This window comes from Manis javanica, chromosome X, assembly GCF_040802235.1.
Source record: "Manis javanica isolate MJ-LG chromosome X, MJ_LKY, whole genome shotgun sequence".
In the NCBI taxonomy this organism is placed as follows: domain Eukaryota; kingdom Metazoa; phylum Chordata; class Mammalia; order Pholidota; family Manidae; genus Manis; species Manis javanica.
This window is the reverse complement of record NC_133174.1, coordinates 106,683,283-106,909,254: the sequence shown is the minus strand read 5'-3', so window position 1 is coordinate 106,909,254 and position 225,972 is coordinate 106,683,283. Positions and strand designations below refer to the sequence as shown.

At 43.5% G+C, this 225,972-nt stretch overlaps 6 protein-coding genes, 3 long non-coding RNA genes and 1 other non-coding gene across 27 annotated transcripts; 6 read left to right on the top strand and 4 right to left on the bottom strand.

Moving 5' to 3' along the window:
• Window positions 1-595: 595 nt before the first annotated feature.
• RNF113A (ring finger protein 113A) lies at window positions 596-1,957 on the bottom strand. Its single transcript, XM_017680129.3, has one exon. It carries the CDS (start codon window positions 1,859-1,861, stop codon window positions 650-652), a length of 1,212 nt encoding a protein of 403 aa, XP_017535618.2. The 5' UTR covers window positions 1,862-1,957; the 3' UTR covers window positions 596-649.
• LOC108386421 (NADH dehydrogenase [ubiquinone] 1 alpha subcomplex subunit 1) lies at window positions 1,819-45,391 on the top strand. 12 transcript variants are annotated; one of them, XM_073227899.1, is made up of 8 exons: window positions 27,019-27,155; window positions 27,767-30,145; window positions 31,573-31,642; window positions 32,767-32,929; window positions 33,021-33,112; window positions 41,928-42,104; window positions 44,428-44,480; window positions 45,020-45,391. In XM_073227899.1, the coding sequence occupies exons 2-8, from the start codon at window positions 30,018-30,020 to the stop codon at window positions 45,102-45,104; spliced, it is 768 nt and encodes a 255-aa protein (XP_073084000.1). In that variant the 5' UTR covers window positions 27,019-27,155; window positions 27,767-30,017; the 3' UTR covers window positions 45,105-45,391. The 12 variants fall into 12 exon arrangements, with proteins under 12 accessions (XP_073084010.1, XP_036856088.1, XP_073084001.1 ...); XM_073227900.1 differs by lacking the exons at window positions 27,019-27,155; window positions 27,767-30,145; window positions 31,573-31,642 and adding exons at window positions 11,481-11,570; window positions 23,349-23,491; XM_073227901.1 differs by lacking the exons at window positions 27,019-27,155; window positions 27,767-30,145; window positions 31,573-31,642 and adding exons at window positions 21,813-22,953; window positions 23,349-23,491.
• LOC140847467 (uncharacterized) lies at window positions 3,741-11,470 on the bottom strand. Of its 2 annotated transcripts, none has more exons than XR_012127497.1 (2): window positions 10,847-11,470; window positions 3,741-5,598 (listed from the first exon to the last, which is right to left on the bottom strand). XR_012127497.1 is itself a non-coding variant. In XM_073227898.1 (2 exons), the coding sequence occupies exons 1-2, from the start codon at window positions 10,441-10,443 to the stop codon at window positions 5,483-5,485; spliced, it is 1,086 nt and encodes a 361-aa protein (XP_073083999.1). In that variant the 5' UTR covers window positions 10,444-10,564; the 3' UTR covers window positions 3,741-5,482. The 2 variants fall into 2 exon arrangements, 1 of the variants encoding a protein (XP_073083999.1); XM_073227898.1 differs by lacking the exon at window positions 10,847-11,470 and adding an exon at window positions 9,474-10,564.
• On the bottom strand, window positions 20,939-109,960 carry LOC118968673 (uncharacterized). The gene is made up of 5 exons (XR_012127500.1): window positions 109,877-109,960; window positions 26,961-27,336; window positions 25,318-25,400; window positions 25,080-25,192; window positions 20,939-21,383 (listed from the first exon to the last, which is right to left on the bottom strand). It is a non-coding gene; the product is annotated as an uncharacterized lncRNA (long non-coding RNA).
• Window positions 60,676-80,211, top strand: UPF3B (UPF3B regulator of nonsense mediated mRNA decay). Of its 4 annotated transcripts, XM_073227365.1 has the most exons (12): window positions 60,676-60,983; window positions 61,858-61,964; window positions 62,133-62,239; window positions 70,288-70,386; window positions 71,729-71,839; window positions 72,860-72,903; window positions 73,372-73,554; window positions 73,943-73,981; window positions 75,779-75,939; window positions 76,269-76,563; window positions 79,221-79,329; window positions 80,090-80,211. In XM_073227365.1, the coding sequence occupies exons 1-12, from the start codon at window positions 60,828-60,830 to the stop codon at window positions 80,149-80,151; spliced, it is 1,473 nt and encodes a 490-aa protein (XP_073083466.1). In that variant the 5' UTR covers window positions 60,676-60,827; the 3' UTR covers window positions 80,152-80,211. The 4 variants fall into 4 exon arrangements, with proteins under 4 accessions (XP_073083466.1, XP_073083467.1, XP_073083468.1 ...); XM_073227366.1 differs by having other exon boundaries at window positions 60,677-60,983; window positions 79,221-80,211; XM_073227367.1 differs by lacking the exon at window positions 73,943-73,981 and having other exon boundaries at window positions 60,678-60,983.
• Window positions 109,957-114,033, top strand: RPL39 (ribosomal protein L39). 2 transcript variants are annotated; one of them, XM_073227911.1, is made up of 3 exons: window positions 109,957-110,107; window positions 111,582-111,685; window positions 113,806-114,033. In XM_073227911.1, the coding sequence occupies exons 1-3, from the start codon at window positions 110,105-110,107 to the stop codon at window positions 113,852-113,854; spliced, it is 156 nt and encodes a 51-aa protein (XP_073084012.1). In that variant the 5' UTR covers window positions 109,957-110,104; the 3' UTR covers window positions 113,855-114,033. The 2 variants fall into 2 exon arrangements, with proteins under 2 accessions (XP_073084012.1, XP_073084011.1); XM_073227910.1 differs by having other exon boundaries at window positions 110,074-110,194.
• Window positions 113,169-113,298, top strand: LOC118972163 (small nucleolar RNA SNORA69). The gene has a single exon (XR_005060993.1). It is a non-coding gene; the product is annotated as a small nucleolar RNA SNORA69 (small nucleolar RNA).
• Window positions 114,034-118,658: 4,625 nt separating the features above from the next.
• Window positions 118,659-191,377, top strand: LOC118972154 (uncharacterized). 2 transcript variants are annotated; one of them, XR_012127498.1, is made up of 4 exons: window positions 118,659-120,703; window positions 161,495-161,609; window positions 182,370-184,804; window positions 189,028-191,377. It is a non-coding gene; the product is annotated as an uncharacterized lncRNA (long non-coding RNA). The 2 variants fall into 2 exon arrangements; XR_012127499.1 differs by lacking the exon at window positions 161,495-161,609.
• Window positions 138,984-141,849, bottom strand: SOWAHD (sosondowah ankyrin repeat domain family member D). The gene has a single exon (XM_017674227.3). The coding sequence runs from the start codon at window positions 141,353-141,355 to the stop codon at window positions 140,393-140,395; it is 963 nt and encodes a 320-aa protein (XP_017529716.3). The 5' UTR covers window positions 141,356-141,849; the 3' UTR covers window positions 138,984-140,392.
• LOC140847322 (uncharacterized) lies at window positions 166,677-175,417 on the top strand. Its single transcript, XR_012127285.1, has 2 exons — window positions 166,677-167,199; window positions 172,784-175,417. It is a non-coding gene; the product is annotated as an uncharacterized lncRNA (long non-coding RNA).
• Window positions 191,378-225,972: the final 34,595 nt, after the last annotated feature.

Below are 225,972 nucleotides of genomic sequence, written 5' to 3'. Positions count from 1 at the left end.
TTTGGAACTGTCATGGCCAATACAGTGACTACGAGCCACATTTAAAGTGCTCAACAGCCACATGAAGCCTGGTGGCTATTATACTAGACAGCACAGTACACACTATTTCAATCGCCCATGGAAGGGGTGGTTACCTGTAGGTACTTGAAAGAGAGCAAGGACCATTGCCCATACACTGCTCCGGTACTAGCTACCAGTCCCTCAACTCGGTTCTCCCACTGCCCCCGCCCCCACCTTTAGCTGGGCTGTATTTTTAAGTAGTACAGGCTCCCAAAAGAGAGACTGCATTAAAGTACTTTTATAAATTATTAAGTGATACAGAAATGTGATCTGATAAATAAGTTTAGTTCTTGCTTTCATCACAGCTTTGATTACTTTCAAATAAATTCTAGCTCCTTTCCGGAACTTCTCCCATAACCAGCATTTACGCCAAAGGGTTCTGAAAAGTATCTGTTACACACAGGGAGCAATTATACCAGGTAAAAATCCAGATTATACCTACCTTGATGCTCTTAAATGCCATCCATCCAGGACCCCACTTCACCACCACCCGCCTTTTCCTCTCGGTCACTTTCCTTAGAAAGGAAGGACATGCGTTAAGATTTCTAAAACAACAAAACATTTATTTTGAGATTTGGGGATGGGAAAACTAAGGAATGGAAATTGGACCATTATCAGTATCTAATGGGAAACTGGAAGCAACACCATCTTCTGTAGCTCGATGCTTCTCCAGTTTAGCAATCAGTTCTTTTGCTGGATTGAAGACGCCATTGGTCTGCTGGTCACAGACATAGCAGCGCGGGGTGGTGCGGAAATGCTGCAGTGCACAGCTCTCACAGAAATAATGCCTGCACTTGGTGACAACCGGGTTTTGGAAGGTCTGGCGACAGATGAAACACTTGAATGGTATTTCCTCCTCATCGCTTCCCACTTCATAGTTTCCGTCCTCATAGACACCATAGCGACCTTCATCAAGCTCACGTTCAATCTGCCACCCATGCTTGTAATCTGAGCGATCATGGAGGAATTTGCAGCTGTCTCCAAAGCCACAAAAACCAGTCTCCTTGTAGTCTTTGCAAATGTCGGGCTGGTAATCCCAGCGCACGGTGGCACGCAGATGCTCGGGAGCTCGGATGGGGCCCTTCCTCACCATCCCAGAGGAAGCATTGCCCATTGACGTATCTTTGGGCTTCATGTATTTCTGATAATTATTGATTCCCCGGTAGATCTTGTCATCTTCCTTGCCTCTCAGCTCCTCCTGGATCTTCTGGCTGCGCTCAAAGATGGCTTGTGCATCGCGCTCCTTCTCTGTGTCTAGCTCGTAGACAGCAGTCGCCCCCATGTCCTCTGGCCCCACGGGTTTCGCCGAGCGGGTGGACTTGTAGACCACGCCGACACTCTCCGGGTGGTTCTCTTCCTCCTCCTCGCTATTCAAGTCATTGTAAGGCGCCTTCTGTTTACCACTGCCACAGGTTTTCTGTATCATCGGATTGTGGGCCGCGCGCTTCTTTTTTGGGCGGAACACAGTGCTGCCTTCGTCACTACTGCTGCTGCTGCAGTCGTCGGGCTCTTGGTTGCAGGGGCGCTTCCTGCGGCCTGCAGCCCCTTTTTGCCCACCAAACTTTCTGAAGAGAAAGGTGCACACCTGACTTGCTGCCTCTACTGGAGAACGTTCCTCTGCCATTTTACGGTCCAGAGCTCCGAAACGGCTATGGCGGACTTGGTCGCGCGAGACCTGTTCACGGGACTGCACGTCGTGCTTGACCCGAGTCGGCGCAAAATGGGCGGGCTCCTGGGTGGGCAGAACCAGCAGTGCGAGAGCGCGCGAGCGCGCGAGCGCATCTCTCCTGAGTCCTGCCATACCCCGTCGCTTCCTTTGAAGGCGTACGTGGTCCCGCCCCGCTCGCCAGCTGTCGCGGAGCTTACCGGAAAGGGGCCAGAGCGGGTCACCTTTAGGAATCCTGGGGCAAGTGCTTGGCCTGAGTAGCTGTGTAGCGATGTGGTTTGAGATTCTTCCCGGGATCGCTGTCATGGCCGCGTGCTTGGTCATCCCCGGAGTGGCCACTGCGCACATCCACAGGTTCAGTAACGGGGGCAAGGTAAGGCGGCTTCTGCGGCCCCACGGCCGGCTTCTCGGACTGGCGTTAACGAAATGGACCGTGGCTTGGGGAGGCCTTAAGGAACCGGTGTCTCTCTGAGATGGGGAGCCCCGAGGTCGGCCCTCCCCTTTCCTCCTGTTGACTAACAGCGGAGGCTTGCGGAATTTAACCCGGAGAAACCACATCCTACTCTAGCAAGAAACAGCTCGCTGCTCGGTGGAGAAGAGTGGGCAAGAGGGCAAAGTAGAGATTCCGGGGCTGGGAAGGTAGGCGATTAGAAGAGGTAGGTCCCAATTCCTAGGCAGAAGTGAGGCGTCAGTTAGTCTTGGCTTTTAATTTCCTTTTTTGCTGGGTTTTAATTTCTCACATCCACATCTTGGGAGCCTCTCGTCTTTTACTTCTTCCCTACCCTTAATTAGTTTTTTATCTTGACATTTTTTTTATCGTCTGTCTCTTGCAAACCTTTAGGAACTTATCACAAGATCCTGGTTTTCACATCAGGATTGTAATTTTCCTCTCTTCCTGGGCCTTCACATCATCTCTTACAGTACAGAGTATATAGATGTATTTGCTTTCTGGCTTTGTGATTGTCTTTCACGTGTGATGTCCTGATGTTATTTCTTCTTATTAGGGTCCCCAAAGGGAATTGTCATATGTCTTTTGAAAAAAAAAACAACCTGGTTAAAAAAAAAGTGTAAGAACTCATGCTTACCATCTTAATTCTAAAGCCTAGTGGTCCGTTTTTATTTAAGAGTCTGGTCTTACATTAACTTGACTTTATTTCAGTGATGATGACATTTTTCTAGAATATCACGTACTGTCCCTCTGTTGGGTCACACTGTTGGATTCCCCTGAGGAAGGCGCCGCCCCCAAATCACTCACCAAAGACGTTTCTTGATGCAACAAGCAAGAGGAATTTATTCAGAAGCCAACTAGTTGGGGTCCAAGTCTGCCCGTCGCAGCGGGTCTCAACGAGGACCCTGAGTACTTACAACTAAGTGGTTATATAGGATTTTCTGAGGCATTTAGCCCTAGAGATTTACCATGGTTACAGATTATGTTGTAGTAACAAGATAACAATACTACATAGCAAGATAACAATACTACAAAGGCAGTAATTTTTCAAACCTACGATTTCTGAGTTGGTGCCACGTCCTGGGGGTGTAGCAAGGTAGGGTCAGCTTTTATGTTTAACTAACCGAAAGGTTAGCGCTGCCAGCAGTCATGATTGATTAACTTGTTTTTCCAGAGGAGTTACCTGGTTTCAGTTGTTCCCTCTGAGTCATATATCAGAATGGCTTTTTGGGCTTCAAGATGGCTACTCTTAGGCTAACTTATTTCTCAGGGAGGTTGGGGTCCTACATTCCCCACTTCTTTTTCTGAACATTCTAATCATGGAATGTTGGTTTCTTCTTGATGTGTGAGGGTATGATACTGTTGTCTCAGCATTAGCACCTGCACAGCACTTACTCTTTCTCTAATAAAGGTTATTACTCGATTTAAAATGCAGGGACCTAAGGTGAGGAGCAATATAAAAATAAGCAGGGGTCCTGTCAAGGTGGATATTAGAGTTGTAAGCCATGGGGATCTAGAGAACCAGGATTCAAACAGGCTCTGGTTAGCTTCTCGTTCTCGCTTTCGCTGATCTAATCTTTCTTTTAATTTAGACATTGAGTGTCTTACTACTCCAGTATGGTCTGCATAGAAGCAGCACTCTTCCTTTAGAGCTGCACATAATCTACCTTCTTTTAGAAATAGTAAATCTAATCCTCGTCTGTTTTGCAGCACTACTTCAGAGAGGGAGGTTAGGGACTCTTCAAGTTTAGAAATAGACTGTTCTATAGTTCTCAAATCTTCATCGATAGCTATTCTTAGTCCTTCATAATGTTGGTTCTCTTGTATAATTGCAGCCGCCCCTGTTCCTACTCCGGCTGCGACTCCTACTCCTAGTAATACAGCTAGAGTGAGTGAGACTGGCTCTCTCTTATACCTTAGTCTAGGTTCCAATTCTGCCACAAATGAGAAGTCATCATGATACATTAGTCTGGGTACTAACTGGACCATGATACAGAATTCGTGGGAGAAATTGAAGACAGAGGTGGAAACACATGGAGTTAGTCCAGTATTACAGGCCCACCATCCTTCAGGTGGTGGGACTAAATACCTGTTTTCTCTTGTGGGGATCATGGGGATGGTCTCATTACATAAATTTTTATGCGTGGCGGGAACCGTACCTAGACACTTTCCTATTCCAGACACTTCGGTTAGTGTTAGCTTTTTATGACTGCCCCAACTACAAATTTCGTGGCTGGTTGTATTCTTAAAATCAGCTGACAATCCCAGCCCTTCATAATAAGGTGGTCTAGAAGAAAAACATAACCAACAGGACTCTGTAGTTTTAGGGTCGGTGGCATTTAGGACTCTGAAAGCTCCCTCAACAAGGTTGAAAAAGAGGTCAGTGGGCTAGGAGCAAAGACGGGGACAGCTGAAATAGTTAGGGTTCTTTTCGGGGCTGGGGTTGGGAGGCGAGGCTGATCTGGTAAGACAGCGTTTGGTCCTACTGGAATAGCTGGGAGGGTTTCTACTTTGAGTCTAAGAGTGAATACAACTCCATTATCATATCCTTCCTGATAGAGTCTTAATCCCCACATGAGCCCTTTTTCCCAATTTGCCTCCTTTCCGGTTTCAGTAAAGGAAATATCAATAAGATTACAGGTAGAGCTGGTCATACATTGGGCCTGAGTACTGTTTCTTTTAACTCTTATAAGACTTGGAGGGGAGCTCCCGGCATTTCTGCCTATCCAATGACATGTCCCTGTTTGTTCACAGCCCCAATTTTTGCAGAAAAAGTCTGTCTGCCCACCACACTGTGAGGCTTTAGCACGATCGGTTGAGGGGGCTGGGCACACATAGAAGCAGGTATCTTGGAGTTTTTTCATAGAAGCCCGAGATCCACATCCTGGCCTTCCTATTCTACCTCCGTGCCGAGGGTCTTGTTTGAAGAGAGTACATATGTCTACAGTGAGGGTAGGCCACCAAGTCCCCCTAGGATGCTGTTCTGTTAACTGGACTACTACTTGGTGGGAAGCTGGGGTAATGATTTGCCATGTCAGTAACCTGGGTTCATGGGGGTTAGGGTTCTGGTGGGTTGGAAGTAGCAGGAGCATCAGAATTACTAACAGCATAATTCTTTTTACACAAGCGAAGCTTAAGGGGGTTATCAGTCCGAGTTACTCGCCAGTCCGGGTCCGGGGGTGCCTTCTTTAGATGTGAAGCGTGTATCCAGGAAGAGACGCCGTCCACTTTTACAGCTGTGGGAGTAGTCAGGAGGACGATGAAAGGTCCCTTCCACCGTGGCTCGAGGTTTCCTGTCCGGTGCCTTCTCACGTAGACTGGGTCTCCCACCTGGAACTGGTGAGGCACCGAGAGGTCTTCTGGCTGATAGGCTTCCTTGATGGAGGCCCACACCTCTTTCTGCACAGCCTCCAAGGCTCGTAACCTTTCAAGCAAAAACTTATTAGTTGCACACTCAGGGAATGTATGAAGATGTGCTGACTGAAGCGGGGCCGGGGCCCCAAACATTATTTCAAAAGGCGTTAGTCCAAAGCGGCTGGGAGTGTTCCTAACTCTAAACAGGGCAAAGGGAAGGAGGACTAACCAATCACATAAGCCAGTCTCTATGGACAATTTAGTCAAGGTCTCTTTTAGAGTTCTGTTCATCCTTTCTACCTGTCCTGAGCTCTGGGGCCTGTATGCACAATGCAATTTCCAATCCGTCCCCAGGATCTTGGCCAATCCCTGACTTACCTGGGCAACAAAAGCAGGGCCATTGTCGGAGCCGATTACCTTTGGAATCCCAAACCTGGGAAATATTTCTTCAAGGATTTTTTTAGACACCGTCTGAGCTGTTTCAGTTTTGGTGGGGAATGCCTCTGTCCATCCTGAAAATGTGTCTAGAAAAACTAGAAGGTACTTGTATCTATACTTAGCAGGCTTAATTTCAGTGAAGTCAACTTCTCAATAAGTTCCTGGGCGATCTCCTCGAAGTCTTTTCCCGGATATTGCTTGATTTTTGCTCACGTTTACTAATTGACAGGGAACACAATTTTTTACAATCTCGTCAGCTAATTTTCCTAATCTAATAATATGATAAGGGGAGTCTCGAACTTAAGTCTTTAGGTTTTTTGCTCCCAAATGTGTCAGTTGATGTAATTGCCTTAAGTATTCTTCTGCCTCTTTCCGGGGCAGGACAACTTTCCCTTTTTCAGACTTGTATATCTCTTGGGGTGAGGAATTTTTGAACCCTAATTTGTTTATACAAACGAGATCTTCAGGTGTGTACTGGAAGCTCTCGATGTGAGTGGCTTCCGGACACACCTGAAGGGGCAAAATGTTCATTCCCTGAGCCGCTTGCTTTGCGGCTTGGTCTGCTCTCCGATTTCCTCGAGCTATTGGAGAGTCATCTTTCTGGTGTCCAGGGCAATGCATTATTGCTACTTCTTTAGGCCTATGGATGGCTTCCAGCAAATCTAAAATTTCTTGTTTGTTTTTAACATCTTTCCCGGCAGAAGTTAACAGCCCTCTCTGTCTATAAATAGCCCCGTGTATATGAGCAGTGGCAAAGGCGTATCTGCTGTCAGTGTAGACGTTAAGTCTCTTACTTTCTGCCATCTTTAGGGCCTGAGACAGGGCGATGAGTTCTGCTCGCTGTGCAGAGGTGCCCGTTGGGAGTCCACTGGCCCATACAACTCGGTCATCATCTACTACTGCAGCTCCGGCCATTCTCTTACCATCCATGATGTAACTGCTCCCGTCTGTATACCAAGTCAGGAGTCTCGTTCCCCCTAAGGGCTGATCTTGCAAGTCCTGGCGGGTTCCTGTCTCTTCAGCCAGAATTTCCTGGCAGGTGTGAAGCACTTCTTTCTCCAAATCGGGGAGCAGAGTGGCCGGGTTTAGGATGGCAGGGGGGGCAAACTCTACTCGATCACGATTCAGGAGTAAGGTTTGGTAGTGAGTCATTCTGGCATTCGACATCCATCTCTCGGGTGGTTGCCGAATTACACTCTCCAACGCATGTGGAGCAACTACAGTAAGTTTCTGTCCCAGTGTCAGTTTGTCAGAATCTTTAACTAGGAGGGCCACAGCCACTACTACTCTCAAACAGGCAGGCCATCCACTACTTACTGGGTCTAATTTTTTTTGACAAATAGGCGACAGGTCTCTTCCAAGGTCCCCATTGCTGGGTCAACACTCCCCGAGCCACTCCACTCCGCTCATCCACAAAAAGGACGAATGGCTTAGTTACGTCTGGCAGGGCCAGAGCGGGTGCCGACAGGAGGGCTTTCTTGATTTCATCAAAGGCCTGTTGCTGTTCAGGTCCCCAAACAAACGGGGCTGCCTTTTTGGTTAGGGGGTACAGGGGGGCGGCTAAGGTGGCATATCCGGGTATCCACAATCTGCAGAACCCTGCTGTTCCCAGAAATTCGCGGACTTGGCGCGGAGTAGTAGGGACCGGGATCTGCGTCACAGTCTGCTTCCGGGCTTCAGTAAGCCACCTCTTCCCTTCTCTCAGGGAATACCCTAAATAAGTCACTTGTGGTTGGCAGATCTGTGCCTTTTTGGCAGATGCCCTATACCCCAGCCTAGTAAGTTCAGTCAAAAGGGCTTCAGTAGCCGCTTGGCAGACTTCCTGTGTAGGAGCGGCTATCAGTAAGTCATCAACATATTGTAACAAGGTTACCTGCGGGTTGGAGGCTCGGTAAAAGGCCAAGTCCTGGTGTAAAGCCTCGTCGAAGAGGGTAGGTGAGTTCTTGAATCCTTGTGGCAAGCGAGTCCAGGTCAATTGTCCAGTAGTTCCTGTGGAGGGGTCTTTCCACTCAAAAGCAAACAGCGGTTGGCTACTCTGGTGCAGGCGCAAACAAAAGAAGGCATCTTTTAAATCTAAGACTGTATACCAAGTATTTTCTGGGGCCAGAGAGCTTAGCAGGTTGTAAGGATTCGGCACAGTGGGATGAATGTCCTGTGTTCTCTTATTAACTTCTCTCAAATCTTGCACTGGTCGATAATCTCCTGTTCCCGCTTTCTTTACAGGCAGCAAGGGAGTGTTCCATGGGGATTTACATTTTACTAATATTCCCTGTTCTATGAGCTTCTGGATATGGGGCCTAATCCCATCTCTGGCTTCTTTACTCATTGGATATTGTCTCACAGTTACTGGTGAGGCTGAGGCTTTTAATTCTATGACCACCGGGGGTTGGTTTACAGCGAGTCCCATACCTGCCGTCTCTGCCCAGGCCCCTGGAAACTGGTTGAGCCACCTCTGATTAACTCGGGAGGGTTCTGGTTCTTTAAAAAGGCGGTACTCGTCTTCTAACTTTATAGACAGAATGCTTAGGCCCAAGGGTCTCTTTTTGCTATCAGTCACTTGGGTATCTTCAGTCTGAAAGGATATTTGGGCCCCGACTTTGGTCAAGATGTCTCTTCCCAGCAAGGGTGTAGGGCATTCCGGTATAACAAGGAATGAGTGGTTTACTTGTCCCACTCCTAAGTCTACTGTTCTTTGGGTAGTCCATGCATATTGTTTCTGACCCGTGGCCCCAAACACCCAAGACTTTTTACTAGAAAGGGGGCCTCTAGCTTGGGTCAGTACTGAATGTTGAGCACCGGTATCTACCAGAAACTCAACGGGTTGCCCCTCCACCTTCAGAGTTACCCTAGGCTCGGGGAGGGGTTCCGAGCCCCGTCTTTCCTAGTCCTCATCTTCTAGCAGGGACAGCACTTTCTTCGGAGGTCCCCGTGGTGGTTTCTTAGGGCAATCTTTCACCCAATGCCCCTTTTCCTTGCAGTACGCACACTGATCTTTATCCAAAGGAGGTCGGTTGCCCAGGGACCCTGCCTTACTAGTTCTACCACTAGAGGGCGGCCGTCCCTTACTTTCTACTACTGCGGCCAAGATTTTTGTTAAATTTCTCTCATGCTTCCTATCTCTCTTTTCTTCTTTACTTTCTCTCTCCTTCTCTTTCCTTAACTCCTTCTCTTCTTCAGTCTCTCTCTTATGATAAACTTTCTCTGCCTCTTTTACTAAATCTCTCAGCGACAAATCCTGTAAGCCCTCCAATCTCTGAAGCTTTTTCTTAATGTCGGGTGCCGATTGCCCGATAAAAGCAAGGGCCACTGAAGCACTATGCCCCTCAGAAGTGGGATCAAAGGGGGTATACCGCCTGAAGGCTTCTATCAGGCGCTCTAAGAATACTGCAGGTGCTTCAGTGGCTCCCTGGCTGACCTCTCTTACCTTGGCCAAATTGGTGGGGCGTCTTGCGGCCCCACGGAGACCTGCCACCAGAGCCTGACGATAGATGGTTAGTCGCTCCCTACCTTCTGGAGAATTAAAGTCCCAGTTGGGTCTAGTCAACGGGAACCCCCTCTCTATGTCATGAGGGAGTTGCGAAGGCCGTCCGTCGGTTCCAGGCACATTCCTCCGTGCCTCCAGGAGAATCCTCTCTCTCTCTTCCGTGGTAAAGAGCACCTGCAAAAGCTGCTGACAGTCATCCCAGGTGGGCTGGTGGGAAAACATCAGAGACTCTACTAAACCAGTTAGTTTCTGTGGCTCCTCTGAAAAGGGCGGGTGGTTAGCTTTCCAATTATACAAATCAGCAGAGGAGAAGGGCCAATATTGCAGGGGTTGGAAAGGTGGTTCCCCTTCTTCTCCAAGGATGGGAACTCCATAAGACCGGAGAGGAAAGATACCCGGTGGGTCCAAGATGACCCCTCGGCGGCGCCGGGTGCCCTGGGCAGGTCCCGGAGCCTGCCCTACTGCCTCAGCATCAGGGACTGAGGGTGCCGGAGCTGGGGGTGCTGAGGGTGCTGAGGGTGCTGGGGGTGGGGGCACCGGAGGTGCCGTAGGGGCAGGAGGGTAAGGAGGGGGAGGGGGATCATCAATTATAAGCGAATCCTGAGTATCAGGGTAAACTTTGGTAGTTTCCTTTTCCTTTTTCTGAGGTTGAGTCTGGGCAGCTAAAACTCGAGGGCCCATTTTCTTTTGCACCCAGGGCTTTACCCAGGGTGGTGGGTTCTCCACCAACTCTTGCCAGACTACAATGTAGGGTTGCTGATCCGGGTGTCCTTGAGACGAATCCTGAAAGACAACAGCTTTTACTGCTAATAAGGTGGGGAGATCAAAAGTCCCCTCCGAGGGCCACCCAACATTGTAGGTGGGCCATTCGGAGGTACAGAAAGTCTGCCATGGTCCCTTTTTCACTTCTACTGACAAGTTATGTGCCCTCACTCTAACTTCCGTCCAATGATCTAGCGTCAGGCTAAGGGGAGTCGTCACTGTCTGTCCCATTGTCAGTATAACAATAATTAGACACGTAAAGGACACAAAGAACAAAGACACACACAGATTAGACACACAGCGGCCGCTTTTGGTTCTTTTCAGAGCCTCGAACAGAAACCGAAAGGAATCAGAGGGTTGATATTCTCGGCGCCCAAAAATCAACCCTATCTCATCAGGTTCAGTTTGCCGGAAAAACAGACGGGAGGCTACCAGGCGTCCCTGGCCTCCCAACCAACCTGGGGCGTCCCCCAGGGTTGCAGCCTGCGGTGCTCTAGTACGTCTACCGACCGCAGTCACAGCCCCTTTACGGGATTGAGACGGCTGCCAGACAGCGGGTACCCTTCAGAACTCCGACCGGTCTCACTGAAACAGAAAACAGAACACATACAACTCAAGGCGCCACTAATCTTACCTCTTCCTCCAAGAGCGACTTCGGGAGTGAAGCGGGGTGGACGCCCGATCCCGGACGAGCCCCCAAATGTTGGATTCCCCTGAGGAAGGCGCCGCCCCCAAATCACTCACCAAAGACGTTTCTTGATGCAACAAGCAAGAGGAATTTATTCAGAAGCCAACTAGTTGGGGTCCAAGTCTGCCCGTCGCAGCGGGTCTCAACGAGGACCCTGAGTACTTACAACTAAGTGGTTATATAGGATTTTCTGAGGCATTTAGCCCTAGAGATTTACCATGGTTACAGATTATGTTGTAGTAACAAGATAACAATACTACATAGCAAGATAACAATACTACAAAGGCAGTAATTTTTCAAACCTACGATTTCTGAGTTGGTGCCACGTCCTGGGGGTGTAGCAAGGTAGGGTCAGCTTTTATGTTTAACTAACCGAAAGGTTAGCGCTGCCAGCAGTCATGATTGATTAACTTGTTTTTCCAGAGGAGTTACCTGGTTTCAGTTGTTCCCTCTGAGTCATATATCAGAATGGCTTTTTGGGCTTCAAGATGGCTACTCTTAGGCTAACTTATTTCTCAGGGAGGTTGGGGTCCTACAACACATCTTCATAAACTGCAATAATAATTTCTTTTAATTGTAGGAAAAAAGGATTGCCTATTATCCATATCAGTGGACTTTGATGGAAAGAGATAAGCGCATCTCTGGAGTTAATCGTTACTATGTTTCAAAGGTAAGATGGCTCTGTTACTAGCCATCTGTCAGGGTTGAGGTGGGTTTCTGTTGTTGTTTTGCCAAAGGTCTTATTGTTAATGTAATTTGCGTATTCTTGTCTACTAGTGAGATTGGACAGCCTTTTACATGTTTAATGATTGTATTTCTTATTCTGGATCATTTGTCTAAATCCTTGCTTGTTTTTCTTTTAAATTTATAGGGGTTCTTTGTATGTTACGGCTGTTGATCATTTGTCTATTTTATATGTTACATATATTTTTCCCAGTCTGCTTGTTGTCTTTTTCAATTTATGATGTCTTTCATCAGATGATAGTTTTTAATTTTGATGTTCAGTTTATTGTATTTATATTTTATCATTCTGGGTTTGGGTTTTTTTAAAAATTATTAAGGTATCATTGATATACACTCTTATGAATGAATGTTTCACGTGAAAAACAATGTGGTTACTACATTCACCCGTACTGTCAAGTCCCCACCCATACGCCATTGCAGTCACTGTCCATCAGTGTAGTAAGATGCCACAGAGTCAGTATTTGTCTTCTCTGTGCTACACTGTCTTCCCCATGACCCACCCCCCCACCCCACCCCCCGCACCATGTGTACTAAACATAATACCCCTCAATCCCCTTCTCCCTCCCTCCCCAACCGCCCTCCCACACCCCTCCCCTTTGGTAACCGCTAGTCCCTTCCTGGAGTCTGTGAGACTGCGGCTATTTTGTTCCTTCAGTTTTGCTTCCTTGTTATACTCCACAAATGAGGGGAATCATTTGGCACTTGTCTTTCTCCGCCTGGCTTATTCACTGAGCATTATATCCTCCAGCTCCATCCATGTTGTTGCAAATGGGAGGATTTGTTTCTTTCTTAAGGCTGAATAGTATTTCAATGTGTATATGTACCACATCTTCTTTATCCATTCATCTACTGATGGACACTTAGGTTGCTTCCATATCTTGGCTATTGTAAATAGTGCTGCAATAAACATAGGGGTGCATATGTCTTTTTGAATCTGAGAACTTGTATTCTTTGGGTAAATTCCTAGGAGTGGAACTCCGGGGTCAAATGCTATTTCTATTTTTAGTTTTTTGAGGAACCTCCATATTGCTTTCCACAATGGTTGAACTAGCTTACATTCCCACCAGCAGTGTAGGAGGGTTCCCCTTTCTCTGCATCCTCGCCAACATTTTTTGTTCTTCGTCTTATCGATGCTGGCCATCCTAACTGGTGTGAGGTGATATCTCATTGTGGTTTTGTTTTTATTTATTTATTTGTTTGTTTGTTTGTTTTCTCATTGTGGTTTTAATTTGCATTTTCCTGATGATTAGTGATGTGGAGCATCTTTTCATGTGTCTGTTGGCCATCTGAATTTCTTCTTTGGAGAACTGCCTCTTCAGATCCTCTGCCCATTTGTTAATTTGGTTACTTGCTTTTTGGGTGTTGAGGCATGTGAGTTCTTTATATATTTTGGATGCTAACCCCTTATAGGGTATGTCATTTACAAATATATTCTCCCATACTGTAGGATGCCTTTTCGTGCTGCTGATGGTGTCCTTTGCCGTACAGAAGCTTTTAAGTTTGATGTAGTCCCATGTGTTCATTTTTGCTTTTGTTTCCTTTGCTTGCGGAGATACACTCAGGAAGAAGTTGCTCATGTTTACTCAGGAGATTTTTGCCTATGTTGTCTTCTAAGAGTTTTATGGTTTCATGACTTACATTCAGGTCTTTGATCCATTTTGAGTTTACTTTTGTATATGGGGTTAAACAATAATCCAGTTTAATTCTCTTGCATGTAGCTGTCCAGTTTTGCCACCACCAGTTGTTGAAGAAGCTGTCATTTCCTCATTGTATGTCCATAGCTCCTTTATCTTATATTAATTGACCATATATGGTTGGGTTTCTATCTGGGCTCTCTAGTCTGTTCCATTGGTCTATTGTTCTGTTCTTGTGCCAGTACCAAATTATCTTGATTACTGTGGCTTTGTAGTAGAGCTTGAGGTTGGGGAGCATAATCCCCCCGCCAGCTTTATTCTTCCTTCTCAGGATTGCTTTGGCTATTCGGGGCCTTTTGTGGTTCCATATGAACGATTTGCTCTAGTTCATTGAAGAATGCTGTTGGTATTTTGATAGGGATTGCATTGAATCTGTAGATTGCTTTAGGCAGGATGGCCATTTTCACAATATTAATTCTTCCTATCCATGAGCATGGGATGTGTTTCTGTTTATTGGTATCTTTAATTTCTGTCATGAGTGTCTTGTAGTTTTCAGAGCATAGGTCTTTCACTTCCTTGGTTAGGTTTATTCCTAGGTTTTTTATTGTTTTTGATGGAATTGTGAATGGAATTGTTCTTCTGATTTTTCTTTCCGGTAGTTCATCATTAGTGTATAGGAATGCAACAGAGTTCTTTGTATTAATTTTGTATCCTGCAACTTTGCTGAATTGAGATATTAGATCTAGTAGTTTTAGAGTGGAGTCTTTGTGGTTTTTTATGTACAATATCATGTCATCTGCAAACAGGGACAGTTTGACTTCTTCCTTACCAATCTGGATGCCCATTATTTCTTTGTGTTGTCTAATTGCTGTGGCGAGGACCTCCAGAACTATGTTGCATACAAGTGGAGAGAGTGGGCATCCTTGTTTTGTTCCCAATCTTAAAGCCTTTCAGCTTCTCGCTATTAAGTATGATGTAAGCTGTGGGTTTGTCATATATGGCCTTTATTATGTTGAGGTACTTGCCCTCTATACCCATTTTGTTGAGAGTTTTTATTGTGAATGGATGTTGAATTTTGTCGAATGCTTTTTCAGCATCTATGGAGATGATCATGTGGTTCTTGTCCTCCTTTTTGTTGATGTGGTGGATGATGTTGATGGATTTTCTAATATTGTACCACCCTTGCATCCCTGGAATAAATCCTACTTGATCATGGTGGATGGTCATTTTGATTTATTTTTGAATTCGGTTTGCTAATATTTTGCTGAGTATTTTTGCATATATGCTCATCAGGGATATTGGTCTGTAATTTTCTTTTTTTGTGGTGTCTCTGCCTGGTTTTGGTATTAGAGTGATGCTGGCCTCATAGAATGAGTTTGGAGGTATTCCCTCCTCTTCTACTTTTTGCAAAACTTTAAGGAGGATGGGTATTAGGTCTTCACTAAATGTTTGATAAAATTCAGCGGTGAAGCCATCTGGTCCAGGAGTTTTGTTTTTAGGTAGTTTTTTGATTACCAATTCAATTTCGTTGCTGTTAATTGGTCTGTTCAGATTTTCTGTTGCTTTCCGGGTCAGCCTTGGAAGGTTGTATTTTTCTCGAAAGTTGTCCATTTCTGATTTCTTCTAGGTTGTCCAGTTCATTAGCATGTAATTTTTCATAGTATTCTCTAATAATTTTTTTGTATTTCTGTGGTGTCCACAGTGATTTTTCCTTTCCCACTTGTGATTGTGTTTATGTGTGTAGACTCTCTTTTTTTCCTGATAAGTCTGGCTAGGGGTTTATCTATTTTGTTTATTTTCTCAAAGAACCAGCTCTTGCTTTCATTGATTCTTTCTACTGTTTTATTCTTCTCGATTTTATTTATTTCTGCTCTAATCTTTATTATGTCCCTTCTTCTACTGACTTTGGGCCTCATTTGTTCTTATTCTAGTTTCGTTAATTGTGAGTTTAGACTGTTCATATGGGACTGCTCTTCTTTCCTGAGGTAGGCCTGTATTGAAATATACTTCCCTCTTAGAATGACCTTCGCTGCATCCCAAAGATTTTGCGGTGTTCAGTTATTGTTGTCATTTGTCTCCATATACTGCTTGATCTCTGTTTTTATTTGGTCCATTGACCCATTGGTTATTTAGGAGCATGTTGTGAAGCCTTCATGTGTTTGTGGGATTTCTCGTTTTCTTTGCGTAATTCATTTCTAGTTTCATACCTCTGTGGTCTGAGAGGCTGGTTGGTACAATTTCAATCTTTTTAAATTTACCAAGGCTCTTTTTGTGGCCTAGTATATGATCTATTCTTGAAAATGTTCCATGCGCACTTGAGAAGAATGTGTATTCTCCTGCTTTTGGATTATAGAGTTCTGTAGATGTCTGTTAGGCCCATCTGTTCTAATGCATTGTTCAGTACCTCTGTCTCCTTACTTATTTTCCGTCTGGTTGATTTGTCCTTTGGAGTGAATGGAGTGTTGAAGTCTCCCAGAATGAAGGCATTGCATTCTATTTCCCCCTTTATTTCTGTTAGTATTTGTTTCACATATGTAGGTGCTCCTGTGTTGGCTGCATAGATATTTATAATGGTTATATCCTTTTGTTGGACTGACCCCTTTATCATTATGTAATGTCCTTCTTTGTCTCTTGTTACTTTCTTTGTTTTGAAGTCTATTTTGTTTGATACAAGTACTGCAACTCCTGCTTTTTTTCCCTATTAGTTGCATGAAATATCTTTTTCCATCCCTTCACTTTTAGTCTGTGTATGTCTTTGGGTTTAAAGTGAGTGTCTTTAGGCAGCATATACATGGGTCTTGTTTTTTTATACATTCAGTGACTGTATGTGTTTTGATTGGTGCATTCAGACAATTTACATTTAGGGTGATTTTCAATAGGTATGAAATTATTGCCATTGCAGGCTTTAGATTTGTGGTTACCAAAGGTTCAAGGTTTACCACCTTACTATCTAAGAGTGTAACGTAACTCACTTAGTATGCTATAATAAGCACAATCTAAAGGTTCTTTTTTTCCCCCTCCTTTTCTCCCTCCTCCATTCTTTATATGTTAGGTATCATATTCTGTACTCTTTGTCTGTCCCTTGACTGACTTTGGTGACAGTTGATTTAATTTTGCATTTGCTTAGTAATTAACTGTTCTAGTTTCTTTACTGTAGTTTTATTACCTCTGGTGACAGCTATTAAACCTTAGGAACACTTCCATCTATAGCAGTCCCTCCAAAATACACTGTAGAGATGGTTTGTGGGAGATAAATTCTCTCAGCTTTTGCTTATCTGGAAACTGTGTCATCCCGCCTTCCAATTTAAATAATAATCTTGCCGGATAAAGTATTCTTGTTTCGAGGCCCTTCTGCCTCATTGCATTAAATATATCAAGCCACTCCCTTCTGGCCTGTAAGGTTTCTGGTGAGAAATCTGATGATAGCCTGATGGGCTTTCCTATGTATGTGATCTTATTTCTCTCTCTGGCTGCTTTTGTTTTCAGAGGGCATCTCTCATATTTATTGATCAAATGTTGTTAACAACAATAAAATTCTGTATAGGGGACTCAATGCACAATCATTAATCAACCCCAAGCCTAATTCTCAACAGTCTCCAATCTTCTGAAGCATAATGAACAAGTTCTTAGATGGTGAACAAGTTCTTACATAGTGAATAAGTTCTTACATGGTGAACAGTGCAAGGGCAGTCATATCAGAGAAACTTTCGGTTTTGATCACGCATCATGAACTATAAACAATCAAGTCAGATATGATTATTCATTTGACCTTTATACTTATTTATATGTGAATCCCACATTGCTCCCTTATTTTTTTTTTTAATAAAATGCTGAAGTGGTAGGTAGATGCAAGATAAAGGTAGAAAACATAATTTAGTGCTGTAAGAGGGCAAATGTAGATGATCAGGTCTGTGCCTATAGACAGAGTATTAATCCAAGCTAGACAAGGGCAACAAAACATCCACAGATGCAGAAGATTTCTCTCAAAATGGGGGGTGGGGGGTGAGGTTCTAACCCTCACCTCTGTTGATCCCCAATTTCTCACCTGATGGCCCCCCTGTGACTGTGCCTGTCTTAGGTTGTTCCTCCCGTGAGGAATCTTACCCGTCTCTGGCTAACCGGCCGTCTTCCAGGGCCATACAGGGAAATGTAAAGTTGGTAAGTGAGAGAGAAGCAATATTGTTTGAAAAGGTTAGCTTTTTACTTCTTTGCAGATTTATGCCCTGTGGCTTCTATGCCCAGCATTTGTCTTGAGGTATCTTTACCTCTTGGAAGAATTATGATACTTGGTAATTTTTGATATGAGGCACGAATTCTACTAAAGGGTTGTAATTAGGAAGGAAGAAGAAAAGCTATAGAAGTCGCAGATGGAAGAAAACATGGGAAGATTGATTGTTTCTTTGACATAACTTCTTGTAGAGTAACATAAGCATGTATAGGTTTTAACAAACTACTAATTAAATTGCATACACACATTAACAGAATAGGAATACAGATTCATAACAAAAGCAGACCTACAATTACCAGCCATATCCAGTGAAACCAAGAAAACCAGTTAGGTGCCCTAGGCATTTGTGAAAACTTATCAATAATATGATGGATATTGTCTAACTGAATTTGAATAGTATGAGAAAAATCAGACAAATTAAAACAACACATTCCTGGGAACTGTTCACATCCCATATGTTCTTTTAACAGTAGATAGTCTATAGTCGCATGATTTTGGAGCACTGCAACTTGCACTTCTCCTAATTCTTGGTTGAGTTCCGACAATATACATCCAGTCAAATTTGTTGTTTTACTGTATGCACAGGCCCGCTTAGGTATCTCCTTCTTCATTCCAATGGCAAGTCCAGGAACCGGTGGGATGAATGCAGCTACAACTGCAACAGCGCCAGGATCTTTGTTGAAGTTTTTTGATGATCATCTTCTGGAATGACTCTTCCAGAGGATGTTGATGTTGGAAGTTCTTCTTCATATCGTATCTTAATTCGTTTTCTGGGTAGCCAAATTAGGCTTTGATCCTCTGTATAAACACAAACAAACCCTTTGCCCACACTTTGATATGACCTTTATACCATTGTGAAGAACCTATTGGAGATCACCACCCAGGAACTGCTTTTTTTTTTTTAAGAGAAAGAAATATTATCAGAAAAATGTACTTCCATAGCTGATCATCCGACACCCTTTAAAAGATAAAAAATTAAGGATATGTAAAGCATGCATTAATCGTTGATTTGCAGTTAATTTTATCCTATCAGGGAGTAATCCTCCCCCTTTCTTTTTTTTTATTTTTATTTTTCTTATCATTAATCTACAATTACATGAAGAATATTATCTCTCTGGCTGCTTTTATGAGTCTGTCCTTATCCTTGATCTTTGCCATTTTAATTATTATATGTCTTGGTGTTGTCTTCCTTGGGTCCCTTGTGTTGGGAGATCTGTGCTCCTCCATGGCCTGAGAGACTATCTCCTTCCCAAGATTGGAGAAGTTTTCAGCAATTACCTCCTCAAAGACAATTACCCCTATAATACAAATATTGTTCCATTTGGATTGGTCACACAGTTCTCTCAATATTCTTTCATTCTTAGAGATCCTTTTTTCTCTCTGTGCCTCAGCTTCTTTGTATATCTCTCCTCTAATTTCTGTTTCATTTATCATCCCCTCGACTGTTTTTAATCTGCTTTTAAAACCTTTCTCTCTGTGCCTCAGCCTCTATGTATTCCTCTTCTCTAATTTGTTTCATTTATCATCTCCTCCACCGTTTTAAATCTGCTTTTAAAACCTTCCATTGTATGTTTCATTTCTGATACTGTGTTCCGTCATGATTGGATCTCCGAACGGGATTCATTCCTGAGTTCTTGAATATTTTTCTGTACCTCCATGAGCATGTTTATGATTTTTATTTTGAAATCTCTTTTAGGAAGATTCATGAGATTGGTTTCATTTGAGTCTTTTTCTGGTGTATGTATGAATTTGCTTTGAAACAGGTTCCTTTGACGTTTCATATTTGTATGTGGCACCCTCTGGTGCCAAGAAGCTCTACTCCCTGGAGCTGCTCAGCCCCTGCAGCAATGTCGGGGGTTACAGGGGAGCGGTGTTGGTGCCTGGGGGGAGGAAAGAGCTGTTTCCTGCTTCCCGGCTGCTATGCCTGCCTCCACTGCCCGAACCAGTGGTCCGAGCACAGAGGTATAAGCCTCTGTGCTTTGCATTTGTAGATGCTATAGGGGGGGCTTCCCTCTGGGTGGCCTGATGCCAGGGCAGGGTTTGCCGGTTTGCGAGCCAGGTGCGGGGTGGCTGGGAGGAAGTCACAGCAGGCAGCGTATCACAGTGGGGGGGCCTCATAACTGCATAGCTAGCCAGGGGGCTGGAGTGCCTGAAGATCGTGAAAGTTCGCAACCTGCTGGCCAGAGTGCACCCAGAGACTTTTGTCTATGTGTCCTTTCTCCTGAGTAGTAAGCTCTGTGCAAGCCTTGCCCCTTTAGCAGCCCTCTTGCTGTTAGGAAGTCTCTCAGACTGCCCACCTTTCTGTTCTCCCAGAGCAGGCGGATGTGGATCCCTGTTTTCCACAAGCGGCTGGAATATCAGTCTCTCCAGGTATTCTGCCTGTCTTAGCTTTCCAACCCTGCTAATCACCAGAGCAGCATGCAGTGTAGGTTTGTGCTCCCAGAGTACATCTCCAGAGGTAGGTGTTGAGCAGTCCCAGGCCTCCACTCCCTCCCCGCTCCATTTTTCTTCCTCCCGCCAGTGAGCTGGGGTGGGGGAAGGGCTTGGGTCCCGCTGGGTCACAGCTTTGGTACGTTACCCTGTTCCGTGAGTTCTGTTCTTTTCTCCAGGTGTATGCAGTCTGGCGCATCCTTCTTCCTGTTGCTCTTTCAGGATTAGTTGTATTACTTATATTTTCGTATTATATGCAGTTTTAGGAGGAGGCCTCTGTTTCACCTCTCATGCCTCCATCTTTAATCCTCTGTCGGTTTTGGGTTTTATGTCCTGCTTATAAATGACTTTCCTACCCAAGATGATAAAAGTATATTCTTACAATTTCTCAGATATGTTGGAGTTTCTTTTCTTTTTCTATGTTTAGTGCTTTGACCCATCTACAGGTCATCTTGGGGTATAATTTGAAGCCAAGATTTAACTTTTTTTTTTCCCAAGAGATAGCCAGGTATCACAACTTATGTCCATGTGTAGAACAGTCTGTTTTTTATTTGAAACACCATTCTAGTAAACTAAATTTCCATATAAACATGGGCCTGTTTCATGAATGTGCCCATCTCTATGCCATTGGTTTGCCAATTTGTGCACCAATACCATATATAAAGAATTAATTATAATTTTATATTTGATAGAATCATATGAAATTGCTGTTTTTGTAGGTTAGAAATGGCCTAGTGGCATTTTCATATGGTTCAACCTTATAGTATGTTCTTATATCTTATAGTTGGGTCCTCATTATTATTTTTGAAAATTTTAGTTGCTTTTTAATATTTTCTTCTTGCTCTTTTATTCCTCACAGCAAACTTACATAAAGATTAATTCCATTTTATAGATGAGAAAACAGAGGGTAAGAGTGATTAATAACACTATAAGGACTCAACCTAGGTGATCTGCCTCTCAGTATAATGCTATTTGTGAATCTAATCTAATGGCCATGATGATAGATACCTACTCATCCAGAGCAGTCTTTTTCAAAGTATGGCCCAAGAACGACCATCAGAATCACCTGACATATGGCACAAAATGCAGATTCGTAGGCCCCTGGCCAGACCAAATGAATTAGGATTTCTATAAGGTGGCTCCTAGAACCATCCAATTTTAATTTTTTTCAAGAAGATTTTTGTCATAGTAAACAAAATAACTGGATCGTGTTATTTTTACATCTGGTAGTAGAAATGCCATCAATGATTAATGTTTTACTTTAGTTTCTTGAGTATTTCGTTGCAAACTGAGGTAGAGTGGCCCTTCTGAATATAAATGGTGTCATACTTCTTACAGGGCAATAGTTCTGGAGTTGGGGCCCTTGAACTTGAATTGTGGCTCTGCTTCTTCCTTACCGACTTAATTAATCAAGACTTTTAATCTCTCTGAGCCTTTGTTTCTTCATCTGTAAAAAAAAAAAAAAAATAGAATGAGGCTAATAGTAGCTTTCTTGTGTTTGCTGTTATTTTATAAGATGGTTTTACCTTACTGTCCGTGGACTTGTTAAAAGTACTTTCAGAAAGATCCAGATTGTAACTAGTTGCTTGACTTTTGTTGTGATGGAAGAGAGGGTATCTTTTCATATAAAGCAATAGGTTTGCTGCTGTCAGAAAATGAAAACTAGGAATCATAGTTTTTTTTTTACTTTAGCTATTATAAAATTCAGTCCAATTTATTGTTGCAGTTAGAGAAATGTGGGATGTGAAAGTACTTTAATAGCAGAGAATGCCATTTGGTGACACCAGAATTATAAAAGTACATGTACATTTTTTATGGGAACAGAATTCTCACATTTCACCTTTTAAACTGTTTTTCAGGGCTTGGAGAACATTGATTAAGGAAGGATTTTCCTGATTGATGAAAAACAACTCAGTTACGCTCATCTACCCCTGCTAGAAGGTTATGCTGTGTATTATGTTGCATGCAGTATATTATGTAGTTCATAATAAAAACAAAAAAGTAAAATCACAGGTTTTCTTTACTTTTTTAAATAGTACTATTGAAGATTAATCAATCTACCCAATGTAGCTTTATCACTTAAAAAAAAAACCAGAAGGCCACTGAGGCTTGTAAAATTATAGACATATGTACACCAGGCACGTAACCATTGTGCCCAGCACCTAATGTGTCATAAATGATAGTTGCTACTCTTATAATAGGTATTAATATATTTGAAAACATTGTTTCCAAAGAGATTCCTGGGAGAATACAGAAAAAGTAGTACTTTTTTTTCTAGTTCCTTTTCTGGATGAATCCTATAGTGTTTAGTATTCCAGTTAGGATGCTTTTAAAACAGATTACACTTTCCACTTCCATGCATTATGTACCTGACACACAGTGATTGCCTAAATGCTGCTCTTCATTTTAGTATGGAGCAGCAATAATCACGTTCATAAAGATGAGTGTACTGGCCACTTGTAATAGAGTTGCATGTTCAATGCTCAAGGTAACCAAACAATAAGATCTGAAGAGGTATAACTACTGTAAAGATAGTGATACTCCATGGATATAGATCAACATTGCAGGTGACTGCAGAACCTCTAGGTGAGAAGACTAAATTGTTCTGCATTCCATCTTGTATCCAGTTTAACATTTGATCTGCTGATGACCCAAAACACACTTGTACTGTGTGGTTTCTGTCGTCCTCATCTTACAGGGCAGGGCTTACAGAGGAAGGAGGTGGCATTCCCACTTAGGGTAATACTTTATATTGTGCCACCCTGTGATGATGAGACTGTTCAAGGAAAGCCATGGTCATGGTTACAACCTCTGGTCTACATTTAGTGCCATACAGGCCTCATTTAGTTGATTGTTAGGTAAACTATCTCTGAAAGGAAGCAAGAGGGCAGGTACTACAGATAGGGATACAGAAGACATTGACAACATTATGAAATCTTAATTTTGAGGTCTGATCTCTCTCTACTGTGCCTCTAGGTTGGGATCACCCATTAAGTATATCTCCTTAGAGAAGACAGGTAATGACTCTATAGCATCTTACTATGCTGATAGACAGTGACTGCAATGGGATGTGTGTGGGGGAGACTTGATAATATGGGTGAATGTTGAAACCACAATGTTGCTCATGTGAAACCTTTGTAAGATTGTGTATCGATGATACCTTAATTTAAAAAAAAGTATATCTCCCTAGATGAATGTCAGGGCTGTATAGGGAGGAGCTACAAAAAGACAAATCAGTTGGTCAGGTTTACCATTAGGGTCTGAATTCTCTGCCTCTCCTTTTTGTGGCACCTACTATGAAATTTAACCTTATTTTATACTTTACTGCCAGGGAGTGAACTACATTAAAACACCGTGAAGCTAGAAGATTATAGTGGTGTTTTGTAGCCTGCATTTCTCTTGATTTTTGCAGGTACGATTAGCCAGAAGGGAAAACAGCTGTGACGTGGTCCAGCCACTGACCTTGGGTGCATAGGTCACCTGCTCTTAAGGCCAGCTGAAATGATGCGTGGGAAGCAATGCCATTCGTTTGGTTCAGAAATCGAACAGCATAAGGTATTCATTGAGAAGACTTGCTCTAATCCCCTGCCAAGCAGCTGCCCCATTGTCACAACACCCTGAAGGTGTCTCTTTATGCACATATAAATACGTACACACATTCTTCTGTTTTCTGTAACTAACATCTGACAGTTTACCTTTATGTTCTTGTTTGGAAGAACAGTTCTTGTTTCACATCACATGTACCAGGCTGCCAGTTATTTCTAGAGACAAATAGTCAGAAGACTGAAAAAGGTAAGAGGGAACATTTACATTCAGAAGGGAGAGGAAGAGGACGGCCCTGCCCTTTGTTTGGGAAACATTTTTAAGTAGAATACTTACAGGAAAAGAATATTCTGGAATCAACAATTCCAACTTACAAGGACCCTTAGACGTTTAGTCCACATTGTGATTCTTCAGTTGAAGAAACAAAGGTTCAGGAATGGGAAGCAGTCATTTAGCTAGCTAGTGGCAGAAATGGGCCTAGAATCCTGGTGTTTTGACTCCCAACCTAGTGTACTTTTACTGTTCGTGGTTCAATAAACCCGGCAGAGTACATGGTACATGCCAGGTGCTGTTCCTCAGATTTGACTAAGACAGCTTTGCCCTTTAGGAGCTCAGTGTGAGTGGCAGAGTCAATTACAGAGTGGGTCATGAATGCTATGACAAAAGTTTGCAGAAGGTGCTGTTGGGAACACAGGTGGGGCTTGACCCAAACCTCTGGTGGGAAGGAAAGGGAAAGGGCTTAGGGAAAGTTTCCGGGTGGTGCCCACAATAGGCAGCGTCTTGAAGATTGGGTAGGATTTATGAGATAAACAATGGAGTGGAGGACATTCCACCAAGAGAAAACAGCGTGCGTCTGGGGACACAAACTAGAATGGCTGTGTGGGAAAGATCTACAAGCAGTTGTGCAGAAGTAGAGCAGAGCGAGACAGGATGGAGAGGGAAAGGGGGCTGGTGAAGTGGACAGGGACCAGAACAAGAAGGACCTGGAACGTCTCCAGGGTTTTGGACTTTCTCCTGAGGGTAATCAGGAGCCCCTGCAGAGCAGGAAGCAGGAGAGGGAGGTGGTGACTTCCATACCTCTGCCCAGCTGAAGGACTGAAAGCAGTGGGTCTCAACCAGGGTGAGTTTGCCCCCAACTCTGGGAGCACGTTTGGAAAGTCTGGAGACATTTTTTCATTGTCACCGCATGAAGGGTTGGGAAAGGCGCTACTGACTTCTAGTGGATAGATGCCAGCAATGCTTCTCAGTGTCATAAAGTGCGCAGCACAGGCCCTCCCAGGACAGTTTATTTTCTGAAGAGTTGATATGCGATGTGGAGACTTGGAGTGTGGGGAGGACCATCATGTCAGGAGGCTCCATCACCTGTCAGCTGTGTGACCTTAGGCAGGTCACTTCACTGCTCTGAGACTCGGGTCTCCCATCTTTCAAGTAAGGATAGTATGTGCTCCACATACGTCCCTGGGTGTCTGAGACTCATGAAGTCGTGTATGCGAAGTGGTTTGCAACTGTACACACAACCCTGTGCGTGTGGAAGGGATCATTGCTAAGCACCCCTTGAACAGCTGTCCAGTCCACCCCCAGGCCGCCCAAAGGCACTTACCCAAATGTGATGCCGGGAGGAGCATCAGGCCCAGTGCAAAACCAAATAGGTGACAGCAGCCATCTTAGGTTCCCTCTTAGAAAATGATCACGCCTAAGGTTATTAACAGAGCCCTGCAAACAAAAGACAACAGACAATACTAATCTCCATAGAGATACCAATTGCTCTGAAGGTATTTTCTGAGAGCAGAGAGGAAAATCCAGCTTAGAGCCACTGTGAGAACCTAGTGCTTGGTTACCTGTCTCAGCAGTTGCCACTTGTCCTCTTCTGAAGGAACGTAAGTGGATGGGACTGAAACCAGCTGCCCTCAACAGGAGGCTTCTAGATGAGGGTAGAGGGTAGAGGGGGTGAGAACTTACCAAGATTTCCCTGACACTTTTGTGATACTCAAATTATTCTACTGTGAGACGAGACACATGGGACAGTCCCAGAATTTTTTCTCTCCCAAGTACGCTGATGCAGATTTTAGGTTATCTAGCGAGACTGGCATTCAGCAAAGAACTGTACTTCCAAAGGCAGGAGAAAACAGGTAGGGAAGGCAATAAAAGCACTGAGCATTACTGCCTTAAGAAAACAAAAATCCTTCCCATGTGTTCAAATTTCTCTGGTATACCCTGCCTATCCCTGTGTGCCACGTACACGTGGCTGGCAGTGTCTGTTTCACTCAGCAGGTAGATTTTCCCTTCTAGGCCAAATACCCTTTGTTTCTAGAGGCCAGAAAACAGCACAGCCCCCAGAAGCCCACTCTCTTAAGGGCCTAGTCTTTGGGGTGGGTGGGTCAGGTCTCTAGGGCAATCCTGAGTTTTCATCCAGGGCCTGTAAGAGCAGCCCACTCACTGTAGTTATGACTGTGGACCCGAATCCTTAAGGCACCACCATCAAAAGAGTCCAGCCATTCCACAACAACTCTGCCACAGTGCTTTTGTTCTGAGCAAGAAAGACACTGTTCAGTGAGGTACTCACCCTGTGGCACATGCACAGTAAGCAGGGGCCCTGGCCTTTACTGTTGGAGGATGGGCCTCAGCTGGGGAAATGACCTGAGCTCCTACTGCCTCCTCCCCCTTCCTGGGATAGTCTGGTGCCCTTTTAGACTTAAAGCAAGGTTACTCAGCCCCACTTGCTTAGAACCTACCTAAATCCAACATGCCTTGCTGCCTCTGACTTGCTAGTGACCTTTTCACGCGAGCACGCCTCCTCATCTTCCCAACTTGATTGTAAGTGCATTGAGGGTGGGGCCTTGTCTTACATTCAGCTTCATTTCTGCACAGCGCCTGCCACCTGTACACTTGGCAGGTACTTGAGAGATATGTACTAGCTGACTTGGGTTCACTTGACGAGAAGGTCAGAATTTAGCCAGAGCTTCATTGCTGAGAGCTGACAGCCTTGCTAGGCACAGGCAGGGAGGAGGAAAGAGGAGGGAGAAGGAGAAAGAGAAAGAAGAAAAATAAGGAAAGGGGGTGACAGGGTGAGCATGAGGGTGTAAGGGGAGAAGGGGGTAGAAACTGAGAGGGAATGAAAATGACTTAAGGGACACCGGTAGGAAAGAATATCATTCAAGGTCCAGAGTGTGGAGTCCTCAAGAGAGGGCCCCTGACCTTAGCCCTGGCCCCTCTTCTTGACCTTAGCCCTGATGTCTAAGCCAGCTACCCTCAACTCAGGAAGAAGCTGACAGCCAGCTACCTTCCAGGTCACTAAAGCAACTCTCTAGTGAGCACCATATCCTCGGTACAAATTTACTCCCACTTGCCACATGCGGGGCAAATGAGGCACCGGTCACTCACTCTCCCCTGGCAGCCTCAGGAAGCCCAGGTGGGCAGGGCAGGGCCATCCAACCAGCCCTGCCTGTCGGTCTTTCTGGCAGCAGATGCCACGCATACTCACCATCAAGCGGCCATCAGGAAGGGGCTCCCTCAGCGTGGTCTGGAAGGAAACCTGGCAGCACGTCCTTGTGCACACGTTGCATGCTCCCTCAGGTGAACGCCCGAGCACTGCAGGACCATGCGCCAGCATCCGCGCCAGGAGCAAGGGCTTGGAGCTCCAAGGAGGCAGGGCGCCCAGTGTGAGGAGAGGCTCACGGTGAGGTGGGGGCGGGGCACAGTAGAGACTTGGGCTCAGGGCTTCCCAGCTTTCCATTTCCTTCCTGGGGAGGGAGGGGCTGGGCTTGGCAAGCCTGTGGCCAGCCCTCTCCCCTGTGGCACCTGCTCCTCTTACCTGTCACTTCCATCTTGGGACTTCCAAGCCCCTTCTCCACACTTACCTGTGTGGGAAGAGCACAAGCATCCTAGGGCATGCTTTGATGGATGGAACCTGTTCTCGGTGCTGCCTGAGAATCCAAAATTCTCTATCTGTACAGCCCAGAGGCCAGAATTTGTTGCCTTGATGAGGGGTTTGGTTGGGGATAGGTCAAGTTCCGGCTCGCGCGATTTAAGCTCCTCTCTAACCCAGTGGGCAATCTCTCCCAGCTCCCCCTGAGGAAGATATTTTGCCCGCAAGGAGTGTCTCCTGCTTGCCACATGTGTCTTCCATCTATCTACGTGATTAATATTGCCACTGCCCACCCTCCCAGGCCAGGTCCTCACCCCAGGCCTCTCACCAGTGGCCCCAGGGCTTCTTAGGAAAGTTTCTGCTGCCCTTGCCCACAAAACCTTGACACAAAGAAGGCTGAAGCTCTGCTCTTTTGGATGCAGCTACCGCGGGGCCCTGTGTTTCCACCTTCCCCGCTCCCCACAGAGAATCCAGGAGGAGGGCAGGGTGTGGATGGGAGCCTGCCCTGGTGCCAGAAGGTTCACAGCAGTTGGTCTGATGGGCTGTGTGGGAGTCAGACCAGTGACCAGGAGGCCAGTCACCATCAACAGCATTTGTAGATCTGGAACCTGCGGACTCACCAATGACAGTGACCATACAAGTCCTGGCTTTGCTGCTAGGCACTGGGCCTCAACAGTGAGAGCTCAAGACACACCTGCCCCTCTGGAATTTGTCCCAGGCAAATTCTCCCAGCTTTGGGGAAGCGGTGGCTCTTTCTGGCTCCTTCAGTGTTTGTTTGGCTTTTTTTTCATTAAAGTATCGTTGATACACAATCTCATCTCATGTTGGTCTCAAATATACAACAGAGTGGCTCAACAGTTACCCATATTATTAAATCCTCACCCCCTCTAGTCTAGCAGTCACTATCAACGGTAGAAGATTTACAGAATCATTAACCGTATTCTCCGTTCTGTATTACTGTCCCGGTGACCAACTTATATGTGATTGTGAATTATTGTGCCCCTTTATCTCCTTCACCCTCCCCCTGCAACTCACCCCAACCCCTCCTCTTTGGTGACCAACAGTCCCTTTTTAGTGTCTATGAGTCTACTGCTGTTTTCTTCCTTCTGTTTTGCTTTGCTTTTTATTCCACAAATAAGTGAAATCATCTGGTACTTGTCTTTCTCCACCTGGTTTATTCCACTTACCGTAATATCCCCTAGGCCCACCATGTTGTCACAGGTAGCAGGACTTCTTTCTTTTTTACGGCTGAATAATATTCCATTGTGTATATGTACCACATCTTCTTTATCCATTCGTCTATTGATGGACACTTAGGTTGCTTCCATGTCTTGGCTATTGCAAATACTGACTCCTCTACTTTTGATTCTGTCTGTTGTGGTTAGTCTCTTCATCGTGATTGTGGTAACTAATGTGTACTGAGCACTTACAAGTGTGCCTGTCCTTGTTTTGAGCGCTCTGTATGAATCACCTCATTTCACCTATTATCAACCTTAAGAAGTAACTCCTTTTAAGATCCCCATTCTACACATGGAGCTAGAGAGGTACAACCACCTGCCTACAGTCACAGAGCCAGTCCGTGGCAGAGCTGGGCCTGGAAACCCTCTGTCTGTGGTTGGAGTCTGAGTTCCTCTGACCACGCTGCACTACCTTCCACCCTTCTCCCTCCCCGACACCCCTCCTGGTCCAGCCTCACTGAGTCACCTCAGCAGCAGGCTCTCTAGGCATGAGGTGTCTTCCAGGCAGGGAGTTCAGCATTTCGTTCTGGATAAAGAGGACACTTAGCAAGAGGACACCTTCCTCTCTTGACTGGGATTGAGACCCAGTGTCTTTGGGTGAGGAGCCAACCACTCCATATGCAAAGCAAGGTGGGTACAGGCAGGGGCTCTGAGACTTAGGGATTTGTGGCCTAATAAAATTACAAATTAAAACTGGGTCCTAACATAGGGCCAACAACTTTTGATTTCACCACTTAAAAGAACATTTTATAATACTCCTATTAATAATAATACAAGAAAGAAGATCTAACCATTATAAAGAGAGCTTATGATGGACCAGGCACTGTTTGTTATGTCTTTCATGAATTATTTGATTTGATTCTCATAATAAAAATCCCTACTCTGTAGGCGCTATTATCCCCATTTTATACACAAGGAAACTTCTTATGTTAAGTAAATTGTTCCCGGGCCTGTGCTGATAACTAGTGTAATATAAGCTCATCTTCGAAAACAAGCACACAAGGCAGGTCCTAACCTCAAAATTTGGGCATAAATGAGTGAGAAGCCCCGTCAGTGAAGCTGGATGGCTCTGATGTTGAGTTTTAGGGCACTTATTTAACGTTCACTGTGCCTCAGTTTGTTCACCCGCAATGAAAATAAGAATACCCACCCCATGGGCTGTTGGGCAGAATGAATTTCACACGTGCTCCTCAGAAAGAGCCCCTCGCACAGCGACTGACAGTGGTAAGGACCCAGTGCGTGCCAGCCACGGGGCTCATCACTGCTATTCCTCTGGCAGGGCCCCGCAAGCTTACCTCTTGCTAGGAGGAAACTGGGCGTGGATACCACAGCGTGGCTCTGCTTTGGCCGTCAGATGGTTGCTGGGACTGACTGTCCCCTCCTTCACTAACAGAAGCAGGCAGAAACATTTGGGCTTTGCTTCCCATTGGTTGAAATGGGTGCTGCCATGGCAGCCCTTGTAAACATTCAGTCTGGGAATCCTGGGGGAAAGCTGCAGAGAGGCTCTTTCCGCGGCTTCCCAGGCTACTACGGTTCCAAACAAGGATCTGTCTGGTCACTCAGGTATCGGGTGTTGATAAGGGTGGGAGGGCTCCACAAAAAGGCCCTGCACTGGTTCTCCCCAGGCATCACCCAGACTCCAAACTTGACCACACCCTGACCCTTCTCACCCATTCTGCCCATCTGACCTCTCATTAGGAGCAGAAAGGGACAAAAGGAACGAGAGGCCAGTGGGAGGGACGCTGAAGAATGGCTGGTACCCACAGATGGGTGAGGGCAAGATCTGAGCTGCTTCCAGAGCCCTGTTCTGCACCTTCCCTCTCCTCTTGGAGCACAGGGCTCCCCAGGGAGGCCTCAAGGAGGTCCTTCCATGGGTGAAGCCCCCACTTCATTTCCTTGGTGTTGAAGGTCAAAGATTTGGCTTCCAGTCAATTTACCAAGAGGCAATTTGCTGAAAGCCAAGTCACTGAATGACCGAGTCACCAAACAGGCCAGTCAGTCTCTGAAGTATCAAGTTGCTGTATGGTTAACTCACCAAAGACTAGCGAATTTACCAATTTACCAAAAAGCTCTGCAATTGTCTTTAACAACAGGACTTACAGCAAACCATTTTGGTGAAATTGGCAAAGCCGTCGGGCTGGGCAGAGCCAGTGCTGCACGGCTGAGGGCCGCCAGACTCCCTCACCCCCCACCCTTCAGTGTCCTCACTCTGGGACGGGCAGCCCGGGAAGATAACGTTTTCCCCCAGGAAAATGACCCTGTCCACCCCTGCTGCAGCAACGGGAAAATGAGGCAGATGCAAACTGAGCTTCATGCTAATATGAAGACCCAAATGAACATGAATCAGCCAGCATTATTACTGAATGTTTAAAGGCTGTTCAAACCATTCCTGGGCTGATGGCCACAGGGACCCGGGTTGCCTTGTGTAGCACCTGCCACACCTGGCAACCCACAGTGACGCCAAGAAAGGGAACAAGGGCGACTCTTTCCTTGAAAGAGGCTCACAGAAACAGAGTGAGCACAGTCTGGACTCCAGATGGAAACCTGAGAACAGGGCCCCACAACTCTTTGTGAATCTTAGAGGGAGGAGGGCAGGGTAGTTAAGAGTACGGGCCGTGGAGGCAGACCGTTGGAGTGAGCTTGGCTTCCTCATTTCACATAGTAACAAGAGACCCTCTTTCTACGACTGAGAGTCCCAGCAGGAAACTGCTGGCATACTGAGGTAGGACAGGTAGGGAAGGGTTAAGTGGAGGGAACGTTTACAAAGGTGTGGGCAGACAGTGGGGAAATGGGGCAAGTGCAGCTCCCTGGGGCTGGTAATGGGCCACAGGGCTGAGGGGAGAGAGTGGCTGCCCTTATCAGCCTGAGAAGTTGTGAGAAGCTGCCCTGGGAGAAGTGGGGGCCTCCTCCATTCAGCGAGCCACAGGGACCCCAAGGAGAGAGCCCCTCGGGAATATATACCTTGCCCTCACTCTCCTCCCTTCAGCCAGATCTTCCCATCGTGTGGAACCTCCTGGGAGCCAGAAGGCACTGAAGAGACCACTGCTGTGGTCTGGTCAGGTCAGTCCTCCAGGGCAGAGCGCAGGGGGTGGTGTGGCAGAGCGGATCTGGAAGGGCAAGTGAGGTCTCATGGGGCGGTGCGGAGTTCACTGAAATGAGCCCACTGAATAGCCCACAGCTGCTACTTAGAGAAAAAGAAAAGGTTCCCTTTGGAGAGGGATCCACTTTCCTGCAACACTCCAGTGCAAGGAGTATCTGTGAGCAGTTTTTAACTCTGCCACAAGTGACGGAGTTGTCATAAGAGACTTAAGCAACGAAAAAAAGAGAATTCAAGACCCAAGCAAAAAGATGGAGGATATACAAAGACTCCTAGCCCTGGGATGTACCTTTGTTTGTAGCTCTGATAACTCTAGTTTTCACAATCTCAACAGATGTTAAAGGCATTTGGAAAATTTTAGCTATCACTTAGGATAAACATCTTACTAAACTAGGAGCGAATAATTATTTTCTTGATGAGATCAATCTCAAGCCATCAACCAGCCTCATACTTAATGGTGGTAACACCGGAAAACATGCCCACTGAAGTCAGGCACCAAAGGATGCTCACTATCTCTACTTTTACTTGACATTTTTCTGGAAGTGTTACCCAAAGCTAATACTTATAAGAGATATATATTTCAGGAAAGAAGATGGTAAAAAAAAAAAAAAAAACAGTCTCTGGCAGATGATACAATTGTATACTAGAAAATCCAAGAGAAAAAAAAAAAAGAAAACCCAACCCCTCCTATGCTGTATTGCCTCTAAAGATTTTAATTTCACTTCACTTTTCAAGAGCTGTGTGCCCTCACCTAAATCAGGGATTGAGGTTCTATTAAAGACTCAACTAGAAATCAATATTGTTAGAACTCCAAAGAAGTTAGGAATCATTATACTACATCTTTACTTAAGTCTTCATGGTTTGCGAATCTGAAAATCCTAAGATGTGTGGGAAAGTAGATCTCAGACGCCAGGCACAATGGATAAACAGTGAGGCCTCACTCCTACCCCAACACTTAAGCCCGTCCGTAGATGGAACGACCATTTCCTGTGTCTTGTGATTCCTCCAGAGATTGTCTGTACTTATACGAGTGCATACACACACAGGCACACGAAAGGTAACTTCCTGAACTTCTTTTCCCCGGCAGAGGAAAATGGATGTGACTAAAAGTGTCAAAACTCAGACGAAAATAGATGTGGATGAAAGTCCTACAGGCCGGACGACAGCCACAGAAGACTACAGCAACCTGACGGAAACAGCTCTGGCTTCAGTTAACAGGGCCGTCACTGATGCTGTTAAGGCTGTAGAAGGTAGGAATCCTGTTTGGGCACCTAGAGGATGGCCTCATATAACGAATGCCACACGACCCCGGCAACTAACAAATTCACACCTTGTTTGCAGAAGCTGAAAACCCCATCAGAAACATCACCTGGATCACACACAGTGAATTCACAGAAGAAAGAGGCCGTGAACAAATTGAAGAGTTCATTTTGGTAAGTCAGTTGACTAACTCCAGCTTGGCAAACAAGGGGGAAGAACAATGAAAAAGGCTCTTGTTTGACGAAAAGTTTGAAGTCCAGAAACCCTAGGAGACAATATCAAAGGGGATGAGAATAAGTAAACACTGCCTTCCCCTGGGTTCCAAAATCAAACTCTAATAGTCTTTGAAGGTGAAAAGCACAATCGTATTTTCCAGTGTTTGTCCATTTCCCTAGGAAAATCTGATATTCCCAGTTAAGCAGTTTTTCCCTGCTGGCACTCTATTGGAGGGACACCTAGCTGTCTAAGGAGGATGCTGCTCTCCCAAAACAGGAGCTGCCCATCACTGACATATAAACAGAGGGGATGTGGATGGATCAAAACTCTTTTTTCAGCTTTGGAAGGAAGTGCCCACACATGAAGATGTAAATGCCTATGAGTTCCTTTTCCTTTTCCTCCTGTGCCTGGCTTTGACCCATCTGTGTGGCTTATCCTGGCAACTTTGGTGAAAAGGCTCTGGGTGGCTTTGCATAACAGGCAAGGTGGGTGAAGGCGTGTAACTTGAAATCCCTACTCGTTGTATTTTCTCAGAAGAGAGACCAGTTGAAATTGGCAGAGGCAAACTCCTGACCCCTGGAGAAGTTTCCTGCTGTCTGTTTTCCGGCTAGCCCCTCAAAGCCCTAAGGACCCTACACTCTAGGAAGCCCAAGTCAGTGGGAATGAGGAAAAGTCACGGATTTCTGGTTCCACACCCTCTACTTATACTCCAGTGGGCACAACTCACCATTCCCATTACAGGGGGTCTCTAGTGAAGGTGAGTGGTGCAAAGTACTCATTACTTTCGGGCCGTCTTGCTCTGGAGCATGTCTACATTTGAGGTTGGGCAAAAGCCCCTGCCTGCTGCACGCAGGGTTTGTGAATCAGATGGGACTGGGACACAGAACAAACGGGAAAAGTTTCCCCTGAAAATCTCACTGGTTATTCTGAGTAAAAGGCAAAAGTTAAGTCCTGACAGTGGCCTACAGGGCCGGACATGATCTGAGTCCCCTTCTCTTTCCTAACTTACAGCTTAGACTCCATGACCTGCTGCTACCTTCTCCCCTTTCACCTTCCTCACTCCAGCCACACTTGCCTTCTTGCTGGTCAGCTGCCAGGTATGCTCCCAGGGCAAGGCCTTTGTTCTTGTGATTCTGTCTGCCTGGAACCCTCTCCCCCTGAGATCTTTTCTCATGGCTCAGGACTTATCTCTCTTCGGATCTTTGTTAAGATGCCACCTGCTCATTCACTCTGAGAACGACCTGAAGACTGACTAGCAGAACAGCTCTTCCATTACTAAAGACAAAGATAAAGTCACATCGAGAAGGGTAGGAGGGGTAAAGACATAGTTAGGAACCAAACCCCTGGCGTGGTGACCCACAAGGAGGCATATTATAGGCATGGACGTCCTCCTTGAGGAGGGAGGGCTTCAAGCCCCACATTGCGCATCCCCCTCCTGGGGATCTGTACCAGGAGATGAGCCCCCATAATGTCTGGCCTTGAAAATCAGCAGGGCTTAACCCCGGGAGCTTTGAAAATCATCAGGGAGGCTTAACTTTAGGAGAGCTGCAGGGCTATAGAAACCATCTCTGCTCTTAAAGAGCCAGCATACGGTATCACTCTCTGACACCTAGCTCAGAGGCAGCAATTTGAACAGCACCTGGGCTATATGTGAAGGAGATTTCTTGACTAATTTTAGGGTGTGTACCATTTTTCTTTCCCTCCTTCACCCTATCTGGCTTGAGGCTGGTGGAACGCCAGTTCTCACGCTCTCCATCTACCTTGCTAGTACTGCTCACCTTGGCCCAGGGTTCCCCTGTGCACCTACCCTGCCCCAGAAGGCACCCTTTTAGAGCAGCTCTGTGCTGCCAACGGGTTTCAGCCCCGGGCAGGTTCACTCTTGATTTGGTGAGACCAAAAAATGACAGTGGCACATTCTTGGGGTGAAAGCGTTTATACCCAACTTTATTCCCACGGTGGCAGGTCAGTCACTAGAATCCCATCCACCTCAGAGCAAGTCTGCATGCAGCAAGCCGGTCTCTGCCTCCAGGCCTCTCTGCACCCCCAGCCGTCTCGGTCTCTGTCCTTGGCACTGCCACCACTCCAGCCTCTGCTCTCCTGCAGCCGTGCAGCCCAGAGCACTGGGCGGAGCTCTTTAGAGTCAATAATAGCCTATTTCCCACATGTGTGCAGTGAGCAAGCCGACCAGGGTCAGGTGAGAATACTGGCTGGCCATAGGAACTTTCATTTTCTCTACACTCCACCACTCCAGGATTCTCGCCTCTCAATCTATGCACCCTCAATCTTCTGCAATAGTCCCTGTGCAAGAAAGCTGGAACATTGCAACCAAATTCCACAATAAAAACAGAGGCTATGGCAATATACAAATAAGAAAACTTATGATACAGATAAAAGAAATTATATTATAAAAACCCTCAAGCCTGAGGAGATCCATTGCCACGGAGCGGTCATCCCAGCTCTATTCAGACCAGTTCTACTCAGAGGAGGTAACCACAAGGACCACGGGTGAGCCTTACAATACCCACCTTCCCCAGCCCCTAGAGGGCTTCACCAACCTCTCCAGCAGACACAGAAGCCGGTCTTGTACACGCTCTGTCTCTGGCTTCCATTTCTTGGCCCTCGCTTTAGCCAACTGCTGAAAACTGTGCTCCCGCTTCAGTTGCTGTCACAGCTCCGGTAAGAGTTTATTTGACTTCCCTTCTAATTTCCCTCTGTCTGCACCTGCCCCTATTAAATCAACGCACATCTGGGTCCTTGTGACCTTCACGGGCCCTTTAAATTCTCCCTCCGAGTAGTGGACCGTATTTCTTTCTGTGCTCTCATTGCTTCAGCCTCTCCCAAGTCTGCTCTGCTACTGTAAGGGAAACCTCACTTAGGGGTCACGCTAAGTGAGGGGCAAGAATGGCTACTAGGGACCCAAAGAAGGATGTGGGAGCCATCTGAAGCTCCACATTTCTCATCCCCACAGTTAAAGTGTACTCATCGGGGCCATAATTCTCTGGACTGCACGATGGCATCTTTCACGCCTACCTCCCCAAACACCTGTTGGAGCTCAGCATACATCTGCCATCTAGTGGGAAAGGATGGCAAATCACCCTAATCGGGCCAGACACTGTGACGAGTGGCCATAATCCAATCAAGGAGGGAGTGATTTTCTAGGGTCTGAAGTACATTTTGCAGTTGCTGCCTCAAGGCAGGCTAAGTCATCAGGGAAGACAGTTTTCCCATTTCTAAACCGGGCAGACGAATTCCATCAACAACTACATCCTTAAGATGCAAGAGACAGCCAAGCTGATACCCGACTCAGAGGACTTCTCCCTAAAGCGGAAGCCAAAATCCACCAGCTCAGCCTGAGTGTAGTGGCAGAGCATACAGTACTTCCACGACCTGCTGCGGAGGGGGCTGCACCTCTCCTGGAGGAACCCGTGGCTGCTGCATCTTCATTTGATTTTCTACAACCAGTGGGGCGGGGCGGGGGGGGCGGGGACGGGCTCTCCACCAGCTTTCAACCGGGTTGGCGCTTTCAACAGAGGAGGGGCTGATGCCTCCAGCACTGGCACGGCCCCCACCCCCACCTGTTTGTAAAACCTCGGCTCCTCCTTCATTTCTGGGGCTGACAGGCTCCACTATACCCTTCACCTCCCCCACAGCCGTTCACACTCTCATGCTGCTGCTTCTTGTGCTGCCATGACATCCTTTATCATTTCCACAGCACCTTGTAGTGACGCCATTTCAGTTATCAACAATTTTTTTACCTCCTCTAGAGCACCTCGCAGTTCATGTTCTCGTGCTGCCGCCTCTTCTCATGCTTCTTGCAGGAGGACGTCTTTCTCCCTTATGGCCTTTCTTAACACTGTGAGAAAAAGCCAGCCCACAGTTTCTGCCGCCTCATGGGCACTGTTTAAGGAATTCCCTACTTTGCTGAGGGCCAAAGCTCCACTGCCTCGGGTGTCACCTCCACCTCTCCCCAGTCTTGGGGTGGGACCCAGTCCTCTAGGAGGCAAGCTATGTCAGACCGTCCGTCCTTTGGGGGACACTCAAATGTCTCCCCATCCATAGATGCAGCCCGCTGAAGCGCTCTTCCCACGAGGGCAGCCTGTTTCATTCTTTGGTCCTGCAGTGAATCCTGCCAACATCACCAATGGTCTTGCCCATGGGTTTCAGCTCTGAACAAGTTCACTGTGGATTCAGTGGGACCGAAAAAATGACAGTGGAACATCCTTGGGGTGAAAGGGTTTATACCCAACTTTATTCCCATGGTGGCAGGTCAATCACTAGAATCTCATCCACTCAGAGAGTGGGCCTCTCTACCACCCACAGCTGTCTCAGTCTCTGTCCTCGGTGCTGCAACCACTCCAGCCTCTGCTCTCCTGCAGCCATGCAGCTCACAGCACTGGGCGGAGTTCTTTATATAGTCAGTAATAATGTATTGCCCACACGTGTGCAGGGAGCAAGCCAACCAGGGTCAGGTGAGAATCCTGGTCATAGGAACCTTCATTTTCTCTACAAGCTCCCACCGTGCCACCCTGGTAGGCAGCCTTGGTTGGGACCAATGTCCCCCCATTGTGGCTCCTACCCTACTACACCTGGTGGGCAGCCTTGGTCAGGACCAGTGCCCCCAAAGTGACTCCTGCACCTGGGAGGTGGGGGCGAGCCATGCCTACCAGCATGCCGAAAACAATCATGGCCAGGCCTTGCAGCCAGCTACACAGAGGGCTAACCGCACTAACCAGCATGCCCCCGCCACCTGTAGCCAGGTCCCTCAGCCAGCTGCACCTGGGGCCAGCCCTGCCCACCTCTCAATCTATGCAGCAGTCGTGGCCCAGTCACAATAGGAGGGCACAGGCAGCCCACACAGGGCACACTTGTGGACTGCTTGATTCTGGTGACCAGGCATGATTGTGCTACTGGCTCCCACAGGATGCCTTCCACAGAAAGGCACTACTTTCAAGACCAGGAGATGCAGCTGGCCTACCTGATGAATAAAAACAAACGCAGAGAGCCAGGCAAAATTAAGGGACAGAGGAGTGTGTTCCAAAAGACAGAAGAAGACAAAACCTCAGAAAAAAAGAGAACTAAATGGAGATAAAGAATCTACCGGATAAAGAGTTCAAAGTAATGGTCATAAAGATGCTTACCAGAGCTGGAAGAACTCAGAACTTCCAACAAAAGAAAACACAAGGAAGAATCAGAGCTGAAGAATACAGTAACTAAAATGAAAAATGCATGAGAGGGAATCAGAAACAGATTAGAGGGTACAGAAGAACAGATAAGTGATCTAGAGGACAGGACAGAGGAAATCATTCAAGCTGCAAAGAAAACAATGAGGATTGGTTAAAGGACCTTAAAGGACATCGCAGGAGTTCTTGTGTACTGTTGGTGGGAACGTAAATTGGTGCAGTTACTATGAAAAGTTCCTCAAAAGATTAAAATCAGAAATATCATACAACCCAGCAATTCCGCTTCTGGGTATTTACCCGAGGAAAATAAAAACACTAATTTGAAAATGTATGCGAACCCCGTATGTTTAACTGCAACATTATTTACAACAGCAAAGATACGGAAGCAACCTAAGTGTCCACTGATAAATGGATAAAGAAGATATATATGTACGCACGCACGCACGCACACACACACGAGTATTATTCAGCCATAAAAAGAATGACATTCTGCCATTTGCAACAGCATGGATGTGCCTACAGGATATTATGCTAAGTGAAATAAGTCAGGGAAAGACAGTATCATGTGATTTCACTTGCATGTGGAACCTAAAAAACAAAAATAACAAACCCAGAAACAGACTCATAAATACAGAGAACTGGTAGTTGCCAGAGGGGAAAGGATCGGGGGAATAGGTGAAATAGGTGAAGGGGATTAAGAAGTACAAACTTCCTGTTATAAAATAAAGGTCATGGATATGAAAAGTACAACAGAGGGAATATAGCCAATAATACTGTAATGCCTTTGTATGGTGACAGATGGTAAGTACACTTATTGTAGTGAGCATTTAGCAATGTATATAAACATCAAATCACCAGTGTACACCTAAAACTAATATATATATTTCAACTACAGTCCAATTAAAAATAAATACACGTTTTTAAATGTGCCATCTGTTCATTAAGGCCTTTCCTGGTCACCTCACCTAAAACTGCAACCCTCTCTCCTTCTCTTGATTTTTTATCCCTTAGCATTTAGCTCTACCTAAGATACTAGATTTTACATATTGACCCTATTGCCTTTCTTCCATGACCAGATCATATGGTCCATGAGGCAAAGACTTTTCATTTCTCTGTTTCCAGTCCCTAGAAAGGTCAGGTATACGCAGAGATGCTCTATAAATGTGTTAAATACATGAACAGATTTATTCTCTCCATACCACTCTGTCTTCACAGATGAAGAGCTTATCTTTTTTTTGTAGGGCTGTTATTGAGGACAGAGGTGATTAGAAAGCAGGTGACTGACAAGCTAAAAGCTCGCTCTATAAGCATAACTCCTCACATAAAATCACCTCATTCCTAGCCCTACTAATGCAGCAAGCCCTTGAAGTGAAGTCTGCCGTCTAGGTGCTAGGCATTTCTGATAGAAAGTTTTCTCAAGCTCAGTGCAGATTTCCCAAAGTCCACCATACCCCCAGGGGATGGCAAATTAGCAGTTCCCGTTGACGAAGCATTGTGATGTGCCCAGCACTGCTACGCATTCCACGTGCATTATCTCATTTAATCCTCACAAGAAATGTGTGTGTAGGTACATCAGCATACCAGTTTTACAGATGAGGAACCTTGAGGCTCAGAGGGGTCTGACAATTTGTCCAAAGTCTTTCTGAATTAAGCAGCAGAATGAAGTTGTGAGCATAGGTTTGTCTGATACACTTTTTCCACCATAGTAGGAAGAAGACTTTTGTGTTTCTGGGGAGGAAATAGGCACATTTATACATCTGCCAGTGGGCACAATAATTGGTTTTTTCTCCTTAGGAATGAAACCTGGCAACAAGAATACACAAATAAGGTCTTTATGAGGGAAAAAAATCAGAAAATCCCCAATGCCTAGCAGAGTTAAAATTATTTTTATAATGAAAATAAGACATCATTATTAAAAAAAAAAAACCCAGTGAGCAAAAAGACACAAAGTACAAAATGAAAGTTCCCCTGCCGCCTCCACAGTACCCAGTTCTAGTCCCTCAGAGGCCACTTACCATTGGTAACAGTTTTGTGCCCATAATTCCAGGTGCCTGTTGATTTTGAGTTGTTCAATAATATGTAATTGGCTAAGCCATCCATGGTAGAGTAGCACAATGAGATACTGCTTCCTGGAAGTGAGTGTATGAAGCAATGTTACGTAAAAATTACAAAACACAAGGACTAAGACACGTTCACTGGAGCTACATAAAAGTCGGCAGCCTGCACAGTGGTAAAAATGGGAAGACTGGCCTGATGGAGACTGTTGAGTTTAATGTATCTAAGGCTGCCTTAGTTAAAAGGGGGGAAAAAAACCTCCACTAAGACACCAAGTTGAGAGGACGAAAATCTTGGAATTGAGAATTCTGTGGGGGTGGCGAGAGAGCACTTAACTGGCTGCTTGGGAGCCCTGTGTCCCGGTCCCAGCTGTTGTTTTGGACTGTCCCGTCCCAAGCTAGGCCCTAGTATCCTCATCTGCAAAGTAAGGGCCTTTGTTATACGATCTCTAGGGACCATTCCGATGCTACAAAGTCTGTGATTGAGTGACAGATTAAACATTGGGGCTGAAAAAATATGCTGAGTCATATAGAAAGGATGGAAAGAAAGACATGCTCCAGTGGGCCTCAAGGGTCTGACTGTCAGACTCCTTCATTAAAAGGAATAATGATCTACATAAGCCATAGTCCCTGATCTCAAAGAATCTTGAGTCTGGTGCTCCACTCTGGCTGACTGAGACAGCCAATTGGGTGTTGTTTGAAATAAAGTAAGCTGAGGCAGAAGACCAATCTTTTTTTTTCTTCTTTTTTTTAAGAGGGCCACAAATCTTTTTACCATCTCCTCCCACTCTCCTTCCTCATATCACTGGGATTGTTAAGACAATCCTACTTCCTTCTGTGAACCTTCATCTTCTGGATATTTTTTGATTTGGAAGCTTCCTGTGCTCCAATAGCCAGCCCAAGGGGGTTCAGTTGAACTGACCTTGTTTAATACCTACAGTATTCAAGGCCCTTGCGCTAAAAATCAGGGCTGCATTATGACTTCTGTGGGACCCAGATGCTAGCAAGACTGTGCCTTGCAGGGGGAGGCTTCTCCCAGGGTGGAGACACAGGGTGTGAGGGATCTAGGTGATCCTATTGCCCGACTCACTCCTTTTCTGACCTTATTTGATCAGCCACCTATGGCTGCAATGAAGTGAGTCTGATTTTCAAAAGCAGCTTGTGAAACCAGCCTTATTACTTTCTAGTCACACCTGCGGGTCTCCCTTGCCTCCCAAGTAAGGGTCTGGAAGGTCAGTGTGTGTGCGGTGTGTATGTACACATACACATCTGAGTGTGCACCTCTGCATTCAAAGCCCAATCTTTAGTCATGTCTGCATTACTCATTTCATTTCAGCTCCACCTTTTCTCTCCTTCATTTGTGGAAATAATTGGGATGTGCCTCCAGCTTGAATCTCAATAAAAAATGTTAGAAATGGACTCCAGAAGCAAGGCTGTAACTCCTACTGTTGTGACTGTTGTGCACTGCCTTTATCTAGAGGATGTGAACGCAAGTCTGCTTTGGTTTCTCTGTGTACTTTCTTTTTTCTATGAAACAGACTTGGGAGCATCAAGACAACTGGCTGCACTACACAGAACTCATAGAGAGGAAAGACTTGATTCACAGCTTCCACTACATCTACTGTGTACGCTGGAGCAGTCCAACTGCTTCAAGACCCATGACACAAGTTGGTGCTGCTGCCTTCTTCACCATCAAGGTCTTCAAAAGCAAACCAGTAGGTGCTCCTTTCCTGCCCTGTCCCCTTTGACGAGCCTCCAATGAGAATGCAGACCTCTGCTGAGGTCACTGATGACCCCTTCTTTGTAAAACTTGAGTCATATTTCTGTCCTCATCTCGCTTGGCTTATCTGCAGCACTTGCCATAGCTCATCACTCACTCCTCCACGACACATTCCATTTTGCTTCTAGAGCAACGTACCCTCCCGGTTTTCCTTCTGCCTCACCATTGCTCTTCAGTCTCTACTGGTTTCTCCTCCTCCCATTAACCTCTTCATGTTGGAATGTCCCAACACTCGGGCCTTGGACCACCTCCTCCTTACTCATACTTCCCTGATGATCTTATCTAGTCTCTTGACTTGAAATGCCACCTTGAGATTATGATCCCCAAATTTGCATCTCCAGCCCAGATCTCTGAGCTTGGATGTTTGACGGACATCTCACTTACTGTATCCAAAACCGAACCTCTTCTGATTTTCCCTTCCAAACCTGACCTACCTGCATCTTTCTCACCTCAGCTGATGGCTGACATCCTTGGCATCATCCCTGACGCTCTCACATCCCTCATTCAATCCATCAGGAAATCCTGTCGGCCTTACCTTCAAAAATAGGTCCCGAACCCAACAATTTCTTTCCACTCCACTTCTACCTCCCTGGTCCAAGACACCAACATGTCTCACCAAGATTATTCCAATAGCCCTCTAACCCATCTTTCTGCCTCCACCTTTGCCCTCATCACGTGTCTTTTCAACACAGTAGTAAGCCAGAGTAAGCCTTATAAAATGAATTTATGTCACTCCTCTGTTTAAAATGTTCCAACGTGTTTCCCAAACTTCAGCATGCATACACATTACTTGGTGATCTTGTCAAAAGGAAGATTCTGTTTCAGCAGGTCTGGGCTGGGGCTTGAGATTCTGCATTACTAAGAAGCTCCGAGGCAATGCTCATGCTGCAGGTCCACTGACTAAGCTTTGAGTAGTGAGACCCACAAGGCCTTCTATGATTTGGCCTTTGTTATTTCTGCTTTCCCACTCCTCCTCCCTCACTTACTGTGCTCCAGCCACTCTGATCTTGCCACTCGTTAATAATCCGGTTATAGTCCTGCCTCAGGGCCTTTGCACTTGCTGTTGCCGCTGACTGGAACACGCCCCTAGGTATCTGCGTGGCCTGCTCTCCCACCTCCTACACCACACTTTCTGTTCTCACCCCACGTTTTTCCACATAACATTTTATCACCTTCTGGTATTCTGTGTAATTTGTTATCTTGTTACTGTCCGTTCCCTCAACCAGAAACTAAGCACCACAAAGGCAGGGATTTTTGTCTTGCTGTAAAACAAGGCCTGGCAAACAGGCCCTCAAGAAATACTTGAAGCAATGACTGCATGTAGCCACTAGATAGACCAAAATTATGAAATATGTTGGTAGCTGGTATGAAAGGAAATAAAATAACATCTATGAATCCTGCGTCAGGGTCCTCAGAGGAGCAGGGCCGGTACCAAGCATAAAGCCTCGAACACAGCAGACATAAAAACGCTACTTCCCCCCCTGTTCTTTATATTCTCTCACAGAAGTTATTTGAGGCTTTGCCTGACTCTAAGGCTTTATTTATACGTGACCACACAGTGAGCCAACCACACCCTATATTCATCCCATCCTAGTACAAACTTACCTATTCAGAGTTTGTAACCTGGAATAGTCCAAAGAGGTAAAACATGTGGAGCTCTCACTTCTCCTGATCACAGATCCTGTCATCGGCTGTCTTGCTAACTGGCAGGGTTAGAAATCAGTAGTAAGGCTGGTGGAGGTAAGCAAGACCATGACCAGAGACCACACAGAGAGAGGGCTTAGGAGAAGGGCTCTTGCTCACAATGGCAAGTATAATTTTGAAGGGGGAATGGGTGGGGACCACTGAGATAATACTACAACTTACATTTTGATGCTGCTTTGTAAGTGTTTTTGAACCTTGTTCACCTATATTATTTCATTCTTATGCCATTCCTAAGAGGTAAAGTAGATACTGTCAGTTGAGCCAACTGAAACATGGAAAGAAGGTGAATGACTGACTTACACTCCTGTTAACAAGGAGCACAAGCCTCTCCTGACTTGTTTCTAAGTTTGTGGAGATTTTTAAGGTGTCTGTTGCCAAAAAGATCTTTTGGGAAACAAAAGTTTGAAGTGACAAAGAACTACCATCTAGAGACTCCCAATTCGTAAGGAAGACGAATTGCAGAAATGTAAGAGTAAACGTACGGACAAGTGTAGGCATGGAGGTAGTTAGGAGTTGGTAAGACCTACGTTGACAGTTGTCCTTTCCTCTCGTAGGATATACCCATTGAAGTCTCTTACATCTTTGAGGACCATTCATTAGTTCACAGGTAATGAACATTTGGAGACTTATTTTGAAAGGGTGGTTGGAAAAAGGTCATCACACTCCAGGAATCGAGCAGGCCTACAGCCAGAGATAACTCACATCACGGTCACCTCTCTTCTTTGGACCACCTTCCCCATTAGGATGGCTGAAAGGATTCTGCATTTTTGTGGGGTTTTTTTGTTTTTTTTGATGTCTCCTCTGTCGGTGGTTAGAAACTTGAGGATTGGCTGTTTGGAGCAGGGTGGGGCAAAAATGGGTCACATCTGCTGTTTCTATGGGAAACTTCACAATCGTACGGTATCAGCTTAGATAACAATCCCTTTTATTTGTAGAGCACCTCTCTTAAAAATCTTTACATATAAGCTCACTAATCCTTTTCTCGACTGAGCCTAAGAAATTGAGACAACCTTCACCTCCGAACCCCTAAAAAGCTTCCTGCTCACAGAGAATGTAACAGAGAAAATAGGGAATTAATGCCTGGCTCAATATTTTGTTTCATTTTTAAAACTTTTGGTGTGTTTGTTTTTCTTCCTTCCTCTGCAGACCAGGAATGACTTGCTTTCAAGGAAAATGGCCGAAGGACATTACTGAGTCCAAAAACACTCTAATGGAGTCAATTGACTTCTAACGCGATTGTGTCTGATTCTCAGAGAATGTTTTAGGATTGGATTTCTAGTCAGAATGTATTAAAAAATACAATACAGTACATCAAACCACAGAATATTTATTGAATAATAAAACTTGTGGCACATTAACCAGCTGTGTTTTTTTGTATTCATTCACTTTCCATTTGGCAACTTCTGTCACATTAGCACAGTAACCAGTAAGTTGTTTTCTGCTTTCTAAAAGGTTTTTACCATCACTGTCTGTATCACTCAGCCTTAGAGAACAGAAACTGAGCTTGGACAGTTACTAAGATTTGTCATATCATCGAAGTTATCAAATGTATTAGCATACATTTGTTTATGGTATTCATTTATAATCCTTTTTATTTATGTAAGGTCAGCAGTATATCTGTAAGATCAGCAGTAATGTCCCGTCTTTCATTTCTGATTCTAGTAATTTGAATCTTCTCTTCCATTTTTTTGGTCAGTCTAGCTAAAGGTTGGCCAATTATATTGATCTTTTCTGAGAACCAGCTTTTGGTAGCATTGGTTTTCTCTATTGTTCTTCTATTCTCTTCATTAAATTCCACTGTAATCTTGATTATTTCTGCTTGCTATAAGTTTAGTTGGAAAAGATTTTTCCAGTATCTTAAAATGAAAGGTTAGGTTATTGATATGATTTTTTTTGAGTGCATACCCATGCAGCAATATTTTGTCATTTTATTCAGTTAGTCTAATCATTACAAAACTATATTATACATATTACATAATTATATAAGACACTTTATGTATATATATATAATACTTCTTGTCTTAAAGTCTACTTTACTTAATATTAGATGTATACCACCTTTCTCTATGGTAATAATTACATTGTATATTATTTTCTTCTTATTTTTACTTTTCAGCAGCTTTTAATGAAGAATATAATTTATAAAAAGCATATATTTGAGGTTTCTTTGTTTGCCCATTCTGATAAGCTTTTTAATTTAATTATACTATTATGTGATTTACATTTATAATATAACTATTTAATTATTTATATTTAATATAATTTCTGCTCTAGCCAACATTAAATCTTCCATGTTGGATTTTGTGTTCTACTTATTCCCTATTTTCTTTGTTTTTTTATTCTTTCTTTCTGATTCCTTTTTTTTTGGTATCATTAATCTACAATTACATGAGCAACATTATGTTTACTAGACTCCCCCCATCACCGAGTGCCCACCACATACCCCATTACAGTCAGTGTCCATTAGCGCAGTAAGATGCTGTAGAATCACTACTTGTCTTCTCTGTGCTATATACCCCCCCATGCCCCACCCCACATTATGCATGCTAATCATAATGCCCCCTTTCTTTTTTCCCCCCCTTATCCCTCCCTTCCCAACCCTCCTCCCCAGTCCCATTCCCTTGGTAAATGTTAGTCCATTCTTGGTTTCTGTGAGTCTGCTGCTGTTTTGCTCCTTCAGTTTTTTCTTTGTTCTTATACTCCACATATGAGTGAAATCATTTGGTACTTGTCTTTCTCCACCTGGCTTATTTCACTAAGCATAATACCCTCTAGCTCCATCCATGTTGTTGCAAATGGTAGGATTTGTTTTCCTCTTATGGCTGAATAATATTCCATTATGTATATGTACCACATCTTTATCTATTCCCCTAATGATGGACACTTAGGTTGTTTCCATTTCTTGGCTATTGTAAACAGTGTTGTGATGAACATAGGGGTGCATATGTCTTTTTCAAACTGAGCTGCTGCATTCTTAGGGTAAATTCCTAGAAGTGGAATTTCTGGGTCAAATGCTATTTCTATTTTTAGTTTTTTGAGGAACCTCCATACTGCTATTCACAGTTCTTGAACTAATTTACATTCCTACCAGCAGTGTAGGAGGGGTTCCCCTTTCTCCACATCCTCGCCAAGATTTGTTGTTGTTTGTCTTTTGGATGGTGGCTATACTTACTGGTGTGAGGTGTTATCTTATTGTGGTTTTAATTTGCATTTCTCTGATGACTAGTGATGTGGGACATCTTTTCATGTGCCTGTTGGCCATCTGAATTTCTTCTTTGGAGAAGTGTCTGTTCAGCTCCTCTGACCATTTTTTACCTGGACTATTTGCTTTATGTTTGTTGAGTTGCATGAGCTCTTTATATACTTTGGATGTCAACCCTTTATCAGATCTGTTGTTTATGAATATATTCTCCCATACTGTAGAATGCCTTTTTGTTCTGTTGGTGGTGTCGTTTGCTGCAGAAGCTTTTCAGCTTGATATAGTCTCACTTGTTCATTTTTGCTTTTGTTTCCCTTGCCCGGGGAGATATGTTCATGAAAAAGTTGCTCATGTTTATGTCCAAGAGATTTTTGCCTATGTTTTTTCTATGAGTTCTATGGTTTCATGACTTACATTCAGTTCTTTAATCCATTTCAAATTTACTTTTGTGTATGGGGTTAGAAAATGATCCAGTTTCATTCTCTTACATGTAGCTGTCCAGTTTTGCCAACACCAGCTGTTGGAGAGACTGTCATTTCCCCATTGTATGTCCATTACTCCTTTATCATATATTAATTGACCATGTATGCTTGGGTTAATATCTGGAGTATCTATTCTGTTCCACTGGTCTATGGGTCTGTTCTTGTGCCAGTACCAAATTGTCTTAATTACTGTGGCTTTGTAGTAGAGCTTGAAGTAGGGAAGTAAGATCCGCGCTGCTTTGTTCTTCCTTCTCAGGATTGCTTTGGCTATTCAGGGTCTTTTGTGTTTCCATATGAATTTTAAAACTATTTGTTGCAGTTCATTGAACAATGCTGTTGGCATTTTGATAGGGAGTCCATTTAATCTGTAGATTGCTTTAGGAAGGATGGCCATTTTGACTATATTAATTCTTACTAGCCAAGAGCATGGGATGAGTTTCCATGGGGTTAATTTCTCTTTAGAGTCTCCCATAGTTTTCAGGGTATAGGTCTTTCACTTCCTTGGTTATGTTTATTCCTAGGTTTTCTATTCTTTTTGATGCAATTGTGAATGGAATTGTTTTCCTGATTTCTCTTTCTGCTAGTTCATTGTTAGTGTAAAGGGCTGCAACACATTTCTCTGTATTAATTTTGTATCGTGCAACTTTGCTGAATTCAGATATTAGTTCTAGTAGTTTTGAAGTGGAGTCTTTAGAGTTTTTTATGTCGAATATCATGTCACCTGCAAATAGTGACAGTTCGACTTCTTCTTTACCAATCTGGATGCCTTGTATTTCTTTGTTTTGTCTGATTGCCATGTCTAGGACCTCTAGTACTATGTTGAATAGCAGTGGGGAGAGTGGGCATCCCTGTCTTGTTCCCGATCTTAGAGGAAAAGGTTTCAGCCTCTCGCTGTTCAGTATGATGTTGCCTGTGGGTTTGTGATATATGGCTTTTATTATGTTGAGGTACTTGCCCTCTATATTCATATTGTTGAGAGATTTTATCATGAATGGATGTTGAATTTTGTCGAATGGCTTTTTGGCGTCTATGGAGATGGTCATGTGGTTTTTGTCCTTCTTTTTGTTGATGTGGTGGATGATGGTGATGGATTTTCAAATGTTGTACCATCCTTGCATCCCTGAGATGAATCCCACTTGGTCATGGTGTGTGATCCAATGTTTCTAGAAAGTTGTCCATTTCTTCTAGGTTTTCCAGCTTTTTCGCATATAGATTCTCATAGTGTTCTCTAATAAATCTTTGTATTTCTGTGGGGTCTGTCATGAGTTTTCCTTTTCCATTTCTGATTCTGTTGACGTGTGTAGATTCTCTTTTTCTCTTAAGTAGTCTGGCTAGGGGCTTATATATTTTGTTTATTTTCTCAAAGAACCAGCTCTTGTTTTCATTGATTTTTTTCTATTGTTTTATTCTTTTGAATTTTATTTATTTCTTCTCTGATCTTTATTATGTACCTCCTTCTGCTGACTTTGGGCCTCATTTGTTCTTCTTTTTCCAGTTTCAGTAAGTGTGAGTTTAGACTACGCATTTGGGATTGTTCTTTCTTTATTAAATAAGCCCAGGTTGCTATATACTTTCCAATTAGAACTGCCTTTGCTGCATTGCACAGAAGTTGGGCCTTTGTGCTGTTGTTGTCATTTGTTTCCATATATTGCTGGATCTCTTTTTCAATTTGGTCATTGATCTATTGATTATTTAGGAGCATGTTGTTAAGCCTCCATGTGTTTGTGAGCCTTTTTGTTTTCTTTGTACAATTTATTCTAGTTTTATACCTTTATGGTCTGAGAAGTTGGTTTGTAGAATTTCAATCTTTTTTGATTTACTGAGGCTCTTTTTGTGTCCTAGTATGTGGTCTATTCTGGAAAATGTTCCATGTGTGCTTGAGAGAAATGTGTATCCTGCTGCTTTTGGGTATAGAGTTCTGTAGATGTCTATTAGGTACATCTGTTCTAGTGTGTTGTTCAGTGCCTCTGTGTCCTTACTTATTTTCTGTCTGGTGGATCTGTCCTTTGGAGTGAGTGGTGTGTTGAAGTCTCCTAGAATGAATGCACAGCATTCTGTTTCCTCCTTTAATTCTGTTAGTATTTCTTTCACATATGTTGGTGCTCCTGTGTTGGGTGCATATATGTTTATAATGGTTATATCCTCTTGTTGTACTGACCCCTTTATCATTGTTTAATGCCCTTCTTTATCTCTTGTTACTTTCTTTGTTTCGAAGTCTATTTTGTCTGATACAAGTACTGTAACACCTGCTTTTATCTCCCTATTGTTTGCATGAAATATCTTTTTCCATCCCTTGACTTTTAGTCTGTGTGTGTCTTTGGGTTTGAGGTGACTCTCTTGTAGCAGCATATAGATGCGTCTTGCTTTTTTATCCATTCTATTACTCTGTGTATTTTGATTGGTGCATTCAGTCCATTTACATTTAGGGTGACTATTGAAAGATATGTGCTTATTACCATTGCATGCTTTAGATTCGTGGTTACCACAGTTTCAAGGGTAGCTTCTTTACTATCTAACCATCTTAGTTAACTTGCTTATTAAGCTATTATAAACACAGTCTGATGATTGTTTATTTCTCTCCCTTATTCTTCCTCCTCCTCCATTCTTTGTATGTTAGGTGTTTTATTCTGTACTCTTTAGTGTTTCCTTTGACTGCTTTTGTGAGTAGTTGATTTTATTTTTTGCCTTTAGTTAGTATTTGGTTGGTCTGCTTTCTTTGCTCTGATTTTATTTTCTCTGCTGACATCTATTTAGCCTTAGGAGTGCTTCCATCTAGAGCAGTCCCTTTAAAATATCCTGTAGAGGCGCTGTGGGAGGCAAATTCCCTCAACTTTTGCTTGTCTGGGAATTGTTTAATCCTCCTTCATATTTAAATGATAATTGTGCTGGATACAGTATTCTTGTTTCAAGGCCCTTCTGTTTCATTGCAGTAAATTTATCATGCCATTCTCTTTTCACCTGTAAGGTTTCTGTTGAGAAATCTTATGATAACTTGATGGGTTTTCCTTTGTAGGGGACCTTTTTTCTCTCTCTGGGTGCCTTTAATACTCTGTCCTTGTCTTTGATCTTTGCCATTTTAATTATTGTATGTCTTGGTGTTGTCCTCTTTGGGTCCCTTGTGTTGGGAGATCTGTGGGCTTCCATTGTCTGAGAGACTATTTCCTCTCCCAGTTTGGGGAAGTTTTCAGCAATTATTTCTTCAAAGACACTTTCTATCCCTTTTTCTTTCTTCTTCTTCTTCTGGTGCCCCTATAATGTGAATACTGTTCCGTTTTGCTTGGTCACACAGTTCTCTTAATATTCTTTCATTCCTGGAGATCCTTTTATTTCTCTCTGCCTCAGCTTCTCTGTATTCCTGCTCTCTGATTTCTATTCCATTAACAGTCTCTTGCACCTCATCCAGTCTGCTCTTAAGTCCTTCCAGAGATTGTTTTATTTCTGTATTCTCCCTCCTGAGTTTGTTCCCTTAGCTCTTGGATATTTCTCTGCAGATCCGTCAGCATGGTTATGACCTTTATTTTGAATTCTTTTTCAGGAAGATTGGTTATATCTATCTCCCCAGGCCCTCTCTTGGGTGTTTTCTGGGTAATTCTGGATTGGACAAAATTCTTCTGCCTTTTCATGGCATTAGGGGTAGTCACAGGCAGGTGGCGCATGTATCTGCTGGCAGAGAAAAGCCCTTCCTGCTTGCTGGTCGCTTTGCCCTTCTCCACTGCCTGTGTCATATACCCGCACACAAGGAGCAGTGTCCGCGTTAATACCCTGATCCATTGTGTGTGTGGTAGCCATCGGGGCAGCCCAGAGCCCTGCCCATAGTGGCAGGCGCGCCAGGTGTTCTCTCCTGCAAGAACGGCGCTCCCTGGCACCTTGCCCCGGCCTTGTCTGTCTGCTCCAGGCAGATGCGCACCGGCAGCGGCCTCTAGGTCTGGCCCGGGCAGCTGCATGCAGGGAGGGGACTATGGGCGGTTGCTGTGGGTACAGCCATTCTCCGGCTGCTCGGCTGCTGTGGTCGAACCTCACTAACAGGGAGTGAATGGCAGGCTGCTTATCACTGTGAGGGGCTTCGGGGCTGCGTTGCCACTCAGAGGGCTGGGACACCTGAAGTTCCTCAGGATTCCCAGCCTGCTGGGCTGAGTGTGCCGGGATGCTTCTGTCCAGCTGTGAGGCTCCTGTCCCTTTAAGACTTTCAAAAAGCAATTGCTTTTCTTTGGTCCCAGGGAGCCGGCCGCAGGGCCCTGCTTGCAGATTTTACTTTTCTGTTTCCCTAATATCCAGTACACCATGCAATGTGTGTCTGTGCTCCTGGTGCGGATTACTAGGGCTAGTTATTTAGCAGTCCTGCGCTTTCACTCCCTCCCCACTCTGACTCCTTTCCTCCTGCCAGTGAGCTGGGGTGGCCAGAGTGCTCGGGTCCCACTGGGCTGTGGCTTGTGTCTTACCCACTTTGTGAGATGCTGAGTTCTCACAGCTGTAGATGTAGCCTGGCTGTTGTACTGTGTTCTCTGGTCTCTCTTTTAGGAGTAGTTGTATTTGTTGTATTTTCAAAAATATATATGGTTTTGGGAAGAGATTTCTGCTGCCCTACTCACACCATCATCTTGGCTCCTCCCCTCTATGATTCTTTTTTTAATATAAGAATTTGCAGCTATACATTTCCCTCTAAGCTTGGCTTTTGCTGTGTCTCCTAAGTTTTGTTATGTTGTGTGTTCATTTTCATTCATCTCAGAGTATTTTCTAATTTTCCATTTGATTTCTTCTTTACCTTGTTGATTGTTCTAGAGTGTGTTAATTTCCATATATTTGTAAGTTTTCCAGTTTTTCTTCTGTTGTTGATTTCTAATTCCATTCATCTGTGGGCAGAGAACATACTTTGTATTCTCTCACTCCTTTTACATTTATTGAGGTTTATTCTGCGGGTTGCCACCCATAGATCATTCTGTTTCTATGGGAATTGTTTGCCTTCCTTGTTATCTGTGGTGCATGCCGCAGCTCACTAAATCTAAGCCGAGATCTGTTTCTTATCTCTACCCCCTCATTGCCTGGCACCAGGGACGACTTGCCCCAGTGACCTGGAGGCAATTACATTCCTGTAGTAAAGCATGTTAATCATTGTGTCTGGAAACTTGTTAACCCACTCAAGAATGTGATGCCTGATCAATAAATATGAGAGGTGCCTTTCCAGCACCACTCTTGAGCTGGTATGCCTTTAGTCCCCTAGCTGGCCTATTCAGGTCTTCGATATCTCATCGGGTCGCTTCCTTTATCAGCGGGTTAGAGACGGGGAGGAGGCTGACGTATTCTATGGCAGATCATTTGGTCTATGCTACAGAATGTTCCATGTGCACTTGAGAAGAATGTACATTCTGCTACTGTTGGGTGGAATGTTCTGTAGGTGGAGTGTGTCTCTTCGGTCTAGTTGCTTTATAGTGTTCAATTTTTGGACTTCCTTGTTGATATTCTGCCTAGTTGTTCTACCCATTATTGAAAATGGGGTATTGAAGTCTCCAAGAATTACTGAATTGTCTATTTCTCCCTTCATTTCTGTCCAATTTTCCTTCATGGATATTGGTGCTCTTTTCAGGAAGAGTCACGAGGTCCATTTCATTTAAATCTTTCTTGGGAGTTGTATTAATAATTTTACTCTGGACCAGGTTTCTTTGGTGTTTAATATTTGTACATGGCACCCTCTAGTCTCCAGAAGCTCTATTCTGGAGCTGCTCAGCCTCTGAAGTAATGTCGGGGGTGGCAGGGGAGCGGTATTGGTGCCTAGGGGAAGGAAAGAGTTGTTCCTTGCTTCCCGGCTGCTGTGCCTATCTCCAGTGCCTGAGCCAGTGGGCCGAGCACACAGATATACGCTTTTGTCCCAGAGCAGCCGGATATGGGTCCCTGCTTTCCACAAGCGGCCAGAATCCCAGTCTCCCCAGGAACTCCACCTGTCCCAGCTTTCCAACCCTGTAATCAGAAGAGTATGATGAAAGCACCATGAAATGTAGGTTTGTGCTCCCAGCACAGATCTCCGGAGCTAGGTATTCAGCAGTCCCAAGCCTTCCACTCCCTCCCTGCTCCGTTTCTCTTCTTCCCCGCTGGTGAGCTGGGGTGGGGGAGGGGCTTGGGTCCCATGGAGCCACAGCTCTGGTATGTTACCCCGTTCACTGAGGTCTGCTCTTTTCTCCAGGTGTGTGCAGTCTGGCGCCGTCTTCTTTCCTGTTGCTCTCTCAGGATTAGTTGTGACAACTATATTTTCTGATTGTATCGTTTTAGGAGGAAGCCTCTGTCTCTCCTCTCACTGCCGCCATCTTTCTGGTGCTCTTTTATTCAGTGTATATATGTTTATAATTGTTTTATCTTCCCATTGGATTGATTCTTTGATCATTATAGACTGTCCCTGTTTATTTCTAGTAACATTTTTTTGTTTGAAAGTCTATTATGCCTGATAATAGTATAGCTAGCCACTTTGGTTTTCTAGTCATTGTATTTGCATGATATATCTTTTTCTATTCTTTTACTTTCAATCTGTTTATATCTTTGAATTTAAAGTGTGTTTCCTATAGATGGCAGATAGTTGGATTGTGTGTGTGTTTTTTTTTTACCCTGTCTAAAAATTTCTGTCTTTTGATTGGGTTATTTAATCCATTCACATTTAATATTACTGTTGATAGAATTGGGTGTATGTCTGCCATTTTACTTTTTTTCTGTATGTCTCATTTCATTTATTCCTCTGTTCCACTTTTACTACTTTCTTTTGCATTAAGTGACTATTTTTCTAATGTAGCATTAACTTCTTTAATGATTTTTTTCACATTTTTTTGAATTATTTTTCTTAATGGCAGCTGTAGTGCTTACCATACATATCTTAATGGATCACAACAGCTTCAGATTTATATTAATTTAATTCCAGTGGGATATAAAACATTGTTCCTATATACCTCTATTCTGTTTTGCCTCTTTTAATGATATTAGTTACATATATTACATCTACAACTGCTACATACCTAATAATACATTATTTTATTCTATAATTTTATGACATTGAAAGGAGATAAGAGAAAAAAAGTATATATATTTATACCTTCTGTTATACTAACTCTCCTATTTATCATTTCTGATTCTCTTTGGGTAGATTTGAGTTGTCATCTGGAGTCATTTCCTTAGCACACTATTCTGTTGCTCCACCCACCTCCTTTGTGCTATTATAGGCAAATGTGTTACATTTCTATATGTTACAGGTCCAACAGTGCATTATATACATATTATTTTACACAGTTACCTCTTAAATCAGTTAAGAAGGGAAAGAAGAAATACACATTTCTATTATCTTTAATAATTACACAGTTACTATTGGTTTGTAACCTTGGGACATCCCCAGGGAAATGTGAAATTGACCCCTGTACACAGAGGCCAAGAAGAGACTGAAGAAAGAGGCAGACCACTCCAAATTGGTAGGCAGTAGTTTTAATAAGCAAGGGAATTTACATATGAGACTTTTCTTGGGTGGCAGCAAGATGAATAAATCTCTCTATCTTCCTGCTAGAATTTTACATGCTTATATAGAGGCCTTAATGGAGTTCAGTCATGTATCCAGTCCAGACAGTCCCAATAACACATTACTCTCTCATGACTGTGTCCTCAAAATAGCTCCTAGTGTCAGAATACTGGGCAGAATATACATTCCAAGGATAGGGGAGAAGCTGAGGAGCTTCCAATTGCCCGGGTCCAGCTCCTCGGTCAACTGGCCATCATGTCCTTTCAATAACTTCCCTCCTCCCACAATTAACTTTACCTGTGTTCTTGTGTGATTTTTTTTGTATAGATTTGAATTAATGTCTGGGGCCATTGGATTTCAGCTGTAAAAACTTCCTGTAAGGTAGGTCTACTGGCAATGAACTTCTCTCAGTTTCTATTTACCTGGGAATATCTTGATAACAACTCCATTTACAATTGCATCAAAAGAATAAAATACCTAGGAATAAACCTAACCAAGGAAGTGAAAGATGTCTACTCTGAAAGCTACAAGATGCTCATGATAGAAATTAAAGAAGATACCAATAAATGGAAACACATCCCATGCTCATGGATAGGAATAATTAATATTGTCAAAATGGCCATCCTGCCTAAAGCAATCTACAGATTCAGTGCAATCCCTATCAAAATACTGACAGCATTCTTCAATGAACTGTAACAAATAGGTTTAAAATTCATATGGAACCACAAAAGACCCAAAATAGCCAAAGCACTCCTGAGAAGGAAGAGTAAAGCTGGGGGGATTATGCTCCCCAGCTTCAATCTCTACTACAAAGACACAGTAATCAAAACAATTTGGTACTGGCACAAGAACAGACCCATAGACCAGTGGAACAGAATAGAGAGTCCAGATAGTAACCCAAGCATATATGGTCAATTAATATATGATAAGGAGTCATGGATATACAATGGGGAAATGACAGCCTCTTCAACAGCTGGTGTTGGTAAAACTGGACAGCTACATGTAAGAGAATGAAACTGGATTACTGTCTAACTCCTTACACAAAAGTAAACTTGAAATGGATCAAAGACCTGAATGTAAGTTATAAAACCATAGGACTCATAGAAAAAAACATAGGCAAAAATCTCTTGAATGTAAACATGAGCAACTTTTTCCTCGACACATTTCCTCAGGCAAGGGAAGCAAAAAGAAAAATCAACAAGTGGGACTCATCAAACTAAGAAGCTTCTTTACAGCAAAGGACACCATTAGCAGAGCAAAAAGGCATCCTACAGTATGGGAGAACATATTTGTAAATGACATATCCAACAAGAGGTTAACATCCAAAATATATAAAGAATTCATATGCCTCAACACCCAAAGAACAAATAACTTGAATAAAAAATGGGTGGAGACCTGAATAGACAGGTTTCCAAGGAATACAGATGGCCAACAGGCACATGAAAAGATGCTCCATATCACTAAGCATCAGGGAAATGCAAATTAAAAGCACAATGAGGTATCACCTCACACCATTTAGGATGGCCACTATTCAAAAGACAAGAAATAAGAAATGCTGGAGATGATGCGGAGAAATGGGATCCCTCCTACACTGTTGGTAGGAATGTATATTGGTGCAATCGTTGTGGAAAGCAATATGGAGGTTCCTCAAAAAACTAAAAATAAAAAGACCATTTGATCAAGTAATTCCACTTCTGGGAACTTACCCAAAGAGAATAAAATCCCTGATACGAAAAGATATATGCACCCCTATCTTTATCACCACACTGTTTGCAATAGCCAAGATATGGAAGCAACCTAAGTGTCCATCAATAGACGAATAGATAATGAAGATGTGGTACATAGACACAATGGAATATTATTCAGCCACAAAAAGAAAAGAAATACTGCCATTTGCAACAACATGCATGTATCTAGAGGGTAGTATGCTCAGTGAAATAAGCCAGGTGGAGAAAGACAAATATGAAATGATTTACCTCATTTATGGAGTATTAAAACAAATTAAAACACAAGGGGCAAAATAGCAGTGGACTCATAGACAGGAAGAGGGGACTAGTGGTTTATTAGGGGGAGAGATTGTTGGGGTGGGGGAAGGGAATAAGGGGCACAATAATTCATAATCACAACATAGGTTGGTCACAGGGACAGAAGTACAGCACAGAAAATACAACTGATAGTTCTGTAACATCTTACTATGTTGAGAGTGACTTCACTAGAGAGAGTGAGAATTTAATAATATGGGTAACTGTTGAACCACTGTGTTGTATATCGGAAGCTAACATAAGAATGTGTATCAATGATACTTTAAACTACAACAAAAAAACTAACTAACAGTGTTAGAAGTCAGGATGGTAGTATTCTTAGTCGGGTAAGTGACTGGGAAGGAAGAAAAAAAGACCAACTGAACATTGGGCAGTGTTGTTTCTTGATCTCAGTGCTGGTTACATGAAAGTGTTTACTCTGAAAATTCACCAAGTTGTACATTTATTATTTGTGCACTTATTTATACATGTGTTAAACTTTAATTAAAAGGAAACTTTACAGTAGATAAAATAATGTCCCCACAAGTTGTCTACACTGTAATCCCCAGAACCTGTGACTATGTTACGTGCCAAAAAAAGAAACAACAGAAGCCCAAAATGGAGTAATTTTTCCCTAAAACACCAAACCAAGACTTAATTACAGTTTCAACCTATTCCAGGAGCGTGACCTTTTAATAGTAAATCTGAAGCTTCTTAATCAGCACTAGTGAGGAAATACACATGATAAAATCCCTGCCATCCACCCCCATCACCTAATAGAAGAAATCCTGGCCTCAAACAATCCTTTATTTTCTTTTGCTGATCATTTCCTTGCCCCATTTTCCTGCCTATAAATACCTTCCATTTTGTACAGCTCCTTGGAACATCTGTGTGCTCAATGGCATGCTGCCCAATTCCTGAGTCACTTAATAAAGCCAATTAGATCTTCAAATTTACCCAGTTCAAATTTTGTTTTTTAACATAAATTATATAGCAAAAGGAATTAAGGTTGCTAATCACCTGACATAAACAAAGGGAGAGTATCTTGGATTACCCAGGTTAGTGAAGTATAATCACAGGGGTCCTTAGAAGTGAAAAGGTGAGGCAGAAGAGAGAATGAAAAAGAGACACACATGAAGCACGGAAAGAAATAGATGCTGCATTGCTCGCTTTGAAGATGGAGGAAGGGGCCACCAGCCAAGCAATACAAGCAGCCTCAAAAATCTGAAAAAAGACAAGGAACTAGATTCTTTCCTAGAGCCTCCAGGAAGGAATCCAGTCCTTTGATTTTAGACCAGTGAGACCTGTTGTTGGACTTTTAACCTTTAGAACTGTAAGATAATAAACTTGTGTTATTTTTAACCCACTAAATTTGGGTAATTTCTTAATGCAGCAATAGTAAACTAGTACAGTTGGTGTGGGAAGTGATCAAGTGTTCAGTTTTTTATGTGTTCAAGGAATCTGAATGTGTTAGACATCTAAGGGAGATGTCCAGTAGGCAGTTGGAAATATGAGCCTGAAATTTAGGGGAGAGATATGGGCTGGAGATATAAATTTTGGAGTTTTTAGCGAGGAGAGGAAAGTGAAAAGAATGGATTAAATTTAAAAAAGAAGTAAGTGTACATAGAAAAGAGCCTGTCTAAGGACTGAGCCTTGGACCTTACTCTGAGTAGTATTTCATTCTATGCATGTAGCACATTTGTTTATCCATTTGCCCACTGACAGACATTTGGATTGTTTCCAGTTTGGGACTATTTTAAATAATGTATAATTGCTCCTTTCTAAAGCAGGAAGAAGAGTGATCCCATCTAAAGCAAGTTGGGTTTTATTTTGTACTCCTAGTGGGGCATCAGTACCACGACAGAATCCTTTTTTACACCACCCAACTCTGATGACTGACATATCGTCAGTGGTTAAAAGCTAACAAGCACTCCAAAAACAAGGCATACACCAAGATGTAAACACAGAGCTAAGTGGCAGGTCAGAGGCAGATTCTTAAGCTAGGCTTGTAAGAACAGGCAGGTATTGGAGGCAAGAGTGAATGACAGATTCCAAACACAGGGAAACGGTCTTGGGAACAGGAATTAGGAACTCAAGCATATGTTTGGCAATAAAGGTGAGAAAAGTACAGAGTCTGGAAAATACATTCTAGCTGTCAACAAAATGAGACTGGGGCCCTGAGCCAGCTTTCTCCCTTGGGCTTCTATTGCATCCTTAACTTGGTACTAACCCCTGTGGGGTCTATCTGTAGCTCTCTACTTATCACTTGCCATTTCACTTCCTTTTTCCTTAATTGCATATGATACAATTGCACAGAAATATGTTCAATTAATTCTAAGACATGTTTTTTTCACATATTAACACCTCTGAAATCAGGATGCATCTTGAAATTGATGGGGTGTCATAGTTTAATTGGTAGCATTTGTTTCTCTCCTGGTATGTAAAATAATGGTGACCTTAGATTCAATTGTATCAGAGTTGATGAAATACAACTGCTCTATCATTTAAGGTAATATTTTTCAAATTTTGCATTTTATAAAATTGGGGGGCTGGCTTTTACTGAAGTATAAATTTACACAAAATACTATTCACCAATTTTAAGTGTACAACTCAATGAGTTTACATGAATGTGTGCAATCATGCAACCACCATCATAATCATAAGAACATTTTCTTAGCTCCAAGTTTCCTGGAGCTTCTCTGCAGTCAGTTGTTTCTCCTCATCTGGTTCCTTAGCAATCACTGATCTGCTTTCCATCAACATAGTTTTACCTTTTGTAGAATTTCATACCATGACATTGCACAGCATATATTCTCTTTGTGTCTGAATTCTTTCACTCAGCATAATCATCCTGAGATTAATTCTCATTGATGGACATATCAGTTCATTTTTATTGCTGAGTAGTATTTAATTCTATGAATGTATCACATTTTGTTTATCCATTTGCCCATTGACACATTTGGATTGTTTAGTTTGGGGCTATTTTAAATAATGTATAATTGGCCCTTTTAAAGCAGGAAGGAGAGTGATCCCATCTAAAGCCAAGTTAGGTTTTATTTTCCCCTTGTGGGGTATCACTACCATGATAGAGTCCTTTTTCTTAAAAAGGAGTGATGAAAACAAATCTCACGTATTTTGGTCATTATCACCCCTTTAAGTATCTGTGAAAGGTGTTTACTAAAAAATCTGTGAATTCTAATCCATAGAAGGGAAAGAAATTCTAAAGCTTCTGAAAGCACACTTTTACAAACGATAAAAAATACAAGTCCTTCCCCTGGTGAGGCAAAACTTTGGATAAACATCGGATTTATCTGAGGAAAACGAAGCCCGCAAAACCTATCTTTTCATCTGAAAAATACAAAACTTTCAAGATTCAGAATTCCGTTTACTTACAAATAGAGATATCTACAACTCCAGAATGCCCTGCCCGAAATGGGTTACTGTTTTGTATGCCGGGATTTGTAGTTCGCGAAAGCATCGCCCTAATCAAGATGGCTGAGTAGCTAATGACGTCCGAAGACCGGGCCCTGAGAGTCCGGGCCGCGAGCCGATTGGACAGTGCGATACGGGAGGCGGGAGATTAAGACCAGAAATTAGAACCTTTCCACAGAAGGAAGCCTGGGCGCCTTGAAGTCTCGCGAGATCCTGGCTGGGCCCAATGGAACACTGGCCCCAGCTTAGAACTAAGGGCGATTGTTGGGGGCGCGCGAGTGGGTGGCGAGCAACATTTAGGCCCGTTTGCGGCCGTTGAGAGCAAAGAGCCGTAGCAATGAAGGAGGAGAGAGAGCATAGGCCTAAGGAGAAGCGAGTAACCCTCTTGACTCCCCCGGGGGCCACAGGCAGCGGCGGAGGGGCTTCGGGGGACAGCACCAAAGGGGAAGACAAGCAGGATCGAAACAAGGAGAAGAAAGAGGCGCTGAGCAAGGTTCTTGACTGGCCGTTGGCCCAGGAAAGGGCGGGACGGGTCCGCCACCCGTGGAGGATGGTTGGGAGTGGGGCTGTCCGCTTTCTCACCCAGCTTCTCCCTCTTGTTCCTTCACCTGAGTGAAAACCGCATCACCCTGTCCCATCCACTTGCCCAAAATGGGGGAAGCCCCCGGGTGGGTGTGAGGAAAAGGGGGGAATCCCAGACGAGAAGGTTTAGGTCACAGCTGTGAGATGGCAATGGGACGGGGAAGCAGTGGGTAAAAAAGACGAGGAATTAAAACGTTACTTGGGGGGAATTACTAAACAGTGAAGGGGCCATCGGGTGGGAGTAGTTTGTGGGCGTATTAATGGAGGCGAGCTGAGGGAGTGTGGGGGGATTAATGGTCTGGGGCCAGATCGGGTGCATCCTGTTTGGGGAGCAATAAGGGAATTTTGGTATTCCTTAGAGTTTTGAATTCTTTATGCTGAATGAGAGGAAGGGTTTTGTTTTCGGATGTGTTGGACGTGGTGGGGAAATATCAAGAACTCGTGGCATCCTCAAAAGACCAGGGTTGGTCTACTAATCTCTTAACACTACTAGTATTTTTTGAAAGATGTGCGATAGAAAATGTGAAAACCTAGTGAACTGCGGGGCTTCGGGTTAACTGAACCTGAAATTTTCCTTTCTCCGTGCAGTTCTCGTTTCTAAGAGTTTTTAAAAACCGCGTTACTGTTATGTTTGACTAGTTTTGAGCATTAAAAGAATATTTTCTCCTAGGTTTTTATAAATGATCTCATCTTTTAAAGCCCAGCCTTCTTCAGGGGTGGTGATTCTTTCAGGTATGACAGAAAATTGCTTTGTACTAATTTTATTTTCTTTACTCATTTTTAAGGTGGTAATTCGGAGATTACCTCCCACTTTGACCAAGGAGCACCTTCAGGAACATCTGCAGCCTATGCCGGAGCATGATTACTTTGAGTTTTTTTCTAATGATACTAGGTAAAATAAATAAAAGAGGGAAGGGGGGATAAATGAAAAATGGTTTCTTCCATTCTTTTTTATCCTGTTTTCCATTTGATTTTTGAGCCTGTCTCTTTAATGTATGCATACTTGTAATTCAGCCAGATACCTGCGAGCATATTTACATAATTGCTTTCCTCTCTGCAGTCTTTATCCTCATATGTATGCCAGAGCATACATCAACTTTAAAAACCAGGAGGACATTATTTTGTTCAGGGATCGCTTTGACGGTTATGTATTCCTTGACAATAAAGGTGAGTCTTTGAAACTGAAGGGGAGTTTATCATTTGTATGTTTTAACACTGCATTACAGTGTTTGTTTTCTTAATGCCTTCGTATCTTTTCTAAAATTCTGGGTGATAAAATGTGCAACGTTTTTTAAAGAGTTGTTACACATTTGATAATCATTATAGTTTTATAAATAAATACATGACTTTTCACAGCCATCCGGTATTTTTATTAACGTGCTATTTCTGTAGTTTGATCAACTGAATGAAATTGCTGCTCTTTTCTCTCTGACAAATTTTTTGCCCTGGATTAGGTGATCTATTTACTAGTTTCAGCAATAATACTGAAAAATGACTCTCTAAACTTGTATGACAAGTTTTAAATATTTACTTCTCATCTTGGTTCAAGGACCAACATTTATTTATTTATTTCAAATCTTTTAAGCCAATAGTTCCCAGGTGGAATACTGTTTAACATTTTAAGTTGTACCTAATTAAAATATTGAACCTGATGATCTCCCACTTTGTATCCAGGAGTCTGTAGGGAATGCCCTAACTCATTTTATTTATTATCTGCTGCTTATAACATTTAGCCAGAGAATGTCTAAGCTGCCATTTTCCACTTTTCTTTTGGCTTTGCAATCATAGGTGAATGATGTGTCTTTTTGTTGTTTTTTTTTTTTCAGTATCACTTCAGAGTTTGTGAAAATGAAATCTTTGTCAGGAAACATGTCAGTAGAAGTTGAAGGGTTGCCACTGTGTTTATCCAGCTTTTATTAATCCTCCCCACCCCCCTCCTCAAACTAGCTACTTCTCCATTCAGACTTTATTCCAGTAGACAGTGATTTCCTGGTAATCTGAGCTGTGTTTAACTTTTTCCTCTTTCACATCTTAACATTAAACAAGTAATGAATCTTTTCAGTTTATTGTTTTTTAATATCTTGTTCACCTAGGCTTACCAAAACTTTCACTTTATATTGTCATGACCTAATGCTTAATAACCACTGTATCTAAACTTACTGGATTTTGAATTTTTTCCATTTCCATGTAATTCAGTCCATTAAATTGCCATGCAATTAGTCTTTTTGAAATACTGATTAAAGATATAGCAGTTGTGGGAAAAACATCCAAACTCCTTGCTAGCTTGCTAGGCAGAATCCTCCATAGTTTGGCCTCACTTTTGTTTTTTCAGCTTATCTTCCACAGTTTCCTTCTGCTTAGTCTGGTTTATCTATTCCTTCTCAAATATATCAGTTATTAAGCTAATCTGATTCTGCATTCACTAGAATTTCCAAAATCATGTTTCTTCCATGACTGCCTTCTGATACCTTCTGGTCAATTCTAGTTATTTTATTGTGACTTATTCTGTATGCCAATGATCTGACCATAGTGTTTTATATCTTGTATGACATTACCCTATAGCAGCGATCTGGTGAATATTTTTTCCATTAGTCACTTTTTTTTTTAATTGAGATACAAACTCACATATCATACAACTCAGTGGTTTTTAGTGCTTTCACAAAGTTGTGCCACCATCACCACTATAAAATTCCAGAACGTTTTCCTCACTCAAAAAAGAATCCTACATCCATTAGCAGTCATCTCCCCTTCTTTCCTCCCCCTACAGCTTCAGTAGATACTAATCTAGCTTGGATTCTGGACATTTCATACAAGCTGAATCATACAATGTGTGGCCTTTTGTGATTGCCTCTTTTACTTAGCATGTTTTTCAGGTTTCATCCATGTTATATAGCATGTGTCATTACCTCATTCCCTTTTTGCATTTTTGAAAATTGTGGTAAAATACATAAATTACCATCTTAACTATTTTTTTTTTTTTTTTTTTGAGAGGGCATCTCTCATATTTATTGATCAAATGGTTGTTAACAACAATAAAATTCAGTATAGGGGGGTCAATGCTCAATGTACAATCATTAATCCATCTCAAGCCTAATTCTCGTCAGTCTCCAATCTTCTGAAGCATAACGAACAAGTTCTTACATGGTGAACGAATTCTTACAGAGTGAATAAATTCTTACATGGTGAACAGTACAAGGGCATTCATCACAGAAACTTTCGGTTTTGATCATGCAATATGACCTATAAACCATCAGGTCAAATATGAATATTCATTTGATTTTTGTACTTGATTTATATGTTGATCCCCCATTTCTCCTATTATTATTATTATTTTTATTTTTAATAAAATGCTGAAGTGGTAGGTAGATGCAAGATAAAGGTAGAAAACATAGTTTAGTGCTGTAAGAAGGCAAATATAGATGATCAGATGATCAGGTGTGTGCCTATGGACTAAGTATTAATCCAGGCTAGACAAGGGCAGCAAGACATCCACGGATGCAGAAGATTTCTCTCAAAGCAGGGGGGGTGAGGTTCTGAGCCTCACCTCTGTTGATCCCCAAATTCTCACCTGATGGCCCCCCTGCGACTGTGCCTGTCTTAGGTTGTTCCTCCCTTGAGGAATCTTACCCGTCTCTGGCTAACCAGTCATCTTCCGGGGCCATACAGGGAAATGTAAAGTTGGTAAGTGAGAGAGAAGCCATATTGTTTGCAAAGGTTAGCTTTTTACTTCTTTGCAGATTTATGCCCTGTGGCTTCTATGCCTAGCACTTGTCTCGAGGTATCTTTACCACCTGGAGGAATTATGATACTCGGTAAATTCGATATGAGGCACGAATTCTATTTAAGGGTTGTAATTAGGAAGGAAGAAGAAAAGCTATAGATGTAGCATATGAAGGAAACTTGGGAGGATTGATTATTTCTTTGACATATCTTCTTGTATAGTACCTTAAGTATGTATAGGTTTTAAACTACTAACTAATTTGCACACACTTATTAACATAATAGGAATACGGTGACATAAACAAAGCAAATCTATAATTACCAGCCATCTCCAGTGAAGCCAAGAAAACCATTTAGGCACCCTAGGCATTTGTGAAAATTTATCTATGATATGATGGATATTGTCCAACTGTACTTGAACCATCAGACAAATTAAAGCAGCCCATTTCTGGGATCTGTTCACATCCCATATGTTCTTTTAACCATAGATAGTCTATAGTCATGAGATTTTGGGGTGCTACAACTTGCACCCCTCCCAACTCCTGGTTGAGTTCCAACAGTACAGATCCAGTCAAATTCGTTGTCTCACTGTATGCACATGCCAGCCTAGACATCTCCCTCCTCCTTCTTATGGCAAGTCCAGGAGACGGTGGGCTGGATGCAGCCACAACCGCAGCATCGTCCGGATCCCTGTGGAGGCTTTTTGATGATCATCCCCCGGCACGAGTCCTCCAGAGAGTGCTGATGCCGGAAGCTCCTCCTCATATCGTATCTTAGTTCATTTTCTGGGTATCCAAGCTAGGCCTTGATCTTCTGCGTAGAAACAAACAGACCCTTTGCCCACACTTTGACATGCCCTCTATACCACTGTGCAGAACTCATTGGAGGTCAGCACACAGTAACTGCTTTTTTTTTTTTTTTTTTTAATTAAGAGAAAGGAATATTATCAGAAAAGAGTACCTCCATAGCTGATCATCTGACACCCTTTAAGTGATCAACATTAAGGATATTTAAAGCATGCGTTGATCTTTGATTTACCAATAGTTTTATCCTGTTAAGGAGTAATCCCCCTTTTCTTTCTTTCTTTCTTTTTTTTTTTAAATTTTTAATCTACACTTACCTGAAGAATACTATGTTTACTATGCTCTCCCCTATATCAGGTCCCCCCTAACAACCACATTACGGTTACTGTCCATCAGCTTAGCAAAATGTGGTAGAGTCACTACTTGTCCTCTCTGTGTTGTGCAGCCCACCCTCCCCTTTTTCCCTACCCCCCATGCATGCTAATCTTAATACTCCCCTTCTTCTCCCCCCCCCCTTATCCCTCCCTGCCCACCCATCCTCCCCAGTTCCTTTCCCTTTGGTACCTGTTAGTCCATTTTTGGGTTCTGTAATTCTGCTGCTGTTTTGTTCCTTCAGTTTTTCCTTTGTTCCTATACTCCTCAGATGAGTGAAATCATTTGGTATTTCTCTTTCTCCGCTTGGCTTATTTCACTGAGCATAATACTCTCCAGCTCCATCCATGTTGCTGCAAATGGTTGGATTTTTCCACTTCTTATGGCTGAGTAGTATTCCATTGTGTATATGTACCACATCTTCTTTATCCATTCATCTACAGATGGACATTTAGGTTGCTTCCAATTCTTGGCTATTGTAAATAGTGCTGCGATAAACATAGGAGTGCATCTGTCTTTCTCAAACTTGATTGCTGCGTTCTTAGGGTAAATTCCTAGGAGTGGAATTCCTGGGTCAAATGGTAGGTCTGTTTTGAGCATTTTGATGCACCTCCATACTGCTTTCCACAATGGTTGAACTAATTTACATTCCCACCAGCAGTGTAGGAGGGTTCCCCTTTCTCCACAGCCTCGCCAACATTTGTTGTTGTTTGTCTTTTGGATGGCAGCTATCCTTACTGGTGTGAGGTGATACCTCATTGTAGTTTTAATTTGCATTTCTCTGATAATTAGCGATGTGGAGCATCTTTTCATGTGTCTCTTGGCCATCTGTATTTCTTTTTTGGAGAACTGTCTGTTCAGTTCCTCTGCCCATTTTTTAATTGGGTTATTTGTTTTTTGTTTGTTGAGGCGTGTGAGCTCTTTATATATTCTGGACGTCAAGCCTTTATCAGATCTGTCATTTTCAAATATATTCTCCCATACTGTAGGGTTCCTTTTTGTTCTATTGATGGTGTCTTTCGCTGTACAGAAGCTTTTCAGCTTAATGTAGTCCCACTTGCTCATTTTTGCTGTTGTTTTCCTTGCCCGGGGAGATATGTTCAAGAAGAGATCACTCATGTTTATATCTAAGAGGTTTTTGCCTATGTTTTTTTCCAAGAGTTTAATGGTTTCGTGACTTACATTCAGGTCTTTGATCCAGTTTGAGTGTACCTTTGTATATGGGGTTAGACAATGGTCCAGTTTCATTCTCCTACATGTAGCTGTCCAGTTTTGCCAGCACCATCTGTTGAAGAGACTGTCATTTTGCCATTGTATGTCCATGGCTCCTTTATCAAATATTAATTGACCATATATGTTTGGGTTAATTTCTGGGGTCTCTAATCTGTTCCACTGGTCTGTGGCTCTGTTCTTGTGCCAGTACCAAATTGTCTTGATTACTATGGCTTTGTAGTAGAGCTTGAAGTTGGGGAGTGAGATCCCCCCTACTTTATTCTTCTTTTTCAGGATTGCTTTGGCTATTCGGGGTCTTTGGTGTTTCCATATGAATTTTTGAATTATTTGTTCCAATTCATTGAAGAATGTTGCTGGTAATTTGAGAGGGATTGCATCAAATCTGTATATTGCTTTGGGCAGGATGGCCATTTTGACGATATTAATTCTTCCTAGCCATGAGCATGGGATGAGTTTCCATTTATTAGTGTCCCCTTTAATTTCTCTTAAGAGTGACTTGTAGTTTTCAGAGTATAAGTCTTTCACTTCCTTGGTTAGGTTTATTCCTAGGTATTTTATTCTTTTTGATGCAATGGTGAATGGAATTGTTTTCCTGATTTCTCTTTCTATTGATTCGTTGTTAGTGTATAGGAAAGCTACAGATTTCTGTGTGTTGATTTTGTATCCTGCAACTTTGCTGTATTCCTATATCAGTTCTAGTAGTTTTGGAGTGGAGTCTTTAGGGTTTTTTATGTACAGTATCATATCATCTGCAAATAGTGACAGTTTAACTTCTTCTTTACCAATCTGGATTCCTTGTATTTCTTTGTTTTGTCTGATTGCCGTGGCTAGGACCTCCAGTACTATGTTAAATAACAGTGGGGAGAGTGGGCATCCCTGTCTGGTTCCCGATCTCAGTGGAAATGCTTTCAGCTTCTCGCTGTTCAGTATAATGCTGGCTGTGGGTTTATCATATATGGCCTTTATTATGTTGAGGTACTTGCCCTCTATTCCCATTTTGCTGAGAGTTTTTATCATGAATGGATGTTGAATTTTGTCAAATGCTTTTTCAGCATCTATGGAGATGATCATGTGGTTTTTGTCTTTCTTTTTGTTGATGTGGTGGATGATGTTGATGGATTTTCGAATGTTGTACCATCCTTGCATCCCTGGGATGAACCCCACTTGGTCATGGTGTATGATCCTTTTGATATACTGTTGAATTCTGTTTGCTAATATTTTATTGAGTATTTTTGCATCTACATTCATCAGGGATATTGGTCTGTAATTTTCTTTTTTGGTGGGGTCTTTTCCTGGTTTTGGTATTAGGGTGATGTTGGCTTCATAGAATGAGTTTGGGAGTATTCCCTCTTCTTCTATTTTGTGGAACACTTTAAGGAGAATGGGTATTATGTCTTCTCTGTGTGTCTGATAAAATTCCGAGGTAAATCCGTCCGGCCCCGGGGTTTTGTTCTTGGGTAGTTTTTTGATTACTGTTTCAAATCATCTTAACTATTTTTAAGTGTACAGTTTAGTAGTGGTGAGTACATTTCACATTGTTGTATAACCAATCTCTAGAACCTTTTCATCTTGCAAGACTGAAACTATACCCATTCAACAACTCCCCATTTCCCCTTCCTCCCAGCCCCTGACAACTACCATTCTACCTCTGAACCACCATTCTGTCTCTATGAAGTTGACCATTCTAGGTACTTCATGTAAATGGAATCATACAGTATTTGGCTTTATGGCACTGGCTTATTTCACTTAGCATAATGTCTTCAAGGTTGATCCATCTTGTAGCATGTGTTAGAATTTACTTTTTAAGGCTAAGTAATATAATATTCCATTGTGTGTATATGCTACATTTTGTATATTCACCCATCAGTGGACACTTGGGTTGCTTCTACCTCTTGGCTGTTGTGAATAATGCTGCTATGAGTGTGGGTGTACAAATATCTGTTCATCTTTTGAACATTGCCCAAAAGTGGAATTGCTAGGTCATATGGTAAATTGTTTTTAATTTTGTAAGGAAGCACCATACTATTTTCTAGAGCAGCTACACCATTTTACATTCCCACACAATGTAATAATGCATGAGGGTTCTAATTTACCCCAATTTCTCCATGTCCTCACCAACACTTGTTACTTTTTTTCCTTTAATAGTAAACATTCTGATGAGTGTGAGGGGATAGCTCATTGTGGTTTTGATTTGCATTTCCCTAATGATTAGTGAAGTAATATTTTAATCTTTGCATATGCTTGAGCATATGAGCAACTTTTCATACACTTATTGGCTACTTGTATATTATATTTGGAGAAATATCTATTTAAGTCCTTTGAACATTTTTTTAACTAGGTTTTTTTTGTTGTTGTTCTGGGAGTTCTTTATATATTCTGTATATTGACCCTTATCAGATAGGTGATTTGCAAATATTTTCTCCTGTTCTGTAGGTTGCCTTTTCACTCAGTTGATTATGTCCTTAGATGCACAGAAGTTTTTAGTTTTGATACAGTTCAATTTATCTATTTTTGTTGTCCGTGCTTTTAGTGTCTCCTGGTGTATTAATAACAGCTTTATTGAGATAGAATTCACGTGCCACAAAATCCACCCTTTTAAAGTGTATATTCACAGTGTTATGCAACTATCACCACAATCTAATTTTAGAACTTAGGTATCACTCCAAAGAGAAACCCCATACCTATTAGCTGTCACTCCTCATTCTCCCCAGCACTACCCCCCAGCTCTAGGCAACCCACTAACCTACTTTCTATCTCCACAGATTTGCCTATTCTAGAGATTTCTGATCTATTTTTTAAATGAAAATTAATTTGTAGTTTTTCCCCTATGTATCAAAATATCATGCTTTAGAAGTTAAATTTAAATGAATATTTTACTTCCCTGCCATATCTTTTCATTGTTATCAGTATGAACTTGGGGTTCCTTTGGTAACATGTTGATTTTAATTATGTGAGTGTTATTTATGTCTGTGGGGAAGTCCTATTAAGATGACCACCATCAAAGAGGCCTACAAAACAGTGGGTTGACACTGTATCCACTTTTGACATTTTCTTTGTTATAGCAAGTGTGCTCTTTTTTCTAAACAGGTCAGGAATATCCTGCTATAGTAGAATTTGCACCTTTTCAAAAAGCTGCAAAAAAGAAGACTAAGAAAAGAGATACCAAAGTTGGGACTATCGATGATGGTACAGTATAGTTCTAGTTATGTAAAGCTATTGCTTTGGGTTTTGAAAATATATTACTTTTGTGGGAATTAACTGGACTCCAGTCTTTTAAATAGTGAAACATGGAATAAAGTTCAGGAGAAATGTAATTCACTGATGAAAGCTTTGCTTAATTGTTAGAATGGAGGTGGGGTTCCTCTAGAATGTCTACTCTCTTTGGCTGGTAGCATTTCATTCCTCCATGATTAAGCAATATATTGCTGACTACTGAGTAGTAAATCACCTTAGGTCTTTTGATTAGAACACAGTGGAAAAATTCAGATGTTTCAAAGTATAGCATCTCCTTAAGGCCTCTTACCATTTTATGATAATTTATTTGACTTCTGGTTTCCATTTTTATAAAGAGGAGGAATTATCATTGCGAGCTATGATAGAAAATTTTCTATACTCAAGTAACTTAATATAAAGTAGCTGAAGTGGCCAGTCTTATTTTCTAGGTTTTAAATATGCAGTTAACTGCATGCATAGGAATTACATTTAACTGAAATACAAGAACTGAAAAACTAATAATTGCCTTTTAAGGTAAACTGGATCCAGATTTTGAGCTCTCCGTAAGTTGTTATGTTGGATAAGGACTTTAGCTGCATTATTTTTTTTATCACATTGCTATTTTAGAATCATCTAGTTTGATTTTATTATTTATTACTGTAATGGGTATTTTGTAGAGAAAACAAGAGTCAACACACCATTGCTTATTGGTTATATCACAGATTCAGGCCTGGAAGACTAGATCAAGTAACATGCTCCACAGTGCATAGAAACTCCCAAGTATAAGCAATAGAGTGACTCAGATATGTTACCCTTTCTGATGTCAGACGTATCTAGGAAAGAACTCCAGGAATTAACATCACCTCCAGTGCCACACCTAGGACATCCCCCCAGTTTATCTTTTTGTGGAACAACTGAGTTTCATATGTTGAGTTCACTTAAACTGAGATATACTCATACAGGAATTGCTACATGCTTATACATAGTACCCTCTGAAGTTCCTGTAACTGACTTTCAGTTCTCCCATAAGTGTGACTCTGATTAGAAGGAACAGTGAATTTTAAAAGCCAACTAATGTCCCTGGAGGTTCTGTTTTAATGTGCGGTGTCTCATTTTCCCTGACCCCATGTTAGCCCCGGACTCCCTTAGTGGGTATCAGGAGTTCTGAGAGTAAGTGACCAGTAAAGCTCTAAAAACTTCATCTTGTGGGTATGGTTAGGTTGATTTTCAATCTTTGGTGAAGTAGAAAATGATCACATTTGACAAATATCCTAGGTAATATTTCCTATTTTGTTTACTTAAAACAATTATTTAGATCCAGAATATAGAAAATTTTTGGAAAGTTATGCTGCAGATAATGAGAAAATGACATCTACTCCAGAGACACTGCTAGAGGAAATAGAAGCAAAAAACAGAGAATTAATAGGTAAGTGGACAAGAGGAATTAAAGCATTCTTTTTCCTCAGAAGACCTGTGTGACTCCCACTTCCATCCTAGCTGTGTGGCCATGGGGAAGACACTTAACTTCTTTGAAACTCTGTTTCTTCTACTGTAAAATGAGAATGATAATACCTGCCTCACAGGATTTTTTTATGAGAATGCATTGATAAGATGGGGAAATTCTCTGTGACCTTTATTTAGTGCCACATGAATGAACATAAGTATAAAAAGTTAAAAGACTCATGGGACCTTTAGATTTTGGTAAGCCTTTGACCATCAATTGGTGTTTTCTAGTAATAAGAAACTCACATTCCTAAAAAATAATTTTTGACCTGAAAATATCAAAAAATGAAATTAGCTACTGCAAAATTGAAAACCTCTTAAGAAATTCTAGTTTGGATGTTGGTTTCTAATAAATTGCTGCTAATGTATCAGCTCTAAACATAAGCATAGCCTGTGACCCAGGATTTCCACTCCTAGGAATTCATCCAAAGGAAGTGTGTTTTCAAAACGCTAGCTATGAGGCTAAATAGCATTGTTCAGAATATTGAAAAATGAAATAAATATTATTCTAAAACTTGGTTTTTATTAATGGATGCATAGTATAAGCCTATCTCTAATATTAGAATAAATTTCCAGAAATGGAAATAGGTGTCAAAAGGATATTTTTAGTCCCTTCTCCCAGTTTCTTCTCAGTTGAACAAATTTATAGTGCCATCTATAAAACAATAGAATGTCATTTATGCTTAATTCTCACTGACACTGGGAATTTCTCTTTTGAAATATTGTTCTACTATTTTCATTTGAAGTTCTTCACTTTTTAGAACATATTTTAAACCTTCAGAATTGAAATATACTGTAAGACATCTGTTCGATAGTATAGTTGTGAACTTTCTGTTAAGGGGTCTAGTTTTCCCACCTTGGGTGGTTGGCAGGGAATGTCAGAAAATGGAATCCTTTCTAGGGGTTGATAAGTATTATTAATAATCTGTTTATATTTATGTAGCTAAAAAGACAACCCCACTTTTGAGCTTCCTGAAAAACAAGCAGGTAAACCTTTTGTTTTTATAGTTTTCTCAATACTTTTATTTCATTGGTTTGCATTCTGTAAATGTAAGAGCACTGGGATCCTATAGGAGAAATAGTTTCTTTTTCTACCATTATTCTGTAAAGATCTGGCTCATTGGCTTCACTCTCTGGTCTTTTCCTTCACTCTGGTTGTTGGACCAGGGATTCACTCTGCAAACCCAGAGAGTCCAGAGATACTCTCTTGATTTTCTGAAAACCTCTGGAAATAGAGCAAGGCAGCAGTAGGAGACTCTGTCACTAGCAGGCCTTGGTCTTTATTCTCTCTCATATTCTGAATGGGGTGGGGAGAGGGTTAAGGAGGTAGAATGCCACTTGTAGAACATAGGAAGGAAAGATGATCCATTTTAGTGAGTGCCCATCATACCTTTGGGATTGAGTTTTTGGTGATGATTATCTTGTTTGAAGTCTTGTGTTGATATTTCTTTCTAGAGAATGAGAGAAGAAAAAAGAGAAGAAAGGAGGAGGCGAGAAATAGAAAGAAAAAGACAAAGAGAAGAAGAGAGGAGAAAGTGGAAAGAAGAAGAGAAACGAAAAAGGAAAGATATAGAAAAGCTAAAGAAGATAGACAGAGTTCCAGAAAGGGACAAATTAAAGGATGAACCAAAGATTAAGGTATGAAAATAACTTAAACTGAATGCATGTTGCTGAAAATTGCATATATCTACTTCTTTAAATATGTGTGCATCTTGTGTTGGTGTAAATAGTGTTCTGTTTTTGTTTTTGTCTTTTTTGGGGGGGAGGTAAACCAATAGAAATCTTTCCTATAATATTATTATTTTTTTAGTTTAAGATAATTTTAAAGGATTAAGTAGTTCACATATTCAGTGCAGATCTGTGTTATTTTTATCATTGAAAATACTCAATTTTTGAATTATTGTTCTCTGTTCTTCATAAATAAGGGCTTAGGGCTGGCTGGCATGAATTATGGGTTTTTATTCAGCTTTTCCTTCATATTTGATACATGAAGTTGCCTCATCTGTTTGTTTTCCACTGTCTTCAGGTACACAGGTTTCTGTTACAAGCTGTGAATCAGAAAAATGTAAGGACCAAGTACATGATACAGAGCACCTAGTATCATGTCTCACACCCAGGTCTTAGTTAAACCCTTTTGGTGGTGGTGGTAGTCTTACCTGTAGAAAACCCCTTCAGACTGACTTGAGTCTTCTTAAAAGCTGAGCTGTTATGAATTCCTAATTTAGAGAAAGCCCAGATGACTTCCTGATGTGCTGTGTACCCAGAAGCCTCACCAATAGACAGCTAGAGGACAACCATGCGTACATAGCTCTTTGTCTTCTGTTTATGAGCCTCTCATAACTAGCTGCCTTGTGGGAGTACTAGGGGTAAATATCCTGCATTCCCTGCTTTCCCCTCTCACGATTCCCCACATTATCTTCTTGCATCTACCTGGGAATCTGTGAGCAGCAGACTCTGATTAATGCATTGCACGTAGGAAGGGAAAACCTTGTAGAAAGCTCCCAGCCTTGCTTCTTCCCTTCTGAGGGCATGGCTTGGGCAGCTCTTGCTCCAAAATATTTCCTGGGGAGGTACTAATACCTAGTATGTCAGAGAAAGAAAAAATGCCACAGAGATGGTGACAGGGTGTCCTACCTTCTCAAAATTCAGTTTATGTGGCTAGGGTTCCCCAAGGCTCTCCAGGACTCATTAATGGCAGGATGCGGAGATTCCCATTTAATTCTTTCTAGCAGTCGCTCTGTCCGCCGTGCCACAAGTGACTTGACTTGCTATTCCTAAGCATCAGCAAGACAAGGTAGAGCCAGCCATGCTACATATGTTCATTAATGTTCTTATTAGCATAATGAACATCTTGGCTTCTAACAAAGATGTTCATTAGAGAAATAAGAACACTTCCAGTGAAACCTGCACATGGTAGCCTCACTTTACACTGGTGCTTTCTTAGTGTTGGACTTGCCATTTGCAGTGGCTGTGCTGAAACACCTCGTGCTTAAGTCTTGTGTGCTTTGCCTTTTGCTTGGTGACTTGTGTGAAGCCTTCACCCTGAGATGAACCTATGTATGTATGATGCCTTCACTCCGAGACTTGAAATTCTTTGATTTTGCCTAAGAATCTCTCTGAATATCCAACACTTGGGGGTGTTCTAGAGAGATTTATAGCAGTGGCATGAGAAACTTTTTCTTAGCAATTTGGACTTTGTAAACCATATTTATTTTAGAATTGCATTCTGTCATATCTATATGACACTGAATAGAGTTCCTGCTCAGTACAGATGGGACGTCACTGTTCCATGAGGTATTTGAATTTTTAAACCAAATGCCAAGTAATTCTTGCTGTTCACCTCTAATAATACGATTGTGCCATCATAAGTATGTTACTCTCAGGCTCAAGGCAGAATTATTCTTGCAATGGATCACTCCTTTAGTGACCAAGGTATTTTGTCATTTCAAGTAGTACATAAAAACAGTCCAACAGTAATAACCTGCCTAGCCTTTTAAATTTGTGGCATATTTTTGCATCAAGTGATAGCAACATGTTGGTTTGGTACAGAAGGCATACTTGGAAGTGTGCACTGGTTCACTTAAAGGTTAGCTCATTTCAAGCCAAAGGAGTCTTGATCCTATTGCCACAAAGTAATTAAACCACTTCATTTGAGTGGGTAACACTTTAACATTAATAGCATCCTTTTAGTGAATTACTGCTCTTGTGCACTAGTTGTTCACCTGAAAGTTTAAGAGTACCGGCAGAGATAAAGGCCTTCAATAGCCTAAATTTAGAATATTTAGTATACTGTTCTCTTTGATGGAAGCAGATGGGAGTGTTCCACCCTTCAAAATAAAAATAAACTTGTTTTTCTTTAAAGCTGCTCAAGAAGCCAGAAAAAGGAGATGAAAAAGAATTGGACAAAAGAGAAAAAGCCAAGAAACTGGACAAAGAGAATCTGAATGATGAAAGAGCCAGTGGGCAAAGTTGTACAGTGCCCAAGCGTTCTGATGGCGAACTTAAAGATGAAAAGCTTAAAAGGTCAGTAGTAGAGGGCTCTTTGGTACATTTGTATTCAGCATGTTTCTAGATGCTAGTTTTAGTGCTATGTCCTGGACTTGTGCATGAATGAAGATACTCTGTTTTACACAGGGTAGGGGGATGAGAAGGAAAAATTTCAAATATTCTAGTATCCTAATATGGGTGAATGACTTTTGGGTTTTGTTACTGTTTTTCAAAACATACTGTTTTTTCACTGTGCTCCAAAAGTGCATGCTCATTATATAGTTGCCAGGTCAGAATGAGAGTGTTCCTGCATTTGGGATTAGAAGATCTGTGAGGGTACATTCTCAGATTTGTTTTTCATGCAGACCTGAAGATGAGAGTGGCAGAGACTACAGGGAGAGGGAACGGGATTACGAACGAGATCAAGAGCGCATACTTCGGGAAAGAGAGAGGCTGAAGCGGCAAGAGGAAGAGCGCCGGAGGCAGAAGGAGCGCTATGAGAAAGAGAAGGCTTTCAAAAGGAAGGAAGAAGAAATGAAAAAAGAGAAAGATGCACTTCGGGATAAAGGAAAGAAAACTGAAAGCACAGAATCAGTAGGCAGTGCAGAAAAAATTGAAAAGAAAGAGGAGGTGGTTAAGAGAGATCGCATAAGAAACAAGGTGCTGCTTTTTGTTATGCTTCTTTATTTTCATGAAGATTTTTCTTTCCTGCAAGTGTGAAGGACGGGCTAGCTCACTGTTTACTATAGAATTTTTAAAGGGGAACTTTTATCTGCAGCTTTTTTTCAGTCTTGGTTTGGTCATTTTATTAACTTATAGAAATTTCACACATACACAAAAGCAGGGAGAACAGAGAATAATATGATGTACACATCACCCAGTTTAAAGCAATTACCATCTTGTGGCCAACCTTCTTTCTACTCTGTCCAATACCTGCCCCTACTTGATTATTTTCAAGCAAATCCTAGACACAGAATTTCTATAAATATGTCAGTTTTAGAGATAAAGATTCTTAATAATATAACCCTAATAGCATTTTCACACCAAAAAAACCCTTTAATAATTCCTTGATGCCTACCTACTCAGTGTGCAAATGTTCCCAATTGTCTCATTATCTTTTTTATATACTTTAAACAAGATCCACAAATTGAATTTGCTTGAAATATCTTAAGTCTCTTAATCTGACAATTTCCCCTCCTTTTGTTTTCCTACCATTTATTTGTTACAGAAACCAATTTGTCCTGTAGAGCTTCAAATGGTCTGTATTGGCTTATTACATCCTGTGGTATCATTTAACGTGTTACTACTCTATTTTCTGTGTTTCCTTGAAAACTGGTAGTTATAGCTAGAGCAGGGGTCAGCAAATTTTTTCTGTATGGGCCAGATGGTAAACATTTTACACTCTGTGGGCCATATGGTCTTTGTTACAACCACTAAGCTCTGTAGGAAAGCTGGCATAGACAATATGTAAAATAATGAGTGTGGCTATATGCCAATCAAACTTTTTTCACAAAAACAGGTGGCCCTTTTTGGCAAAGATACTTACTAGTTCGTGGTGTACACTTCCTATTGCATCATCAGGAAGCATATAATGTCTGGGTGTCCTTTTTTTTTTAATTAAAATATTGATATACAATCTTATGTTGGTTTCAAATATACAACACAGTGGTTTGTTATCCATATTATTAAATCCTCACGCCCTGTACTGCGGTTACTATCTATCAACATAGTAAGATGTTAGTGTGATATTAGGATCAGTAGCAATTGCTATGCAATGGTTATGTAACAGGGCATCCTTGTTCTTAGGAAATACAAGCTGAAATATTCAGGGATGAAGTGTCATGATTTCTGCAACCTACTCTTAATTCTGCAAAAATAATGTGTATATATGTGTGTGCACACACTAGAGACAAAGTGTTCATGTGACAAAATGTTAACAATTGAGTCTAGGAGGGTATTAGGTATTCACTGTACAAGTTTTGCAACATTTCTTCTATAGATGTAAAATTTTTCAAGATAAAAAGTTGAAAAAAATGACTGATCAGTATGTTCAGGTATTGTCAGCTCAATTCATCAAATATAAAAATTTTCATCAGCCTTTCTGCTAATGATTTTGCTTAGATTCATCATTTCGTATGCTTGGGGGAGAGGTTAGAAAATGGTGAAATATGACTTCTGCCTTTCCTGTTGAATTTATTATCCGATGTTCATTTCTATAAAGAGGAATTCTCCCCAGAAGCTGTTTGGTTAGCGTGCAATTCAGTTTACATAGGAAAGGGAAGACAAACACTTGATCCTTTCCCATTATTTACCAATATTCAGAGTAATGAGTGATATCCCAGCAACTTCCAGGGGTTATCAATGAGTTTCATTTTGTTTAGTCATTAAGAATTCATGGATTTAGAGATACTTGGTATATTCCGATTATCATCAGTTATTGTCCTTGTTGATGTTTAAAGTTGTCCCATTTTGCAAAGTGGGCGTCCCATCATCCATTTCTTTAAATACTATGCAGGAGTCTCATCTGTTTTAACATTTCATCTTGTGAAAATAGTGAAACATTTTCCTGGAATTATTTGAGAATAATGCTTTAAAGCTAACTTTCATATATCAGTGTGAAAGGGCAAGGAGGGCTCATGTCATTTTTTGTTGGATTCTAAAAAAGGCCTATATATTTAAGTTTTCCAGGATCATACTGTCATAAACCAAACATATTACTTGAACTGAGAGGTACATGATGACTTTATTGAGGCCTGTTTAGGAATCTGAGATCTAAAGTGCCACCTAGAGTCTGAGCTGGGCTGGGGTGTTATGTTATCATACATGAAGTAAGAAACAATCATGTTTGTGACAAGTTACTCTGAGCTCCTATCTTCAGGGAAGTCTCCACTTAAGATTTTGCATTTTTTATTATTATTTTTTACTCCTAAAATGTTCTTAACGTGGTACTGCATTTTAAACTCAATTTATTGATGGGGAAGAGAGATAGTCAATGGCTGTTGGTTTCTAAGTAAAAAAAAAAAAAAGTTCAGGTTGATTCATCTTGATGGTCAGGAAAATTAGGCAGTAGATTTATTGAAAGTTTACCCTAGGCATATAATACTTATAAAATGGTTGATATTCTTTGGAGACTGGGGAAAGGAAGCGGGCAGTTAGAAGCAAATTAACCAACAACACTTATCTGTCATGTACTGTGCCCTCACATTTTTCATCTGGTTTGAGTTGTTTTTGGTATATATTGATACATAATTTATGACTCTGAAAAATCCCCTGTAAACGCTAGGTTGTTGTAACATTAACATTTCATTTTACTTTAGGATCGCCCAGCAATGCAGCTTTACCAACCAGGAGCTCGAAGCCGAAATCGACTCTGTCCTCCTGATGACAGCACCAAGTCTGGAGATTCAGCAATAGAAAAGAAGCAGGAAAGTGGTATTAGCCATAGAAAAGAAGAAGGAGAGGAGTGATTAAGTCCAAATGGCCTTTGGTGTCCTGACTGTCTAGGCAGCAGAAGAGCACGCATTAAGCAATCCAGAAGTGCCTTCAGGGCAAAGGAATAGAGAGGAAGAAAGGGGGCCACTGTGCTGGTGAGGTACACTGCAGAGGAGTATGATTTTTTGTGTCAAAGCAAGAATATGATTGCAGGTTCAGGCTGGAAGTACAATTTTAAATTTTTATGCAATTCCTACAGATGAAGTTTAAAGTGTCAGACAAAGATGAGGGAGAGGACATGCATTCCAATTTGCAGGCAGGAAGTGTCAAGTGAGGACTTAGGTATGACACAAGAAGAAAACAAGAGCTGGCTCTAAAATCAAAAGGTTTTGTTAGTCCTGGGTTGAATTTTCTTTGAGTGGAGCAAAGTCACTTTTAAGTCTTGTTCAGATCTAGTTATATTCATTGTTGGTGATAACTGTTGACTTTGTGTACTGTAGATGCAACAAGCATGTAATTGTACAAGTACAAGGAAGGAGAGACAAATTTTCATTTATGCAAAATTTAAATAGTCAAGTCTCATGTCTATATCTTGTGTCCTAAAGTTTTAGGATTAGTTTTAGTCTTTTGTTTACTTACTTGAGCTTAGCATAAAGAATATATTTAATGTCCTTTCGCCTTTAGCAATTTTTATAGTAAGTAAAATTTAACCCTTGTTTGGTTCTTGACAGTCCAGTTTTTGTTTTGTCTTAGGTCTATGATCTGAGTGCACAGCCTCTCCAGGAAGGAAACTACACCAGTATTTGTTCCTGTTAAATAGCACCTTTTACTCTTACTTATTTTGCATTGATATCAATAAATATTAACATCACTCAAGTATGAAGTTAAGTGTGCTTATTAACTTTACTAAATAGCTGTTCTGTGAAATTAAACTTTTCATACTGAATTAACCTTTGGGGAATTTTGAAAGGGAATGAGTAATAATTTGTTTCTGCCTTCACTAACATTATGCCTTTGTTTTGCCCAAGATCAAATCAGGGTTCACTACTCCTGTTCCATAAGAACCAAAATGTTTGATAACATCCTTGAGCTGCTACTTAATTTTCACCCTGCCAGCTTCTCCTAATGTGGCATCAGTTTGCTTTTACCAAGTCACTGCTTTATGTCTTACTTAGGTTTTAGAAACTAGTGTCCCAAGAGACAGGTAAAGAGGAAGAGCTATTGAAGATAATTGAAAGAGTATGGTCCTCACCTGGGTGAGAAAACAAAAATAAGGGAAGGGGAAATTTCAAGGAGAATTGTCAGCGCCCCATGTCGTAGAGAAGTTCAGGAAGATAAGAAGTATGAAGTGTTCATTGGATATGGCGGTATTGAAGTCATTAGTGAACCAGTGCAGCAGAAACCAAGTTACAGTGAGGAGTAAGTAGCAGGTGGGAAATGTATATGGGGGCAGTTGGATAAATGGGTCTTGGAGCCCAGAGAAGAGATACAGGCTGGAGATACAGATTTGGACTTGATCTGTTTTTAGGTGATCATTGAAGCTATAGGCCTGATGTAGTCACTCAGGAAGAGAGTGAAGAGAGAACAAGCAGACCTAGGACCCAGCCTCAGAGAACTCTAAGGCTACTGTACAGGTGAGGAAAGGTATCCACAGAGAGAAAAGGAATAGCAAGAAAGTAGGTGCAAAACCGGAAGACTGCTATTACCTAACCCAAGAGAAAAGAGTGAAGGAGAGGGGAGTGGCCAGCAGGGTTGGATGCTGCTAGAAGGTCAGTGTGATGCCTAAAATAGGCCGTGGGATTCAATGACTAACAAATCATTGATAAGTTTGGCAGTGAAGAAATGGAGATAGGTAAAGGAATTGATGAAGGATTATTTTAAATATGAGGAATGAAAAAGCATCTTTAGAGGTCAAAAGGAAAGCTCTTGAGAAAGAGGATGAATACCCAGGGGAAGTAATAACCAATCATGGGTGTGCTGAGAAGACAGGTGAAAACAGTGCCTCTTGGCAGCAGAGGTTAATGAAGTTGGCCTTAGGAGAAGCAATGCTCTAGAACCATTAGTCCCAAGATGGCATCATTCACCTCCTTACCCAGTCTGGGGCCTGCTGCCAGCCCTTTCAAGGCTGTTTTTATGTCAGTGCCTCCCTCTCTTGTACACTTGCCTTGCCAGTCCAACTCAGTAAACCATGTTTCCCCAGCCCTCTTATTAAATGTCTTACACTCATTTATGTATTCATTTAGCTAACATTTACTAGTCACTGTGTGCCAGGCCCTGCGGGTCATGGACTTAAGCAAGATCTTGTCCTTGAGAGGCCATAGTCTAGTGGTGGCAAGAATGACTAGAAAGAACCAGTGTGCAACGTACCATGTGATTAGGGCTACAGTGGCATGGGCTGGTGTGGAAGTCTCCTGCCCCTAAGCTGCCAAGGGCTGGAGAAAATCCCAAAACCAGAACTGGTGAAGCTACAAGAGGGTAGTCTCAGTACCACCTTCCTCTAGTTTGCACCCTTGCTGTCTTGTATTGAGGGGAGGATGGTCAGGAGCACTTCCTCATAACTCATAATTTCACGTTCTTAATACAAATTAACTGTGTTAAAACTCCATAGAGCCAGAGCCCACATTTCCTTCTCAGATCTTTACTCATTTGCCTTCTAATTGATGACTTTCAACCCCAACTCATGAACATCATATATTCCCTTCCGTGATATATTTTCTTCTCCCAAGTACCTGTCACTTTCTAACAATACATATCTTGCTTCTTTTATTTACTTTCTCTCCACTTGAATTTAAGTTCAAGGCAGGAGTTTTGTGTTTTGTTCACTCATGTAATTACAAAATTTAGAACATAATGGTGTATGGCATATGCTCAAAAAACAGTAAATGAATAAATGAATGAATCAACAATGATGGCAGCCTGGACTAGGGCAGTGAAGGGATGGAGGAGGGAGATCAATTGGACAAACAGAATACAATGATTGGTTGTGGGCCTGAGGATGGAGTCAGATGTGACCTCAGTGTTGAAGGGATAGGTGGTTAACATCCTTTGCAAAACAGGAAAGTGAGAGGAACCTGAGTTCTGTTTGGGACCAAAGATATTTGTGGGTGATTCTGGTACAGATGTCGAGTAGGCAGCTAAATCTGAGATCAGGGGAGTGGTCAGGGCTGGAGATAGAAGATAGCCTTAACATCTGTAAATATAGGTAACATGTATTACAACAGCAGTGAATAGATAGAAGATAGCCTTAACATCTGTAAATATAGGTAACATGTATTACAACAGCAGTGAATACTTATTTATCCATGTCGCCATAGTAGGAGCTTAATAATTATTTGGTGAATGAACAAGTGAACTCCATAAGATTTCTAAGGATGGCTAATTCTCTGTATGTAGCTATCAATATATACTATGAATTCACCAAGTGTGAACCTGTCTTTGCTAACTTGCCTTCCTTAGTAAGGATATAAATGGTCATAATAAATTTTTGTAGTATAGAGGACAGCTCCAGGAATAATAAAAAAAATTCTGGGTAGCCCCCACAAAAAATATGACATACAGAGGTTCTGTATACCAACTGAAGGCTACAAAACTCTACTTTCTCCTATAAAATCCGTTTAAAGAGAGCATCCATGAATACCATAGAAAGTTAGATGTTAATTTATCATCACAGTTAAATTACACCTCAGGACTACTGATAGACACTTAGGTTGTTTCCATATCTTGGCTATTGTAAATATTGCTGTGATCAACATAGTGGTACATATGTATTTTTGAGCCAGGGATTTTGTTTTCTTCGGGTAAATTCCTAGGAGTGGAATTCCTGGGTCAAATGGTATTTCTATTTTTAGTATTTTGAGGAACCTACATATTGCTTTCCACAATGGTTGAACCAATTTACGTTCCCACCAACAGTGTAGGAGGGTTCCCCTTTCTCCGCATCCTCGCCAGCATTTATCGTATCCTGTTTTTTGGATGTCGGCAGCATGGCTGTAATTTTTTAAAAAGGAAAATAAAAAGCATTAGCAATGATGTAGAAAAACTGGAACTGTCCCACACAGCTGGAGGGAATGTAAAATGGTGCAACCATTGTGGAAAATAGTCTGGTAGTTACTGAGAAGGTTATACATAGTTAGCACATGAGCCAGCAATTCCACTCCTAGGTATATATCCAAAGTAATTGGAAACAGGTACTCAAACAGATAATTGCAAACCAATGTCTATAGCATTATTCGTCAAAAATTGGAAGCAATCCTAGTGTCCATCAGCTGGTAAATGGATAAACAGAGTATGTCCCTACAGTGGAATATTATTCAGCCACAAAAAGGAAAGACGTACTAGCAGATGGTACAACATGAAGGAACCCTGAAAGCATGCTAAGTGAAAGAAGCCAGATACAAATGGTCACATAATGTACAATTCCATTCATATGGAATGTCCAGAATACAGGAATCCATAGAAACAAAGTATATGAGTTATTGCCTAAGACTCAGGGGAGAAGGGGAATGGAGAGTGATCAGTAATGGATATAAGTTCCTTTTGGGGTAATAAGAGTGTTCTGGAATTAGCAGTGATGGTTGCACAACCTTGTGAATGTACTAAAAACCGCTGAATTGTACACTAAAATAGTGACTTTCGTGGTACCTGAATTGTAGCAAAAAAAAGTGGGTAAGAGATTGGAAAATGTAAATATATACAAATTTTTCAGTTTTGCTGTAAAGGGAAGGCCAGAAAGGAGCAGCAGCTGGAAAGGGAGCTCAGATAAAAAGCTGGTTTTTAAGATGGGAGAAGTGACTGCCTGTTTATTTATATGTTGATGGGAATAATCCAGTGAAAATCAGGGACAGAAAGGCAGGAACTGCCAGAACAAGGTTCTTGAATAGTTGACAGGGGATGGAAGGCTCAGCAAGCAGAAAGGCTGGCTGTAGCATGGCAACATCATCTGCCTAAACAGGACTGCAGAGGATTCCACTGCAGGTCCTGGTAGGTGGGACATGGTAGGTATAACTCCAGTGGGGAAATGTGTTCCCAGTCCAGGGCAAATAAACCACAAACCACTGAAAACGAAATCAGTCGAAGGAAAAACTAGATGGGGAGAAGGCCTTGTATTGCTTACAAGAATCCTGGCTCCGTTTGTCTACTCCTGCTCCCCTGTTTCTCTCCCTTCCCAGCAGGGAAGATCCCAAAACCTCTCCAGTCCCCCATGTGCTGGCTTCTTCCCCCACCCCTTGTAATCACCTGTTGATATGGAGATGGATTAAGGCCAGGTGAGAGATTCTGAAAACATTGCAATTTTACCCACAGTAGGTGAGTTATGAAAGTTCTCCTGTGACTGCTAAAGTTTTCTCAGTGACTCAGAAGCAAGGCCTTCACCTGAAAGTGAGAACAGAGGAGGAACGGTTGCAGGTCTGCAGCTTGAAACAGTCCAGACCAGGAGTTGGCAAACTGTGGACCAAACCCAGCTACTGCCTATTTGTGTAGAACCTGCAAGCTAAGAATGGTTTTGTATTTTTAAATGGTTGAAAATGAAAAGAAGAATAGCATTTTGTGACACACGAAATTCTATGGAATTAAAATTTTAGTCCCTATAACCAGAACCCGGCCACACATTCATTTATGTACTACTGTGGAGAAAATGGAACTTTATGACGAGGATTCCTGCCTGGCCTTAATAGTGCCAATTGTGTATATAGTAACAGCATGTTTGCACATTTCTGCAATGTTTACCAGCGACACAGCTGCTGGTCAGTCATGGGCTTGCCGGTCTGGGTAGGGGTGGAGAAGAAGCACCCATTCTCTCCACCCCTCCATTCCTGGTACATAATTGGTCAGGCACCTGCCAGTCACAGGGGACTCACCCACAGAGTTCTGCCCACAGTGGGGAGTGTAGCCAGGAGAGAGCTTGGGAGCATGGCTTGAGGGGGTGCTGGAGAGAGATACCGGTGTGGTAGAGTAGCCTAGCACAAGTGGGAAGAGAGAGTGAAGCAGCCGGGGTTCCAAGTGAGGAGAGACTGAGCCTTGAGAATAAACCCTCTCCTTCCCAACCTCTTGCCCTTATCTTCCATCAGTCTCAGCCAATTTATAGGGAACTTGGCTCGGGTGGGGAACCCCCTCCTCCTGGAACTACAACTGCCTGGCTCCAACAGTGGAGCTGAATAGTTGGAATAGACACTGGATGTCACCTGCAAAGTCTAAAGTATTTACTATCAGAAAAAGTTTGCCGGTCTCTGGCCTAGGCCCTTGCTACTGAGAGTGTGGGTCCACGGTCCAGCACCATGCACACTGACTAGGGAGTTATAAGAAGTGCAGAATCAGAATTCATCTTCTGGCAAGAGGTGGTTCATGTGCACATTGACGCTTGAGAAGCACTGCTCCAGGAGAATGGGGGAGGGCTGGGCTAAAGAAATGTAGGGTTAGTGTTGGGGTGCGAGAGGAGGTAGGCTGCAAAATGGCAGGGAATGGGGTAATGCCAAGGTCATGAGTATGGCAAGGGAGCAAGTGGCTGCAGGGTGGTGGAGACCACTGATCACTGGAGGAGAGGAGGCCAAGGGTCTGCAAGTCTCTGCAGAGATACGGAACCCATCAAGAACTCTGAGAGGAATACTGCTTGAGACAGTGTGCCAGGAGCTAAGACTGCAAGCAGTGAGGGCAAGATTCTGGGACTGGCAGGCAACTGTAACAAAAAAGAGCACAGTTATGTTGGGACTGTGACAACAGACCCCATGGGTCTCCCTTGTTTCTACTCTTGCCTCCACCCCATCTGCTCTCCACACAGCTCCCAAAGGATCTTTCTAAAATACTTACATAATTGCTACTTCCCCTTCAGAAGCTTTCAATGGCTCCCATCTGCCTTCAGCTGTCATCCTGACACTACACTCTGAGGAACCCTCTTGACTGGGCAGAAGTGCTCCAGGAGTCCTCAAACAAGAAGTGTTCTCCCCAGTAAATTCATGAGAGAATGAGAGTGAAAGAAGCAAGTGACTTCTCTGTAGAATTATAAAAATAGTTTTGACCTTGCAGACCTTCTGAAACGATCTTGGTATTCCACCCCTCAACCCCCTATCATGACAACAAGAGTTCCTTGGATCACTTTGAAACTACTGCTATATAGTAGCTCTCAGTAAATATCACAATATATCATTCGTCTGGTGACAGATTAGGACAGTTTCCAGTTTGGGGCTATTACAAATAATTCTACTACAAGTAATTTAGTACATACGTTTTGATGTACATTTGTTCTTTCTGTTAAGGAAATGCCTATGAGAGGAAATGTAGGATCATATAGGATGTAAATGGAACCATTTAAAATATTTATATAATTAAAAAATAAATTTCCAAAAATATTCTCTCTCCATCCATCCTCCTTCTTCACACCCACTGCAGGAAATGAGTTCTTTTCAAGGCAAGCTCCTCTCCTGATGCCTTTCAGCCTGCCACTCTCATGTGCTCTGTGACCCTCACACTATTCTTTCTTCCTGTGTTCTTGCATCTTAAATGTCTCTTCCTGTCTTCTCCATGATCCATCAGAAATGACCAACTCTTAAGCTCACCATCCTCTCTCAGCACCCCCTTTGTCTCCTCCCCTTACATCCAAACGTAATAAAGGCATCTCCTCCCCTCAAGCCCTGTCCCACCTCACCACCCGCTCTTTCCCCTTTTTGTGACCTTCTTTGTTTCCCATCTATACTGCCGAAGGAGCACCTATTCAAGCATGGAGCCTCTTCACAACCTTTGTCCTTTCTTACCCCTGCAGGACCCAGCTCTGTTGAGTTCTGGTTCCTGCAACTTGCCTTCCCTGGTTCCAGCCAATAAGAAGGTACTGCACATCAACTCTGGTGACTGGCACCACGCTGTTCTTTCCAGCAGGAATACCCTTCTCCCCATCCCCCTTGTCCTCACCCCACCTGTATAAGTCTGCTAGGGCTGCCACAACAAAACACCACAGACTGGGGCTGGAGGAGCCAAGATGGCAGTGTGAGTAGGGCAACAGCAATCTTCTCCCAAAACCATATATATTTTTGAAAATACAACAAATACAACTATTCCTAAAAGAGAGACCAGAAGATACAGGACAACAGCCAGGCTACATCTACACCTGTGAGAACCCAGCACCTCATGAACGGGGTAAGATACAAGTCGTGGCCCGGCAGGACCTGAGCGTGCCCCCAACCCCAGCTCCCCGGTGGGAGGAGAGAAGTCAGAGCAGGGAGGGAGAGGGAGCCCAGGACTGCTAAATACCCAGCCCCACACATCCGCACCGGGAGCGCAGACACACAGTGCATGGTGTGCTGGATACTAGGGAAATGGAACAGTAAAACCTGCGAGTGGGCCCCCGCAGCTGGCGCCCCTGGGACAAAAGAAAAGCGAGTGCCTACTGAAAGTCTCAAAGGGACAGGAGCCTCACAACTGGACGGAAGCATCCAGGCACACTCAACCCAGCAGATGGGAATCCCAGGGAACTCTGGGTACCCTAACCCGCTGGGCGGCAGCGCAGCTCTGAGGCCCCTCACAGCGAAAAACAGCCTCCCGCCCATTCCTCCTCCAGAGTGGCCCATAGTGGAGCAGCTGCCTGAGACCGGCCATACCCACAGCATCTGCACAGAGTCTCCTCCCCAGCCACCTGGGCAAGACTAAGAGGATCCATCGGCAAGCAGCTGCCCAGAACAAGCCGGTAGGGGTCGCCATTCTCGCAGGAGAGGAAGGCAACAAGAAAGTGGGAAGGGACTTTGTTCTCCCAGCTGACACAAGTGCCAACTGCCCACGACTACCTCTATTGCCATGAAAAGGCAGAAGAATTTGATACAGAACAGAATAACCGAGACATCCCCTGAGAGGGAACCTGGGGAGATAGACTTAACCAATCTTCCTGAAAAATAATTCAAAATAAAGGTCATAACCATCCTGATGGAGCTGCAGAGAAAAATGCAAGAGCTAATGGACAAAGTTGGGAGGGAGACTACAGAAATAAAACAATCTCTGAAAGGACTTAAAAGCAGAATGGACAAGATGCAAGAGACCATTAATGGAATAGAAATCAGAGAAGAGGAACTCAGAGAGGCTGACACAGAGAGAGATAAAAGGATGTCCAGGAATGAAATAATATTAAGAGAACTGTGTGACCAATACAAACAAAACAATATCCGTATTATAAGGGTACCAGAAGAAGAGAGAGAAAAACGGATAGAAAGTGTATTTGAAGAAATAATTGCTGAAAACTTCCCCAAACTAGGGGAGGAAATAGTCGTTCAAACCACAGAAGCACACAGAACTCCCAACAGCAGGGACCCAAGGAGGACAACACCAAGACACATAAAAATTAAAATGGGAAAGATCAAGGACAAGGACAGAGCATTAAAGGCAGCTGGAGACAGAAAAAGGTCGCCTACAAAGGAAAACCCATCAGGCTGTCATCAGAGTTCTCAACAGAAACCTTACAGGCCAGAAGAGAATGGCATGATATATTTAATGCAATGAAACAGAAGGGCCTTGAACCAAGAATACTGTATCCAGCATGATTATCATTTAAATATGAAGGAGGGATGAAACAATTCCCAGACAAACAAAAGTTGAGGGAATTTGTCTCCCACAAACCAACTCCACAGGGTATTCTAGAGGGACTGCTCTAGATGGAAGTACTCCTAAGGCTAAATAGATGTCACCATAGAAAATAAAATCACAGCAAAGAAAGCAGACCAACCAAATATCAACTAAAGGCAAAAAATAAAATCAACTACTCACAAAAGCACTCAAAGGAAACACAAAAGAGCACAAAATAAAACACCTAACACATAAACAATGGAGGAGGAGGAATAAGAAGGGAGAGAAATAAAGAATCATCAGACTGTGTTTATAATAGCTCAATAATTGAGCTAAGTTAGATGGTAAGATAGTAAAGAAGCTAACCTTGAACCATTGGTAACCACGAATCTAAAGCCTGCAATGGCAATAAGGACCTATCTTTCAATACTCACCCTAAATGTAAATGGACTGAATGCACCAAACAAAAGACACAGAATAAGAGAATGGATAAAAAAGCAGGACCCATCTATATGCTGCTTACAAGAGACTCAGCTCAAATCCAAAGACATGCACAGACTAAAAGTCAAGGGATGGAAAAAGATATTTAATGCAAACAATAGGGAGAAAAAAGCAGGTGTTGCAATACTAGTATCAGACAAAATAGACTTCAAAACAAAGAAACAAGAGATAAAGAAGGACACTACATAATGATAAAGGGGTCAGTCCAACAAGAGGATATAACCATTATAAATATATATGCACCCAATACAGGAGCAACAACATATGTGAAAGAAATACTAACAGAATTAAAGGAGGAAATAGAATGCAATGCATTCATTTTAGGAGACTTCAACACACCACTCACTCCAAAGGACAAATCTACCAGACAGAAAATAAGTAAGGACACAGAGGCACTGAACAACACACTAGAACAGATGGACCTAATAGACATCTATAGAACTCGACACCCAAAAGCAGCAGGGTACACATTCTTCTCAAGTGTACATGGAACATTCTCCAGAATAGACCACAGACTGGAGACCACAAAAAGAGCCACAGTAAATTCAAAAAGATTGAAATTCTACCAACCAACCTCTCAGACCACAAAAGTATAAAACTAGAAATAAATTGTATAAAGAAAGCAAAAAGGCTCACAAACACATGGAGGCCTAACAACATGCTTCTAAATAATCAATAGATCAACAATCAAATTAAAATAGAGATCAAGCAATATATGAAACAAATGACAACAACACAAAGCCCCAACTTCTGTGGGACGCAGCAAAAGCAGTTCTAAGAGGAAAGCATACAGCAATCCAGGCATATTTAAAGAAGGAAGAACAATCACAAATGAATAGTCTCAAGTCACAATAATTTAAATTAGAAAAAGAAAAACAAATGAGGCCTAAAGTCAGCAGAAGGACGGACATAATAAAGATCAGAAGAGAAATAAACAAAATTCAGAAGAATAAAACAAGAGAAAAAATCAATGAAACCAAGGGCTGGTTCTTTGAGAAAATAAACAAAATAGATAAGCCTCTAGCCAGACTTATTAAGAGAAAAAGAGAATCAACACACATCAACAGAATCAGAAACGAGAAAGGAAAAATCACAACAGACCCCACAGAAATACAAAGAATTATTAGAGAATATCTATGAAAACCTGTATGCTAACAAACTGGAAAACCTAGAAAAAATGGACAACTTCCTAGAAAAATAAAACCTTCCAAGATTGACCAAGGAAGAAACAGAAAATCTAAACAGACCAATTACCAGCAATGAGATTGAAGTGGTAATCAAAAAACTACACAAGAGCAAAACTGCCAAGTCAGATGGATTTACTGCGGAATTTTATCATACATACAGAGAAGACATATACCCATTCTCTTTAAAGTTTTCCAAAAAATAGAAGAGGAAGGAATACTCCCAAACTCATTCTATGAAGCCAGCATCACCCTAATACCAAAACCAGGCAAAGACCCTACCAAAAAAGAAAATTACAGACCAATATCCCTGATGAACGTAGATGCAAAAATACTCAACAAAATATTAGCAAACCAAATTCAAAAATACATCAAGAGGATCATACACCATGACCAAGTGGGATTCATCTCAGGGATGCAAGGATGGTACATTAAAAAATCCATCAACATCATCCACCACATAAACAAAAAGGACAAAATCACACGACCATCTCTATAGATGCTGAAAAAGCATTCAACAAAATTCAACATCCATTCATGTTGAAAACTATCAACAAAATGGGTATAGAGGGCAAGTACCTCAACATAATAAAGGCCATATATGATAAACCCACAGCCAACATCACACTTAACAGTGAGAAGCTGAAAGCTTTTCCTGTAAGATCGGGAACAAGACAGGGATGCCCACTCTCCCCACTGTTATTCAACATAGTACTGGAGGTCCTAGCTACGGCAATTAGACAAAACAAAGAAATACAAGGAATCCAGATTGGTAAAGAAGAAGTTAAACTGTCACTATTTGCAGATGACATGATATTGTACATAAAAAACCCTAAAGACTCCACTCCAAAACTACTAGAATTAATATTGGAATTCAGCAAAATTTCAGGATACAAAATTAATACACAGACATCTGTGGCTTTCCTATACACTAACAATGAACTAATAGAAAGTGAAATCAGGAAAACAATTCCATTCACAATTGCATCAAAAAGAATAAAATACCTAGGAATAAACCTAACCAAAGAAGTTAAAGATCTATACCCTGAAAACTACAAGACACTCTTAAGAGAAATTAAAGAGGACACTAACAAATGGAAACTCACCCCATGCTCTTGGCTAGGAAGAATTAATATTGTTAAAATGGCCATCCTGCCCAAAGCAATCTACAGATTCAATGCAATCCCTATCAAATTACCAACAGCATTCTTCAACAAACTGGAACAAATAGTTCAAAAATTCATATGGAAGCACCAAAGACCCCGAATAGTGAAAGCTATCCTGAGAAGGAAGATTAAAGTGGGGGGATTCTCACTTCCCCACTTCAAGCTCTACTACAAAGCCACAGTAATCAAGACAATTTGGCACTGGCACAAGAACAGACCCACAGACCAGTGGAACAGAATAGAGACTCCAGACAGTAACCCAAGCATATATGGTCAATTAATATATGATAAAGGAGCCATGGACATACAACGGGGAAATGACAGCCTCTTCAACAGTTGGTGTTGGCAAAACTGGACAGCTACATGTAAGAGAATGAAACTGGATCACTGTCTAACCCCATACACAAAAGTAAATTCGAAATGGATCAAAGACCTGAATGTAAGTCATAAAACCTTAAAACTCTTAGAAAAAAACACAGGCAAAAATCTCTTGAACATAAACATGAGCAACTTTTTCATGAACATATCTCCCCAGGCAAGGGAAACAAAAGGAAAAATGAACAAGTGGGACAATATCAAGCTGGAAAGCTTCTGTCCAGCAAAGAACACCATCAATAGAACAAAAAGGTATCCTACAGTATGGGAGAACATATTCATAAATGACAGACTCAATAAAGGGTTGACATCCAAACTATATAAAGAGCTCACGCACCTCAACAAACAAAAAGAAAATAAGCCAATTAAAAAATGGTCAGAGGACCTGAACAGACAGTTCTCCAAAGAAGAAATTCAGATGGCCAACAGACACATGAAAAGATGCTCCACATCACTAGTCATCAGAGAAATGCAAATTAAAACCACAATGAGATATCACCTCACACCAGTAAGGATGGCCAACATCCAAAAGACAAACAAGAACAAACGTTGGTGAGGTTGTGGAGAAAGGGGAACCCTCCTACACTGCTGGTGGGAATGTAAATTAGTTCAACCATTGTGGAAAGCAGTATGGAGGTTCCTCAAAAAGCTCAAAATAGAAATACCATTTGACCCAGGAATTCCACTCCTAGGAATTTACTCTAAGAATACAGCAGCCGAGTTTGAAAAAGACAGATGCACCCCTATGTTTATCGCAGCACTGTTTACAATAGCCAAGAAATGGAAGCAACCTAGTGTCCATCAGTAGATGAATGGATAAAGAAGAGGTGGTACATATACACAATGGAATATTATTCAGCCATAAGAAGAAAACAAATCCTACCATTTGCAACAACATGGAAGGAGCTAGAGGGTATTATGCTCAGTGAAATAAGCCAGGTGGAGAAAGACAAGTACCAAATGATTTCACTCATATGTGGAGTATAAGAACAAAGAAAAAAGTGAAGGAACAAAACAGCAGCAGAATCACAGGACCCAAGAATGGACTAACATTTACCAAAGGAAAGGGACTGGGGAGGATGAGTGGGGAGGCATAAGGAGTGGGGAAAGAAAGGGGGCGTTATGATTAGCATGCATAATGTGGGGGGGGGCACAGGGAGGGATGTGTAACACAGAGAAGACAAGTAGCGATTCTACAGCATCTTACTATGCTGATGGACAGTGACTGTAATGGGGTTTATTGGGGGGACTTCGTGAAGGGGGGAGTCTAGTAAACATAATGTTCCTCATGTAATTGTAGATTAATGATACCATAGAGAAAAAAAAACACCACCGACTGGATGGCTTAATTTCTCACAGTTGTGGAGTCTAGAAGCCTGACATCAAAGTGTCAGCAAGTCTGGTTTCCCCTGAGGCCTCTCCCCTTGGTTTGCAGATGGGCAGCCACCTTTTGAATGTGTCCTTACACATCTCACATGCCAGTGCATCCCTGGTGTCTCCTTGTGTGTCCTAATCTCTTCTGATAAGGACACCAGTCAGGTTGGATTAAGGCCCTCACTAGTAAACCTCATTTTAATTTAATCACCTCTATGAAGTCCCTACCTCTAAGAAAAATTACATTATGAGTACTGGGAGGGGATCAGGCTTCAATTCATGAATTTTGGGAAATGAAACTCAGGCTGTAATACCACCACTCATCCTGTAAAGATGAATTCACATACCACCTCCTCCCCTTTGCTGGCAATCAACACCCCTTCAACTTTCCTGTAATAGTTTGTTTGTACCTTTCTTATGTGGTTGCCGGCACTATCTGTCCTGTTACAATACAAGGGAATGAAAGTAATATGACTGCTGTTTACTGAGCTTGACAGATATTCTGTGCCAGATATATATTAACTTGGGCCTTACTATGTGCTTAACAAGTCTTACCAGTGCCTTTTTGAATCTTCACTACACACTATAAGTTAAGTATTGTTTATCACCATTTTACAGAAGGGGGAACTGAGGCACAGAAATCCTGTTATGTATCCAAGGTCACAAAGCTAGTATGTTGCACAGCTGGTACACAAACCCAGGTAGTCCTGGCTTAAGAACCTGTGCTGTCACTACTACAGTACAGCGCCTTTTAAGTTTAAGATACTGAAGGCTACTATGTGTCAGATTTGGTTCTTGATGCTGAGGGTACAGGAGCCAACAAATCCAAAAACCCCTGCCTTCTTGGAGCCTTCTGGTGAAGGTAAAGTTCTGTGTTTTATTGTAGTGGTAGTTCCACAGTTATACATGTGATAAAACTGTACTGAAATACACATGCAGGAGCACACACACACACAAGCGCATGTATAACTGGTGAAATCTGAGTAAGCTCTTTGGATTGTTTCAGTGTCAATTTCCTGGTTTTGATATTGTACAATAGTTATGTAAGACATTAAAATGGGAAGGCTGGGTGAAGGGTGCACAGGACCTCTCTATACATTTCATTGTGACTTCTTGCAAATCTATGATTATTTCAAAATAAAACAAGTTAAAAAATCCCTGCCCTTGTTGAGCTTAATTCCAATAGGGAGCTAGACAAATAAATGATATGGCATGTTAGAAGGTTGTAAGTGTTATAAACAAATCAGGGAAGGGAGATACAGAGTGTTCAGGGGGTGGTCTCTCAAGTGCAGCCATTTGAGCCTTGACTTGAGGGGGTGAGGAAACCATCCATGGGCTACCAGGAGGAATGGAGTCTCAGGCAGAAAGAACAGCTAGTACTGAGGCTATGAAGAGTACTGTATCTTGTGTGTTTGGGAAAGAGTAAGGAGGTCAGTTTGGCTTCAGCAAAGTGAGCAAGGGAGAGAGTAGCAGGAGGTTGAGTCAAAGAAGTAATAGGGTCCAACCAGGTAGGGTCTTTGGGCCAATGCAAATACTCTAACTTTTATTAGGAAAGGCATGGGGGGTTCATTGAAAAGGGTGGAGCAGAGCAGTCACACAGTTTGACTCAGGTCTTGAAACGATCACTCTGGCTGCTGTACAGAAGCCAGGACAGAAGCAGGGAGACCAGTGAGAAACCTTAAAATAACATGGTGAGAGAGGATGGCTCAGACCAGGGAGAGTTGATGAGAAGTCCTCAAATTCTGAATTTCAAAGCCAATCTGACCAGCTGTGCTTAAAAACTAGAGGTGGGATGTGAGAGAAGGAGAAGACTGGAGGATAAATTTTGACCTAAGCAATAGTATGAATACACGTGCCATTTGCTAAGATGCGGAAGACTTTGAGTGACTCAGTTGGGGGTGAAAAGATCAGGAGTTCCTTTTGAGACATACTGAGTTTAAAGCATTAATTAGATAAAGTGGAGATGTTGAGAAGAAGAGGTCCAGGCTGGAGATATATGTTTTGGTGTCATCAACAAGAAATTATTTAGAGCCATAATATTGGATGAAATCACCAAAGGAGGGAATATGTATACCAAAAGAAGAGGTCCAGAAATGAACTGCAGGGCTCTCCAATGTTAAAAAATAAGTGAGATATAGGAGAATCAGCAAAAGAAACTCCGAAGGGGTGGCATGAGAAGTAGAAGGAAAACCAAGCCAGAACAATAAGTGTCCCATAGGCTGTAAGAATTAAAAGAGTGATTTATAGAAGCTGTTAGCACAGTGTCAGTCACACCTTAAACCTGAGGTAAATGGTAGCTATGATGATGATGATGATGACAATTCCTCAGCTAAAGGTTTATTTGCTGCTCCTTCTGGCCACCAAAAAGAAAATACTGGCTCTTCAAAACAATTAATAAAATGGCAACAAGTACATATCAAAAATCACCTTAAATGTAAATTGACTGAATCCACCAATCAAAAGACACAGAGTGGCAGAATGGATAAAAAAACAAGACCCATCAGAGGATTCAAGATGGCAGCATGAGAGGTGAGAAAGAGAATTCCTCCCCAAACCACATATAGTGTGAAAATATAGTTAATACAACTAGCCCTAAAACAGCAACAGGAAAGAAGGCTGCACCAGACTGCATACAGTCCTCACGAACAGAACAGACCTCATGAAACAGAGTAACATATGAAAGCCTTGATTTGGCGGGACCCAAGTCCTTCCCCCACCTCACCTCACCAGTGGGAAGAAGAGAAATGGAGCAGGGAGGGAATGGAAGCCTAAGATTGCTGAACACCCAGCCCTGGAGGTCTCCTTTGGAGCACAAACCTACATTGTATGGTGCTCCAGAGGTTGATGGGGTTGGGGAGCTGGGACTGGCAGATTGCTTGAGAGAATGAGATTCTGGCCATTTGTGGAGAACAGGGATCCACATCCAGCCACTCTGGGACAAAGGAATGGCAGGAGGTCTGAGAGGCTTCCTAGCAGTGAGAGGGCAGCTGAAGGGACGGGGTTTGCACAGAGCTTGCTACGCGGGAGAAGGGATAGATGGACAAGGTTGTCTGGGCACACTCTGCCCAGCAGGTTGGGAACTTTGAGGAGCTTCAGGCACTCCATCTCCTTAGATGCCTACTCAGCTCTGAGGCCCACCACTGTGACATGCAGCCTGCTGCGCCTTCCTCCTAGTCTGCTGGCACCTGCTCACAAATGGGCAGTCACTGCGCTGGTGTCAGGCCAGCCAGAGAGAGGCCCCGACTGCAACAGCTAGAGATGACAAGCACAGAGGCTTACACCTGTGTGCTAGGCCCACTGGCTCTGATACTAGGGACAACCACTGTAGCGGAGAATCAGGAAAAAGCTCTTCCTTCCCCCCAGGCACCAGCTCCACTCCCCTACGACTCCCAACCTCACTCTAGGGGCTGAGCAGCTCGAGACTAGAGCTTCTGGACACTAGAGGGCACCATATAGAATTATGAAACATCAAAGGAACATGGATTGGACCAAAATCTCACAAACCCCAGAAAAAGGGCCAAATGAAACTGAACTCACCAGTCTTTCCGAGAGTTCAAAATAAAAATCATAAACATGCTCATGGAGGTACAGAAAAATATTCAAGAACTCAGGGATGAGTTTAAGATGGAGATTCAATCATAAAGAAATTCCATATCTGAAATGAAACATACAATGGAGGGATTTTTTTTTTTGAGAGGGCATCTCATATTTATTGATCAAATGGTTGTTAACAACAATAAAATTCTGTATAGGGGACTCAATGCTCAATGTACAATCATTAATCCACCCCAAGCCTAATTCTCATCAGTCTCCATTCTTCTGAAGCATAACAAACAAGTTCTTACATGGTGAACAAGTTCTTACATAGTGAATAAGTTCTTACATGGTGAACAGTACAAGGGCAGTCATCACAGAAACTTTCAGTTTTGATCACATATTATGAACTATAAACAATCAGGTCAAATATGAATATTCGTTTGATTTTTATACTTGATTTATATGTGAATCCCACATTTCTCCCTTATTATTATTATTATTATTATTATTATTATTATTATTATTATTTTTAATAAAATGCTGAAGTGGTAGGTAGATGTAAGATAAAGGTAGAAAACATAGTTTAGTGCTGTAAGAGAGCAAATTTAGATGATCAGGTGTGTGCCTGTAGACTGTGTTAATCCAAGCTAGACAAGGGCAATAAAACATCCATGGATGCAGAAGATTTCTCTCAAAACAGGGGGGGTGAGGTTTTAAGCCTCACCTCTGTTGATCCCCAATTTCTCACCTGATGGCCCCCCTGCAACTGTGCCTGTCTTAGGTTATTCCTCCCTTGAGGAATCTTACCCGTCTCTGGCTAACCAGTCATCTTCCAGGGCCATACAGGGAAATGTAAAGTTGGTAAGTGAGAGAGAGGCAATACTGTTTGAAAAGGTTAGCTTTTTACTTCTTTGCAGATTTATGCCCTGTGGCTTTTATGCCCAGTATTTGTCTTGAGGTATCTTTACCACTTGGAAGAATTATGATACTCGGTAAATTCGATATGAGGCATGAGTTCTATTTAAGGGTTATAATTAGGAAGGAAGAAGAAAAGCTATAGGAGTAGCAGACAGAAGATAACATGGGAAGATTGATTATTTCTTTGACATATCTTCTTGTAGAGTAACTAAAGCATGTATAGGTTTTAAACTACTAATTAAATTGTGTACACACACTAACATAATAGGAATACAGTTACATAACCAAAGCAGACCTATAATTAGCAGCCATCTCAATGGAGGGATTTTAAAGCAGATTAGATGTAGTAGAAGAGACAGTAAATGGAATAGAAATTAGAGAAGAGGAATACAAAGAAGCTGAGGCACAGAGAGAAAAAAGGATCTCTAAGAATAAAATAATATTGAGAGAACTGTGTGACCAATCCAAATGGAACAATACCACATTATAGTGGTACCAGCAGAAGAAGAGAGAGAAAAAGGATAGAAAGTGTCACTGAGGAGGTAATTGCCGAAAACTTCCCCAATCTGGGGAAGGAGATAGTCTCTCAAGTCATGCAGGTGCACAGATCTCCAAACACAAGGGATCCAAGGAAGACAATATCAAGACATATAATAATTAAAATGGCAAAGATCAAGGATAAAGACAGACTTTTAAAAGCAGCTAGAGAGAGAAATAAGATCACATACAAAAGAAAAACCATCAGGCTATCATCAGACTTCTCGACAGAAACCTTACAAGCCAGAAGAGAGTGGCATGATATATTTAAGCAAAGAAGCAGAAGAGCCTTGAACCAAGAATACTCTACCCAGCAAGGCTATCATTTAAATTTGAAGGAGGGATTAAACAATTTTCCAATAAACAAAAGCTGAGAGAATTTACCTCCCACAAACCACCTCTACAGTGCATTTTGGATGGACTGCTCTAGATGGAAGTATTCCTAAGGCTAAATAAATGTCACCAGGGGAAATAAAACTACAACAAAGTAGAATAATTAATTACTAAACAGATGCAAAATCAAATCAACTACCCCCAAAGTCAATCAAGGGACAAAGAGTACAGAATATGATACCTAATATTTAGGTTGTGTTAGTAATAGCATACGAAGTGAGTTAAATTAGACTGTTAGAGAGTAAGGGAATTACCCTTGAATCTTTGGTAACCATGAATCTGAAGCCTGCAATGGCAATAAGTACATACCTATCAATAATCACCCTAAATGTAAATGGTCTGAATTCACCAATCAAAAGACATAGAGTCACTGAATGGATAAAAAAACAAGACCCACTTATATGCTGCCTACAAGAGACTCAATTCAATCCCAAAGACATACACAGACTGAAAGTAAAGGGATGGAAAAAGATATTTCATGAAACTAATAGGGAGAAAAAAACAGGAGTTGCAGTACTTGTATCAGACAGATTAGACTTCAAAACAAAGAAAGTAACAAGAGATTAAGAAGGACATTACATAATGATAAAGGGGACAGTCCAACAAGAGAATATAAATATTATAAATATCTAGGAACCCAACACAGGATCACCTACAAATGTGTAACAAATGCTAACAGAATGAAAGGAGGAATACAATGCAATGCATTCATTTTAGAAGACTTCAACACACCACTCACTCAAAAGGACAGATCAACCAGACAAAAAATAAGTAAAGAGACAGAGGCATTGAACAACGTATTAGAACAGATGGACCTAACGGACATCTACAGAACACTTCATCCAAAAGCAACAGGATACACATTCTTCTCAAGTGCACATGGAACAATTTCAAGAATAGACCATATGCTAGGCCACAAAAAGAGCCTCAATAAATTAAAAAAGATTGAAATTGTACCAACCAGCTTCTCCGATCACAAAGGTATGAAACAGAGGCACTGAACAATACATTAGATCAGATGGACTTACCAGTTATCTGCAGAACATGCCACCCAAAAGCAGTAGGATATGCACTTTTCTCAAGTGTACATCAAACGTTCTCCATAATAGATCACGTATTAGGCCACAAAAAGAGCATCAATAAATTCAAAGAGACTGAAATTGCATCGAACAACTTCACAGATCACAATGGTAGAAACTAGAAATAAGTTATGCAAAGAAAATGAAGAAGTCCAGAAACACATGGAGGCTTAATAACATACTCCTAAATAATCAATGGATAAATGACCAAATAAAAACAGAGATCAAGCAATATATGGAGACAAATGACAACAATAATTCAACACTGCAAAATCTGTGGGACGCACTGAAGGCTGTGCTAAGAAGGAAGTATATTGCAATACAGGCCTACCTCAGGAAAGAAGAATAATACCATATGAACAGTCCAAACTTAGAATTAATGAAACTAGAAAAGGAAGTACAGATGAGGCCCAAAGTCAGTAGAAGGAGGGACATAGTAAAGATTAGAGCAGAAATAAATAAAATTGAGAAGAATAAAACAATAGAAAGAATCAATGAAAGCAGTAGCTCATTCTTTGAGAATATAAATAAAATAGATAAACCCCTAGCCAGACTTATAAAGAAAAAAAGAGTTTACACACATAAACAGAATCACAAATGAGAAAGGAAAAATCACTATGGATACCACAGAAATACAAAGATTTATGAGAGAATACCATGAAAAATTATATGGTAACAAACTGGATAACTTACATGAAATGGACACATTCTAGAAAAATAAAACCTTCCAAGGCTGACACAGTAAGAAATAGGAAATCTGAATAGACCAATTAACAGCAAGGAAATTGAACTGGTAATCAAAACACTACCTAAGAACAAAACCCATGGACCAGATGGTTTCATTGCTGAATTTTATCAAACATTTAGTGAAGACCTAATACCCATTCTCCTTAAAGTTTTCCAAAAAGTAGAAGAGGGAATACTCCCAAACTCATTCTATGAGGCCAATATCACTCTAATACCAAAATGAGGCAAAGACACCACAAAAAAAGAAAATTGCAGACCAATATCCCTGATGAATATAGATGCAAAAAACACTCAACAAAATATTAGCAAACCAAATTCAAAAATACACCAAAAAAATCATCCATAATTATCAAGTATGATTTATTGGAGGGATGCAAGGATAGTACAATATTAGAAAATCCATCAACATCATCCACCACATCAACAAAAAGGACAAAACCACATGATCATCTCCATAGATGCTGAAAAACCATCCAACAAAATTCAACATCCAGTCATGATAAAAACTCTCAACAAAATGGGTACCTCAACATAATAAAGGCCATAGATGACAAACCCATAGCCAACATTATACTTAACAGCAAGAAGCTGAAAGCTTTTCATTTAAAATCGGGAACAAGACAAGGATGCCCATTCTCCCCACTTTTATTCAACATAGTTCTGGAGGTCCTAGCCACGGCAATCAGACAACACAAAGAAATAAAAGGCATCCAGATTGGTAAGGAAGAAGTCAAACTGTCCCTGTTTGCAGATGACATGATATTGTACATAAAAAACCCTAAAGAATCCACTCCAAAACTACTATATCTAATATCTGGATTTTGCGGGATACAAAATTAATACACGGTAATTTGTTGTATTCCTATTCACTAACGATGAAATAGCAGAAAGAGAAAGCATGAAAACAATTTTATTCACAGTTCTATCAAAAAGAATAAAATACCTAGGAGTAAACCTAATAAATGAAGTGAAAGACCTATACTCTGAAAACTAGAAGACACTCATGAGAGAAATTAAAGAAGACACCAATAAATGGAAACACATCCTGTGCTCATGGATAGGAAGAATCAATATTGTCGAAATGGCCATCCTGCCTAAAGCAATCTACAGATTCAATGCAATCCCTATCAAAACACCAACAGCATTCTTCAATGAACTAGAGCAAATAGTTCTAAAATTCATATGGAACCACAAAAGACCCTGAAGAGCCAAAGCAATCCTGAGAAGGAAGAATAAAGCAGAGGGAATTATGCTCCCTGCCTTCAAGCTCTACTACAAAGCCAGAGTAATCAAGACTATTTGGTACTGGCACAGGAACAGACCCACAAACCAGTGGAACAGAATAGAGAGCCCAGATATAAACACAAGCATATATGGTCAATTAATATATGGCAAAGGAGCCATGGATATACAATGGGGAAATGACAGCTTCTTCAAAAGCTGGTGTTGGCAAAACTGGACAGCTACATGTAAGAGAATGAAACTGGATTATTGTCTAACCCCATGCACAAAAGTAAACTCAAAATGGATCAGAGACCTGAATGCAAGTCATGAAACCATAAAACTCTTAGAAAAAAACAAAGGCAAAAATCTCTTGGACATAAACATGAGCAACTTCTTCATGAACATATCTCTCTGGGCAAGGGAAACAAAAGCAAAAATGAACAAGTGGGACTATATCAAACTAAAAAGCTTCTGTACAGCAAAGGACACCATCAGTAAAACAGAAAGACATCCTACAGCATGGGGGAATATATTCATAAATGACATATCTGATAGGGGTTGACATCCTAATTATATAAAAAGCTCACGCACCTCAACAAACAAAAAGAAAATAAGCCAATTAAAAAATGGGCAGAGGTGCTGAACAGTCAGTTCTCCAAAGAAGAAATTCAGATGGCCAACAGGCACACGAAAAGATGCTCCACATTGCTAATCATCAGAGAAATGCAAATTAAAACCACAATGAGATATCACCTCACACCAGTTAGGATGCCCAACATCCAAAAGACAAACAACAACAAATGTTGGTGAGGATGTGGAGAAAGGGGAACCCTCCTACACTGCTGGTGGGAATGTAAATTAGTTCAACCATTGTGGAAAGCAGTATGGAGATTCCTCAAAAAACTAAAAATAGAAATACCATTTGACCCAGGAATTCCACTCCTAGGAATTTGCCCTAAGAATGCAGGAGCCCAATTTGAAAAAGACATTCCCACCCCTATGTTTATCGCAGCACTATCTACAATAGCCAAGAAATGGAAGCAACCTAAGTGTCCATCAGTATATGAATGGATAAAGATGTGGTTCATATGAACAATGGAATATTATTCAGCCACAAGAAGAAAACAAATCCTACCATTTGCAACAACATGGATGGACTAGAGGGTATTATGCTCAGTGAAATAAGCCAGGTGGAGAAAGACAAGTATCAAATGATTTCACTCATCTGTGGAGTATAAGAACAAAGAACAAACTGAAGGAACAAAACAGCAGCAGATTCATAGAACCCAAGAATGGACTAACAGTTACCAAAGGAAAGGGACTGGGAAGGATGGGTGGGAAGGGAGGGATAAAGGGGAAAAAGGGGCATTATGATTAGCACATATAATGTAGGGGGGTGGACACAGGGAAGGCAGTATAACACAGAGAAGAGAAGTAGTGATTCTATAGCATCTTACTACACTGATGTACAGTGACTGTAATGGGGTATGTGGTAGGGACTTGATAATAGGGGGAGTCTAGTAACTATAATGTTGTTCATGTAATTGTACATTAATGATAGAAAATAAAAAATAAAAAATAGTAGGGATAACAGAAAAAGAAAAAAAACAAGACCCATCTATATGCTGACTAGAAGGGACTCACTTCAAACCCACCCAAAGACATACACCGACTAAAAGTGAAGGGATGGAAGAAGATATCCCATGCAAATAATAGGGATAAAAAAGCAGGATTAGGAGTACTTATATCAGACAAATTGATGTCAAAATAAAGAAAGTAACAAGAGAAAAAGAAGGACATTACATAATGATAAAGTGGTCAGTCCAGCAAGAGGATATAACCATGATAAATATCTATGCACCCAATATAGGAGCAAATAAGTATGTGAAACAAATACTAACAGAATTAACAGGGGAGACAGAATGCAACACATTCATTTTAGGAGACATTAACACACCATTGACACCAATAGACAAATCAACCAGACAGAAAGTAAGGAGACAGAGGAACTAAACAATACATTAGATCAGATGGCCTTAACAGATATTTACAGAACATTCTACCCACAAGCAGCAGGACATACACTTTTCTCAAGTGTATGTGGAACAGTCTCCAGAATAGACCACATAGTAGGCCACAAAAAGAGCCTCAGTAAATTAAAAAAGATTGAAATTGTGTCAAGCATCTTCTCAGACCACAATGTTATGAAACTAGAAATAAGTTACACAAAGAAAAGAAAAAGACCTACACACACATGCAGGTTACACAACATTCTTCTAAATAATCAATGGATCAATGAACAAGTTAAAACAGTAATCAAGCACTACAGGGAGACAAATGAAAACAAAAACACAACAGCCCAAAACCTGTGGGATGCAGCAAAGGCAGTTCTAAGAGTAAAGTACACAGCAATACAGGCCTACATCAAGAAACAAGAACAATCCTAAATAAATAGTCTAAAATCACAATTAAAGAAACTGGAAAAAGAACAAATAAAGCCCAAAGTCAGTAGAAGCAGGGACATAATAAGGATCAGAGCAGAAATAAATAAAGGAGAGAAGAATAAAACAATAGAGAAAAATCAATGAAACCAGGACCTGGTTCCTTGAGAAAATAAACAAAATAGATAAACCTCTAGCCAGATATATCAAGAAAAAAGAGAATGTACACTCATGAACAGAATGGGAAACAAAGAAGGAATAATCACAAGGGATACCACAGAAATACAAAGAATTATTATTATTATTATTTGGTATCATTAATCTACAATTACATGAAGAACACTATGTTTACCAGGCTCCATCCTTCACCAAGTCCCCCCCACACACCCCACTACAGTCACTGTCCATCAGCGCAGCAAGATGCTGTATAATCACCACCTGTCTTCTCTGTGTTGTACAGTCCTCCCCGTACCCCCCCCACAACACTATACATGCTAATGGTAATGCCCCCTTTCTTTTCCCCACCCTTATCCCTCCCTTCCCACCCATCATCCCCAGTCCCTTTCCCTTTGGTAACTGTTAGTCCATTCTTGGGTTCTGTGAGTCTGCTGCTGTTTTGTTCCTTCAGTTTTTCATTGTTCTTATACTCCACATATGAGTGAAATCATTTGGTACTTGTCTTTCCCTGCCTGGCTTATTTCACTGAGCATAATACCCTCTAGCTCCATCCATGTTGTTGCAAATGGTAGGATTTGTTTTCTTTTTATGGCTGAATAATATTCCATTGTGTATATGTACCACCTCTTCTTTATCCATTCATCTACTGATGGACACTCAGGTTGCTTCCATGTCTTGGCTATTGTAAATAGTGCTGCGATAAACATAGAGGTGCATCTGTCTTTCTCAAACTGGGCTGCTGCATTCTTAGGGTAAATTCCTAGGAGTAGAATTCCTGGGTCAAATGGTATTTCTATTTTGAGCTTTTTGAGGAACCTCCATACTGCTTTCCACAATGGTTGAACTAATTTACATTCCCACCAGCAGTGCAGGAGGGTTCCCCTTTCTCCACAACCTCACCAACATTAATACAAAGAATTATTAGAGAATACTATGAAAAATTATATGCCAATAAATTGGACAATCGAGATGAAATGGACAACTTCCTAGAAAAACACAACCTTCCAAGAGTGACGCAGGAAGAAACAGAAAATCTGAATAGGCCAATTATCATCAATGCAATTTAATTGGTAATCAAAACATCCCCCAAAACAAAAACCTGGGTCCAGATGGCTTCACAGCTGAATTCTACCAAACATGTAAAGAAGAACTAATACCCATCCTTCATAAAGTATCCCAAAAAGTAGAAGAGAAGGGAATACTTCCAAATTCATTCTCTAAGGCCAGCATCACTCTAATACCAAAAGCAGACAAGGATACCACAAAAAAAGAAAATTATAGACCAATATCCCCGATGAACATAGATGAAAAAATCCTCAAGAAAATATTAGCAACCCAAATTCAAAAATACATAAAAAAGATAATCTATCATGACCAAGTGTGATTTATTCCAGGGATGCTAGGATGGTACAATATTTGTAAATCAATCAATATCATACACCACATTTTAAAAAAGGAAAAAAAACACACAATCATCTCAATAGATTGTGAGAAAGCATTTGACAAAAGTCAACACCCATTCATGATTTTAAAAACTCTCAACAAAATGGGCATAGAGAGTACATACCTCAGCATAATAAAAGCCATATACGACAAACTCACAGCCAACATCATACTTAATAGCAAGAAGCTGAAAGCTTTTCCTCTCAGATCAGGCAGAAGACAAGGGTGCCCACTCTCACCACTTTTATTCAACATAGTACTGGAGGTCCTAGCCATGGCAATCAGACAACACAAAGAGATAAAAGGCATCCAAATTGGTAAGGAAGAAGTCAAACTCTCACTATTTGTAGATGACATGATATTATGCATAGAAAACCCTAAAGAATCCACCAAAAAACTATTGGAATTAAAAACTGGATTCAGCAATGTTGCAGGATACAAAATTAACACATAGAAATCTGTTGCATTCCTATACACTAACAACAAACTAGCAGAAAGAGAAATCAGGAAAACAACTCCATTTACAATGGCATCAAAACGAATAAAATACCTGGAAATAAACTTAACCAAGGAGGTGAAAGACATATTTTCTGAAAACTATATGACACTTATGAGACAAATTATAGAAGACACCAATAAATGGAAATCTATCCTGTGCTCATGGATAGGAAGAATTAATATTGTCAAAATGGCCCTCCTACCCAAAGCAATTTACAGATTCAATGCAATCCCTATCAGAATACCTACAGCATTGCTCAATGAACTAAACAAATAGTTCTGAAATTCATATGGAACCACAAAAGTGTCTGAGTAACCAAAGCAATCCTGAGGAAAAAACAAAGCTTGGAGGGATTATGCTCCCTGACTTCAAGCTCAACTACAAAGCCACAGTAATCAAAACAATTTGGTACTGGCACAAGAACAGACCCATAGACCAGTGGAACAGAACAGAGAGCCCAGATGTAAACCCATGCATATATGGTCAATTAAATATGATAAAGGAGCCATGAATATATAGTGAGGAAAAGACAGCCTCTTCAAGAAGTGGTGTTAGGAAAACTGGACAGCTACATGTAAGAGAATGAAACTGGATTACTTACTGTCCAACTCCTTACACAAAAGTAAACTCGAAATGGATCAAAGATCTGAATGTAAGTTATGAAACCATAAAACTCATAGAAAAAAACATAGGCAAAAATCTCTTGAATGTAAACATGAGCAACTTTTTCCTAGACACATCTCCTCGAGCAAGTGAAACAAAAAAAAATGAACAAGTGTAACTACATCAAACAAAAAAGCTTCTGTACAGCAAAGGACACCATCAGCAGAAAAGACATCCTACAGTATGGGAGAATATATTTGTAAATGTCATATCTGATAAGGGTTGACATCCAAAATACATAAAGAACTCATATACCTCAACACCCAAAAAACAAATAACATGATTAAAAAATGGATAGAGGACCTGAACAGACACTTCTCCGGAGAAGAAATACAGATGACCAGCAGGCAGATGAAAAGATGCTCCACACTGCTAATCATCAGGGAAATGCAAATTCAAACCACAATGAGATATCACCTCACCAGTTAGGATGACCACTATCCTAAAGACAAGAAACAACAAATGCTGAAGAGGATGAGGAGAAATGGGAATCCTCCCACACTGTTGGTGGGAATGTAAATTGGTGCAACTGTTGTGGAAAATAATACAGAGGTTCCTCAAAAAACTAAAAACAGAAATACCATTTGATCAAGTAATTCCACTTCTAGGAACTTACCCAAAGAAAATAAAATCCCTGATTTGAAAAGATATATGATATGCACCCCTATCTTTATCACCACACTATTTGCAATAGCCAAGATATGTCTATCAACAGATGAATGGATAAAGAAGAAGACGTACATGTACACAATGGAATACTAGTCAGCCATAAAACATAAAAGATTCTGCCATTTGCAACAGCATGGATCTAGCAGGTATTATACTCACTGAAAGAAGCTAGGTGGAGAAAGACAAATACCATATGATTTCACAAATTTGTGGAATATAAAAACAAATCAAAACAGAAGGAATGAAATAGCAGTAGATTCGTAGACTGAGAAGTGACTTGTGGTTACTTACCAAGGGGGAGAAGTTGGGGCAGGGGAGGCGGGGAGAGGGATATAGGGGCACTATAATTAGCAATTGCAGTATAAGTTGGTCATGGGGATAGTGGTACAGCATGGAGAATAGTCAATGATTTTGTAACATCTTCCTACACTGAAAGATAGTAACTAATGCTAGAGGAGGTAGGGAGGACTTGATAATGTGGGTAACTGCTGAAACACTGTGATGTACAACTGAAAACAACATAAGATTGTATATTAACAATACTTTTAAAAAAAGAAAAGATTGGCTTTTAAATAAGTTATAAAAATCCAGATTAAGAAGCCTGACGTCTCACTTCAATTAAATGCAAAATTACCTGTATGAGGTTCTGAATTATAAAACTGGATGGGATTAAAGTAACTAAACTTTTTCTGTTAAACAAATGGTAATTATTCAACTGAGTTCAAGCTTCCTCTGGTTTCTATATTACCTCTGTAGACCTAGAGCACAAGGATCCAATTGCCCAAGACAGAAAACCTGGGACTATGTCCTATTAATTCTGTCATACAATCATCTCTTGATTTTATTTCTTCTTATTCAACATCATGGGGACCACCTTACTTTGGGCCACCATCATTTCTTGCCCAGACTATTTCCAAAGTCTCCTACATAGTTTATTTGGTCTATTAACTGTCACTATACTCCAGAGCAGGGATTCCTAACCATTTTTTGTATCATAGAACCCTTTGGCAGTCTGATGAAGCTTGTGGACTTATTTTCAGAATGTTTTTAAATGCATGAAAAAAAGTACACAGGGTTACAAAGAAAACCAATTACACTGTAACATAGTTATCAAAGTATTTTCTTTAAAAAATGTGTGCTACAGTTACATGGGATTCTTAACACAGTTCTACTTGTGGGTCGAATAAAGTACTGTGATATCAAAGAAGTGATGAGTGTATAAATATTTTGAGACATCTGCATCAACTGCAACGTGATGTGAAACCATCTTTGATTTCTGTTGGTGACAGTAACAGTTACTGCTGATTCCACTTATAGTTGTTGCCTACATTTGTAAAAATAAAGTGCTAAATTACAGAGTTTGATGAAAATGCAGTTATCATTTTTCCCCATCCAAGTTTTTATACCCTGCGAATTTTATACCATTTGTGGACCCCAGGTTAAAAACCTTTACTTAATCTATTGGAGCAAAAATGCTTGGGGTGACTGCAAAGATACAGAGAGGTTTTTCGTTTTTAAATGGGGAGAAGAAAAAGCTGAGAAAAGGTCATTAACATCCAAAACGCATACCGTAATTCCTGTACGTTTTGCCAAAACGGGCTACAAAGTCAGTTTGGGCTTCCGAGTAGCCAAGGAAAAGGTTCTGTACCGAACTTTCCCAGCTTTGCCGTCGATTGGCAACCTCTTCCCTGAAGACCCACGCCATCCCTAGACTTCCTGTGCCCACCTAATCCAGCCTCTGCCGACCTCTCCTGCTTCCTCCAACGCCACTGTCCCTTCCCGTCCCGCACCGCCCAGACAGGTGGAAACTACTCCTTAGAGTCTAGAAAAGACCGCAGGTTTTCTGCCAGCACACGGGCGTTCCCAGGCCGGCTTCCGGGCGCCCAACGTCCTCAATCCAATACCAAGGTCCCTTGCGCTCCAACGTGACATCTGCCCCGCCCCCGGCTGTTAGGCCCGTGCACTCTGCGCCCTGGGCTTCCCGAGGAGCTCCCACTTTAGCATTTAATCACAGTTCTCTGCCTCACCCACGAAGCAGGGTGGCCCTGGCACACTGACGAGTCCTGAAGGACACACTTACGGAAGTGGTGCGAAGTGAATCCCATTTCGCACAAACGAGCTTGGTTTCCCAGGACCCCACGAGACCGTACGCGGAGGGGAAGGTCCAGCCAGGAGGAGGTGGACCTCGCATGACGTCACTGCAAGCCCCGCCCTTGTCAGGGCCTTCTAAACACGTCCTTCCGCCCGCTTTCTTCCTCTCCCTTTTCCTCGGCCATCGTGGAGTCGCTAGAAGGTTTTGTTCCCCAGTATGGTAAGTCCATCCGTTACCATCGGCTCTGCGGTGGCTTCCCGAGACCTGAGTCCCCTTGAGCTCGCCGGCGCCGTTCACTGCGTCAAGGTGCGGGAGGCTTTTTAGGGCTTTTTGCAGAGAAGATAGAGTTTGGCGCCTGCTGAAATCCGCGGGCCTTGGGGGAAGCTAGCAAGCGATCCGACACCTGGGAGTGGGCGGGCTGCGCTAACACCGCGAGGCCCGCGGAGGCGCTTTTTGGTCCCGGCCGCCGCCCAGGCGGGCAGGGGTTCCCGCTTGCTTTCGTCCTTCTCTCGTAGACGTCTGATTCCGGGACAGGGAGAGAAGTCAGTGGGGGCCGGCGGGGACACCCCAGAAATCTGGCCCGACTGCGGGCTGCCCGCGACGTGCCCGTCGAGAAGGGAGTGTGGGCTGCTGGTTTCAGAAATTTCTTAATTTGGCGGCCAGGAGCATATAACACGTAATGAATTTAAAAGGATCTGTTAGCCCTTTGTTCGGGGATTTGAGAGTCACCCTGTGTGGGAAGGGCCTGGAAAGAGGGATGCTGTGGTGTGAATCTGTATGATATAACGGCATTCTTCCTTAAGTGCCAGCTGTGTAGTCACTTGGGTTTTACCTGTGATAGTTCTCTGAGAACTTAAAGTTGTATAGGTTTCTAGGTACGGAGAGGATCAGTATCTAGTGTTCTATACTTTTCAATGGCTACTGCGAGCTGGGAGAGAGGGTTGTAGTCTTTGCCTCCTTTATGGAGGTCCCTACTTTTATGCAAGGGCGTATTGGGCCACATTGGCCAAGCTTTAGACCAGCACTAGTGCCATTTCTACGGATTGTCCTGCAAACTGGGGAGGAGGTGGTTGAGGATCACCCAAGTTCTTAGTGAAAGCCAAAAAATGTAACGGGAAATTGGGAAAGTCGTCCTTGAAAAAGTAACATTTTAAATAGGATTAATAGCAAAATGATCAGTGAATTAGAATAGATCTACCGAATGTCAGGGACTTTGTGTTAATCTCAATGACTTTGGAAAGTAGGTGCGTGTTTTACAAAGTAGTGCACTGAGACTGGTGACTTGCAAGTAAGTGAATGTCCTCCTTAAAGCTGTACTCTTTCATTGAAAACCAGGTTCTAGCCATCTTTGATATTTGGTCCTCTGAGTTCTGCAGTGACAGCAGGGAAGACTGGAAGGCCCCCTAGCCTTAGAGCAGAGAGGAGACACCTGGGTTTGAGTCTCAGCTCAGCACATTAATACTCTGATTTGGGGCAGGTTACTTACTTTTCTGACTACTGATGTTTATTTGAACAACGGGAATTACAGTACATGCCTTCAGAGAAGCAAAGGGCATGATGGGTTTAGCATTGAGAGGGTGGTTTTTGGTATATATGAAGCATTCAAATGTTTGTGGGTTGAAGGAGTTCTGACTTTGAAGCATTTGAGCAAGCTTTGGTGTTTCCGTCTAAATTGATTGCACTTCCTTCCCAGTCTTCTCACAAGACTTTCAGGATCAAGCGATTCCTGGCCAAGAAACAAAAGCAGAATCGTCCCATTCCTCAGTGGATTCGAATGAAAACTGGTAATAAAATCCGGTAAGGACCCACAACCATGTGCTTGTTTTTTGTTAAATTTAAGATTACCTTTTGGGTATAAATATGCAATTGAAAGATACACACAATCTAGTTTATCCTGTACCACTGTTTGAAATTTTTGTTTAATGTACTTCTGGGTTTCTGGACAGCATGCACCCACCAACTGAGTTTAGGGACGGACAGCCCTCCAGTATTTGTTAATTTCGTAGTTGTCTTCAGTGCGGGCCAGAACATAAGGTGGATGACTTGTCTTGTTACCCCTGTGGGGAAGATGATGTTGCTCACCCAGTGCATCTTTGAAGTGTTTTATCTTTTCTAAAGATTTGAAGATTTCCCTCTCTTGCAGAAGTAGTTGAATTGATGGTTTTGGAAGAAAGACGTTACTAGAATTGCTACAAAGGATCCCCAAGGTCATCTAGGCTAACTCCAGGCAAAGCTAGTCCTAAAACACGCGTCTCCTGCATGCCTTTCAGCCCCAGTGCTCTTTGGAAACCAGGTGGGCCTCGAGACAGGTCTCAGGAAAGAAAGCTAAGCATCAGAAATCAGTAATACTTGCCCAAGGTTACACAGTGTTACACAGCTTTCACAACTTCCGTTGATTTAAAATGAAGCATTTCCTGGACCTACCAAATAACTGAGCCCATAAGATCACAAAGGAGAAGGGACCAAAAACTATTGTCAAAGTTCTTATTTTCAGGAGTGTTTTTAAGCTGGCACTGTAGAGTGGGCCTAGCAAGTGTGTCCCTCTTGCCAGGTGGTAAAGACTTTGAAGTTTGGGAGTCCAAGATTGTGAAGCTAGTATAGAACTCTGATTTGATTATATGGCAAATTTAAGTGGAGTTAGTTTGCTGATGGAAGACTAAGGTGTGAATTGTCCGAGCTAAAATTGAGTGCCCATTTGCTGAATTCATTCAGCCTGTTAGAAAGACATGTGCAAATTGCCACCCACTATAGTCTGATAGGCCAGTTAATTGCTTCCTTTGGTTAATTGTGTGCTAGATGCTGGTCTTTATTATTTATATTTATATGTGTAGGGGGTGTCTCACTGTTTCACGTATAGCTAGATTTTAAAACCTACGGTGTTGCCATCATTCAGTACTGCAAAGAGCATTGAGTCACTTCACTTGAAGTGGTTTGGCAGCTCAGCCCTTCTACAAGTTTGATGAATTTCTGTTGAGAGCCTCTGACATCCATAATAAAGCCCTTTTAATGTATCACAATGAACATCAGTTTCTTGTCAGGTCCCCGTCCAGTGATGGTGGGATCTGCCTTTATAGGGTTGTTTGAGGAGAAAGAAACATACATATATAAAGCTCAGTAGAGGGTGCCTGCAATTACCAATATTAATCTCTTGCTCAAATGGGTCTCCTAGACCTAGGAAGTTATTTTTTATTTAGGTTTATATACTCTTGGCCTAGAGAATTAGAACAGTGGAATGATTTTTCTATTGCTTCAGCTGTCTTCCAACTTTTAAAATGTATTGCAAGCAGGTTGCAATTACAGTGCTTCATTTTGTGGAAGTACTGACATTATCCTGCTGAAAGAAAATTTGTGTTAATCTTTTGGTTTTGCCTTTATGGGGGTAAAATCGTGACAGATTGACATGGACAATTCTGAGATGGCCTTGGCTCTGCAAATTGCTTGCTTTGGTATTGAAATGATGAGGTGTTAGTCTTAGTCTGTTGTAAAACTTAGGCAGGAGCTTTTGTGTATACATGACTCACTATGTAGAAATGACTTTTTAATGTTTAGAAAGAAGGGGAGTTCAAAAGAAATATGACTATTTCTGGGTTTGCCCCAGGTTTGTTGAATCAAAAGTGGGTGAATACATTAGGAAGGGACAGTGCTTTCCCACTACCCCTATCCTGATTAAGAACCAGTGTTTCCTTAACCTGGAATCATTTTTACAGGTAAAAATTTGGTATGTCTAGTTCTTAAGCACCGCTAGGAAATCATTTTTTAATCTACAAAAAGAGCTCCAAACTTGTTAAAGGAAGGAAAACAGGACCCCTTTGCCTTTCAAGGATTTTATGGTACTTGAAAGGCAAAGGTTGTGGTGAATGAATGCAGCAAAATTGAGGTCACACTGCCTGTGTAACTTGTGGTTTCCTTCGCTGTAGGTACAACTCCAAGAGGAGACATTGGAGAAGAACCAAGCTGGGTCTATAAGGAGTCACACATAAGATGGCACACATATTTATGCTGTATCAAAGTCATATGCACTTACCAACTCACCATAAACATTGTGACTATCTGGGTAATTGGGTGTGTTTTATTGAGGAAATGATTTTATGCCTCTGCATTCGTCTGTTTATTCAGTAATAAATATGTGAAACCTTTTGCCTGAACTGCTCTTCTATTCATTAAGTACTAAATTCCCGCTTCTCCTAGATTTCACACAATGCTGGCCAATAGAACTTCCTGCAATGATAGAAAAATCTCTTGACTATCAAGTACTTGAAGTATGGCTAGTGTGAGTAAGGAACTGATTTAAAAATTTTTAAATTGTGATTATATACTAGCTCCATGTGGCTAATGGTTCTTAAACCTTCTGTTGTGGGAAGTGCATATATGTGCCATCCTTGTAACTTGAGGATAACATGTTCTTTAAGTAGCCTCTTTATATGCTCTTCTATAATTCCAGTCCTCAATAAATAAGAATCAGCTGAACCCAGGGGTTGGCAAACTGGTCTCCTGTTTCTGTACAGCTTGTGGACTAGGTTTCTGCATTTTTAAATGATTGAAAGAAATCAAAAGAATGTTTTCACAAATTCAAATTTACTTGGCATTTATGTGCCAGCCACTACTGTAAGTACTTGGGATTAATTGATGAGCAGGCAAATGGTATATGAGGCTGGTTTTTTTCCTCCTATACAACAAAAGTGGTACAGTATATAGCAGTAATAATGCAACTCCTTTAGGGTTCCTGGACCCAATCCAGTGCATTTTCTGGGGGACTTCCTCCCCAACACAACACCAAACAATTCTCGAACACCCAGTAGGGTGTCCAAGAACTCAATTCTGACACTATCTGCCTGGAGACCACCAGATTCCTTAAGGGCTCCATCCCACAAGACTACCTTCCATCCCAGACTCCAGATGCAAGTCGCAAGCCCCAGGCAGTTCCCTATGCTTCTGACCTAATGGCTACAGATGGGAGGTTCCCATGACCTCCCCCTTAGGTTCAATTAATTTGCTAGATCGGCTCACAGAACTCAGGAAAACATGTTTACCAGTTTAATAACGGATACAAGTAAACAGCCAGGTGCAGAGATATATAGGGCAGGTCCCAAATAAAGGGGCTTTTATCCTTGTGGAGCTTGGGGCCTGGTTCCTCTGGCATGTGGATGCTTTATGGTTCCCAGAGCATGAAAGCTCTCCAGATGGAGAAGCAGGATCCAAGAGAGCTATTAAGCTCTTTTCAGGGTTTTTTGTGAGGGCTTCGTTGTGTAGTTATGATTGACTGAATTATTGGCCATTGACTGATTGAACCTTCAGCCACCCAGGCTCCCAATCCCCACCCTTGGGTAGGGTCCAAAAGTGTCTCATGAACATGACAAGACACCCATTTCACCTTTAAGACTGCAGTGTTCTCACGGTGTGTGTGGGCTCGCTGGGAAGACTATAGCCCAGAAGACAAATGGGGACTCTGGCATCTTACTACACTGATGGACAGTGACTGTGTTGGGGTATGGGGTCGGGGGGGACTTGATAATAAGGGTGAATGTAATAACCACATTGTTTTTCTTGTGAAACCTTTGTAAGAGTGTATATCAATGATACCTTAAAAAAATATATGCTTACAAAAGAAAAAAAGACTGCAGTGTTTTCAGAAACTGGATGAAGGCCAAATATACCTGGGAAGTACATACTTGGTCATCTGAATGACCAAATACGTATTTCTTACACAGAGGCTAATAGGCCAATGCAGAAGTTGTAACAAATGTCTGGAAAACATGGGAAGGAACAAAAATTTCCTAATTACCTGTGGAATTAAGATGAAACCTGCAGCAAAGGAAAGAGGAATCAAGTTTGGTGGGCACTCCATGGCCAGTTTGTAGGGAGCATGAGCTGGCAAGTGACAGGCAACAGGTGCTGTGCGTAGTGTGCAGCAAGTTGGGGTGGGGTAGGGTTGTGCAGCTCTGGAGCCCCTAACCTACAACCACACTAGAAGGCTCAGCTGCAGGATACCAACTAACCACCCTAGGAACCTGGGAGCTGCCAACAGGTATCTGGAACACATCTCAACTTCCTTTACAAGTCCCTAGATTTCAAATACTTTCTTGGATTGCGATAGTGGTGCCTTTGCATTCAAAGAGCTGCCAGTGTAAACAACAGTTGGTAAATGTTAACATGCTACAAATGTCATTCATGTCCAAAGCAGAGGAACTGGATACAATTAATTGGCAGGCAAGTGACAGGGAGCTTGTGGTTTTGGAGTATTAGAAGTACCTCAGCCTCACTAGTCAGAGTAGGTTGGGACAGGGCCAAAGTCATGCTAAGGGCAGAGAGCTTTCTCAACAGACCCAGTAGGTTAGGATTAGGAATGAAAGGGGAAATGACATGGACACCAGGGTTGGCCATGTACAAGGGGTTTTCTTGTGAGCCTGGGAGTTGGACATGGGTTCTGGTTCCAGAGGCCCCTTGGTAGCTTGTATACTTGCCACTGTTTCCTGATCAGTGGAGCACTGGATTGATGCTTCCTGAGGAAGAAATGGGAGCTTTGATATGTTTAAGGTTTACATTTACCAACAAAAAGTACAGCAGCAGATTGTCGGCCTTGTGCAGTCACCCACGGTGATAACTGCCCATTCCTTGATGGCCTACTGAGGAGCCGGCAGCAGCAAAGGGGGGGTTAAGAATTGGCAGTTTGAAGTATGATGGGACTGCACAGTCTGGGTTCAAATCTGCCATTCATTCACTAGCGCTAAACCTCAGTGTCCTCATCTGCAGCATGGGGCCCACGGGCCCTCCCTAAGAGTGCTGAGAGGATGGAATGTAAGAACACACTGAAGCCCTTGGCCCAGTGCCTGACCAGGAAAAGCAGGAATGGGGAGTGAGCAGGACTGAAGTTTTGGTGTAGAGCCTTCCAAAGCAGATGGACCAAGTACTGGATGAAGTTAAAATGAGACAAAGGGACCAAAGACAGCGGGAAGGGACAGGTCTTCATGGGAGAAGTCAGAGCAGGCACTGAGTTGGTGCTCAACATCAGTTGCTAGAGAGATGCCAGTTCCCTTCCAGTTGGCAGGATTTTAATTTGGAGGAGTAGAGTAACCCCTCACAGCCCTGGGAAGAAGGCAGGAAGACTATGAGAGTCAAAATCTTGGATCTTGCACTGACCTCGGGTTGAATCCCAGCTCCATCATCACTGAACCAGCTGTGGGAATTTACACTCTTAAGAGATTGCTTCAAAACCATAACACCTGGTTACCTCAGCTTTGTCAGGATTGAGTGGTAATATCTGAAAGGGTCAGTTCTACAAGATACTGTGTTTTACAGATGAAAAAAGTTTATGCACCCCCTCATTCCTCTTAATAGCAACTAACAGTTTGAGTGCCTAACATGCCAGGTAGCTGATGTTTGCGGGAATGGCAGTGAGAAACAATCTGAACTGTCTGAACGGGAGTAGATTTTTTAAATTCTTGGAAAGAACAGGGTAAAATAGCCATTTACACTTCCCTTATGTTGTATTCCAGAGACTCGAACATCAAGCCCCTGTACATGCAAAGTATCTGTGGGTGTTCGGGGACCAGAGGCTGTGCTCATCACATGTGTGTCGGAGGGGAGGTGGCAAACCCTCATCAGAGAAAACTAACCTTGCCAAATTAAGTAAATGGTCTGGGATAGTCATTCTTCATCAGGAGTGATTTTGTGCCTTAAGGCACATTAAGCAATGTCTGGAGACATCTTTGGTTGCACCAGTTGTGGGGAAGGGAAGTGCCACTGGCAGCATCCTGCCGTGCACAGGACAGTCCTCCACAACCAAGAATTATCCATCCCAAAAGGTCAGTGGTGCCAAGATTGAGAAACCCCCAAAGTGAACTTCTTGAGACACAGATCTGCTCAGCACACTACTCCCCTCTTCCTCCACTTCACAGTACTCTTTGGATAAATCTTAAAATGGCCCAAAAGAGCATGGCATAGCTCCTACCCCTCTTCACTCCTATGCCAGATCCAGCTATGTTGGTCTCTTTGTCTCTCAACATACCAAGCTCCACCCTACCTTAGAGCCTTCCCACATCATATTCCCTGGACCTGGACCTGGAATGTTCTCTCTATGCCTGGTGAACTCACATTCATCTTTAAGTTCTCAATCTACTTCTTGCTTCCACAGGGAGACCTTCCCTGGCTGCTCCTCTTTTCCCTTAATCCAGTTAGGTTCCTCTGCTTAGTAACTCTAATCACCCTGTAGGGTTCCTTCACAATTGTAACTATAAAGGTACCTGTGTGCTTAATTCTCTTCCTCATGACTGTGAACTCACAAGGATAGGGATGGGTCTGTCTTGCTCACTGCTGACTGTTCTCACCTAACACAGCATCTGGCACAAAGGAAGTGCTCAATAAATAAGTTGGTTGGATGGCTGAATGAATGAATGAATGAATGAAAGGGGACATGGACAAGTAAGTGAGCAAGAACAGAATGTGTTCCTTGCCATGTGTAATACAAGGAGTGAAGGAATAATGACTTGCCTGGAGAGTCAGGGAAGGCCTCCCCCAGATTCACAAGGAGGCAAACTGTGTGTGGGGTGTGTGTGTGTGTGTGTGTGTGTGTGAGTAGGTAGGTAGCTGGAGTTTAAGGTACTAGGGAAAGGATCAGGACAGGCAGCTCATGAAAGCTCAGGCATGCCATGATTTGGGAGTGGCGCTGTTCTCGCCACTCACGCTCTGTAGGACAGCCTCCTTCACCACACTGGGGGGCTGCCACCTGCACTCTAGTACAATCACTGCTGAAGCTGATGGAAACAGGCAGGAGCAGCAGGACAGGACTTGGTTTTCAGCCTGACTCTAAATGAGACTGTTCTCTTCATCAATTTGAATTATTTAGATTCCAGCAGAGCTGACAATACCAATGTTTTGGAGATGTTTCATAGAGACAAAGATGCACATAATAGTAGTAGTGAGGGAAATGATAGAATAATACACCAAAAATAGCAAACACCAGCAGCATAGGCCAGGCCAGGGTAATCTAGAGTAAAGAAAAAGAGAAAGTTTAAAAGTGAACATTCCTCCCTCTTTAAAAAAAATCCCCCTTCTTATCAATACTAGAATTATAGGCTTTAAAAAAATTCTGTTGAAAAATACATACAGGAAGGTGTACTTTCTTATAAGTATAGCTCAATGAATTTTCACAGGGTGAATCCAGTTGTGTCGCCACCACCCACATCAGGAAACATGATCAGCTTTCCAGAAGCCCCTCCTTGGGACCCCTTCCACACACCATCTCTCCCCAGCATAACCACTATTGTAACATCTAACAGCATGGATTAGCCCTGCCTGCTTTTACATTTTATATTAATGGAATAATTAACTTTGCATGTCTCCTTGTGCTTGCTTTTGCTCATCATCACAAGGTGTTAGCTGTTACGTGCAATTGTGGATATTGGGTTTCATTGCTGTATAATGTGTTAACCTTAAAACTATCAGTTATTTTACCAGCAAAAAGGGGTTTATTGGGGACCAGCAGAGGGTTGCAATTCAGGACACGCAAGTAATGGCAAAACCATAGGCAAGTCCAGAGAACAAAGGAAAAGAATGCTCTTTTATAGAAGAAGGGGGGCGTTAGAAGGAGCTGTTATAAACAAAAAGTCCATTGGAGTAATAAGTGAGTATAATGGCTTTTAATTGGCTGAGCTGTGACAGTCTCTCATTTGTTGGGCTTTTGCCAGGCAAGGAGAACACCTTTCTTCCTCCTGCTGGGGTAGTAAAGTACAGGAATCTTCCTGCAGGGAGTGACAGGCACAGTCTCTTCCGGTTGGGGTCCGCAATCAACTAGGAGTGGCAGGGTGTGAGAGCTCCCCCTTCTGGCATTCTGATTTCATTTTTTAAAGCATTTTTAAAAAACTAGTTGATAAACAATATTATATTGCTTTCAAGTATACAACATAGTGATTCGACAGTAATCTACATTATTAAATGCTTACCCCGACTAGTTTAGTTACTACCTGTCAACACAGAATGATGTTACAGAATCATTGACTATATTCTCTATGCTCTACTTTCATCCCCATGACTAATTTATATATATATATATGATTGAGATTTTGTACCTCTATCCCCTTCACCTGTTTCACCCACCCACTCCATCCTTCCCCCATGATACCCACCAGTCACCTCAGTCTGACTTCATTTTAAATGAGGTTTGCTTTTATTAATTTTCAAAAGTGTTTCTATGTGTGACTATACCACAATTTATTTCCCCATTTTCCTCTTGATAGGCATTTGGATGGTTTCCAGTTTGGAGGCTTTGTAGTACTGCTCTGAGAATCTTTGTATATATCTTTTGCTGAACATGTGTATACATCTCATTGCAGGTGATTTAATTTCATTTTTATATTTCTCAGAATATAGAGACATAACAAATGTTTTGTAATGAGAAGAAAGCTAATTAAAATTTCTACAGTGAGCATGTCCTTTATAATCTGGAAAAAAATTTTAAAGAAAAGGAAAAATAAACTTAACTCTCTGGGCTAGAATAAAGCCACTCACATATGTTGCTTTTTATTTTTTTAAGCAGGGAATTTAATACAGGCTTTCAGAGATATCTCATGGAACCCAGGCACGGGGCAGCCAGGCTCCAAGAAGAACCAGAACCAGGGCCTTGAAAGCCATTGAGAAGTCAGGCAGCCTTCTCTCCCTCTGGGATATTTCTTTTAGCTGCTTTCTGAAAGTCCACTTTACTCTCATCCCTTGGAAGACCTGTTTCCTCTGCTTTCAGAGCAAGACCGAACATGGCGTCCTCTTTGTCCTAGAGAAAAATGGGCAGGAATCTTTCAGTCTCAACAGCAAGATCATAAGAAGGTAAGTCTGATTGGCCGAGTCAAGACTCAGTAAACTATGGCTCAGGGGGCAGGGTCCTGTATAACCATGACTGCCCTATGGGTAGGCTGGTGCCCAGAGTGAGCAGTAGGGGCTGAGCTGACATTCCAGAGAGCATCTACTCCAATGGCACTCTGAGCTAGGAACAAGAAACCTGTATGCTAGTCCTGGTGTTTCCTCAAGAAATCCCTACCTCTCTGCGCCTTTGTCCTCTTAGGTTTGCCTCTCTGCACCCAGTGCTTTCTATAGGACTTTATGGTGAATTTTGTTTAAATTTGCTTTTCTGTGAGTATTTTCAAAGGCTTCCAAGAATACTGACAGGTGGAAAAGATGCCATGTCAAGTGAACAAGAGAGAATCCTGAATTAAATTAGACAATCCTGTGAGCTGTGGGATTTGAAAAAGCGATACCCTTTTGACCTAAGATCAAAATCTTGGATTTAGGCCACAGGCCTATTAGGAGTTCAAACTAGAATCAAATGTTAATTCTGTCCATAGGCTCAGAGATGAGTCCATGTTCTAATCTGGAGCCACTTGTTCTGGCAGACCTTATTTCATGCCTTATGTATTATAGCTTGGTCCCTGTCTTTCTGAGTTTTTTTCTGAAACATGTATTTTGATGAGTTCCAAGCAGGACAGGTTAGATGTTACTTTTCCTTTTTTTTTGTATGTTATATGTATTTTTAAAATTAAAGTATCATTAATATACAATCTTATGTTAGGTTCCAATGTACATCAGAGTGGTTCAACAGTCTTCGTGACCAACTTATATTGTAATTGCAAATTATTGTGCCACTATTATACCCCTACCCCCCACACCCACCCAAACCTCTCCACCTTGGTATCCTCCCAGAGTGTTCTGCCTTTCCCTGGTATCCAGCCCCACTAATCACCAGAAACCAATGTAATATGGGCTTGTGCTCCCTGAGCAGGTCTCCAGGGCCAAGTGTGCAGCACTCCTGGGCTCCTACCCTCTGCCCACTCTCTTCCCCTTTCTCCTGCCTGTAGGCTTGTGTGGGGAAGGGCTTGGACCCCACTCAGTCTTGGCTGTGCCACTTTACCCTTTTCTCTGTGATCTTCTCTTCTTCTTAAGGTGTAGGTGGTCTATTCTACAGTCTTGAGGTTGTTTTCAGGTTTAGTTGCATTAGCTATATTTTCTTCTTTTCTGTGTTTTTTGGAGGAGGTTTCTACCTTGTCATCCTATACTGTCATCTTTTTCTGGAAGTCCCAGTAGAGGTAACTTTATTTTTTATTACCAATTCACTATCGTGGTTGTGATTTAAAACATTTAAAAAACATAGAAACAATAGGGGAAACTGAATTCAGGGTAAACAGGAGTGCTCTGTAATATTCTTGCAAATTTTCTGTAAGTCTTAAACTATTCAAAAATAAAACATTTATTGAAAAATAAAATAACTACCCAAACACCTAAGTACATTTTTAAAGAGAAGAGTTTTGTTTACAAATCACTAAAATATTTTGAGCTTCACTAGTGATGTCTACATGATAAACACCTACCTTAAGGTCATGTCTGCACTGGTTGGGTCCCCATTGGTGGACAGAGAAAATGTACTATTTGTGGGCTGTCCAGGCTTAGCATAACCAATTGTGTAGGTTCTTTGGTTAACTGCATGGGGGCAGCAGAGTGACATGGAAAGCTCAACAGAGCTTTGGAGCTAGGGAAGGTCGGGGATTACATTGCATATCTTTCACTTATTAGCTGGGTGACGTTAGGGGAGTTAATTAACCACCCTGAGTATGTGTGAAACGGGGGCTAATAATTCTGTGGTATAGACTTGCTGTGACAATTAAAATAGACGGTGAGTTCAAAGTGCCTGCTCTAACAGCAAAAATAGTTCCTGGTCAATTGTTGGGAATTAGTAAATGGTAGCAATTCATCTTAAAGATTTCCTGGTACAAATCTGTAACTGATATTTTTTCTTCTTTCTTTTTCCTTCCTTCCTCCCTTCTTTCCTCTTTTCCTCCTTCCTGCCTGCCTTTCTTTCCTTCTTTATTTTTTGACCAGATGGGGGCAGGGATGCAGTTTCTGTTTCAGCAGGTAGTTGACAGAAAACTCACACTGGTGTAGATATTTAGGTGAAAACTGAAAACTGGAAATGAATCGGCAACAAACTGCTATAAGACTCCCTAATTTATAGAGGAAGTAGAAGTCTGGAGCCCAGTGCTATTCTTAGGAAACAGTAAAGAGTCCCAAGAAGATGAGAATATTTATGTCCAAATGGGAACAGTGAAGAATAACATTCATTCTTTTAACAAATATTTATAGAATATCTACATGTGCCAAGCAATGTGCTGGCTGCTGGGGATACAGTGGTAAATTGGCTAGGCTGGATGCTGTCCTAAGGACTCTCGCAGCTCTATTATTCTTTTATTCCTAGAGATCCTTTTTTCTCTGTTCCTCAGCTTCATTGTGTTCCTGTTCTCTAATTTCCATCTCATTGATTGTCTCCTTTACTTGCAGGAATCTAATATTCATTCCCTACATTTTGAGTTTCATTTCAGTTACTATTCGTCAGTTCTTCTACCTGTTTGTTGATGTCCTCCCTGAGATCTTTAATACATTACTGCAGATCAGTGAGCAGATATATGACTTTTACTTTAAAATCTTTATCAAGAAGATTGGTGATCTCTATTTCATTTAGCCCTCTTTCTGATGTCATCCTGTAGTTTTGTTTGGAACATATCCCTCTGCCTCCTTATTTTGTGTGGGTTTCCATGTTTCTTTCTTTGTATTAGATGGATCTACTTCCTGATCTAGAGAGTAATGGCTTTATGAAGAAGGTATCTTGTAATTCCTAGAAACTCAGGACACTCCTCTCCAGGGCCTGCTCCTCCTTGGCGATGAAGCCCCAGTTGTTGTTGGTGGACTATATGTAGGGGGTCACCTTTCCGTTTGTCTGCTGGCAGTGGTTTATCTCAGTCTGCTGAGGCCGGTGGTTTGCCTCAGCAGGGCCTATGTGACCAGAGCAGTGGTTTCTGCTGGGATCATTGTTGGCAGTGCTGCCCTTGCCCTGCTGTATAGTGATGGCAGGAATGCTTGGTTAACAAGGTGGGTGAGGTGGTTGCAGAGAAAGTTGCATAATGGTAGGGTGCACAGGTTCATATTGGTGGCAAGTCACCTGGTTGTGGAACCCTTAGATGCCCAGCAGTGGCGGCAAGTCATGCAGTAGGAAGGCACAGAGGCACACAGCAGCAGCAGTGGGGCATGCCATGGTGGCAGCTGTGACAGTAAGAATCATATGCTGTGTGTGCTTAGGAAGCAAGTTGCATAGTGGAAGGGCCTACCAGCTCATGGTGGTGGTGATGTGCATGGTGGGGGGGAGGTGGCACAAGGGTGACTGGAGGTAATAAGTTTAGTGGTGGGAGATCCTGCCAGTGGTGGAGGCAGATAGTCACACCTCAGTGGCACACAGCTGCAGCAGTAGTGAGTTCTTCAGGTACTTCCTAGCAACAGTGAAACATGCAGCACCCACTGAGTTTGGCCACCCATGGGGAGGAAGGAGTTTTAGGAGCTGGCTCCTGCAGGCATCTCTCCAGTTAGGCTGAAAGCTGGGAGAGTCTCCCTGTACCTGCCAGGCGGCAAAGTCAAATGCTGCTTGGCTGAGTGGGCTGGTCTGTCAGTGGCACACGGGGAGGCATCTCTGGGATGAGCTGCCAGTGAGGAGGATGGAGGACCTGTAGCTCCTGAGAGTGCTCAACTCACTGGGCTTAGGGGGGCTGAGGAGGTATCATCCTCCTGCCCTTTCTCCTGCAGAGACAGGAGAAAGGGTTCCATCTTGCCTTCCTACTCTGCATCTTGAGGCTCCCCCACCCCCTGGGTTTTCTTATATGCACATTAATAGCTTTAGCTAAGCCTTGGGTCTCTTGGAGCCAAACTAATACTTACAATGGATGTGCCTTGGGGTTGGGGATCATATGGTGTCGTACAGTGTACCTTGTTGCAGAGAAGTTTTTTTGAGGTTGGAAGGTAACCTAGTGTCGATCTAACCTGTTCCACAGTCAGCTTATCCTAAAATAGGAATCTGAGTTATGTAGGGAGTACTCTAACAGCCCTTAAGTGCTTGGCTCATGCCCACCAGTTCTGTAGCTTTGGCTTCCAAGATGTCCCTTGGTCACAGCCTTTATCTCATGTGCACATTAACCCACAGCAAAATTCATCTAAATAGACTTCAGTCTGGTAAGAACCATGGACTCACCAATCTGTAAAGCCAGTTCAAATAACAGGCTTATAGGGCCCATGCTTGTGTGTCCTGTCCTGTGATTTTTCCTCCTTATGACTGACAAATCAAAAACTCTATAGCTCTCTGATATAAAAGGGTTTATTGAGCCTTTACAGATGCAGCCAGAAAAGGACTGAGTCCTGGAACAGGAAGTTTCTGATTCACCAGTGTTGCTCTGGAAGGTGGGGGTTCCCTGAGTTGGGCAAGTTCATTATGAATTCACTAAGAATGAATAAAGACAACAAAGTTGGGGGTTAAAAGGGGCTCATACCAAGTTTATTCTGAGGGCAGTGACCCAGCTATGTATAAGTGGCAAAGACAACTCAGTCTCTCCTGGCTCCAGCACTGCACCCTCCTGTTCCCCAGCACAGGGCTCTCTTCTTCCTTCCTAGCAGTGGGGCTCCATGGCTTCTCTCTCCTGCTTCCTCTCTCTGCCCCCTAAGCTCTTCACTTCTCTGCTCTCACCACTCTCTCTGATCTCTATTTTCCCACCTGTGGTACCAGGAGGAACTCTGTGGGCAGGTCTCTATGGTGACTGGCAGGCACCAGCCCAATTATATCTAGGCGCTTGTGTTCCCTCTCTACCCCACCCCTGGGCTGGTACTTCTGTGACTGATGGTTTGCTCTTGGCAGCTCTGTCAGCCAATAAACATCCTTCCACCCACAGGTATGCAAACAGGCTCTTTTATGTATAAAGTGGGTGATATTAAAGCCAGGTGAGACTCCTGCTCATCAAATGTCCATTTCTCGAAAAGCAGAAGCAAAGCCAGTTCTCAGAAATAACTTGCCACCAGACTCAATAAACGGGATATTTATAACAGGTCTCAAGGAAAGAAAGTTCTCTACATTGACTGCAGATAAGGAAGGCAGGCTAACTCAAAGCAGGGAAAGTCCTGGAATAGATGGCTAGTATATAGAGCAGGCTTGTGGGTTAGTTGTTGATAGTCAGACACTGGTCATGCGCAAGGAGGATGTGCTGGTCCGGGGAACCTTCTAGATGCTTGTTAAAATGACTTCATCCACAAACATGAAGTTTCTGGTGAGCTTTGGTCCATGGCTATTGACTGATGACCCTCTCTTGTCTCTCCCCTTCATTCTCTGGCCCTTATGTCAGTTAATTTAGGACATTTCAGAATTTTCCCTCATCATGACAAATGACACAAAAGACGAAGAAAAACAGTGACATTTTCTAGGAGGAAATGGATCAGTAAAACCAAGAGTACTCTGCCAAATTTACCAGAGTCACTAATCCCAAGTAACTAGTTTCATAAATATTTTCTCCTGTTAACCTAGGTTCACAAAGAGAGAAGAAGGACTCTCACAACTCTTGCTTCCATTAGGAGACTAACATCTTTAGAAGTCTACCTTCTGCCAATTTTTTGTCAGGTCTCAGTATCTCTCAGCTGCAGCTGGAAATTTATCCTGCTGATTATGCCAGCTGTTGGGGGAAGAAAAATCTTCCTCTACCTTCCAAGGCTGGTCTAAAAATTGTCTGATATGAAACATATTAACAGAAGAAAATTCAGTTTAACTGTGTACCTATGGGGAATCCACACAAAAAGACGAGAGATTCCAAAGACAGTAGGCAAAATGAGGTTATGCATCATCCTGAACTAAGAAAAAGGGGATGGGGGTCTGGGACTTCAAAGGGAAAGAAAGAAAGCAAGTCACAGGAAGATGAAAAGGAGTAAATATTTGGTAAACAAATGTTTGCTGGGCCACACAGAAACAATGGGACACAGAGAGGGATTTTAACAGACAGACTTTGCTAAATCCCTCCCTGTTTACCCCTAGTTCATATTATACTGCAGTAATCTGTGGTGATGGCTCACTTCCTGGAGCAGGTCCTCCATCCAAACCCATTTTATGCAGTTAGGGGGAAAGTCAAAGTTTCTTCCTCAGATTCTTAGGCCTTGATTATTTTCAGCTCAAAATAACACATATGCCAAAGTGGCATGTGTGGGGTGATTCACCTACACTGGTCTGCTGAGCACCTTAGTGCTTCTTGGCCTCTCTCTCTCCCCATGGCCTCTCTTCCTCCAGGGCCAATCCATGTGGCTTGGGCTTCTCACAGCATGGTGATCTCAGGGTCATCCACTGCTAATGTCATAGCTGGCTTGATTGAGTGTTACAAGAGACAGGAATTGGAAACTGTTGCCTAACTCTTAAGAATTGCCAGACCCTGAAACTGGCAGCAGGACCAGCTTCTCAGGCATGTCACACAGGGCCCTGTGCTTAGTTTGATTCCCTGTTTTTGCCATCTTGAAATTCTTTTTTTTATTGCAGTACATACAATAAAATACACAAATTTTAGTATACAGCTTGTTGAATTTCGACATGTGTATACACTCATGTAACCATCACCCAGATCAAGATACCATTCTTACGAATATTTTCCACTTCACCTACTTTACCCATCCTCCACCCCCAAACCTCTATTCCATCCTGAAATTCTTTTTTTAAAATAAACTTTTAATTTTATTAGAACAGTTTTCAATTTATAGAATCATTGCAAAGATAATACAAAGAGTAACTATATGCCCCACATCCAGTATCCTCTATTATTAACATCTTATATTAGTATATTTGTCACAATTAATGAACATATATCGTTACATTATTTTAACAAAAAAGTCCATACTTCTTTCAGATTTCCTCAGTTTTGCCTAAATATACCTTTTATGTTCTAGAGTTCCATCCAGGGTCCCACATGACATTTAGTTGTCATGTTTTCTTAGGCTTCTCTTGGCTGTGGCAATTTCTCAGGCTTTCCTTGTTTTTGATGACCTTGACAGTTTTAAGGAGTACTGGTCAGGTATTTTGTACCTGATTTGTCTGAAGATTTTCTTATAATTAGACCAGGGTAATCTAATCTGGGAGGAAGACTTGAAATTCTTAAAAAATTTTTAGAAGGGACCCCACATTCAGTTTGGGCCCTGCCCAGTACATCTCTTTCACTGTGTTTTATTGGTTTAAGAAGTTACAGAACTGTGGGAATTCATATATAAAGTATAAAAATCATATGAATAATCATATCTGACTCAACTGTTTATAGTTCACGATTCGTGGTCAAAACAGAAACAGTTTCTGTGATATGAGTACCCTTGCATTGTTCCCTATGTAAGAACTTATTTGTTATGCTTCAGAAGATTGGAGACTGTTGAGAGTTGGACTTGATTAATGATTGTGCATTGAGTCCCCTATACAGAATTTTATTGTTGTTAACAACCATTTGATCAATAAATATGAGAGGTGCCCTCTCAGCACCATTCTTGCGCTGTTACGCCTTGAGTCCCCTGGCTGGTCCTTTCAGGTCTTCGATAAGTCATCGCGTCTCCTCCCTTATCTGCGGGTCAGAAGCAGGGAGGGTCCAACAAGTGGTGCCCTAACAGGGACCGTTGAAACTCAGAGCGGGGAAGCTCCACTCCGGGCGACTCTTAAAACGCAGAGCAGGGACAGTCCGACACAGAACCCACCTAGATTCAAGGAAAGGAGATATAGCCCCCACATGTCATTGGGAAGAGTATCAAAGAACTCATGGTCACCTTTAACCTGTCGCAGCATGGTAAGATGGGGGACAGAGTACTGGAACCAAGAAATCCAAGACCTAGCCCCACTTTTATAGCTACAGTGAATCTGCTACTAACAAACCACTTCAGTTTTGGGGACTTGAGTTTTCTTCCACATGGAATGAGGAAATTCATTCTAAAATCATGAACCTCTAATGCTACATTTGTAAGTGTACATACGTACGATATGGTGTTTATCATATGATATGGTGTTTATCAGAAAAAGTGTTTCCACAGGGAAACAAAGGGAGAAGGGCTTGGGAACAGAAGACGAATGAGCTACAATAAAAAAATTATTTTAATCAAATTAGTTTAATCAAAAAGCCTGTAGATCCAAATTCAGGGTCAGCTGCCTCCTACTTCCACTTGCTTATTCCACAAACACCCATTAGAGACTACAGGGCAGAAACACAGTGCTGGGTGCTGGGCTACAGTGGTGAGCTACATCAATAGGCCCCCATTTTCATGGTTCAGAGTCTGTGGTGGAGGGTGGGGGCGGCAAATGTGCAGACAGTTGTAGCCCCGAAAGCTGAGGGCTGTGGCAAGGAAGGCACTAGATCCTCGGGAACCTGTCCTGAACATGGAAGGTGCTGCACAAGAGCAAGCTGAGCCTTAGAGGCTGAGGAAGCCTTAGGTTTGGGGGGCTGGAGTGCGACATGTTCATATGTAGAGGGAACAGACTTCAAAAAAGCCCAGTCGAGGGCTCTGGGAGACTTTAGGGAAGTGAAAGTTGCTCTGTGTGGTGGAAGTGTGGAAAGTGGCCATATTCAGGGGCAGTGGGAGAGGGTGTGATAGGAAGTAGTGTTGAAGAATGGCCAGAGAGATAAGCAGGGGCCAGATCACCAAGGAGCCTCCGAGCCTTGAGACGGAGCTTGGACTCTATTCTGAGGCCCAGGAAAACACTGAAGGGTTTGAAATTGGACAGTGGTCTCTCAGGTCTGAATTTAAGAAATCACCAAGGTTAGTGTGTAGGCTGCTGAGCTCAGACTGGTTGGAGTGGGGCAGGGTAAGCTGGACAGAGATACTGGTAAGAGGCTGTGGTTTGTAGCCTGGGTAAGAAATGATGGCTGGCACTAGGGCCAAGGCACTGGACATGGAGTGAAATAGACAGATAAGAGAGACTTAGTAGGATCAGCAAGACTTGTGATTGAGTGTAGGAAGGAGGGAGGTGGCAAGGGTGATGCCCAAGTTTCTGGCTTGAGCAACAGGATAGATGGTAGTGTCACTTACTGAGGGGAAGACCATGAGAATGCTTTTTTGGTGGGAAAGTGGAGGGATCAAGGTTTCAGTTTTGGATATATTTAGTTTGGGATAGCTGTAAGGCTTCCAGGTGAAGATATTCAATAGACAGTTGGGTTATGCAAGTCGAGAGAGAACTGGAAATGGCTGTGGGGTTATGGGAGGGGTTCTGTTTTGAGCTAGAAGTGACAGTTTATTTGCATAATGATGTAAAGGACACAGAAGAGAAGTAGGAAGACAGAGGGGTCAATAGGAATAGTCTATGTAACAAAGCTCCCAGAGGGCTGGGAAGGGATGAGTCAGACCACAGGACTAGGAGTTTGTCTTACAGAGGAGCGTCTAGGAGTTAAAAGTTCAGACTTTAGAGTCTGACTTGGAACACTTGATTCTATCACCTTCTAGCTGTGAGACATTGAGCAAGTCACCTACTCTTCTGAGTCTTGGTTTCCTCAACTGTAAAACAGGGAAATTATGAGAATCTACCTCCTAAGTTTGGTCTGATGATTGAAGGAGATAATGCACATAATATGCTTACCACTGTTCATGGCACATAGTTAACACTGTATAAATGGTAGCTGCTGTTATTATTATAACAGGAGCACAGGGGGAAATTTGGTACAAATGCAGATCAGTTCATGGGTTTGGGAGCAGGAAGTTGAATAAATTCTCTTTAGAGGGTTTTTAAGTTTTTGATGAAATAGAAGGTGATGTTATTAACTGGGGGCTACCTGCTAATGTCTTTGGGAGTAGAAAAGCCATTCATTTGGCACTGACTAGGAGAGGACAGTCACTTTCATCAGAGGGTTGACAAACTGCCGGTCACTTAAATCATCAAGACTTGCTTATAAATTAAAGTAAAAATGGAAACAGCAGAATTACTCCTAAATTTGTAGCCTAGTGCTGACACTTTACAGAGTACATATTCAGAAGTGTTTGCTCATCTGATTTTTTTCCTGCTCTAAGTTAATAGACTTCTTTTGAACAGCTTTAGATTTACAGAAAGATTGAGAAGATAATACAGAGAGTTGAGGTTCATAGTTCACTCAGATTTTCTTAGTTTCTACCGAGTATCCTTTTTTCTCTTCCAAGATATCATCCAGGATGCCATTTTGCATGTAGTTGTTCTGTCTCCTTAGGCTCCTCTTGGATGTGACATTGTCTCAGATTTTCCTTGGTTTTTGATGACCTTGATGGTTTTGAGTAGTACTGGTCAAATATTTTGAGGGATACCTTGTATTGAATTTTATTTGATGTTTCTCTCATGATTAGAGTGAGGTTATAAGTTTTGGGGAGAAGATCACAGAGGTAAAGAGCCTTTATTAACAGATCATATCAAGGGTACATACTATAAACATGATCTATCATTAGAGATACCATGATATCACCTTGATCACCTGGCTCAAGTAGTGTTGGTCATGTTTCTCCACTTTAAAGTTACTCTTTTCTTCCCGTTCCCAACTGTACTCTTTGGAAGGAAGACACAATGTGTGTAGCCCTCTCTTTAAAGAGTGGGGAGTTAACTTCCTTCTCTTTAAGAGAGGAGTATCTCCATAAACTATTTGGAATTTTTTGGCATGGGAGATTTGTATCTTCTGCCCTATTTATTTATTCTGTCATTTCTTTATATCAAAATGTATTTTTGGATATTTATTTTATGCTTTGTGTTGTATATAATCCAGCATTTCTCCAGCCCTAGAATCAGCCATTTCTCCAAGAAAACAAAGAACCTTGGTTTGTTTTACTGGAGAATGGTATTAGAAACCAAGATCTCGGTGCTAGGCATGTTCCATATGATTAAACTTTAATCTGATGGTAAATTTATCATCTTGGAGTAATGGTTGCTTCTTGTGTGAGTCAGGGTTCAACCAGAGAAGCAGGACCAGTAGGAGGTACATATTAAGAAATTTACTGTAAGGAACTAGCTTCTGCAACTGTGAGACCTGACTAGGCAAATTGGGAATTCACAGGGCAGGCCTTCAGGAAGGGTAAATTATACAAAGGCTGGCTGTCCACAGGCGGAAGCAACTGTCCACAGGTGAAATTTCTTTTATCAGGAAGGCCCCAGCCCTGCTTTTAAGGCTTTTCAATGGATGGAATCAGACCCACCAGGTCCTCTAGGATAATCTTCCTTACTTAAAGTGAACTATGGACTTTAACCACATCTGCAAAATACCTTGTCTGCAACACCTAGATTAGTACTTGACTGAATAACTGGAGACTGTAGCCTAGCCAAACTGATGTATCAGAAAGACCATCACACCTTTAAAATGTTCTGAATCTAGCAACACCTCTTGAGTGTGTTCCATAAATAGACATTTCCTGGGTTATTGAGGACTACCCCTTATGAGCCATGGCTTTTGGACTGTCACGTGTTTAGGATGCATCATCCCCTTCTCTGCCTTCTTCAACTGAAGTGCTAAACATTTTAATCAGGTTGTATTGACCCAGGGCCCCCAGTGTGAAGATTAATTATCATACTGAGCTGAGCTCACTGGGACACCTCAGGGCCTCCAAGGCCTGGGAGATGCCTTACTTACCTCTGTAGCCAGGGAGCTCACTGCTCTGGTTCTTTTCCTTCCTCTGTCAACTCTGTTTATGTACTCCCTCCTTCTTTCCTTTCTGAAGGGTGCCACCCCTTGCTGCCATTAACAGGACTCTACTACACACTATATACAACAGACTTTGCTGGGTGAGGAGAGGTGAAAGGGAAGTGGACGCAGGATGCTGGGGGAGCAAATGTCGGTCCTACAGGTCTCTCTCTGTCCTTGAGGCTGAGACAAGTGTCAGATACAGAATAGACTGACCAGAAGCATTATGCAGAATGAATGCTCACATTTCCGCACTGGGTACTGGGGGTATGAGGATAAATCAGAGTTAATACTTTTCTTTTGTTAATTAATTCAATAACTCTGTGTGTGTTCTGAGTGCTTTTGAGTATAAGAGGACATTTGCCTCTCATTCTTTTTTAAAAAATAACTATATTAGGACATAATTCACAAACCATACAATTCACTTGAAGTGTACAGTTCAGTGCTTTTTAGTATATTCACAGATATGTGCAACCATCGCCACAATTTTAGAACATTTTCATCACCTTAAAAAGAAATTTCCTACCCTTTAAGTGTCACCTTCTTAGTCCCCGATCTTTCTCAGCCCCAAGCAACCATTGATCTCCTTTCTGTCTCTATGGATTGCTGTATTCTGGACATTTCATATAAATGGAATCATGTAATATGAGGTATTTTGTGACTGAATTATTTCACTCAGCATAACATCTTCAAGGTTTATCCATGTTGCAGCACCTATCAGAACTTCATTACTTTTATGGCTGAATAATATTCCATTGTAAGGCTACACCACATTTTGTTTATCAGTTCATCTGTTGGTAGACATTGGGGTTGTTTCCACCTTTTGTATTATGAATAATACTGCTGTGAGCATTCATGTACGAGTTTTTTTGTGGGATATATGTTTTCATTTCTCTTGGATCGACACCTGGATACCTAGGAGTGGAATTTTTAGGTCACATAGTAAATAGGTTCTGGTAACAATTCCAATGTTGGGGAGGAGAGTTCCACACCTTAACAAGGAGCAGTTCTCTAACACCAGCTGGGTGTCCTCCAGTATAACTCAACTGAACTCAATTCTGATACTATCTACCTGGAGAGAGCATCAGATTCCACGGGTTGAGGGCTCAGTCCTATAAGACTCCCCACTGCCCACCAATTTCAGACACCAGTTACAAGCCCAGGTTGTTACCTGTGCTTCTGACCCACTGGCTATAAATCAGATTCCCACAACCCCCTCCTATGGTTTGATTAATTTGCTAGAGTGGCTCACAGAACTTGGAGAAATATTTTACTAACTAGATTACTGGTCTATGATAAAAGAATATAACTCAGGAAGAGATGCAAAGGGCAAGGCCCAGGGAAGGGCACAGAGTTTCCATGCCCTCTCCAGGCATGCCACCAACCCAGCACCACCATGGGTTCACCAGCCTGGAAGCTCTCCCAACCCCTGTGCTTTTGAGTCTTTATGGAGGCTTCCTTACTTACGCATGATTGATTAAGTCATTGGCCATTCGCAATGGATTCAATCTCCACACCCTCTTTCCTCCCAGGAGGTCACTCCTCCAATCACATCACTGGTTCCCTTGGCAATCAGCCCAATCCTTAGGTTATCTAAGGGCTTTCCAAAAGTCACCTCGGTAACATAAAAGATACCTTTATTACTCTCACAACAGGAAATTCCAAGGGTTTTAGGAGTTCTGTATCAGGACAGGAGTCAAAGACCAATTATATCTTTCTTATAAATCACAATACTGCATATGGTAACACTATGTTGAACTTTTTGAGGGACTGCTGGACTATTTTGCAAAGTGGCTGTACCATTTTACATTCCTACCAACAGAGTATGAGTGTCCCAATTTCTTTATATCCTTGCTAATGCTTGTGATTAGTATCTGACTTTTTGATTATAGCCATCCTAGAGGATGTGAAGTTGTATCTCATTCTGGGTTTAACTTGCATTTCTCTAACAACTAGTAATGTTGAGCACATTTTCATGTACTTGTTGGCTATTTGCATATATATCTTCTTTGGAAAAATGCCTATTCAAGTCCTTTGCCCATTTTTCGGTCAGGTTGTTTATATTTTTGTTGAGTTGTAGGAGTTCTTTATATATTTTGGATGCTAGACTCTTTTTTTTTGGTATCATTAATCTAGTTACATGAGTAACATTATGTTTACTAGACTCCCCCCATCATCAACTCTCCCCCCCACCATACCCCATTACAGTCACTGTCCATCAGTGTAGTAAGATGCTATAGAATCACTACTTGTCTTCTCTGTGTTGTACAGCCCACCCTGTGCTCCCCCCTACATTCTGTCTGCTAATAGTAATGCCCCTTTTTTTCCCCTTATCCCTCCCTTCCCACCCATCCTCCCCAGTTCCTTTCCCTTTGGTAACCGTTAGTCCATTCTTGGGTTCTGTGAGTCTGCTGCTGTTTTGTTCCTTCCATTTTTTCTTTGTTCTTATACTCCACAGATGCGTGAAATCATTTGCTACTTGTCTTTTTCCGCCTGGCTTATTTCACTGAGCATAATACCCTCTAGCTCCATCCATGTTGTTGCAAATGGTAGGATTTGTTTTCTTCTTATGGCTGAATAATATTCCATTATGTATATGTACCACATCTTCTTTATACATTCATCTACTGATGGACACTTAGGTTGCTTCCATTTCTTGACTATTGTAAATAGTGCTGCGATAAAGATAGGGGTGCATATGTCTTTTTCAAAATGGGCTGCTGCATTCTTGGGGTAAATTCCTAGGATTCCTGGGTCAAATGGTATTTCTATTTTTAGTTTTTTGAGGAACTTCCGTACTGCTTTCCACAATGGTTGAACTAATTTACATTCCCACCAGCAGTGTAGGAGGGTTTGGACACTAGACTCTTATGAAATATATGTTTGCAAATTTTTTCTCCTATTCTGTGGGTTGTCTCTTCACTTTTTTTGATAGTTTTTTTTGTGGCCCAAAAGTTTAAAATTTTAATGAAGTCCAACTTATCTATTTCTTCTTTTGTTTCTTGTGTTTTTGAGGTCAAATCTGTGATTCCATCACCAGTTGATACTTATTATTGAGCACCTTCCAGACAGAGTTTGTCCCTGCTCTCATGGAATTTAAATCCAGCAGGGGCAGGGAAGATATTAATCTAATAACTGCTTGAATAATTTTTCAAGTGTGATGAGGACTGCAAAAAGCAGCAGAACAGGTGAGGTGCTAACCTAACCTGAGGGGCAGGGGAGACTTCCCCAAGGACATTAACAAACATCTGAAGGACAGTGGGAGAGGGCCAGGTGAAGAGGTGCAAGGAATAGAGGGAAGAGTGATTCTGGAGTGGGAACAGCTTGTAGGAATCCCAGAGTTCAGAATAACATAGCTCCTTCAAGGAATAGCAAGTGGGACTGTATGGCTGGAGCAGAGGGAGGAAGGGAGAGTGGGGAAGGGAAGAAGTGACTTAGGGAGAGAATGTGAAGAAAAAAGTTTCTGGAACTTCACCCTGGTAAATTTGAGCTATCTAAGCTGTAGGAGGTCCTGGAAGACTAGCGAAGAGAGTTTCAAAGAAAAGGAAGTAGCCAACATTGGCCAGTGTGGCCAAGAATGAACTAAGATTAGGACGTGGCATTTGGCAGATGGGAGACTATCATGGGAGAACTTTGTGAAAGCAATTGCCCTGGGATGATGGAGGCAGAACCAGAATGCAGGGGCTTGAGGCATGCTTAAGACAGTAAGGGGAGAGGACCTCCCTTTGGAGAGACTTGGCTGGGAAGAGAAGAGTCACAAGACTGGGCCAGAAGGCAGGGGGAGACTGGAACCTGTTTGTCATCAAGAGCCTGGCTCCTAATAGACACTCAGTAAATGCTTATTGCCCTGAAGTAAACTGGGTGTGAGCTTCGGGGTTGAGAGCAGGAGTTGCATCTTGAAAGGAGACAGGCATGCTCTTTAGTTAAAATGAATGGAAAAGGGGAAGACAGGAGGCTAGGAGTGGAATGTAGGGTATGTCTACATGGATGGGAGGGGGACATTTCTATAGATAATAGGGTCAGGAGAGGAAGGACTTGTATGCCTTTATTCTCTTCAGAGGATATCAGGTTTAGCTCTGACTCCAATATATGACTTTATCTGGAAACAATATCTAACCTATTTACTATTTGGTGGGCACTTACTTAGTAAGCTGCTGCTTTTACTTCTTCTCTTGGCTGAGAACAAGGTAGGTCAGCTTGGTACATTTATGTCTGGAGCAAAAGTGTGTAAGTTGTGAAGAAGATCAGCAGAGGAACCAATATCTCCTTTGATGAATAGCCACTCATCTGGCACAGAAAGAAAGTAACTTGCAATCAATGTGGACACATGTTAGAGACAGATGATACAGGTAACCACAAGATCCTTCCTGGACTCCCTTAGCAGATAAGAGCCTGCTGAGCACCTTTCAGTTCTTCCAAACAAGAGCTATTTCCTATTTCCTGTTGTCCTGCAGCATGGTAGGTATTGCCTATATATTATCTTGAATCTTCAGAACAACTCTTCAAGGGAGGTTGTATTGTTCCCACTTTCCTGATGAGGACATTGCAACTCAAAGAGGTGAGTGATTTGCTCCAGGTCACTCATCAGTAGTCAACATGGGAGCCTAAGTTAGGCTGAGCCCTTGCCACCATACCAGCGGGTTTGCATTTTGCTCCACAGGTGGCTGTGTCTGTCTAAGATAGAGGCAGCTGGTGGGGAGCAGAGGTCCCACCCCAGCTTCCACCTGAGCAGCTCTTCATTTGTCAGTTTTACACACGGGTCTTTGCAGTAAGCTTCAAGTGAGCTAAGATGATGCAGAAGAGGAAAAGAAGCTTGAAAGCCACTGCGCTCCACAGTCTTTGAACTTCTCGGCTGAAGCATGACTTTTCTTGAAGCAGTTAAATGTTTTGCTTTTGTGCTGCATTTTCTCCCAGTTATCTCCCCTGGCACATCCATCCTCCATGTGACTGGCAGAGTGATTTTTGTGAAATCTCACCATGTTACTTCTCTGCTTAGAAACCTTCTATGCCTCCCAGCGAACTTTAGATTAAAATCTATCTTCTTTTAGTGAGACCCTTAGTGATCAGGATCCCCATCCACTCCTCCAGCTTTGCCATTCATTACTCCCCAGCTCCCATCTTCCTGCCAACCAGCTGACTTCCATCTCCTGGTACTTGCTACCTTCACCCATACATAACCCAGTGTCTCTGCCAGGAGGCCCCTCACCTTCTCCTTTGACCAACTTCCACATATCCCTGTAGCCTCAGATCAGGCATTACCTTCTCCCCAAAGCCTCCCTGTGCCCTTTCTGCCTGGGTCAGGCCCCGCCCTCTGTGGAGCACCCCATTTCCCCCCAGTGCCTCTGCTTACCTGTCACAATCCTGCTTCTGTCTCCTTATCTGCATGCCCCACTACACTGGAGATTTGCATCGTCTGCCTAGCTCCGTTTTGCTCCCCTGGAAAGAAGTTTCTCAGGGAACTTGTTCTTTCTCTAGGGCTAAGGATACCCGTCTTGCCTCAGAAAGCATACCAAAAATGCCAATTGCTTGATGTTAGGCATGGAGAGTTGTCAGCATGGGAGTTTGCCCCCTGCAACCAAACCTCAGTTTTACATGGAGGAGGTAGGAGAGGCAATATCACATGATGAGAAAAATCTGTAGGGGAGAATAGCTGACTACAGGAAAAACTATAGATGGTGCTTTCAAATCTTCCGGCTAACTTGGTTCTCATTTTGGAAAGAGCAGAGTGGATGCTTGTCTCAGGTTCCCAAAACTGTGAATAGTTAAGATGCTTAAGTTCAAACTTTTCCTGTGAAGAGGGGACTACTGTTATAAGTGTCCTTAGCATGTTAGGTAAAGGCACATGCCAGTCTTCCCTCCAAGCCAGGAACTCAGAGACTCAGCCATGTGTCAGGAAGGCCCTGCACTGACAGTCTTCACCAAGCCCAACCCACCTTGGCAGCTGTCAGAGGGGAGGTTGTGAAGCAAAAACTGCAGTTCTGCATCAGTTTGCCAATTTGCACCTATAATATGGGCACAGGGCTGGAGGAGTGTTAGGCCAGATGTGATGCCAAATGCCAGAATCCATGAACTGCTCATCCTCCCCCCTTTGAACATCAAAGTTCATTTAGAAGAAAAAGGAAATGCTACATTACACTGTGTAAAAATATTTAAGGTGTAGTTTGTAGAGTCAAGGGACAGACTGGAAACATCAATAGGAAGACTGGATCATTTCATGGATGAGAAGAACCTAGTAGGTTATTAAGGAAAGGTGGGAACATTTTGAGGACTGAGGGGGTAATAAAGAGGCAGAGATGGAAAGTTGGATGGATGGGCTCATGGGCTGTGTTCTCTAGTGACTCAGTTTTTCCCTGGTGCTCAGGGACTGAGATGGGAGGGCTGGGGACACAACAGTTCATTGCAAGGACTACCTAAGCTTCCAGGCTACTTAAATTGCACTGTTCTCTTAAGGCAACATGGATCACTAGCCACCAAGAGATTGTTCCTTCATTTCAGCCTAAGTCAACCGTCCTGTATTCTACTCAGTTCATACTGTTTCTGAATGGGAGCAATTTTTCCAAACTATAATTTGTTTATTAAATGTAATTAAAAAGCAATGCTATAGTCAAGATGATGTTATAGCAGGTTTATGGAAAAAGCCAATGCATATACCCAGTGTCTACATGTCTACAAATTATCTATACTAAATCTTTGCAGTGATTCCCATCTTAAATACGAATTCTGAGGAGAGAGTTTTTGCTGAGATGTCAAATGCAGTCAGTAGGAACAGCAGTTGTACTAACTGCGTTTTTACCCCCTAAAACACTAAGAAGGAATCCGGCAAAACAGTTTTATGCTCACCAGCATGGGGTGCTTTTGATTAAATTTCAAGGGTTCAGTCAATTAACCTTTTTTTTATCCAGGTGCAATTTGTACACAGTTATGTTTTATTCAGCTAGGAAAATCTACCTTTGTCAAAAAAGGAACAGATTATTTTGGTGTCCAAAGTTCACCTGACAATTGTCATTGTTTACATTTTTGCTTTTGGCATTAATAAAAGAAAAAGCAATGCTAATGATTAAAGCCTTATCTTGGAGAAAGTGCCAGTGGGTGTGTCTCACTGGAGGGCAGAAGGTAAATTACATGACCCAGCATGAAATATCAGAAATGTACATTTGGAGACTTCTCCCTGCCACCACCCCTCTGCCCCCTACAGACAACTCCTCTAGTGTGAGAGGTGGAGGAGGCCAGATCTAGATGCCAAAGAGCCTGGGAGACCACAGGTCAACTGTGTGGCTCTACTCAAAGCCAAGGTGACAGTAACTCCAGCAGCGCACAGCTCAGCCGTTTGCTCTCAGAATGAGGTCCAGAGCTGGCCCTGAATCACTAGCTTGCGGCCATGGGTTGGTGACCTCTTCCCTGCAAGGGTAGGAAGCTTCCCCCTCTTGGTGGTTAATGAAAAAAAAAAGTCACTCAAAGGACAGCTTTGTCATGTGAAAGGAAAACAGATTCTACTTTAATATGCTGAAGAAGTCATCCCTGATGCATTAGAAAAGGTATGGTAAGCTTGGCTGTCTCCGGAGCAGGTTGCCAGGGGCTGAGTCTACGGCACTAACAGCTGAGTCAAGCCTGCAGTTTGGTGCTTCCTTTGCATTGGTGGTTCAGTCTTGACTACTCGTCTAGCAAATGTTTCCTAATAAACCCAGAGCTTCTGCCTGCCCCAAAACGGCTACTGGAAGCTTAACTTTCCCTTTCCCAAGCAGGGCCACGCTCCTGCTCCTAACTCCTTAGTCCTGTGATTTTGGGATTCGGCGCCAAGAGAGCTTGGTCTTTGCTTTCTCGGTTAGGGGTGCCCTGGTCCCCGGGCTGCAGGAGACCTGGAGCAGGTACCTGAGGCAGACCCCAAGATGGTCTGCTCCTTGCAGGCCCAGCGCACTCGGCTGCGATCCGAGCTGAGTCCGAGGCGCTGCTCCTTGTGTTGAACCCGGTACAACCCAGGACTGAGACCTCGGTCACAGCGTCGCAGTCCCTCCGCGCCCTCCAATCCCCATCGCCCTCAACGGTCCTGGAAGAAAGGGAACATATGGCGGACAAGGTTATGAATTTGCGCCACTCGGCTGCCTGTGGAGTCCTTCTCCGTGTCGAGTGACCCCGTCGCTCTCGCGGTTGTCTCCACGACCATCAAGCGCCCTGCGCTCGGGGGCCGTCGCGGCGCCCACCCGGCGCTGCCGCTGCTGTTGTTGTTGGCATTGTTTCGCTCTCTGCCTGCTGCCGTCTCCCAGTCCTCGGCCCCCGACAGCTCTCGCAGACTCCGGGGAGCGTCGGGCCGCAGGTAGTGACAGGCCCGATGTCCATTGTGGTCGCGGCGCATGGGGTCAGCGCCCAAGGCGCCCACCAGCACCTTGATGACCATGTCGTGGCCCTGCAGGGCCGCCAGGTGAAGGGGCGTGAGGCCGCCGCTGCCCGGGGCGCTCATGTCGAGCCGCAGTCCTCGGCGTTCGGCGAAGTCGTGTACTAGGATGAGCTCCTCGTGGCGCCCGTGCTTGGCCAGCCAGTGCAGCACCGTGTAGCCCGTGATCGGGTCGCCCCGCAGCAGCAGTCCCGGCTCGGCTTCCAGATGCTCCTGCAGCACATTAAAGCGGCCCTCGGCGGCCGCCAGTATCCACGCGTGCTCTCGGGGCTCCAGGCACAGCCCGCTGCCACCCAGTCCGTTCGGCCCGCTGGGCGACTGCTCCTTGGCTCGCTCCTCTGACAGCCACCTGGCAGGAGCCGTCCCCTGCAGCCCCAGCAACTCTCGCAATGCTCCCCGCCGGCGCCCGGAGCCCGCTCCCGAGAGCATCAGCGAGCTGTGCAAGTGGGGCTCCCAGGAGGCGGTGGCGGCGGCATTGGCCGGGTACCTGGCCAAGCTGCCTAAGTCCTCTTTCGCTGCGCGGGGCTGCGGGGCGCTCCGCAGGCTCAGCGCGCTCGGTACGAGGGAGGCCTTGGGTGCCAGATTCGTGGCCGCTCGGGGCTGGGCCATGGTCTGGCAGCTGCCGCCGCGGCTGTTTGAGTCTAGCGTTCGCTGCCCTTCCCGGGCCCCACCAGGAGAGGAACTGGCGCTGGCGTTGGGGAAGGAAGCAGCTTGAGCAATTGGACCCTGAGGGAGGGAGCAAAGGAGGGGTCGGAGAGGGAGGGAGAGAGCGGGCCGGCCGAGGGAGGGCCGCGGCGCGGGCGGTGAAGGGTATGGAAGGGTAGGAGCAAACCCCAGGGCAAGCCCTCTCCAGCACCGCGAGCACCCGCACCCCTTCCGGGGCTCCGCCCAAACGGCCAGGTGAGCGGGCAGCCACGCCTTCCGCACGGCTCCGGCAGCGGGCGGGGAGCCGGCCCAGAGCGCCGCCCGCAGCAGCCCTGCTACCCCTGCCGGTGGGCTCTCAGCATCCCAGCATCTGCCGCGGTGAAGAGGCTCTAATGGTGCCCCCCCTTCCCGGCGGGCTGAGCTCGGCTTCCAGCCGAGGCCTTCGGGAGCGGGATCCTAGAGCTCCAGGGCCCTCGCTCCCCGCCCCTTCCTACGCCCTTCCCTCTTAATCGCCTCAGGAGTCTCCCTGCACTTTGTCCCCAAGCCGCCCTGGGCCCAAATCTAGCTTTCAAGAAGGAGGCCTTACTGCCCCAGGTGACTCGAGCTCTTCTGTTCTGTTTATGTGGCCTTGACCTTCCCCGCAGAACCCAAGTTGCCCGGGATTCCTGTCGAAAAACCTGAGACCAGGGTCCAAGCAGAAGGCCTTCCAGGGAACTGAGAAGAAGCATTCCTCTACTTCCCCATGGGTCCCTGATCCCCTCTCTGACCCCTTCTCCCCTCTTCTTTAACCTTTCCCAGGTTGGCATGAAGATGCAGGTACAGGTGAATCGGAGTCAGCAGAACACTCCGCTGTCTTCTGGGATGTGTCCCTGCTCTCTGCCTGAAGAACCTGCTGATTTCTGCAAATTCAGAGCTTCAGGGCTTTTTAAAGAGTTTTTTTTACCTTTGCACTCATAACACTGGACTCATCTTTGCTCTTTCCTTCCCTCAGTATATGGTAGTTCTTGCCTCCTGTCCCCCACCATGTTATGGAGCTCAGTCACAGTGGGCAACAGGGAGCCATAGAAAGTTCTTGAGCCAGAGAGGGATACAGCCATAATTAAGGTGGTGGTTAGGAAGATGATTGTGGGAGACGCAGAGAGGCAGGGAGCCAGGAGACTGTTTCAACAGTCTAGGCCAGAGAGGACAGGGGCTCAGGCCAACCAACCCCACTCAGCCCGCCTAACAGTGAAGGAAGGTACAGAGGCTTTTCTTCCTTGGCCCTCAGATATTTGGGATCTGCCCTAAATATCTTGTTCTTTTCCTCATGACGGCCTATGCATTTGTAACCCAGTTTCGAACATTTATTATGTGCCAGACACTGTGGTAGATGCTTCATATATGTTACTCTTTTAATCTTTCCAGTGACCTCAAAAGCTAAATATCATTACTATCCCCAGTTTGCAGAGAGGTTCAGCCACTTAGGTCACTAAGTCACCTAGCAGGAAGGTCACCAAGCAGGAAGTGGCAGGGCAGGTAGGTCTGTGAGACACCAGAGCCTTTGTTCTGGCACAGAGGCACTGGCACTCAAGCCAGGCTAATCAGCAGCAAATCACTCACACCAGCCCCAAATTCCAGCCAAACAGACGGACTTGTCCTAACCTAAGCATATTTTGAACTTGCCCTCCTCTACCTAGAATGCCCTCCCTCAGAGATTCTGTCTGGTGAAGTCCTTCTCCCTCTCCTTCAAGGTTGGCCTCATTTCCATCTTGTCCAATAAGCCTCCTCTGATTACCCCAGCTGGGAGTGATCCCTCCTCCTCCCCACTGTTTGTCTGTAGTACTCCTTCAGCAGCCCCCACAGACTGCCTTGTGTTGTATTTCTCTCCTCTTGCTCGGACCTGCCATTTAAACTCTATAAACTCTTTGATGGCTGTGGGCACCCACTAGGTGTGAGAAATACTTATTCCCTTGTTCTGGTTTGGCACCTGGGGAAATGTGATTGTGTGTATGTTTCGGGGTTCATCTGCAGCCAGAGCCTTCATGCCAGCTCTCCTGTCCGGCGTTATACTTAATCTGCAGGACACCAGGAGCAACTCACAGATTTAGTCAATTCATGAAAAAAATAGTGATCAAGTAGTTGCTTCCCTGAGCCGACTAGCCAAAGCCACCTCCTGGCCTTTGCTAGCTCCTTGGAGACCAAGCCCACAGAGTGGGCCCCAAGCTTCCAGGCTTTCATTTTCAAAATGAACGCAGACTGACAAGCAGCTACTTCCGTTGCTCTGGAAACTCCCCTCTGCAACCCCAAATTTGTAAACACCAAACCACACACATGCACACACACTTTCAGATTATGCAAACAGCTGCAGCAGTATTCTTTTTTTTTAAATTTTTATTTTGGTATCATTAATCTACACTTACATGAGGAACATTATGCTTACTGGACTCCCCCCATCACCAGGTCCCCCCCACAAACTCCATTACAGTCACTGTCCATCAGCATAATAAGATGCTGTAGAATCACTACTTGTCTTCTCTGTTGTACAGCCCTCCCTGTGTCCCCCCCCAACATTATACATGCTGATCATAATGCCCCCTTTCTTTTTTCCCACCCCTTATCCCTCCCTTCCCATCCATCCTCCCCAGCCCCTTTCCCTTTGGTAACTGTTAGTCCATTCTTGGGTTCTATGAGTCTGCTGCTGTTTTGCTCCTTCAGTTTTTTTTCTTTTCTTATACTCCACAGATGAGTGAAATAATTTGGTACTTGTCTTTCTCCACCTGGCTTATTTCACTGAGCATAATACCCTCTAGCTCCATCCATGTTGTTGCCAATGGTAGGATTCATTTTCCTCTTATGGCTGAATAACATTCCATTGTGTATATGTACCACATCTTCTTTATCCATTTATCTACTGATGGACATTTAGGTTGCTTCCATTTCTTAGCTATTGTAAATAGTGCTGTGATAAACATAGGGGTGCATATGTCATTTTCAAACTGGGCTGCTGCATTCTTAGGGTAAATTCCCAGGAGTGGAATTCCTGGGTCAAATGGTATTTCTATTTTTAGTTTTTTGAGGAACCTCCATACTGCTTTCCACAATGGTTAAACAAATTTACATTCCCACCAGCAGTGTAGGAGGGTTCTCCTTTCTCCACAACCTCACCAACATTTGTTGGTGTTTGTCTTTTGGATGGTGGCGACCCTTACTGGTGTGAGGTGATATCTCATTGTGGTTCTAATTTGCATTTCTCTGATGACTAGTGATGTGGAGCATCTTTTCATGTGTCTGTTGGCCATCTGAATTTCTTCTTTGGAGAACTGTCTGTTCAGCTCCTCTGCCCATTTTTTTAATTGGATTATTTGCTTTTTGTTTGTTGAGGTGCATGAGCTCTTTATATAGTTTGGATATCAACCCTTTATAGGATCTGTCATTTATGAATATATTCTCCCATACTGTAGGATGCCTTTTTGTTCTATTGATGGTATCCTTTGCTGTACAGAAGGTTTTCAACTTGATATAGTCTCACTTGTTCATTTTCCCTTGCCTGGGGAGATATGTTCATGAAAAAGTTGCTCATATTTATGTCCAAGAGATTTTTGCCTATGTTTTTTTTAAGAGTTTTATGGTTTCATGACTTACATTCAGGTCTTTGATCCATTTCAAATTTACTTTTGTGTATGGGGTTTGACAATGTACCAGCTTCACTCTTACATGTAGCTGTCCAGTTTTGCCAACACCAGCTGTTGAAGAGGCTGTCATTTCCCCACTGTATGTCCATGGCTCCTTTATCATATATTAATTGACCATATATGTTTGGATTAATATCTGGGCTCTCTATTCTGTTCCACTGGTCTGTGGGTCTGTTCTGGTGCCAGTACCAAATTGTCTTGATTACTGTGGCTTTGTAGTAGAGTTTAAAGTTGGGAAGCAAGATCACCCCTGCTTTTTTCTTCCTTCTCAGGATCGCTTTGGCTATTTGGGGTCTTTTGTGGTTCCATATGAATTTTAGAACTATTTGTTCCAGTTCATTGAAGAATGCTGTTGGTATTTTGATAGGGATTGCACTGAATCTGTAGATTGCTTTAGGCAGGATGGCCATTTTGACAATATTAATTCTTCCTAGCCAAGAGCATGGGATGAGTTTCCATTTGTTAGTGTCCTCTTTAATTTCTCTTAAGAGTGTCTTGTAGTTTTTCAGGGTATAGGTCCTTCACTTCCTTGGTTAGGTTTATTCCTAGGTATTTTTTTTTTGATGCAATTGTGAATGGAATTGTTTTCCTGATTTCTCTTTCTGCTAGTTCATTGTTAGTGTTTAGGAAAGCAACAGATTTCTGTGTATTAATTTTGTATCCTGCAACTTTGCTGAATTCAGATATTAGTTCTAGTCTTTTTCTTTTTAAATCAAAATGCCTGCATGGAGAATGCAAGATGGAAGACTGCTTGAGCTGTTAATTTTCCTCACCACTAAGCAGGCAATTCCCTTCCCTGTCAGCACTAATAATATCTCTGGTTCCAGTCCAAAGGCTGCAAAGGGCGTCTCCTGAGCAGCACCCCAAACCCATGATGCACGTGCCTTTGCTTAACTATTGCCCGAGACCAAAGACACAGTGCCTCCCTAGCAACTGAGCTTCTTTACTTGGCAAGTGCTTTCTGCCCTAGGTCACCAGCTGTATACATGGCTCCCCAGACCCACAGCACCCATCTCTATTTCAGAAGAGAGGGTTTCTGAAATTTGATACTCGGCAGTAGGGTAGAGGGAGCAGAAAACAGAAGGGATAATATCAACCCTCCTGAAACAAAGATGCCAGTCACTTGAGGCAACTGCTCCCCTTCAACCTCTTGAAATAGCCTCCCCCAAAGTTGGGTGTAAGGTATATTTGCACTTTAAATGGGAGTACCTGGTGTCTTATCCAAGTAGCAGCCCCTGCAATGTACAGTTGTTCCCTTTACAACACAGGAGTTAGGGCACCAACCCTGGAGTAGGTGAAAATCTGAGTTTAATTTTTGACTACCAAGAACTTAACGATGAATAGCCTACTGTCGATTAACACAAACTTTGCATGTTATATGTATTATATACTGTATTCTTACAATAAAGAAGGCTAGAGGAAAGAAAATGTTTTTCACAGTGTGGCAAATTCCAAAATTTTTCCTACATACTTATTGGAAAAAATCTGCATGTAAGTGGACCCACACAGTTCTAGGGTCAAAAGTATTTTTGGGTTTGTTTACAGATCCTGGACTATTTAAACTACAAGAGATTGGTCATTTCTGCATTTTCAAGATGAGGTTTAACTAACTGTCAGAGAGGATGGCAAGAGGCAGAAAAACTTAAAGTTGAAGTGTTAGACATATATTGAAAATTAATCTTGATAAGAGAGAACAGCTCAGAAATTTTATTGAAGTGAGTGGGGAATCATAATTGATCTGCAAGTTAAATTTACACGCAACTTCTCAGGAACCTGTTTGTGGGGGAAAGCAAGAAGCACATGCATCTTTGGCTCTCAGTGGAGTTTGCCAGTGGGGCTTATGGATTCAGAACTGTCCGTGGATGCAAAATAGTCAAGAGGGGAATATGTGGAATCTGGGGTGCAAAGTCCCTCAGGCTTCAATAATCCTTGCTGATGGAGGGAACAGGGAACAGTGGGAGTTCCAGATATAATATGTGTGGTTTTTTTCTTTCAAAGACCTGTGCTGACATCATCACATGATTCGCAGTGAGAGACAAAGCCACAAGAAAGCTCCTTTTCCAATAAGCAAGAGTGTGTAAATGTGTGTACAAGAGTATATGTTTGAGTGTGTGTGTGTGTGTGTGTGTGTGTGTGTGTGTGTGCGCGCGCGCGCGCACTGCCAGAAGCCACTGGTATTTAAAATTGGCTTTCATTTCCCCCTTTTCAAGTGCTAGGGCTTTACATGGGGTTACCCCTGTGAAAAGTTTAACATTCTGGATACCTTTTACTTAGACAGACTATAGAACAAACCATATTTAGTAAACACTTAAAAAATTATTTCCTAGTACTTTGGAATTACTTTTCCCCCCAGATCTTCAGTAAAGTGTGATATACTTTTTAGAAAAAAGTTATGATCTTACTTTTGGGAGCTGGGTAAGCTTGGTGGTAGGCAAGTTGACCTCTGTGAACTGTGAGACCAGGGTTTTTCAAAATGACTGAGGACAAAGGGGTGTGCCTAGCGCAAAAAGAAATCTTTAGACCTGAGTGAAAGCAGGAAACCTACCTAAGACTCAGGCTACAATGACTTAACTGGATTCCAAGTGTCAAGCATAGGCCCTGAAGTGTGACAAGGAAAAAAATTTCCATTACACATTTTATTGATACTGAGACGAAAAGAATGTTGTGACCTGGAAAAGACCTCAAGTATTACCATGTGGAGACACAAGAGGGCGCTCTAACCAACTAGAGAGTGAGGCCATTCTAGGTCGCACAGATTTCGACCTTGGAGCAAAGATACCTTGCAAGCTCTTTGTTGATGTGAATTCAGATTTTTACCCTGGGCCAGGCTGCTCACCCTTGGCCCTTAGGCAGGTGCAAGTTCAGAGGTCCTAGCATCGGGGGCAGTGGTGAGAAGGCTAGGGTGTCCTCTTGAAGAGAATGCGAAGGATCTGGAGAGAGGAGGATGGCGAGCAGAACCAAGTGTTTCCTTACTTTATTCAAGAGGACTTGGCTTCTATAATATGTAAGGCCAGGAATAATAATCCCTTACGGTTTTGAGAGTGCTTTCATATTTTGAAATGATCTCTTTGATCCAGGCAGCAAGCCTATAAGATACAAGTCACTCATATAGAGGATATTGTAGGAGCCTGCCTTTACTGAGGACTTTTTTTTAAATCAAAGTATCATTAATACACAGTCTTATAATGGTTTCAAGTACACAACACAGTGGTTCAACTTTCACCCATATTCTCAAGTCCTCAGCCCCCTCCAGTGCAGTCACTATCACATAGTAAGATGTTATAGAGTCATTAATAGTATTCACTGAGGACTTATGTGTCAAGTACATTACATTCCTGATCTTGTTGATGCTTAAAACAAGGTAGACAGCATTAAAGCAGTGGTCTCCCAACTCTTTTGATTGCACATTCCTCTAATAAAAATATTGTGAGCAGGTATTCTCAACATTTGAGTGTTTTGTAGTTTCAAAATGATGTGTGAGTGTTACTCTGCTAATATGTATGTACATTCTAAAGCATACACAAAAAGGAAGTTTTAAATGAATGAGACAGGAGGAAATAAACATTTCAAGTAACTAAACTTTTTATATTAATCACAGTACAAAACCTATTTGACTCTCACTGAAATGTTATTATTAATAAATTTTTTCACAAGAGAATGTGATTGTATATGCTTCCTTTTAAAAAAACCTCAGGTTAACACTGTAATACAGCTAAGCAAAGGTGTGGTGCTAAGTTTAGTTCATGTCAGCACTTGATTTCAGTTGCTATCATAGATGAGAAAGATGTCTCAAAAAGATGCACAGCTCCCAGTGGAAGGCAAATTCCATTGGCTAGGCCTACTCAATCAGGATTCTCATTTTTCAATTCTACCCACCAATCATGCAATGTTTTTGGATGAAACTAAGCTGGCAAATCGTCACTTTTCCTGGTGCTCAGTGCACTTCTGTGTTTTTAACAAAACCCACAAAAACTGTACATCGAAAAATTTTAAACCAGTGTAGATATTTTCAGTCCCAGGTTTTTAAGTGGTGCAGATATGACGGGCTTTCTAGGTATGTAACTTATATCATTTTTGGTAAGAAAATTACGTAACAATGAACACACAAATATATATCCATTTTCCAAATGTTCCCTCCATGTACTGAGTTTCCTTCCCAAGCATTTACTCTCTCACTCATTGTTAAAATATTAACTTAACCTTGAAGAGCTAGATTGGGTGTGGTGGTTATCATTGTCTTTTCTTTAATGTCTGGTGACTGTTACAGGATACCACGAAAAGATCAGTAAATTTGAAATGCATCTGTGTGTGACAGGAAAGTGTATCTTTTAGGCTGAAAACTCTTTGTAGGAGTTTGCTGCAAAATAACTGGCCAACCTCTGTGGTATCAAAGTAACAAAAGGAGGTGTCACTCCCTGTCTTGTTATCAAATAGAGCACCGTAACAATTTTACTATATATCAAAAGTCTAGTTTCTATACCGTATTGGTGAATCCTATAGCACTTTACATATTTCAGGCTTCAATATCTTTGCTGTTAGTAGCTTACCAGCTTTCTCAGTAAACTTATATTGAAATCCTCCCCCACCTTTTGAAAAAAAGATTCCTGTCAGAGTGGCACTTCATTAGTGTGAAAAACTGTATTTCCAGTTTTTCTATAAGACAGTAAAAAAAATTAAGCCAATCACCTCTGTTCAGACTGTATCTTCTTCATCCTTTCCTTAAGCAGCCCACAAAAAAGTAGCTCTTTGTGGATTTCGTTATTGAAACGGAATCTAGCAAATACAAAGCCAAAAATGTTAGAAACATTTTATCCGGCCTGACAGCAAACCTCCCACACTGTATCATTTATTGTCATACTATTTGTTCAAATCGTCAGCAATGTTTTCTGGATGCCCTCCAACAGTTTCTGCTGACAAAGGAATGGATTTTAGTTTGTCACCATATGTTTCACATGGATTTATTGTGACCATTTTACCATGATATTTAAAACAAGTATTTTCCCAGAGATCTGTGAACTTCTGTTTTTCATTATTTAGCAAGAAACTTCAAATTAAGCTTCTAAACACTTATCTTGATGTTCAATGAGATTTAATAAAGTGCTATATTGAAAAAAATCACATGATGTTAAACATTGCTGAAAAAATAGCAGAGATTTATCTTTATGTTTTGGTTGGCCCTTTTTTAAAATGTAAACCTTTAAAGAAATTTTGACATTCATACTGAAAAGTACACAAATCATAAATGTACAACTTGAGAAATTTTTACAAACTGAACACAGCTGTGTAACCAATGCCCAGATCCAGAAGCAGGATACCACAGCATCCAGAAATCTCCCTTGTGCCCCTCCCTTTCACCCTGCCTTCAGTTCCTATTACTGTGTCACAAATCACCCTAAAACTTAGTGGTGGAAAATAACCATTTTCTTATGCTCATGGATTCTGTAGGTCAGGAATTCAAATGGCAGATGGGGATGACTTGTCTCTGCTGCATGGTGTCTGGGGCATTTGCTGGGGGTGACCGTACACCTGGAGGCTCAAATCATCTGGAGATATCTTTCCTCACATGTCTGTCATTCTGTGATGGCTGTTAGCCAGAACTTGAGCTGGGGCTGCTGGCCAGAACACTTATAGATGGCTTCTCTATGTGGTCTACAATCTAGCTTTGGTAGTTGGACACCATTCCTCCCACCATACTCTGTTGGTTTCTTAGATTCAAGGGAAGGGGACATAGACGCCTCCTGTCAAAAGGAGGAATGTCAAAGAATCTCCGTTTCAAAACTGTCATGAAAACTACCTGCCACCATCTTAACATCTACCACCATAGATCAGTTAAGATTCCGTTTTGGGGGATGCTTAGATTTTAAAGATCTTGCTAATCATGACAGTTTCATGTTATTAGTAGTAGTGTATCAAGGCAAAGTACACACTTAAAGTGATTTTGTTATGAGCAAAGTGGATGTGAATCGTGCTTTGAGTAACTCTCTTGGTATTTTCTGGGTTTTGGCGGGGGGATTGATGTCTTATCAGAATCAATTTGTTCAATGTTAATTTTACTTTGTAAAGGGGCTGATGGAAAGCTCATACTAGGAATGGGAGATAAATCAGTTTTGCTGTTTTCCTATTGCCCACTTGTACTTGTATTCTTCATATTATCTTCAGTCAGGCTGTGGTTTATTTGTAGGAATCTTTTCAAGCCACTGTTCCATTTGGGGAGGACTGATTTAGTTAAAACCAGATGCCATCATCTGTAAATTCACAACCCAACACAGAAATTGCAGAACTTTGCAATCGGCTCAAAATAAAATAAACTAGGGCAGGACCCAACATCAGCGCTTCTGTGTTGTGGAATTCCTGTTCCCCCTTCAGGATATCCATCAGTGACCATCTTATATATGGACCAAATGAGGGTGCCAGGATCAACCCGTGTGTTGTGTATGTTATGTTTTCTCTTATATTGTTGTTATAATATAAATTCAAATAGAAGCACTAATAGTTTCTTCTCACAGTTCAGTGAATCATGTTATACACCCCACTTTGGAGACAGCTGGTTCAGTGCATGGGCTCTATTTCACAAATGAGACAACTGAGGTACTGACAGGTAAAGAAACTCACTCAAGGCTACATAGCTAGTATGTGATAGAGCAGGTGTTCAGAGAGGTCTGTTTGACTCCAGTGCCCATGCTTCTTGTATTACAACCAAAAGATACTGGCTGGTGCAGTGACACATAGTTTCTGGTTTCAGACACCAGGGTGGGGGAAGACTGCTCAATCATATTCTCCCAGCTGAGGGAACAGTTCCCTCTGGGTGGTTTATGGCAACGTAGGGGTTAGGATTAGGAAGAAGATATGGGAAAAAGTGGAATCTACCAGTTGAGTACTTACTATGTGCTAGACACACAGAGCTAAGCACTGAATCCTCCTCACAGCCCTATGAGGCAACTACAAGTGTTATCTACATCTTACAGATGAGAAAATGGAGTTGGTGGCCATGCTGGCCTTCCACGTGAAAAATGGAGCGACTCCCAAACCTGAGCTCTGAAGTATTGCCTCTAGTCCACCCCCTCATAGACCATATTGTTGTGGTATGTGCACAATAAGAGTTAGCAACATGCCAGGCACTGTGCCAACTGCTTTCCATGGATTATATCTCAATGAATTTTCAGAACAGTTCTCACCAGAAACGTACTCATTTTACAGATGCAGAAACTGAGGCTCAGAGAGGTTAGGCAACTTATCCAAGGCTACATGGCTCCTAGCAAGTGACAGACCTTCTACCAGTCTGGCATCCCTTCTGTCATTGCTTTGGTTAGGCAATGGACAGAATGTCAGCAGAGCTAGGCTTTCTTAGGGAGCCCACTATCCATGTTGTCAGCATCTCCTCACTGAGCAGATGGAGTCCAAAGAGGCTTAGAACAGTGTGGTCTATGGACTGATGACAGTCCAACAAGATAAGAAATTAAGAGTTTAGAAACACAGAAATTCAATATTGCTGTGGCATCCAAGCACACAATTCATTTTTTTTGTATTTTACAAAAGTATCTGTTCATGACAGATTGGAAATTAAACAAAAAAACCTTTCATCACAGATAGTTTGAGAAGCACTGATATAGACAAATCCTGTCTGCTACCCATGCCCATAGTCTGTTATTTTGAGGGCAGGAGTGGTCAACTCCAAGCCAGAAGAGTGGTGAGCTGCCTGCAAATGGTTCCCAAAGGATTATGGAAAGGATTTGATACACCTCAAATTGAGTCTGATGCTAAGGGTTTGTGAAAGACAATAAAGGCCCAATCCTATTCTTCTGGGAGGTCTCCAAGAAGAATGAGGTGGTTGGCTTTGAATGATAATCATACTGGCTTTAAGGCTCCAACAGCATTTTTATTTCAAGGGCTTCCTTGGTAGTGCTCCAACTGACCGGCCATCAACAGGCAACATCACTCTACTGTCCCTGGGATCCAGAGATGCCACTGCTGTTCTCAGTTTCGGTAGGCATCGCCATCTCTTCAGGTACAGCTGGCCGTGACCCAGTTAACTGCTGTGGGACAGGACAGATGGTGAGGAACTGGGGAAGTGGAACTACATGTAAAATGAGTGTTAGGGGGCTAAGCTAAAGCTCTAGGCAGGTGACCAGACTTGGTTTTCCTTCCCACCTTCTGTCAGTGCAAATGCTACCTATCTCCACTCTGCTTCCTCCAGGCAGCTCTGCCTGACCACTCTAATCCTAATCACTTTCCCCTTCACAGAATCCTTGTAGTGGATAGCACCCCACCCAGCACTTTATCACAGAGCATCCTGAATGGTTCTCAAATGACTTATGTCTCAATTTCCCATCTAGTTTATGGTCCCCCAAGTATGTACAAGGGTAAAGGCAAGGACTGAAAGCCAGAATGGAGGCACAATGTGAGGGGTGGGGTGGGGTGGGGAACTAGGCCTTGGGTGCAAGGGGACTATTGCCCAGTTATCAGAATGGAGGTCTGAAATCAGTGCTGGGCTAGCAGGAAGAGTGACCCTGGCAGAGTCCCGGCATGCTGGGCTGGAGCTGCTGATGTCTTTCTGGCCTTAGAGCCTGGGACAGGGCTAAGCCTGTAGCTAGAGGGTCGGTTGATCCTCAGAAAGTGGCTCCAGTCATGACAGGGAGATGAGCGGAGTCTGGAAACCAGGCCCTGAGCCCACATTGTTTCTTACCTTGCATTCACCATCTGGCCCCATCATAATGCTGACAGTTTACATCTGGTGAGCACTTCCTGGCATGCCAGCTGCTGCTCCAAATTTATGTGTGTTAACTCACTGAATCCATTATTACCCTCATTTTATAGATGAGGAAATTGAGGCAAAGAGAAGGGAAGAGGTTAAGTGATTCACCCAAGATGGCGCAGCTAATATGTGATGGAGTTGGGATTCAGACCCAGGCAGTGTGGCTCAAGGGGCAGGTGTTTCACCAATAGCCTGAAATGTTTGCCTTGTGATAGGGGCCTTCAATGCCTTATCCTGAAGGAGTAGCTCTAATGGTGGATATCTCAGACATGTAGCAGCCTGGTAAGGGAGAGAATTCTGGCCTTGGAGACCTTTCCTGGAGGCACACTGGCCTCTGCCGTACATGTCCTGCATTTCAGGGCTGCTCCTCTGTGAGACCATGTCTGCCGCCTGCATGAAGTAAATAACAGAAGAATAGTCCCCTGCTTGGGTTTGTGGCATCTTTTTTAGATGACCAAAGCAAGGCTTGGCCTCAATGTTTCAGCAACTGTCTTTGGGCTGAGTGCATTTAAACATTGTTCTGACTCAAATGGGCAGAATCTGGTGATATCTCCTTGAAGCATGTTTGGGTATATTTTGTATCATACCTCATTATTATTTGTTCTGTTTTTGGAGATCAAGAAAAGGGCCCGTGCCTTTACTGGCACTGTGTCGGTCATGGTCATTTGTGCATTCTCTGGCCTTGGGGAAACCACTCCCTTTGTTTCCACTCACTTAGTGTGGGCCAGCCCTCACAATTGGTCTGCTAACAGCATGACCCCTTAATCTGATGTGCTGGGGATTTTGTCCAGGTTGGTAGAAGGGGCAAGGAGAACCTCAAGCTGAGCATTCAAGAGAAGACACTACCCAGGGTCAGCTCTTCTAGTGGGTGGCTAGTGGTGCCCACACACAGTAGGGAAAGGGAGGGGCAGAGAGCACTGTAGCCAGTCCCAGTGCCATTGTTAATGAGTGTGCATGTCATCTTTGGCATACATGCCACAGGTTGCTAACCCCTCGAAAATAAAAAATAACCCTGCCTGGTCCTGCCAGGACAGTTGAGGGATCAGGGTCAATTGCCTTCTGGGTGTTCTAGGCCCCTGAAGCCTACAGCTCAGTATTCCCCATCACAGGAATGGGTCCCATTTTTTTGGAAGTTTGGCTGCTCCCCTAGGCACAAGGCAGAATCGGCCCCAGTTTGGCCACCGGTTCCAGTTGGCCAGCTGGCATCATTAGGAATTCTGTTCCAAGGGTCTCCTGGCAGCTGGTTTGGCAAGAGCAGGCCAGGAAGAATAGTCACTTGATTCGTTTCCTGTCTGCCAGACGCTCAGAGCTGCTGGAAACCCACATGGATGCAATAATTCAACATGGTTTCATTCATTGAGATCCAGAGGGAGGACACACTCCTTCCAAAGACAGATAGGGCCCACATGCCAATCTAGCAAGTCGGATATGTTTCACACTTCCCCACACATTTCAAAGTATAATTAAATGTCGGGTCTGCCTCATGCATCTCCTTCTGTGTTCATATAACACTTGTTTCTCAGGGCTCCTGGGGATGAAGATTTTGTAAAGGAACAAAACAGACCAAACACATATGCAAATTATTCATATTTATGAGTGAAAAATGAGTAAGACAACAGCTTGATGAGGCTTCATTACTAACATGGGAATTTGATTCTAGGCTACTGAAATGACAGGACACTGTTCTGAGCAAAGGGGGTGGAGACACAGGAAGTTTGCTCTGCACAGGACTGGCCTGGAATATGGTGCTTAGTTTTTGCAGCCCATCTGTTGGAGTGGCCAGGAGTGAACAGACTCCTGATGAGAAATGGTTGAAAGAACTGAGTATGTTTAGCTGGAGGAGGAGAGGCTTATGGGGAACATGACAGCTGCCTTTAAGAAATCGAAGGTCTGGCACGTAGGAGAGAGGGAGGGGACTCAAGGCAGAGTGGAGGAGTGGCAAGTGTGGGCTTTGGACTCAGGAACCCTCAGCTGGATTCATGGCTCTGCAGTTTACTAAGCCTGCTCCCTTTGGTAATCTCCCTGAGCCTCAGTTTCTTCATTGGTGCAATGGGGGTGAATAATACTTTCCTCATTGTGCTGCTGTGAGGATTTGGTGAGAGGGTGTCTATAAAACAGTTCTTGAAATCAGCAAAATGCTTAGCAACTTATGTTACTGTGGATCTCTATGGTCCTGGAGCACAGAGCCAGGACCAGGGGGTAAAATCGAAAGAGAGGCAGATTTTGGTGCAGTACAATTACAAAGAGCTCCCTAACCTATATAAGAGGTCTTAAACTGTAAAAGGCTGCTTGGGGAAGTAGCCAGTTCATCATTAGAGATGTTCAAGCAGAGGCTGGCCCAGTATTTTCTGAGAGGCTGAATTGGGGGAATTCCCGCCTATGGCAGAAAGTTGGAGCACATCACTCTAAGATCTTCTCCAACCTTTAGGGTTGAAGATTCTATACTGAGCAAAGTCCTCTTACTATAATGAATTGTCAATGCTTCACTTCAGCATTCAATCCCATTTCCTCTCACTTACTGAAAGACCTTGCTCTACCAGTTGTCCCTTCTCTCCTCTATCATCAATTTTCCTCTCTCTACTGAATCTCCTCTGTTAGCATACAAATATGCTCTTTATTCTCCAACTGAAGAATAAGAAAAACAGTTTCTTCTAGCTATTGCCCCATTTTCCTCCTTCCCTTTTTCTAAGCAGTTCAACAGCGCTACCTGCATTGGCTGGCCCCTGTCCTTCGGCCCTCTTTTTTACATACTCCAACTGGGCTTTTGCTCCCACCTGAGATCATTGTGAGATAATAGAAAAAAATATATATATTGGTCTCTGTCCCCAGTTCTTGGCACAGAGCTCCTAAAACCCTTGTAATTTCCTAATCGATAAGAGCACTAGGAGTACCTTTTGTTCTAAGGAGGCAACTCTGGGTGGGCTCCTGGAGGGCTCCTGGATAAGGTTTTGTCACCAGAAAAACCAAGCCATGGTTAGAAGCTTGGATTTTCTGTCTTGCCCCACTATCCTCCAGAGAGGGGAGAGGGGCTGAAAATGGAAGTTACTAATTGATCATGCCTAAGTGAGGAAGCCTCCATAACATCCCAATAGTAGGGTTTGGAGAGCTTCCAGGTAAGGGAACACATCCACACCAGGAGGGTGACACACCTCATATCCATGGGGACAGAAGATCCTGTGCCTGGGACCCTCCCAGCCCTCACCTTGTGTTTCTCTTCCATCTGGCTGTTCATCTGTCCTCCTTATCATAGCCTATAATAAACTGGGAAACATGTTTCCCTGAGTTCTGTGAGCTGCCCCAACAAATTAATCAAATTTAAGGAGGGGGTTATGGGAACTTCTGATCTATAGCCCTGATCTATATCTATAGTGATAACCTGGGCTTGCAACTGGCATCTGAAGTTGGGGTGAAAGGGGCAGTCTTGTGGGCCTGAGCTATTAACCTGTGGAATCTGATGTTCTCTGATGGGTCAATAGTATCAGAATTAAGCTGAAATCCTGGACACCTTGTTGGTGTTTGAGAATTGCTTGTTGGTGTGGAGACAAACCTTCACACATTTCGTGACCAGAAGTGTGAGAAGTGAAATGTTTTCTATGAAGGTAAAGGAGACATGCAGGGAAGAAACAAACCAGGAAGAGCTGTTTTTTTCCTGACATAGGAAGGGGAAAAAATGAGGTTTTTCCCTATACAATCATCAACAACTTACATGCTACCAAATCCATGGATCAATTTTCTGCACAATTGATAAAGTTGACCTGTCCCTCCTCCTCCAAGCCACCACATTCTTCTGGCCTTTCTCCTGTCTCACTGGTTCTCAGCATCCTTGGCAGGTTCCTCCTCATCTCCTGACTTCTAGTTGGTGGAATGCCCCAAGGCTGTGTCCTCAGATCTCTTTTCTTTCCTAGTGTTTCCTAGTGGTTTCACCCAGACCCACAGCTGTAAATATATTCCAGCCAGGACCTCTGTCTTGTACTCCACACCTGTCTAACCAACCACCTCCTTGACATTGCCACCTGGATGTTGACATGCCTTGTCATATTTAGCAGGCTCAACAACAAATCTCTGATGCCTTCCCCCTAAACCTGCTCTCCCCACAGTCTTCCTCATTTCAGAAACGGCAACTCGATGCTTTCAGTCACTCAGGCCAAAAACCCTGGGGTCATCTCACACCCTACATCCAATTCATTAGCAAGTCCTGTCAGCTCTATCTTCACATATATCCAGAATGCAGCCGCTTCTCAGTTCTTGGTAAAACATCAATTGGATCACATCACTTTTCTGCTCAGGACTGCCCAATGTTTTCATCTTATTCTAAACAAGAACAACTGTTGTCCACGACACTCACCCTGCCCTGAGAATCACCTGACCTCCCTGCTAGTCCTCCAATATGCTGGCCACTCCTGGCCTGGAATGTTCTTTCCTCCCATAGCTGGTTGGCTTGCTCACTTACCTCCTTCAGGTTTTGGTGAGGCCTTCCCTGACCATCCTACTTAAAACTGCAACCCCTCCTGCCATGCACTCTCTCCCACTACTTTATTCACTTACTTTGTTTATTATTGGCTGTCTCCCTCCATCAGAATGTGAGCTCCACCAGGGCAGGTGTGTTTGTGTTGTACACTAAGGTCTTTCCAGCTCCTAGTGAAATGGCAGCCTTCTAATTAAAAAGCTGTAAGTCATTTCCTGCCCCTGGTAAAATTCATTACTGCTTTCTGTGCCGTCTTTTCTAAGACATGTCATTTTGCAGGACGCTTGGAGCCAGCCTCACTAGGAGCAAATGGGTCCAAGCTGGTTGAGCCCACCTACCCTCCTGGAGCCTGTGCACAGTTTCAGACCATCTAGTCACCTTTTGTTCATTACCCTACTAAAATCTCTCCCTCTGGGCAGGGTTTAGCCATGATTTTTTGAACATACAGTGTATGTAGTGACATGTTAACATGCTTTGCAGGCAAACAAGAAAAGTCCTGCCCCATTCTGTTACTTTCACCAACTCTGCTAAACATGCAGAAACCTCCTGCATGAACTCTGTGCTCCATCTCAGGTTGGGGAGACAGATTCAAGCCCTGCCCCCTGTCTCCATGTTCGGCTGCCTGACAATAAAACTTTCTTTCTGCAAAAACCAGTGCCTTGGTGCTTGGTTTTCCACCATGCACTGGCAAACGCACAGCTTGGCTCAGTAACACTAGAATAGTACACGGCACAGGGGAAGCGCACAGTAATTGTTTGTTAATCTCCCAGGCAGCCTGGTAAGTGACAAACCTAAGCTGCAGAACAACAAGAATAGTGGGATCTAATTTATGTAAAAGAACACCCACAACGCACCACTCTATGTCTGCATGTATGCATGCTTATGGATGTAAATGCGCCAACTGGGCTCTGCTTGAAGGATCACACCAAAGCTCTAACAGCGGTTATAATTAGGGTTACTCCCAGTGGGCCTGGGGATGGGCAGGGATGCCCAAGGAGACTTTAGTTATAGCTGCAAAGTTTTCCTTTTTTGTCCAAGGAGAATATATTCTTGTAGTACTTACATGGAATTTAAAGGAAATGAAAATAAATCAATTGAAAATTTTAGGTTGCAGCGGTTTCTGGAAGGTGAACAGGAAAAGTTTGAAGGACTCAGTAAAAGCCCTTCTTGGGGCTGAGGCCTGCTGATGGCTTCACCCCTCCCCACCTTATCCCCCCTCCCAGTGCAACACAAATGATGTTTCCATAGCACCTACCCTTTGTCTGGCACTAATCTGAGAGCTGAGGATAGAGAGACAAAGGGAGCCCTTTTCCTCACAGAGTTGACTTTCTGGTGATGTTGTCTGGCAGTTGCTGTGTCTGGGGAGGTCTCTCCCTGAACACTAGGTGAAACTTCAACCTGGACAGGGGAGGGTTCTTGACTCTGATGGAGAAAGAATTATCTAACAGGTCAAGGAGTGTAGGTAAGGGAGGAGTTCATTAAAGTGAGAGTAGTAGTGAAAGGCAGCAGCCAAGCAGGCAGCAGAGTGCCAGGAAGAACATAGGGAGGAAAGGGAAGCTCACTGAACTCCTGCTCAGCATAGGGCAGATCTCTTGCCAGCTCCTGAAGCCAGGTCACCTGGTGTTCACTTGAATGAATCTGCATAGCATGGGAACTAAGCCCCTAGCATCCCAGGATTTGGGTGAGCTGCAGAGCACTGGATGGAGTGAGATTATGTTCTAAGAACTTCCCAAAGGCAAAGAAAGGAGATTTTCAGGCAGGCTAATAAAGGGCATGATCTACAGCTGCAGTCCTGTCCCGGTCACCCAGGCGACAGGAACTTGGAAGCCCAAATCAGTGATCTCAATAGCCCTTCCTAACTTGTCTGAAGTAGAACAGAGAGTGAAGACTTGTGCTCAAGTCTAGAAAATTGAATGAAATAGTGAAGTCTTACCACTGGGAAAAGGGTCTTTTATTAACCTCCCAAGAGGCTTGGAACTGCACAGAGACAAAACTCAGTAAGTTGAGCATTGAGAAGGCTTTATTTAAGACAAAGTACACATTGAAAGAAAGGGGAGTGTAAGGTAAATGAAACCAGACCAGGCAAGCGGCAAAAAAGGAGCCAAAAAAAATTTATTAGTGCAATCCCAGGCAAGGTTCACTGGTCCATGTATCCATGGGCCAGGGAAGTCGCCCCCAGCAGGAGGGGTGACAGGCTTATCAGGGGTGCTGGGAGAGCTCTGAGGGTATCCTGGACATAACTAACTGGCCAGTGTGGGTGTTGTGATCACCGATGATTGGTCATGCTGGGTTGCTGGGGAGAGAGTACTGCGATGCATGTTCTAGGTGGGACCTGCGGATAGGGACCTTCCGTTGAATCATTTGAGTGACATTCGCCGTTCTGTTCCTTGTTTGGCTCGAGTCGGGTTCCTCCAGTGAGACCCGTCCCTTCCTCCGCTCCTCCAGTCTTGCAGTGAGGGCAGGAAACCTCAGAGAGAGGTGCACTTAAGGGCTTAGGATTCTGTCTTTTAAGGCTTTCAAGAATGGGGCAAAGGACTGGGGGATGGGGGGCCATCGGCTTGACATGTGGTCTCACGATGTCTATCTCCAGAGAGAGACATTATGTCATCATCCATAATCAGTCCTCTAGATATTCTGTAAGATAAACTTGACACAAGGAATTTCTTGATTCTGTTCTTCTGCAAGATAGTGGTTACCCTCAAGCAGTGGGGACATATCATTTAGGACTACTTGCCCTGCCTTCAGATAGGGTAGGTTATTGTCTGATTACCATACAATATGTTAGGACTCTTACCTCCCAACTCCCTGATTTTTAAAATGGAATCTTAGCCTTAAGATGGAGTTCCTCCTGTTCTTACTATACTGTTTATATCTTGGCATTTTCCAGCATAGGCAGGAAAGATTAATCATGATGCCTGTCCCATGTCTCTGCCCTACCGCAGTGAGGAGCCACAGCCCCTCAGTTGCTCAGCCAGGCCCCTGTAAGTTGAAATTTGGTTTCTGCAACAGCAGAAACAGTGTCTCTGAAGGCTGATTTCCAGGCCTAGGCTATCTCAGGCCACATGAACTTGTCCTGGGAATCCTTCAGAATAAGCTGCTGCCTTCTCCCTTGGTTGGTACTGTGGGATGGAATAGTATGATCACTCTGATCAGACTTAACACAACTTGAACCTACAAGGAATCTTTCTTGACCATTCTCCTCCACCTCCACCTAGGCCCAGTCTGTGGGGGCTCCATTCTGCCACCTGAAGACAGCTGATTCAAGAGACTTCTCACATCTGGCAACTCTCCTCTTGTTCTCATCAGTGAAGCAAGGCAGCCCTTGAGCAGGTCCTCTACTTTCTCTCCAACTGTCTGGGCTGGACACCTGGAAGTGACATTTCTCTGTTCAGTTCAGTCACAAATGACAGATGCATGTGCTGTCTTCTCTAGCAACTGGACCAACCTCCTCTATTCTTGTCACTCCCTTCCTTCAACTGTTACGGAAAATTCTGAAAAAGCCTGGACTGGATCACCAACGGAAAAACCAAGCAGCACTCAGAGGTCTTGGAGTATTGAGGCTTTATTTCACACTGGAGGGCTCACAGGCCCTCCCAAAAAGTCTGAGCCCTGAACAAAGGCAAAGGGAGCAATTTATATCTTTATGCTTCCTTATCTGTAACATTCCTATGTGCACAGCAAGCGTGCAGGCAAGGGGGGAGGGAGTGAACCTTGGGAACCGGTGCTCCGCAGAGCGGGGAAACCAAGGGAGTGTTTTTTGTTGTTGTTTGTGTTGAGGAGGGGTCAGACAGAGTGGAGCCACCAGGGCTAGGTTGCTGTCCTTGTAAATCTTCCCTATCACAACCAGTACCTCAAACCACCAGGCTGGGCGCAGGCTCCTTGATGGAGTCAATTGAAATGCTTTTAGCAGAGTTGAGCACTATCGTTGTCCTGGTCTTCTCCCTTCCATCAGCCTGGGCAGTCCCCAGCCTAGGCCTTGCCCAGGTGTCATGCTGCCTGCTGGCTGCACTGGAACCCTGTCCTTTCCCCTTAACTCAGTTCGGAGAGTTGGCCACCCCCCTCCCCCATTCCTCCTTGGGAACAAGCCTTTTGTTGGCAGAGCTGGTTTAAATGCTTAAAGGAAAAACTCAGCTTTTTCCTTCCTGTTGAAGGGAAGCAAAGTATGCCATCCCAGAACATGCCCCTGCTGCTCTGGGAGGAGGGGGTTCCCTGCTCCGGGAAAGTTCATTATGAATTTGCTGAGACCCAATAAAGACAATAGAAAGTTGTGGGTTAAAAGGGGCTCATACTATGTTTATTCTCACAGCAGTAGGTCTAGCGCTAGACTACCATCTGCTCCTATCTCAATATCTGGTCCAGCTACAGCCACAAGCAGCCCATGGGCTGCCTCCTGCTCTCCATCATGAGGCTGTGCTTGTGGCTCTGGCTGCACCTCTGCTCACTCCTGCGTAGCACGGGGCTCCCCGGCTTTTCTCTTTTGCTTCTCTCCACCCCCTAAGCTCTGCTTCTCTGCGCCCACTGCTCCCTCTACTGCCCTTCCTTCCCTGCCCCTAGCACCTGGAGGAACTCTCTGGTCGGGTCCCTAAGGTGACTGGTGGACCCCGATCAATTATGACCAGGCGCTTGTGTGTTTCCTGGCCACATCTCCCTTGGGCGGGCACTACCATGACTGACAGCCCTGTTGATAAACATCCTGCCGCCCGTGGGTATGCAAACAGGCTCTTTTATGTATATTCAATGGGTGATATTAAAGCCAGGCAAGAATCCTGGTCATACAATTTCCATTTTCTCTACAGCCCCTTTGGCATATTGATTATTTTAAGCTGGTTATTTTTCAGAAACAGTAGACATAGGTGAAGCTCCGAAAGCTGAGTGTAGTAACCCTTTTGTGAGAGACATTTATATTTGTAGGTGAAATCTCTGTTTGTAAGGATGTCCCCCTCTCTGTACTTGGAAAAGAAGGATGACTCTAAATCTGCAGAAACTCTTATCAATGCAGAAGGCAATTATTTAAATCTGCATAACAACCTTACCCTTTTCCTGGTAACCTCCCATAACTAGTTTCCCACCCCCAACATCTTTTGTCTTTAGTTGGAAATGACATTTAAGGTGGTGGCTTGGGCCCTTTTGGGGAGGTGCACAATACTTCCTGTATACATGGGTATTTCTCATGTATACAGGAAGTATACATATTATTATACTTTTGTTTGTTTTTCTCCTGTTAATCTGTCTTTTTATTACAGGCTGTCTGAGATAAGAACTTAGAAGAGTAGAGGGAAAGCTATTTTTTCTCCCCACACAATGTAGGGGAAAACCCACTTCTTCCCTGCTATGTTTCTTCCCTGTGAGTCTCCTTTACACTTTGCTTCTGGTCACCAAATGTGTGGAGGTTTTTCTCCACATCAGGCAATTCTCTGTAATACAAGCTGGATGGCCTACAATTTAACTCAGTTTTGACACTATCTACCTGGAGAGAGTGTCAGATCCCACAGGTTAAGGGTTCAGTCCAACAAGGCTGCCCCCCTCCAACACACACATGGTTCAGATGCCAGTTGCCATCCCAGGTGTCACCTGTACTTTTGACCAACTGGCTATATACTGGAGGTTCTCACTACCCCCCTCTTGGGTTCTGTTAATTTGCTAGAGCAGCTCACAGAACTTAAGGAAACACTTACATTGCCAGTTTATTAAAGGATATGATAAAGGATACAGACTGTTCAAAATGAGACAGGAGTCCCAAAATGGAATCACTTGTCCTAAGCCCCACATCAACAGACCAAGACTTAATACCTAACCTAATTACAATTTCAACCTTTCCCAGGAATTTGACCTTTAGCCAGACAATCTGGAATTACCTGGTCAGCACTAGTGAGGTACTCTGCCACGTAGAGCCTTTCCATCCCCCAAAGAAAGATGAGGCAATCCACTCTTTCCTTTTCCCTTCCCCCTTCTGCCTATAAAAGCCTTCCATTTGGTACAGCTCCCCCAAACTCCTTTCTATTTCCCAAATGGGATGCTGCCTAATGCATGAATCATTGAATAAAGCCAATTTGATCTTTAAATTTACATGATTGAGATTTTGTTGCTTAACAAGATTGTAGGATAAATTCTAGCCAAAATAAGCAGGCAACAAGAGGCAATAAAGGGCTAGGCAGTTTATTTGAGCGCAATTCCCAGGTGACGTTCCCCAGTCTGGGTATTACAGGCTGGGGAAGTCACACCCGGTCAGGGAGGTGGGGGCTTATAAGGGGTTAGGAGGGGGAGGAGTGGGCAAGCTATCTTAGGGGGCGTGGAGAGGTACTGTTGGCTAAAGGTGATATAATAGACAACTAGAAACTTTTTTTCCTTCCAAGAGGGAGGAGGCTGACATCTGGGTCTTAGTTGGCACATCAGAAGAATGGAATTCAGGAAGAGCTGTCCCCTTTCCAAATAAGGCACAGACCTTGGGGTCTGTTCTGTTCTCCTTTTATGGTATCTCTCTGTTCTGTTTGCATGTCCTTGTTTTTCCTTCCTCCAGCCTAACATTCCAGCCTTTTGGTTATAATGGGTGACGACTTGATCTGGCTACTTCTGGCTGACAAGGGGCGTGGTGGGGGTTTGAGGCTGGTATTAGGCCAAAGGAGGGGGTTCAGTGGGAAGAGGTGCATAATGGTGAAGTAACATCTGGTTGGTGGCGACCCAGATCATCTGGGTTAGCCGCTGTTGGAGGAACCTGAGGACACAAGGGGCAACTAAGAGTAAATTACAAACTGTTATTAAGGGGCCCAGTAGGGGCATTGCTAGGCCATTATGGGGGACTGGAATTCTGGATCGAGTTTACATCTCAATGACTAGTATTTGGATTTAGTATACATAAGACTGCATTATTGAAACAATACTTTTCTCTAAAATCACCCTCATTTTTATTAGAAGTAGCCAGATTAAGAAAATAACAGTTGGCTTGATTATTTGCATAAGTGCAGCAAGAAGAGCAATTGATTACATAGGCTCTTTTAAATATGCTTTGCCGGAACTTTTTATAAGGAATTTCAGATTGGACTTTTAAAGGCTTCTTGAGGCCAGAAAACCAAGTCAGACTTGCCATCAGGTTGTGCCTGCAGTACCTGTACATTTGGGTGAATTCTTCTCTTCTTGAGGTTCTCAAGACATTCCTGAAGCTCCTGCACTTGCCAGCAAGTGACCTTCTTTATTCACCTGGTAAGGCTGCTGGGAACTCTGTAAGCAAGGGTACCAGGCCAATTCTTCTAAGGGGCTTTGTTGGCTTTATAAAGTCAGTCTTAGTTCCTTAAAGCTGTCTGTTCATATCTTAGTTTACACACATGTCTCTCAGGTATAACATTCCAGTCAAAGCCTTGGTAATATAACCAGTGTTTTTAATTGGTCCTCTTACAAGGAAAGCAGATTTTTATTGAACTTGTGCAAATTAATGTACTGCCATGAAATATAAAAATAGTTACTGAGAGTTTTTAAATTCTGGAGGGATCAGGTAGAGAGAAAGATAAAGTTTCAATTCTGCTTATAAAGGCAGTCATTTACTAAGCTGTTGTCAGCTTAAGAGAAAAAGCTTAAAACACTTTTCAACAACATTTGAAACAAAAAGCCACAAAATCATCTTCCTTAGTTTACTTAATCTTATGTAACTAATACCTGTTCTGCTGATTACTAGTTTAGGAGTAATAAACAGTGAGTATAGATGACAAAAAACTTACAAATGACAATGGTTAAAGATCTGATGAGAGCTTACTGTAAGATAGTTGTCATAAGGAAATTTGGATATTTCTGTAACACAAAACATTCAGTAACAAAGTTTAGCATCATTCTTTTTGACAGTGCTTTCTAGGTAAATATGTATCAGATAAATAAGCCAAATTAGCCAAATATTTTCTCCAATGAGAAAAGTTCCTCTAACATGTTCTAGGGGTTCTCTGGAAAATATTAGAGTTAAATAGAGGTAAAAGTACCTTTTTGAATTTGATTTTGGCAAGTTGTCAGAAGAAAGTTTCTTTGGCACTTGCTTAAATAGGATTATAGGTTGCCATGAAACAATACTTATCCATTTAACTATAATGACAAAAAAGTATCTCAAAGGCAAATAAAGAAGGTTACACAGTTGTTAGCAAAGTTTAGCTTTTAGACCTTTTAATATTAAGATCTCATTTTCTTAAATATTCTGACAACTCACTGAGACTTTTAAGCATGAGAAACTGCTTTGATTAAACAATTAGAGAACCCATTGCAATCTTTCAATATTAAGAGCAGACTAACAGTTAAGAAAACTTTGTCCTTTTTAACTGAAAACAAAATTCTGATTTTGCTGTGTACTTGACACCGAGACTCATTTGCTTTAATTTTATATAGCATGACCATATTAAATTCTTCTACAAACTTTCTATACCCTGTTGGGAGCCACACAAAGACAACAAGATGGCCACAGTTCATGAGGTTCCTGCTTCACTTCTTGGAGATTAGCTACGAGCCCGCGCGCGCCAACAAGGAAGCCCGCGCGCGCCAAGAGATACTCTTCTCCCCCTCCTTCCCCATTATCATATACCAATCAGAATGTAACTCGCTGCGCCACCCCTGCTATGCAGCCAATCCCCTGCCTACAAGTATCCTATGGCCCACTCTGCCCCTGAACACTGGTGTATATCTACCCCCGTCTTACAATAAAATTTGAAGGCTTGATCAGAATACTGTCTTGCCTTCGCTCTTCTCTCGCCCCCATTTTCTTTCAGGTCGGATCCCCCTCGTCCCCACAAATAACTAAGTCCCGCTGGACGGGACAAGTGGCGCCCAACGTGGGGCCAGAGGCGCGGATCCTTCGCAGGCGGACCCCCGAGTAAGATATCGTCTGGCCAGACCCCTTCTTGATGAAACAATAGGAGACGCCTTTCGCCGCTCACGGAGGTCGTCGTCCCTGGTGAGTACCGGCCGCCTTATAAGAAAATGGGAACTAGATTAAGTAAAGAAGCGGTCTTCATAAGAGACCTAAAAAGTTCGCTTAGGGAGAGAGGAGTTCGAGTTAAAAAGAAAGACTTGGTAAAGTTTTTTATTTTTGTTGATGAAGTCTGTCCGTGGTTTATTGTTAATGGCCCCGAAATTCATCCTAAAAAATGGCAGAAAGTAGGTAGAGATTTAAATGATTATCTTATCAAAAACGGCCCTGACTCTGTTCCTGTTTCAGTATTTTCCTATTGGAGTCTTATCAGAGATATTGTTGAAAATACTGACCCTGATAAACGTCAACTCTTGTCAGTGGCAGAATATTGCCTCCGCCCCCTATCTCGGGCGGCCTCAAAATCGTCTCTTTCGAGTGATCCCCCTGCTCCAAAATCAGCTAAATCCCCCTTCCCTAGCCTGACACCATCTTTGCTCGGTGCCCTCCATGATACCCCTCCCAAATGTTGCATTTATCCGCCTCTCCCTCGAGATTCGGACTTTGTCGATACACAAAAGGTTTTTCCGGTCGTGACTAAGAGCCAAAATAGCGAACCTTTAGATCCGGGAGACGCGGCCGAACTAGAAGACGAGGCGGCCAGGTATCACAACCCAGATTGGCCCCTTGCCGCCCCGTCGCTTAACCCCCCTTCTTACACTCCCCCTATTCGGCCTCCCAATGTTTGCGCCTCGGCCTTTTTGCCCCCGTCGGCCCCTCCGCTACCCCCTCCGGCTCCCGGTCCTGTTAGCCCCCCTACCAGCACTGAAGACCTAATAGCACAGATAGTAGAACAAAGAATAACTTGCCATCTCCAAAAATTGGTTGTCTCCCAACCAGTTCGTCCCTCATTATCTTCGCAAAGGAGCCTCTCTAAGAAACCGCTTACAGCCACAAAACCTAAAAAACTGCTCTTTCCTGTTCTTACCCGGGCCTCCGCCCGCTCTGGCCCCACCTCCACAACACGTAGCCCAGAAGAGGGCGATCTTGAAAGCGATGGTGAAGACGCCCCTGCTGCTCAGGAATTAGAAAGTGAGGGGGAAGAGCAGGCTGAGCCAGAGCCGGCCGAGCCTGCCGATGGCCCTAGAGAATTTCACAAAATCCATTTCAAAAGCTTAAAAGAGCTGAACGCGGCCGTTAAAGCTTATGGCCCCAATGCCCCTTTTACCCTTTCTGTTCTTGATTCGCTGTCTCGAGGAGGACATTTACTCCCAGGTGAATGGCTGCGTATAGTCCAGGCTGTGCTTACCCGTGGTCAGTTTCTAACTTGGAAGGCAGATTTTGCTGACCGCTGTCAGACCATCGCTGCTGCCAATGTAAAAGACCCTCATTCCCCAACAGCGTCCTGGACGTTTGATAAGCTTACGGGACAGGGCAGATATATCTCTGAAACCAGACAGCAGCGCCTTCCCCTTGGTCTTTTATCTCAAGTGAAAGATGCCGCTTTGGGCGCTTGGATATCACTCCCTGCTTCCGGGACTGCTAACACTCCTCTAACTAAGATCACTCAAAGCTCGCAAGAAGACTATAGCGAATTTGTTAGCAGACTGTTAGAGGCCGCCGAAAGGACCCTTGGTTCCGCAGCTGCCAATGATAAGATTGTAAAACAGCTAGCCTATGAAAACGCCAATTCGGCATGTCGAGCCGTCCTCCGCGGTAAGACTCGAGACAAAACTCTTGATGAAATGCTGAGAATGTGTAGAGATGTCGATCCTTTTACATCCAAAGTCCAAGCCCTTTTAGCTGTAGGTGCCGCTGTTCAGACTCCCCCGGCTTCTTATCCTCCTTCCTTCCCCAGGGGCGCACCGCCTATGCGTAACTGCTTTAAATGTGGACAGCCAGGCCATTTCGCTCGCCAATGCCCTACCTCAGCTCCTCCTCCTAGAGTTGGGTCAGTCCCCGGTATTTGCCCTCGCTGCCATAAGGGGCGGCACTGGGCCAAAGAGTGCCGTAACAATCCAACAAATCCTTTTTATAGTACCACAAATCCTTTCACCCCCCCTTTTCAGGGAAACGGGCTGAGGGGCCAGCCCCGGGCCCCCCAGCCAATTCCATTTCAGCCGGCCTCGGGGAACAGCCTAGCTGTAGCACTCCCGCCCTCTATCGGGCCACACCCGGGAGTGCAGGACTTGACCTCTGTGCCTCCTCCTCAACAATATTAACGCCTGAAGAGGGAGTTACAATTATTTCCACAGGAATTTATGGCCCACCTCCCAAAGATACTTATTTTCTAATTTTAGGGCGAGCTTCCACCACAATAAACGGCCTTATTGTCCACCCTTCCTTAGTTGACAATGACTATACTGGAGAAATAAAAATTCTTGCTAGTGCTCCCCAGTGCCCTGTCAGCATTATGAAAGGTCAGCGCCTTGCGCAGGCACTCCCCCTCCCTTTAAGTACATCTCACCCTGCTATTCATAAGAAGCGAGGCTCCTCTACCCCAGGTTCTTCAGACTTATATTGGATCCAAGCCATTACTAAAGAACGCCCCACTCTTAAGCTTAAGATCCAAGGAAAAGTATTTGAAGGAATTTTAGATTCGGGGGCCGACTCTACGGTCATATCTCAGGCTTCATGGCCCTCCAGCTGGCCCTTACACGCTTCCTTGACCCATCTACAAGGAATTGGGCAGTCAAGAAACACCTTACAGAGCTCACAGTTACTAAACTGGGAAGACGAAGAAGGAAATACCGGATTCATTCAACCCTTCGTAGTTCCTGGGTTGCCAGTAAATCTTTGGGGAAGAGATATCCTTTCTCAAATGAAAGTCATCATGTGTAGCCCTAATGAAGTTGTAACACAGCAGATGCTTTCACAGGGTTACCTCCCTGGTCAGGGGTTGGGCAAACTAAAACAGGGAGATCCCAACCCGATACTGGCCACGCCTAAGATAGACCGCTCAGGTTTAGGGTTTGAAAAACATTTTTCGTAAGGGCCGTTGCTCCTCCTGCACTCCAGGCAGACAAGATTACTTGGAAAAGTGATGTTCCTGTCTGGATCGATCAATGGCCCCTTACCACTACAAAATTAAATGCAGCCATAGAGTTAGTGCAGGAACAGCTGGCTGCTGGACATATTGAACCTTCTACATCCCCTTGGAACACCCCAATCTTTGTAATTCAAAAGAAATCAGGCAAGTGGAGGCTCCTACAAGACCTCAGGGCGGTTAATAAGACCATGGTCCCTATGGGCGCATTACAACCGGGAATTCCCTCTCCAATAGCTATTCCTAAAGGGTATGTCAAATTAGTAATTGATCTAAAAGATTGCTTTTTCTCCATACCTTTGCATCCTGATGATTGTAAACGTTTTGCCTTTAGTATACCCATTACCAATTGTGTAGGGCCTTCTCCCCGGTTTCAGTGGAGAGTTCTCCCACAAGGAATGGCCAACAGCCCTACTCTTTGCCAAAAGTTTGTAGCCCAGACTATAGACCCCTTTAGGTTGCTCTTCCCCACTTTGTATATTATCCATTATATGGACGATATTCTTCTTGCCGGTCCTGACCAGCAACAGCTCTATGCGGCCAGTCAACAGCTAGTCACTGCCCTCCGAGATCGAGGACTACAAATTTCCCCAGAAAAGGTCCAGGTCCACCCCCCCCAACTATTTTTAGGCTTTGAATTATTTTCTAATAAAATCCTCACTCAAAAAATTCAGTTAAAGAGAAGCTCCTTAAACACTCTTAATGATTTTCAGCGTCTGCTAGGAGACATCAACTGGCTCAGGCCTTATTTAAAGCTGACCACCGGAGAGTTAAAGCCTTTGTTTGATGTCCTACGTGGAGACCCTGATCCTTCCTCCCCCCGCTCGCTCTCATCAGAAGCACAAAGGGCATTAACCATTGTAGAGCGGGCTATTTCTGAACAGACCATTAGCTACTTCTCTCCACATCTAAGTTTGTGGCTGCTCATTTTCCCTACCCCCTTCTCCCCTACAGGAGTCCTTTGGCAAAACCATCCACTATTTTGGGTTCATTTGCCAGCCTCCCCCCCTAGAGTCTTAGCTACCTATCCTCAATTAGTTGCTGCCCTCTTACGTTTAGGCCGAGAGGCAGCTCTCAAGTTGTTTGGGAGAGACCCTGAAGTTATAACCCTCCCATACAATACATCTCAATTACAATGGCTTATTCAACATGATGATGATTGGGCAATTAGCTGCACCTCCTTCCAGGGGACAATAGACAATCATTACCCTGCAGACAGATTAGTCCAGTTCCTTCAAAAGACCCCGGTTGTCTTTCCCAAAAGGACTAAAACCACGCCAATTGCTGGGGCCGTAATGGTGTTCTCTGATGGGTCCTCCTCCGGTATAGCCGCTTTCAGTATTAATGGGCAAGTTACTCGAATACAGACAGACCTCTCTTCTGCACAGCTTGTTGAACTAACTGCAATAATCAAGGTTTTTGAGCTTTTAATAGATGCCCCCTTTAACCTTTACACTGATAGTGCCTATGTAGCAACCTCTGTTCCCCTATTAGAGACAGTGCCTTACATACGTCCCTCTACAAATGCTTCCCCCCTATTCGCAAAATTGCAAAAATTAATTTTAAGCCGTGATGCCCCTTTTTTCATCGGGCACATACGCGCTCACACTGGCCTTCCAGGGCCGCTTGCCAAAGGCAATGACAGGGTTGATCTGGCGACTCAATTAGTAGCCTCTGTCACGCCAGACTCACCCTTGGCTGCAGCCCAACGGGCTCATGAACTACATCATCTCAATGCTCACACTCTTAGACTCAAATTTTCAATCACCCGAGAACAGGCCCGCCAAATAGTTCGACAATGTCAAGGATGTCTAACTCTCCTCCCAGAGCCTCATAACGGAATCAACCCCCGGGGGTTAGTTCCAGGAGAGATATGGCAAATGGATGTCACTCATTACCCTCCCTTTGGTAAATTAAAATATATCCATGTGTCTATTGACACATGTAGTGGTTTCCTATGTGCATCCTTGCAAACGGGAGAGGCAACTAAAAATGTTATTACCCATGTTCTCTCATGCCTGGCATATCTACCACAACCTAAAATCTTAAAAACTGACAATGGGCCTGGATACGCCAGCTCTAGCTTTAAACAGTTCTGTGCGCAGTTAGATATTAAGCACGTAACAGGAATTCCCTATAATCCCCAAGGCCAAGGCATTGTTGAAAGAGCCCACTTAACCCTTAAAAACATGTTATTCAAACTTCAGTCGGGGGGAGAAGTACTCTATCCGAGAACAGGTAATGCAAAGACACTCCTAAATCATGCACTGTTTGTTCTCAATTTCCTTACTTATGACTCCGCGGGTAAAACCGCTGCTGATCGCCTTTGGCATCCCTCCACGGCAGATAATTATGCACAGGCTATGTGGAGAGATCCGATGACCAACACATGGCACGGGCCTGACCCTGTGCTCATATGGGGGAAAGGACATGCTTGTATATATGATGCTAAGGCACAAAATGCCCGATGGCTCCCAGATAGGCTCATTAAACTCCTAGACACAAATAGAGGCAAAAACAATAATAATTCCAGTCCAGGGCATATTAACCCCTGAGAAGCCTTCCCTTTCTGTTTATTTTCAGGAGGCAAAAATGAAGATATGTACACTATTGACCCTCGTCATGACCTTTCGCCCCGTTTGGACCCATCAGATTTCCAACTTCACCTGGACAGTCACCAATGAAGCAGGAGACGTCGTTTTCAGTTCTTCCACCTTAGCAAGTACCCCCCCATGGCCTGTTCTTGCCCCTGATCTCTGTGACTTGGCCGCTGGAGCTTCTGCAGCCTGGGGGACCCCAGACATTTACTTTCCTTTTTCCACCTCCCCTGAGACCTACCCTGAGGGACAATCTACCACTTCTCCTGGGTGTAACAACACCCCTAGGAGAACCTACCTCAGAGAAACAGAATTTTATGTCTGCCCGGGAGCTCATAGAGATCGAGCCCTTAACTATAAATGTGGATATAGAGACTCCTATTTCTGTGACTCCTGGGGGTGTGAGACTACGGGAGATGCTAGTTGGAAGCCTAGCTCCACCTGGGATTATATAACTGTAAGTAGGGCTTGGAATCCCAAGCCTAACTCAACTGTTACCCCAGAATGTCAAAGCACCCAATCCACAAGGGGGCGATGTACACCGCTCTCCATTACCTTTACTGACAAGGGAAAAAGGGCCCCTATTGATGGATGGCTCAGGGGACATGAATGGGGGCTAAGGCTTTATGTTTCAGGAAAGGACCCTGGGCTCACTTTTAAAATCAAATTAATTCGATCCATTCCAAACGCCAACAAGCACGTTGTCCTTGGCCCTATTGCCCCTAAGGCAAGAGACCCAAGACCTTCTAACCCTTCTCCCCTGTCTACTAGTACTGTTTTCCAGGCCTTGCTCCCCCCGGTTTTACCCTCCACAGGCGAAATCCTTAAAGGCCTGGCTAATGTGACTGCAAAATCCCTTAACTCCACTGGATATAGCGAGTGCTGGTTATGTTTCTCCCCCGTTCCCCCGTTTTACGAAGGGATAGCAGTTTTAGTAAACACCTCAGCAGACCTCATACTTACCAATGACTCCAGCAAGACTCGCTGGTCAGACCCCTCCCGTTTTTCAGAGACCTCTCCGGGTCTCACATTGACGCAGCTTTCGGGAATAGGCCTCTGTATACATAGCCCCCTCTTGCGTCTACCCCCCCAGCTAGTACCCATTTGTAACAGCTCCTTCTCACCCCCGCTGTCCTATGAATTCCTTGTCGCGCCCAACGGTACTTATTTTGCTTGCTCCTTTGGCATAACGCCCTCCGTTAACCCGCGCTTATTAATATCTAACAATGAATATTGTGTTTTAGTCATGCTCATGCCCAAGATTTTCATACATCCCACCGAAGACCTCCTTCCATATTACTCGGGCTCTACTCGCACTAAGCGTGAGCCAGTAACCGCCATTACCTTATCTGTATTATTAGGACTAGGAGCAGCTGGGGCTGGAACAGGCATTGCCTCCATAATTACTTCTAAACAACAATATTATGCTCTTAGTCAAGCTATTGATAAAGACATACAAAATCTGCAAGAGGGTTTAGACAGCCTGAAAGAATCTGTTGTCTCTCTCTCTGAGGTAGTGCTCCAAAATCGCCGAGGGTTAGACCTCCTTTTCCTGAAAGAAGGAGGCCTCTGCGCTGCTCTTAAAGAAGAATGTTGCTTCTATAAAGACAAAACAGGGTTAGTGCAAGATAGCATTGATAAAGTTAAGAAAAACCTAGAAGCCAGGCAAAAACAAAGAGAAAAAGATGAGGCCTGGTATAAAAACTGGACCTCTGCCACCCCTTGGTTAACTACTCTGATCCCCACCATCCTTGGACCCTTGGCAGGATTCTTCCTTTTAGTGTCTCTTGGCCCTTGGGCCTTAAGAAAACTGACAGTTTTTATTCGAGAGCAAGTTGACCAGCTCGTCAAGCCAGCGGTTGCTGTTCATTATCACAGACTTACAGCCTGTGATGAAGAGTCTTACACTGAGCCAACCAATGCTCCCGGTCTCCGGTTTTCAACTTTACAGGCGCCTCAACCATGGTACCATCGATTCTGGCACCGTACTTAATGTGGCCCATATGCTGGTCAGCCAGAGCCAGACATACCCCTAACTATGAGGGTATGGGCATCGAGATGAGTGCGAGACAAAGTACCGCAAGGGAGGGTTCTTCCTAGAACCTCTCTGGTCCTCCCTGAGAATACGCCTGGCTTGCATAGAGGTTGGTATCCATATGTACATAAAGCCTTGATATATTAAGGTCAATTTGGCTTTCAGCTCTGCCTCTCCTCCCTAAAAGATACCGAGAGCATTTGCAGGATGTTACCCTGCTGGAGGAGCCAGGCCTCTATTCCCTCACTCGATTAAGGCCCACCTTTCTAAAATAAATAGAAAGAGAGGAGATGTTGGGAGCCACACAAAGACAACAAGATGGCCACAGTTCATGAGGTTCCTGCTTCACTTCTTGGAGATTAGCTACGAGCCCGCGCGCGCCAACAAGGAAGCCCGCGCGCGCCAAGAGATACTCTTCTCCCCCTCCTTCCCCATTATCATATACCAATCAGAATGTAACTCGCTGCGCCACCCCTGCTATGCAGCCAATCCCCTGCCTACAAGTATCCTATGGCCCACTCTGCCCCTGAACACTGGTGTATATCTACCCCCGTCTTACAATAAAATTTGAAGGCTTGATCAGAATACTGTCTTGCCTTCGCTCTTCTCTCGCCCCCATTTTCTTTCAGGTCGGATCCCCCTCGTCCCCACAAATAACTAAGTCCCGCTGGACGGGACAATACCCTTCTTTTTTCATTTAGAGTTCTCTCTGTAAAAACAGCTGTACTTTAGAACAAAGTTACTTTCTTTTATCAAAAGACACATTGTTTAGGATGCAGAAATGTTTTCCCTATTAGCTTAAGTAGTTTTAATTAGTACTCAAAACCATTAGGTACCTTAATTTTTAGTGAACACTGAGAAGCAGTCTATTGTAAACTGTTACACTAGCATTCTTTAGATTGACAAATTTATGAACATTTTATAATTTCTGTAACTATGAGCTTTACAGCACAATCTCTCACTAAACACAAAGTATATCTTCTTAACTTAGCAAAATTTTAAGGTTTTAAGTTGCTACAAAGATTCTCAGGCTGTAGGTAGGTATACACACTGTAACACACAATTAAAAAGGTGTTCATTTGCCACACTTGTTTAGTTCACTCATTCGTAACAACTATGCTAGATTACTTACAAGACTTTTACTGAATATTAGACAAAGCCTTTAAGCATTTTATTCTTAAAAGATTTAGCAGATAACATCAACTTAAATGACTTTAGGTAAATTTAGGCAGCTGATAACTACAAGGACATGCCCTCCTCAGCCAAATTCAAATTAGCATTACTGCTTAACATTTTTTATCAGATTATCTGGAAGTTTTAGAATGCCCAATTTTCACAAGCACTTGTTTTTAAATCAATTTTTATTAATACCATCTGGAGGTAGGAAAATATTTTTCATTTACACACTTAGACACACAAACATACAAATTGAGACATAACAACTACAGTTAGCAACACTTTTCATATAAAAACATATACACAGACAGACAAACTGATATAAAGATTTGAGTTACTGATATTTAATTGCTTTCTTTCTCTTTAGCTTCTTGTCCGTGGCTTCTGGAACCGGAGGGCAGGAGGAGCATGTTCCGGTGGGGGAAGAGGGTGGTGAAGGTGGAAGGAGAGGGGGAGGGGGTGGTGCAGCCACCAGAAGAGGAGAGGAGCAGGAAGACGGCATGGTTGAGAATGTAGGACTTTAAGATGGCAGCGACACAGGGGAAGACAAAGAACTTAAAGATGGTGGCAGAGAGGGGTGGGGGCAGCTAGCTGACAGAGGTGGGAGACTAAGGCCCTCTGGAGGATCTGAAAAGGAAGAAGGACTGGGCAGAGTAGGAGGCTGACAATCTTTAACTGGAGATTGGGCTAGGAGAACCTGAGTTGTTGAACACTTAACATAAAGGTCTGGGCGGGAGTGCAAAGTCCAAAAAGCCTGCACATATGGGATTTCACCCCACTCTCCACTCCGGTGGCAATAATTAGTCAAGTCAGTAAGGAGGCCAAAATTGAAAGTTCCCTCAGGGGGCCAGCAAGATTGATTTTCCAAGGGATACTGAGGCCCAGCCTCAGAGCAAAGAAAGACTAGGGGGCAAATATAGAGTAGCCAAATTAGAAATGAGACACCACAACAGGGTCTGAACCTCCGCTTTTGAGGGCTGATTTCCCCAAGTCTGCACCACTCTCCAACTAATCGTGCTGAGAGGAGCGCCCAATGTCCCAAGCACGCTAAGTCAGGGGAGACGTCCTGGGAGCCTGGGTGAGGGACGTCTCCACCACCGCAGGGCCAGGGGCAGGCCAGATGCCCACAGAGGGTGGGTCGGATGCCCCAACCTGGATGTAGCTATGATTTCTAATGGACCAGGTGAAACTAAGTTAGGAAGGGAAATAGACTGGGGGAAACTGAGGGACTCACCAGAAAACAGTCCACACAGCGGAGAGCAGGCTGAGGTCCTGGGTCAGAAAAGGAGGGGGCAGGGCTGCTGATGGCCAGTCAGGGCCCCATGCTCACGCTCTTTCCCAGATTTCGGCACCAAATGTAAGATAAATTCTAGCTGAAATAAGCAGGCGACGAGAGGCAACAAAGGGCTAGGCAGTTTATTTGAGTGCAATTCTCAGGTGATGTTCCCCAGTCTGGGTATTACAGGCCGGGGAAGTCACACCCGGTCAGGGAGGTGGGGGCTTATAAGGGGTTAGGAGGGGGAGGAGTGGGCAAGCTATCTTAGGGGGCATGGAGAGGTACGATTGGCTAAAGGTGACATAATAGACAGCTAGAAACTTTTTTTCCTCCAAGAGGGAAGAGGCTGACATCCGGGTCTTAGTTGGCACATCAGAAGGATGGAATTCAGGAAGAGCTGTCCCCTTTCCAAATAAGGCACAGACCTTGGGGTCTGTTCTGTTCTCCTTTTATGGTATCTCTCTGTTCTGTTTGCATGTCCTTGTTTTTTCTTCCTTCAGCCTAACAAAGATGACAGTCATATGAAATAGATACATAGGATGAGAGTCCCCAGCTTCAGTAGTTGGGATGTGTCACTCTCCTGATGAGGATGAGTTCACCAGCCTGGAAGTTCTCCCATCCCCCTACCATTGGGATTTTAGGGAGGCTTCCTCACATAGGCATGATCAATTATTAACTCCATTTCCAGCCTCTCGCCCTTCCCTGGAGGATGGGGGTGAGGCTGAAAATTCTAAGCTTCTAATAATGGCTTTGTCTTTCTGGTGACCAACTCTCATCCAGTAGCCATTCAGGAGCCCTTGGGCAATTAAAAAAAAACTAGACCCTCTGCCTCATTCTATGCAAATGAGTTTCCTGCTTTGTAGAAGGAGGGCAATAACAGTGATAATACCCACTTCTGGGGTAGTAGTGTCCAATGCGTTCTTTATTGCTGGTGAAAGCTCTTAGGACAATGTCTGCAAGATAGTAGGTGCTCAACACAAGGAGGTGGTTACTTTTATTATTGTTAATATCATATCTTATTTCATTTAATGGTTATAACAGTCCTTCAGGGAGGAGAATTAACAGATGGGCTTTGGAGTCTGACAAACCTGGTTTGAATCCCAACTTGGAGACTTAACTATGTGACCTTTGTAAGGCATCCCATGGCTTTGTTGCCTCTGCTTCCTCATCTTTAAAGTGGAGGTCACAGTAATTCTGATGCTTCCTAGGATTGTCCTGAGAATTGAAGTAACTGTGAGACAGGGACCATAGATGTAGTCAGAATAGAGTGAAGGCCTCTGGAGGAAGAGGGCAGGATATCTGCAGTCAGAGCAATGTAACTACATGCAAGGAAACCCCCGCTGCTAAAACTCTATGTTAAACATTGGGCTCTAGAATCATTCTTCAGTGAGATCAGTTAATGTTCCCCAGATAAAGAAGAGTAGCACATGTTTAATTATGCTAATCATTTGTAACCATGTAAGACTCACTTTAGCATACTAAAAGGCCCAGGCCTATGTGCTGTCTTTCCTCCTTCAGATCTGATGAGGTAATTCTGCAAACTGAGCAACTAACCTAGCATGCAGACCCAGCTGTAGACGGCATGGTAAAAGGCAGGAAGAATTCCATCTTAAAGATAAGATTGCATTTTAACACCCAGGAAGTTCAAGAGGCAAGATTCTTTAGTAAGTAGACAATACCTCAGCCCACCTTGGGGGCTGGGCAGGCAGCCTTTTGATATGCTCCCAGACCAAGGCGCCAGTGCCCCTTGAGAGAAATCAAGGCAGGAAATTCCTTACAGTTAAGTTAATTTTTAATATTCAGGGACCACTTAACAAGTCCCCACCCCTAAGTTTTTTCATGTTCTCGAAAAATCCTCAACTGCCTATAAAACCCCCTAAACAACGCACCACTACAGACTCTCTTGTCCCCTCCTGGCGTGAGCCGGGAGCTCTGTCCTTTCACTTTATCTCTAAATAAAATCCTGTACCTTGCTCTCCTACCTTGACTGTTTGTGAAGCTCATTCTTCGGCTCTGCAAACAAGAACCCCGGCATCAACTGTTCCAAAGACAGCATACAGCACAATGCCTGGTGTGTAGTAAACCTCAGTTAATGGGAGCTGGATTTGGTTTGGTTTGCTATGATCTTGATTTGGCTGTGACCTTCCTGGTTGGCCTTCCTGGTTGTACCTTTGTCTTCTCCCTAGAGCTTGCTTTCTTCAGCTCTCATCCAGAAAGAAGTATCCAGCCGTCCCCTGTCCCCTTGATTCCTGCCTGATGTGGTGCAGCAGGTGCCCCAAAAGGCAGCTGCAGGCTCCACCCATCATCTGGCCCCCTGAAGCATCTGGGCCACTCAGCAACTCCACAGATAGAGGTAGGACTTCAGGGCTCCTCGTCTTGAGTTTGGTGGTGAAACAGAGTGCCCCATCTATTTGTCACCACGTTGTTGAGGCGGCACAAGTCTGGCCACCTTGCCCTGCAGCCCTAGCTCTCAAGTGATGAGGAAGCTGATTCAGGAATCACTATTGTGCCTCCCTGGCCATTTCCAGGCCCTAAAGTGACATTTCTCTGCTCAGTCCATTGTCACAAAAGAGGGTTCATGTGCTGTTTTCTCCAGAGCCTAGATTGTCCTCATACCCACTTCACCACTCAGCTCAGCTTATCTTTCCCTCCTTCAACCAGCACCTCCAACTGTTACAGCCTCCCCATACAGCTTCAACTGGACAGCCACTGCCCCTGGCACTCTCCCCTCTACCGCCTTTGTGGGCCCCTGCTCAGTGTGCACAGGAGGATTCTAGTGCTTCCTGAGGCAGCCCTTGCCTGTGGCTTCTGTATCCCCCAGAGCCATTGCCTTCTCTGGGGCAGGTGCCCTAGCTTTTTGGACCTCATGTCCTTGCAGTGCCCTTCATGGGGCTCTTGGCTCCAAGTGGGTCCTTCCTGTGAGCCTGGCTGGCTGCCAGCTGGCTGACTTTGGAGCCAACTCTGGGGAGGGAATCTTGCCAGGGGTTGGCCTGGATTACTGTTGTGAGAGAAGCAGCCACCGCTCCCCATAGAAACACTGGTTTCCACACTCACGAGTGGCCATGCTTCAGGAATTGGCTACTCCTACTCCTGGCACTTTGAAAACTGGCTAAAATGGGCAGCCAAGGAAAGAAGGCAAGACTTTACTGTGAGTGCAGTCCTTGGTCTGCCTGTTCCTGGCTATGTGACTTTGGGTGATTGCTTAACCTCTCTGAGCCTTTATTTTCTCATCTGAAAAATGGACATGAAAGGAATTACTTTATTACCTCCCAGGCCTTTCATGAAGATCAAATGGGATCATGGCGATGAACACTCTTGGTAAGCATACTGGTGCTGAGAGGAGCTGCTGCTGTGTCGTGTGGGTGCAGCATTTCAACTAAGACACGAAAGGCTGTTCTGGGGTGGAAACAGATAAAATTTGCCATCAGTTCTCAGAAGTACTCAAGGGACATTGCTAGACTAAGTGTTCCCTCCTATTCCTGCATCACTAACCCCACAGTGGAGTATTGCCATCCACTTTCAGGCATACTGTAATGTTTCCCTCTCTTTAAAAAATCCACAACCCTCTTGACCCAATATCCCCATTTACCCACCACCCCATTTCTGTTCCCTCCTTTGCAGCAGGACAGTGGAATTCAAGCTGTCTTTACTGGCAGCTTCTACTTCCTCACCTCCCATTGTCTCTTGAACGCATTCTGTTGAAGTTTACCCCCCCATCAAGGCTCGGGATCCATGCTGGTCAAGGCAAGCCTGGCTACATAGTTTGCAGGGCTCAGGGCAAAGTGAAGACATGGGCCCCCTCATTCAAAAGTGTTTGTTTCCTTGAGTTATCATAACAAGTTACCACAAACTGGGTGGCTTAAAACAACAGGAATTTTTTCTCTCACAGCTCTGGAGGCTGGAAGTCTGCAATCAAAGGGTCAGTGGGTGGTTCCTTCTGGAGGCTCTAAAAGTCAATCTGTTCCACGCTTCTCTCCTACCTTTCAATGGCTGTAGGCAATCCTTGGCTTTCCTTGGCTTGTGGCTATGTCACTCCAGTCTCTGCCTCCATCTTCACATCACCTTCTCTGTGTGTCTTTTCCCCACCTTTCTATTGTAAGGATGTCCGGCCTTGGATTTAGGGCTCACTCTCATCCAGCATGATGTCCTCTCAAGATCTTTACCTCACTGACTCCTGCAAAGACCCTTTATCCTAGTAAGATTATATTTTGGGTGGACATATCTTTTGAGAGAGGGGCCATTCTTCAACCCACTGATACCAGGGTTCTTGTTCATGAAGCCGAAGAATGAGCTTCACAAACACTCAAGGTAGGAGAGCAAGGTACAGGCTTTTATTTAGAGATAAAGTGAGAGGACAGAGCTCCCAGCTCATGCCAGGAGGGGACAAGAGAGTCCGTGGTTGGCTCATTGTCTAGGGATTTTGTGCGCGGTTGAGGATTTTCAGGAATGAGGGTAAAGGGTTAGGGGTGCAGACTTGTTCAGTGGTCCCAGAATGCTCATTCTTGATGAGTAATAGAAGAAATTTTATGCTCTGATTCGTTCTCAAGATAGCAGTTTCCCTCTGGGAGTATGTCAATTAAGACCGCCTACCCTGTCCCCAAGCTGGGCTGGGTTATTGCCCGTTTGCTGAAGTAAGTTAAGAATTTTACTTCTTAACTTCTTGGGCTGTTTATAGTTGGGCTTACTTACTAAATTAGTCTTTTTCCTAGGTTGCAGATTACTTGGTTAGGATCAGAGAAGGAAATATAGTACATAGGTATGGTTAAAATAAGCTGGGCCTTTTAGCAGGCTAAGGTAAATTTTACATGTCATGATTTAAATTGATATAGTGAAGTCACAGGTTATGCTGAGACACTTCTCTTTATCTGGAGAACACTCAAACATTCCGGGCCAAGTTGCTGCTGGCCTTATGAGTTTTAACTGATCTCACTGAAGATGTCTATATTCCTAGTCTGGTATCTTTACCCTAGAGAACTAGTGTGACTCTGACTTTGTGTAATGCTTATCACAGAGTTTCAATAGGGACTTCTTTGCACATTGCTACATTGTTCTGACTGTAATTATCTTGCTCTGCTTTTTCTCCAGATGCCCTCACCCTACTCTGACGACACCCATGGTCCCTGTCTCAGAAGGATGGAGATGCCACTAAGTGGTGCGGAGGAGACTGGAGGGAAGCTCAGGAAGACTTCAGTTTGGATGTGCCAAGTGTGAGAGGCCTATTAGGCCTGAGAACTGTCAAGGACGCAGGTGGATCAGTTGGTCTAGATCTTAGAGGAGGGTTCAGAGCAATAGATGTCTGTGTAGAGGGGACCTTTAAAGACCCAAGAACAGGTAAAATCCTCAAGGGAGTGAGTGCACAGAGAGGTAGTCTAAGGCCAGAGCCCCTGGGCTCTTCAACTTCCAAACTCTAGAGGATGGAGGGAGGAGGAACCCTCAGAAGGCACTGAGGACTGACTGGCCAGTGAGATCAAAGAAAAACCAGGACAGCTTGGTGTCCTAGAAGCCAAGGGAAGCAAGGGTTGAAAGGAGGACAGAGTGATTGATTATGTCAAATGCCACTGAGAGGCTCAGTAAGATGAAGACTCTGAACTCACCCAGGATTTGACAGCAGGGAAGAAGGCTGCAGATGACCTTGGACCACTCATGTTTCATGGGTATGCAATCTTTGCAGCCAGACAGGACCCTGGGCTTAATCTAATGCTCTCCTGTGACCATCTTGAAATTCTTAAATAACTTTCTGTAGTGGTGAGACAGGGACCGTGGGTGTAGTCAGAGTAAGGCGAGGGCCTCCGGAAAAAGCAAGGCAAGATATTTGCAGTCAGAGCAATGTAACTACATGCAAGGAAACCCCCTACTAAAACTCTGTGTTAAACATTCAGCTCTAGAGTAATTCTTCAGTGAGATCACTTAATATACCCCAGATAAAGAAGAGTATATTATACTAATCATTTATAATCATGTGTAAGATTCACTTTAACATGCTAAAAGGCCCAGGCCTTTGTGCTGTCTTTCTTCCCTCAGATCTGATAAAGTGATTTTGCAAACTGGGCAAACTAATTTAGCATGCAAGCCCAGCCATAAACAACACAGTAAAAGGCAAGAAGGATTCCGCCTTAAAGATAAGATTGCATTTTAATACCCAAGAAGTTAAGACATTAGAAATTCTTAACTTACTCTTTAGCAAACAATACCTCAGCCCACCTTGGGGGCTGAGCCAGTGGCCTTGTTTCATATGCTCCCAGACCAAGATGCTGGTATCTCAGAGAGAAATCATCAGAGCAGGAAGTTACTTGTGTTCAGTTAATTCTAAATATTCTGGGACCACTTAATAAGCCCACATCCCTAAGCTTTTTTTCATGTTCTCAAAAATCCTCAATTGCCTATAAAACCCCCTAGACAACGCATCACTACGGACTCTCTGTTCCCAGGAGCTCTGTCCTTTCACTTTATCTCTAAATAGAAGTCTGTACCTTGCTCTCCTACCTTGAGTGTTTGTGAAGCTTCATGAACAAGAACTCCAGCATCACCTGGAAGACTCTTACTCATCCCTGAAGGCCTGACCCCAACTATCACCACCTTTATGTCACCACCCATGTCCCCAAGCAGAGTTATCCAGTTGTTCCCTGATGATCTTACAGCATTCAGTACATGCATCAATTAATGCCCGACTCTCATGTGATTTGTCTGTCTGCGGTAAACTGTGAGCTTCCTGAGGGCAGGTACTTCTCATCTCTATATCCCTAGAGCCTAGTCCAGTGCCTGTACAAAGTTGAGTATTTGATAAAGGTTTTCTAACAGAATGAATAAATGAACTAAAAGAGGAGGGCGGAAGGGAGTAGAAAGGAAGGAAGGAGGGAACCATCTCTTTCCCTGTAGTTGTCCTCATGATAGGGAAGATTTTACAAGGACAGCAACCTAGCGGGTGACTCCACTCTGTCTTGTCCCACCTCCTCAACACAAACACTACAAGGACAGTAATTTACCAGGTGGTTCCCCTCTGCCTCGCCCCCCTCCTCAACACAAATAAAAAAAACACTCCCTTGGTTTCCCACTCTGCCGAGGACCGGACTGGTTCCCAAGGTTCACTCCCTAAACTCCCTCCCCCCTTGCCTGCTCACTTGCTGTGCCCGTAGGAATGTTACAGATAAGGAAGCAGAAAGATATAAATTGCTCCCTTTTCCTTTGTTCAGTGCTCAGACCTTGGGAGGTTACTCCCCTCTGAGCCTGCTGGTGTGAAATAAAGCCTCAACACTCCAAGACCCCCGAGTGCCACTTGGTTTTTCCATCGGTGATCCAGTCCAGGCTTTTTTCAGTATTTTCCATAACATTTGGTTCCCTGACCGGGAAACCCAACCGTGCTGGCTCATTGTTGCCACCGGTTTGGGGCAACACAGGGTGGTGATGGAACAGGAGATCGCAAAGGAGAAGGTGTGCCCTGCCGGATCTTTCGGCAGTCTCCCCCCTGGTCGCCCTGGGCCTGCCCCGCTCCACTTCCCGCCGGACTCAAGGAGGCTTGGCAGGTGAGGACCTGGTTCTGACACTGAATCTGGTAAGGCCCCAGGGCACCTGACCCAGCCAGTCCCACCCATTGGGGTGGAAGGGGAGCCTGATCACCTCCCAGAGACTTCTTAGAAGTCTCACAGGTAGACATTCCCAGGGGGGGAATGTTTAAACTCTGGTCTGTCTGGGTGTGTGTGTGCGTGAGTGAGTGTGCAGGGTGGCTAAAGTCATTCAGTCTGCACTGAATCTGTGATTCCACAGCCTGAGCTATGGAATCAGCGGGGGCCCTCATTTGCTTTCACGGTCAGCCGTCACAGCATATCCGTGATTCAGCTTCGGCTGACCTGGCCTGGGACTTATACAGGTGCACCTTAGCCAAGGCTGGCTGAAGTCTCTGAGAGGAGCATGAACGGACGGGGATCTGACTGGTTTCCTCTCTACAGGAGGCACCCCTCCCTTGTCTGTTGTCACAGCACCGTCCACAGACATGTCATGGGGTCAGGACATAGTAAACCCACAGTCCTTGACCCTATGATCAAGAATTCAGAAAACAACAGAGTAAAATTAACTCCTGGCAGGTTGAAAACCCTGTGTGAATCTGTATTGCCCACCTTTAGTGTAGGGTGGCCTCCAGAAGGAACCCTACATGTCCAACAATCCGCTGAGCCTGGCAGGTCATCCCTAGAGATGCAGGTCATCCTAATCAGTTCCCATACTTTAACTCCTGGTTAGAAGCTGCCCAGACTCTTCCCCCTTCGGAGCGATTCACTTGCAACAGGCAAGGACAGAGTAGGGTCTTAGTTGCCTCAACAAAGAAACCTGCAAAGAATCAACAGAAGCCTGAGCCTCTACAAATTTTTACTGGTGACTCAGAGGAAGAGCTCATATTGCCCCCACCTTATGCTCCCCCAAGGCCGTCAGCACCCAGCCCCTGGTCCCTGATACCCCACCGCCGTCAGCCTCCCTGCCAACTACAGAACCAGTGAATCCACTCCCCACCGGACCAGCAGCCAGACTGCACCCTCAGCTGGGAGCAGGTGCCCTTCAGATGCCAGTGCAAGAGATGCAGGGCCTGAAAGACATAATAAGTATGGGACCATCCAGCCCAGCCAGTCTATGTTTTACTATCAGCCCTTCTCCAGAACTGAAACCCTGCCAGAAAAGTCAGCAAGCCCTGGTTGATCTTATGTAATCCCTCTTCCAAATCCATCAGCCAACCTAAAGAAAAACTGTCAACAGCTTCTCCACACCCTGTTCACAATGGAAGAGAGGAGGCAGCTGGGTTCCTTGGTTGGGGTGCATAGGCTGAAATTGCTGTCCCTGAGGAGCACCCCAAGAGGGACTTCACCACCCCTGAGGAACTTCACCACCCCTGAGGGACAGATCCACCAATATCAGGATGCCCTCCTCCAGGGGATCAAAGCTGGGTCCAAAAAGCCTATGAACATGACTAAAGTTTTTTCAGTCACTCAACAGCCAGAGAGTCTCCTGGACACTATTATGAGAGACTGTGTGAAAATTATCACATCTACACCTCTTTTGACCCTGAATCACCAGGGAGCCAGCAGATAGTAAACACTGCATTCATAGCCCAAGCTGCCCCAGACATCAGACAAAAGCTCCAAAAGCTTGAGGGCTTTGCTGGGATGACTGGAATTGCCAACAAAATATATCTAAACAGAGAAGTTCAGACCGACAGAGCTGGCAGCTGCCCTGAAAGAGAGAGATGGGCAGAAGGCAGAGAGAAGCCAGCCACCTAGAGGGGGGAAGCCCAGGACCCCCTAGCCAGGGACCAGTGTGCTTACTGTAAAAAAAGGGGCATTGGAAGAATGAATGCCCCAACTGAGGCAAAGCCCCGAGGCTCAGTCGCTGCCAGGAAGAGCCCCATGGGGAAAGGCTCACTGGCCTGGCAGGAGCAGACTTAGATTGACAAGGACTGGGCTCTCTCACACTCGGCCCCCATGAGCCCACGGTCAGAATGAAAGTGGGGGGCCAAAACATAACTTTTATAGTTAACACAGGGGCAGAATACTCTGTGGTCACCCTCTCTGTAGCCCCCTTCAGTGAAAAAGACTGCAACTATCCTCGGAGCCACAAAGACAACGGCAGTCTCCCCTCTCACAAGAGGCGAGAGCACGCATCCAGGAACACCTAATCAGACTCAGAGAGGCAGGCATTCTAATCGAGTGTCAGTCGCCCTGGAACACCCCGCTTCTACCAGTCAAAAGGCCAGGAGGAGAGTGCCAGCCTGTTCAAGACCTGCGAGCCATTAATAGAGTGACTGTTTCTTTACACCTAGTGGATCCAAACCCATACACCCTCCTCAACCAGATCCCAGAGCCTAACAAATAGTTCACTTGCCCAGACTTAAAGATACCTTTCTCCACCTCTGGCTGGCCCCGCAAAGCCAGCTCTTATTTGCCTTTGAATGGACTGAACTGTATAGCGGGCGGCAGATGCAGTTAACTTGATGCAGTTAACATGGATGTGGTTTCCACAAGAGTTCAAGAACTCACCCACTCTCTTTGGAGTGGCATTGGCTGCAGACCTTGCCAGCTTTCTGAGAGATGCCACATGCTGCACCCTCCTGCGGTACGTAGATCACCTCCTCTTTGCCAGTGACACCCAGGAAAATTGTGCAAAAGGCACAAAGGCCCTCCTGCAACTCCTGTTGGACTCAGGATACCGAGCCTCATAAAAAAAGGCACAAATCTGCCAACAGCAAGTCCGGTACTTAGGCTTCCTCCTCACCCAAGGAGAAAGGGTACTAAGGCCAGAGAAGAGAAAAGTCGTTAACTCCTTGCCCCAGTCCAGGATGAGGGGGGGACATGTGAGAATTCCTAGGGGCCGCCGGGTTCTGCAAAAATCTGGATTCCCAGATTCTCAGCAATGGCAAGGCCCCTCTGCCACCTCCTGGGGGGGCCAGACTGAAAGCCCCTGTCTGGACAAAAGAGATAAGAGCCACCTTCCTGGAAATAAAAACTGCTTCAGAACAGGCACCAGCCCTAGGCCTGACAGATATGAAAAGGCCCTTCAATCTCTTTGCTACCTAATAAAGGTAGCAATTCTGCATTGCAAAGAACATCAAAAGGAAAACAACCCTATAGCACAGGGGAATTGGATGGCAGATGAAGCTGCCAAAGCAGCAGCCAGTAAGGAGGCAGGGAGAGCTCCTTCCCTCACTATGGCCCTAACACCCCCGGTAGAGGCCCCTCCACCCAGGTACACTGAAAAGGAGAAAGATTGGGCCATAACTGAAGAAGCCACTTTAACTGAAAACTGATGGTGGATGTTGCCAGACAGACGTATCTTTGTCCCAACTGCAACGGGGAGGCAACTAGTCAGCAAGTACCACGAGCTCACCCACCTGGGAAAACCTGCACTGGAGGCGCTCCTCAAAAAGCAATACTACATCAGCCAGTTGCCAGCACTATGCCGAGCAGTGAGTAGACAGTGTGTAACTTGTGCCAGAAATAATGCTTGATCTGCATGCCGACTCCCAGCTGGTGTCCAAAGAACGGGAGTTGCACCCTTTGAAGACCTTGAGATAGACTTCACAGATGTCCAACCAAGCAGGGGACTTAGATACCTCCTAATAACAGTGTGTACATACTCTGGCTGGGTCGAAGCCTTCCCAACCAGAACAGAACAGAGCCGGGAAGTAGACAAAGTTCTCCTGAGGGAAATTGTGCCCTGGTTTGGCCTACTGTCCACAATCCATAGTGACAATGGGCTTGCCTTTGTAGCAGATGTAGTGCAAATGTTGACTAAATTCCTCATTATTACCTGGAAACTTCACACTGCGTACAGCCCAAAGAGTTCAGGGAAAGCAGAGCGAATGAATCCACCATCAAAAGAACCCTAGCTAAGTTTTGCCAAGAAACTGGCCTCCCATAGCTAGATTTATTGCCCCTGGCTCTCCTGCATGCGCTGCACACCTGAAACTCAAGGATTTTTTTCCTTTTTGAATTAGTATATATACACCCTCCCCCATGCCTAGGAAGCCTCTCAGGGAACCTACACCAAATAGGAGATAAGGGAGCAAGAGAACAGCTCCAAGCCCTGGGAGCCACCCTAAATAAACTACAAAATACACCATAGAGCCCCAATCTCTCTAGGAACCCCAGTACATTCCTTCCAGGCTGGGGACTCAGTCTGAGTTAAAGATTGGAAAAAAGACCCCCTCAAACCCCAGTAGACTGGCCCCCACATTGTTGTTCTAACCACTCCTACTGCCCTCAAGGTTGCAGGTATTACTCCAGGGGTCCATCGTTCCAGAGTGAAAAGGGCCTGTCAACCTGACAAGGAAGCACATCAGTGGGAGGCCCAACCAGACCTCCAGATCCTGTCTGCCTCCGCATCCGACGATTGCCCTCTGACTAATAGACACCTGTGCGCCGTGGATCCTGGCTCTCGTCGAGTGGTGTCTTCTATTCTGGGCATTGGACTCTGTGCTGTTGCACCCCTGGACTGGACTATTCCTCAAAAAAGAGTTGCCCTTTCTATTGTCTATTGGGTAATCGGTAAGCTGTTTTACTGTGCTTACCTGTCTCTCCTAGCTGAATTCAAGTCTCAGCCTGCATTTCCAAAGTACCTCTCTGTAATGTTTAATTGTACAAAAGTTATCAAGTGCATAGTGGGCCTAAAGGGAGCTACCTCCTTTCCCCCGGTGAGATTTCCTAGGCGGAACAGGCTGCCCCTTTACTGATCCCTGCTCTAGTAGGGCTCAGTGGAGCCGAATCAGTGGCAGTAGGCACAGCAGCTCTAATAAAAGTAGACTTAGGGCTCGCTGCCCTAACAGAGGAAGCTGATCAAGATTTAGAGCAGCTTGAAACCACCATGATTCAGCTGCAAGATCAAATTGATTCCCTAGCTGAAGTGGTGTTGCAAAATTGTAGAGGACTGGACCTCCTGTTCATGTCACAGGGAGGCTTATGCATAGCCCTTAAAGAAGATTGTTGTTTTTATGCAAATAAGTCTGGCATAGTTAGGAGCTATCTAGCCAAAGTAGAAGAAACATCCAGCGTAGGAATAAAATGTTAGAAAATAAAAAGTCTTAGTTCCAGGGATGGTTTGAATAGAATCCATGGCTAACAACTCTTCTAACTGGCCTTGCTGGGCCAGCGATTCTGCTGTTCCTTAAACTATTAGTGGGACCCTGTATATTTAACTGGCTCATTAACTTTATCAAAGAACACGTTTCCTCCATACAGCTCATGGACCCTGTCATAAGCCAGGGAGATGATGCCCCCTAAAACAAAGTGTTTGAAGGGGCATCAGAGGGGGGAATAATAGAGAAGATATACAAGGCTAGCGGGTGACTCTACTCTGTCTCGCCCCCCGCCCCTCAACACAAACACTACAAGGACAGTAATTTATGAGGTGGCTCCCCTCCACCTTGCCCCCCTCCTCAGCACAAACAACAAGAACACTCCCTTGATTTCCCGCTCTGCCAAGCACTGGTTCCCTAGGTTCACTCCCGAAAATCCCTCCGCCTTGCCTGCTCGCTTGCTGTGCACGTCGGAATGTTACAGATAAGGAAGCAGAAAGGTATAAATTGCTCCCTTTTCCTTTGTTTGGGGCTCAGACTTTTTGGGAGATACTCCCCTCTGAGCCTGCTCTTGTGAAATAAAGCCTCAACACTCCAAGACCTCCAAGTGCCACTTGGTTTTTCCGTCGGTGATCCAGTCCAGGCTTTTTTCAGTATTTTCCGTAACACTCAGGGTGCGTGGGAGCCCCCTACTGGGGAAGTTCTCCTGTTTTCGGGACTGACTTCAACACCTCTCCCCTTAACCAAACTTTCTGGTAACAGATGCTAACTTCTCAGCCACAATGACCTTAATTTCCAAACTCCAGAGTTAGGACCCTCTATCTGACAAGTATAACCATGTTTTTTTAGAGAAAGTAAGACTGGATTTCTAGAATCTATTTGCTAAAAAAAGAAACAATAGGCCCCAAATGGAGTCACTTTTGCTAAGCCCCACATCAGCAAATCAAGACTTAATAGCTAACCTAATTGCAGTTGAAGCTTCTCCCAGGAATGTAACCTTTAACCGATCAATTGGGAATGATTTGGTCAGAGCTAGTGAAGTAATCTGCCTGATATACCCTTTCTGTTCCCCTAAGGAAAGTGAAGTTGCCTGAAACAATCCACTCTGCTAGAAATTTCCTTCTCCCACCCTCTTCTGCTATAAAAGCCTTTCATTTTGTGCAGCTCTGGAGCTTTTTTCTCTTTGCTAGATGGGATGCTGCTCTGATTCATTAACTATTGAATAAGCCAATTATATCTTTAAATTTACTCAGTTGAACTTTTTTTTTAACTTATCATATGCACAACGTATGACTGCTTAGGTTTCTGTTAGAGAGAATGCGACCAACAATCAGGGCTTATGGATCTATTATCTATTTACTACAGAACATTTACGAAATATGGGTAAGTGCGAAGGAAACTCCATCCACAGCCCTACATCTTAGATGCTAAACATTGTTAATATTTTGCCATAATTTCCTCTTGTATGTATGTAGGCATCAATACATGTACATGTGTATACATGAAAGATAATATATACCTGTGAGTGCATATGTAAAATACATGAGTGAAATCATGCTGGTCTTCCATTTCATACCAATGGCATCTTCACATTGTAGCAGGTGCCTGCCCGCTGTCTTAATTCTATGAGAAGCAGACCAGCTGCCTCAGCCAAGTCCCCTGGAAGACAGTTGGGTGTCTACAGCAGACACCCTATGACTCCTGGCTCTGTCTTGGCCCCCAATGCGTCCCCCATCTGTAAACAGGGGTTCTAGAAGTGCTAAGCTGGCCGTTGGCCCAGGCCAGCCATGGGTGAGTAGAAGCACTGGTGGGCCCTCCACCTACGCCCCAGCTCCTTCCTGTGAGGTCCAGGAGCAGATGGAGGACCAGTACCAGCTTTCCTGGGAGCTGAGGGCAGGGATGGAGGGAGAAGACACTTCCTCAGGGATGGAAACTGGGAGCCCTGCATGGAGAAATCCAGCAGTGGGGACTCTGCAGCCTGAACTGACTATTAGAATGCTCCCTTCCAGCTGAGTTGGCTGTTGTATTGCTTTTATCCCAGGGAAGAGGCCTGGTGTACCACCCTTGTTGGTGTAAAAGACACTCGTTTCGTCTTCTCTGTATTTAAAAAAAAGGCAAAAAAAAAAACCCAGTAACAAAAGTCAAGTCACTCATCAGTTTTCTTTGCCTCTCTCAAGGCAACACCATTCCTAGAGCGAAATTATTGTAATAGAAAAGACAGTTAACTTTTTTTAATAAAGCAGAACCTGGAGGTAAGAACTTGATGAGTCACAAGGGGGCAGCAACGTGTTCCTATCTTAAAGGAAGCGAGGAAGCCTTTCATCACTAGCAGTAAGAAGAATAGCTGTAAGCCATACAGCAATAAAGGATCAGCTAGCTAGTGAATTTACAAATGACTGGCTAGTCCCCACTCCAGCATCAATATTTTAAAAAGAAATAGGAGCTTAAATCTCATCACAGCCACTTAGGCTATGCCGCTCTTGAGTCAGTGGCAATCTATTTGACCCTCAGTTTCCTCATCCATACCCTAGGGATAACTACTTCATAATATTATAACTTCCTTACATGATTGTCTTGATAATTAAATGGGATAATTAAGGTAATAGGCAAAATGCTCAGCATAGAGTAAGTGTTCATAAGTTAAATATTTTTATTCTTACATAAAGAACCAAGGGAACTGTTAATGAATATCTGTTATGTGCCCAGTACTGTGAATCCTTAAAGCAATCAAGTGAGGAATGATGATAAGTGAAATGAGAGTTTGAATGACAGATGGGAGATGAAAGACATGGCCAAGGCCAAACAGCTAGCAACAAGAATAAAACTAACGCATAGCAAGGAGTAACTGTGCACCACGCACTCTGTTCTTAGCTCTTTTCAGGAATTATCTCACTTGCTGCAGCAATCCTATGCAGTTAGTACTCTTATTTGACAGAAAGGGAAACTGAAGCGCAGCCAGTAACTGTCCCACAGTCATACCAGGGAGTCTAAGTATGAGACTGAGGTTAGAGCTGAGGCAGTCTAGCTCCTGAGCCGGAGCTCCAACCTTCATGTCAGCTGGCAGAGATAGGATTTAAACTGAGGTCAAGGCCAAGCTCTTCCCACTGTCTTATGCTGCTTCCAAGCTAGCTGGCACCAAAGGCTGCCCAAGATTCTCATGGAAAAAAAAAACAATCCCTGCCTTGACCACACACACACATCTCCAGCTGCTGCCATGTTTCCTTCGTTTCTGTCATAACCACACTTCTTAGGTTGGCCATACTCACTTCTTCCATTTCTTCCCCTCTCACTTCTGCCTCCACCCATGTCAGTCTAGCCCCTGCCACCACCACTCCTCAGAAACAGCAATCATCAAGGTCACTAATGGCCTCCATGCCACTGAGCCCGCAGACAATTTCTCAGCCCTATTCTGAAAATTCTAAATTTTCAGATGTTGACATTGCCAACATCCTGGGCTTGTGCAACACTGCCTTCCCTTGAGTTTCCTCTCACTCTCTGGTTGCTTCTTCTCTGTCTCCTTTGCCAGCTCAGTATTCTCTCCCTGGTCATGGAATGTCCCTGCACCTCAAGCCTTGGTCCTGAGTGCCTTTTCTTGCCTCTGTACTCTTTCTTTCTGACTCTTCTTTCTATATTGTTCCCAGCTTCAATACCATCTATGTACCAATGACTCCCAATTTATATGGCGACCCCAAGCACGCCTCTGAACTCCAGACCATGTATCTCACTGTCTACTGGACATCTCAACCTGAATGTTTCACAGGCCTCTCCAACTCAACATGATCACTCCCCTGCAGACCTCTGGCCCTCTCCTCTTCCAGTGTTCCATATCTTCACCTCCTCTGCTTAACCTACCACCAAGTTCTGTTGCTATGGATCTTCTTTGGGTCTCCAAACTTTGTCTACTTCCCTCCATAAGGTTGTCTGACTGTTTCCCTTACTTCCACAAAGGTTTCCCTGCTTCCACTTACCCTGTCTAAAATGCTTCAGTGGTTTCCTCCAAAGATAAAGGTCACAATTCCTGACATGGCCTCTGAAGCCCAGTGTGGTCTAGCTCTGCTTCCTTTCCAGCCTCGTCACCTCTCAGGTCCCCCTTGCTCTCAGGACTCTAGTTTCAATGGCATGCTTTCAGTTCCTCCTGGATGCCCGCTGCCTCTCACCACAGGGTCTTTACACCTATTGCTCCCTCTTCTTGCAACAAGTCTCCCTTCTACTCTACCTAGTTAATACGTCTTCATCCCTTTGATCTCATCTCAATGATCATTGCCTCAGAAAAGACCTGAGCATTCCTCCTGTTATGTCTTCTCAGCTAATTCTCCTTCCTAGACCTGATTATGGTTGTAATTGTACATGTCTGTATGTGATTCTGAATTGTTGACCTCTCCTAGACTGTGCCCTAAATCATGAAGTGTATAAATATGTAAAAACTCATTCACCTAAACACTTAAGATGTGTGTACTTTATTATAATGCCAGAGGGATGTGTCTTGGAATTCAGTCCTTCCCTCAGCTGTGTCCCCGTTTCCTAGCACAGTGCTGAGTACAGAGCAGCTTCTCGGCAAATATTCGTGGAATGAAAGAATGAAAATGAATCTTTTTCTCTCTTCAGAACCTCTACCATTGCATCTATCACCTAGGATCCAGTGACATATCCTGGCTACTTCGAGCTGTATCTATCAGGAAGAGAACCAAGTTGATAAATGGAGTCATGTAGAGGTCAGGGACTAAATACCAGTTAAATATGTTACGTCTCCCAGGGGTTTTCACACAAGAGAAATGGAAGCAGTCACACTTTCCCCACACTGGGAGTTGGGAGGTATGTTGGAGATGGGGGACTCTTTTAGCTATCGCTCAAATCATACCCCAACTCCCAGTGTACCTTAATTAGAGGGAAGGCCAGAAGAGTGAGACTCATATGGACAGTGAGTGGCTGGAGGTCAGAGTAAATCCCCATGTCCTCTCAGAGATTTGACTTGCTTCATGTTCATAGTTCAGTTTGTTTACTGAATGTTTATTGAGCACACACTGCGTACCAGACACTGTGCTGGCTCTGGGGATACAGTGATGACTGGACTGACATGGAACCTGCCCTCTAGCAGAAGGGACAGACAAGCAGGAAGTCACAGGGCAACATGATAGCACCCTGAGAGGCATAAGTATTGGGTGCCCTGGGAGCCAAGAGGAGGGCCCCCTGACAAAGCCTGGGGTGGAGAGGAAGTACACTTGAGCCCAATCTTCGAGAATGCATAGGGCTTGACCAGGTAATTGGCAGTAGGGGACTGTGAAGGAAGGCCTTGCAAAACAGCAAGAACCATGTGAGCAAAGGCACAGAAATGTGAAACTGCATGGTGTGTGGGGGAGCTGAGGGGAGCTCTGCTTTGCCTGGCAAGGTTGACATTGCTGGGAGGAGGCACCAGAGGGCTGGGGCACAGACCTGTCATGCAGGAGCTGGGACATCATGGCAAGGCATTGAGGAGGTAAGGTTAGTGCAGGCTTTTCACACAGCAGTGGCACATTGTGGTTTGATTTGCTTCCTTGGCTGCTGTGTTGAAGACAGACTGGAGCTGGCTGTGCAATGCAATGCACCTCAATCAGCCACTGGGGGCTGGTTAAATGAGAGGGTAGCCCTTCTGGGGGAGCAGTCACATATCTGGGAGGTTTTTGCCTTGACTATAAACCACTGTCCCATACCCTGGCAATAAGGCCTATATTGATTAGTGTCAGAGTTACCTAGAAACTTACAGTGTGTGGTGGAGATGAGCTCAAAGCAGCAAGGAAGACTCAGGCCTCGCTCGCCCACCAGGAGCACCCCTATGCATCTGGCACAGGGCTGCCCCTCCCCTTCCTGGCCGGAAGTGCCCACAAGGAGGCAAGGGCAATTTTATCTGTTTTAAATTAAAAATTTTAATTTTGGAAATGATTTCAAGCTGACAGAAAAGCTGCAAGGGTTGTACATAGAACCCCCATATAACTCCATTTTAAAAAGTCACTGGTTCTCAGGGGGCACCTCCAGTCCTTTCTGAGCATGTCAGGCTGCCTTCCTCTCAGCCACCATGGATCTTGAGCAGTCAAGGTAACACACTAGAAGAGGCGGACAGGAGCCAGTCTCATCGTGCATCTGAAAGGCACCATAAAGATGGCAGGACTCAAGTGCGGTCCGTGGTCAGTAAATGCTGCCTGGGGCCGAAGTTGCCAAATATCCAATCACACAACTTAGAGCCAGCCCAGTTCTGTCTCTCCTGATGCCCCGAGACTCATCCTTGGGGTTTCATGGCTACACTCAGCCCTGTGGGGAATGAGACAGAGTCACGTCACAGAGAGACCCAGGGGTCAGAGAGGTGTCCTAGGCTCTTTAGAGGCCTCCTAGCCTGTCTGCTGAAGTGGATGCCCTCCAGCCCCAGGACAGAGAAGGGAAGCAGTTCTCCTTGGCCACCTGTGGGAGTTAATGTAGTGTTTCAGAAACACTTTTGAATATGACCCACACTGAGAAATGCATTTTTCATCATGATCCAGTACACACATACTCAAATGCCCAGATGCATATTATTGCAAAAGTTTCAAAATAATACTTTTATTACCTATGATGCACTCAATATTTCCTATTCTATTCTCTTTTATTTTATTAAGAAGAAAATGCTTGATTTCAAAAGCCTCCAGTGGTTTTCAACTTACAATTGAAAACATGCTGAATTAGGACTCTTAAGGTGCCTTAAGAGAAACTCACCAGTACTGGTAAAAGAATACACATTTATTTATGGTGCCAGGGAGATCAGCAACGTGGTCACCTTTGCGAGAGATTGACTGGGAGGGTCGGGAGGTAGGCTTCTGCCCTAAATCATGAAGTGTATAAATATGTAAAAACTCATTCACCTATACACTTAAGATGTGCATACTTTATTATAATGCCACAGGGATGTGTCTTGGAATTCAAGGACAAGAATGTATCTGGGCCTCAGGATGGGACTAGGGCCAGGGCAGCATCTAGTATGAGCACTAGGGGTGTAGGACTGTGAATCCAGGCAGATGTGAAACTTTGCTCTCCTACTTAATAGCTGGGGGACTTTGGACAAGCAATGTAACCTTTCACTTTTCTCATCTTTACAATGGGGTTAATGTATGTTAAGATGATGTAATGAGCTAATGGATACAAAGCAGTGGCCCAGCACCTTGCACATCATCTGTATTTAGTAAATGGGAATTGCATAGACTGTATTTTCCTCTTCTATTTCTCTCTGTGCGTCTGCTTCAATATTCCCTCTGCAGACTGACTTTCTCTGCTTTTTTGGGCCACATAGTGAAAATAGCACTCCTTAGCTCACTGAGGTCACATGGTACAGTTCCAACCACACCTGGAAACCATATGTTTCTCAATTCCAAATCCAAATTTCTGAGAGAAAAGGCCAGATTGATTCACCTTCGATGACCCTACCCCAATCAGCTATGGTGAGAAGGGTGGGCAGGAGGGCAAGGTAGAGCCCTGCAATCTAAATATGGTTGCCTGGGGACTGGTATGGGCTGAATTGTGTCCCTTCCAAAAAAAATATATCGAAGTCCTAACCCCCCAGTACTTCAGAACATGACTTTATTTACAGATAAGGCCTTTGCAGAGGTAGTCAAGTTGAAATGAAATCAAGAGAGCGGGCCCTAATCCAAAATGACTGGTGTTCTCATAAAAAGGGGAACTTGTCCCTTAGATAGACACTTACAGAAGGAAGATGATGTGAAGACACACAGGGAGAAGAGCATGTGGAGACAGAGGATTGTAGTGGTGCATCTACAAGCCAAGAATCACCACAGATAGCCGGCAAGCCACCAGAAGCTAGGAAGTGGCAAGGAAGGAGTCCCCTACAGGTGGCAGAGGGAGCATAGCCCTGATGCCACTTTGATTTCGGATTTTCATCTCCAGAACTGTAAGACAATCAATTTCTGTTGTTTGAAGTCACTAGTTTGTGGTACTTTGTTACAGCAGCCCTAGGGAACCAAGGCAGGGCCCACCCATCCTACGGACGGACAGGAGTGGTTCCCAGAGAAAGGAAGGGATGGCTCCAGCAGAGGCAGACACCAAAAAGTGCCATTTTATATCTCCTGCAGTCACTCGTCTTGCAGAACTTGCCCTAAGGCTTGGTGACAAAACATCCTCAGCAAGTAGTCCTCAAGCAGACTCAGTAGAATGCTGCTGCTCCCAGAATTCCATGGCCACTTGAAATCTACTGCCAAGTGTTTATTCAGTGTCGCGACCCTTCAGGGACCGAAGCAACACGCTCAAGGCCTTGATTCTTCTCTAGGCTGTATTGTCTAATCTCTCGCGGCGGTTACAGCAGTTGTCGGGGAGCTCTCCTCCCTCCCGGCGGGCTCCCTTATATTCAGTCACCCAACCAATCCGGTACAGTATCATGCGTGACCTTTAAGCGGATAGGTGTCACGCGCCACTCTAAGGGGCAGCACGAGCTGTGCACGGGTAGGGAAGTCTGCTGGGCCAATCCCCAACAGGGAAGAGGGGAAAGGGTGGTGAGCAGGAAGCAGGCGCCATCTTTAGGGCGTTGTCCAGCTAGAGTGGGGCTCAGCCTCGGCCGTGGGCCGGGCTCCCACATCTCCCCCTTTATTGTTTTATAACCAAAGGGCTGTCGGGATCATGCCTGTCTTAGGTCGTCCGGAGTCTGCAGCATTCTTACCCGTCCTCAGGCAACAGACAGCTTAGGTCTGCGCCCTGTCTTAGGTTGATATACTGTTAGGGTGCAGGCTTCCGAGGCTTCCCCAGAGAACAAAATACACAGGCATAGAGATGTAAATTCAAGCAAAGTCTTTATTCAGCCAACTAGTTGGGGTCCAAGTCAGCCCGATGCAGTGGGTCTCAACAAGGACCCCGAGCACTCAGAGCCAAGGGTTTATATAGCAATTTCAAAGCACTTAACTCATAGCAATTTTCTATAACTATACATTATTCTTGCAAGACATATATCCTGGGGTTAAGCAAGGGCAGGGTAAGACTACTCCTCAATGGTTAGGGAGGTTCTGCACGATAAGCTTGGTATGTAAGATTTACTGACCAAGGTTAGCTGACCAAGGGTCACAGCTGCCCACCACCCGGTGCTCATGATTAACTTGTTTTTCAAGGCCTTACCCAGTTCCAGTTTTTCTTTCTAAGTCACATACTCAGAAAATGGCTTCTAGGCCTTTAAGATGGCTATGCTTATGCTAACCTATTTCTATTCTTACATTCCCCTCTTCTTCTTGTATCTATTTCAATCATGAAATTAGGGGTCATCTGTTTGGTTAACACTCTGATAGTTCTGTCTCAACACTATGATTTGCACGGTGCTAATGCGTTCTTTGATAAAGGTAACACATGGAGTGACTCCGGTTTGGCGGGCCTACTACTTGTTAGAATAAGCTGGGGTGGTGCTGATTACTTCTGTCTTGTTGTAGAGGGAGGTGTAAGTTTTAGGAACTCTCTCAATGCAGGTTCTTTGCCTACTTGCAGAGGATAAAGTGAGTCTCGGTCTTTGTCTTCTACAGATAGGGACTCTAGCTGCTGCTAGGGAAAAGGGGCGATGACCGCTCTGGCTGCTTCGTGCTGAGAAGGGGGTGCAGTAAAGGGTGCAGCTAGGTCTCTATTACTGGTCAGTTGAGAGGGCTTCAGAAGGCTGGCGCTTCTATTACTATTTGCAGTTTTGTGGCTTCTAGGCAAGATAAAACAAATTGTGTTATTAGGTTATGTAGCAACATCTGGAGTTGGATTTTCTATTCTGGAGGCTGCAGTTATTGAAACAATACTTTTCTCTAAAATCACCCTCATTTTTATTAGAAGTAACCAGGTTAAGAAAATAATTAACAGCTGGCTTGATCATTTGCACAAGTGCAGCAAGAAGAGCAATTGATTACACAGGCTCTTTTAAATATGCTTTGCTGGAACTTTTTATAAGGAATTTCAGATTGAACTTTTAAAGGCCTCTTGAGGCCAGACAGCCAAGCTAGACTCGCCATCAGGCTTTGCCTGCAGTACCTGTAGATTTGGATGAATTCTTCTCTTCTCGAGGTCTCTGAACCTGCCAGGAAGTGACCTTCTTTACTCACCTGGTAAGGCTGCTGGGAACTCTGTAAGCAAGGTACCAGGCCAGTTCTTCCAAGGGGCTTTGTTGGCTTTATAAAGTCAATCTTAGTTCCTTAAAGTTGTTCACATCTGAGTCCATGCACATGTCTCTCAGGTATGACATTCCAGTCAAAGCCCTGGCAGTATAACCAGTGTTCTTAAGTAGTCTTCTCACAAGGAAAGCAGATTCTTATTGAACTCATGCAAATAAACATACTGCCATGGAATACAAAAACAGTCACTGAAAGTTTTTAAACTCTGGAGGGATCAGGTAGAGAGAAGGAAGTTTCAATTCTGCTCATAAAGATAGTCATTTACTAAACTGTTGTCAGTTTAAGAGAACAAGGTTAAAACACTTTATCAGCAACATTTGAAACAAAAAGACACAAAATCATTTTCTTTAGTTTATGTAATCTTATGTAACTAATACCTGTTCTGCTGAAATCTAGTTCTTTACCAGTTTAGGGATAATACTATAAATGACAAAAGACTTACAAATGACAATGGTTAAAGATCTGATGAGAGCTTACTGTAAGACAGTTGACATAAGGAAATTCTGTTATTTCTGTAATACAAAACATTTAGTAACAAAGTTTAGCATCATTCTCTTTGACAGTGCTTTCCTGGTAAATAAATAAATATATATCAGATAAATAAGCCAAATTAGTCAAATACTTTCTCTAATGAGAAAAAAATTCTTCTGACATGTTCCAGGGGCCCTCTGGAAAATATCAGAGTTAACTAGAGGTAAAAGCACTTTTTTTTGAACTTAGCATAAGTGTCCAAGACCAGATACAAAAAAAGCAGAGAAAGTGCTTAAGTCTACAGGTCTTCTCTGAAAGCTTCAAGAATGTTTTACTCTTTAATAGTAGATATAAGCTGCTATGCAAATTCTATTAAAAGCTCTAAGATCATTTGCATTAAAAAAATATGAAGAGTCCTCTGAAGGACTACTACTAGTAAGATGGCAAACTTCCGGCTTCTCTTCGGGGGGGGGGGGGGGGGGCCTTGGTTTCCGCCGGCGCCACCTGAAGCCCAATCACCTCTCGCTCCCCTCCCAATCCCAGCACCTAGCCAACAGCCACCAGCTCCGTAGAAGTGACACCTCAATCAATTCATGCCCCTTCCTATATAACCTAGCACTTTTCCCTAATAAAGCGGAACTCTCCGGTTAATTGCTGCTATGTGTCGCTCCTTTCCTTTCATCCCCCATGTTTTTTTTTTTTTTTAAAACATACAGCATATAAATTAAACAAGAAGACCTGGTGGTTGTCAAAAAAATCTATTACAACCTTTCTCAAAAGTGGTCACACGTTTGTCCATTTAAACTTTTACAGTGAAACTTGTTTTTCTGGGAGAAACATAATCTTGTCTAGATTCTAGTTTAATTTTTAAGAATAAATTTTGGTTTGTTAACTAAGTGCATTTAATCAGCTGAAAAAAGCTTTGTTACCATTCTGCTTAGGTGGATAAATTAAGAAAACAAATAATCAGTAACAACTTTAATCATTTGTTGGTTAGAGATTTTTCCACTTATAAAAATATATGGAATAAATAATTCAATTTCTCAGGCCATGCAATCGTTTTCAATAACAAAATATTTCAAAGGCAAATAAAGCTTATACAGTTGTTAACAAACTTTAGCTTTTCGTCTTTTTAATATTACGATTTCATTTTTTTTTTTTTTTTTTAATATTCTGGCAACTCACTGAGACTTTAAGCATGAGAAACTGCTTTGATCTTTCAACATTAAGAGCAGACTAACAGTTAAAGAAAACTGTTTAACTAGAAACAAGATTCTAATTTTGCTGTGCACTTGATATCAAGACTCACTTGCTTTAATTTCACTAGGCACGACTATATCTGTAAGAATATAGTAATTTATTCTTCATTTGCCCTATGGTCCCAAGCACATAAACTGGTGAGAATTAGCCTGGGCTTGCCTGCGGCTTGACTGGGTTTATCTCACTTAATCTCTAAACATCCTGACCCTCCCCCCCAAAGCAACAGGCTGAGCGGGTCTTCTACAACAAAAGGCACCACGCTGTTTTCTCTCTTTAAACAAATAGCTGTACTTTAGAACAAAGTTACTTTCTTTATCACAAAACACATTCTTTAGCATGCAGAAGACTTTTCATTCTTTATACTTTTTCTTATTAAAACATACATTTTTTAGCATAGAGAAATGTTTTATTACTTTAAATAGTTTTAATTAAAACTTAAAACCATTAGAAACTTTAATTTCCAGTGAACACCGAGAAGCAGGCCATTGTAAACTGTTAAACTAACATTCTTTAGATTGACAAATTTATGAACACATTTTATAATTTCTGTAACCATGAGCTTTACAGCACAATCTCTCATAGAGTATATCTTCTTAACTTAGCAAAACTTTAAGGTTTTAGGTTTCTACAAAGATTCTCAGGCAGTAGGTAGGTATACACACTGTAACACACAATTAAAAAGAGGTTCACTTGCTTCAGTCATTTAGTTCACTCATTCGTAACAACTATTCTAGATTACTTACAAGACCTTTACTGAATATTAGACAAAGCCAAGCCTTTAAGCATTTTATTTTTAAAAGATTTAGCAGATAACATGACTTAAATGACCTCAGGTAAATTTAGGCAGCTGATAACTACAAGGACATGCCCGCCTCAGGCAAACTCAAATTAGCATTAATGCTTAACACTTTTTATCAGGTTTTCTGGAAGTTTTAGAATACCCAATTTTCACAAGCGCTTGTCTTTAAATCAATTTCATTAATACCATCCGGAGGTAGAAAGATATATTCATTTACACACTTAGGGGGTCGTCTGAGTCTGTCTCATGGTGAGAAAGAAGGAAAAAGAATATGAGGGAGACAAAGGCGAAGGATGAAGATGCCACTTCAAACAAAATGACTGTTGTATGTGCTTGTGAACGAGTGCCTGTCGTTGCACAGTTTTTCTTCCACGGGGGACGCGAATTTATCTGGGATTCGCGGCTGTGACCCCCTTATCCTGTCACGGGAGTCTTCTAGCGGCGGGCGCCCTAATGGCTCTTAATTGCCCGACCCGTGCCCGCGGGGAATGATGTAGTGGCAGAAAGGAGGAACGGAGAGAGCAGGAGAACCTTAGAACAAGGAAACTTAAAATGAGAAGCGCAAAAAAATATAAACTGAAACCAAAACACAGTAAAACAGTCAATGATAACACCAAGCACACACACACCACATCTGATCGCACTCGTTCGGACCGGTCCTTCTCTCACTCTGGTGCGCACCACACTCACCACTTTCAGGGTCTTCAAAAACTCTCGTAATTCTCCTGAAGGGCGTCCACTCGGACTGCCGCAGGGTGACGAGCTCGATCTTTTCCTCCTCGGGCGCCAGTTTTCTGCCGATCGGATTTGCCTTCCTAAGGCCGAGTCACTCGGACCCTAGGGCCAGGATTGGTTACCTGGGCTTCACCCAGGGTCGCTAACCTGGGGGCCGGGACTACCAGCCCGGACTTCCTCACTCGGGACCACTAACCCGAGACCATACACGGGATGGCGACTCCCGCTTTATAATGGATTTATGCAGACACGAGGGGGCGACCCTCGAATTACACTGCCCCGTCCGGACAATTAGACCTTGCCTCCAGCTGTCCTTTGTTCTCAGGGAAGCTGCTCGTATCCCGGACGAGCCCCCAAATGTTAGGGTGCAGGCTTCCGAGGCTTCCCCAGAGAACAAAATACACAGGCATAGAGATGTAAATTCAAGCAAAGTCTTTATTCAGCCAACTAGTTGGGGTCCAAGTCAGCCCGATGCAGTGGGTCTCAACAAGGACCCCGAGCACTCAGAGCCAAGGGTTTATATAGCAATTTCAAAGCACTTAACTCATAGCAATTTTCTATAACTATACATTATTCTTGCAAGACATATATCCTGGGGTTAAGCAAGGGCAGGGTAAGACTACTCCTCAATGGTTAGGGAGGTTCTGCACGATAAGCTTGGTATGTAAGATTTACTGACCAAGGTTAGCTGACCAAGGGTCACAGCTGCCCACCACCCGGTGCTCATGATTAACTTGTTTTTCAAGGCCTTACCCAGTTCCAGTTTTTCTTTCTAAGTCACATACTCAGAAAATGGCTTCTAGGCCTTTAAGATGGCTATGCTTATGCTAACCTATTTCTATTCTTACAATACGCAGCTCCCGATCTTACCCGTCCTTGACTACTGATCCAGCATATTAAGCCATACTCTAGGGGAGATGCCTTCCTCTAGCGCTGCCATGGCCTGCAACAGGACCTTCCGTTCTCCCCGTTGCTGTTTTTGTATGGAACAGACTTTCCTCCCAAGCATGAGGAGGCCCACAATTAGCAATATTCCTATGACACCTACACCTGACCAGGCTTTGGTGGCGTTTAACATCTTGCCTAACTGTCTGGACAAGTTGGCAGCTTTAGAATAATTATGAAAAGGAATACCAGTAATATACCCTCATATATGCAGCCCACAGACAAAACCTCCCCCAAGAGGTCCAATTGTTCTTGAAGGTTCAGTGGCCTGGGACAGACCATTCAGCGTCTCTGCCGTAGGAATGGTGATAGTCAGTGCGGCGGTGGCTGCAGCTGCAGCTCGGCTCACCATCGCCTGCTGTAGGTTCCACGGCAGGAGCAGAAGCAGTGCGATCATCTTGCACCTCCGCTCCGGGGTTTTCCACTCTGCGTATCAGACGTTCAGGCACCCAAACGGGGTTCTGCTGGTCCTGTGGAAAAACACAAACCAAGCCTAGGGTCCAGATTATCACTGGGTCCGGGCCTTTCCATGTTCCTTCCAACACATCCTTCCACAAAACTTTAGGCATGTGTTTTGGATTGGATTGTTGGCCGTGCCGCTCTGCTGCACTGCGGCCATTTTTGTCCAGTGTTCTAAAGTCTTCTCCTATTCCCCCTTTTTGTTTATATAAGGCATTCTTGAGGGTGAGGTGGGTGCGTTCCACCATACCCTGAGCCTGAGGGTTGTCTCTAGCTCCCTGCTGCTCTCATGACACAAAAGGATGTCATCCATATAATGATAGATGATTATCAGGGGAAACTGTTTCCTGACAGTTTGTAAGGCCTTCTTTACATACACATGGTGGGGCTATTAGCCATGCCCTGTGGCAATAAACCTTTGACAGTCTCTGGGGTGAAGCAGGATGGAGAAGAAACAGTCTTTGATACTTTTTCCTAATTACAAAAATAGGTGTGTTCCATGGCGAGGTAGAGGGCTGGAGGTGACCAGCTGCTATCTGTTCTTGTACTAAAGTGTGGGCTGCTTCCTTCTTTTCTTTGGTGAGGGGCCACTGAGGTACCCACATGGGCCTTTTTGACTGCCATGTCCTCATCAGATGGCAGTCCCTGTTCAGATCCCCCTTCTGATGCCTTTGCGAAGGCACGCTCTTCTCGTACTTCCTCTAATATTTTCTCCCCCTCTTGGATGGCCTCTCGGCAGCTTGGCTTCTGTCCCTTCAGGCAATTTTTTACTCGACCCCAAATAGGGATTGTCCCTGGTGGAAAGGGCTGGTGATTTTTCCTTCATCTAAGAACCATGGGGCATGATTCTCTATAGTGTTCAGGAATGCCCTGGCAGTCTTCATTTTAAGGGGCTCCATTAGCTCTAAGGAGCGCTTTCAGAGGTTCCTCGGCCCTAACCCTAGAGGCCTCCGTCCCCATCCTCTCTCTAAAGGGGCAAGTATCCTAGTTATGATTTAGATGGACTACGTCGCTAATTTTGATTTCGTCGCCACTCTGCGAACCTTTTGATTTCGTCGCCGCTCTGCGAACCTTCACTGGCGCCTCCTCATTCCATATATTATAATAAACAATGTCACAAACACTAACAGGACACACACATTACACATAAACACCCACCGCAACTGCCTGCTGTCTGCCCTGCCACGTATACTTTCAGTTTACTCGCCTATCCACTCACCCTCCTCGGTTCCCTCTCCCGGTCTGGCCAGCCGACCGAACGGCGTCCAGCGACGTTCCTGAAGAGTTACAAGCTCTACTTCATCGGCAGGCGCCAGGGTCAGCGGATCAGGTCGCGACGAGGTTTAGCGATTCCCGGGGTTCGGCACCACTTGTCGCGACCCTTCAGGGACCAAAGCAACACGCCCAAGGTCTTGATTCTTCTCTAGGCTTTATTGTCTAATCTCTAGCAGCGGTTACAGCAGTTGTCGGGGAGCTCTCCTCCCTCCCGGCGGGCTCCCTTATATTCAGTCACCCAACCAATCCGGGACAGTATCATGCGTGACCTTTAAGTGGATAGGTGTCACGCGCCACTCTAAGCGGGCAGCACGAGGTGTGCACGGGTACGGAAGTCTGCTGGGCCAATCCCCAACAGGGAAGAGGGGAAAGGGTGGTGAGCAGGAAGCAGGCGCCATCTTTAGGGCATTGTCCAGCTAGAGTGGGGCTCAGCCTCGGCCGTAGCCCGGGCCTCCACAATTCAGCACATACAGTTTCTCACTTCTGCCTTAGGCTTGTGGGTTGCAGACAAAGGAGTGTGGGTGCACGTCGCACACCGAGTTGAGAGCCAGGAATTAGAAGTGAAACACCAAAATTTTAAATACAAACTTGCTTCAAATAGGGCCTATTTTTACATAAGGTTGGCCCTGTCTTCTTGGTCTCTAGTTCCCAAGTATACCCTTATCAAATGATCATCAATAAACATTTAATGTGTGACAGTTATTTACAAGACACTGTGTTAAGCACAGTGGAGACTTGGTCTGTTACTGAGGGACATAAAAGAAGACCTGAATATTTTGAGAATGACTCCAGGTTCAGGAATGGGAAGGCTCCATATCATGAAGTTGTCAGTTGAGGCATATAGAATTCATAATTGCTAGATAATAGAAAAAAATACATATGTTGGTCTTTGTACCCTGGTTCCTGGCACAGAGCTACTGAGACCTGCTAATTTCTTTAGTGATAAGAGCATTAGATGCACCTTTTGTTCTAATATTTGGTCTCTGACCCTAGTTCCTGACACAGGGCTCCCGAAACCTTTGTAATTACCCGGGTGATAGGAAGGTCTTTCGTTCTATCTTGGCAACTCTGGGTGGGCTCCTGGGTAAGGGCTGGTCACCAGAAAGACAAAGCTATGATTAGAAGCTAGGAATTTTTAGCTCCCCCTTCCTCTACACAATTCTCTTGAGAAGGGAGAGGGGCTGAAAATGGAATTAATGATCAATTGTGCCTGCGTGATGCAGCATCCATAAAACAAAACTATGGGGTTCAGGGAGTTTCTGGGTTGGTGAACATGTGCTGACTGGGGAAAGTGGTGTGCCTGGAGAGGACATGGAAGCTCCCTGCACTTTTCTCATACCTTGTCTTATGTATCTCTCCCATCTGGCTATTCCTCAGTTATATCCTTTTATAATAAACTTGTCATCTAGTAAGTAAAATGTTTCTCTGAGTTCTGAGAGCCACTCTAGCAAATGAATGGAACCAGAGGAGAGAGTCATAGGTACCTCCAATCTGTAGGCAAATCAGACAGAAGCTGTGGGTACCCTGGAGATCTGCTTGCAATTGTCATTGAAAGTGGGGAGCGAGCAGTTTTGTGGGACTGAGCCCTTAATCTCTGGAATCCAACACTCTCTCCAGATAGATAGTATTAGAATTGAGTTAAATTGTAAGACACCTAGCTGGTGTTGAAAAGAATTGTTTGGTGTGAGGAAAAACTTCTACCCATTCGGTGACCAGAAGCAAAGTGTTTTGTGTGAATAGTAACAGTCAACTTGTTGCCAGGGAGCTGTGTCTGGGGACATCTCTCCCTGCACATTAGGTGAAATCCAACCTGGACACAGGATGGTTCTTGGCTCTGATGGAGAAAAAATTCTAGACCAGGAGTGTAGGTAAGGGAGGAATTCATTAACATGAGAGTAGTAGTGAAAGGCAGCAGCCATGCAGGCAGCAGAGTGCCAGGAAGAACATAGTGAGGAAAGGAAAGCTCACTGAACTCCTGCTCAGCATAGGGAAGATCCCTTGCCAGCTCCTGAAGCCAGGGTCACCTGGTATCCAGTGCCCGGTTGAATCTGCATGGTGTGGGAAATAAGCCCCTAGCACCCCAGGATTTGAGGGAGCCACAGAGCACTGGATGGAATGAGATTATGTTCTGAGAACTTCCCAAAGACAAAGAAAGGAGATTTTCAGGCAGGCTACTACAGAGCATGATTGTACAGCTGCAGTCCTTTCCAGGTCATCCAGGTGACAGGAATTTGCAATACCAAATCAGAGATCTTAGTAGTCCTTCCCGACTTGTCTGAAGTAGGAGAGAGAGAGTGAAGACTTGTGCTTAAGTCTAGAAAATTGAATGCAACAGTGAAATCTTACCACTTGGAAAAGGGTCTCTTATTAACATCCCAAGAGGCTTGTTAAATGAAGAGTCAAAACTCAGTAAGTTGAGCATTGAGAAGGCTTTATTTAAGACAAAGTGTATACTTGAAGAAAGGGGAGTGTGGGCAACCTCAGACAGGAGGTGTCCTTACAGGCTTAGGATTCTCTCTCTTTTTTTAATTTTTATTTTGGTATCATTAATCTATAATTACATGAGGAACATTATTTTCACTACACTCTGCCCATCACCAAGTCCCCCCCACAAACCCCATTACAGTCTCTGTCCATCAGTGTAGTAAGATGCTGTAGAATCACCACGTCTTCTCTGTGTTGCACAGCCATCCCCGTGCCCCCCCTCATTATACATGCTAATAGTACTGCCCCCTTTATTTTTATTTTATTTTATTTTATTTTGGTACCATTAATCTACAATTACATGAGGAACATTATGTTTACTAGGCTCCCACTTCACCAAGTCCCCTGACAAACCCCATTACAGTCACTGTCCCTCAGCATACTAAGATGCTGTAAAATCACTACTTGTCTTCTCTGTATTGCACAGCCCTCCCCGTGCCTCCCCCCAAATTATACATGCTAATTGTAATACCACCTTTCCCCCTCCCCCTTATCTGTCCCTTCCCACCCATCCCTTTGGTAACTGTTAGTCCATTCTTGGGTTCTGTGATTCTGCTGCTGTTTTGTTCCTTCAGATTTATCTTTGTTCTTATACTCCACATATGAGTGAAATCATTTGGTACTTGTCTTTCTCCACCTGGCTTATTTCATTGAGCATAGTACCCTCTAGCTCCATCCATGTTGTTGCAAATGGTAGGATTTGTTTCCTTCTTATGGCTGAATAATATTCCATTGTGTATATGTACCACATCCTCTTTATCCATTCATCTACTGATGGACATTTAGGTTGCTTCCAGTTCTTAACTATTGTAAATAGTGCAGCGATAAACATAGGGGTGCATATGTCTTTTTCAAACTGGGCTGCTGCATTCTTAGGGTAAATTCCTAGAAGTGGAATTACTGGGTCAAATGGTATTTCCATTTTGAGTTTTTTGAGTTTTTTGAGGAACCTCCATACTGCTTTCCACAATGGTTGAACTAATTTACATTCCCACCAGCAGTGTAGGAGGGTTCTCCTTTCTCCACAACCTCGCCAACATTTGTTGTTGTTTGTCTTTTGGATAGTGGCGATCCTTACTGGTGTGAGATGGTATCTCATTGTGGTTTTAATTTGCATTTCTCTGATGATTAGAGATGTGGAGCATCTTTTCATGTGCCTGTTGGCCATCTGAATTTCTTCTTTGGAGAACTGTCTGTTCAGCTCCTCTGACCATTTTTTAATTGGATTATTTGCTTTTTGTTTGTTGAGGTGCGTGAGCTCTTTATATATTTTGGATGTTAACCCTTTATTGGATATGTCATTTATGAATATATTCTCCCATACTGTAGGGTGCCTTTTTGTTATATTGATGGTGTCCTTTGCTGTACAGAAGCTTTTCAGCTTGATATAGTCCCACTTGTTCATTTTTGCTTTTGTTTCCCTTGCCCAGGAAGATATGTTCATTGTAGAAGTCACTCATGTTTATGTCTAAGAGATTTTTCCCTATGTTTTTTCTAAGAGTTTTATGGTTTCATGGCTTACATTCAGGTCTTTGATCCATTTCAAATTTACTTTTGTGTTTGGGGTTAGACAATGATCCAGTTTCATTCTCTTACATGTAGCTGTGCAGTTTTGCCAACACCAGCTGTTGAAGAGGCTGTCATTTCCCCTTTGTATGTCCATGGCTACTTTATCGTATATTAATTGGCCATACATGTTTGGGTTAATATCTGGACTCTCTATTCTGTTCCACTGATCTGTGGGTCTGTTCTGGTGCCAGTACCAAATTGTCTTGATTAATGTGGCTTTGTAGTAGAGTTTAAAGTTGGGAAGCGAGATCACCCCTGCTTTTTTCTTCCTTCTCAGGATCGCTTTGGCTATTTGGGGTCTTTTGTGGTTCCATATGAATTTTAGAACTATTTGTTCCAGTTTGTTGAAGAATGCTGTTGGTGTTTTGATAGGGATTGCATTGAATCTGTAGTTTGCTTTAGGCAGGATGGCCATTCTGACAATATTGATTCTTCCTAGCCAACAGCATGGGATGAGTTTCCATTTGTTAGTGTCCTCTTCAATTTCTCTTAAGAGTGTCTTGTAGTTTTCAGGGTATAGGTCTTTCACTTCCTTGGTTAGGTTTATTCCTAGGTATTTTATTTTTTTTGATGCAATTGTGAATGGAATTGTTTTCCTGATTTCTCTTTGTGCTAGTTCATTGTTAGTGTATAGGAAAGCAACAGATTTCTGTGTAGTAATTTTTTATCCTGCAACTTTGCTGAATTCAGATATTTGTTCTAGTAGTTTTGGAGTGTAGTCTTCAGGGTTTTTATGTACAATATCATGTCATTTGCAAATAGTGACAGTTTGACTTCTTGCTTATCAATCTGGTGTTGGCAGCCGCGCTCAGAAAATAGCGCCCAATGCAGGGCAGCCGGAAGGCCCCGAACTTCCTAATGACAAATCATCCCACACCACTAAACTACATGCTAATTGCGCCTTGGCATAAGGACCAATGAGACCCACCAAATGGTTATGCTAATAAGGCATATGGAGCCGCACCAACCAGGTCAGAGCATGAGAACTATATAAGCAAGCCTCTCCTTCCCCTCTGGGTCCTGCCCAACTCATTTGTTTCACAAAGAGCTGAAGAATAAAGCTTTCTGCAGAAGAATCCTGCTGTTGTTGCGTGCTGTTCTTGCCGGCGAGGACGGGGCGCGCGACAAGTGGTGCCGAATCCCGGGAACCAGAACATCACCGGCACAGGGAGGACCCTTCAGACATCTGGAGAGGATTCAGAACTGCAGGTCAGAAGAAAGCCCGGAGGGGTAAGTTCCGAGAGGCCCCTGCTTTTTAGGATGATGGTTGATGGTTCTCGGTAAATAAGGAGGCACCATGGGGAATGCACCGTCATTAGTCACGGCGCTGCAGACAGCTCTCAAAGAGCGAAACTTGAAGGTCTCCAGCAAAGTCTTAGGATCTTTTGTGAAGGAGATAGACCGTGTGGCCCCCTGGTTCATTTGTTCAGGGTCCCTCTCAATCCCGAGCTGGGACAAACTGGGGAAAGATCTTGATAGAGAGGAGGAGGAGGGTAGCCTGAGGGGAGGCACCAGGCCCCTCTGGAAACTGATTAGAGCTTGTCTGCAAGATGAGAGATGTGAAAAGGTAATAAAAGAAGGTCAGAGAGCATTGACAGATATCCAAGAGAGCATGTCAGAAACGGAACGGGAAACAGAGAGCGCGCGCGGCCGAAAAAAGGCCACAAAAACGAAGGTAAAGAAACCCCAGAGTGAGGGAGAAAGCCCGCCTAGGGCAAAAGCGAAAGAGCCCCGAGAAGCGAGTGACGATCGCCTCGGAGAAAATAGTAAATACCCCTGGAAAGAGTTGAGGGACCTCCAACTCTCCAATAGGGAATCTGAGGAGGAATTAACGTCCGCAGAGGAAGGGGAAGAAAATAAAACCGCAGAGTGTAGAAGTAAGGGAACCAGCAAAGTTGAAAAGCGGACCAAGGAAAAAATGAAAGCAGGGTGTCCCCCGATGCCCGTTGCCCCGCCACCTTACGTGAGTGCCGCACTCTCCTTTTGCCACCCAGATACTCTTCAGGCAATTAGACAAATGTTTCCTGTATTTGAGGATAACGGTGTACGCTCTCACCAGCCCCTGAGTCATAAACAAGTTAAAGACTTAGCGGAATCCGTCCGAGCGTATGGGGTCAGTGCCAACTATACCATAGCACAAGTTGAGAGATTAACAGAGACAGCCATGACACCCGCAGACTGGCAATATGTAACTAAGGCATGCCTTTCTAGTATGGGGCAATACATAGAATGGAAGGCATTGTGGCATGATATCAGCATGACCCAGGCACGCGCAAACGCGGCCGAAGGACAGCCTGTGTGGTCATATGATATGCTGACGGGCCAAGGACAGTGGGTAGCCAACCAGACCGCCTTCCCCTTACAGGTATACGCACAAATAAACACGTGCACCGCCAAGGCATGGAAAGCCCTCACCAACAAAGGAGAAGTATCAGGCAATTTGACAAAAATTATTCAGGGGCTGAGCGAGCCATTTTCTGACTTTGTCGCTCGTATGATGGAGGCCGCAGGCAGAATATTTGGAGATCAGGAACAAGCAATGCCCCTAGTGGAGCAATTAGTATTTGAACAATGTACCAAGGAATGCAGACAGGCGATAACACCCTGGAAACAAAAAGGGATACATGCCTGGTTGAAAGCCTGTAGAGAAATAGGAGGGCCACTCACCAATGCGGGCCTAGCCGCGGCCATATTACAGAGCCACAAACAAGCCAGGATCACTAACAGAAGTATCAAATGCTTTCAATGCGGGAAATTAGGACATATAAAGAGAGAGTGTAGGAGCCCAGCTTCAGAACAAACAACCCAAAAGACCCTTGGGTTGTGCCCTAAGTGTAAGAAAGGCAGGCATTGGGCCAATGAGTGCCGGTCTATTAAAGATATAGAAGGGAAACCCTTAGAACTGCCAAAAAACGCCCAGAGGGGCCCCCGTCACCAGGGCCCGCAAATATATGGGGCAACCAGCACGCAAGTGTCATTCGGGAACAACCAGGCCCCCCAAGGAGAGCCACTTCAGGTTCCGCGGGATTGGACATCCGTGCCACCACCAGAATAGTGTTGACTCCACAGATGGGAGTTCAGCCTATCCCTTCAGACTTTAAAGGCCCCCTACCACCAAATACCATTGGGTTACTCCTAGGGCGCTCTTCTGCTGCATTGAAAGGCCTGGTAGTTCATCCCGGAGTCATAGATCAAGATTATGAAGGACAGGTAAAAATCATGTGTTCGGCTCCCAGAGGAATCTATCCTATATCCCCGGGAGACCGCATAGCCCAGCTCTTAGTTTTACCTAGTCTCCACGCCAATTATCCTGCTACCAACACGGAGAGGGGAGAAAGGGGCTTCGGCTCCTCTGACTGGGATTCAGCCTTCATAGTATTAGATTTAGCAGACAGACCAAAATTAACTCTTCAAATAGAGGGAAAGAGCTTTGAGGGAATCCTAGACACTGGAGCAGATAAAAGTATTATCTCTGCAACCTGGTGGCCCTCCAAGTGGCCTGTGACCCAATCCTCACATTCATTACAAGGTTTAGGATATGAGTCAAGCCCTTCAATTAGTGCCAAACCATTGAAATGGCGAGCCCCTGAAGGACAAGAGGGTACAGTCACCCCTTATGTACTCCCTCTACCGGTCAATTTATGGGGGAGGGATGTCATGAGAGACTTAGGCCTCAAACTCATTAATGAATACTCCACCCCCGCCCAAGGCATGATGATGGACATGGGATACATCCCTGGCAAGGGGCTGGGGAAACACCAACAGGGACACATAGAGCCCATCCTGCCCAAAGTAAAGAATGACCGTCACGGCCTGGGTTTTTCATAGGGGCCATTGAAGATGCCATGCCCATACCTTGGCTCACAGAGGAGGCCGTATGGGTTCCTCAGTGGCCCCTATCCTCTGAAAAATTAGAAGCAGCTCATTGCTTAGTGCAAGAGCAGCTCCAAGTGGGACACCTAGAACCCTCTGTGTCCCCATGGAACACACCCATATTTGTAATCAGGAAAAAGTCAGGATCATGGAGGTTGCTTCATGATCTGAGAGCAGTAAATGCTCAAATGAGAATGCTTGGACCCGTACAACGGGGACTGCCACTCCTCTCTGCCTTACCCAAAGAATGGAAAGTGCTCATAATAGATATTAAAGATTGTTTCTTTTCTATACCTCTAAGCTCCAAGGACAGGGAAAGATTTGCTTTTACTTTGCCAGCTATTAACCATGAACAACCCGATGCCAGATTTCAGTGGAAGGTCCTCCCTCAAGGAATGGCAAATAGCCCCACCATATGTCAACTGTACGTTCAGCGAGCGCTAGACCCAATTCGTAAGACCTATCCCACGCTAAAGATCATCCATTACATGGATGACATCCTTCTTTGCTCCCCACAACCAGCGGAAATAGAAGAAGCATATATAGATCTCACTAGATCCCTAGAAAATTGGAGACTGAATACAGCAAGCGAGAAGGTGTTAGCAAATTCCTAGGAGCAACCATTTACACAGATGTAATTTGCCCCCAAAAGCTTGAGATAAGACATAATCAATTGCGAAATTTGAATGACTTCCAAAAACTCCTAGGGGATATTAATTGGTTGCGCCCATACTTAAAGATACCCACCACTGAATTGACTCCACTATTTAAAACCCTAGAAGGAGACCCACAACTAACGTCACCGCGCTCCCTCACACCTGAGGCATTACAAGCCATTCGCAAAGTAGAACAGGCTTTGATGACAGCACAATTAAATAGAGTGCAATCGAATGAACCCTTTGAGTTGTGTGTGCTTCCCACCCCGGAGCTGCCAACAGCAGTTTTATGGCAGCACGGCCCACTGATCTGGATTCATCCCCAAGCCTCTCAGGCTAGGACAATAGAGTACTATCCGGCAGCCGTGGCCAAACTTGCTTTGAGAGGAGTAAAAACCTCCATGACACATTTTGGAGAGGCTCCAGCTAAAATTATAACCCCTTACAGCGTAGAACAGATACAAGTATTATGTGCTATGAACGATGATTGGGCCATACTTGCTTACAGTTTCTCAGGAACCTTTGATAATCATTTCCCTAAACATCCCCTCATCAACTTCGCCAAAAATCATCTCCTAGTATTTCCTCGGGTCACTAGCCTAACCCCGCTGCCTCATGGAAAAACAGTTTACACGGACGGGTCTAAGACAGGCACAGGTGCCTATGTCCATGATGGCAAAGTTGTGACAAAAGGCTACACGCCTGACACTCCACAAATAGTGGAATGTCGCATAGTCTTAGAGGTCCTACAAATCTTTCCTGAACCTTTAAATATTGTGTCTGACTCCTGTTATGTAGTTAATGCAGTCAAATCTCTAGAAGTGGCCGGGCTAATCAAAGCGTCCAGCCCAGTAGCCACTTTGTTCAAACAGATACAATCAGCACTACTTCATAGGCAATCTCCTTTGTATATAACTCATATCAGAGCACATTCAGGCCTTCCCGGGCCTATGACCCAAGGCAACCACCTAGCAGACCTCGCAACCAGAAATATAGCTTTTCCCCTGCTAGACCCTATCACCGCAGCTTCAAAATTCCATACACAATTTCATGTCACTGCCGAAACACTGCGCAAGCGGTTTAGCATAACCAGGGCCGAAGCTAGGAACATTGTCCTTAGCTGCCAACATTGCTGCAGCTTCCTTCCCACACCTCATGTGGGGATCAACCCCAGAGGTATTAGGCCTTTACAAGTTTGGCAAATGGATGTGACGCATATTTCGTCTTTTGGGAAACTGAAATATGTACATGTATCCGTGGATACTTGTTCAGGAGTCATCTTTGCCTCCCCATTGTCAGGAGAGAAAGCTTCCCATGTCATCCAGCACTGCCTTGAAGCTTGGAGCGCATGGGGGTTACCGCAGATTCTGAAAACAGACAATGGCCCAGCCTATACCTCTACAAAATTTGCTCAATTTTGTCATCACATGGGGATAAAACATATCACTGGCCTTCCCTACAACCCACAGGGTCAAGGGATTGTGGAACGCGCGAACCGCACGCTCAAATCCTATTTACTTAAACAAAAAGGGGGAATTGAAGATATACCCCCCACACCAAAAACTGCCATAGCCCTAGCACTTTTCACTATAAATTTTTTGAATCTGGATGCTCAAGGCCATACAGCAGCGGATCGCCATAATCAGTGGCCAAAAGACCCACAAGAACTAGTAAAATGGAAGGACGTGTTATCTAACCAATGGAAGGGCCCGGATCCAATCATAATCAGATCCAGGGGAGCTGTGTGTGTTTTCCCCCAGGGTAAAGAAAATCCCTTCTGGATCCCGGAGCGCCTAACGAGGAAAGTCCTAAACAAAGGAGATGACTTCGCTGTACCTCCTGACCCTGCTCCTGACACTGGAGACCCCGACTCAGGGAGTATTGAGATGGGGAATCCTGTCTGCCTTTCCTAAGCCTATGCCTGTCCATTTCAATGCAGCCGTTTTTCCCCGCTTTTTCACCACCAACTCTAGTATGAACTTGCCCTACCTAGTTAAAGACACCCTAGTAGCTCCCCTGGGAGAAAACCGATCCTTCGTAACTAATGGGTCATTATGCTTCACCACTCAGAATCTAGCTGGCTGTATCTCCCTGAAACGGAGGAAATACGGATGGTTCAGTGACATAATTCTAGAGGCCAGTAGCCTCCCCGTTATGTCAGCTAAATTTGAAGGGCCTAATAAGGAAGGGAGCCCGTCCTATAAGAACATGACTATCCACCAGATGGTTCTCTGGATCAATGGCACATTTGTACACTCTCCCAGGAACAATTCCACCGACAGGCCTCGTCAACCCAAATATGCCTCCCATTGTGTGGGTGACTATGAGGGAGAGCTGTGGCCCTGGACTGACTGTCAGTCAACTGTAGTAACGTGGGCAACTGAGAGGCAGGAGTTTACCATCTCCCCAGATATGGAGGGACGGCCAGCCAATGAGGCTTGGTGGCCAGTAAAGGTGCTCGAAGGCGAGTTTCGTCAGCAGCTGAGCATGAACCCCTTCCATAAATGGATGCTGTGTGGAGTCAATGGCTCGTGTACCGACCTCTCCCCCTTTTCCGCCCTCCAGGGTGGGGGAATCGGTGTAAAAAATATCACCTTTTGGTGCGAGAATAACCACATGCGCACACACTGGAACATGATCATGACCCATAACAACGAGAACTACACGTGTTCAGCAAAATCAGGTCCAGAGTCACCTAATTCCCTTTTTCCACCTTCTCCAGTATGCGTATACCCCCCATTTCTGTTTATCTTATCCAATAGTAGCTTTGACTCCTGCTCCAATGAAACCTGCTTTCTGTCTCAGTGTTGGGATGCGCGTAACTTTACCAATGCTTTGGTAGTCCGCATCCCCCGTTGGGTCCCTGTTCCCGTAGACGCCCCTAACACCATGACTCTGTTTCGAGAAAGGCGCAATTTCGGTGTTACAGCCGCCATAGTGCTCCTGATCTCCGCGACCGCGGTCGCAGCCACCGCCGCTGGTATAGCTTTAGACACCTCCATCAAATCGGCTACAGAGCTCAATAACCTTGCAGCCTCAGTAGCTTCTGCCCTGGACCAACAGTCCACACTTGATGGCAAACTGAAAGGAGGAATAATGATCCTCAATCAACACATAGATCTCGTGGAGGAACAAATGGAGGTGCTCTGGCAAATGGCCCAATTGGGATGTGAGCGGAAATATCGTGCCCTCTGCATCACTAGCATTCAATATAAAAATTTTACACGGGCAGCTAATCTGTCACGAGACCTGTCCCAGTATCTTTCAGGAAACTGGTCCCAAGACTTCGATGGGACACTAGAAGAGCTGCGGCGAGAAATTATCCACATCAACTCCACCCATCTAGATATCTCCGTAGCGGAAGGACTCTCTTCCTGGTTCCTCAGAGCTCTCTCCCACGTCAAGGAGTGGGCGGGCATGGCTGGGATGGGCGTGTTCCTGCTTGGAGGTCTCATGCTCTTACTCTGGTTGTTATGCAGACTCCGCAACCAACATAAGCAGGACAAGGTGATCCTTGCTCAAGCCCTAATGGCGATAGACATTGGCGCCTCTCCCCAAGTGTGGCTCAACATGCTTAAGAAGGAAGCTCGGCTTTAGCTTGAGGTAGCTCTTGCACCCTGAGCCCATGTGGCACTGCACCAGGCCCGAGTACCTCAATGCTTAATCACAGCTTTCTTTAAGAAGCTCATGGTGCAAGAGGGTTGAGAAAAAGGGTCCAAACCCTTTGTACCAAGCGGTCCCAGCGCCAGCCAGAGGATGTGAGGCAAAGCACTGCAAGAGGTCTTGGACCCCTCTGAGAGGCATGCCTGACTGCATAGGGGTAGATGCCCAGAACCCCTCTCCAAAAAGGGGGCATCAGGAAGTATGATGGAGGTCAGGCCTCTGTCTCCGCCTCTGCTGGCAAGTTCCGCCTTGAGCTTCTGTTAGACAAAAAAGGGGGAGATGTTGGCAGCCGCGCTCAGAAAATAGTGCCCAATGCAGGGCAGCCGGAAGGCCCCGAACTTCCTAATGACAAATCATCCCACACCACTAAACTACATGCTAATTGTGCCTTGGCATAAGGACCAATGAGACCCACCAAATGGTTATGCTAATAAGGCATATGGAGCCGCACCAACCAGGTCAGAGCATGAGAACTATATAAGCAAGCCTCTCCTTCCCCTCTGGGTCCTGCCCAACTCATTTGTTTCACAAAGAGCTGAAGAATAAAGCTTTCTGCAGAAGAATCCTGCTGTTGTTGCGTGCTGTTCTTGCCGGCGAGGACGGGGCGTGCGACAGTTTTATTCTTATTTGCCTTTCAAAACAGATGCTCCATGTATAGTAAGTGAACTTTTCCATGCTTAGAACTTTCTAAAGTCCTCACATTGAGCTGGTTGGAAACTCCTAATTCATGTGGGTTGGCATAAAAAAGCATGGACTTTGGAGCCAGACACCTTAGGTTTAAATTTCAGCATGCCTCTTCCTAGCTGTGATCTTAGGCAAAATACTGAACCTCTTTGTGACTCACTTCCTTCCACCCCTATAAAATTCAGATAATGATAATAAGAATACCTATGTTATGAGGGTGTTGTGAGGATTAAATATACTTAAGTTTGTAAAATACCTAGAACAGTACGGGCGTATAGTAAGGGCTGTATTAGTTATTAAGTAAACCAGATTAGTTAGTTTTGCTAAAAACCTCAGGCAGGGGATGAGGGGGAGATTGTGGGGTGAGTAGGGCAGTGGAAATCTCCTCCCAAAACCATACATATATTTTAAAATACAACAAATAAAACTATGCCTAACAGAGAGACCAGAGGATACAGTACAACAGCCAGGCTACATCTACACCTGTGAGAACTCATCACGTTATGAAGGGGGTAAGATACAAGCCGTGGCCTGGGGGGACCTGAGAGCTCCCCTCACCCCAGCCCACCAGCAGGAGGAAAGGAGTTGGAGCAGGGAGAGAGTGGGAGCCCAGGACTGCTAAATACCCAGCCCTAGTCATCCACACCAGGAGCGCAGACACACATTGCATGGTGTGCTGGATATTAGGGAAATGGAAAAGTTAAACATACGAGAGGGTCCCCACAGCCAGCTTCCCCAGTAGAAAAGACAAGTGAGTGCTTTTTGAAAATCTTAAAGGGACAGGGGCCTCACAGCTGAATCAAATCATCCCGGCACACTCAGCCCAGCAGCTGGGAATCCCGGGGAACTTCAGGCACCCTAACTCCTTGGGTGGCAACACAGATCTGAAGCCCCTCACAGTGATAAACAGCCTGCCATTCATTCCCCCTACTGCGCAGGCCCAGCAGAGTGGCCTGGAGCATCCACGCCCAAAGCAGCTGCCCAGAGTCTCTTCCCAACATGCAGATGCCCGGGCCAAACGGGGGTCCACAGCCAGAGAGCAGTTGCATGGAGCAGGCAGAGGCTCGAAGGGGCGCTGTTCTCACAGGAGAGCACACCCAATGTGCCTGCCTCTCCCCTCAGTGCTCTGGGCTTCCCAACCCGCCGTGGCTCAAAAAATTAACCCAGAGCCTGCTCCCACTGTGCGGGTAGCAGGCACATGCAGTGGAGAAGAGCAAGGTGAACAGCAAGCAGGAAGGGACTCTGTTCTCCCAGCTAACACAGGCACTACCTGCCTACGACTACCTCTATCACCATAAAAAGGCAGAAGAATTTGGTCCAGTCCAGAATCACCCAGACAACCCCTGAGAGAGGACTGGGGGAGATAGATTTAACCAATCTTCCTGAAAAAGAGTTCAAAATAAAGGACATAACCATGCTGATGGACCTGCAGAGAAATATGCAAGAGCTAAAGGATCAAGTTGGGAGGGAGAATACAGAAATAAAACAATCTCTGGAAGGACTTAATAACAGACTGGATGAGGTGCAAGAGGCTGTTAATGGAATAGAAATCAGAGAACAGAACACAGAGAAGTTGAAACAGAGAGAGATAAAAGGATCTCCAGGAATGAAACAATATTAACAGAACTGTGCGACCAATCCAAATGGAACAATATTTGCATTATAGGAGTATGGGAAGAAGAAGAGAGAGAAAAAGGGATAGAAAGTGTCTTTGAAGAAATAATTGCTGAAAACTTCCCCAAACTGGGGGAGGAAATAGTCCCTCAGACCATGGAGGACCACAGAACTCCCAACACAAGGGACCCAAGGAGGACAACACCAAGACATAAAATAATTAAAATGGCAAAGATCAAGGACAGGGACAGAGTATTAAAGGCAGCCAGAGAGAGAAAAAAGATCACCTACAAAGGAAACCCAACAGGCTATCATCAGAGTTCTCAACAGAAACCTTACAGGCCAGAAGAGACTGGCATGATATATTTAACGCAATGAAACAGAGGGGCCTTGAACCAAGAATACTGTATCCAGCACGATTATCATTTAAATATGAAGGGGGGATTAAACAATTCCCAGACAAGCAAAAGTTGAGGGAAATTGCCTCCCACAAACCACCTCTACAGGGTATTTTAGAGGGACTTCTCTGGATGGAAGCACTCCTAAGGCTAAATAGAAGTCACCAGAGAAAATAAAATCACAGCAAAGAAAGCAGACCAACCAAATACTAACTAAAGGCAAAAAATAAAATCAACTACTCAAAAAAGCAGTCAAAGGAAACACTAAAGAGAACAGAATGAAACACCTAACATACAAAGAATAGAGGAGGAGGAATAAGAAGGGAGGAAATAAAGAATCATCAGACTGTGTTTATAATAGCTTAGTAAGCAAGTTAAATTAGACAGATAGTAAAGAAGCTGCCCTTGAACCTTTGGTAACCACGAATCTAAGGTCTGCAATAGCAATAAGTCCATATCTTTCAATAACCACCCTAAACGTAAATGAACTGAATGCACAAATCAAAAGACACAGAGTGATAGAACTGATAAAAAAGCAAGACCCATCTATATGCTGCTTACAAGAGAGTCACCTAAAACTCAAAGGCATACACAGACTAAAAGTGAAGGGATGGAAAAAGATATTTCATGCAAACAATAGGGAGAAAAAAGCAGGTACTGCAGCACTTGTATCAGGCAAAAATAACTTCAAAACCAATAAAGTAACAAGAGATAAAGAAGGACATTACATAATGATAAAGGGGTCAGTCCAACAAGAGAATATAATCATTATAAATATGTATGCACCCAATACAGGAGCACCAACATATGTGAAATAAATATTAACAGAATTAAAGGAGGAAACAGAATGCAATGCATTCATTCTAGGACACTTCAACACACCACTCAGTTCAAAGGACAGATCCACCAGGCAGAAAATAAGTAAGGACACAGAGGCACTGAACAACACACTAGAAAAGATGGACCTAGCAGACAGAACTCTACACCCAAAAGCAGCAGGATACACATTCTTCTCAAGTGCACATGGAACATTTTCCAGAATAGACCACATACTAGGCCACAAAAAGAGCCTCAGTAAATTTAAAAATATTGAAATTCTACCAACCAACTTCTCAGAAGAAATTGTACAAAGAAAACAAAAAGGCTCACAAACACATGGAGGCTTAACAACATGCTCCTAAATAATCAATGGATCAACAACCAAATTAAAATAGAAATCAAGCAATATATGGAAACAAATGACAACAACAGCACAAAGCCCCAACTACTGTGAAACACAGCGAAGGCAGTTCTAAGAGGAAAGTATATAGCAATCCAGGCCTATTTAAAGAAGAAAGAACAATCCCAACTGAATAGGCTAAAGTCATAATTATTGAAATTGGAAAAAGAAGAACAAATGAGGCCTAAGGTCAGCAGATGGAGGGACATAATAAAGATCAGAGAAGAAATAAATAAAATTGAGAAGAATAAAACAATAGAAAAAATCAATGAAACCAAGAGCTGGTTCTTCGAGAAAATAAACAAAATAGATAAGCCTCTAGCCAGACTTATTAAGAGAAAAAGAGAGTCAACACACATCAACAGAATCAGAAATGAGAAAGGAAATATCAAGATGGACCCCACAGAAATACAAAGAATTATTAGAGAATACTATGAGAATCTACATGCTAACAAGCTGGAAAACCTAGAAGAAATGGACAACTTCCTAGAAAAATACAACCTTCTAAGACTGACCCAGAAAGAAACAGAAAATCTAAACAGACCAATTACCAGCAACGAAATTGAGTCAGTAATCAAAAAACTACCCAAGAACAAAACCCCCACGCCAGATGGATTTACCTCAGAATTTTATCAGACATACAGAGAAGACATAATACCCATTCTCCTTAAAGTTTTCCAAAAAATAGAAGAGGAGGGAATACTCCCAAACTCATTCTATGAGGCCAACATCACCCTAATACCAAAACCAGGCAAAGACCCCACCAAAAAAGAAAACTACAGACCAATATCCCTGATGAACGTAGATGCAAAAATACTCAACAAAATATTAGCAAACCAAATTTAGAACTACATCAAGAGGATCATACACCATGACCAAGTGGGATTCATCCCAGGGATGCAAGGATGGTACAACATTTGAAAATCCATCAACATCACCTACCACATCAACAAAAAAAAGGACAAAAACCACATGATCATCTCCATAGATGCTGAAAAAGCATTTGACAAAATTCAACATCCATTCATGATAAAAACTCTCAACAAAATGGGCATAGAGGGCAAGTACCTCAACATAATAAAGGCCATATATGATAAACCCACAGCTAACATCATACTGAACAGCGAGAGGCTGAAACCTTTTCCTCTGAGATCGGGAACAAGACAGGGATGCCCAGTCTCCCCACTATTATTTAACGTAGTACTGGAGGTCCTAGCCATGGCAATCAGACAAAACAAAAAAATACAAGGAATCCAGATTGGTAAAGAAGAAGTCAAACTGTCACTATTTGCAGATGACATGATATTGTACATAAAAAACCCTAAAGACTCCACTGCAAAACTACTAGAACTAATATCGTAATTCAACAAAGTTGCAGTGTACAAAATTAATACACAGAAATCTGTAGCTCTCCTATACACTAACAATGAACTAATAGAAAGAGAAATTAGGAGAAAAATTCTATTCACAATTGCATCCAAAAGAATAAAATACCTAGGAATAATCCTAACCGAGGAAGTGAAAGACCTATACCCTGAAAACTACAAGACACTCTTAAGAGAAATTGAAGAGGGCACTAACAAATGGAAACTCATCCCATGCTCTTGGCTAGGAAGAATTAATATTATCAAAATGGCCATCCTGCCTAAAGCAATCTACAGATTCAATGCAATCCCTATCAAAATACCAACAACATTCTTCAATGAACTGGAACAAATAGATTTAAAATTCATATGGAACTACCAAAGACCCTGAATAGCCAAAGCAGTCCTAAGAAGGAGAACAAAGCAGGGGGGATCTTGCTTCACAACTTCAAACTCTACCACAGAGCCACAGTAATCAAGACAATTTGGTACTGGCACAAGAGCAGACCCACAGACCAGTGGAACAGAATAGAGAGTCCACACATTAACCCAAACATGTAATATATGATAAAGGAGCCATGGACATACAAAAGGGAAATGACATCCTCTTCAACAGCTGGTGTTGGCAAAACTGGACAGCTACATGTAAGAGAATGAAACTGGATCATTGTCTAACCCAATACACAAAAGTAAATTCAAAATGGATCCAAGACCTGAATGTAAATCATGAAACCATAAAACTCTTAGAAAAAACATAGGCAAAAATCTCTTGGACATAAACATGAGTGACTTCTTCATGAACATATCTCCCCAGGTAAGGGAAACAAAAGCAAAAATGAACAAGTGGAACTATACCAAGCTGAAAAGCTTCTGTACAGCAAAGGACACCATCAACAGAACAAAAAGGTATCCTACAGTATGGGAGAATATATTCATAAATGACAGATCCAATAAAGGGTTGACATCCAAAATATCTAAAGAACTCACACACCTCAACAAATAGAAAGCAAATAATCCAATCAAAAAATGGGTAGAGGAGCTGAATAGACAGTTCTCTAAAGAAGAAATTCAGATGGCCAACAGACACATGAAAAGATGCTCTACATAGCTAGTTATCAGAGAAATGCAAATTAAAACCACAATGAGATATCATCTCACACCAGTAAGGTTTGCCACCATCCAAAAGACAAACAACAACAAATGTTGGTGAGGTTGTGGAGAAAGGCGAATCCTCCTACACTGTTGGTGGGAATGTAAATTAGTTCAATCATTGTGGAAAGCAATATGGAGGTTCCTCAAAAAGCTCAAAATAGAAATACCATTTGACCCAGGAATTCCACTTCTAGGAATTTACCCTAAGAATGCAGCATCCCAGTTTGAAAAAGACAGATGCACCCCTATGTTTATTGCAGCACTATTTACAATAGCCAAGAAATGGAAGCAACCTAAGTGTCCATCAGTAGATGAATTGATAAAGAAGATATGGTACATATACACAATGGAATATTATTCAGCCATAATAAGAAAACAAATCCTACCATTTGCAACCACATGGATGAAGATGCAGTGTATTATGCTCAGTGAAATAAGCCATTTGGAGAAAGACAAGTATCAAATGATTTCACTTGTCTTTGGAGTGTAAGAACAAAGAAAAAGGTGCAGGAGCAAAACAGCAGCAGACTCACAGAACCCAAGAATGGACTAACAGTTACCAAAGAGAAAGGGACTGGGGAGGATGGGCAGGAAAGGAGGGATAAGTTGTGGAGAAAAAGAAAGGGGGCCTTATGATTAGCATGTATAATGTGGCGGGGGGCACAGGGAGGGCTGTGCAACACAGAGATGACAAGTAGTGATTCTACAGCATCTTACTATGCTTTTGGACAGTGACTACTATGTGGTTTGTGGGGGGGCTCTTGGTGATGGGGTTGTCTAGTAAACATAATGTTCCTCATATAATTGTAGATTAATGATGCCAAAATAAAAATAATAAATAACAGAGGAATAAATAAATAAATAAATAACAGGAAAAATTTGGGAAACTCACAAATACATAGAAATTAAACAGCACTGTCATATGTAACCATGAGTCAAAGAAGAAATCACAAGAGAAATTAGACAATGCTTTGAGATGAATGAAAATGATGGCACAGCATATAAAATTTATGGGATATGCTAAAGCAATGCTTAAATGGAAAAAACTAGCTGTTAACACCTACATTAAAAGAGAAGAAAGATTTCAAATCAAAAACCTAAGCTTTCACCTTAAGAAAGTATGAAAAGAGCAGATTAAACCCAAAGCCATCAAAGGAAAGACTAATAAAGATTAGAGTGTAAATGAATGAAATAGACAGTGGAAGAACCGTAGAGAAAATCAGTGAAACCAAAAGTTGGTTCTTCAAAAAGATCAACAAAGATTTAGCTAGACTGACTAAGAAAGAAAGAGAAAGCATGCAAATTACTAAACCAGGAACCAAAGAAGGGACATTACTACCAGCTTTACAGAAATTAAAAAGGATTGTAAGAAATACTAT

Coding starts and splice junctions, on each gene's coding strand:
- RPL39 (XM_073227910.1), top strand. CDS start 110,105: ATGGTAAGTCCATCCGTTACCATCGGCTCTGCGGTGGCTTCCCGAGAC. Junction 110,195..111,581: donor GCGCCGTTCACTGCGTCAAG/GTGCGGGAGGCT, acceptor CTTCCTTCCCAG/TCTTCTCACAAGACTTTCAG. Junction 111,686..113,805: donor AAAACTGGTAATAAAATCCG/GTAAGGACCCAC, acceptor CCTTCGCTGTAG/GTACAACTCCAAGAGGAGAC.
- LOC140847467 (XM_073227898.1), bottom strand. CDS start 10,443: ATGGGACAGACAGTGACGACTCCCCTTAGCCTGACGCTAGATCATTGG. Junction 5,599..9,473: donor GGACTTTAATTCTCCAGAAG/GTAGGGAGCGAC, acceptor TTTGCTTGAAAG/GTTACGAGCCTTGGAGGCTG.
- RNF113A (XM_017680129.3), bottom strand. CDS start 1,861: ATGGCAGGACTCAGGAGAGATGCGCTCGCGCGCTCGCGCGCTCTCGCA.
- LOC108386421 (XM_073227899.1), top strand. CDS start 30,018: ATGGGTGCTGCCATGGCAGCCCTTGTAAACATTCAGTCTGGGAATCCT. Junction 30,146..31,572: donor GGATCTGTCTGGTCACTCAG/GTATCGGGTGTT, acceptor CCCTTCAGCCAG/ATCTTCCCATCGTGTGGAAC. Junction 42,105..44,427: donor AGGTCTTCAAAAGCAAACCA/GTAGGTGCTCCT, acceptor TTCCTCTCGTAG/GATATACCCATTGAAGTCTC.
- UPF3B (XM_073227365.1), top strand. CDS start 60,828: ATGAAGGAGGAGAGAGAGCATAGGCCTAAGGAGAAGCGAGTAACCCTC. Junction 71,840..72,859: donor AAAAAACAGAGAATTAATAG/GTAAGTGGACAA, acceptor ATATTTATGTAG/CTAAAAAGACAACCCCACTT. Junction 75,940..76,268: donor AAAGATGAAAAGCTTAAAAG/GTCAGTAGTAGA, acceptor TTTTTCATGCAG/ACCTGAAGATGAGAGTGGCA.
- SOWAHD (XM_017674227.3), bottom strand. CDS start 141,355: ATGGCCCAGCCCCGAGCGGCCACGAATCTGGCACCCAAGGCCTCCCTC.